This window comes from Agelaius tricolor, unplaced genomic scaffold (genome assembly GCF_023055355.1).
Source record: "Agelaius tricolor isolate 1412-34295 unplaced genomic scaffold, bAgeTri1.0.p SCAF_12, whole genome shotgun sequence".
NCBI lineage: Eukaryota > Metazoa > Chordata > Aves > Passeriformes > Icteridae > Agelaius > Agelaius tricolor.
The window spans coordinates 13,272,501-13,479,618 of record NW_027269272.1 but is presented as its reverse complement, the minus strand read 5'-3'; the positions used below and the strand labels follow the sequence as shown (position 1 = coordinate 13,479,618).

The window sequence follows — 207,118 nt, the reverse complement described above, 5'->3', positions numbered from 1 at the left end:
TGAAGGGCTTAATCAAAACTCAATCAATTCCCACCTCACCAAGTTTAGAAAGGGATTAAAATCCAGTACCAGATTTGGATCTGAATTTTGTGCCTGGGGGCTCATTTCTGTTATCAATTAGCTGTTGCTCTTGTGATGTATCAAAAGGCAGTAGCATATAGGCTGTTGTTTAGAGATGTACATAATGTAGCTTTAAATTTTCATTGGGAAACTAAACAAAACCTCTGGCCTTAGGGCTGCATGTTCAAATGCTACAGTCCCATAGTGCATTACACCAGTCAACACTTCTTTTCAAATACCACCCGCATAACAATTAACCTCACTTCAACCTTGAGGTCTCTGATTAGTGATGGCCTATTGTTTAAGTTCCATTAACATAGCCCCTGTGTTGCCCTATTCTCACTCAAATGGACTAATCAAATCAGTCACCAAGGACTTAAGCTCAGGGTCCAACTTCTTTAGTAAGCAGCAATTTTCAATTTAAGTAGAATGGTGGATGTCATCAACACAGTCACAATTAGTATAGCTCTGACATGGAAAACATTCTTAATGATCCCAAATTTGTGAAATATCAAGGGCCCCAGCAACTTGCAATATGAGAATTTCTATGTATAATAGAAAAATTACAATATCAATAGGGTAGTCAATGCATTACCTTGTACCAGACAAGGCTCTGAAAGGACAAACCTCAATCAGATTCCATTTAATTTCAAGAAGCAAATGCTGTTTTGAACCAGTAGAAATAAAAACACGTTACAGTATTCATAAAATGTTATTTTTTGCTACCCACACCATATTTATTATGCAAAGAAAGGAAAGAATTGTTTGTTTTTCCAATCCAGTTACAAAGTTGTTATTCTTGACATTCTTCTTACTTGGATTACACAACTATGTTTTCATTCACATTAGCTGATACTTGCTCTTTCAATCATTTGGAATTAAAAGTGGTCTCGTATTATTTCTTTGGATTATTTTTAACACTGTCTTCTATTTCTGTCAAGGTATTGAATGATTGGAGCACAAACCTCTAAGAAGATACAGTGGAAAAGTCATGGAAAATACTTCACCAGTAGAATTCAGGGCCAAGTCTTCAAATATGCATGTAATGAGAGTTACTGCCTCCTTATCAGCACAGATACCCATGGTGCACAGGCAAGGAATTCTTTTATTTTCATGCACATGAAGTTACTGCATGAGCAGCACATATATTTTCCAACCATTCAGATCTTGCCTTTCTTTGAATAAGCAGCAAGAAGGCAAAATGGGAAGCCTCTGGCCATTGAGCAGGACACTGAGGACATCAAGGATTTTCAAAATGGAGCCTTTGTGGCAGATACAATTTTGCTGTGATTATAACTGGTAATTCCTACCTAATCAAAAAGAACCTTTTTTTTTTTTTTCTTTTTCTCTTGCCATCTTGTTTTCCTGCCAAATTGTTTCCACTTTCTCAGTCTAATACTTTTTCAGACCATGGTGGAATCATACTCTCTCATCTCCTCAGAATATGATGAAGTTGCCAGATAATGTTCACACGTAGCTTTTCTTTTATGATCAGCTAAAACCCTGTGCACAGAATAAACATTGCCAGACACATTAAGTGTTTTATTTTTCTGCTTCAGAGAACGAAATTTGGCAGAAATATTCCCTCATTTAAATCCAGCTTTTGTCTGCCTCATTGCTTTACACACCATGTAGTGAACGAACTGGCTTCACACTGCTCCCACACCACCAGTCCATCTGACTGACAATGGATCCAATCTGCATTACATGGGAGGCCATGTGAGTGGTCTATTCTGCTCCTCCATCTCCACCGACAGCTGGAACTGGACTTGGAGCAAATACCAGGAGAATTTGCATGATAGTCCATTTGCAGCACATATGCTATAAATTCACCATTGCTGCAAAATGGCAAGCCATAGGCCTCGTCCACACAGAAGTTTCATGAATTGAAATTAAAACCAATTTAGTCTAAACCAGAATTAACTTCTGCGTGAAAGCTCATAATAGTTTAAAATCATCTCACTTCAGTCTATCCAGCACCACTGTCTTTCCCCAACAGGCAATTAACCAAGTGCAAGAGAAGCACAGACGTTGCCAAGCAGTCTCCATCTTTAATTGAAGCCACTTTAAACCCCACCTTTAGCCCCATTGCTGGTAGGGGCTCTGCCTTATTGGCTGGGGCTGTTCAATCACTCTGTCATTCAGAACTGGGGCGATTCCCTCGCAATTCTTCAATTCCTCCTTGCATTACCCACAGTCAGCCATTGCCTCCTCTTTGGAGGACTCCAGAAGTGGCACCACACTTGCCCAGCATTGGATCAGGTTTGATCCTTGCAGTCCCTCAGTGAAGGCACTGGGGCAGCAGCTTCTGGAGTGGCAAGAGCTACACACATTCTCCAGCCATTGTTTTGGTCACGTTACCCCTGGGCACTGACCCCCTGCCTGCACTGCCTCCTGTTGCTCTTTTGTTCAAGAGAAAACTTGTCATTTAGAGGCTGATTATTAGTTTTCTTTTCTCTTCCCCACCCGGAGTCTCCCTTTAACTGGATCATCACCAGTTTTAGAAGAGTTGCCCCTTTCTAAAGAAAACAAAACAGAATAAACAACCTCTTTCCAGTCCCTGACAGAGCTCTCTTCTTTTCACCAACGTCCATTTTCTCCCAAACAAAATGAAAGGACAGGGAGAAAAAAGACAGCTTCTTCCCTCCCTCCACAATGAAACAACAAAGAGCACAAACAAAATTAAAATTAGGCATTTAAGCTGATTTTCGCCACTTAACTTTTGACATGTTTTTGCAAATTTCGTTCAAGTCCCCTCTGAAGATTCAGCCAGTGAAACCCACTGTATCAAGTGGTGTTTCCAAGCCTTTTTTCATAACTTCCATGAGACAGCCCACGTGTTGTTTGGACTGGCAAGGGCACCTTTCTGCTAACATGAAAATCGGAGGCTATGACACGACAAAGTATCTGTCCCTTTGGAGAAAAATAAAGGTTTAAATGCCTAATTTTTCAACTTTGTATACTTCTGAAAATATTTGGGGTCTGATACATCCAAGCTCACTCTGCAAAAGTATCTCCAGGTGGGTGATTTGTTAGAAGCTAAAGCCATTGCCCAAAAGTTCTGTTCTATTTTATGCCCACGTAGCGTTGGTTCAGCTTCATTGTCTTGCTTTGAGAAGTAATTGTTTTTCTCTTCAGAAATATATTTTTCTTCCAGTAAGCCTGCATCATATTCATCATCTGGAATGTATTGGGAGCGCTGCACTGGGCTCAGCTTGCAGCTGCTCCCAATCATCTCCGATGTGCTCAGAGCCGACCTGCGAGAGCCTCAGCAGGCGAGGGTGGGACCGCCGGCCCTGCCACCGCTCCTCCTTCCCATCCCTGCACCCGTGCTCTGGGGACTTGGCTGCTCTCTGCTTCATTTCCAGGTGTAATTCAAAATGCCTTCTTTGATCCACAGAGCCATTCACGCTTTGAGAGCTTGTATTTCTTTGAGACGGTTTCTCTGTTTCAACATCGCGTTTCACCTGGCAGCCAAGATTGGCTGCAGTCGCATGAGATGAATAGCAATGTTGACTCTGTAAAATACATGAGAGTTTGCAGAATGACAGGCCATTCTCAGTGGATGTACAGCACAGGAGCAATAGAAACATGGGGAGTGTCTTGTTTCACAGAGAGAAAAGAAAGGATTTCTTTCCATTGGAAAAAATTAATACTCTCCATATTTTTGTAAGAATGTCATGAAGTGCAACCATTCCCCTGAAAATATTCTGCAGTAGAATTGCTAAGAACTGTGCTCATATTTGGATTGTGGGTTACACCAGCAGTAGTATCTTTTCCTTAGAAGCTGTTAGGTTTTTTATTGGTCTCACTTAGATCTGAAAAATCCTGAAGGAAAAAAAAATCACATATACATGAAATTCATAAGATATTACAACCATAGGAAGTCATGCAAATAGAATATTCACTACTGGAAACAGAAAATTAGAATTTAATTTACTAAAGGAATTAATTTAGTACAACAGAAAAAAAAATACAGTATGTGCTGGTGAGTTGCTGCATATTTCTTCACTAAGACCTGTTCCCTAGGTCCAGAAGGAACTTTCTGCCCTGATCCATGCAGATGCCATAAGGACATTCCTCCATGGCTTTGCAATCATCCGGCTTTTCTTGGGACTTATCTCTGGTTTCACAGCCTACCTGACTGAGGCAAGGCACAGACATTGCTGTAGTACACCCAAGAGATTCCTCCTTCTGTACAACCCCAGTGCCTCCTACCTCCATCCCCTTTGCCTTTCCAAGGAGCACCCAGGTCTCTCCACATGCCCGTGTCCCCTTCTCCCTCATTCCCACCTTCCCACTGCTCACCTTGAGGTCTCTCACCTTTTTTGTTGATGTGGCAGCCAGCTAAGGATCCTGCTTAACTAAGAGAAAAGTACTTTTCTCTTGCTTAACCAAACTAAATATGTTGAGATTAAATTTACCAGCTAAGTTACAAAATACATAATATTGTCGATGGTTGTGATTTTACAGCAGGTCAAGAAATATCCTGTTGTTTCCCTGTAGATGGAAGGTCTTCATTACTCTGTCTTCTTGACCTAGAAGAAAAACTTGTGGCTATAAGTAAAAGATTGAGTAGAGGACTTAAGAGCATTTCAGAAACAGAGGACAAATGGAAAACTATAAGCTTTCTCTAATTTTTTTTTTTTTAACAAAACCCTTTTAAAATAAAATGGTGTGCTTTTTATGATGGCAACAAGCTGTCATATCACTTCACTTGTGGTCATGTTCGGAACTGACCAAGTTGCTCATAGCCCTGTGTAGGATACTGTTCAAACCCCTGAGTTGTATAATAAGCTGTTCCCATTGCAACAGTTCCAGCAGCATTAAGTCAGCTCAGTAAAGATAACAACACAAGAAAACACCATTTTTTCCTCACTTAGACAAGACTTGAGTGGATAGGGATAGTGATCCCTTAGCACTACATACAGCAAGTGGATAGGAAACCATCTGCTCCACTGCTGCAGGCTTTCCTGAGCCTGGGGACCTGAGAGATGCCCCAGGCTCCTCAGCAGCAGTTGCTAAGGAAACATTTTAGGGAACCTTTTTCATAAATTCATAGTAATCTCCATTTCTCAAATGTCAAGGCTAATGACTCACCCTTTGATTGCAAATGGGATTTACTACCATAGAATTGCTGGCAGCCTTCAAAGCTAAATTGTATTTGTCAGCATTTGAAGACTTTTAGTATATTGGTTACCACTGCTCCCCTTGAGTGAGTAGAAAATGTAGATACATGAATATCTGGCAGAATTCCCTCAGATATATTTCAACCCTTTCCTAAGTTTCCACACAGGAAAGAAGACAGATATTGGTGTCTGAAGGGCTCCCACAGCAGGGAATCCCCACAGCCAAGCCTGTGCCTTTGGGTGTTTTCCTGCCTGAGGTGCAACCAGGCTTCTCCTGGGAAGTACAGACCCCAACAGAGGGGAGCTGGGACCAGCTTAAAGCTGTCTCTAGGGATGAGCAGTGGAGACATGCACCCTGCCTTGCCCCCCAGGGGTTACTTCTGCTTGAAGGCAGCTGGATACATCCATGGATTTTCTGCAAGTTGCACATGAATCTGTGTCCTTGGCTTCCACTGATTAATCGCTCTGGCAGTCTGCAGTTTTAGACCTCGTGCATTGTGTATATCACCTGAAAGAGATCAAGAACATGACACTACAATATTTTGTGCCTTCACAATTCCTCTTCTGCCAAGTGCCAAGTTTGCAAATGCACCCCGAGACTTCTTTCCTCAAAGAATTTGAGAAGTTATCAACAAACAAACAAAGGATGGCATCTATTGCTTTGAAGGCAATACATATTTAGAACAAGATTCTCCTCAAGTGATATAGATTTCACTCCAGATAGATCTACTTCCAAGTTATTCTTATAGCCCAGAATTCAATTTCAGAAGTGGAAATTTTAACTCCTAGTACTTTAAAGATACACAAAAGAACCTGAAATAAATACAGACCTAACCTCAAACTTTCAGTTAATTAATTTTTGGGAACACTTCACATTTATACAAATGTGTATTATAAATTCACTTGAACAATTGGTTCATACTGCATTTAACACATTTCCACTTAATATAAAAGCCACAGAAAATAATGTACTTTGAATGGATTCATATTATAAATCACTGTTACTCAAGGAAATTCCTTCTCCCTGGAATTGTCAGTGACTGGTGTACGGAAGATACTGATGAGACCTGTTGTCAGTAGCACCACATTGTTAGGAAACACACTCCTCAATATAAAATCAGCATCCACCCATAGAGGAACTTAATGCACTTAAAACATACAGAAATTCCTCCAGAGGAACACTTGTATGTTTTTTTGAAGTGTTTCCTGGTCACCTTGAACACCATTGTCCAAAACAGGCAGATGGAATAAACCTTCGTCCAAATTTTGCTTTGTCTGTCTAGGGGAAAGATATCCCTCAACTGCATTTTGTACCAATATGCCTAGAGACAGACAAATTTGCTTTCCTGTTGCATCTGGCTACAGGCTTTTACAGTGTAGATTTGCTCATTTTTCAGCTTGCTTATTTAGCCAAATTGCCAGAATACGTGACCTATCCCAGGCCAGGTGCTGGGAGAAGACTCCACTCGAACTCTTTTTGCCTAGAATATAAAATGGGGAATTTCTGCCTCTGAGATGCTGACACTGGTGTTTCTAAGGCAATTTTTCCCCTCCATTGATTGGCTTTTAATTCTATACTCTCATAGAATTTTGCTTTTACTGATACAATAAAATTAACTACTGTGAGTGTAGAGATGGTCTTAGGCAGTTCCCCCTCAGTTTCCAGCTGGCTCTGTCTAAAATCATAATTTAAAGAATACAGTTAGAAGAAAACAGTTAACTCAGAAAATAAGTCTCCAAATCTTGACTGAAAACATGTGGCCCCAAAATGTAGGTGAAAAATGAACAAACATCTGCATTATCATACTGTTTACCAAATGCTGAAATCAAAGTGCAGTCTATGCACTGTTTCCTCTTTCTGTGGCCAAAAAGTCTGCTTAGTTATTACACAATATAGCAAAAACCTGATAGCATATTATTTTAGTACCACTGAGTGTTCTCATTCAGCTAACCATTATTTACATCATTTCTGACCAGAAAAACAATCCTAAGCTGACTAGGAGGATCTGTCTTTTAGTTTCAGATTCATCAATATCTACAACTTCTGCACCTGTGTGCCTTTTTTTTTTGTGTGTGTGAAGTAAACTGCCATGATGCTGCATCATGTACCACAGAGGCTCTGAAAGACTCTGCCTGATCCTTTACTTGTAAACACCAAGATAGTACCTGCACACTTAGAAACAATCCCATAGTTGCATGGAGCCACAGTGCATGTGATTGTGGTTTAACCTTTTAAAATAATTGTTTTCTTGGTTCTATTAAAAAACAAAGATAGAGACTCTGGGAGGTTATGACCAATTTTATTCTCATACAGTAAATGTGAAATCCTGAGGACTTTGAAGCATTACGTAATTCAAACAAAGTTTTATTATTTCCTGAAATGCAACAACCATCAGAACATCATCTAGGTAGATTAACATGTTGTTGTCCTGCTTCTTAGAGCACTAACAGCCTGATCTACCAGCACAATACACATTCCTAATGCTCCCTGTTCAGCTGAAGTAGGGAATTTCCTCTAATTTTGGGAAATGATATGCTGAGAGAAACGTTACTTAACTCACCGCACAGCCATAAATCTGCTTTGTAAATCTTGCACTTTTTGAAAGGCTTATTGCTAAAACTTTTGCTTCAGAAGCACATTTAAGGGGTTTAGATTTAATAAGGTTAAAAACCATCTGAGCATTTTGAGACTACAAAGAAATAATATATCTGTAGTGTCCCCTGCGATAGATTAGAGGCAGGACTTGGTTGCAGTAATGAATATAAATGGGAATCTTTATTAAGGCCACTGGACAGAAGCAGGACTGTAGCTCTGCTCTCCAGCTCCCAGGCTAACTGCACACAACCTATGCTTTCTAATAGCACCGTGCAAGTCTAGCCTAAGTCCTGGCCTAGATTCAGCACTTTTGGAAGGGATTGCCAAACTCCATGAAAGCTCCTTAAATTGTTCAGGAGTGGATGCAACTTCCAGAGCATGCCCTGCCAAGGCTTGCATAATCCCTACATTTGCATTCACGTGAATTAAACGATGAAAAGGCTGGAGATACTGCAAATGAGAATAGAAATCTCTTCCATTCAATTTTTTTCCTGCATGTTTAAGGATAAAAATTGGCCTATGGCTTGAAAGCCTAGATATTTAATTGCCATTTTAATTACAAAAAGTAACTTGAACAATAAATGCATATATACAGTGGAGAGAAAGCAACCTCTTTGTATGCCATAGCCAACATTATAGGCTTACTCCAGGTGCTGGGAATCTTTTCATGGAGGCTGGACAGGGAAGTTAATGAGCATTTATGGTCTTTGTACTGAATCCAGAGCATGCTCAAGGCATAGACAAAGCAGGTAATGGTTACAATCTGCTCTGCTTTGGGCAGAGGAGAGTGGAACTGGATCCTTGACCCTGACAAGCCCATTCATGTGGATGCAGCCCTGTGCTCTTCCTGCTCCTGCCAGGCCAAGGGAAGCTGGAGACTTGCAGCCCACTGATGGGCAGACAGAGCAGAAATGTCCCCTCCATCCCACAGCCTGGCTGCCCTCATCCTCCCAGCCCAAGGTGCACAGAGCACATGCAGGGGCTGCAGTGCAGAGCTGGGACAGCCCCGCGGTGGAGGGAATGGAGTGAGGGAGGCTGCAAGGTCTCTCCTCCCTCCTCTGACCTCCCTGTTCCACTCTCTGCAGTCCCAAATCTGCCTTCACTCTGCCCTTTGCCCCTGCTGCCCACCTGCCCCAGCCCAGTGCCACCCTCATGCTGTTGCAGTGGGTGACAGACACAGCCCTGCAGGGGCTGGGCTGCTCTGGATACAGCAAACCCACAAGTTGAATCTCCTTTGAGGCAGGTCCATCATGCTATTTTCAGACCACACTCACCATTAGGGATGCTTTTATCCAAGGAGCAGCAAATACAGTATCTTTTCCTAATATTTTGAGGACTGAAGGAGAGTATTTTCTCTGTGCTCAGACAAGCTGTCTGGATTCCAGCCTGAGGAATATCTGCCAGAAACTCCAAGGTCCCTGCATGGAAAATAGACTGCTAGAGTCAAACACTAGCACACAAGCACATCATTCAGTTCAGCTTCAGAAACTTCTTCAAAAAAGGCTATGGCAGACATTCAGGCTGTGGCAAAACTTCTGTCAAAGGGGCTGTGGCCTCCCTTGTGCCTGCACAGCCACACACCTTCCTGGGACAAACCTCCAGAGCCCTCCCCAAGCATGGGTGGAGAGAGAGGCTGTAGGAATGCTTGAGGTTTAATATCACAAAACAGGGACATGACTTTCTCATTTAACTGACAAGGAGAGGAAGGCAATGGGCTTTGGAGGAAGGTTCATGGTGGAGGACATTCAAAGGCCTTTTACTTGTTGGGAGTAGGGTTATCCTACAAAAAGAAAAAACTAAAACAAAAACAAAACAAGCAATCAAATCCCAAGACTCCAAAATTAGAGAATACACATAGAAGTGTTGCTATGGGGCTTCTGATAGATTTCCATCACCCCCAGCCTCTTTCCCTCTCTCCTCTCCAATACCAGTGCTCTAGTGCTACACTGAGCAGGGGATCAGAATAGGTGGGAGTAGTGTAGGTGTGGGATCTCAGGATATCCAGAGCTGAAAGGGTGACACTACCTTCTGATTTGAAGAGCTAACTTGAACAAAGCCTATGATCACATCAGTGGGCCACATGTACCAAGTGAGTGTTGCACATGTCAGTATATTAAACATATGTGGTTCTTATTTCCTATGTTAAAGGAATACAATTTGCAAGCACTGAGGGGGTGTTGTTATTTCAAATGAAAGGTAAATGTGGATTAAAGGTATTTCAAGATTCCCGTGGTCTGATGACAATGAATACCTTCAAAATCCAACTTCGATTTTAAAGTTTTCCCAACAATTAAAATGTCCGCCTCAAAAATTGGTGTTGGACCTGGTTTCATTTTAAAGGCTCATGGAAACAACCAGAGCAGCAGGAACAATAACAGCACCCTTTTAGAAAAATACAGGAAATCTTTTCAGCCAGATGCACTGCAGCACTGGGGCCACCATGAAAGTCTTGCAGTTAAAGAAACCTCACAACATCTTCTAGGCAAAAAGGGGATCATCACGTCTCCTAACACTTCATCTTGCATTAGAAATAATTCTTGCTCAAGGAAGCAAAAAAGAGCCAATAAAATGTTCCAACTTCATTCCTTTATTGACTTTTTGTTGCCTTATGTTATTAATAAGAATTTACAACCTAATTTGCAGTGTAAGGTTTTAGCATGGACTATGCTTGTATGTAATTTGACTTTGGGGCATAAAGAAACTGACCAAATCTTTTAAGAATTAATAGAGTTTTGTCTGGGGTCAGATTTTGTAAAAAGGTCTCTAAACTCAACCTTTATATTTCTGTGTGAGAGGAAGCAGGATCTCCTGGGCATCTTATGACTGGGGGTTTGGGATATGAAAATGAGGGATTTGCATGTTGCAAACATGGCTCATGGCAGGGTGCAGGTAAAGAGCAAGGGGCCAGCCACTTTGAAACAGAATTCCTGATTTGCAGGCCCCATGAATGTACTTTTAAATGCCAATTTGATAGGTGGGAAGGCTGTAGGGATGCTTGGGGGGATGAATATCAGAGAATTGTAACATTATCACTTTCTTACTTATTTGACAGAGAAATGGAGACAATGATCTTTGAAGCAGAGAAATGGAGACATTCACAAGTCTTTTTTACTTGTACACTGTTGACTATTGGTAGGGTTATTCTGGGGGGGAAAAAAATTTTAAAAATACCCAACCCAGCAGCCAAAACCTGATGCTCCTAAATTAGAGAATGCACATTAAAATGTTGGCCAGAGGCTTCTGATTTGTATATTCCCATCTCCCTCTCCCTCACTCTTTCCTCTCCAATACTAGTGCTGTATTGAGTTGGAAACGTATAAATGTTACATGTAAGATGCAGCCTTACTGTTGCATCTTTATTCAACATCAACTTCCAGATGGGAACTATTTTTCATGGTTCATAAAGCCAAATCCAGCTGCTACATTTGGACCTACATAAGGAATCCACATTTTATTGCCTTAGCAGTGCATATAAAACAATTGCTGTTGTTTCTTTAGTACTGGTGCACCTCACATTTCTCAATACATTTTAAATACTTAAATTTTTAAAACTGTATTTTATAGTTCCTCACTTAGCTGTGCACCGTAACAGATCCTGCTTTTACAACATTTTCTAGATATCTAACATAACTGACAGAAAAAGCACCGTGGACAAACGGTGTTCAGTATAGCAGCCATATATTCAGTTACTTACTAAGAGTGTTCAGACAATTTCCTATGTAAACCACAATGATATTAAATACTTCTGGAATCTCAGCTTTATTAAGAGACAGGAAGTGCAAACTCAGGAGTCTTTCCCCTCCCCCTCGGCTAATCTGACTCTTTGATAGTCATGTGTTAGGAATAACCATCGAGTTGCTCCTAACGAAAAATATTCCCACAGCTAAGAGAGAATTAACCCTTGTGAAACCTCAAAAGAGAGAGCGGAGTCCATGTGTTCACACAGAGAAAGAAAAAAACCCCCGTCAGGAGGAAGTTTATGCCAGCAGCAGGTCTGCACAGCCCTCACCGCCAGCTCTTCCACGCAGGCATAATTCATTTGCATTTTCGATGGTATTGTCAGAGCAACTGGAGCACATGCATGGCGGAGGAGAACCACCCAGCCTGGCAAAATTAGCCATCTTTGTGCCTCCCTCCTTCCCTCCCTCCCTGCCTCTCGGCGTGCTCCGAGCCGCCCGGCCCCGAGCGCCGCTCCCTCCCCGAGCAGATGCCGGCTCCAGAGCAAAGAAACCCCCACAAAAAGCGCCGAGGTGGGACAGAGAGAGTTAATGCACGGCTATGACAGAGAAGCAAGTTTGCTGTGAATTGGGAAGCACAAACTATAGTAATCCCCACCCTGCTGAGTGGCTTCCCCAGAGGTCTGATACAGTGCCAAAGCCTCTTACGCATACTGAGACAAAGCTTATTTCAAGCCGAATTCAGCTCCTGAAGCCACCATACTGCTTCCTGACAGCCTCCAATTGCACTGCCTCTGTATTTGTGTTTCCTGCTGTTTATATTTACTTGTTCCCAGAGCCACAACAGCTACAAAAACAAATAGTTGCTGTTTGCAGGGCTCTGTATCAACACAGGTAAAGTGCTTCGCTTCCCTTTTAGTTTTACAAAGATTGTGCAAATAGGCTTTTAATACCTCAGAGAGATTAATTTGGTAATTATAAACCAGTTTAGGAACACATGCCAAACAATTGGTCATATAATCAGCATCCTTGTTTCACAGTATTAGCGCGGCTGAGGCAAAAGGTTTTTAAACCATAAGGGCTACACAAACACTCCCTTGATTATATTGCTATTATTTCCCCACTCCACTGAGACACAAGCTTGAAATATCACTTTTTTGTTTGTCAAGTCCCTGTGGATGCTCTCTGGATCTGTGCTCCTGTCCCTTTGGCCCCTGTACAGCTATTGTGACAGAGTCTGATTTGGGTAATGGAGATCTTGTTTGATATATTTATTTAAAGAATCAGCTTAAGGAAGCCTGAGAGCCATCAATTCTCTTAATTAACTGCAGAGAAATGATTAATGCTATAAATATGGAATAGATCAGGAAAAAATTATAGTACATAGGATTTAATATGAGTTGTTCCACCAATATTTAAGACATTAAATATGATAAATCTGGTTCTGGGTAAAGTGTTCATAACTACCCAAGTTATTTATGCACCTCAGAAAATTCCCACCACAAACCACCAGCGCTGTTAAGCTTCTAACTGGAAGGGGGCAATGCTTTTCAGGTAGAAAAAGCTGCTTTTTCAAAATGAAAAACTCCAGGAGGAATAGGTCCATTTCAGCTGTACTGCACTTCCTAAACCAAACCAAGCAGAAAAGTTTCAAAGTGTTTTATTCTGAATTAACTAAAAAGAACATTTTAATTTCAAAACAGTTCCATTTAAAATTAATTTTTTCATGCACATTGATGTTGTCTTTAGTAATGCAGAAGTTCCATTTATCCAGAAATTTTTAAAATACAAATTATTTTGTTGGAGGCCAGAAGACGGGCCTCCAAGCCTTTCCTTTCAGAAGTACCCACACCAAATGTTTCTCCCTGGTGAAAAAGAAGCAAATAAATGCAAAGAAAAATATCAAGCAGGGGGCAATTCAATCTGTTGCCATCCCACCATTGCTTCTCTCTTGAAAACCGAACTGCGGTCCAGAAAAACCCCTGAACTCAGGTCTGCTGCCACTACTTCCCTCGCACCTCCAAAAATATGTTTGCTTTTTGTTTCTTCTTTCAATCAAAACCCAGCAGAGGGGTAAGCAGAGAGAATCCAGCCCGCACATGCAGCTTCTGTGCTTCCCTCCTGTCCCCAGAGCTGCATCTGAGAGCTCTGGGTGTGGGAGCCCTGCCTGGCCCTGCAGCCCCCCTGGCATTGTGCAAAACCCCTTGGCAGTGCCCGTGCTGGCTGTGGGGCCTGCGTGAGCCAGGCATGGGGACTGCTGGGGGGAGCTGTTGGAGCTGTCTCCCCACCTTTCAGCGTCTTTCTCACCATGAAAAGAATTAAAAGCTGAGCCAACAAATTCAGTTACTTTTACAGAGATTAGAAGACAGTACTCTTAGAGCTGAAGCATGCAGGATCAGAGAAATTTTTTTGGGGTTGTTTTTTTTTTCTTTTTATAATAGCTTCTCTCACAATTCTTCCTGTCCCCACTTCCCCCAGTCCCTGGAGAATGAGAGTTATGGAAATAACAACTCCTGAGACCATTTCCCAAGAACTCTGTGCCTTGGTGCACAAGAAATACAATGCCAGATCCACCCACATCCGACAAGCAAGACATCCTGGAGCAGTTTTAGGAGGAGACATTAGAGAGATAGAAATGTCACTGTATTCATGTCCAGAGCATGGATCCACACATGGAAGGCTAAGCTCCTTCCCCAGGGAGGTTGTGTGACCTCTGCCCAATCTTTTCCCTGCCTTTGCTTTCCCCACAGGATTAGTCACCACCCAACACAGGGTGGAAGGGTCTGTCAGAGGTGATTCTCCCTCTGGACAGCAGTGGGGAGTTCAGTGGCTCTCAGAGCCTGTCCATGACCCATTCACTCACCACTGCAGACTCAGCAGGGACAGAGAGGCCACCAGGAAGGACTTGGCTGCCTTAGGAATGGATGCACAAAAGGCTGAGTCTCTGCCCAGGGCTGCTACCCACCTACAGCACAGGTAGAAGGACCAGTGGTGACCAAAAGTTTAAAGGACACTGACAGCTCCCAAAATGGCATGAAGAGAATTTTAGAAATTTTTCAGTCGTATATAGATCTCATGACAGATCCCCTGAGAGCTTGGGGGAGGCAAATGTGCTGGCAGGTGGTGTGAGACACAGGTGGGGTGGAAGGAGAAGACTCAAAAGAGGGAAGTGACCGAGTACACAAGGGAAACCAGCAGCCTCACCTGAGCTCTCAGGTGGGGCCCTGGATGATGGTGAATGCATGGTGACTTACAGTGTGCCACAAGCTCAGTATTGCAGAGAGGACGGTTGTACAATTAAACTCAAAATCATCTAAACAGCACATTTAAATAGTCTGAATACAGGCACTTGAGAGAGCAAGCCTGTCTTCAGAAAGCTGCAGAACTAAGGCTCCCAGGGCTCCCTGACTCTCAGCAGCTAAGCCACCCCCAGCAGAAAGCCATCTGTCAGGGACTGCTCTCCACCCCTGCTTCCCTGTCTCTGTGACCCACGCTGTGGGAGAGGGGACATCAGACAGGACAAGCAACAGCAGTGGGGTGCCACAGAAACAGTGGCACAACTCCTTCCAGTGGCCCCTGAAATTGAGGTGCTCAAGATTTCATTCTTCCATTGGATCCTCAGGCTTTTTATAATTTCAGGGATGAGACCAATTTAATTTTTATAGAGATGTGTAATCCGCCATTTCAACACGCTAATTGAAATGGGCTGACGTGCAGCTATGTGCCCTAGGAGCCTTCCAAAGCACATATCTTGGCACTTCCCACCAGAGGCTGAATGACATGACTGGAAACCATACCAGATCCTCTGTGTTTACAGGCCTCTGCTTCTACATTATTATTTTGATTGCTGGCTTTACCAACAAACATCCAAGAGGCAGAATCCACTTGGAGAAAATAATAGAACGCGGAGCAGAAATAGATTTTAAGAGGTCAAAAATCAACTGTACCTGTGCTATTTTTGACAGCTGTTTATTTAACCACTTTGTAAAGACCTTAAACAGTGGAAATGCACATATTTTCCCAATGTCATCTGACCTGTTCTTTAATTATCACTTTTATAAAACTTAACCTAAATTTTTCTTCGAGTAATCTAAGTTTATAATTCAGAGGAAAAAATGTCAGTTCATTTCTTTCCTCTCTTCAACACCTTTTTTAGGTATTTGAAGGTTTTTAAGCTCCTTTCTGTATGCTGTAAACAGCCCCCATCTTTCCAATTTCTCTGGTTCTGACCACTTGACTCAGGATTCTCTCTTTTCCTTCATGTCCTTTTAGGAAAGTAATACCCAAAGCTTGCCTGTGCTGAGGAAGGCAGAGGAACTATACACCTGTTACAGGTGTATGAAGGAATGTAAGCTTTTTATGAAGGAATGTAACATTTCCAGGTTACATTCATTTTAAAAAAATTCTCAGTAGTACATTTTTCTTTTTCACAACATTGTATCATTGAAGACTTAAATGTAGGTTGAACCCTTCAAAACTTCTCTATTGTTTTCTTTAGAATCAACTACTTTACCCTCCATTCTGCAGCCAACTTTTCCTCTGTATATACAGTAAGTACCTTTTATTTTCTCTCCATGATGAATAACATTTTTCTAATCACTTCTCCAATCTGATTTCCAGTTCCACTATCCAACATACCTGCAGTTTTCTCAGGCTGCTGTTCCTTGTGGTTGTAGTGATTACAATTGGTTCTTGCACCCAGGGCACTATTGACACCAATCAGTGAGCACAGATCACAGCACAGGATCCTGCTTGGTACAGTGCCTCATTGATAAGTGATCTCCAAATATATTTTTCCAATTGGGAAAATACACATCTTTTGGAAGGTTTCATCAAAACTGTGTTTTCTTAGCTTTTTTTATGAATTTGTTAAGAGTTGTCAAGAGAGGGAGAGGTTAAATGGGGTTTGAGGTATTTACAATTTTTCCTATACGATATTTAATAATTCTTGATGAAGCCTGTGTGCATAGTGAAACAGTCTCAGAAGTCTTGCTTAAAGCCAAGTTCCCCAATCATGTCACTGGACCAGTAGAGCTGCTAAGGATGTCCCCATGACTCCAAGTGACATGAAAGTGACATTAACTCATGAAAACTGACTCATACTCTGAACTTGCATGGTTCCGTCCCATCTTTTCTCTCACTATTACTCTTCAACCTCAAAGTTTACTCTTAGAGATATGAACTTGTTAAGAACTTTCAATGTTTTACAGACACTTGATTAGAGCTTCACAACACAACTACTAAAAGCATGGATAGAGTCATAATCTTTCCTTAACAAGGAGATGTATCTTTTTAAAAAGGAAACTACCTGCCCATCTATGTGGTTAACTATAAGAAAATAGGAACAGGAAAATGTTCTATTTTTCCATTAGGAAAATTATAAATTATAGTTCTAAGGAAGCCAATTCTTGACAGCTGATTGAGCCTACATTTAAAGAGTAGGGTCACAGAGATATAAACTAAAATGTACACATTGGAAAATAAATTAGAGTTCAGTATTTAATGTGAATTGTAAAATCTTGTGTTACTCAATGACAACAATTACCATTAAGATTTTTTATTATTCACATTTAAAGTACCAGCAATCTAACAGGCCTCTAAAACATCTATTTTGGTTTCTAGTTTAATTATCTTTCAGCTATATAGTCATTTATTTCACAAATTAAAAAAGAAGAGTTTACATACAGGGGGAAAGTGCATGGCAGGAGAATTGGGGTGAACTTCAGGCAACCAATTTTAGTTCATTGCTGAAGCTGCCAACTTCACAAAATTTAGATATGGGAGTCCAGTTTCACCTTTGGTTAAAATGAGGAGCCAGCCATGAACTTCTGATCCATATATTAACTTAATTGCTGTAGGATCACTCAGGACTGCCACTGAGGCTGAAAGCCATACTAGGAGAACTGCTTAAACTCACGGGCTGAAAATAAAGATGAGAATTCACCTCAACTGTTTGCTGAGGACATCAACTGTATACTTCCTGGTGCTTTTTCTTGGCATTTCAAGAGAAGAAAATATTCTAGCTCTCCAGAAAGAATCAATGACAGAATTAATCTTTTTCCTGTTTTCCAGTCTTTTGTCTTTCCCTTCTGTTTTGATCCACCCTGCCAGAATGACCTCATTTGCCTTTCTAGTCAGAGGCACCACCACACCTTGTCTCAAGTTCTCCCATATTTTCAGAATCATAAACATTTGTCCCAAAACTTATCTGCTAGTAAGTGGTATATTATTGGTTATACCATGTCAGTTTGATATGTGCTAGTGTGTGAAAAAGGGGCTCTATGAATTCAGCGAAAATGAGAGCAAACAAAACTATCTACATAGATAGTTTTATCTCCATGAATGGAAATAAATACGTTGTTTTACCATAATTGTCCTTTAAGCCTGCTTTCATCTATGATTTTAATTTCACTTGAGTTTCTTCAGTATATCTTGCATTCCTACACATCTCTCATGTGGTCAAGAAAGCCTTCTTTTCAAAGAGAAGTGCATGCCTGATAAGCTCTTTCCCCCACTGGGCATCCAACATATGAATTACCTTAAATTAAGAGGAAGCACTCAATAATAGTGTATACAGGGATGTGTCTGCAGCAATCCAAAGTGGCAGATGGACTTGTTCCCTGAGATGCAATTTCTCTATACATGCAAGGTGGGCCAGGGGAGTACCCAGGCTGCTGAAAACATGAGGCACAGTGTGTGTGAGCTACACTTGTGTCTGTAGGAGCCACTTTCATGTAGGGGTGCACATTGCTGGAACCAGGATTCACCAGCTGCCTCCTTTGCCTCCCATTGCAGAGGGCAGGACAGTAGAGGAAGGGGAAAAGAGACAAAAGATATTCAAACCATCTGAAATGAGAGGAATTAATACCTGTCCACTAGCCATAGACAGTGTGTGATTTACTGAAATCAACATTTCTTGCTTTCCTGACAGAGCCCAATGAATGTGAAATATCAGTAAAATAAAAGCTCCTAGGAGCTTGAAAGGGTCACAATAGAGACCCGTGATGGGAGCATGGAACACACGATAGGGTCAAAGGCAGAGTGAGTAACATCAAAAACGTATTTTATATGCAGCAGTTTGTATTTTCAGATCTCCTCTTGGAGTGTTTGGTCGACAGGGGCTGTGCATGAGCCGTGCAGGGAGGGTGGAAGCACCTGCCTGCTCAGGAGGGCCTGTGCCATTGCTGCAGACATCCAGGGGAAACAGTGTCCTGCTCCAGCCTGATTGTCCTGGGGCTGGGGCATTAACAGCATCAACAAATGGCTACAATAGCCCTCGCCCTTCTGCTCTGAAAGAAATAAGAAAAGACCTTTCTGAAGCTTCTAGGGAGAGAGACAAGGAGGGCAGAGCAGCTTCCCTCTCGCTCCTCCGACTGATGTCACCATTCCTGTGGCCAAAACATGTTTGTTGCTAAGCAACTATGTATATATTACACTCTTCTGCTTCCATTTGGGATTTAACATATGCATTTTCACTTTCATCTCTGATGCATACTTACATTTGTTTGCAGTGGGTGCCAGAGTGAATGGAAGCTGTCCAGTATGGGATATGCATAAGAACTGAAAGGCACACACAGTGATTTACCAATGTGCATCATTGTTTCGCAGCACAGTTCAATGGGAAACCCACTGAGTGCCATTCACCAGCAGTTGGGACAATTTTTTCATTCAGGATTGATGCTGGTTGCTGTATAGCAGCTATTGGTTCAAGAAGTGCAGCAGTTCTCAGATGTCATGAGGAAACAGTGTGGGGAAAGTCTGACTGTTAATTATTGAAGATGGATTCTTTCTACGATGATAAAAAAGGTCCATTCTTTCACCTGAAGTTTTCTGGTTTATGCATAGATCCACTTAGATCCACTTATTCCTACACCTCTCCCAGTTACTTGACAGGCAATTTAAAAAAAAAAAAATCACCTTTTTCTTTTGAATTGCATGCAGATGACCCAAATCAGTAGCACCCAGCACTCACATTTTTCTATGAATCAAATCTAAAAAGAAATTAAAAGAGAGTAAAGAGAAAAAGAAGACAGGATGTGAGAGTTCATTTATATTACAAACATTCTGTAACAGAAGAAAAAAAATCAGTTTTTAAAAACCACATTTATTACCCTGTAATGAAATTGTAAGAGAATGCTATTAGTCATGTCTGTGCATTTATCCACATTGTGAGTTCAATAATTAAATTAGAAGATATGACATGGAGTTTGCTAGGCAAAAATCCATGCTATAACAAAAAGGGTTTGGTATTGTCTCTATTAATAAGCGTTAAAGAACAAAACACTGGAGGAATTCTTGCAGTCTAGATCATTTGGGTTTTGTTATGCTTTTCAGTTTAGCTTAATTTCCCACTGGAAGTTTCTCTCTAAGTGTAGTCCTAGGATTATCATCACATAAGGAAAAAAAAATACTAAACTCAGTTTGCTACTGATTTTTTCTTACTCTTTCCTCCCTGGGAGCCAGGACAGGAGAGGGAGCACAGAAAGAATTCGAGGCAACCTTTACACCAGCCACAGCTGTTACAGCCTCTTCTCTGAGGGAAGACTGAAGGTTTTTTTCTTTCCTCTGAAGCTCATGAAAAATGAACTTATGAAAAGGAATATTATATGAAAGCAACTTGCTTTCCTGCTCGTATGCATTGATCCAGGGCTGTGTCTGTTGGAAGAAAAACTTTGCTCTGGGTGTGCACCAGCACAATGGGTTAGGGTATGGCAGCTCTCTCCCATGACCTGCCCTTCCACAGAAGAGGGGCAATAACTCAGTGTTATTTTATGTGCTGGCCCCTTGTGCTCTGTGAATTTTCTGCACCCCAGGTCTGTGCAGAGCCTTCAGCTGGAGCACCAGTGGCAAATCCATGCCTGTTACACTGCTGGGTTGGACAAAACACGCCGCACTGCAAGCAAGAATCGGACTCGGCAGTTAAAAAACAAATTATCTTTTAATAAAAGAGGCAATTTAAGAACAGCCAACTGAACTACATCCTTAAACTGTCTCGAGTTCAGAATCAGCTGCTGTTTGAAAGTTGCCTTCATGCAGGACAGTCTGCATTCAGCACTTTCCCACTGGCCTCGGAGCCACACAGCAGCTCTGCAGGTGACAGAGCTGGTATCACACACAGATCACCCTAAGCTGGTGCTTCACGAGTTAAACTGCTCTGGAGAGCCACAGAAATGTCCCTGCTTCCCTGCCACTGTATATGTACACTCTCCAAAATTTGAGATTCACAGCACAGCTGAAGGACTGGCAGCAGCTTCTACATTTAACTTTTGATCTCTGGACATTTTGCCATTCTTTAGAAAAGAACTGCTTTCCTAATTCACATTCCTGGTGCATTTGAGTCTTCCCAATATTAAAAGAGAGTGTAGCTTAGAGGATGGTTTATAATACTGTGTACATCTATATTTCTGCCACAGTATCCAAGAGGATGGCCGTGATTCCTTTTATATTCTTAAATTTACTTTAAAATTTGAAAAACAAGAGGTAGCTTTAGTCCATGTTATTTTTTAGCCAACTGGGAAGCATCTCAGCAATTTAAGTTGGTATCCACAGTGACATGACCAAGTCAAAAGAGCAGCACCTTTGGGCACAGCTGAAGCTGAGGTTATTCCAGAGGCACATCTAAAAGCACCCTCCATGCATAGTGAACATACCCCTCTCTTCTCCAATCCATCACCTACCAATAAAATAACAGCAATATTTAGAGCACCAGTAAAAGTACAATTTCTTCCATTTCAGAAGTCGTCCTGAAATGCTCAGCTGCAGAGGTGATTTTTCATTGTTTTCCCCCAGAGTCTACATTTGGGGAATATTATGAAAAGCTGCAGCTCGCACAGATGCAGACATTCCAGGGATTCATGTGAACTCCTGCCACTGCGTGTCCAACCGAGGCGATGAACCTTTGTGGACCTTCCAGGAAGCTTGTGAATTTTGTTGCCAAGTTCAAACAGCTCTAAAATACATAAGGAAATGAGATCCCATGGTATTTATACAAATTCCCATGTCAGACATAAACGGCTACCTTTGTCTACTGTTCAACAAAAAAACAAACTTGCATGAATCTTTCCCAAATGTAGAAGCAGTTAGACCATTATAGTGCTAAATCTGGCAAAAAGTGCATGAAGTGTGCGTGCAGAGACTGCTTTGGAGGTTTTGGAAGGGTAAAGGTGGTGTTGTGATACAGCATTTTTAAATGCATTATATCTACTGCTGCCTTCCTTTTAATGTATATTTGTATATTATTTATACACATATTTATCTAAGAGACAGTGACACAAAATCAATAATCACATAGCACTCTAGTAGTTGTAACTCAGCAGATACACAGAATAGAATGCTTTTTTTGCTCCTTGCATTTAAGTTTTTTTTTGAAAAAATATCTAACAATTTATCCTGCCTTTAGGAAAATACTCATGAAGCAAAACTGGCAATAGAAAAATAATTATTTGAAAAAAATTATATGAGGTGAGTTGTTGCTTCCCTACTGGATGCCACTTTAAATTGAGCTAATTTGTTTTACCAGTAGCTTAAGAAAACCCCAGCACAGCAGCATGACAATTATATCCAGGTGCAAGGACTTAATTCAACAAATTCTAGGTGGATCCTTCCAGTCAGCTCAGTGGGCCCCATCCTCAGCTGTGGCTAAGAACAGATGCCCTTGGAAAAAAAAAAAAAAAAACCAAAAAAAAAAAACCCTCTGTAATCACAATCCATTGAATCTTTGAACAGTGAAACTGAAATGTGTCAAAAAAAAAAAAAAGGAATACAAATTATATTTCTATGTCCAGAGTATCAATTGAAGCATGATTGAGAAACAAGAGCATCTGAAGACATAAATCTGAGAAAACAGATGCTTTTTGCACTATTGTTACATTACAAATGTAAAAAACAATAGCTCATCTACAAAATATAAGAGTTTGGTTCACCAGTTCTTTAGGATTTAGAAGAGACACCTGAAAAATCAAAGTCAAATCTAGCATTACTGATTTGGGGAACACTTTAATAAAACAATCAAACTGCAGGGCTTGCTGTTTTAATTTAAATTTTATTATATCTTGACATAACAAAAGTTAAAACATCTTCAAAGGCAAGAATTCAGGGAAAAATTCCGCATAAACAAGCCCCACATAGGTATAGATCATAATACAAAAAATTAGATTTGTAGGGGGTCTTGATCCTTTAGGAGCCAATAACTGCACAAGTACAATAATTTTCAAGCTTCATTTTTGACAACCTACAGTAACACAGTAATGGTCTGTTCCTGGCTCAGGCAAAACATAGATTGAATTCAAACAGAAAGATACTTTTATAGCACTTTGTTTACATATCATTTATTGCAATGGGTTAAGACCAGGAAACAATTTACATCTAAACCCACAGTGTCACATGCTTATTTAATTGCTGAAATACTCCCAGATGTGTACATGTTTTACTGTTTTGTGCACAATATACAGTTACAGTCAATTATTGTATTAGCAGGAACAACAACTGAAGTCCATAAATGCATTTGTATTAAAAGTACTGTATATGTGTATGCATGCCTAAATGGATAAAGATGGTATTTTTTGGGAACTTAGCCTTATTTTGTTACCATTTTTTATTGTCATCATTATTCATGTATTCCAATTTTTGAATAATACTGCAAAATATATTTTCTCTCCTACAGTTTTTACACTTAGTTTACAAAATGCATCCCAAGAATGCTGCATTTTGTGTTATTAAGAATTTCAACTTTAACTAACGCTAATTAGAGGTATACCAGATGACTCTGATTAAACTAGTGGGTAGTGCTTATTCAGATTTAATGTGAGCAATCTGGACATTTTGAAAAACAGCCAAGCTGGGCTCAAATAAAAACCTGCCAAAAATCCAAACTCTGAATTCAGTCAGGCATGTAAGACTGGTTCCCATGAACATTAAAAATAAAATTAAAATCAGTTGGAAGTCTTGGTTTCCTTCAAATGAGAGAACAACCTCCCATACCCTCAAGAAATATTTCTGCCCTTTCAGAGCCACCTCTCAGCACCCAGAACAAACCAGGGAAGAAGCAGCAAAGAGAGGTTACTGATTTTGTGGAGTGTATCAGCTCTGACATTGCTGGATGCGGGTTTCTAGGTGAGGGAGGAGGCAAATAGGAAGAGGGCAGCTGCCAGTTGAAACACATTTTCCAAGACTGTCATCCAGAAATCGAGAGACATGCTTTTCACTAGCTTTTAATTTAAAACACACTGTACAGAGACATATCTTATTCATCTGAACCTTTGAACATCTGATGTAAGGTGAGATTTAGGAATCAAACGTAGAGGGGCTGAGTTTTCTGCTGGTGTAAGATGACATAACCACTTCAGATAATGGACTTGTGGCTGCTCATACGCACATTTGGATTTTATAGAGTCCCCCTCTCCCATATTGTTCACTTGCAGTACATGTTTTCTATTTATGCTGGCATTAACTTAGAAAGAAAAATCAGAATCTAATCTACTGTGAGATAGTGTATCCTAAGTAGTGCTCAAATGCAGCTAAATCTATTGATTTGGGTAAATTTAAGAACATAAAGGTCTCGGGTCAAAATGCAATGGGTATTCACCTCTTCTTTCACACATACCTCCAAAATTCATGGTTTCAAAGATGAGAACACTGAAGATTTAAGAAAAGGGGCATTTTTACACTGCCTGTTGCTGTATGGTACAAAGTACAGAACTCTTCCAGGTGAGCTTATTTTCTAAAGCTGTATTTCTTTAACCCAAGATGCCTAAAGACAGGTAAGGACACTACAGATGTTAATCCAAACCACCCTGGGCACATTAAAGTTTGCTAATGTGAAAATGTGCTTTGCAAGGCCAAAGGGTCAAATATTTAAGATGTTTAAGATGTCTATTTCCTACTGGTGAACAACCAAATTATTGGATTTCAACAAGGCTTCTAAACTATGCTGTTTGAGAAAGAATCATGCTCTCAATCAATGAAGTTTTTAAAGAATTGCCACTGGATTTTTTAAAACTCTATTTTAAAAATAAATTAGTGCTTTGAACAAAAGGCAAGAGCTTGCTTTATTAAATTTTAATTTTTAAGAAATTTCGAGTGTACGTTTTATGCTTTCTTTGAATGGCAGCCTTTCTTTGGAGACTCTCCACTTTAAACCTTTAAATTCTGTATGCAAATATCAGTTCAAAATTGAACAGGCAAAGACAGGAGATTTTTTTTATCTGTAGTATTTTTTTAACAAGTGAAACTGCCAAAAAAGAAGTTAGGGGTTGAGATTTTCAAACTCATGCTTATATGACATTTAAGTTCCAATCTTGGTTTGAAAATTCATCCATCAAATAAGAACATTTAACAATAAACTCATATCTCTAAAATAGGTTTCACCAAAAATACATAGCTGGTGTAAAATTAGCTTTTTATTTATTACTGTATCAGTCTGTTGAGGAAATGTTTTAGAAATAAAAACTGAAAAAAATAGTAAAATTAACATATGATTAGAAAATAAGTTACTCTAAATTTTTCTGACCAACTGCTAAAATAATTTTAGCGGTGCTTAACAGGGCAGTTTACTTTTGCTTACAACACTGTTCCTAGTATCTATTTTAACCTGTATTCCACAATGGATGATTACATCTATAATCATTATTGGTCACTGGTCATTAATTTATTTCAGAGTACATACCTCTGTGGGCAGTAATTACTGCACAGCCTTCAAAGAGATATCATTAACAAAATGAGAAGACAGAAATATGTTAATTACTGTAAATGTTCTACTGGTTTCTCCCTGGAAAAAGCATGCCTGGAGATTAAGATCAAGTGTAATTTTTTCCTAGACAATATCATGTAACTTATAAGAATGAAAAATAAAGACTGTTACAGGGCCAGGAAAGAAGACAACTTCCAGCAATTTCAAGTGTCATTTTAAAATCTTGCAATTACTTTTATGAATCAAAATGAAAACAAATATTTCATTTACTTTCAGGTAAAAACCCTTTTATGTCAGTGTGGTAGAGGCAAGAATTTTTCAGACACTGTATTTCTGCACAGTCCACCACCATTGAATAGAGATAATGTATAACATTGTCTCTAACTGGCAATAGTGGGTTGGATGGTTAATAAACCTTGTTTGCCTTTGTAAATGGTTTGCTGCAGGGAGAGGTCCTTTTAGGCTCCATAAACCAATGGCTTTCACTGGTGAAAATACTGTTTGCCCAAACTCATAAAAAATATTTTCTAGACCAAACTTTCAACAAGCACTAAGATTTGATGAAAACACCATTTGAATCTGCTATGTGGAGTTTTGCTGTCACGTAGCTTGGAGCTCAGAGCTGGCAGTTTTCAAAAGGCTCAGTCAGAGCAGGTTGGGTGAAGGAAGCAAACCAACCAATCAAGCAAAAAAACCCAAACCTACACTCATTACATTTCTTGACTCATTCATTCTCAAATGCAAGACCTTTTAGACAATTTTTACAAAAATATAGGGAGCATATTTTTCTTGTTTTCCTTGAAGATATCATGATGGTTGTGCTTCAGTTTCTCCTGGAAAATTGTATGAATAACACATCAGGAAAACTGATTTAAATCTGAACCTTTCCCACATAAAACACATTCCCAAACAATCACTTAAACAGGCTTTTCCTGCTCAAGCAATGCCACCAATGTCCTACACATGATCTTATTTCCTAACCTGGTGCACAGACTTGCATATTCACGTTCTATGAGGCAAAAAACCCCAAAAATCTGCAAGTTGGAAGTGTGTGATTTGCATGGTGAGAAAAGGCTGAGAGAAAACAACACTGCCAGAGGATCACCTCAGTCTGGCCATTGCCTTGACCATGAACTCTTCAGGGTTCCCCAGGAAGATTTTCATTTTTAATTTGTGTGGAGAATCGGACAGGCAGGGGATCAAGAGCCCATTAGCAGAGACAGGAAAGCAGAGGGTGACTTTGCATCTACAAGAATGCTCCAGCAAAAACTACAGTCATTCTAAATTTATATTTCTTGGACTACACAGAAACTGAATGTGTGAATGCCTGTGGAAAAGAAAGCAAACAGAAAGCCTCATGATTGCTTACATGGGTGTGCAGGATTCATCTGAGCCAACATTTACCAATGTGGTTTTTGGAGTATTTACCCAGCACTGTATGAGACACCAGAGTGAATAAACTAAACTGAAACAATCATTTCCCATACAGCAAAAGTAAACACTCCATGGATATCTGACTAGAAAATGCACTATGGCATGGCACCGTGTTTTGTAGGCCATTGTGACTCCCTTAATGCCCTTATAAAATCCATAAATTGGCTATTTAACAGTAACCAAGATAGATCAAAAACTTGACTTCATGCTCAGAGTCCGACTTCCTTCCCAAATTGAGCAGATTAAGCAGCATCCTCTGGTGTCCTCTCTGACAGCTCCACACTTGAGTGGATCACGTTGACTAAACATCACAGCTAGACAAATTCAGAGCTTTTGAAATAACTTGAGCTCAGTTTTTAAGCTCTCTGACATAGCAGTCAAAACTCCACTAACATGATTTACAGTTAAATTAAACATAAAAAACATCATCATTAAAATAACTGTGATAAGGTTAAGACCTAATGCCTCATATGCCTTCTAAAGGCAGCCAGAGATATAAACACTTTGGTCTGAGGTGCCAGTCAGTACAGAAACTTAACTACATACAGTGTTATGCAGCATGCATGAGTTGCAGGCTTTCAATATTTTATGAAATATTCTCAACCCTCAGCTTGATTCCCTTTTTGCCACACTCACAATTATTCATGCACTTTATCTGTTGATGTTTTATTTTAAATGTAAAGCTCTAGTAATTTCTCTGTTCCATTCCTAGAAGTAAGATTACAGAAGATCAGAATTAAGTGTTTTGATTTTTAGAGTACTGAATAGCCAATAAAAAAAATCTATTTCAGATATAAGAGCTCTAACATCACACTGTCTGTAAAAAAACTGTTTTTGTACTTTTCAAAAACAATTAAAACAATTCCCTAATAAAATTCTTTTCTTCCAAAATTTAATCAAAATGTGAATAGAAAACATTATATTCCTAGAGATTCCTGCCTCACCACCTGGTATAACATTTAGGCCTGGGGCAGTATGAACTTGATAATTCAAATACAGTCTTAATAGTCTGATAACCTTTTAAAAATAGTTAGGTGGCCCTAAAGGTATTTTATTCTCCTCTCAGGGAGAAAAAAAAATCTTCAAACAAAAAGCAAAACCTTAAATGCACACTTAGTATCCCAAATTATCTCTTGACAAATACCTCAGCAATACCTTGGTTTATGTTCTATGCATCTGGTGAAAACATGTCTTTTCTCCAGTTATACTTTGTCAAAAAGTCCTTTGTGTATCACTGTTAAGGAGGAATGACCAGATTTAGTTATAAATTGCTTCTTCCTTCCTTATACCCCAGATCTCTCCCCATTTTGAATAGGTGAAGTGAAACATACTGAAATGCTCATGGATATTATCAGCTGGAAAAAGTTGTCAAAATAATAAAATACTCACTTCTTGCAAGCATTTTTCATCAAAGCATTTTACAGGTGGTTTCATCATTCCCACTTCCTCTAATAGAGGAGCCAAGGAGCGGATATGATAAAGATGACAAGCTTACAGGTCCACATCAATGTACACTAGCTGAGAATCTCAAATACTCTTTAAATTTCCTAACTAAAAGCATAAGTAGGAATCATCAAATGAGGATGAGTGCTAAGACAATGTCCACATATACAGGACTTGAGCCAAGTATCACAAAGGAGATGATTGAAGTCAGGGAAGCCTGTCCTGGGGAATGCAAAGACAGGAAGAGAGAGCATCTTCATGGGGCTCTTTTTGTGAGTGATGAAGATGAGTCCTGGTTCTGATCTACCCTCAGCATGAGGAGTACAGATGACAGCTCACTGCTACTCCCTCAAAAACAGTCAGATGTTTTCTGCCCTCTCCAATAGTGGCCAGCTTAGTGGAATGACATTCTAAAATCTCTGTGTTTTCTAGCAGATGACATTTTGCAGGTCTCATCAGATTTCCACAGCCAAAGCCAAGCATCAAACCTTTCAGCAGCAGTTATTGTCACAGTAGCTCTTAAGGGCCCCACACAATGAGGCACTACTTTAGTGTGCTGCACTTTTATACTCTTGGCTGTGCTTTGGAGCACTAGGAAAATACCTGAAAAATTATCCTGACTCTGTTTCCTTCCTGGTGAAATCAAGAGGTATTACATCATCTTTCCCCATTTCTTAGCATACAAATTCCCTTTCAAGTTCCTTCAATGGCTTCCCTTTCACCTTTTGTATCATATTCTAGTATTTCATCTTTACATCAAGGCACCACACTATACCAGTCCTTCCTGTGTGTCAGCTCTCCTTTCCTATAGTAAACCTCCTGCTGGCTGTGCTCTTCTCACACCTCTCTTCCTAATGCTTCTTCATAACCTTCTCTCATGATTTTTCTTAAATGCTGCCACTTTTACACAAAAAATCTGTTCCAGCTCCTGAGCACCAACTAGTCTTTTCCACTGAATTATTTCTATACAATACTTCTTTTCAAAACTTATAAAAGAGGTTTAAATGTGTACTGCAGAAAGATATTTGGGGGTTTTGGCTATTTGTGAAAACTGAGTTTGATATACAGTTTAAGACAATCATGGAAACTACAGAACTCACAAAATATGCTGAAAATGAAAGTCAGAGAATGATTATCAAGATAATACTTCAGGAAAAAGAATCCAATAACTGAGGGTGTTGCATTACTAATATGCAGATTAAGGTAAAATAATATTTGTTGGGGAAAACAGTGCTTGTTCTGTGTCTAAAAAGCATTGGTTTTGAGGTAGTAGACACCACTCAGAGAGGAGGTGTTGGGGTTATGATAGTAGCATGAAAATATCACTCAGGTACTTGGTAACACTAAGGTCATTCACACATAAGGAACAGAAAACAAAAATAAAGTAATTCGTCTTTCATTGTACAAATCCATGCTTCTCCTACATTTTGTAAAATGGAGTTAATTATAAGACCTCCACCTGGAAAAATGTCTTAGAATTGGAAAATATGCAGAGAAGAGCAATAAAGGTGAATGGGTTCTATACAAGGGATGACTCAGTCAGCTAAGACTTTTCATCCTGGAAAAGAGATGGCTTAAGGGAAAAATTATGAAGGTCCACAACAGCCATGAGATAGAGATGAATTGCTCTTTCCTTTTTTCAGCACAGGACATGGTGCCCAAAGGAAGCCAGCTGATCCCAATTCAAAACAAACAAGCAGTTCTTCATTCATATGTAGCAAAATTATGTAAATCCTTGCCAAATGATGTGGCAGAAACAAAACTTTCCTGGGTTCAAGGGCAGGCTTAATAAGTACTTGAAAAGAGAGCTGGAGAGGGTTAGTAAACAGACAAGCCACAGTGGTCTAAAAGTCCCTGAGCCAGAATAGTTAGAAGCCAGAAAAATGCTCAGCGGACAGATTTTACACATTTGCCTTAAGCATGCTGTATAATCTTCCCTTGACAACCAATTTTGGCCACTGCTACAAAAACAGTAATGTTAGACAAGCCCTTGTCTGAATTACTGCAGTTGTTATGAAATTATTTCTGAGCATCATGAAAAAAATACTCAGGACACACTTCATGTTTCTGAGCAAAGCTATGTCTTGAAAAAGCATTAGCACAAAGGGAGAGAGGAAAGAGGGTGATGTTTCATTGGGCTCTGCTATGATCCAAGGCTGATTGAGATTTTAATAGCAGGAGGCAAACTGAATGCAAGTCCTTTTAGAGATAATCTCACATGTACAAGACTGCCTATCTAAACCATTCCTGTATGTTAGATCCAATTTGGGTTTTACACAGTTTAAGGCTGACTGGTGCTCACTCAATTTTATAATAAGTTATTCCTGGGATCATTCAGAAACACACTGAATGTAGGTGAACAAACAATCCTTTGGCTTTGAGGAAAGATGAAGAGCTATGAGGGAGGTTCTGAGTCTCTGCTTACCCTCTGTCCTCAAACATTCCTGGGAGGCTGCAGTGCAATAAGGCACTGTCAGTGACCTTTTGAAAATCTTGCCCAATAAAAAAAAAACATAGGCTGCCATCAACAGCCACATCACTTCTCAGTGCTCTGTTTGCAGCTTTAGTGAACAAGTACCATCTCCTTTCTTGCTGCATACAACAGCAGAGCACCCTATCAGGGATTAATAAACAATAATCCAGCAATAAATTATAGCCAGAGGATCTGGAGCAGATTTCATGGGCTGATGAGGCTTTGGCTAACATACAGCACTCACAACACTTGGAACATCTCCTGTGTCAATGATTAACACTTCACTGAGCATTCTGAATACATAAGGTATTTCATAGGCAGTAGCTGACCTTAATGAGGGCAAAAGATAAGTGAGCTTTTCAAATCTTAGGGGGAAAATGGTCTGAGAACACTTCAACCATGACAATATCCTGAGTCAACACATTGTGTCTATAGAAGCAGGACTCTACAAAAATCCCTTGTGAAAGGTTTCAAAACACCAATGAAAGCCAACTTTTCTACACCAATACTTAGAAAAGTCCTGGAGTGTGTGTGTTGCACAGGGAAGATGCACACACATCCAGGCCTTCACTCCTGTAAGATTTGGGAGCACACCTGCCATGTTAAAGGATGTGCTAACTGGAAGCCATGGAAGTGTGGCACATTGCAGCCACCTCCAAATGCCTTATGTGAGGCTCATGGCTCTTTTCTAGACTTGTGCAAAGCATCCCAGAGACCCTTGTTATCTATATAAGTAGTGTATAATTGCTAGACATAAATGGTAATTTTTATTCTTCAGATACAACATGCTATTTAGACAGACGTTGCTGAATGAAGCCTGTGGTATCCTCTCTCTGGATTCACATTTCACCTACAGCAGAGTTACTGTAAAAGGAGGAGCAAATGGATGTAAATAGTGCTTGAAATATATAAACTCTTTCTAAAGTAGGTTAGAAATAGAATATGTTACAACTAAACATATAGTAACATTCAAAATAGGTTGCCGCTAGGTATTAATGTCTACATTTATGTAGAATTTCTTTCTCTGAATAAATCCTATTTCCTCAGGCAAATTACCACGCTTAAACCTAGGAAACCTCAAGGCAGATGGAGGTGAGGAAAGAAACTTCTCTCACTACAGGTGAGGAAGGAAAAAAACATGCTGAGGATCAAATCAAAATAGAGCAAAGCTGCTTCTTGTAGAAAGTATTACAATACCACTGCTGTCCCTGTAGAACAAGTTGTAGATTTCTGACAATACTCTGATTCAGAGAGAGAGAAAAAGCAGGGATACCCACCCAGGGGATAAGCCAGGCCTTGCTAAACCCTGTTGTTAAAAGCAGTCAAGTGTCCAGGGAAAGGAAGCAGTCCTTCTAGTGCACTCAGCTGAACAGCAAACAGGTAGAGTGCAGATCTGAAAACCAAGGCTGCTTAAGATCTCACCCTCCTGTATATATAGACAAGGAGATTTCCTCCAGCATCCCACACACTGTGGGATTATTCCTCACTCCTGCCCACACCCATCCGCTCATCCTCATCTGCTGCAATTGGCTGAGGCTCATCTTCCCTCCACTGATGCCCCTGCAGTTCAGGCTTTCTTGCTACCCTAACTTTAGATCCTAGCAAGAGTATTACAGAGCTCCATTAAAAGTTAGAAAAATAGAAAGAGCGCTCTTTTTCTCAAGCACATGTAAAAAAATAATAAACAACCAAGCAAACAAAAAAATCCTCATTTCTTCCTTTAACATTCAGAAGAAAATAACAGTAAGTATTTACCCATCTAGTCATTCCTGCTTAGGTCTTCTCATGGCTACAATACCCACCCTAAATTACCTCCTCCTCCCTTAATCACAGCAGGATTTAGAGTCACCCTGTGGTACCCCCCTTTACAGGCTGGTGGGTGAATCAATTAAATCCCCACAGCTGGCTACCCTGAAAATCCCTGCACTCAGTTCAGGCAGCTGTGGACCTCCTCTAGCAAAAGGGAAATCATTAACTCCTTCCCAACCATGTTCTGGACATTGGATTTATAACTTATTTCATACACCATAATCACCAATCAAGCACTCAAAGCCCTCTAAGCTTGAATAACATGAAAGCTGAAAAATACCCAAAACACTGTGTTACCTCTGATTATTTTTTTTTTCTGCAGAGACCTAGTCTATTAATTTCCATTAAGAAACTAAACTTGATAAATAGATAACATTATAAAAAGAAAATGTAATTAGCGTGTAGCCTTGGTAGATGTAAACTTACTGGTACCCAGGAGTAATAGCAGTTTATGTGAAAACTAGAATGTTACCATAATTATGAAAATGAATGTATAATTTATGCACATAATATGGAAAATATGCAAGGTGTGTAGAGGATATGATTATATTGCATTTTGTTGTTTCTATTGATAGATGATAAATCTTTAGAATATGTTCAATCTATGCATTATTCTGCACAATTTTTGGATGCCCATGATTTCTGATAAAGTTTTTTTTTCTTTTGTTTTTAATTAAACTCCATTTTACAACAGCAGCCCTTAGCCTGCTTTATTATGCCAAAGAAGCATATGGAAATATAAACTCTGAGATGTTACTGATTTATTTTGATGTTGGAGCATTTTGCTCTTGTGTAAACATTTCTTGTGACATGAATATGGATAGTTTCAAATCTTGGAAGAGTTCATTACTAAAGGTAGCATATGTTTTTGACTCCTGAACCATGAGGGAAATGAGAACACCCAGCTTGCCAAACAGTAAATTGTAAACAGTTGGTACACCCCTAAGCAAAAGACTGAAATAATTACTGTATCTGTGTTTTAGAGTAGCCAGCTCATTTTTATGTCTCATTTTTGTTTGAGGTTTGTTTTTTTTTTTCATTTTGCTGATTTAATGTTTTTCTGCAAGGTTTGTAGATGCAGTCTAAATATATACTTAGGGCCTGCAGCATCATGATTCTCAGCGTGCAGATGTCAGCGTGGATTCATGGATTCCCAGATACCCTACGACCACGTATAAAAGCCTGGCTGAAAGAGGCACTCAGCTCTCTTGCTTCCAGATCTATCATAAAAAATAAAACACATTGGTTTTTTTAACCTGGACTCCATCTTGCACAGTACCAGGCTTCTCCAGGCCATCAAGCAGTTCTGATTTTCACCCCTTTGATCATGAGAGGCAGAGGCCCCTCACAATTCTGGCACATTGCTCAGAACATGGCCAGAGCTGAAGGGCATGAATGCTTATTTTGTGCATCTTTCTTACTGTGGTTTTTCAAGGAGCTGGCCATCCTCATGGCCCTGCCTCTCCTGAAGCTTCCCATACAAATGGTAGAAGTGTTGCCTGCTGTTGTGGCAGTAAGGTTCAAGGTCGTGCTCTGCTGTGTGCAGGGTCACCTCCACACCTGCAAATAATGCCCTGGAGAGTGTCCCTTGCCTTTGTGAGACAAAAAAAAAAAAAAAAACCTAGAAGGACACACAGGTAGTTCTTCAGAGACATCACAGCTTTTAACTGTATGCTGCCTTTCTTCTCCTTACTTCTCCTTTATTGTTCCTGCTGGAACACCAGCCTGGAATGCCCAGGCTAAAGGATGGGGCTTGGTTATGTTCACTCTGTCCTGATGCCTCCTTGGAATCTAGGCAAAAAAACCTCCTCCATGACTCAGTTACCATGCTTGATTTCCCTTCTACCCTGCATTTCCCAAAAAAATAAAAAGGTATTTCACAGAGTTTCTGGTAGTTTACTGCTTCAGACACTTTTTGGGATTTGTGGCCAAATCATCCCTAGCATACCTGGCTTGGATTAGAGACTTGAACTTGCATATCCACCACCCCAGGCTGGTTTTCTAACTACCAAATGAGCCAGATAACTCCCACTTCTCTGCCTCCATGTTCCCTAAATCTCTGTCTTACACACACTCTGAATACAGGCACACCTTCAAACCCCAGGTTCTCATGGCAGTGGGGCACCTAATTTAAAACTCTCACTGCAGGGCTTACAGGCCACCAACCATAGATGAGTTTTTTCCATAGTTTTCCATATGCACAGTAGAATGTTTGTGCTCCTTGTAAAATGCATCATTTCAGCATCTGGACGGAGCTGAAATAGTGAATGTAGATGAACAGACAGAGTTTTAAAAGTAGGAGAGAAAGCTGCCCGGTCACCCAGTTGCAGCCCCATTGTAGGAGTGCTTACAAGTTGCATCCAGCACTCCAGATAAATCTGTCCTGGACGTCACTATTTAAAGATCTTAGGTGCTTATCTGTCTTTGGGAATCTGGGTCAAGTGATTTGCCCAGGTCCATGCAGCAGGTTGGCAGCACAGCCAGCATGAGGAATCCTGGGTCCTGAGTCATGGTTTATTGCTCTCTCCAGGGCGTGGCATTACCTCCTCAGAACACAAATCAAACACACCACAGTCACTGCAAAGCTTGGTTACAGACACAACATGAATTTAGGGAGACACTACACTGTACATAGCATCATAGGGGGCTGTGGGTGCATGCAGTTGAAAAAATCAGAAGCTTTTCCAAAAGTAAGGTGTTTGCCTCTGTGTGCTCCAGCCCTGTGGAAGAGGAGAGAAAGAACAGCCTGCTAGATGTGTGATTGACATTGTTTAACACATCAATGGATTGTCTTGACAGACACTAGAGCATCATATCAGAACAGGCACAGAGGCCACACAGCCCTGCCTGGTCTCCATCTCCCCGCCAGCGCCACCACTTCACCCGGCCCTTGGGAACCTGGAGTTAGGCAGCTTGATATGAGTTCTACTCTTGCTGTGTGGATTTGCCCATCTTTGTGTTACATTGCTAATACTGAATGGAGCACTTACCAGGAGGAGCAAGCAAGCATTATACAACTTCAGCACAAGCACAATCAAATCACTTTTTCTTAAAAAAAGCGATGGTTTAACATTTGGACATGACTTCTTTCTTCTTTTGAAGAAAGACAAATGGTTTTTAACATTCAGATTTGTAGAAATACACTAAATCAGGCATGTATAATAAACCTTTCACATAGCTCTAGAAATAATTCTTTTTGTCCCTACAAGAGTTATATATTTGTTAAATTCATCTCTTGTGTAACGTTATTGTTTTCCAGTGTAGTTACATGAAGGACTAATTAAACCCGTTACCAAATTATTTTTTACAAACAAATAATTGAGGCTTGCTGAATGAGAAATAAATAGACTCTGCTATTTAAAAGCCAAAGTGAGACAAAACCTGCTTCCCATATTAACTCCTTTAAATCTCTGGGGGGGGAAAAGTGTCAAAGGTCAGGAAATATAACACAACCCTGCACTGCAAAGTTGCATGCTCTCTCAGCAAAAAGAGGAACTCAAGTACTAGTGAAGGACAAGGAACTGACCAAGCAGCAACAAGTTCATTCTTCCAACATATAAAGAGTAGAGCATAGCTTCTTTGTTCCACATTTGTTCCATGCAGTTATCAACCAGAATTTACTTAGGCTTTCATTCAAGTGTCATTGTGCAGACATATTCAAAGAGTGTGGGTGGAGCACTGGCACAGAGATAACTGCCCCATTTCTCCTTCTCTCATCTCCACATTTGATGGACTCCAGTATGAAATGTGGTCCCCTTCAAATTTATAGGTAGAGTAAGATGTAAAGTAGAAGATAAAAGAATCATTTTAAGAGAAGTAAGGTGTGTGTAAAAGTTCACAAAGTACAGAGTAGCTAGTTTGGAAAGTCCCCAGAAGGATCCACCATGCTTGTGAATTGTGTTATCTGTGTTATCTGAGTACTGCAGGCTTTATGGTACTATGTAGCTTTTGGGCAGCAAACTAAAATTTACTCCCAATGGGTACAGTAGAAGTATAGCTTAAAGAGTGGCTTTAAGAGAGTCTTCACTTCTGTGAATGCTTGGTGATGTTTATTTCTTGAGTCAAACAGCCCTGCTTTAGCTCTTCTGCTCTAGCTGCTCTGCTTGGAAGTTTCAGTATCTCCTCAGCACATTCTAGGATCTTGTGGCAGAAAGCCATTTCCTTTGGTTCCTCTTACTAAATACATGGCACAGGCTGCATCACTATTTAGTGCATCACAAACATAAATCACATGTCAATAGAGCCAAGGCAGCACTGGCAGGTGGGGCAGGAAAGCCTTCCTGAGCACTCCAGGGAGGAGGAGGGGGAGAAAGTAACCTCTGGGGAAATTGCAAAAGAGCAAATCATTGCTCCACATTTGCTCCTCATTTGCTCCTCATGACAGGAGGAACAAAACCTCTGCCTGTCTCAGATGGGTCCCTTCCCATCTTCACCCTCCTGGGTTCAGCCAACGCTGGCCAGCCTGCAGGGCACCTCATTCTCAAAGCTTCTCTGTGGGAGGATTTCATTTCTGTTTGGAATACATATTGTGGAGAAAGATGGTAAAAGCTGGCATAACACAAGGCTATATTTGGCTCAGTGTTTCTGCTATGCTTTTCCTCCAGTTACAACAAAAGTTATCTATCCAGCTCCCTTGGAGAAGGTTTTTATCTTCATTAAAATCAATTGTTCCCTATTCTCCCCCTAGGCCTTCTTATTCTTAATTCTATCTTTTTCATCACTTTATCTACTCTGAATATCACAGCTCTGCTTGTTCTCCACTCTGTTCTGTGTTGGCTTAGTCACAGCCCCTTCCTACTCCTTGTAAATTGCTACAAAATAATTTGCCTATCAACTATAAAGAACACTTGAACATTTGTGTCTCACCAGGGAAGATCAACAGGCCATACCTTACTTTTATGCCACTTCTCCATAGCCCCTTCAAGGCTTTTCTCTCAGAAGTCTCTGAGACTCTCATGCCTCATCACCTAACCTGTTCTCCATTTTATAGGTAGGAAAGTCCAGAGAGACAAAAGGCACCCAGACAGCAGTATCCAGGTTTTCCAAATCCTTGCTTGGTTGACTCTAAGCTAAGCCACTCTTCTTTCTTTTGTGATTTCCTACACTGCATGGATGTTCTTCCCCTTCTTTGTGCTGCTGCCTTATCTCCCTCTCCCGGAAATGTCTTTGTTCTCAAATCTCATCTGAAACCTTCCAATTTCCTTTCCTTTTTTTTGTTGTTACACAACTCATTTCCTTTCCATTCTTTTCCCTTCCCTTTTTCTTTCTTCTGTGGCTCCTAAACTTGATCTAGGTTTCAAAACTAATTCTGCTGCTATTTCTTCTTTATTTCTGATTTTCTTATGTTCATGGTAGTCTATCCTCAGAGATTGTTTTTCGTCTCATTGAGAGTCACTGTGGCAATCTGTGTAAAACATTCCTTCTTTTCTTTATCTCTCTCTGCAAAGCATTTTGCACTACTTTCTATGGAAGATGCTTTTATATAATTAAACTAGATTCTGATTGTATGGGAAATGAATATAGTAAGCAAGCTCTGAGGATACTGGAAGCATTATAAGTAATAACATTTGTTCTTTAACCACCATTATTTTTAAAATAAATAGCATAGACATTGCACACTTGGAAATTTTGGTACATAAAATATCATTTTTGTCCTCACAATAATGTAAATTAAATTTTGTGCTAGTAGCCCATTTTGGAAAGTGATTCAAAGCAAGTCCTTAAACAAAGGAGGTCCCAGAAAGAGAGAAAGGAGAGGCTTATCTGTATTTAAAGTCCATGTCTGCCCTTTCAGAGAATGCAGTAGCTTTCCTCTTCCCAATACTTATTTTTACTTCCACGTCATGCTTCATTATAGCCTGTCTTTAACATATAATCTTTCAGTTATAGGTGCTTTTTTGCTTCAGTGTCACCAAGGGGAAAAGAAAACACTACTGAAATCTGTAACAGCTGCACACGCTTCCCCCAAACCCAATGCACTGTAGATGTGTGAGCCTTCACTATTAAATATTTTCAGCTGCTTATGTGATGTACACATGTGGCAAGTTAGCAAAGTGTTAGCTTGCAATGCTTCCAGCCAGTCATATATCTTTTTTCTCCATGTGTTGTTGTCTTCTGTCTTATGTACATCAATATAATCTTTACTACCTATCCCCACTTTTTATAATGCACCTAATATAAATCTACCTGAATGTTCGCATAATAGGAAAAAAGATGTCTTAATATGGAGACTTAAACAATTAAATGGAGAGCTAAACTTCACAAAATTTCACCAGTATCCAATGTGAAAAAGTATATGAGCTTGATTTGGTTTTGCAAGAAATGGAGGATTTTAGTTTATCATCATGAATTCAGAAATTTCAGAAATAAGACAGTCCCATCAGCTCTCTCACACAAAAAATACTCACCTTAGTGTCCTTGGTAGTCAAAAAGATATTCACCCTGGCTGAAACTCCTCAGAGGAGGGGGCATGATGGGCTGCTGGGAGCACAGGGCTTCTCCAACATTTGGACAAACCTTGGCTTATGCCTCTATGATGCACAGGTCAGATCTGCTACCCATAGTGTCAACTTGGAGCGATCACCAAGCTGACACTATGGGTAGCAGATCATCACCAAGGGTGCCTGCTTTGCACCCTTTTAAATCCCTGTGCATCTCTGTAAACCTCAGAGAAAGCAGAGCTTGTTCTGGGCAGAGACTGGTGTCCCTGACTCCAGAAATGCAAACGGCCACGGGAGCTGTGGGTGCCCTTCTCCCTGCCACCCGCGTGGCTCTGACCCACCCTGGCTGCTCCACAGTGCCCACAGCAGCACTCTGGGTTTGCATGGGGGCAAAAGAGTATTAACAAGAAAGAATAGGGACAAAAATTACCTTTCTGTCATCCCAACACAGCAGCTGATTAAGGCAGTCCAACCCCAGGTACAAAAGGCTTCTGCAGTTGTTACAGAAGGACTGAACCATCCACATTTTTCCTGACTCTTGTTCAGTCTCATAGAGCAATAATACATTCTTCTGTAAACCTGGGCTCAAGAATTTATTTTTTCAACATATAAACAGCTTCATTTTCCATTATCCCCCCCACAGAAGGATGCCTCAGCAATGATGACAGTGGTCTGGTGGCTGTGCAGGCAGCACTTTCAGCAGGGGCAGCCTTCTCCCGGAGCTGGTGGCACAGATGCACTGGCCTGCCCCACTGCCTCGTGCCTGTTGGCACTCACAGAGCTCACTGTGTCTCCTGTCACAGCTCAGCTATTAGCAAGTCCTGCTCTTCATATGTGGACCACAGTGAATTTGAATCAACTCCAGCAAAACAAAAAAGAGAGAAGCTTTGGATTCCCATATGCAGCAAGATATGATTTGACCTCTGTGGCCCATGGCTCCTGAGCCTTAACCATGAAAATTCCTTGTGAAGTCAATGTGCAAAATTGTAGGTAGACTCATTAAGATTTTGCTCCTGTTATTCACCATTAGACAAATCAGCCTTTGACTAATTGAAGCACAGAGTGTACTGTAGATCACCATTTGTACTACTTCACTTATTATTTGAGTCAGGAAAAAAAATACAGCTCCCTATAAGTAAACCCCAGCTTGGTCAGAGCATTTAGATCACCTTTTTTATACTCACTGTTTCCACTGATCTCTCCGAATAAAACAAAATTTTAAAGTAAAAGCCATATTATCACAGCATAAATTAGAATACTTAACATTTCTAACAGAGAAACATGTAAATAAAACAAACATCATGATAGTTATCTACAGCATTAAACTATGACATCCAAATTTAGGCTTCTAAATAAAATTGCTTGATTATTCACAGGCAGTGCCCAACTGGAAGCTCTGACTTCAGCAGAGAATTATGAGTACAGGGTCCACAGCCATGCATAATTAGGAAACTTAATATCAGTTTAGGACTAAATTTTAATCCTAGGTATTTGAAAATTTTAGCCAATGTATGTGAATACACTAGCTGTATGTGTAAGATTTTGCTTCAATATGCCCAGATACACATCTTTAACAGCTCTACAAAAATGTAAATTTAGCCAAGTTTCCCCAGTGGCTTACCATGTTTCTCTTGTTAATAGTGAACAGTTTTTAGAGTTGCCCATATGTTTTTTGTCAGTCTCCAGCTTTCTAGGATTACCTGTGTGCTGTGTCTTGAATGACACAAATCATAATCTCATAATTTTTACATTGTTGAGTCATTATGTATTGTGCCCATGTGAATGAAGCACCTTAAAAACTGATATTTATGTATTAAATCAAAGCAGATCTAGGTTGTGCCTTTCTCCAGCTGCAGGGATCTGAAGGGTGATGGCAGTATTAGTAGAGCTGTATGTCAAAACAGCAATGCTGCTGGGCAGAGAAAGTCACAATTGTACCTCCTAGACAGAGCTACTGCCTAGTCACTCTGAGAACATTGGGTCTCTAATCATTCAGAATGGACTTTCCATGCCTGGAACTGCTGGTTCTTAAACTTAAATTTATGGCTTCAGTAAAACCATAAAAGCAGCAGAGATAGTTTTGTGATAAGAATTTTTTTTTCCTGTTAATTCAGTTGACCATTTCTTGTTGACTTCCAAATGAATAATATGTAGTCATAAATGTGAAATTAATGTGACTTTCAGGACTCGTGTATGCTCACTGCTCCATATTTAAAAGTCACAGGGGTGCTCTCTTTTTCACCCATTCTGGCTCTGAACTAAATATCTCCATAGCTTACTAAAGGACCTCAGTTTTCTGATATACACTGATGGGGAATGTTCAGTGTCAAAGAAGAGTGGCATTGTCCAGGGTCTAAAAGTGCTGTAAATGTCACTATTGCCAACACAATATTTCTGCAGAGGTATCTAATTTCCTACAATGAGCTGTCTGTATGTCCCATTCTGTCAGTATCTGTGGTAAGCTTAGGCCAAAATTTTCAAAAATGACTAATGCTTATGAGTGGTTTTGTACCAACAGAGAGGCCTCAAAAGGTGCCTGTTCCTAAATTCATTCAATCAATATTAACTTGGTCACCTCAGATCATCAAGATCCCAAAACTAACCCCTCTTTGTAGTTTTGGGAGAAGTGGCATGGTTGCAAGTCATCTCTGGCTTTTTGAAACATTCACTCCTGGCACCATAAGCAGCAGTGATAGGAGGTGGGGTGTGAGGGATGTGGAGGCCACATGGAGGATTTGCAGTGGTCACCTGCACCTTCAGCTTTCTGTGAGGAGAGATCTAATTCCAACAGCAGCATCTCTACCCCACAAATGACTGACTAAAACCTTCCTGAAGGAGAGGAGATTGGTTGATCTCCACTATGATCAGTTGATCATTGTGAGTAATTATATTAAAATTTTCATATGTATTTTCATATATATTTTCAAACACCACCAAAACCATTTTTGAAACTTTTGGATGTGACATAAGTCTTACAGACATTTACTGAACCTGTAAATATCAAGACAGAATTACTAAAATAATTCCCAAATTTTATTAGGCCAGTCCAGCAATTTTGGTGATCAAATTCAGCTTTGTTTTGAAAATCTTTACACTCTATATCATTAAAAATAATTGTTACTCTTCTAAATTGCAGTTGGGATCAAGATTTCATTGTGCTAAGTGCTAAATATTCAGAAGAGACAGTCCCTGCTCCAAGGAGGCTGCTAGTTTAAGAGACAAAAAAACAGAATCCAGATGGGGAAATGTGATATAGCATACAAGCACAGTGGTTAAGGTGATGATAGCTTCACATCTTAGCCAGGAGCCTGCAAACTGCACAGAACTGGTTGATATCCACACCCATACAGTAACCCATTGATTCCAGTGGGGCTCTGACAGGCAGCCAGAGCTTCCTTGAAAGTGCTAATGCTGAAACAGAGGTGTATTAATTCCTTCTCTAGGGCTTTTTCCCCTTCTATTTTATTAATTCTATTTGTTTGGGTTTTTTTTTTTTTTTTTTTACTTTTTGCTACTTTCAGTTTTGTCCTCTATGCAAACTTTTAAATCAGCCTAGACTGTCTCTGTTTTCATATGTAATTAAAAGTGTCTAATGTAACATTTACTTTTTTAATTAAAAAAACAGTATCACTGTTTTCAATTTTAATTTTCAAACCTTTTTTTTTATTTTTCAATTAATTACATCACAGCTAGTTATATCTTGTGAAGTCCTCTTTTACTGTTTAATGCCATCCTCCTCAAATTTTGGACATACTTAAAGCTTCAATTTCTTGTTCCCTCCCCCTTGTCAAATTCTCAGAGAATCAAATTACTTCTACAGTCAGCACAATGTCCTGATTATCATTACATTGCCTAATTTAATCTTTACTAACCCATTCAGCGATATGAATTCCAAAATAATGTACTATATGAAAAATAGTGTGAAAATAAACTATCTAGTAATGATTAGAACTCCTGCTGATTGCCTGGCTTTATGTGAAGTGATGGCAATCACATGTTCAAAGCATGCCAACTGAAGTGTGGCTACCATACTTAGCAGTTTAGTTTCTCATGTGACAGAAGTATGAAACACAGCACAGAGCCTTTCTGTGGCTGCACAGTGTCTGTGGTGCTTAATGAGAAAACTGTGTCAGAGCTTACAGAGAGGATGGATCTTTCATGTAGTGACAGGTAGGCAAAGAAACGTGAGAGGACAAGGTTTTCTGGAGGAAAGAGAGCAAGCTCTTTGCTTCTATGAGAAAGTTTGTTGTTGAGCAAGGACTGGTTAAACTAAGCTGATCCAGGGTTGCCATGTATCAGCCCCAGCCTAGAAGGGTCAGACACCTTTTCATGGATGTATTAACACAATATAAGTTGGAAAAATTAAATTCCTTTGTGCTTAAGGTGTGCACAGATCTGTATCAGTTTCACCACAGATACCTCAAAGAGAAAAGTTATTATTTTTCAGGGTGTCTGTGGCATTATCTTAGGACCTCTGTACAAATCTTGCTGCAACCCATCTTGCACCATTCATGGAGCTTTGCATGGTGTAGGCTGGAAGATGATTCATGGCAGCCCCGTGAATTTCCTTCACAAGGAAAGAGCTCTCTGCAGGGTGGGCTTTGGGGTTGCAGGCTTCACTTTTCTCTGGGTCTAAAATGGCAAATATGCAGTGTCAAGTGCAAATGCCAGCAAAGTCTGCACAGGAGATGTGCTTTGTTCTTGGGAGGGAAGATAAGTTTTGATGTTTCTTACTTCCAGTAGAAGCTCAAATTTGACTTTTTAGTTGCTGCATCTCTGTCAGACAGGAGTTGTAATTTTGGTGAGATTACAAGGTGAAACAATCCTTTTGTCAATTAATGCCCTTTTGTCAGCATAGTTTTCCTGCTTGGGGAGCCAGCAGAAGATGTGCTGACAAAATAGACTTTTGCCAATATACAACAAATCTACTTGAAGAAGGTCTGCCAACAAAACACTGTACAGGTAGACAATTTCCTTGAGCTAACTCTCAAGAAATTTCTGTCTTTGCAAAGAGGAGTTTATTCTGCTTGTAGATACTGCTGTTGCTCTCAGGAGTTGCTCTAGGTACAACTTCTCTCCCAGGGATTAAAGTGAGTATAAGTGAACTCTGCAGTTGGACTGATGGCCAAAGATCTTCTGAGTGAATGTATTTCAACTTTTCTATAGAACAGTCAAGACTCAAGAAGCAGAAAAGTGTCATATACATAGGTGATTGCAAGGTGTTTCCCTATTGATAATAAAGTACCATATACCTGGGTTAGTACAAAGCACAGTCTATTCCACGTGTCTGGTAAGCCTCAGAAGCTGCCATTTTTGTACAGAGAAAGGCCCACTGAAATTCTCCAGGAACAACTTTTCCAGCAATTGACCATGCAATGAACTGCAGAACCACAGCCCACAAATACCAGGAGAAATCTGTATTTATACAATGTATTTTATAGCTACTACTGGGTGATTCAGTTTACCTGTTTGTGAAACAGGCATAAATATCATGGTACAGACAGGAAGATAAGAGACAAGTGTTATATGATACATTTGATATACATCATGTTGCAAGATTATTCAAACCTCCTACAATTTGAGTTTATCTTATTGGTATAGTTATGCATTCTTGACCACTGGCTCTACAACATACTTTAAAATCAATTTTATAGCTTCCATATAAATATTTTTATGCTGCATCTTGCTTATGGGCTGGGAAGGACACAATATTTATCTAACCAACTCTAATTTGCAACATTCTGAGCCAATTCTCTTGAATAATCCTTGGTTCTGCACAAAGATCTTCAAGAGCAGACAAGGCTTTAGCCATACAACTCTCATTAAAAGCAGCTGGGACAGTAAGTCCTCATGTGACTAAAATTCAGGGATAGGAGTTTGCTAGCAATGCGCCTCTGAGTCTTTGTGACTAGTCAGTCTCATCTGGGACAGCACAATACAGGTAACTATGGGGGACACATTTTCATTAAGGTGTAAATCAGTCACCTTTTTGGAAAGTGACACTGTCACATTGGTATGAAATGATGCACCTTCAGATGCCTCCAAGCAGCCATACTATTCTGCTCAGTGTGTGTGGAGGTAACTCTCTCTCCTCATAGATAACCCTGACCATGCCAAGGCTCTTCCAACACTCAGAGAATTATTTTAATTATTGGCAATTACAAAAATATGGCAATTATTGTAAGATATTATTCAAGCCAAAATTCCCTAAAACTTTCCCAAGAACATCTTTACATTACTAAGTGAGGTTTAGCCTGAGTCCTTCAGTAAATAGTGCAAATGACCATATTGTAAAGGCATTTAGATTATTTGATTTAATAAGTGAGTTAGGAATCTAAGTATGCTTTAAAATCCTCCCTATATTCTAGTACATCACCATGTGTGGCTTCATTCATTAATTTGAAATGTGCTCACAGCCTGCATTTCTACAGGGCAGGATTTGGGATTTACTGCAACAGGGATTACATGTTTGAATGTTCTGAAAGTGGCATCCAGGTTTTCATGCCATAAGTTTTGTTAAGATTACCGTACCTTTATATTTTCTCAAAAGTAATATTCCTGCCATTGGACAGTCATATCATTTTCTGTGTCCTCTGTTGGCCCTTTTTCCCAGGGTGTACATTTACAACCCAAGGTTATAAACAATTAGTACAATCTAATTTTCAATGCTAAGGAAAAGGATATGCTTGATTTGTCTCTAAAGTAGGTTACAACAAAATGAACATGTGAGCTTTGACTGAGCAGAAGGTTGAGATAACCTGTGATATTTTCCAAATGTCAAAAAAAAATTGTTGGCTAGTAAGTGTTGTATAGTGGAGCTATTAATTTCAATGGGATTATGCCACAATAGAATCCCCTCAGTAATTTTGAATATGTTTTCACAAAATGATCCTGGCAGCTAAAAGAATGAATCCTATTTTGTCCCTACAAAACCTTTGTCCAAAATTAAATTCTGTGCATAATTTATTGAACTTATCAAAATTCTGAATTCAATTTACCTATAAATATTCAAACATATACTTTCATTTTCAATTTCTACTGTATTATTTCAAAATGACATAAAGTCAAATATCCAGAACTATAACTGATATAATTGGGGAAGTTCTGTCAAGATCAATAGTTATGCTGATTAACCCCAGCTGAGGATCTGGCCCAATAAATAGCTAACTACATAATGCACAAAATAATTCACTCTGCTATTAATTAGAACAAGAGCTAACGAACACTTACTCCAAATGCTGGGTTTGCAGAGGGTGTTCCAAAGCACGTACACAGTTGTGGGCAATTTGGGAGAGGATCAATGTGTCAAGTTGTGGAGTTCCCACATTTCTCTGTTCTCGGCTGTAAACCCTTTGCATATTTGGGGAGTAAAGGAGGAGTCTACATTTTTTGCAGATGCTGGAAACATGCCAGATCCTCCTATTACAAATATTTCTACATACTGCCAAATGCTCCCATTGGGAATACTCCTTGTATCCCCATAACTACTGGTTTTGCTCAGTCCATTACTCAATAAAACTAGCCACTGCTCCAGCTGGAATAGTCTGGTCTGAGAAAAAGGGCACCAGAAATTCAAACTCATCTAGCTGGAGAAACTGGGCTGTTAATAGATCCAGCAAGCTGAGATTTGTTACACAATATTTTCATTAAAAAGAAATAAAAAGCACTGCCTCACAGGTGCAAATACATTTTACTAGTGTAAAGAAAAATTCTTTACTGAAGATCATGTCATTACATAACTTGAAATTATAATAGTATTTAAAAGTATGATGTGAGAGAAATGGTCTAGTGATAATAGTTATAAATTTCTTTTAGATCTGTATTTTCTTCTATCACTGACTTCAGTGGGGCCAAGAGTTCAGCTCTGATGTCCTAATGATTTGGCAGAAATTGGAAGTATCTCAGCTTTAAAAAATTTTTATTTTCTACCTTTAAGCAATACTTGAGATCAAGTATGTTTTCCCTGGTGAGTCTGAAAGAAAGGGAATGTATTTGCTACCTTCCACTTTCTACATGCAATTTTTCTATTTTCTTATCATTCTGTAACAATGAAAGATGCCACATTAGTGCATAGAGCCTTAATCTTAACCTGTCAGATGCATTCATTCCTTTCACTATAAAAATTGCATTTCACATTTTCTTTCCTTAGACCCCAAATTTGCAAACACTAAGCATGTGCTTAATATTAAGTCTCATTTGGTACAGAACAGGAAAGCAATGAACTGCACTTAAGAGGCACCAGTGCTCTACAAAAATATTTTATAGCTGTTTTTCTAGACTATATTTGATTATTTTAATACCAAATTGAACTGTTTCATCTCATCTCCAATATACCAGAGAAATCTTGAAGCTGCTCTTTAGGCTTCTTTTGATCTGATTAATATTTTCTGGTTTTGAGAATTTCTTCGAACAATCCAATGATTTAATGGCAGTTCTTTTTCCTCTAGCCTAGCATCTAAGCCCGTGCCATCCCACATTAAAGGCAATGAAAATAGACTAGGCTGATTTACAACAAAAATATTTATATTCAATATTAGTGTTTCTGTAGTAGGTCACTAAAGGAATAATAAAAATGGTAGGCTGTTGTTACTGCCTTAAAAAACGGGATTTTTATTTAAGCAAATCATGTCAGTGTCTGAAGCCTACTGGATTATCTTCTAACATATGGTAAGTATTGGTTATGTGGTGTGCTGGCTTGCATTTCATTGTTGGAAAAGCATAGAAAACTGATTTTAGTATGCCTTTGCTCTTAGCAGCAGGGTATAATCATTTTTAAAAGAAATTATGGAATCAAGCATTAGCATACTGTGTAAATTTAGGATTTATGGAAGGATGTCATATATCACACACATATATTGCTTTGGGATGCTTAGGAAATCTTCACTACCACATGTCACTGTTTTGTAGTTGTTTAAAATGGTAACTAAGCACACGCAAAAAGATAGCAATGCTAGGATAGTCTTCAAAAAAATTACATTGTTAAGTATTTAATAAACATACCAAAACATTAATATATTATCCATTTTTACAACCACCGAACTTTAAAGAATTTCTCTCTGTGAATGCATCAGTTATCATTATCCCTGAGGGTTTTAGCTAAGCCCCACGTATTCAGCCCCTTGCAACCTTGCCATTCTTACAGGATTTGCTTCAGGTGCCTGGAGGTGGGAGGATGTGTGGGTGGAAGTCGGGGCTTTTTGAACCCACAGGAGAGAAAACCAGCACTTCTCATCCCCTCATGTCCCCTGTGTCCCTCCACCATGGGTTGTTCCTCCACTTTCCTCCATGGGAGGAGAGTGAGAGCTGCACCAGCCGGTGATGCCATGCCCACACACCTCTGATGGTGCAGGATGAACCCACAGGCTTTTACCTGCAAAGCACTGGGAGATGTGCCCTGCTTGGGCACCAGCACATGCCTGCTGGGTCTCCTGAAAGAACAGCCTGCTCATCCTCACTATGAACAGGAAACCCAAATAGCAACTGAAAGGTGAGAGAAAAGTACCCATTACATACTTGCCAGCCCATGCTTACTGCTGAGGGTAGGCTTGACTTTACCCTTCACTTTAGATTTCAGCAGCTTAATTAATCTACTAACATCAAAAGGAAAATAATCTGTTCCGAGCAGTCCTTCTAAAGGCTTGGTGCTTTGAACCTTCATTTCAAAATCGATCTCGCCTCTATCAAAATGAATGTAAAACCCAGAGACAAGAAGATCCCTTTCCTGTGACCCTCCACCACCGTCACTTTTGTCACACCAGACCTCTGCCAGATGCCCATTTGATCACTGCTATTTATTCTGTACTTTTGTCCAAATAAGGCTCTAAGTGTGTTACTCGTCCGTACAGAGAGAGACAAGCCACGAAGCACCAAAGCTGAGAGGGTTGAAGGGTATGGGCTATCACAGGCTGTTCTGTCAGATTGTGGCTGTACAGGGGGTGCTTGCGAGGTCACTGTGGGGGCAGGAGCTGGCAGCAAAATATGAAGAGAGGGCAGGAAGTCAGGGTAGCCCCTTTTTATATTTCCCTGTGGTCCATGCTGTGCCAATGACACCAGGCTGCCTGTGTAGGACACTGGGCAGTGACCTGGCCAAAGTCCTCTGAGCTCACAGACCTCTTGGTGGTCAAGTGCCAGGCAGAAGAAGGCCCTGTGGAATAATGAACACTGTGAGTGCCTGGAGACAGACCACAGTCATAGAGGAGATGGGAGGACAGAGCAGAGGATCTGTGCTGCCCAAGGCTACTCCATTTAGAGACCAGTGAAGCTGCTGTTGGTGAAAATGATGGTGAAAAGCCATTTAGGAGAGACCATGTGTTCATGTGACAATTGTGCAAAGGTGATTGCCTAGGAACAAGACATCTTGACATTTCACTAGAGGCCATCCCTGGCCTCCTGCCTTCAGGTAAGTACTTGCTTGATGGGAGGCAGAAAAGTAAAGCAAGAAACAAAATGCTGGTACACTGGAGCTCTTAAAATTTAAACTGCTAACTGCTCACGAAAGGAAAGGCAGAGCCAGAACCAGTATCAATTATTTTAAATTGTACCATACAATGCCCGAGTCAGCAATCACATCAGCCACTCATACAAGCTGCTTCAAAGTGCAGCTTGAAGCACAAGGCTCCCATCCCACATGATTAGCTCAGTGCATTGACAAGGATAATAACTCATATTGGCAAATATTCAGCAAACCTAACATAGCCTGTGACCTGTTGCTTAGAAGTGTTCCTGCAAAAACCTTGTTCATCTGTAATAACCTAGAGAAATCCCAACTTCTGCATTGCTCCATGGCCCAGACTCTCCAAGGTCTGCCATGCATAAGATGTTTTGTTTCTTCTTGTTCCCCTGATCTGGCCCCTGGCTCCCCACTGGCATTTTGCAAAGCCTGGGGACCTTGAAGGGGGAGCTGACTGCCTCTGCCCAGGTGTCCAGTAGGGCAGTGCCAGGAATGGCTCTCTGACCCATTAAATCATTTTGAAAATGCAGTTATATCTAATTAGTGTTTAGCATTGGCTGTCTTCAGTGTTTGCATTGGTTTGTTTCCATGAAGTGAGATTTCTGGGTTATTTATTACTGCTAATATGTTCCACCATGCTTTGACAGTCACCTTATGCTCTGCCAGTTTGGGGCTTTTTGTCAGTTACCCTGATTTCATGTATGCATCTGACCTTTATCTACAAATACTTCTCACTTCATCCTCTCCAGACAGGAACTTGTCCTTCTTTTCCAGATGGATTGTAAGGGCTGGACTGTAAAATAACTGCACAAGAAATAAGGGATTTGTTTACAAACAGCTTGACAGGGTTAGTTTACCCAAACACACAAGCTATCCAAATTCCACGCAAAAGAGACCTCTTGTACTGAAGGAGAGTAAAGAAAAGCTGTGGCTCCTGATCAGGTTTATATTTGCATTTTCCATCAAGGGGTTATTTGATCCCCTCTGCAGGGAGCATTTACTTGAAAGATGGGTCTCAGCCACAAAGTGTGAATTCCATTTCACTCTCCCTAAAAGTCTGGTGCTATTCAGAACATCCAAGTTTGGTCCTCCTCTGTGCCAGACTCGGTGGAACGAGAGCTACCTCCCTCCACACTTCAGCTGTCTCTTTAACACACACTCTGCTCTTTCACTGTTGATCTTGTCTCAGCCCCTTGCTCACATGACAATGTCAGCTCAAGCATGTGCAATGAACTCATAATTCAAAATTACTTGGCTCTGCAGCACAAGACAATCTTAAGAAAACTGCAAATAAATACTGTAATACAATATTCACATATATGTTATCCGATAATGTACACTGTGGTTTAAATTCTACTACTGTCAAATTCTTTGAGTCATTAAACAAGTGATACTCATTGGGCATTTTAGTCGTTCTAGACATGTTTTGACATTTTGGATCAAAACATTTTTTAGTATGATTAGCTAACTTTCTTAGCAATTGTTTTCTTGTGCATAGCATAAACTAAGAACACTTTATCAGCTATGGCTGAATTATTCTTTCTAACTCAGAATTACAGAATTATATAAAATTTGCATATTCAACAATTCGGTAGAATTTCTCTAGAAAATAAGAACATTTATGATTCATTAAGAACTTAAAGGTGTTGTGTATTGACATTATGAAGGGCTGGGATATTATGAACACAGATTCCACAAAAAAAAAAAAAACCATTAGAATTAAGCTTTAAAAAATTTCAATTTGGCTGAAGCCACCAAGGTTGCCAGCAAGGCAGTGCTATGAGTGAATTGTGCAGCTGGATTAAATCAATTAGTTCCAAAACTGAACATTAATTAAGCTTTTACTAATATTAGTTCATACAATTGCATTCTGTTACAAAAGCAATATTTTAAGGATGAACAGCAACACATTTTCAATTTCCTTGTAGACATAAAGACAGTCAGAACCCGGAGTGCAATACATTTAGTAGTGTAATCAGTTCATTGTTCTTATGTTCCTGAAGCTCTAGTAACAGTTTATTTTTGCTGTTTTATATCCTTATCTAATAACGTTTTTTCAACTGCTGTTATATCATCTACAGTGAACAACTCAAAGAGATGAGGGGAGAAGAAAAGGAGTGCATAGAAAAAAGCAGTTATATCACAGTCATGTAGATAACAACTGTTATCAAATATTATTTATTTTATCCTTTTATATTGGAGCTTGCAAATGGTTCAAACATGCACTCAACTGCAAGTGAAGTGTTTATAAGCACCTCCCAAAAAAGCTGGTTTTGTATGACATCAACTTTTGGGGTTTATGAGAACTGGGACCTGAGTCCCAAACTCCATTCTTGCCCACTGTGGAATGGGGCCAAGCTCAGAGAGTTGTGCTTTGCTTTCCCTGGAGATAACTGAGAGCTACTGCAGGAGCAGGACTGGCTTCTCTGGGATAGCCCAGGAAGGACCTGGGGGTCCTGCATGGAAGGAGCTGATGTCTGCACTGGGGGGAGAGACAGGGACATGGTGCTTCAGAGAGACAGGCCCTGATTTCCACCTTATCCTCCCTCCCAAGCTCCAAAAAGTTTTCCATCTCAGCCAACCTCCTTCTGTACAGGAACATATTTTTCTACATTACAACACTGAAGCTTTTAATCTTAAATATTCTTTTGCAGAAAAAAAAAAATAAGTCAACACTGATGATGTTTTCCAGAATCTCATTTTCCCATGTATATTAATATCGTGCCTCACATTTCAGTGACTTTTATTCAAACTTACTACAGCTGAGTTGCAAAATGTAGTCTTTGTCCTTAAGACCATGACAGAGAACTTTATCTGCATTCAGATGCCTACTGGTTTGTGGTATTTCAATAATAAAACAGCAGGATTGAAGGCTCATGATGAGAAATCTGACTAATTACCTGTTAGATGATAGATGGTTGTAACTCGGCAGTGCCAGTCACTGAAAACAAAACACTTCTAGATATCAATCAGCCTCCTGACAAATTCAATTTCCATCACATTCAGTGGACAATAAATGTGAATTTTACCTCAGCAGCTACATAGCTTTGACTTTTAACTTTCCAATATGCATAATGATGTTTTAATAACGTAGAGATTTCTTTTAAGTAAATTAGTATTTAAATACCTGACATATTTTTATTTCAGGCTCAAAGCTGGTGGAAATAATTAATGTTGCAAATTTGTTTTGTGTTCTACTGCAGACAGCAAAAGTATTTAATAGCAGTATTTTTGTTTTCTCCATATATTCTTGTTTAAGACCAATTATTTGCACTGCTTTTAATGGAGGTATTTACCCTCTTTTTCCAGCACCTTATCCATCTATGTATCAGTGAGCTGGGTGCAGATTCTCCATATGACTCAAAAAACAAAATATCCAACTATCACCATTACATACCAGCATGTGGGCCAAGTTAAAACAAGGAAGGATTGGAGAGTGGAAATTGAATATTGGCTTGGAGAAACAGCTCTCTTTCTTTCCACATAGGGACTAATTGCATTGTCAACATCTGGAAGTTGTGGATAAGCTTGTCCACTTCAGAATGAATCTGAGTCCACTTACTCTGTTATAAATCAGAAGAGGTCAATTACAGTGTGTTTAATATCCATGCCAAAAGTATGATATGAAAATTAGGCTCTAGAGGTCATCAGTTCCTTGGGCACAGTAAACTGAAGGCAAAGGGAAAACATTAGCATTGTCCCAAAGTTGTGGGGGACGTGCATCCTGATATCACTGCCCTGTGCATGGTACATGCACACAGCAGACAAGAGCAGACTCTGTCTCAAACTTCTGAAATCTTCATGTCTCATGGGATACAAATTCCAACCAAATGATTTATCTCTGCCTTTTGGCAACTGGCATCCACAAAAAGAAGGGCAGCAAAATTACATTTATATTTGCTTTAGAGCACTGTGCTTCTTCTATTTTATTTCACCTAATAAAGAATTGAAAAAATAAAAATAAGATCAAGCCTTAATGCAATTGTCCTTCTTGGAGGAGCCACCTCAATGTGCTCTGTCAGCTGTCGGGGCCAAGCGAAGCTCTGAGGACCCACCACAGGTGTCCACCCGGCCCTCGGTGCAGGAGCTGCAGGGAGCTTTGTCCTTGGGAAATGGGAAAATTATTAAGCAGGTAACATCTGGGACCTGCTTCTCTGAGGCAACATCAGGGAGAGATAACTCTGTTAGTGTAAGTGATGGTCGAGGGTTCCGGGGCCGGCCGCTGCTCGGAGCTCAGTTTGATTGATTGGCAGCTGCTGGGACGAGCTTTGTCTGCTCCTTTCTCCCCACCAGGAGCAGCCTCTGCCTTCATCCAGAGCTCCCCACAGCAGCCCCTGCCCAGCAGGGTCTCTGGGCTTCTGCAGGAGCAGGGGTGGGCAGGAGACACGGGGGTGACCCTGGGGACCAGCCTGCCCCAGGGCTGGGCAGGGACACAGGAAGGGCTTGGGGCGAGCTGGCTGTGGGGAGCTCTGTGCCCCAGCTCTGTGCCAGAGATGAGAGCTATGAAAAAAACTCAGGAGTGAAAAGGCTGAGAATTTTTCACTGGAGTCAGTTTCCTCAGGAAACACCGTTTCTGAAGCACCATTTCTTCTCAACCTGAGTTTCTTTCCTCAGCCCCTCAGAAGAGCTGCCCGAGCACTGGCCATGGTGTGCAGGTTGCCCAGGCAGTGCAGGTCACACACATGTGGCTCAGGTCTGGCTTTCTGGCATTGCTTAGATGGTTTTATACTGGAAGCTGCAGCAAATTTGCCCTCCAAACCACATCCTTCTCTGCAGCCTGGCATTTTGCAAGTAACTGTTATTTTCCAATTTGCAGAAATGCACACTGTTTTTTCTGAATTTGAAGGACCTATTTCTACTTTGTTTTAAGAAATATTCTTGATAGTACTGCCAGAGTTTGTCTCTGATTTTGTGCAGTCAGGCTATCACTGTAAAAGGTGCCAATATATCTGTGAATAAGAGGTTTAGTGCGTCAGTGAAAAATTACATTCTTAAACACAGGTTATTAAAGATTATGTCACCAATCTGCATGCATGCACATACATATCCGTATATTAAAAAATATGCCAGTAATCAATTTAGAATAGCTTATTTTATTATTTCTTGTGGAAACAATAATGGTTGTAACAACAAATTCTTCTGTTTCTGATTCTGATAATGAATTACCAGGCTCACATTTATATACTACTTTTCATTAGAGATGTACTGAAGACGCTGTAATGATTTTTTTCTTAATCAAACCACTGTACAGAAGAGATCTACTTAGGCTTTTCTTAAAGCAGCCTGACATCAAAAGATTTCAAAAGGACAAAGGCTGCTTTTAAAAGCTAACATACTATTTATGATTTCAAATGGCAGAGGTATGATTTAGCCTGCTTTATTACAGATGTTATAAATGATGTTTCACATAAGAATATTATTCTCTTATTGCTTTCCAGGTAGAGTTTCCACTGGCTTCATTAAAGGCCTGAATGTAAAACAGCTGCAGAACCATGAATTGGGTCCTGGTAAGTGAAATTGTCCCTTTTTTTTTTTTAATCATTAGACGTGGCAACATGGCAGCTATTTAATTACACTCACGCAAGAACAATAAATAAAAGTCCTATGACCTTTTGTTTCAATAAAATAAAATCTACTTATTCTTTTTAACTAAAATGTCATTTCCCATTTATTTTCCCCCAATGTGGTTGCCAGTGTCCAATTTTTAGGCTCAGTGCACAACAGTGATAAGGTCAAAACCTGAGACAGGGTGATGTGATTAGCCCTGTCCTGGGCTACCTCATAAAAATGTCTGCCACACAGCACATGCTCTGTCATGCAAGAAAAATTGTTTACAAAAGGGTTTGACCAAACAGAGTTGTATGAACATGCAAAGGACTTTTTACAGTCTTCTCTCAACTGATTTTTACAAGTGAGATCAGGGAGGGGGAGGGGAATTTAAAAATGGGTAAAAGAAGATAAAAGTGGACACTGTGGAAAATCAAAAATTGAGGTGGGTGGTCTGGCAGCTCGAATAACTGTTGCAGATGACCTTGCGAAGCCAAGGTGTGATTCATCAATCCCAGAAGATTTGCAATATGTGATATTTTCCCTGCTTCAGAATAGGCAGTAACCCAAACAAAACCTGACCTGATGAGGTTTGGTTCACAGAGGTCTCATCTCTCCATGAGAATAAGTGGAATTACAAGCATAAGTACCAAACACTAATATGGCACCATAGCCAGGGACTTTATTTATCATGCAGAGAGTGAAAACAAAGCTTTCTACTAGATTTATTGGTAAAAGGGAACAGAAGAATCTGGTATGGACAAACTGCATGTTCCCCACATCTCAACTGCCAGGACTTCCTGCCCTCAGGCATAGATATATTTATCTGGTTATAATTCAGTAAAGTTGTGTGATTTCAAGCCATTCCAAACAAACAAAATATCTAGGATATCATTCAAGGATGTCCTGACAATGCAATATTTCCCCTTTCAAATTAAAATAAAAAATAGAGATGCTAATTAAATGCTCTCACAAAGAGGAGTTCTTCTTCTCAGAAATTGTTTTTATTAATTTTATTTTTTAAACAGCTTAAAGACTGTAAAAATTAAAATGATGACAGTTTTATCTGGATGAAATTATTATAACATGTACATCACTGGGGGAGAGAGAAAAGCATATGGAATACATATATATATTCAGAGCTTGATTGTGCTGTTTCTTTGTATTCAAAGGCCTCTTTGACTTCACTGGAAATTTTACATATGTGACAGTCACAGAAATGAGTCCTCAAATTGTACAGAAATCAAATTTCCATGTTAAAGAGACCCTGTTTCTAATTTCACTTGGAAAAATCACAGTTTTTCATACGAACCCCATCTCGTTATTTTTCCAGCCTTTCTAAACATTGGTGCTGTTTATAAGTGATGGTCACTGGGGAGAAAAAAAAGAGATAGAAAGAAAAAGAAGACTTTATGTGTACCAGAGGATAAATATGTTACTGGAACAAGTGTTTGGTGTTGAGTGTACTGTCAGGAGTAAAGAGAAACATGGATAATACCATTAGCGCCCCAGTGCTCAAAATAAAATATTAATGGCAGCATTTCCTGAGAAATTAAATTACTAGAGAAAAAAAGTCTTAAAAATATGCACTCCACTGCCTTGTTGAAAGCCCTCACACAAATTATGGTCAAATTAATATCCTTTTGTCTTTAGCACACATAGTTTATGACCTTGAGAGATGTTCTCATGTAAATGTCTGAGGTTTTCTTATTCAGAGATGGTCATATTTCACACACACTCACTGGCCAAGGGAAAGAGCATAAAACCATGAGCCAGGTTGGAATGGATGAAATTCAGGTGTCTGTTTGCAGGAGTCATAAGATCATCTAGGGTCTGTTTAGCCTCTACTTAAACCTCAAAAATTGTTCAACTTTAGTCATTCTTGACTTGAGGGCGTTGATGCTGACCAGTGTGGTTTGTCCCAGCTACCCTGATGGACAGTCAGACTCAGCACATGGAAAGAGTGCTCTTTTTGTTGCAATGCTTTACAATTTCTTTAAGGTTCTTATTCAGCCATTAGCAGTGACTCACTGGTTGTTAGATAACTGCAGTTCTCACTAAACTGAAAATAAAAAAATCGAGATCCATTCTCACAGAGGTCCTCCATATGTGATAAATACTGGCTGCTATGCTTCTAAGAAGACTATAATTAGCTAAAATATAATTCATTATGTCAAGTCTCCAATGCACACTATATTATCAACAGGAGTAAAAAAAATTATTTCTAGATCGTGACTATTTCAAAAAGGTTATTCCTTGAAGTAAAGAGGGGAAATATTATGACTCATGCCTATCAATTTTCTATTGCCTATATTCATTTTTCATCTGAAAAAAAAGAAAAAAGAAAAAATTCAATGTCCTGCCAATAAGTTGAAATTTTTAGCATGTTTTATGCACATTAAAATCATGCCTCAAGTAGGTTAATAATACCCCACCACCTCAGAAGCAGTGGAGAACACAACCTTCCTTTGCCCTGACTGTGATACAGGAAAAGGCTTGCTCCTGCTGAGACTATGAGGGGGCTGAAACTTTCCTTTCTCTAATAAGGTCACCAAGAAACACAGATATTTGGGGCATAAAGCTGCATTCAGTTGAATACTGTCAAATGAGAAAAATCTGTGTACTTCACACAGTGCCTGTCCAACACTGCTGTACTCACTTCAGGTCAGGCCAAGTGCATGTCTCCTACCCCAGTCTTTGCAAGAAGACTATCCCTAACACTGTTCTTACTAAAAGTATATAATTAAGTATTTTCCACAGTCATAAATAATTTTTGCATCAAGGTTTTTCACACTTCTCCCCCATTTTCTGATATAATCCACTCCGCTGAATTTTTGCAGAATTGAGGGAAACATGGTTAAACCTAAGATCCCACAGCAGTATAATAAATATTCATCAGTACTACATTTGTCTTTATGTACTTCCCAAGCTTCAAAATAGCTAAATGACACAAATTTGTTACAGTGGTAACAACAACACAATTATGGTTAGTGGCCTGTCGCTGCTACCATCCAAACTTCAGCTTACAATAATACAAAACTCTTGACAGGCCATTCATGGATCAAACTTAAAATATAAGGAAAAAAGAGAAATTGTTTTAACAACAGAGAGTTTATGGAACTGCCAGATGACAAGCTAGTATATGGAAGAGAAAATTAAATGTACAGAGAAAAAAAACAAAACCAGCGACGCACGTTGCAGATAGGTTTTATACATGCACAAAATATTTACTTTGACACTTTTAAAAATCAGTACTTTTCTTAAAGGAATGGCAATAAATTAGGACCCTGAGGGGATGTTTTTCTCCATGCCAGAGGCCCAAAGTAGCTCAGGAGAAACAGAAGTTCATCCTGCAGATATGAAAGGAATGGTTTCCGCCCAGGTGGGCAGCAGGCAGCTGCTGGTGCTGGAGGTGAAGATCTCGAGGGGGAGCCCAGGAAAAAATCCTCCTTGAAGGCTACAGGCTCCTAATTGAGAAGTTTCCACTCCCTGATCCATCACTAGATATTACACCATAAATTGAAACATACACCAAATTGAAACATACAATTTGGGGTTCTTCATGGTCTGGGCCTGATGTGTGGAGCAGGAAAGGAAGAGGAAGGAGTGGAATAAAGGAGCAGAAGAGAGAGGTTTCTTCCAGTGAGTGGCCAAAGACACTCCAAGTCAGGCTTCTGCTCTACCCTGCCCAACATGAGTTTCTCTCTCTTCCTCAGCTCTTTGAAAGCCAGAAGAGGACAGCAACAAGCCCAGCTGCAGTGACCTTCCCAAGGTGACAGCCAGTCCTCCCCAGCATCTTCACCAGGATGGATCAGGCTGGCCCTGAGAACTCAGGGCCTTCTTAGGGATTACCCCTGAAACAAGGTTCCCCACTCAAGGAAGAGGTGCTCACCCATCTTCTCACAAAATATTGTATATCAGAGTGCTACAACAGGGGCTTTGGATATTCAAATACAGTTTTTAGAGGAAACACATTCTATAGCTCCATGTTCCAGCATCCAGTGAATTGCTAACACAAATAATTAAAACTAATATATGGTTGTAAAAGTAAATGAATAAAGTATATTTCATTATGCAGTATCCTTGATTTTTATGGTGTTTGATTACTCACTAATTTTCAAAATGTGGTAATCTGCAGTATGCATCCAAGTCATTAGTGAAATCATACTGTACTTTAGTCAACAGGCTGATGATCTGACATGTCCCAACAGCACCCCTCTACAGAAGGGTAAAATGAATTAAAGGCTCTGATTCTTGTTCTTATAAAAGCCAGTTTACAACACCCAGGCAATGAAAAGTAACCATCGAGTTTCTACAGAGAGGCTTACAGTGGTATAAATGAACATTAAAATAAGTAATAATGTGGCCAAAGGCACTTATGCCTTTTGGGGTTTCTTTTCACATATTTTATCTTTTATTGTCTCTGATTAAATTTGATGAGAATATGTAGGTGACACCTAGAAGACAAATATAACTTGGTATGGATCAACAGTGTTAATTCCAACACCCAATTTTGAGAAACATATGTTCTCCTGAACAGATATATGGGTGTTATCATTGGCACGGCTATAAATAAATATTAAATCCTCATCAGTCAAAATAAGGAGTACTCTGAGGTTTCACTTTCATCACATAACAATAACACCTCTAGGAAAACATTAAGTCTAAATGATAGCATATTTATTATTCGACAAAAACCATCTCGCAAAATATTTTGGTTTAATTCCCAGATGATTTACATAATAGATTATAGCAGCTGCTATAACAATTCCAAAGTTGTTTTTTTCTGACTAGTCTTTGAATCCTCTAACACTACAAGTGTTTTTCCAGATCTTATTTTTTAAATTAGCATGCCTTGAGAAAATACCTACATGTATTTTCCTAGAACGATGCTAGCTATTGATCTCAGCTTGACAAAAGTGGAAGAATTCATAGGTCATTTCAAAGTCACCTGTTGAAGCAAAAGAGAAGAAATATTGCTCTTTCAACAGCCTAGAATCTTTAGAGAGCAGTGGATGGTGCAAAGGCTTCCCAGGGGCACCTACGGTGGTGGTGCACGGCCAGAGCAGAGCGTCCTGGCAGATTATCACAGCATTGCAGCTTTCCCGTTTGAGCCCTGAAACAACTGGTTCTGTCCTGAGCTCCTTCTCAGGAAAAACTCCTGAAGCAGTGGCAGGCCTTTTGTTTAATTGTAGCCACGTGCAAATTTATTTTGGGATGAGCATATAATTAATCTATTAAAAGGTTCCATGGGACATTCCAAAAGTCGCCGTGAAAAATTATTGTCAGTGCACAGCTGAGATGCTGCTTTATAGAATTAGCTCATAAAGTGGTATCGTGTGTAATTGCATTCGTGTTGTCACTGTCTCTTTGTAAATCTCCAGAGATTTGCAGCATCACAGGCTGGAGCAAGACCATCTAATATTTATAATGTTTCGTTATTTTCATCTACTTGGAGCAAAACTTGTAGACGTATAGAAAATCTGACAAGATGTATCAGAAATAGCAGGGTCCACTTGCAGTATCCATAGCAGTACACAGAACACAGGCAGACACGACACCACAGGAATTGCAAGTGACCAAACAGCTGCATGACATTTACTCAAAATACTTTCTGCATTTAACACACTTATTGAGCAGAACTTGAAAATAGGGTCATTGTTTATTTGGGCATGGCAGAGGGGAAACTTTGGTTTTTTTCTCAACCTACAGAGTATAAACAGATCTAGATTGTAAAGCCCTTTCATTTTACTTTTACAGGTAGAAATAATATTTTAACTAATGACAGCTTTGGCTGGGCAAAAGTTAAAAGGCTGCAGAACTTATCCTATAATTTAACTCAAAGTCCTTCTTGGAAGAGGATGGACAGATTGTTCCTGCAGATTCATATCAGAAGTGAGTTGTTTACAGCTTTTTGAAACATTTAGGATTTCATTTTAACACTTCCTCGTTTATGACAAAAAAAACTAGGAGCATGCAGTTTTCTGATTACAACCATCAACCAACAGGAAAATGCTTAAGCAAGAGTAAAACAATTTTCTTTATTACTGGTGGGGTCTTGAAGTATATATCCAAGCTTCATAAAGAACATAGCACCAACTGGAAATTTTGCCAGAATAAGAAAACAAGAATTTGGCCCTTTCTCTGCAACTACTGACAACACTCCACAATTTCATGCTGTTAGGATTTTTTAATTAAATGAGCTATTCTTCAGTACACAATAGAACTAAAAAGGAGAGAGTATCTAAGTATGAGGCCAAGTTTCTAAAGGGGTCTCTAAGTCCTTTGGAAATGTGTGCAGAAAATTAAAAATTCCTTGATACCAAGATTACCGAGATTTTCTAGATAAGAAAGTCCATATATTTTTTAAGGGGCAGGGTTTTTTAAATAGCTGTGCTTTTTGCTACAGTCAATAAGTATCATGAGAAGGAGAAATATGATATTAAGCAGGATCTGATCCTAAACTTATGGCTCCAGTGGGAACCGACTGAACACCATTTATAGCATGTCCCAACAGAAACACTCCATTTGCTGTAGCAGTGTTTACTGCATTGAATTCTCCTAGCAGAAAACAGCTTTTTCACAGTCAAGTTCCAATATTAGCAGTGAATTAATTATTATGTTATATTTGCAGGACCATGCTAAGGCTGAGAGAGCAGTGGGAGAGAGGAGGGGTCCCTCGTTGGCAAAGAAGAATATAGCTATGGTAATCTGGGCAATTTTCAACTTTTAGTCATGTGGCTGGAAAAAAAAGTACTAGAAAGGACCTGGCCAAATCTTTTCTATAGTTACTGCATTCCTACAAAAACACGTTTGTCTAAAAGAACAATATTTTAAGAAATATCCTAAAATCAACCTTTGCTTGGATAAGGTGATTTGCATGTCATTTCCATCAGCTCTGCGATACCAGTCCAGGTTTCTTATCTGCACTTGCATCCAAACACAGACTTTTTTATGCCAGACATAAATCAATAAATTTTAATCCAGAGCGTTACCTGTAAATAATTTTAATCTAGAATGTTACCTGTAAACAATACTCTCTAAACCAAACCATAGCTGGAAACGGATGAGAGGTGCCGTACCTGTACAGTGAATTACACCGAGCCTGTTCCACCTCAACGGAGTCTCCCATTGATTTCAGTGTGGCTTGGTTCAGTCCCTTATTTCAGCCCTCATGTTTTGCCAGTTTAACATAGTCACCCTTCCTGGTAGCCTTTGCCCACTGCTCCTTATAGGAACATTCAACAATTTGCTGTCTGCTTAAAAATGTCTGTGGAAGTATGAACCACATTTTATATTGACCAAACACACCCAGAGGCGAGACAACTCCAACAAATATCACAAGAGAAAACTAATAGAGCGTTAAAAGTATTTTCATTTCAGTTTTACAAAAATATCCTGAGTATTTCAAACAAACTAACAAGACAATTATAAATGCACATATTAGGGATATTCATCTCAGTGAAAGTCCTGCATCAAGCAGAAATGCTAAATAAAAATAAATAACAAAATCTAAATGGATCAAAAAATGTGGCTGACACAAAAATTGCTGTAAGCATGTATAACCTGCTTCACTCACCTATGTAAAAGATAATTATTTTGGTTCAAACATAGATACTCACATTAGATTTGTAACTGCCTGTATTATAACCCCACTTCCTAAACCTAACATGCCAATAAAGCATAAAGATACAATGAGGAAATCTGAACCTGAATAATTAAACACTTACTTTTTATAAATAGGAAAAAAATACCTCAAGTGCTGTATGCTGGCATTGTATTTACAAATTCTTGATTTTTCAATCATACATATTAACAATGTTTCTTGATTTGTAGTGCAAAGCTAGTGGAAATACATTTCTATTCAGCACATGTGTTACCTAGCAGATGAACATTTTCAGGGTGTTTCCTAGATTATAGCTCTTTTAGATGTCAGGCACAAACTACACTTGCTCTGTTGGGATTTTTTTTTTTATGTGCAATACCTTGAAACCTAAAATTCCACTGCAAACCACTGTCTGTTAGAGTGCTTCATGCTGCCCTGGGTGTAAACTTTCACCATTCAAGAAAGTCAAAGGAGGGTGATATTTTAAGTGTAAAAATATATCTATTTGCATGGGGAGTAGCAGGGGGGAAGAAAGGAAGAGAAGGAGGAGGAAGGGGGATTTTTTTTCAGAAATATTACACCTAGTCCAACTTAGTGTCTAATGTGAGTTGTTTGAGCTTGCTTGGCCTGCACCCTGCAAAGGTATCCTCTCAGGTTGGCTGTCCATTTTCTTTTCATATGAATTGTTAGTAAAATCTACTTGAAATAAAACAGAGCAAAAGATATACTATAACATCTACATGATTTTTTTATCAACTTCTGAGGGGACCATTTTACATTCAGACTGTAAAATACACACAGAAAATAGGCCTGAGAAAGAATTCTGAACCTCAGAGCATTTGGTTTATATTTTTTTGACTAGAAGTGAAGTGTCTGGCACATCATTCATTTCTTCCTGGAAGGTGCAGATTTGAGGACATGTTCAACCCTGCTCTGAGTTTGGACAGTTTCAGAATAAAAGGGAACTATTCCCAAAGTCCCTGCCCTCTAGGTCTGCCTTTTAGATAATGAAGTTTCTGAAGGCGTTGCTCAAAACAAACCGACTAAAGAGGAAAGGAAAAAAAAAAAAAGGAGGGGGGGAGGAGTAATATGACAGAAAAGTACATGTTTTTGCATTTCTTCTGAGTTTATTCCGAATCATATCCATCTGTGTGAAACAGCTAGCTCCCTAGCAAATTAATGGTCTGATGATTCAGGGAAATGTAGAGCTAGGTTCTTAGTAGTAAAATGCATGTAGATGAAGAAAGGGGTGCACAGAGGTGAATCCAGTTTGGTAGGATAGACATTTTCATAGATCAAGGATTAATTTGGAAACAATAGGCTCCTAATAAAATGCCAACGTTATAATAGTTTTATTAAAACACCTCTTGGAATATAGGATAAAATTGTATCGGACTCAGCTGCAACCCGCTGAGGAGCCTGAGTAGAGTCACCATTTATTAGCAGAGGCGACTCATTAGAGAGGAGGGAAGAGCTCGGTCCCGCTTGAGCTGGAAGTTTTGCCCGAGGAGCTCAGGATCGGCCCCTTGCCGTGCCCCTGCCCCTGCCGCCCGCTGCAGCGCGGCAGCGGCGCTCACCTCCTCCCGCGGGGAAAGGACATCGGTCTGCGCCACAAGAACGCTCCGCTGCCTCTAAAACAGGGATCCCCTGGCCAGCCAGCCTGAGCAGAGCAGCAGAGCCGGCAGATGCTCAACAAATGATCGCCTAAAATACGAGACCCTGATTCCTTCTCTTCTTTCAGCCTTTTTTTTTTTTTTTTCCTTTTTGTGACAGCAACTTCTGGAGATTAATCCGTCTCCAGAGTTTGCCCGTGCCTTGTCACGTCAGTACCGTCCTGCACAACTCAACGAGATAAACCCTGACGAGCTCATCAGCGCGGGCGGGGGCTGGCACCGCGGCCGCCTGCGCGCCCGGCCCCCGCGGATCTCTGCCCGCGCCGGCGGAGCGGCCGCTGCGCGCCCCGGGCCTCGCAGGGCAGCGGCGGGGCCGGGCGGAGCCCGTGGGCGCGGAGCGGGGCGGTGGCAGCGCCGAGCGAGCGGGCCCGGCCGCCACCCTTCCACACTAGAGCGCACCCGCGGCCTCTGCGCGGCTGCGGATGGCGGAGCCGCGTAGGGAGCCATCAGCGGCGGCACCGGGCTCCTGGCTCCGCGGCGCGCAGGGGACGAGCCCTGAACTTGGCGGTGCCCGCGGCTCCCCGCGCCTCTCCGCTGGCACCGGGCTCCTGCCGCCGGCCCGGGACTCCCGAGCCCGGGGCAGCCCTAGCCCGGCTCCTTGCGCCCCGAGCCGGGCGCTGAGTATCGCTTTACCCGGAGAATTAGAGCGTCTAATTTATCCAGGCCTCATTTGCGACCGGTCTCCTGCTACATTATGTCAGCAAAAGGTCAGCTGGACTCTGCGGTTCTCTTCATTTTCTTAATTTTAAAACAAACAAACAAACAAACAAAAAAAAAAAAAAAGAGAGAGAGAGAAAAAAGAGGAGGGGGGTGTGTGATGGGGGAGGGCGGGGGAGACAAACCAGCAAGTTATTCAAATCCAACCTCATCTGAATAATCGTGAATTTGATCCAGTCAGAGCTGCAGACTGTACATTAAAAATAAACGTCCAGGAGGCATTTACTGAAGTTGATTTATTAAAAAAAAATAATAATAAAGAGAGAGGTTTTAAAAATGCAACGTCTGTCTAGCCCTTCTCCAAAAGATGGAGTGAGTTTTCAGGTACTGCACGAACCTTGCAGAGTGGTATCAGTGTGCCTGCAATACTTAAGTTGAATGTTTGAACCCCCAATCATAATTGTATGTTCACAAAGCACATATGGCAGCTGCATTCTTTGTATAGTTTGTTATGATCTGGTGTGTAATGTAAATATATAAGTTCCGACCGAAAACACAGGCTCGTTTTCCCCATAACAACCAAAAAAAAAAAAAAAAAAAGAAAAAGAAAAGTTGCTTTTCAAACTTAAAAAGAATTACATTAGTGCCGTGCTACTGTCGGAGCCAGCAGTGATTATTTGGTCTGTTTGCTCCCATTCAGAGTTAATACACGACAATAGTTTTACTCTGTGCGGCTTGACGTGAAACCACTGGGGTTGGGCAATTCTGCTCCAAACAAATACAACTTCTACACCCATCCCTGGGACAGCTAGCTGAGAGCTGAGCGAGTTTTGCAATGGAGAAAAGCATCACTTACCACGACGGGGATCTAGATCTCGGCAAATGCTGCCAGTAGGTCTGAGAAGTGAAAAAACTGGAAGGGAAGCGCAAAAAGCAGAAAGTTGGAAAAGGGGATTTGTGTGTGTGTGTGTGTGTGTGTGTGTGTGTGTGTGCGTGTGTAAAAGCCAGAGGGAAATGCGAGCACAGCGCTCCCTGCTCTCCCTGGTCGCCACCAAAACAAAGATCCAGGAGTTAAGGGAGCAAAGCTGTGCCAGATCTACACACACGGCTCCTCAGGGCCAAACCTCAGCTTCTCACTCACTCCAGCTAGCGACAAGGGTTAATGCTCCGGAGGGACAGGCTAGCCGGCCCCTGACACCATTGGCTAGGAAAAAAAGCAGGTTTAAGGTAAATTTACAGACGCTTTGCAAGTTGCAAAGGGATAATTTTTAAATTAATATAATAGTAACAACAACAATAACAATAACAATAATATTACTGACAGAAAAAGCAACAACAACAATAATAATAGAGCCCATTCTTGTCCAGTTGGCTGAGAAGCGAGGGCACGTCCCCCTCCTCTGCCCCCGCGGCGAGCGCTGCGCGGTCCCGTCCTGGCGCAGCCGCCCGCGCCCCGCGCCTGCCCCAGCCCACCGGGGGGACCTGGATATCCCTGGAAGCACAACAGAGGGACGAAGCCGGGGGGAAAGGGCTGGGGGGAGGGAGGAAACGAAGCAGCCCTGAGCACTAAATGCAAAGGTTCAGGCTCACACTTAGAGATCAACAGTTTTCTTGGGAGCTAAATGGTGGGAGCGGATCCCCACGGGAAGGCGTGGGCATGTGGCTCAGATGGGTGCCGGGGTGCCACTGTCCCCCTGAACGCCGCTCTCTGCCCCTGCAATTACCGGGGAGCTTCCCCTTCGGCTGAGGAGGAAAATGGAAGAAAGAAAAAAGCCTGGATGGAAAATAGGGGGGAAATATGTATGAATACGCATCTGTTTAAATGTTGGAGCAAATGGTGACAACAGTGAGTGCCCAAGACAAGCTTCCACTTGGGGAACCGAGGTCAGGATCTGCCCTTTCTAAAATGGAAAGGCGACACGATGGACATCGGCTTCATTGTTGCCCCTTGTAGTCGGCTGGGGCGTGCAGGGAACCTCAGCCTTGCGGGGAGGGGGACACAGGCACTCAGGTGTTGGCCGGAGAGGCTTCCACAACCCAGCCCAGGAGCACACACCTATGGGCGCGTTCGTGCGCAGCGCCGGGCAGGGAGGGGAGAGGGGGCGATGGAGAGAGGTGGGCTATGGCGGAGGGGGAAGAGGGAGAGAGGATACGGAGAGGGAATTGTCGCTGGGCGATTTCCAGTCCGCCTGGCTCCACCCGGAAGGGCCTTTCTGGGAACTTCTTCATGGGTGCTGGGCCGGGCCGTGCGGACGCGGCCGTGCCCGGGCCGGGGCAAGTGCCCAGGTGTGCCCGGCAGCCCGCGCGGGTTCCGAGGGCTCCTGCCTCCATCCTGCCCGCTCCCACCGGGCTCAGGGGAAAGAAAAATCCACGTCATTACCAAGATACAGAAGCACATTTCTGATACTATGGGATATCATTTTGCCACCCTACAAAAGGCTTTAAAATCACTTTGTGCCGCTGAACAATGAATACTGGGAATTGCTACTATTTGTTTAAAAAAAAAATTAAGAATTAAAAACCTACAGCCTACAAAGGAATAAATGCCTAGAGCCTGTGTTTCTTCCTCGGATCTATCACGCAATGTCGATATATCAGCAATAAAATATGATGGGCCATACAGTATGATGAGGTTTTCTTAAGAGGAGCGAGACAGAAAGGAATCCATTACAAGAACCTTTCTCCCTTCCCCAGAGACGGTTCTCTTCTGGTGACTGTACCCGTCGCGTTTTGACATATCAGCCCACGAAAAGCCTCTCGGCTGGCGACCCCCGGCGCTGAGAACGGCTGTAGGGAGGGGGCCGGGGGTGGCTGAAGAGCCCGGTAAAGGAGGGAGGTCGCGTTTGCCCAGCGTGCAGGGGAGGCTGAGAGCGCCCGGGCCGCGGGGCAGGGGTTCGGCGCGGCGGGGGCAGCCGGGCCGGGCCGGGCCGGGCGGTGCGGGGCGGTGCGGGCCGGGCGGGCAGCACGTGCGGCGGCGGCGCTGCCGTGCGCGGGCGCGGGGCGGGCGCGGGGCGGGCGCGGGCACCTTCCGCGGGCGGCGGGGCCGCGTCATAAATATTCAACAGCACGTGCAGCCGCGCCGCGGGCGCGCATGCGCCGCCGGGGCTGCCGCCGGGGCGCTCGGCGGGCGCTCACACACACGCACACGCACACACACACACACACACACACAGACAGACAGACAGACAAACAGACAGACAGACACAGCCAGACACTCACATCGCACACACGGGACTCGTACGGAGCACTCACACGCTCACGCAGCACTCACACGCGCATCACACGCGTGCAGACGCACACACGCATCCACATCGCTCACACAGAGCTCACACACACAGAGAGTACTCGCACAAACACACACACCCCACTGACACGCACAGAGCACTCACACTCACTCACAGAGCGCTCACACACATGGCACTCACACGGAGAGTGCTCACACAAACACACACACACCCCAGTGGCACACGCAGCCCACTGACATACACACCCCAGTGACACACTCACCCCACTGACACGCACAGAGCGCTCACACTCACTCACAGAGTGCTCACACACAGAGCACTCACACACACACACACACCCCACTGACACACACAGAGCACTCACACTCACAGAACACTCAGACACAGAGTGCTCACACACACACACACACCCCACTGACACGCACAGAGCACTCACATTCACAGAGCACTCACTCACAGAGCGCTCACACAAACACACACACACACCCCACTGACACGCACCGCCCCCACGCACAGCCGCCGTTTCCAGGAACCGTCCCCAGGTGGTCAGTCCTGAACGTCCCGGCTGCCCCCCGGCCCCCGAAAGAGGCAACATCAAGGACAAAACACATGGCCTGGTGGGGGGAAGCTTGCTGATGTGGGGGTATTTTCCCGGGCTTGTCGTATCTTCACTCTTTGGTCATATTTCCTCACGGGATTTTTGGAAGTGAAAAGGGTACTAAAGGATCTTACAGTTCTGCCCCGTGCCAAAACACAACTTTCATTTTTTTTGCTAAGCAAAGCCGTGCCCAGGTCTCGACAAGCAGCATGTGAGGACTCGGACTTGAGTGTGCCCCATTGATCCTGCACCCTCGCTGCAGCTACCCCAGACAGCTAATTCTGTGTTTGGGTCCCCAGATGTAAACACATGCACAATCACAGATGCACACATCGAGCATTTTTTTAATAGCAGTTTCATAGAGAGGTAGTATGATCGTATATATCTAAAAGGTAATTAATTTGATTTATTATACTTGAAAAATCCTGTCTGCAGTACGGCCGTCATCTGGAAACTTCATGCTATTTTATACTATCGTTCTAAAGCAGAAATAAATGTTACGAATTGATGACAGCTTGCAGCTGCATGATAAAAATAGCCCCTTCTCTTCACAGGATCGTGTTTCATGTTATCGAAGATGAACCAAATCTGACCCATAGACGTCCGCAGCAGGGGAAAAAAATGATGCAAAATAAAAACCTTGGCCATTTTTAATAAACAGTGCTCCCTAAAACGCAGTACCTTTGCGGGGAAATGGAATCCACCTTCATACGTTCAGCAGGTTCAGGAAATCAAACCTGCCCCTCATTCAAAATAGAAATCTCAATTATTAATCTCTCCGGGTGAATTTGGAAATTACACCCATTCTGTTACAAATGCCACCCACCGTACAGAACACTTGCATTGAGGTTCTGTGAGCCTTCGAAAATGTACTTCCGTGTAAACACATGAATGTGTGTCCTCCTACAAACACCGTTCTTCCTTTACGTACAAATGTAGATAGAGGGAGAGGTAATGTACAGATACGGACATATTTGTAATACAATCAGCAACGCGAACGGTGATTTCGGTGAGCTTGTGTGCATCTGCGGCAGTGACCGCGTGTCCCGTGAGCTGTAGCCACAGCACAGGCGGTGTCCGTGCCCGCCACGGGACCCTCCGCGCCCGCGGAGCCGCTCCGCAGGCCGGGCTGCGCGGCCGCGCTGGGCCCCGGCCGGGCCTCTCCGCCTTCCCTGGCCTCTCCCCGGCAGCAAAGCCCCGCTCAGCAGGGAATCGCCGGGCACCTTTTGAGGAAAATGTGCTGATTCCCGCAGGAACGCCGCGCTGACCGCGGGATCGATCCCTCCTCTCGAGGTGCCCGGCGCGCACGTGTGCGTGGGGCGGCCCCGGGCGGGCACAGCCACGGCGGGCACAGCCAGAGTGGGCACATCCAGAGTGGGCACAGCCACGGGCGGGCACAGCCAAAGTGGGCACAGCTAAAGTGGGCACAGCCAGAGTGGGCACAGCCAGAGCGGACACAGCCAGAATGAGCACAGCCACGGGCGGGCACAGCCACGGGCGGGCACAGACATGGACGGGCACAGCCACGGGCGGGCACAGCCAGAGCAGGCACAGCCCCGGGCGGGCACAGCCATGGACGGGCACAGCCCCGGGCGGGCACAGCCAGGGCGGCTTGGCGGGCGTGCTGCGGGTGCGAACGGGGTGCGTGCGTGTGCAAACGCAGATGGAAACTTTGTGATGGTCATACACAGTGTGCCTGGTACCTGCACAGCCTCCTTCGTGGGCGTATCGCTCACGAATTCCTCTCCCTCTGAGCTCCAGCGGCAAAACGCACGCGGGTTCTTTTAGCGACAGGTCACTTGACATACTCTGCCCTTTCCAGAGGGGCTCTCCTTGCCCGTCCTGCCTGCTGGAAGCGGGCTTTGCAGCGGGGCTCTGGCTCCGCGCCGGCCGCGCCGGAGCTCCTGCGGCCCCGGGCGTGCAGCGGGGCTCCTGCGCGCTCCGGCCCGGCCCGCGGCCCGGCTCGCTGCTCGCTCCCTTTGAAAGTTGCTGCGAGAGGAGCGAGGGTTCTGGACACAGGAAAACTTATAAAGTCAGAGCCGTTTACTAGCTTGGCCAGAAAAGCGGTAAATAAAAGCGTCGATGCTCCGTGCATCAGCCCGGGGACTGCTGCTTCCTCACGGCTAAAAGAAGGGCGATAACCAGACGAGGCCAGCGCGGAGCGGGTGTCCCCATTTCAAACAGTGTCTGGACTAAAGAAGCTAACTTTGCCTTATGAATGCCGGACTTGCCTCTTAATAAATTCAAGCGATCACTCACAAACCATTAAAGCGACCTGAAAGGCGAGTCTTTCGCGGGGGAAGTGGAAGCGCCTGATTATTGTTTTGCATTTAACTTTCTGCGCGCAAACGGCACAAGCACGGCCGGGGGTTGCCACCCGAGAGGGGCCAGCACACACAGTCCTCCACACACCCAGCCGAACAGCCTCCTGCACTCTCCCCGTCGGCACTGCCGTCCTGCTTTGGGTATCTTCAAACACTCCCCCGCGGCAGCGGGAGCCTCCGCGGGCGCGGGAGACTGCGGACGGCAGACATCGGACCTAAGCGTTTTGTCTAGCCCGGAGCAGGCAGCGCGGAGCGGCGCGGGGCTGTCGGCACGGCCTGCCCTGGGCTGCGAAATCGACTTTTCCCACGCAGGAAAAGTACCGCGACACCATCTCCAGAGCCAGACATCGGAAAGAAAGTGATGGCCCCCGTTGAGGCTGGAGAGCTGGGATCGGTGCTTCTCCTCCCAAGCCTTCGTGAATAAATCCGCAAAGGGAGCCTTGCTAGAGGAAAGTTGACTTTAGGGACTAAAACAGCGCAGAACCCCCCGAGAGAAACCTCACAACCTCTCTGCCTGAAAAACATCTCTCTCTCTGCCGGGGATTTCAAAGCACTGCTCCCCTCTCCAGAGCCAAGCGAACAGCACAAGCACCAGCATGGCGTGGACTTGAATTCAGCATTAACAATTCCAGCCCCAGTGATCGTCGTTAATTCAGAACATACACGGGATGGAGATCAACCAGTATCGCACAGTTCCCCCTCAGCCCAGATAAAAAACCTACAGCAGCAGCAGCAACAACATTAGAATCATCCTTTCTGCTGTAGGACGCTCAAACAAACCTCAGACTGAAAGTTTAAAAGAATACTCATTAGCCAAGTGTTCCAATACACACAAGTAACAGATCTGTGTTAAGCGACCACTAGGGACTTTACACGAGTTCAAAGAAAGTTGCAATACGCATCTTTAAAATATCTCACCCTCACCACGTTTCTCCGGGTTTACTTTACAGATGGATGGCTCAGACGAGCTCAACGATTCCTTTTTTCTTAGATACGCCCAGGTTACAATTTTTATAAACGATGCCCGGTAAAATCGCCGAGACAGTTACCCTGAAAGAGTCGCAACAAAGCAACATTTTCGGCGCATGAAACACTTTTCCCCCCGGCTCTTTTGCCCGGTGGGCTACATTTCCTCAAGTCCCAACACTTTCTGCCCCGGTCCCACCGGGCTCCAACTTTTCCTATCTCGCCAAACCCTGCAAGGTGGCGCTCTTTTCATTGAAAACTGGTATTAGCCTTACTATAATAACATTTTGTAGAAAGTAAAGTTAAAGCGAAGCCTTCCCACGGGTGCTGCAGGGAGCAGGCGGCGATGCCGAACTGACAAGAGTAGGGATTAGGATGAGCAAGACAAACTCTCTTTTTTTTTTTTCTTTTCTTTTTTTTTTTTTTTTCCTGGAGGGGTGGGGGGGGGGGGGGGCGGTGAGGCGTATGCTCTCGGGCAGTGGAAAGTCTCTCCGAGGGAGATCCCCAAATGTTACGGACAAAGGGACATCCTTGCGGAGGGCTGCTGAGAGGCAGGGCTGTGCTCGGGGCGGGTTAGCGCCGGGGCTGCGGAGTGCCCGCACTGACTGAGGGGAGAGCGGCTTCCCCCGCACCCCCGCCCCCCGAGCGGTTAATATGGCTATTGACTCGCTGTACACATAATATTTCTTTAAAGAAGCTGTTAAAGTGTCATCTTGGTCTACTGGAAGGTCAGTTTGTGCAATTCACTCTATGACATATCACAAGCCCTCGCAGCTTTAGCCAACCTCATGATTTGTGTTGTCTGTTGATATGTTGTCTGCTTAATGGGGCGATCATGCAAGCTACAACCAGGAACAAAGCCCAACAGTTCCAACAACCGTAGCTAAGTTAGTGGAAGCAGTACAGCTTGCAAATCTATCAAACTAAACTGCAAGGAAGACAATCTGATTTAGAGAAAAGGCGTTCTGCTACAGTCATTAAGCACAAGTAATTTAGATTTTTTATATTGTCTTCTCATTTACAAATTTACTGTATCAACGCCAGCCAATGGAACGAATTTCTTAAGTAAATGAGAAATAAATAAAAGAGATAGAAAGATAATCAAATTACATAAAATAATTCTTATGCCCTACATTTATTTTTTTAGAAAGCTATTAACACTAGCAAAATTATAGTAATAATAATAACATAGCATAAGAAGTAATTGATTTAAATTAACATCACGTTTTAAGGAATATCAGCAAAGAAAAAAAAAAGAAGAAAAAAATCAAATAGAAATACACACAACAACAACAACGGCCTTCGTGAAACAGTGCTGTACTTCTTGGAGTAAAAGGCCCAAGGAAAGTCATGAATCCACTGCCTAAGAATTAGTTATGGTCATAAATGCCTTAAATTAAAATAGCAACCGAAATCTCCTCTGTTTTAAATCTCCTAATATATGTTATCCGAATTAATTTAATTTAGGGACCCAGTCTATGCAGATTCATGGACAGTGTTGGACTGGAATGCAGCACTTCTCGTGTAACAATTCCCCACATTAATATTTATGTAGCATATGCAATCTATTTCTGTTATTTTTATGGTTGTTATTCTATGTCTGCAAAGGTCATTTAAATTATACTGCGGCCGAAAATTTGTTTCATAAATTTTGATATAAATACTAATTACACACTATAGTAATGCCAGCAGGGATCCTTTCATTTATCACATTTATATCACCTTCGCTGCTTTAGTGATGACATAATGGAAAGCAGTGAAAAACTGGGACAGTTTTATTCTAATATCCTAAAGCTAGTAGGAGTTGCAGCAGGTTGACTTAGTGAATAAGAATTCCTACCACAATTCTTGGGATTTAAGAATCTTTAATAAGGTACGAAATGTTACCAAACAGTTCTGTAAACTAAATTTTACATACCAATTCTTCTAGCCATAAATATTGAATATCTTGTAACAGGTATAACCGGACCTTTACATGCGGATAAATATGGAAATTAGGATTTATATACATTATGTTCTTGTATTTGCCAAAAGCAACGGACAGATATAGTTTATATCTTTTTTTTTTTTTAATATCACTTTACATAAACAAATGTAACAGTTTGACACGCAGATCCAGGCTTTCACTATACGAATTTCTTGACAGGACGTGTAACAACATTTTACTGCACTACTTAGACTGGACTTTGGGACGAAATGTTGCACTTTATACAAAAAAGCACATTAATACCAATAATATTCTGTTAGATCGACGTTTAGACTGTAATAATACAAAGTAATTCACATTTTGATACACATTTACTAGAACATTCTTGCCATTCAGTACAAATAGTTGAATTTCTACCTCTTCCCTCTGCCCCCCCACCACCTCCGCCCCCCCGCCGCCGCTCCCGCCCGCCCGCCCCTCCCCCCACATATATGCAAAGACCACAAATCCACATATCCCCTTATTCAACTTGCGATATAACTATTTACAAAATCAAACAGTACACTTTTTTTGTCGTTTTGTTTTTGATGCTAATAATTCTGTATTTACAAGAGGGGATGGGGGGGAAGGCCGCTGCCCGAGCAGACATGCAGTTGGCGATCTCTAATCAGTGGTTTCCAGTGAAGCCCTACTACACAGTTGGCATTTGCCCTGGTAACCTTGTCTTCTTATGCATTCTACTAACCCCTTCGCCTACCAAGCCTTGGAACAGAGCAGAACAGTCAGGAAAAAAAAATAAAAGAAAAAAATTAAGGAAAAATTAAAAAAAAAAAAAAAAAAAGAAAGAGAGAGAGAGAAATAATGGAGGACAAAAAAAAAAAAAGAAAAATATTTTTAAAAATTAAGTCTTCATTTTACTCAGTCCTGGGTCTACTGGCAGCATTTTATTTTTGTTTGCTCATTTAAATTTTGATTTCAGAGTGTCCATTATTTTGGAGTCTTTAAATAGGGTATTTGTTTGCTCGCTTGGGGCTTTTTTTTTTTTTTGTTTCGGTTTGTGTTTTGTTGTTGTTGTTGTTTTGTTTTAGCGTTTTAGACGTACCATTCGTTAAAATTTGATGTAAGCGTGCTGTGGCTGGACGTGTGATGGACTGCGGAGGAGGAAGGGGATAAGGAGCTGGCAGTCTGGTTTTCTGTGGATGGAGACACGATGGTTGGAGGGGTGGAGGACTCGTAGCCTGAGCTGGCGGCGGGAGAAGGCTGGGACCCCTGCGAGGATGATTCATGGACCTGCAAGAGAAAACCCGGGCAGAGATAGAAGCGGCGGCGGACGGAGGCCTCGGCCTGGGGATGCGCCAGCCCCGGGGACCAGCAGCGGGCCCCGGGCTCGGGCTCTCCTGCGGGGCTCCCCGGCTCCAGCCCCGGCCCCTGCCCGCCGGGCGAGGCCCCCGGCCGCCTCCTGCCGCCGCCTCCCTGCCCCTCCCGGCCCAGCCGCACCGACCGAAGGCCCCGCGGCGGGGCCGGGCCCGGGCTGAGCGCGGCCCGGCGGGCCCGGAGCCGGGGCCCCGCTGCCGGCCGGCCCCGGGCCGCGCTCCGCCCGCAGGCACGGCCGCGCCGGCCCCGCCGCCCTCCGCCCGGGCAGGCCAGGCGCCCTCCATTTACCTTCATGTGCTTTCGGAGGGAGCTGGGGTGCGTGTAGGACTTGTCGCACATTTTGCAGAGATAGGGCTTGTCGGAAGTGTGCACATGCATGTGCTTTTTGCGGTCGCTGCTGTTTGCAAAGCGCCTGTCACAGCCCTCGAACTCACACTTAAATGGTTTTTCACCTATTGCAGAGGGAAGGGGGAGGGGGGGGGGGAAAGGGATCTGATTAAGCAGGGCCGGCTGGATCGCTCATTGTCACCGCACCGCCGGACGGAGCCCAGGGCTCCATTTCAAACACTCGCAACTTTCTAACTTCAGCGCGGCTCGAATCCCAAAACCTTGCTTCTAGTCTCTATCCTTTCCGGACCTCCGACTCCCGCAAAGCGCCCGTTTCGGAGAGCAGGGGAGCCAAATAACTTTTTTTTTTCGCCCCTTTCTTTTGGAGGGGCGAGTTTCCTTTCAACCCCAGTCCCGGGCACCTCTCCCTCTTCACAACGCTCCGAGCGAGAGAGCAGGCGTGGTGGGATATTACACACGATCCTCAGCGTCTGGTTTCCGATTTTATAGCTCGTTCTCGTAATATTTTACTCTCTCATCCCCCCCAGCCCCCTCCCCCATATTTTCTTGCAATATTTAAAATTATCCTGTCCGGGAAATCAGCGAGAGGGCAGCTCCACAAACCCTCGGCAAAAGCGCTGGGGAAAGCGGCTCTGGCTTTCAGCGTTCTGGGGTGGGAGCAAGGGGAGATCGCTCTCCCGGCCAGAGGCTGCTGCATTCCCACCTCCCACGAAGGAAAAAGTTCTCAGGAATACCGGCGCCTCCCCTCCGCACAACAATAACACAGTAACGCGCCGGGCTCGGTTTGTTTAATATCGCTCAACGGAATTAAATATTTACCAAGCCCTGAATTGCAGAGAGGAGACGAATGAGCTGCCTACAACATTTAGCACAATTTCTCATCGTGCCACAGCCAAAACTGCCGAACAATAATTAATTAAAACCTATAAATTTAAACAGGACAGGTTGCTGCGATCCCCCACCCCACCCCCTCCGCCCTAACAATCCCAGCAGCAAACCCTGCCGTCCTCCCCCTCTGCCTCGGCAGGGATCATTTTCTTTTTGTTGCTGCTGCTGGCGTGGCTGTGACCGAGCTCTTTTTGCAGCGGAGCTCCGAGCCGGCCTCTCCCGGAAAAAAAGCACTGGTCCCTGGACCAAACCCCCTCCTCCCGTGCGAGCCTCGGCCGAGCCGGCCCCCAACCCCTCCGGCACGGCCCCGCGTCCCGCTCCGGCCCCGGCGCTCGGCGCTTCCACTCGCACAGAGAAAAGCGACAGAGAAGGTTACCGTACCTGTATGAGTTCTTTTGTGTATTTTGAGATTCTCTGATCTGGCAAACACTTTGCCACAGCCTGGGAAAGGGCAGGGGAAAGGTTTTTCACCTGTGTGGACTCTGATGTGATTTACAAGTTTATATTTGGCCTTGAAAGGTTTCCCTTCTCTCGGACACTCTTCCCAGAAACATATGTGATTGGACTGCTCGGGTCCTCCAACGTGCTCCACCGTGACATGAGTCACCAGCTCGTGCATCGTGCTGAAAGTTTTGTTGCAGGACTTTTTGGGGTTTGACAATTGCTCGGGCTCAATCCACTTACAGATGAGTTCCTGTTTGATGGGCTGCCTCATGTAACGAAAGAAGGCCCCTGCCCCGTGGTGGGCTGCCATGTTCATGTTCATGTGGCCGTAGCCGTGCAGCTGGGTCGAGGCGTAGTGCTCGGAGCGGGGGCTGGTGACCTGGCCGTACTGGTCGGGTCTGCCGTACATGTCTCCGGAGAAGCCCAGGCGCATCTGCCCGTTCACCACGTTGGGCGAAGCATGGCTGGTGGCTTGTTCGTGCAGCCCCGGGAAAAGTATATGTCCCGCGGCATCTGTGTGTCCGTGGGGTCCGGCGAAGCTGCCGGCAGCGGAGGCGAAGAGGCTGTGCTGGGCGCTGGCGGCCGCCGCCTCCCCGAAGCCGCGGTTGCGGAACAGAAAGTCCCGGGTGGAGTTGAAGGCGGCGCTGGAATAGGAGCTGACATGGGTCGGGTGGTGGTGGTGCCCCAGGGCCGCCGCCGCGTAGCCGGGCGCCTGCGAGGTGAAGGCGGTCTGGCCGGCCGAGGCCAGCTCGTGGGTGCTGGGGTTGATTTTGAAGGCGCCCATGCCGTCGGCGAAGGGGTTGATCCCCAGCCCCACTTCTCTGTCCGTGACATCGGCCGTGGAGTGGTGGCGAGAGGATCCGAAGGTAGTGACTCCTATGGCGGGATACTGCGGTCCAGCATCCAGAAGCATCTTCCCAGCGTCGATGCAGCAACCAAAAAAAAAGCACGCGCGCACACACACAACGCGGAGAGAAGCAGCAGCAGCAGCAGCGGCGGCGAAAACACCCTCTTTGGAAAGTCAGCGACGATCACCACCAAAGCAACCACATCAAAAACACCCCCTTCGGCATCAGCGCAGGGGGAAGGAAAAAAAAAAGGAAAAAAAAAAAAAAAAGGCTGGTGCGGAAGGGGGGAAGAGATCTTCGCAGTTGCAAATAATAATAATAATAAAAACGTGCTCCAAAAATATTCACTGTCTCTCTGCTTTGACTTTTCAGGGAGGTTTAAGTGGGGAGGGGGGGGTTGGGTGAGCTCAAAAATAAACTGGCTGCAAATAACAATAACGGCGAGAGTTCAACACAGGCAGCAAAAAAAAAAAAAAAAAATTAAAAAAAAACCAAAACAAAAAAGAAACTTCCTTCAGTGATTTTTTTGGCTATAGGAATGTTGCAAAGTGGCCGAGAGATTGTTTCTCTCTCCTCTTCGAGCTTCCCCACACTCACCCGATTTTTTTTTTTCGGGGGGCCTTTTTTTTTTTTTTTTTTTCGCTCCGCAAAAAAAAGGCGCAAATCATGCACAATATTGTCTTTTGCGGTTTATCTTCCTGGGGAGAAACTTTCACCTCCTCAGCCGGGCGGTGAACGCGAGACTGATAGCGGCAATCATTCCTGCAGATAAATGAATTGAAAAGACGACACCGTCCCCCCCCTTGATGAATGGGAGCCGGGGGCGGAGCGCCGTGCGGGCGGACGTGGGCGCGCATTGGCCGGCGCCGGCTCCCCCTTCCCCGCGTCGCTGCCCCCGGCCCCGCCGGCTGCGGCCGCTGATTGGCCGCGCCGCCTCATCCATCGCAGGTATTGTGGCGCCCTGACACCGCTCTGACAAACGGGGCTGCGGCAGCCCCAACTTTTTTTTTTTTTTTTTTTTTTTTAAATATATATATGAGGCTCTTTTTTTTTTTTTTTCTTGCTTTTGCCTTTTTTTTTTTTTTTTTTTTTGCCCCCACGAAAATATTTCCAGCGCATCTTTTTGTGTGTATGTGTACGCTAAGGAAAAAAAAAAATATCTATTATTAGGGTTATTTTGTCCCCCGCTCTCCCTCTCTCTGTCCCTCTGTCTCCAGCACTCTGATAATGATGGTTATGATGATTTCGTGGTGATCCTGAATTTTTAAGATCACTGAGCAACTTTTTAGGCTTTGGAAAGAGAAGCCCTATAGGGATTCGCGTCTTTTGAAGGTGCTTTCTTCTTATTTAAAACTGAAGCTCTCCGAGAGTAGGTGCTGGGTGCTCTTGATCTAATTTTTAAACACCAGGCGTGATTTCTCTGTGTAGCTGACTCTATCCCTCCATCAGGTTTCTGAAATAAATCTTGTTTTCTGCACCCATCAAAACGCAGGTGGGTGAGCACTCTTAACTTTCTAATTTTGTTGTTGTTGTTTCGCCTCCTTTTTTTTGTTATTTTCCTTCTCTTTTCTCTCTCGCTCCATTTTCTCTCGCTGTCGCTTGCTCTCTCTTTTACGGAGTCTCTCTCATTCAGGTAAAACTGTAAATTTTCCAAACGTACATTATTTCTCCTCCTACTGCATGTAACTCACGGTTACTTTTCTCTCTCTCTCTTTCTTTTTTTTTTTTTTTTTTTTTTTTGGTGGGGGGGGAAGGAAATTTATTTTAAGTCCTCGATAGGAGCAATGTAAATTTTCTGACATTCAAACCTTTTCTAGTTCACAAATCAGTCACCCTTGTCACAGTTATTGAAATTCCTCAACTTGCCACACCAGGACGGTGGAAAAAGCAGGCGGTGTCTTTGTTGCTGACCAGGCTTTTGATCGCCAGAGAAAATTTACTTACCTTCAGATGAGTGAGCAGAAAAAGAAATAACACTCCCTTTGATTTAGTTAGAAAAATGCAGACATTTGGATTCAGTGCAAACATACAACACTTGGTTGTTTTCTAGATGCAACCCTCGATTAACCTGTCTTTCCCCAGCTCAAAGTCTATTGAAAAACTGTGGATAGTTCTTTTTTGTTCCCGCTACAAAGAGCCATTGACTATATATTAAAATGATTGTTGAAATGTATAAGTATGGTATTTAAAAGCAGAAAACCTTAGTGGCTTAATCAATTAAGCTAAGCAACATTTGTACAATATTTTAAACGATGCTTCGGCTCTTAAAAAAATATCTCAAGAAACTTTAAAATATAGACGTCTTTGTGTGTGTATGTATTGATACACTTAGGTATGTGCCCATGTGCGTACAGATATAAAACTGGCAAATTATTTATTTACTCGCTCGCCTGCATATTCATTAGCTCTAATTATTTTCTAGTAACGAAAACACCAAAAGCTCGCTAAGAGTCAGACTCCATACATTTCGCCTTTGTTCAGCCCTTCACTTGCCTCCTTCGCAGCTCAATCCGAGCCCCTCCAATTCCTAGTTCCAAACAAAGAAACTTTAAACTCATCCTCTCTAATTATAGCCGCTGGTAAGCAATCCGCAGCGCAGGTACTGGGGAGTCGGACGGGCAGCGCTGCTGCGAGAACCCTTCTCGGGCGAGAACTGCCTCATTTTGAGAGGTATAAAATGGCCATTGCGGCGAGAAAACAAACAAACAAACATCAACGACAATAAATAAACTTTGATACGCCCTGACGGAATGTTTCGCTGCAGTTTATCTGCAGACGCAGTGTGCCTGTGCTCGGTGCAGGAGATAGCTTTCAAAGCAGATCTATTATGTAATTTTCCTTGGATCTCGGAAGGCTTTACAGGGTTTGGTGGGTTTGGGGTTTTTTTTGGTTTTTTTTTTTTTAGAATAATGGTGAGCTGAATCTACACGTTTGCATTTATTCTACGGAATCTATTTGATGGAATTGCAATAGCTCAGAGCAACAGGTATACCCGCTCTAGGGAGCGCCTGGGTGTGGACACAGTCTTAAGGCGGGTGTTGCTCTACTTTCTGTATTTGGTGCTAAAATTAAGCGAAGGACAGAGTTGCCAGCCTTATTGTGAAGTGTGCTGGGCGATGGCATTCGGAGAGCTACAAAGTTGGGTAGTTCAGTGCTAGCCTGCCTCCCAGTGCAAGGGGAAACCAGTGATCATTCCAGGTCGGTGCAAAATGTACGAGAAGGCAGACGAGAAGGTATTTTTAGGAAGCGTATCTAAATATACAGTGTAAGAGTGAATGTAAAAAAAAAAAATGTTGTGGGTTGTAGAAGTTATCAAGTGGGATTTGCGGTGCGCTCTCTGCAGGAAACGAAAGCTGCTCCAGTTCAAAGCCACATGCACCAACGTGACATATAAGCCATTAAAATATCATCCTGACGGCTCATTTCTGCTTCATCATACATTCCCTAACTGCTTCCAGAAAGCAAGAAAAGAAGAAATGAAGGATGACCGCCTCGATGCAAGCGCCAAAGAGGTGGTGGGTTCTTAGGGGGGGGTTATTGTTTTCTTCTTTCATTCTTTCTTTCTTTTCCCGTTCCCCTCCACCCCCACTTTTATTTTCGCCAGTTCAGAAATGAGGGGAAACCTTCAACAGGTCGCAGGGGTAAGTGCCTGGGTGTAGGGGGTGCCTGTGCAGCCTGGGCTGCTGGCTAGCCCCCACCGCCTGCCCCAAGGGCTGGACGAGAGCTCCCTGTCGTCGGGGGGGGTGGTCGGGAGGAGGCTTGGCCACCCCGGGAGGAAGGGCTGGAACCTTGCGGTGCGGGGGGGGCAGCGCCTCGGCTGCCCCTCGCCCACGTGGGGCAGGGTCCCGGCGGCAGCGCGGCGGGCGGGGACGGGCGGAGGGCCGAGAGCCCGGGAAGCACCGAAGGGGGGTCCGACACCTTCTGTCGGACGCCGGGAGCCGCGCCCGCCCCCCTAAAAGCAAAGGGTGGCTCGGCCTGGCGGTCCGCGCAGTGCCCAGCGGCGGAGCCCCGCGGAACAGGGCAGCGGGGTGCGCAGAGCGGGGCTGGGGCGCTGCCCGCCCCGACTGCGGCCGGGCTCGCTTCGGACGGGCAAGCACCGGGGCCGGGAGGGTCCTGCGGCCGCCAGGCAGGGCCGGGAGCCCGGGGCGGCGTGCAGAGGGGGACGAGCGCTGACAATGGCGAGCCCCGTGGGGAGGCGTCCCGGGGGACGCGCTCCCCGCCCAGACCTCGCCCACCGCCGCGCCCGGTGCCGCGGGGGCCCGCCGGGGGAGCCGGCGCCCCGCACCTCAAGCCCGGCTTTATAGGCGGGTGCGGGAGGGACGGAGCCCGGAGCTCGGCCGGCCCCCTCCGGCCTCTCCCCGCCCCCCCGCAGGCAGGGCCGGGGGGGCTGCCCGGGGAGCTGGGTGCTGCCGCCTGCTTCGGCAGAGCCCGGGCAGGGGCTGCGACGCTGCTCCCGGCCCCGAGGGACCCTCCCGCGTCTGAAACCGGCTGGGGCTGGGGGAAAGCTCCCAAATCCCTGCCCAGGGCGATACACCCGAAGGTGACCTCTGACCCGAGCCCAACGCAGCGTGCCAGCCCCGGGCACCGGCACAGCGCCGACCGATGGGGACTGGCGTGGGCTTCTCGCCGACCCCTTTCCTCCCACTCCTTTGTCACGCACGATCCCTCAGCCCCAGGGAGTCCAGCCCGTTGGCCGGGCTTCTCTCGGGGCTCTCTCCACCCGGAGACGAGAAACTTTATTTCTGCACCGAGCCCTTCCCGGGGACCGCTCCCTCCGCCCTGCGCGGCCGCGGAAAGCACAGGTTGCGTGCCAAGCGGCTGGCGGCGGGGCACACGCCGTGGCTGCTGCCTCCCACTCGCTCTGGCTCGCAACCCCGCCCGGGACCCGCGCGGCGGCGGCTCCGGCCCCGCTCGGCCGCACCTTCGGCCCGGGGCGGGAGCGAGGGCTCGGGCAAGGGGGGAGGGCGGGGAGGGTCCCATCGCAGCCCCAGCGCCACCGCGGGGGAACCGGTACCCCACACGAGCGCCCGACATCCCAACACTTTGGGCAAGGGGACATCCTCACCCTCCTGCTCCGCCGACGGCACAGGGCAGATGAGAAAAGCGTGCGAGGTCGAGCCAGAGTTTTAGCCAATATTTACTCTGAAACGCAGAACTGTTTTGCCTTCCTTTTTGTCATCTGGTAACCATTTGAAATATTAAATGCAGCGATTTGATTTTTTTTTTTTTTTTGTCCAGTTTCAACAAGTTTTGGCGAACACTTGGGAACTGAGCACTCCTCCAACCTCCCACCCTAACCATAAAGCACAACTCCTGCAAACCTCTCGTTAGCGGGGCAATGTTGGCCGCTCTGACTTGGGAAAAGTGAGAGAATGAATGGAAGTTGACTAGGAATTTAAAATCCTAAGGGATTGCTAAAGTTTTGGCAGTAATTTTCATCACAGCAGTGAAAATATGGAGGACATCAAATTATTTATGAAAGATTATGACTGTGATACGATGGTGAAGTTTCGTAATTAATATCATCAAGTGTTTGTCTTAGCACAGATTTTTGTTTACTAGCTCTGGAGTGCCTATAATAGTGAGAGTAATAATAATATAGAGACAGAAATAATAATAATAGTAGAAATAATAATAATAATAATAATAATAATAATAATAATAATAATAATAATAATAACGTCATTTTAAGCAAGTGATTCCAGATTCTAGTGTGCTTTTCTGTATTAAAACCCAAACAAACAAAATCCTGAGCATTTCAAAGATATCTGCAAACATTCAGACTCAGACACTGCATCCAGCCCCAGATCTGCTCTCAAAGCTATTGCTGCCGCTCAAAGCAAGCTGTGCAAAGTTCTGCCTGTAGCAGTGGCAGTGCTCTGCCTTGCAGAGAGCAAAGAGCAAGCTGAAAATTATAGGCAGGGAGAAGTGCCAGGGTGGTACTATACTAATCCTTGCTGAGACAACAACTTGTGTTGGAGGCTCGCAGAGAGTCCGGAATTTAATTTCGGGACAGAAGGATCTGTAAACAATATAGCCGAGTGGGTAAAAACTTGCCTTACAATAGCCTGCCAGAAGGTGAATGTCAGATCAAAGGAGAACTGAAAAGATGTCCTTTCATATTTTTTTTTTCCCCTAAATCAGCCATGGAAACTTCATGACTCCATAAAACATGTGCTGCTTTGCTGGGGAGACAGCCTCCAGTTTCCCCTCGGAGAAAGCTTCTCTTCCCCTCTCATTGCCTAACTTGTGTTTTTGGTCTGGTTTTATAAGTTGGATTTTGGGTTTTTTGAGTTTTTGGGGTTTTTTTCCTTTTCTTTTTGAATCCATGATGCCACACTTATAGGGTGCCTTACTCATTCCACATCACGCACAAATGGTTTTGCTCTTAACTTTCTACCTCTCTCCCCAAACAGGAACAAAGTCAGGAAATGAGGCACAAGACTCCCCTTGTAATGAGGAAAAGAAAACGACTTTACAGAAACATCCTGGAAAAGTCAAGTAAGTTAAAATATGTCCTTTTTACAGTTCAAAGGAGACTGTATTTTTTTCAGCTTAGTGTTTAACGTACTTGCATAAACACAAATCAGCGACAGAACACCCCACCAGCAGCTGCCTAATCCTGCTCAATGCCTATTCATTTGGAGGTTCTAGAATTAATATTTGACGACTCTCTCATTGAAACAACAACCCCTGACCCCATGTGATTGCACTGTCACATTATTCTATGACATATTCATCTTGAATTCATTTACGGACGATTTGATTGGAATGAGGTTTGACATGTATTGGATCCTATTAAAGAAGAAGACTTTGATCTTGTTGATGGGGTTTACATGATATGTATCATCTTTACCAGGGATACCAGGCTTCCACAATGTGGTGTCTAAGTAGTCAGTGACTGACAGCTTATCTGACAGGAATACCTTAATCTTGAGGTCCTGAATGAAATATTCTATTTAAAATAAGCATATGATTTGCTTGTCCTAGGGTAGCTCTAGGTCACAAAATGTGAGAGGCAAACCTAGGCACAAACGGTTGCTTGCCTGGTGGCTGACTTCCCATTGTTCGGGAACCCTGAAATAAAGTCCCCATAAGTGGATATGGGGCGAGGGAATAAAAACAAAGGCAGAGTGTGCTCTCGAGCTACTCGGTACCCTCTCCTCCCCGAGGTGAAACTGGGATTGCTGAAAGGCTTTCTTGAACCACCTCTTCCTAACCAGCAGTGCCTTCTGCCGGGGCAGGCAGGGGCTCGGGCTCAGGTCCTGAGTCTGCTTCCCGCATCCCTCTCTGGCAAAGCGAGTTTAAGGGATAAGGAATCGCGCAGGGTGACTTTCTTGGTCCTCTCTGTTTCTACTCCTCGCTTTTTTCTCTTTCTCACAGTAAAGATAAGGGGTTTTCAGACTGATCCGTTCCCCTGCTCTCGTTTGGGGTTTGAAGCCCAAAACCGTAACCCCCCGAAGCCTGTCTGAAGTGTTCAGGGCATCCCGACCCGGCCCAGGCCTCGGGCACCGGCCGGATATTTTGTAGCTGGCTGGTCGGGAAGTTTCCACAGAGGTGGAAGTGGGAGAACACTGAGTGGATGAAGATCAAATTTGGCTTTCTTGTGCTTCCCGAGGGCAGGAGCTGTGCCTTGAGCTGAGCACGGTTATAAAGGGGGCTGTCTCTTCGAAACAATGCTAGAGATAGCGACAAGCATCTCGATGTTTAGGTAGATTACTACCGAAACAACCAGGCTAAGGTAAAGCCGATGAGCAGCTGGGGCCGCTCCCACCCCGCAAAGGGATGTGCAGCCGGTTCCACGCCGCAGGCCTCGGCGGCCCGGCGGGGCGGGGGTGCGGGCAGTGCCGGAGGGTCGGGGCTGCCCCGCGGGCCGCCCGGCCCGGGCCGTGGCAGGCGAAGCGGAAAGCAGGAGGACAGCTCAGCCCCTCACCCAGGCCACAGCCCCGACTTTCTGCCACAAGAGCCAGGTCGGGGCCCAGAGAAGTGCTGGTGACTCGTCTTTACAACGTGTCACCTCTTTAGAACAACCCTCCAGCTCGGGCCAGCCTTGGGGCCAGGGGCTGAGGACGGGGTGGCGGACACACAGAAGCCACCGTAGGAAAATTCGTACTCAGGATCAGGCAGCCAGTTTGCTGGCCCTGCAGAAGCTGGTGTTGACACATTTGAGAGTTTGCCGAGAGGCCGGCGTGTCGGGTCAATCGGGCTCAGGCCGCTGCCAAGAAGCAGGAGACCTCGGTCAGCTCTCGAGTGGCAGCGGTTTGAGCTCGAGCTGCCAAAGGGCTGCACAGACAAGCGTTCAAGTTTTCAAAACATTGTGGGAGATGAGCGGAGCCAGTCCGGGTCTGGGCCCTCTTCCCTCCTCTTCCCCGTTTCTCCGCCTCCCGGCAGTCATGTGGCGGCCCCCGCCCGCCCTCCCCCGCACACAACCGGGGCTCACATCAGCCTCACCTAACAGTGAGGGACACCGAGGGCCAGGTTCTCATACGCTGCCTGGAAAAGGGTGTGAGAGACAGCCCTGAGTGGGGGGCAACTGAGAGCCATGAGTGTCTGGCAAGAAATCATCACAACATTTGAAATGAACTTAGGGCAAAATTGTTATGACTTTTTTTTTAATTGGCAAACCCTTCCAGATGTTTTCTCCCTTGACTGAGAAGTGTCAGAATTGATGGATAACAAGTATGTAGAGATGCAGTGTTTTAAGGAAGTATGAGGAAAGCAGCTTTATTTGGGATTCACAGTCTCAGTACATTTGTAAGTAACAGATTCATACTTCCTAACGTTTGTCTCTTCTGTGCACTCCTATTGAGATGGTCATGAATAGGACTGTCAAATCCATTTCGTAGAGCAAGTAGACTTGAAAGTTGAGATATTGTGAGGATGGTGTGTGGTTTAAAATGCCTGCGTAAACATGTTATGTAAGGTTGGGGAGCTAATTGCATCATTTGTCACTTTTCATCATCTCCACTCAGAAAGATGAGTGCAAGGATGTATCTATAGCTAGCTACCTGAATATCAGCCTAGTTTTACAGTGCAAGTATGGTAAATGCAAGCAGAGACAAAATACAATTGCAGCCTACCCAGAATGTGTGAAGCTGTGTCAAAGATGTCTCCTATGTGGTTATGTATGTCCTAAACTTTAGTCTTATGGTTTCCAGTCTTTGCCTTGCAGCTTCAGTTATGAAAGTAGTTGGGTTGACGTTGCCAAGTAGTTTCTTGTTTTACTACTTCACATAAAGCCTATTGATTGCCAACACTTAAATTCTTAGGGAAATGCAAAATTCTGTGCTGGGAGCTTTACCTGGCATGCATCTGGTAAAGAACCCACTGGCAAGTTAACAGCGAGTCAATGTATTAAAATGATGAGAGTTTGAAGGGATGGGTAGAGAATTAATCATTGCTATATTTCATAAGACTGTGAGGTCATGGTGGAGCCGTTTTTGTGTCAGGATCCAAGTACTGTGGTAATACAGTGGGTAGATATTTGAAGATGTGTTTTTCTTTCTTGGAGCAGAAGAATCTCTTTCCACGTTTCATTAACTTTTTTTAAGTTCACAATCCCCTTCTTAAAAACTTAAGCAGATGCTTCCTCCTGTGCTGAAGCCCTAAGCTTTTCTAAACCTGTAAGGCCTCAGTGTGTCCAGCTAAAACCCATACCTACACTTCCACTACTAGCACGCAAACCCTGCAGACCATGTTATTTCCTTCAGGTGAGAATCATCAGAACCGAGTCCACTGTGAATGTTTGGCAATGCTTTTCCTTCAAGCCAAGGACGGGGATTTTACGTGGAACTGCCCTGTAAGTGTGCGTGAGAGAAAGTGAGAGAGGGAAAGGGAGAGACTCCCTCTTCTGGGTTAAAAATTCAGATTCAGCCTGAACATCACGATTTCTCGCATTGCCCCGGCGGCCAGTAATCAGATAGCTGCTAAAACTTGTCAGAGGAGGGGGAAGGGGATGGGATCTCTCAGGGATCCTTTCTCCGGGCTCAGGCACCGGGCCGATGGCCCGAGTCCCGGGCCGGTAGACCGAGTCCCGGGCCGAGCCCGCCTGGCCCGCGAGCGGCCGGGGCGGCTCCGGCCGCAGCTTCAGCCGGGCAAGGACGCTCTCCCCGCGCTGGCAACAAGTGCCGAGGACCGGCCGGCAGGACGGGCACCGGGATCGCTCCGGCTGCCGCTGCCCTGGCCGGGGACCGGCGGGGCTGCCCGTGCTCTGCCGGGGGCGAACCCCGCGGCCGCCCCTTGTCTCAGGGCAGGGCAGCGGAAACGGACAGAGGCGAGGGGGAGGCCGGGGCGATGCCCTCCACTCCCGGGGAGGCTTTTTTCCCCGGCCGCAGGCGGAAGCCCGGCAATGCCCGGCCCCGGGCAAGACCCCGGGCAGAGACCCCGGGCCGGGCCGGGCCGGGCCGGGCCGGGCCGCGGACGGGGGCGCCGGGGGAAGGGCTGGCGCGGCGGCGCATGCGCAGCCCGTCCCCTCGCGCGCCCCCCGCGGCACCGGCGATCTCCCTCTCCGGCGGCGGCGGGACCTGTCACGGTGACGTCACCGCGGCGGCAGCCAATGGGCGGGCGCGGCGATTGTGTGGCCGGCGGGGCAGCGGCGCGGCCGGAGCGCGGCCCGGCCCCGGTCCCGCCGCGCCGTGAGGGCCGCCCCGGCCCCGGGCAGGACGGGCCGTGCCGCGGGACCTCCCCGGCCGCCGCCAAAGCCTCCCGCCGGCCCCCCGAGCCCACCCGCTGGCACAGCCGCCCGTGCGTCCCGCGCCAGGGCGGCGGGACCGGGAAACTTTTTAATTTTGGGAGAAAGGAGAAAAAAAAAAAAAAAAAGAAAAAAACTAGAAAGTTGTTTTCCCCGCTCCCCCCCTTCCCCCCCGCTGCCCTGTGTATCTCTCCTCCCGCTGTCAGGTGACTTTTTAGCGTTAGAAGCTAATGAGCGTGGATGCTCTGGGGATCCCGGTGATGGACCCTGCTGCTCTCTCCAGGCGGAACACGGCGCTGAGATTAGTAGACTTGGCGGGGGCTCCTCGCCACCACCAGCACCCCCCTCAGAGCATGACAGGCTTCCCGGGCGTCGCCGGGCACCCCCACACCACGGCGCCCACGCCGCCGGGGGAACACGCCGCCGAGTCCCGCCTCGGGCCGCAGCAGCTCCGGCCAGAACACATGGGGCACCGCCACCATCCTCCTCCTCATCCTCCTCCTCAGCATCACCCCGCGGCCCTTAAGATCAGCCCTGCCCCTCATCCCCACCACCAGCTCCTCCACCACCATCATCATCATCATCATCATCATCATATGGCAGGCCAAGCCGAGGTGGTCTCTAGTCACACGGCAGCATTTGGCCCGGCGCAGTCACCAGCAGCCCCTTACCCCGTGTCTCACCCAGCCCAGGCTCTGGCAGCAGGTAGGGACTTCTTCATCCGCAGAGACCTGCCGGCCCCACTCATGCCAGGGCTGACCGAGCAGCACCCCGCTGCAAGTTCTCACCACGGACTGTTTGTCTCAACAACAGGTAGCTACCCCGGACACCATGGTCACCAGCACCACCACTCAGAAGCTGGGAATCCCTCTCTGTTCACTGGACTCCATGAGCAGCCTCCCCATGCAGCTCCAGGTGGCCATCTAAACGGACAGCTCAGACTGGGGTTACCTGGAGAAATGTACGCCAGGTCTGAACATTTCACTCAAGTACCAGCCTCCAGGACAGATCATTTTGCTGCTTCTTCGCTTCATAACTACGGTGGTATGAATCTGAACGTGAACCTGGCTCCACACCACGGCCCGGGTGCCTTCTTTCGTTACATGAGGCAGCCCATCAAACAGGAACTCATCTGTAAGTGGATTGAGTTGGACCAGACTCCCAAAAAATTATGCTCGAAAACTTTCAGCACGATGCACGAGCTGGTGACTCATGTCACGGTGGAGCACGTTGGAGGACCCGAGCAGTCCAATCACATATGTTTCTGGGAAGAGTGTCCGAGAGAAGGGAAACCTTTCAAGGCCAAATATAAACTTGTAAATCACATCAGAGTCCACACAGGTGAAAAACCTTTCCCCTGCCCTTTCCCAGGCTGTGGCAAAGTGTTTGCCAGATCAGAGAATCTCAAAATACACAAAAGAACTCATACAGGTCAGTATGTAAAGCTCTCTTTACTCTATTTCTCTCTGTTATTCCGCGTACTGATTTGCTTTTTTTCCTTTTTTTTTTTTTTTTTTTAATGTATCCTTTGAGTTGTTATTGAATGCACGCCAAGTACTTCCGGAAAATAAATTCTCAGATTTGTTTGTTTCTTTACCGTTTGGAGAAGGGGGAGGAAAGGGGGGGAAGGGGAGAGCGAAAGCAAATCTCAGAATTCTCGTCCATATTTTTTTCTGGTTGTGCGGAGAGGTTGCTGTAATGTTTATATGGGTAGATCTGTGTAAGTATCGAACGATATAGCTACTGTTTCTGCTAATTCACACAGGCGAGGATTTTTTTTTCGATTTAAAGTAGTCGGGGGGAAAAAATGAAATCATTGTGCAAGCTCACAAATTAAAAGTGAACAATGGAAGTTACAACTTGTCTAGTCAGTTTTGACTGATGTCGCTGAGATGCTGCTGCTCGAACATTGTGAGAATAACACAGCTGCGACCTTTTCGTTCAACAGTTCTGTTTTGGGCAGAGGGAGTTTCAAATGTTTGATCTGAATAACACTGACATTTTTAATGAGCATTGCCTTCCAACGACTTTCTGCATTCGCAAATATGGGGAGCTGCGATTTCTGATTCTCGTGAGGGAAAAAAAAAAAAGAAAGAAAAGAAAGAAAAGAAACCCTTGTGTTGTTTCGGCCTGTACATTCTGAAATGTCATTTACAGATCTGTTAAGTGAAATTGGGACATGTGTCAGAAACATCTGTTAGTTCTAGTTAACAGAAAATAAAGTAACACGATGGACGATCTTGCAGAACTACGTTTGAACTCTTCCGGCCAGGAAAGCATTTATAATTAATGAAATTGCACGTAGAAAGTTTTCACACTTCCAGGAGCAGCTTGTGAAGTTGTATTAATTAGTTTAGCAGCCGGTGTTTGTAGTCCATAGCGCTGGCTTGTCTTTTTTTTTTTTTTTTTTTTTTTTCCCTTCTCTAAAGAAGAAGATAAGAAATAAGCCCTTTTTGGAAAATTTAATCTGTTCCAGTGTAGGGTTTTCCACCTCCCACCCCCTTCTGTACAGCCTTATGCACTGCGAGGGAAACTACATAATCCTATTGTAAGATCTGCTTACAGCCAAACGATTTTTTTCGCCTTCCAGTTCATAAAACTCCCCTTCCCCCATGCTCGGTGCAGGGCTTGACCTTCCAGGAGTTGCATTTTTTATGATAGAGCGCGACGTGATATAATATGCAGAACATACACTAATTTCGTATCGCTATCATCTAAACATAGCACTGAGATTTTACAGCGACCGTCACTCGTCACCTCATTATTTTTCCATCGCTCTATGAGGAGTAAGTCTGTGTGCGGGGCGGGGGGGTGGGGGGGAGGAGGTGGACGACAGCATAGCTGTGTTCCTCGGCTGCCTTCTTGGCCCCCTTTTTCCTCGAAAAAGGGGTATCCCCGGGTCACGGAACTTGTATCCCAGCCAGTTCCTTGTTGGATCAGCACAGGTACAGCCATTAACCGGGAGAGCTCATCTCTTAATGACAGTGTTTTTCTTAAGTAAACAAACTTTTACTGCTCTTTAACGGCCTCACTGTTTGAAGTCTCTGAAGCAGAAAATGGTTAAATTCTTGGGAAAACTGACCTACATCGGAGATGCAGGTTCAGGGCAAACCCGAGAGCGGAGATTTGCGTTTATTAAACACCATTCGGCGCGTCTGTACTTTTGGCTTTAACTTTCTCGGTGATTAATTGCTGTATTGTGCAAACTCCTGCAGGGCCTTTATGGTTCCACCGTTTCTATTAAACACCCAGAAGTTGTCAAAAACGCAATGTTTCTGAAACCCTAATAGAACTCACTACGAATTATTCATGAAGACAGTTCTAGATTCAACAGGAAAATTATTGCCTCCTTAAATATTAATGACTTCTGATTTCTCCGAGGCTGGGGAGCAGGCAGAGGGATATCTGACGATGTACGAGTTTTCCAGGTTGGAGGATAAGGCCGTTAAGGCGGCGGCAACGGGACGAGCAGGACGGGCTGGGATCACTTCACCGCCTTCCCTGAGGGCCAGGAACAATAGTGCGAGGCGTGGGACGGAGCCCCGCTCCCTCCCTGCGGCCCCCGCCGCCCCCGCGCCTCGCCCGCTGCCCGGGAGCCGCCAGCTCCGGCTTCCCCCCGCCACCACTCACCCGGAGAAGTTGGTAAATACCTTAATCCACTCCCGGAGACGGGGGATTATGCCACAAATTCCAGGCTGAGTTTCACTGAACACTTTTGCCCAGCTACAAGTGTGGGGGTAAAATGGCGGTAGAGTCTCCATCGCCCGCGGAACTTTGTGCGTGGCTGCGGCTCCGTGCCCGGGCTGCGGCAGCCGGGACCTGTGCAGTGTCCTCTCCCTGCCGGGTCGGGATTTCCGCGAAAGAAAACCTGCTCTCGCGAAAGGAATACTTGCAAATGGCTCGGATGGCTCCTCTTTATTGAGGCGTTCAGGGAATGCAACCCGGGCAGCTGAGAAAATGCTGCCCTCTTCCCACTTGAAACCCGGCTGCACGGACGGACCTTTCAGTGGCTCTTTCAGGGGGTTAAGCGAAGTTGAACATTTTTCAACTCGGCAAAGCGCAGTGCGGCGCAGCCCGCTTTTACCTGAATGGAACTCACTTTGCACAAGCAGAGTGCTTATGAGGATGGCTTTCCCTGGGGTCTCCTAACTTACTGCTTGCTTGTACTACACTAATATCCTTGATTTGTTGTCTCAACTTAGATGCTGAAGGTCAAATTATTTCCTTACGTGGAACTCTAATTAGATTATAGGCGGGCGTGTGTCTATGCATATGCACCGCTGTATGTCGACGGTATTTGGTTACAGAATCCGCATCGTTTTGTGAGAGACCTTATTTTTAACCTCTTCCCTCCCTTCCCTCCAACGCCAGATATTTACCCATCCTCCGTGCAAATGCTAGCGGTGCAGGATGTCAGTGCTCCTCATTGACCATTACAGTGCGGAAAGGGCATACTTTAAACGCGGAGCCATGAGCCTTTCCCACCCACCTTGCATAAAGTGCATTCATGTGAAATATTTGGAATGCCTTCCTTTATTTTCCTCTGCTCGCAGCCGAGCCCGATGTAGACTGAGTCTCTCCTAAATTTAATCATGACGAATTGGGAGGGAAAAAAATAAAAACGACAACCACGAACGTACAACCCAAGAAATTTAAAAAACCAAACCAAAGCAAACACACAAAACCAAATATTGGAAGTCCTTTCAGCTACATACGCCATGATGGTGAACACAGTTGCTTTGTTTGCGCTTCACGTTAAGGTTAGGCCATGTATTTTTGTGGAGTCCTCTCCGCCCTGATACTTTTTGACTTTTGACGGATGAGGAAGATATTTTCATAATCGGTCGGTACAGGACCTGGGTACCCCTTGGCAAGCAGGATTTTTGCAGTTTGCTATTGTCAGCAACAATAATGCCGCCAGCATTTCATCCTGCATCTGGCTGTGGCGTGTTTCCTTGAAAACCTCCTGTATATCGTCTACCATGGCAAGTCCACATGATTCGAGGTTACATTTTCACACGACTCCAGCAATACGATTGTATTTCTATTATGCATAACACCAGTTATTATATGATCAGACAATTTAATCCCGGTTGCAATTCCTTCAGTGGCTGTGTAGGTTGAAATGGAAAGGGAATCCTTACCCTCCTGACAGTGCCGTGCGCTGGCCTAGTCATCCTTCTGCTGAAACTTTATCATTTTTCCCGCACAATCAATGTCTTTCTGAAATATTTCGTACTTTAGCACATGGTATCAGCAAACTGGGGAGCGGGGAAAGAAAGGGGATGTGGATCTTCCATGGCATTGTAATCAGTGCAAGTATGAAGTGGATGAAATATGATCTAGCCAGGTTATGGAAAATATTTCCACGTGCCTGGGGGACTGTGAGAAATGTATTTAACGTTAAAGCCTTCGAAGGGATAAATCACTGACCGCTCTTTCTGCAGGACTTCGGAGTCTGCGGGGACAGCACAAGTTTGCTCGGAACGAGCAGTTCTCCTCTAAGTTTTCCTTATTTCGGAGCTTTGTCTTGTGCACAAACCCTTAGGATGATACACACACAGGCCAGGGGAAAGAGGAGAAACTGGCTGGGCAGGGCGCTCCTCCTGCGGAGCCGGCCACGCATCCGGGTGGGCACGGAGCGCGGCGCCGGGGGATGCTCGGCGGGGCCCGCGGGGAAGGGCAGAGCTAGTGAGAGGAGATTCCGCGGGGAGAGGAGCCGTGGCAGGGCCGGAGAGAGGGGTCCGGGGAGGCTGTGGGGGTGAGGGATGCGCTGCTCCCGGCCCCGCCGCCGCCGCTAATGGCTGTGCTCGCCCATTGCCTCCTGCAGGGGAGAAGCCGTTCAAATGTGAATTCGAGGGCTGTGACAGGCGCTTCGCCAACAGCAGCGACAGGAAGAAGCACTCGCATGTCCACACCAGCGACAAGCCCTACAACTGCAAAGTGAGAGGCTGCGACAAGTCCTACACCCACCCCAGCTCCCTGAGAAAACACATGAAAGTGCACTGCAAATCCCCTCCTCCCAGCTCCGGCTACGAGTCCTCCACGCCCTCCTTGGTGTCCCCCTCCTCGGACTCCGGCCGGGAGCCCCCCGCCTCCTGCTCCCACGCTGAGCCCTCCGCGCCCGCGCAGCCCGCCGCCAACCTGAGCGAATGGTACGTGTGTCAAGGCGCGGGGCCCCGCGGCCCCCCCGGGCCCCCCGGCGCCTCCCCGCCGCCGCGCCTGCCCGCCGAGCCCCGGCCCCGCTGCTAGGGCGCGCCGGGAGCGGCGGCGGGCGGCCCGGCCCGGTACGGCCCCGGTACGGCCCCGGTACGGCCCCGGTACGGCCCCGGTACGGCCCGGCCGGCACGGGGAGCGCCGCGCCGGGCGCGGGGAAGGCGAGCGGGAGCGGCAGCGAGAGGCGCTTGGCGGAGGGAGAGAGGCTGCGGAGCGTGCGGGTGGGCCCTGCCCGCGCCCCCGGCACCGCGCACACGGGAGGGCTGCGCTCGCCTCGGCCGCGGCGCTGCCGCCTCCTCCCGCCGTGCCACACACCCCCACTCTGACCGCCTTGCTCCCGTCTGTTTACATGCCAACTGATTTGCATTCCCTTTCCTTATCCCTGTCCTTTCTCCTTTCCTTCCTTTCCCTTTCCCTTTCCCTTCCCCTTCCTCTTCCCGTTTTCCTTTCCCCTTCCCTTCAGTGGTTTCATACAGATTTTCTCTGTACAGATTTTCTCTTGTCAACAGTATTGTGTGCTGCACTGTTCTGTTCGCCCACGATTTTCTGTGAGAGTGTGGTTTTTTAAGAAATATATATATATATATATATAAACTATTATTTGTTACCAATTTGTACAAAATGGATCCATTAAATTTTTTGATTAATTAACCCGTTCGATTGACGTTTCTGTAAAGAATCTCCTTACTTTTCCCTCTTTCTGTATATAAATACATATATATATATTTCCTCCCCCCACCCAGTAGTCGCTAATAAAGGAAGGCCCAGGGGGGTGCGATGATTGACTGTCCATTTTAGCTCCCACTGGTAATGACTTCTAATACCTAAACATGCCCGTCCCCACCCAGAGCGCGGCTCCTGTTGAACCGTGGGCGCTGGAGCTCCCGGGGGGGCGGTTCTGGGGGGGCTGGGGGGAGCCCGTTCTCTGACGTCACTGCCAGGGCGGGGGCCGGGCAGCCCCCGGCAGCGCGGGGACCGGGGGCCGCTGCTCCGCGGCCCTGCCCTGCCAACAGCCCCGAGGAGACGTGAACCGCTCCCACAACGCGCCTCCAGCATCTCCATGCTGCCCCAGAGTCTCAAACCTACAGGGTTCATTGCACCGGTTCAGAGAAAGAAGGGGGGGGGGGGTAAAAAAATAAACAACCCCCAAAATAAATAAACAAACCTCTCCGCTGGGGTAGCTTGAAACTACCGAATGGTGCCGTTTTAATTACTTTAATTATGTTTAAGAATACCAGATAGTATAGGCAAATAAATAGCATAGGCTGCTGGAAAGGGTTTCTATGGCTTGCGGAGAGCAGACAGAAGGCTGCTGTAACCGCATGCTCTGGTGTTTGACAGATCACCTCCGCACCCAGGTGACTGGGGTTACTGCGAGTGTACAACTGTACACACACGCACATATACACGTGCATGTTGATACCGAGAAATATAAAAACGACAGGAAAATAAATAGCTGGCCAGTGACTAAAAACGCCCCAATGCCAGGGCTTTCCTTACTTATACACCCGTATTTTCCCCCCAAGGCACCAAGTCGGCGTTCCTTTCTTCATTCGCCCAAACTCCACAACTTTTGTGTTTAAACATCATGGATAGTGACAACAGCATGTCGCTAACGGGAATACACTTAGGGAATCAGCTAGGTGAGAGCAGTGTGTGAAAGAGGAATCTAAACAGGGGAGAGTTGTGCCCCTCTCCAGCCCCCAAAACTTGTGTCATGGAAATCGAGAAGTGCAGAAGCCAAATGCGGGTAGGGAGGATGTTTCCATCATGTCCTGAGATCTGTTTATTTCTTTATTTCTCTATTTACAGAAGTATTTGGATGTGCAGGCTAATCACCTTTAATTTTTCATTTGCTTGTTACAGATGTCTACCCCGTTGCTCTCAAGGTAATCTAGACAGAAGCAGCTGAAAGCCTGAATCTTATGCCTTAGACATCAAAGCAAGCTCGCACAAAGAAGTATTTCTTCACAACGGTGAATCTTCATGGTAAGTTAGGATTTCTATGGCAATAGGCAAGTCATACTTAAATAGTGAAAGGCGAAGTCTGGAGCCCGTCCAGTCTTTTCATTAAGGACATAATATTTACGTCTAACAGGCCCTTTTTCTTGTGTATACAAGTATATATTTTTGTTTGACGCGAACTAAATCATTTTCATTTAATTTCCGGTAAACAAAACCCACGCGAACAGGGCACTTGTTCCAGACCATAATAAAAATGGATAAGACTGTCAGGAAGAAAAGGCCCGCTTGAACCGTCGCCTCAGCTCACTTTTGTTTCTGCTTTCTGCCAGGATCAGAGAATGCATTTGGGATTTGAGGGCGAGTTTCTAAAGGCAAGGAAATGGTTTTTAAGGGGGGAAAGAAAAGGAGAAAGGTCTAATCAAGCTCGGGTTGTTCAAAGGGCCTGATTTTGGGGTTGAAAGTGTGAGTTTTATGGTGCATCAGCATGCCACGTTAGGATCGCTATGGTAATGAGGAGAGCAATAGCAAGCGGCCTTCAAAGGAGGCACACTCCATTTGAGACAGTCTATTAAGATACATTTGCACTGACCTTTGGTTTCATGCTAGCTTAATACACTCAATCTGCTCCCCGCTAGAGATAGACTTCCTCCACCTAATGCACTTCGGCGGAGCTGGGTTTTGCTGGGCTTCGCCCTCCCCTCGAGGCGAGCTCCGTTCCGACGCCGTAGCCCCGGTCTCCTTCTCCCCAAAGTAAGGGACTGCCAGCCCCCCAAGCCCGGTGGGAGCTCCTGCCCGCTGTCCCCAGCCTTTCTGACCAGCTTCTAGCAGCAAAAACTGGCCACAAAGCCTGAGGATTGCTTCCCTTCCTCCCCACCAAACGTGGCAGAGGAAGATAGGATGGGGACTGGAAGATCCCCCTCCTTGGGCTGCCTCTGTCTCAGGGAGTAGGTGTCCCGATGGAAGTCCCCCAGGAGCTGGAAAGCGGGGTGAGCTCCGGGGGAGAGACGGCCGTACCCCCTTCTCACTCTCCCGGTCCTGCTGTGGCTGCGTGGCAGCGAGAGGAGGCTCCGTGGTGCGGGGGAACTTGACATCCGCATGGCCGGGGCCATGGGCGCTGGGCCATGGGCCCGGGAAAGTTAGAAGTCCATGTTCCAGTAATTGTCTTGTTGTTTATTTTATCCAAGTACCCTAGTGAATAGGGGAAAAATAAACACGGGGGAAAAAAATTCAAACAGTTGAGTCGTCTTTAGTGCCAGCCCTTGTGGTTGAATAAAAAGGATGGTCCAATTTCTATTGAGCTGAGAAATCTTTGAAGTGGGAGTTATTATCTGAGAAATTCCTGCTCGTCGTCCTAACAACGCTGATGAAACGTAAAAGGTTCTTTGTCAGCGATTTGTTCTCCTCTCTGTCAAACTCACCCTGCCCGTTAGCTTTAAACCGTTTCTAAAGAGATAAAATCAAACTTTTAAAGATAACTTTAGGGGCCCAGAGGGTGCAGAAAATACCAAACTATCGAATCCTGTGTATAGACATACATCTGGATATATGTGGCTGTGTCTGTGTGAAACTCTGACTGTGTACAGATGTCCACGGATGTCTGTATGACCTTACAGTTCGAAAGTTGAAATTATGTCCATTGTTTTTGCATTTCATCCTCCAAACTTTTCCTTCTAATAAATTATTCCTACATACACTCTGCACGGAATGCGATTCTTGGGCGAAGGCAGAAACGTTGGGTTTCATTAACACCACTTTGTGACCAACAAATGTTTTCTCTCCAGTAGACTGAGAGCAAGAGCGTAGACACAGAGTAAATTCTTTGATCATTTAACAGTCCGAATACCTATCACGCATGTATATACTGCAATGTATCGAAGTTGTTAACGCATTCAAAGTGATGGCTTCCATATGCTCTCATGTTTTATTGTCTGTACGTGTAAGGATAGTCAAACTGCATCCCTTTTGTATCTTCATTTTATAAACATAATGGTGTTGTACTGAAATGATTCCCTGATCAGGTTTTATTTAGTAGTTTCTCATTGGATATCATGCAGTGCCCTGTTCGGAATATGAATTCCTTGAAGCTGTAACTCATCAGTGTACTTCTGTTTTAGTTGTTAAAGAATTATCTGAGCCCAATCCTGCCATTCTAAGCCAAATCATTAATTTAATGGGACCTTTTCTGAGTAAAGACAGATTCAAATTAGAGTGGAGAGGGTATTACTATTATTCTTGTTATTATTTTTTGGTCTTGTCATATTTATGAGAAAATCTAGCACATTCTTTGTGAACTGTACAGAGAAGAAGCCTCTGAAAAATGTAGCTTGCAGAAAAACATTTACAATGTTGGTATACTGTATCTTTTTCCAGACTTCTTATATTCCTTATTTTTCTTTATCACATGTTTGGCAATGAAGGAATGTTTTGTTGTGTGCTTGAACATACTATTTATTTTTAATACTTGGATTTTTTTTACAATAAATATTTATAAGCATTTCATTTCTATGGTTATTTTTGCAAATGTGCACTTTTAAATTATGTGTTTGTACTGATGATACCGAGCCATTCCTAAAACACGGTGTAATCAACCTTCTCTTTCTGTTGGTTTTTATATTACTTGAAAAAAATTGCCCAAACCTGTGTACTATTAATGTGGTGTACAATCAAGTATTAATGAGTGGTTTTTTGTTGGTCTTTAACCTTTTTTAATGTTAATCGTTTTAGGTTGGCATTTCCATTAAAAGAACAGAACAAAACAAACCCCTTCTTTGGCTTCATTTCTGCGACAACATTTTTCAGATCGCAGACTTCAAACCAATTGTACTTTAAGCATTGGCCAAGGTGCAGGGTGCGGGAACAGAGCCGGTGGCACCCAGGTGCAGCCCTGTCACTCTGGGGGGTGGGTGCGTGTCCCGGTTACCTCCGCAGTGGCACTCTGGCTCCTCACGGGCACTGTGCGACACTGGGGACACTAACCCGGGGATCTTGGGCACCAGCACTCGGGGGATTGGCGTGAGTTTTCAGCAGGGGCCACTCCGAGAGGCTGCTGCTCCCTCCTGCCAGAAGGGCTGTTGTTTCGCAGGATGCAACTGTTCTTTTGAAGAATTTCCACACACCCCCTCCAGAATGGGTCCCAGTCACAGCGAAATAAAACCTTTTTATAAGGTTCCTAGGCGGATTTAGTGCATTTTATTTCTTTTTCAAGAGAGGGAATTCTTTCGACAGCTACAGTAATCTGAAAGTAAAGTAAGCCTTCTTTGCCTTGCGCATTCCCCTGATGGATGTTAACACGTTCCGGGGTTCCGCAGCTCCCGAACCTGCTCGGAGCTCCCTTGGCAGGACAAACGCCAGCTTTGCTGTTTGCAGGGACGCAGCAGCCTCGGACACACCGCCGCCCGAACCGGCCGGCGCCTTGCGCATGCGCTGCCTTGGTTGCTTTTAGAAAAGGAAAACTTGAAAGAAGTTGCCTAACACACAGAGATGACAAAAAGTTGGCTCTAGCTGCCAGGAATATTGTCAATAGAGAATACATTTGACTACATGAAGGGAGAGAGAGAAAGAAAGAAAATAATTTAAGAAATAATAGAATTCAAGAAAAAGAAATGAAGGAAAACATTTTTGCTGGTCTGTAAAAGACAAAAACTGGCCCATAAAGGAAAGGAGGGCTAACAGTACATGCTAATTAAAGAATACAATTCTATGGTCTATAATGATTGAGCGAAGACATGTACTTATTACACTTGACTGTCAACAAGGGAAGGAATGTCCCCTCAGACAACATGGTGAGAGACGTGTGGGCATTATTAGTGGCCCTTTTATAGACATTGCCTTTTCTTTCTCAATGCTGACAAACCATTTTGGAGGGAACCATCCCCTGTTGCTTCCTATCATCGATCCCCATGCAAGGCCCTGCATTGTGCAAGTGCATTAATTAAAGACCATTCATTTAACAATAGGACATTGTATGTTCAGGAAAGGAAGATTAGAAATATGAATCAGTAACCGAGACCCGTTTCCGCCACCTTACCGGGAGAAGCGGAGGGGAAGGAGGTGGCAGCGTGCGGTTAAACACCCTGCACCACCCGGACGGAGCGGGGCTCCGCTCCGGTTACGCTTTTTGGGAGAGAAATCCTGAAATCGGTTACAATTGGAAACAACAACAACAACAGAAAAAGGTTGTCAAGTGTCTCCATGGGCGCCAGTTTGCTCGACCCTGCTCGGTGCCTCGCCAGCCGCCTGCTCCAAGGGGCCGCGCAGCCCGGCACGGCCCGGCTCTGTCCGCCGCCCCTTCCCGGGCCCGGGCCCCCCGGCCGGGACCGACCGTGTCCGGGGCTGTGTGCGTGTGTACACACATCCCCTCACACATTTGTTATGTCAACGGGTTTTCTCCGGCCGCATGTAGAGGCACGGGCACAGGACCTGCATCCATCCCTCCCTGTCCCTGCGCTGCCCATATTTTTGCAGTCCAAAGGAAAAACCATCTGGAGCCCCAAAGCCGGTTGTGACACAAACGTGACTTATCGTGAGAAGGTAGAAGGAATACGCAGGGAGAAGGAGGTTATGAGGGAGCGGGGGAAGGACAGAAGACGGATTCCCGGTATCACCCACATGACTTACTAAGCGGCTCCAGCTCCTCTAAAACCTCTGGGCCATATGTTAGTTTATTTACACCCTTTGTCTTTTCGTGTGTCGCCTGGTGAAATAATATTCCTGGGATGTAAATGAAAGTAAGCTACAATAAACAAACAAGGGCAGCGCCCGCTAAAGCGATATGTAACATCTCTGAGTTTCCCACAGAGTATGTCGTTCCCTCGGTTATAATGGGGCCAGGATAGCAATTGAAGCTTTTAGTTAAAGCCCCTAGATTTTTAATGCTGAATGTCACGTTGACTCCATTTTCTGATAGATGATTTAGTTTTTTGCAGGATTACACTATTCAGGAGAAGGAGGGGGAAGAACAAAAGTCACCGCAAAAGCAACTCTTTAACAGTTAAAAAGAAATGGCACAACAGACTAAGGTGCTCTTAATGACGGTAACGTCTCAGAGAAACCTCTGCAACTTCCCGTGAGGCTGACTTCAGTCTCAACTTCTTCACTTGGATCCACCCCGCTCCGACGCCAGGACCACTCTGGCTCCTTTGGATCAGGCGCCGAGACCCCGGGGAGCTGCAAAGGGTGCGGGCGGCAGCTCCTGCGTTTCAAAATCCGTGCACCAACTTCGTTTTCTTCGTCATGAGGCAGCCAACCTCATGGCCGGGCTGGAGCTCCCCAGTCTACAAGGAAACCTTTTTCCTAAAATAAATAGGACGCTCTAACAGATCGGCAGATTTTTTTTCTTACCCCCTAGTCAATGTTACCCAGAGGATCGGCTCTATTACCGCCGCAAAACCCTTCTCCGGGTCATTGCGGGTTGCCTGGGCCGGGGAAGCCACCCCGGGGGTCCGGGCTGAGCCCCCGGCAGCGGGAGCCGGGCTGAGCCCTGCGGGGCTGCGCCGCCCGCCCGGGCTGGGGGCGGCCCCGGGACGGCGCTGCCCGCCGCCAGCAGCTCCCTCCTGCCTCCCCTGCCTCGCTGCTGGCCCGAGGGTACCTGCTACAGCACGCCCTGAACATCAGACAAAAGCGCGGACACCACCACTCCCCCTCGTCCCCCCAGCTGTTTCGGGAAGACACACACACACACACACAAAAATTAGTCTTCAACTTTTGACTAGTGTCTGCTGGCTTAAATTATCCTCTGCCCTGGGTGGGGGCATCGGTGAAGCAATGCGAGCTCCCTGCTCCATCCCCTGCTGCCGCGAGCGGCCGGGAATCAGGGAATCAGGTCTGAACTTGGGCACAAGCGGGCTGCCCTCCCTCTTCCATCGTCACGGGGAGTCCCGGAGTGGGGAGTCAAAGGGAGGTTTCAAGGGGGGAGGTTTTGTTATCCCTACCTGAGGACAGATTAATCCTCGCATATACTTGATAAAGATGAAGATCTTGCTGGGAGGAAGAGGGGGAAAAAACGGGTAGGAAAAGAAAGGAATCACTGGATTGTTATTGTCTAGAAAACAGGCCACCTTAAAAAACCTGTTGTAGAAATACAGAGAGTCCTTTAAGTGTGAAATATCATTTCATTGTAAATAGTCAAAAAAGAGTCGGTAATCCAACTTCCGGAAACTGTTCTGAATTATTTCAGCAGACTCTTTTAAAAGAGGATTAGCAGGGCTTTAGGGGCAAAATCCTTCTGTTTTATTCAATCTCTGATTTTATGTTATAATTACTAGATGTAAAGACTCGCGAATTAGTATGCAGGCGTCGTTCAGACATTATGCAGGTGCTATTCTAATCATTCAGCTTTTTAATTAAGGAACGAGGTAAGAAAACAGAATCATAAAAACACTTTTGTGAGAGCTGAGAAAATCGTGAGCGACTGCATGAATAAAGCCTTTATACCTTATCCTGACAGGTCAGACACCAATTGCCTGACTTACGACCTTTTCTTGCTGAAACAATGGTTAACAGCTTTCTCACCTTGTTCCCATTATAGCCTTTATTCTCGCAGAGAATTTATGGAAATGGCCCTAAAATTCTTACACTAAAGAGAGAGATGCAAAAAGGTATTGCAATTTTAATTGGTGCGTGTCCCGTACAAAGATACTTTAATTCGGGTCGTTCGGGAATATCGAGGCATTCGGCTTGGCACGAGGATTTGGGTAGATCGAAACGGTTTGAAGCATAAAATTCTCCTTCAGGAGAGGAGGGGACACAAACAAACAAAAAAGCCACCCAAAGTTGCCGGAATGCCCGGACAGCCGCCGCGGTTGGAACGGCGCGGGGTCCCCCTTTGTTCAGCGCATCAGAAGGCATCGTGTTCCCTGGTCCCGCGATGCAAACTTAAAGCCTTTGTGGGGCTTTGTTATTATTATTTAATTTCTTTCCCTTGCTTTCCTCCTCTCCCCTCCTCTCCACCCTCCCTACGCCTGGCACGACTGCATCACGTGTATTAACATATGAATGAAACAACCAGAGCCAATGCATTTAAGGTAATACCTATGCTCCGATCTCGCCTGATTATCTTTTTATAGAAAGTTACATTAACTAATGACATTTACATAAATATGAATAATTAGTAAGGTAAGTAATTCTGCTCCGACGGGGGAAGGCGGAGTAGGGAAGAGCCTGAGACCTGAGCCCAATTTTTGCCTCCGTAGACCTGGACGCTGTTTCGCCTTGGCACTGGACAGGAGACACGGAGTCCTCTGCAGGGAGGAGGAGAACTGTCACGTTTATATTGTTCTCTCTCTTTTTTTTTTTTTTTTCCTCCCCCCCCCCTTTTTTTTCCCTAATGCGAAACTTTTCTCTTGTGCCCCTCTTTTATCTCCCCTCGAGACCTCCAGTTCTGAGCAGAGTTCAGTGGCTGTAAATGATAGGTTCCCAAAAGCATCAATCCGCGCTCCTCTAGTACTTGGCCGAGAACAATGCAAGTATTAGGATATCAGCAGCACTCGAAATGATCACGCGTTAAATTATTTTGCTTTCACGGATGAGGGGGCTTTTTTCCAATGTAAATCAAGCGCTTTAGTTATTAAGTCTGAACACTAATCTCCAACAACCTTTACATAATGTGGCAGAATGTGCCACACCACTTCGCACCTGCACTCTGAATAGAGCCGCCTTTTCAATGTAAGACACGCTTGTTGCCCCTGGGCTCCAAAGGAGTTGTGTGAATAAGTCAAGCTTTTTGAATACCCCTACTCGCTTTCTCTTCCTCCTTTGATCACAGAAAATGTCTTCTAATTTGTCCTTTTTCATTGTAACAACGTTTTCAAGTCTCTTTTTATTTTCCAAACCACATATTTATAAAGAACATAAATCGCCCCAGAAAACAAAAGTTCTCTCCTCGCCAACTGGCCGAGTAGCCTATGACCACTTTGTTATTCACAACGAGAAGGGGAAAACAAAGTTCTCGCAAAGACTGTTGCTTCTCGAGTTTGTCCTAAACAAACGTTTAACTTTGGGACAGGACGCGGGGGGAGAAACATGTTTGTTTCCTTCAAAAACAAGGGCAGGTCCATTTGCCTTGGCGATCTGCTTGCTGCTCGCTCCAGGATGGTGGGCAGCTGCGTTTCAACCTTCTACCGGCGATAAATGGCAAGCAAGAGGGCAGAAGGGACCGCTATCTCTGACCACTGGAGTGACTGAAGCCTCCGCCAACTTCCTGAGCCCACCAGACAGCTCAAGGCGAAGCCAGCTGTAGCGAGCGGGTTTGCACGCATTAATTCTTAGCTGAGATGCCTACTTTGACGACCTTCGAGGATAATGAACTCTAATTTATAAATCCGAGAAAGATGTCAAAGTTAATAGGGAGCGGAACCGCTGAAAAAAAACCGCTGGGCTCCTTTCTCGCCCACCCTGCCATCTCCCCGGCACTATTTTTCCACCGAGGAGTGGGGCAGCGGCTGCCCCGGCGCCCAGCGCGCCGTGCCCGGCCCGGTGGCTCCAGGCTGCCCTGGCCGCTCCGCAGCCCCGCATCAGCTGCGGGGGCAGGGGCGAGAGCCCAGCAGGGATTCCACCCCCTGCTTCCACCTCAGCCCTTTCTCAGACATCTCCAAGGTGTTTTGCCCGAGTGTCTGCTAAGGAGCAGTAGGTTAATGGCATTTTAGTGAAGTTGCTCTCTCTGCAGGCTAAGCCCAACCTAGGAGTTTCTCACTCCTCCTTCTCACAGACGGGTTTCCGGACGACTCTTTAACATCCCTATTCATTAGCACGTTAATCAAGGCTGTAATCCCGGCGAAGAGGTGCCTGTGCATTCCTGCTGCAGCTAAAGCCGCCTCTCGAGCGTGCACCTATGCGCAGCGCTGCGCAGCGCCCGCTCCCCCCTCCCACGGGTGCTTCCACCGAGAGGCTCTTTCCTTACATTACCGTAGGCTCCGGCTAAGAAAACTAACAAACCCTTCTAATACAGTTTAAAACACTTTGATGTCTTGCCAAGAAACACACTTCCTTCAAGAGACAAGTCAACATTTGTTTTTCACATTAAATGGCATTTAGTTGCCACTGAAAAAATGATGCTGAAGGACCACTTTTTAATTCGATGTATAACAACCGCGGGGGTCTAAGAGAAAATAACGGCGAAAGCTATAGACACAAATAACTAAATTACCAAAACGTTAGTATATCTCCTAGGTTCATTAATATGTAACAGACTCCCCAGTTAATCTCCAAAAGCCAGTGTTCCCCCTCTAAAATAGCACTCTGGGACGAATTGTACAGGAGATCAATCACTGCTAATGCAGTAAGGTTTACTGCAAGGGGGGAAAAAGCTATTTACACCTTCAAATAGAAGCTTTTGAGATTTAAGAGTAAGGGTCATACATCACCAAGAATAAATGATTATGAATTGGTAAACGCGCCCTCCAGCCATTAGCTATGCGACGCGATTTATCATTTCTGGGTGTTTTTCTTTTTAAAATCATCTGGCTGTTTGAAAAGAAAAGCATGACGGAGAAAAAAAACACCGCGGGAAAGTTTGTTTTTGCATATACTATAAGTCATCAAAACATGGCTATTCAGAAATAAACGGGGTCACTTATGAACTGCTTAACGAGAGACAATAAAGCCCTTTCATTGTACTCTTTTATGACTCAGGGATCGGTGGGCTTCTCCCAGCCCAGCCTCCGGCCGTCTCTGCCTTTTCACCTCCTTTCGTTGTAAGTTACAAGCCTGCGAGTGTTGTAAGAAATCATTTACGCCCTTAAAAAAAAAAAAAAGCAAGAAAAAAAAAGAGCCAAAACCAAACAAAAACCGGTTGCCAGTGTCTTTCCGTCGCCTGGCACGTATTGAACTTAAACTACACGAGATATTTTGCCAGTTTTGAACAATTGCCAGTCTTTATCCAAGATGGTCAGAAAGAGCCGTGTGAGGACTGGACAGGGAGGACCTGCCCTAGACGTGAGATGGTGGGACAGGAGACCTCTTGCTCCTTGTCTCCATCAGAAAAAAAAAGAGAGGAGGGCTAGTTTGGGTGGAAAAACCTTGCAGCCCAGGTCCGTAGAAGCCAGCTGAGCACGTCGGGCGATATCTAGATATTCGTGTGTGTGCGTAGTTGACTCTTTATTTTTTTAAACGATTATCATTGAAACTCTTTCGCAATGCCAAGCAAACCTTTTTCCACTTAGACTCTGCTCAGGGCGGTGGGAATGTTGTTCATCAAATGAAACAATTTGTAATAAAACACATACTTCAGAGATGGGAAAGAATGGCAGCGTGCTGCCGAAGGGCGGGGAGAGGAGAGCTGGCGGCCCCCCTGCCCTGGCTGCTGCTGGGCCGTGGGAGCGACTCCCAGGGCCGGGCAGCGCGGCCCAGCTTGGGGCAGGCACCGGCACCTGCCATCGGGGGAGACAGCCGGGACCGATGGAGAGGGGGAGCCTGACCAACGAGGTTCTGGGGGAGAAGTCACCTGCCATCTCCTCGAAACCTCTTTCACTCCATACACAGCTAAGCACCAGCCCAGGGGCGAGGTGCTGGCTGTGCACAGGGAGGACGTCGAGGGCCACTTCTCTGGAACACTCTCTGGACGTGGCCCTCGGAAACGTCGGGCAGACCCTGCAGGCCTCTAGCAGAGGTGTGTTAGGACATCCGCTGGGGAGGGCCTCCAGGGAAAACACAGAGTTCCCTAAACTCTTACATCCTGCTGCCCCGATACGTCGGGTTTCAATTGTGACAAGTGCCTGTTTTCTTAGGGTAAGAGATTTAATATATCTGGTGAAAGGGTCTGTGGCAGTGAGGCTCACAGCAGGTAAGCAGTTCTGCCAGGAGGCTTTTTAGTCCCACTTCTAAGACTCCTAGCATATTTGCAAGATTTGGGAATAAAGCGACTTGGTTTTAGTCTCGAGGACGAGCTGAGATTTCTGGTTTGTTTTACAAGCTCGTTACAGGCACATTTGGCCAACGGGCACTGTTTTATGTAAAGACAAAGACACAGAGCCCATTCTGGGAAATGCGGGGCTTTTAGAAAACTCTGCCCCGTGGCTTATTTTCTACTGGGCGGTTTTGGGGAAAAAAACCGCTCAAACACAAAACCCAAATCAAGGCGCTTGCACGCGATGGGCTGCTGACCCTCCGAGTGCAAATACCTTGGAGGTACATGGAGACATTTATGGGGGGATGCTGTCCTCTCATCTTCTGGGCATCTCCCTGCCCTCTCGGTGAGCACCGAAGCGCTCCTGTGCCAGCCGCGGAGAGCCGGGGGCGCGGGCGGCGCAGGACCCCATTCGGGCGGCCACCCTGTGCCCCTCGCCCACCAAAACAGTGGCCACCTCGCCGTGGACTTCAGTGGGGCATGAGCAAAGTGTGCGCTGTGCAGAGAAGCGGGAGGACCGTGGAAACCTTCCCTGGGTGCAGCCGGGGGGATGCGGAGGGGGCGGGCAGCGGCCGGCACTGCCCGGGCCTGCCCGCAGCCCCGGCCCCGTGCAGCCTCCTGTGCCCACGCCGAACTGCGCCTGCTGCCCTCTCTCTCCCTCCTCTCTCCGAGAAGACGAGTGGTAATAAACTCGCAATTCGCCTTTGTCACAGGAGAGCAAAGGGAGGCCGTTCCCTGCCTCCCCGGGGTCCCCACTGGAACGTCCATTTTTTGGTCCGCCAAAGAGGACTGGGGGGCAACACGTTTCGCTCAGAAATCCTCTTTTCTCTTAGAAACCCATCTCACAATGCAGAGGAAGGAAAAAAAATAATAGTCTGAGATGATCTAGTTCTTTGGAATAGATGAAATTGTTTCCTTGAATATCTAATGCTGCAATTCCAGTTCGAAGTACACCCATTTCCTCTTTATTACATCATTCTGCATTTTATTTCTATGATTTTATGTTTTACTGCTGTTCCTGCAGAAGTCTATATTTTCAGCGTTATAGAAAGTCTCTGAAGATCCATAAGATTATTATTTATCTGACTTTCTGTGTCTCCGAGTGCTGTATACATTATATAATTGCCTTAAAATGTTTTCATAAATTACATTCAGAAATGTGTCATAGTAAATTACCTTTGTAATAAAATGTAAAAAATGCAAATGGCTGTTGTCTTTATTACGTTTTAAACCATTGGTTTATCTGCACTATTTCACTTGTCAGTTGCACAATATGTTGTATAAAGGGAAAGCACAGTTTGATAACAGATAGATGGAACCTCGTGTGTAATCTAGCAGGCACGTACAGTTTGGGTCATTTCCTTATCTCCCGCAGAAAAGACATTATCCCCCTCATATTTACATACTTTTCAATATTTGTCAAACAATCATAAATTATAAATTAATGAAATGTTCGACAGTCTTCAGAGATCAGGCTAATGAAGACATTTACCTTTTTGGTGATTTGGATTCTCATCTTTGTAAGTTTAATGACATTTAGACTCTCACGGTTTATTAGGCTTTATTAGATTTGTCCTTCACTCCTGCTGTCATTCAGATGTCTCTGCATAAACATCACCTGCTTCAGGTACAAGAACAAATCGTCTTCTTCCTCTGGAGCAGCAGCGACACCGCGCCTGGGCGCGGAGCGGGGCGCGGAGCAGGGCCCGGGGCTGGCACAGGCCGCTCGCTGCTGTCCTCGCCCGGCACCTCGGGCCGCTCGCCACCCCGGCCGGGCTGGCAGCCCGCTCTGCGGTCAGCCCCGGCGGCCGGGAGCTGCTGAACGCCCTCCAAGCCAAGGAACCCATCTGCCTTTGGTTACGCCGGAGCCCGAGCCCAGCCCGCAGACAGGCGCACCCAGCCCGGCCCCTCGAGGCCACCCACCCCGTCGGGCTCCCGAGCGTGCCAGCGCCGTGCGGCGGCTCCCAGCGCGGGGTTTGTTCTCTCCCTGTGCTCCCGAGGGCAGCGCCTGGCGCCGCGGAGCTCTGGGCCGGCCGGGCGGGCAGCCTGGCCCGGCTCGGCGTGGTGCAGGGACCTCGCTCTCATGGGTGGTACCTGCGCCCCCAGCCCGGTTAGGCTGCAGAAATTAAATTGCGCCCAGAAAGGTCGGCACTCATCCTCCTCCACCTTTGCGTGGAGAGGCACACGCTAAATCCCGCCGGCCAGAGCCTGGCGCCATCTTCACGGGAACAAAGACCCGGGGCTACCCAGCCTCGCCGCCGCCCTGTAATCGAGTTTCCTAATTTCATTACTCCGCTGGCAAATGTCAGGAGCATGTGTTGGGGCACGCTGCCCCCGCCTCTCCGCACGCCCCCGTCCCCGGGGACCTGGCGAGCGCCTCGACGGCCGGCCCGGCCCCGGCCCCGGCCCCGCGCTGCTCCCGGCCCCGGGACCAGAGAGGCTGGGCACTGCCTCACAACCCCTGAGCTCCATCAGAGGTCGGGTCTGAACCTCGCGCCACGAACCTCGAACATTATTTGTCGAGGCTTCCAAATATTTCCAAACAACGCTTTTTAAAAACACAACGGAGAGTTATTAAAGCGCTTGTTGGTAAAGTGAGCATGTGTTCTGCAATCATCAAAAATTGATATGTACCACCAGTAAAGTAATTATGCACCATCCTGAGGATACGAGAACAGTACATTGTTAATCCACTTGCACACCCGTTGACTTGCAGCATCAGGCTGCAAATAGCTTAATTAAGTCATACACGTGGAATATAACCATATTGTTACATTGCATTATGCACACTATATCTCAATTTATTGGGACAATTAATGCCAGTGATAGACCTCGGGCGAAAAATATTAACCACAAAGCACTAAAGTTGCATTCTGGTGACATTTGCAGTACGGCAAGTAAACATTGAAACAAGGCACAGCCTTCGAGAGCTGCGAGGGCTGCCGGGGACGCCTCTGTCCCCAAGCCCGTCCTTAGCAGGCGGTGGGCAGCCGGAGGGAACGACGTCCGCGTTCTCCGTTCCTTGGCTGATTCTTGACTTGAGAAAACGCTCGGAGGACCAAAACCGAAAACCCCCTTATTCTTCTTTACTTCAGGGAAGGTTGGGTTGGTTGGGAGCTCCAGGATCGGTCCTCAGAAGGTGTGAAGTCCAGAGCAAGGGGCCTCAGAGCCAGAGCGAGTTTCCTCACAGAGCAGAGGAGCTGTAACGCAGTGGGGCGGGGATTGAACACCCGCGTTTCACGGGCAGCCTACAGCCGGGAGGACACACCAGCCCGTCCAATATCCTGCACACCGTAAACATGACCACATGTCCGTATTCCTACAGGGAAGCGGCGAGGCTGCGTCCCAGGAGGAGACCCTGGGCTGGCTCCCGGCCCACCGTGCCCGGAGCGCGGCAGAGCCGACCCGGTGGGCCCGGAACCCGATGGAGCCCGTTGGGTCACAACGTGTCGGCAGTGTCCAGTCAGGCAGTGGCCAGAGTGGGGACGGCCAGCCCAGCCGGCAGTGCTCAGGCCCCCGCCCCGGGACAGCCTGCCCCCTCACTCGCTCCAAACTGCGGGGATCCCCCGCATCGTTCCTCGAGGCAGCCGGCGGGTGAAGGCAGCGCCGGTAGCGCTCTCAGCATCACCTATCCCCGGGATAAACAAGCCTCCTGCACAGGCTTCACAGCTGGGGGAGGCGGTGGGACCTGTCCCACGCCGAGGGAAGAGCTGGGGAGGAAGGGCCAAGGGGGCAGCTCTGAGGGGCAGCGGTTTTCTTTGTCCAGATCATTTGTGTTAGCAGGGGCAGGTACGCTTCTGGCAGCGTGATACTGGGTGGTACCCCTTTATCCTCTGATTTATCCCCTTTCCTGTAAAACCGCTCAGAATCGATATAATTGTATGGACAACCAAATATTCCTAAATCAAAACCAAAACTTCTTTGGTCGACCGATTTAACTACTTCCTCCAAATTTTCTAAACACCCTTCTATGGTGCGCTGTCATTCCCACTGGGATGAAGCCTCTTCAAATTTCCCCAGCTTGCGTTCTTTGGGGATGCAAGGGGCGATTTCCAGCCTCTCGAGGTCTTTGATTTAACGGATTTCTCAAGCGTTTCGGGAAAAAGCCGTCTAGAAAATCATCAGGATTCCCCCAGACGTCTCTTTTGCCCACGTCGAGGTGACCCGCTAAGCGCAGCCGCAGGTGGAGGCAGAACACGAGTCAGACCCCCGGGCAGGGCAGCGGCGGGGGCTGCCGAAGGCCAGGGCTTGCCAAGCGGGACAGAGGTGTCCGCCCACACCGCGGTGCCCAGGGCTCCTCAGCTGCCCACACACGAGTGGGGGAGCTGCTTCTCCCCAAGTTTTTCCTGCCAGCATCTCAGCGCTTCTCGTAAGCCGCTGCGCCAGCGGGGAAACGACTGCAAACTGGTTTCTGCTGTCGTGACTGGTGCCGCCTTCACCCCGGCAGCGCCTGTCAGGGAGCCATTCCCGCAGGTGGTTGGGAAACTCCGCAGTAAATTCGCTCTTTGAAAGGGGACAGGGTCCGGTGCGCTACTCGCCCACTCAGACACGCAAAACCCACGCTCTTTCCTGCACTCCGTAGCTGGCTTTTAGCAGAGCGCACGGTTATTCTCCTCCTATTTCGTTTAATCGTTTCCAAATTAAGCCAAATATCAAGAGCTCAAATCACCACTGTCCTGGGGAAACAGACGGCTCTCGTGGACATCCCTCGGCTCCCGGGCACTGCCCGCAGACTGGACCACAGGCAGGACCTTCTGTACCCTTTGGTGGCTGGCAGCACCGGCCGCCTCCACGCGTGGGCTCGGCGGCTCCCCCGCCTCGGGGGCAGCCGCCGCCCTGGGGCCCGCGCTCCGATGGCCGCGCTGCCTGCGCGAGGGGCGGCGGGTGCCCGGGGCACGGGCGCTGCGGGCACCGGGATGCGCCGGCCCGGCCTCTCCGCCCGCCGCCTGCCCGGCCGGGCCCCGGTGCCGCTGCCAGGCACAGAGGTGGGACAGGGACACAGCTCGGCGCTGGGCACTGGCGGGCGGCCGCAGCCTCCCCTCCCACTTGTTCTGCTGCATGGGAGAATTGTGGAGGAAGGGGCGAGAGGCGAGGGGAGCCCGGGCAGGACGGGCAGGGCTGGCAGGGAGCTTTCAGTCCGCACTGCCCCTGCAGATTATTGGCACCTCTGCACAGCCAGAATATCTCCTTCGGTGCAGCGGCAGCAGAAACTCTGTCCTGTCACTAAAGCAGGCGGGCACAGCCTCGGACTCAGGATGAGGTGCCACATCTCTGCCCTCGCTTGCAGCCAGGACAACTTCTGGAAGTCAGTGGCAGTCTCGAGTGCCATGGGGACCAGAGGAATTGCAAAGCTTCTTACGACAGAGGACATTGGAGTTTGCTAGTGGTTTCAGGGCTGTTTATGAGTGTTTCCTAACAATAAACAAAGTCCACACCGAATTCAACCCCCTGCCCCACACAGTCTCTAGCTTGTGGTATTTATTTTTGTTATAATTATTAATAGCAGGTATTATTTAGATCTATTTATTACTCAGAAGAGGGACAGGAGCTGATTCACAGCACAGCCTTCAGCTGCAATCCCTGCAGTCCCTTAGACTTGTCCTTTCTGGCTACAGCCGGGAAGCCCTCCCTGGAGACGAGACATGAGGTGCTGCTAAATTAAAAAGTAACACCTTGCCCAGGGGCTATGAATGCCGCGTCTTTTTTTAAACTAAGAAAAATTTTAAAAAGTTAAAGAAAAAAAGAGAGAGAGAAAAATCCTGAGTTGAGGAAGAAAGAAAAACTGTTCGTGACATATGAATTGCAAAAGTTTAGTTTTGTTTATTTATTTGTTGAGACACTTTTAAGGGGGGCGGGGGAAGTGGGACAAAGCACGATAAACACAATAAGAAGCTAAAAGTCTGGAGGACTGTAACTTCGGTGGATTGGTTTAAAGCGGGCAGACTCTGTCTACCTTTGGCCATCTGGCTGATTTAAGCTTTTGCCCCCATGCTGTATGATTTTAGCTTAAAATCTCTTCCGTTGCAGTGCCGCTTTTATTGAATTCATCAAAAGCAAACTTTCCCTGAGGTTTTTTTTTTTTTTTTTTTTTTTTTTAAGAAGGGCTAAAATAATAAGTCGACCACTGTGACATTCTCTGGGCTTAGGCCATTTTTCATAACGCAGCTGATACGCTTTTGTGCAGCTAAGGCGACCAAACAGATGAATAACGAGAAAAGTCTCTCGAAAACTAAAGCTTCCAGCTTTTCCCATCTTTAAAAAGTTAAGTAAAATGAGAGGTGCATGTAAAAAAACCCCTTCCAAATCCAAAACCCAAATCCCATCACGCCAAAGATCAGGGCAATACTTTTATACCTCTGAATGGTAACGATGCCTTTTAAACAAGTTACTGCACACACGCGCGCACACACACACACACACACACACGCACACACACTCGCACAAAACTTTAAAGCTTGTGAAACTGCCCAGGTGGTGTTTATAGGACCGTAGCCAGTGAGTTGTAAAGAAATCCGAGACAGTTGAAGATTAAACTATTTAGAATTACATGACAAAACAATTTTTTTTCTCAATTTGATTCCTGTTTCACTGTATCCACCGTGTTTAATGCAGGGCTTGAAGGGTCAAGTTGTCTGCAGCACTAAAGAAGAGTCCCACAAATTGTGATGGTTTGGCAGGCGGGGGTAAGTTTATTATTATTTTTGACGTTTTCTCATGAGTGTATGCTTGTGTTTAAAGTTTGCGTCGCAAAGAAAATATGCCCTCGTGATTTTAATGTCATTTTAGCCATAAACCAGTTTTGCGCTCAGAATCACGTCTCTAATGTTGTTGATGTTCTTCCTGGAGTTTTGTCAAAAAAGAAAAAAAATCCTCCTGCTTCTCCCAGCAGCAGAGCAAGGCAGAGCCAGACCCCACGGTGCGGGACTGGGAGGCGAGTGCCTCTGTGCCACAAGGCAACAAGTAACAATTTCATGAGCGTTTGCCTGGGTTCAAAATAATAATTTTTATTTGGCAGTTTGTTAGGGTTTTCTTTTTTTGGTTGATTTATTTTTCATCCCACTGCCATGTTATTTATTTATTTATGTATTTATTTATTTATTTTGCACGTGCATCCCCCAGACCTGAGTGCCTTAAGACCACAACTGTGAACTCCCTGTTTATTATGAAAAGTACTGTACGTACAGCCTGGGTGGAAGCACAGCCATTGGTTCAAATAAAATGACTATTGATTCAAAGTGCGAGCCCTCCAGGCTGAACCGAGAAGGAAGGAATGGGTCATCATTTTTTTTTCTTTTTTCTTTTTTTTTTTTTTTTTCCTTAAAAGAGAGAGAGACAGAGGGAGAGAGAGACACTTCTAAGCTTGTGAGTGTGACAAACACGACCCAGTCTTTTGATTTTTTTTTTTGATAGATAGCAGGGAAAAAAATTCCTATGAGAAATAATAAGGTTTGCTTGGAAAAATCGGCAGGTAGATCACCCTCAGAAACAAATTCCAGCCTTTCCTATTCAAAACATGGCTTTTTTAAAATTGCGACGACGTGGGGAGGAATGAGGATAATAAAGTAACTCGGTGCCTCCTCCCCCTCCTCCCCACGCACTTTCAATGAGGAGCCAAACTGCACTTCCCTGCCACCGGTCTCTGCTCGCCCAATTCCTCCGGAGCTGCTCGGTGCCCCGAGCCGGCTGGCGATGGACAGCCCGTCTTCGTTTGTCCGGGGGATGGGGAGGGAGAGGAAGCAAATACCAGGAAAGAAATAAATAGCAAGGAAAAGAGGAAAGAAAAAAAGGAAGGGAAAAAAAAAAAGGGATGAGGTCAGAACAGTACAAAAACCACCAGCTTATTGGAAGGCACTTGTTAGCAACGGGAGGTGATGGTGCAGTAGCTGCACCCCGGGCACCCTCCGAGCTTCCAGCCCTTCCACCCGGGAGCTGTCTGGAAACGATCACAGCCGGCTCACAGCTAATAATGCCCTTCGCAGAGGTTTGGTCTGCGGTGCTCGCAGAAAATGCAACTTTTGCCCCATTGGTTAGCTAGGTGAATTAGCACACACTGCAACTGAACAGTACTTGACCTTTGCCTTTATGTTTGCTCAAATGTTTGCCTAAAACACAATCACCCTTGACAAGAGAGCATGCTACCGTGTGACACTGCCTATTCAATAGATAGATGTTCCCTGCCACACACAACCCAGTTCAGCATTTTAAATAGCTTAGGTATTTGTAAAAGCCGTATAAATTAATGCCTGATGATTGCTAGTTGCTGGTTAAAAAGCCGACTATTTAGCACGTAAAATAAGAGTCGGCTTAAAAAAGCCCAAACCAGACCAAACCAAAGGATCGGCTGTACAGGGATATAAGGTCAGAAAAGAGAACTTGTGGCCAAGGCGATCAACAGATTCTTAATCTGCCCAATTCACAGCGTGGCTTTGTCGAGCTGCTCTAGCAGCTGGGGTTTGGGACCGGCTATGGCAAACGTACCATGGCACACATCCCCTGAGCCCAGGCACTGTCCCGACACCGCTGATGGCACATGTGAGGGCAGAGGTGCAACCGCGCACCTGAGAAATTCCCAGGTGACACAGGATGGAGGCAGGCAGGTTAGCCTGGTGTAAATCTGACCTATCCCTCTTCTCACAAGCCTCTCTTGCTGAAATTGGGCAAACATGACAAAACTTTAGGGGAACAAACAAAAGTTGCCCCTTGGCGGAGGTGTTTGGTGCGTGAATTTGATCGCTGAGTGCAAGGCATCGCCCCGAAGCCTGCTGGAAGGCTCGGCGGAGCCGGGAGCGGGGCAGGAGCCGGACGGGCAGGGCGGCGGCCGGGGCTCCGCGCTCCGCCACAGAGGCGGCAGAGAACGGGACGGGACGGGAGGCGGAGAGGGGCACGGAGCAGAAAACAGTCACCTTTCATAAATACAGTCACCTTTCATAAATACAGTCACCCGTCGTATTTATGAGGCAGCGCATCATTCATGAATAGAATGACACCTGATGTGCGGCTTTTGTTTCAAAGGATACTTTATTATTTGGAAACGTGATAAAGCGGTTCTCTGGAAGAGAATATTTATACCAAATGCAGTTTCTGATGTAAGCGGATACCTGCACATCTTGATAGTACTTCCAGTCAGTAAAATATTGTGCAGCCCAACAGGAAAAGTAAAAATGATATTGCAAACAGTTGCTCTGCTTTGATTTACCTTTACTGTCTTCATCTGGAGACTTTTTTTTTTTGATGACCAATTCTTTACTGTCTATCAATTTTGGGAAACAGCACTTCCTCCCCTTCTCTCTCTCTGTGTTTTATTTTCACGTCACTATCAAGTCAGGAGCATTTTTGAAAAATTGATTCATGTTTATACGAACATCTTTCTTCAGATCTAACGTTAACTTGGCTTTAAAGCCAAGTAGATAGGCTGAAACCAGCAAGCTAGCTCAGCCAAAACAGTTGTTGCAGAAGCGGGATTGAATGACACCGAGTGAGAAATTTAGCTATTACTCGTTGCCAGTTAGACAGAGAATTTATTTCTATAAATCATTGGAAATTTTTAAATCGACAATTATATTATCTCGTTTACAACTATGCGGGGAATGACGTTTAGAAAAAATAGCAATCGGACTTCACAAATAAGATATTTGCAATTGAAAGGAATCCAAATCTAATTTCATTGGAGGCTGGTTGCTCCCCGATGAGCGCGTTTCCCGTCCCACGGACACGCGTGGGGGGCGTGCCCAGCCCTGCGCCCCCGCGCTCCGCCGCACTCAGGCGGACGGCAAAGGTCAGAGCCCGCCGAGCCCCCCCGCCGCCCCCGGGTGCGCAGCGCCCTCGGCACCCTCGCATCGCTCCGCTCTGCCTCCTGACAGAGCCGAGCCTGACCCGCTGGAAACAGCCTTCCCCACGGGCTGAAATGATACCTTGGATGGTTTGCCTCTGTGTGGCTGGGTTTTGATGTGGACACATGTTTCCTTAAGCTTGTAAGTCACGAGTGACCTAGAATAACATAGCACGTACCCCTAGAGGCAAAACAACCGAAGTGAACTTTCAGGCCAGATGATATTCAAAGCGAAGTTGTGCGGAGAGCGCCGGGGCTCGTTTGTGCCAGGCAGAGCCGGGATCAGAGCCGCGGGGACGGGCGGGGCGCGGCTTCACCCACGCGCGGCCGCGCACGCCGGGCACCGCCTCGGCTCGCAGCCAGGGAACTCGTTGGGAAACTTCACCTGAGAGAAACGGGCATGGGGAAACACTCCAGTGAAATGGCCATCGACACCGGCAGGGTTTACAGAGGGTTTAGGGGTGCTCTCCTTGATTTTGCTGGGATTTAGAGTCCTTAGGAAGGAGAAATCATCGGTTAAAGGAGAGACAGATTATTCTGCGCAGGCACTGTCAATAATGACTTCAAAACAAAACCACCTTTGAAAAAGGGAACAATCATTATATATCAGAATTAAATATTTTTATTCTTTTAGGTATAGAAAAGCAAACGTGTCTAATTTATTCCTAGTGTCAAGAAAAAATATTTTCGAATGTTATAACCTCCATTTTAAATAAGGGCTTGATGTGTTCCCGAACTGATTGTTGTTTTCAGCTAATTTTGGTCGTGTGCTTTTTATATTTATTAGCTTTTTCTGTGGAAAAGGTAATTCTCTAGGCACCTCTAGAAAAGTTTGAGGGCTTTTTATTTTTTGTGTTGTTGTTTTTTTTTGTTTGTTTTTTTTTTTTTTTTGCCAGCAGTCCGATTCCGGTCAGAAATTCTGCTCCTTTTGCACAGTAATGCGCTCTTCCAGAGCAAAGGGCACAGCTCAGCATCATCGCCTGTTTCAGGAATGCCCACATGGCTTGCTTTGCCTTTATATCTTTAATTTCTAAAGGATGAGTTTTGCTGGCAGGAAGATCAAGGAAGTGCCTCTCTTCTATATTTGCTATGCTGCGCAGGTATCTGTAATTAGAATAAGACACCCAGCACAATGAGTAGCTATTGTATGAGAGTTTGAAGCGCGACTGTTCTTCTTCTGGTTCAGAATCGCTGCCTACAGTTATTCTCCGATTTCCGATGCCTATTATGTATACAATCGAGCCTATAATTACCTGCTGATTTCTTTGTGATTGTTAAAGAGAGTTTGTAGTGCTCGGGCAATATTGTCCAGTCGTTATGTCTCCAGAAGCTGTCATGAAAGCTTGAATATACTCTGTACAGTCTGCAAGTAATCAATGAAATTTACGATCTCGACCTCCCCCTCCACACACATTTCCTGTCCAAAGAAGAAAAATTGAGATATGAAGGTGTCTGGGTCTCCTTCCCAGCACCCCTTACAGGGCGGCTCTGGAAGGAAAATGAGTGGCAGGCTCTGCAGTTTCACACGGTAGCGAGAGCAGGATGGGGATTTCCCGCGGGACGGGAGCGGCGGGGCCGGGGAGCGCCCCAAGGGCGGCGGGGCCGGGGGCTCCGGGGGGCTCTCCCCGCCCGGCCGCGGTGTCCCCGCGGTGTCCCCGCCGCGCGTGTGCCGGTGGCGGGGCGGAGGGGCCGGTGCGGGGCTGGGGCTGGGGCTGGGGCTGGGGCTGGCACGGCAGCGCTGCCCCGCTCCCCGCCGGGCTCTGCGGCTCTGCCGACCGCGGAGGGCGATGCCTTCGGCCCCAGCCGAGCGCCCCGCTCCCGTCCACAGCGCTGAAGTCAGCGCGGAGACGCCGCCTCCCCGCGCCCTCGAGTCTCCTCGGGACCGTGCGTGGCTCTCGGTGGATCCCAATCCCACGGTCCGGCTGCTGTTTTCTCAAGCCACCCCCTTGTATCCCTCCCTCCCGCGCCTTCCAGGGCCGCTGCAGCCCGGAGGGAGCCGGGGCTTCCCGCGGAGATGGTGTCACCCATCTCGGGGTGGGTGCGCCTTCACCACCCACCGCAAACCGTCCCAAACGTGTCTGTGAGTTTGAGGGGGAGAGGGAGCTGCTCCAGGCATCTCGCTGCTTTCCTAAATGCCGACCCGCTGCGGCTTTTTAAAAAAAATCTGTTATTAAAGCAACATTTAGGGAGTGTGCATAATTGTATGGTTAAAAGGCATGGCTGATGCATCTCAGCTCACAAGGTCGGATCAGGGTAGCAGCCCCCTGCCCTAAAAGATGGGGGAGGAGAGAAAAGAGGGGGGCCTGAAGTTTGACTAAAGCACTCATAAAAAAAAAAAAAAAAAAAAAAAAAAAAAAAAAAAAAAAAAAAAAAAAGATAAAGGAGAAAGGCACTTGCAGGCTGACACAATGGTGAATCCACCCTGACCCAACAATTAATCTTGGGAAGAGAATGTGACCAGATAGGGTGGGAAGTCGATTCCCTGGGGTGGGTGTGTGGGACAGGAGGAGGAGGGAAGGGGAATTGATCTTGAGCCCCAGGCCTGTCACATCTTCTTCCAATGGTTATCTTCCAGAGGGGTGAAACCCAGCCCTCTCCCATCCCTTCTCTGTAAGACTCAGGTACTGCCTGCAAGTGGAGGGTCTGAGTGTGTCCCCAATCCCCCCAGGGCCACCCAAACCCACCAGCTCAGGAATCATTTTTAGGACAGACTCACTTCTGTGGTTTCTGAGCACAGACTGGGAGGAATGGGGATGCTCCAGATGGTAAAGGGGCAACTCTTGGGCACTGAGAGGAGCACTTTGGTGTGGGATCTGGGTTCAAATGTCCAACGCAGGTTGTAGGCAATAGCTGGTAAAGGTTAGGTGATGCCAGGGAGATGCAGCAGTGGAGACTTGGCTCTCCATGTATTGGATGATGCACCCAGAACATTCCAGCTGTGATCTACAGCCAGACTTGAAATTGCCACAGCAGATTGCTGGGACATCCAATGCTCTAACACCCATGAGCCCACCCATGACTCTGCCCTGCTGGAAAAAGGCTGTGTCACCCTGTTTCATGTCTGTCTGACAAAAATGCTGAAGTGAGGCCCCTGAGCCCTGGGAAGCCACCCAAGTCCCAGTCCCTGCTTTCAGCCCTCCAGTGAGGGGTGTATCTGCCTCCATTTGCAGTCCACAGCAAATGCTTCCCAGCAGCATAAACCCAGACGAGGGGCCTGATGCCCTTCTCTAAATTAATTGACTTCAACTAGGCATTTGGAATGTGGGGATTTACTTTCAAAAATAGCTAAGGAAAGGTAGCCAGAGAGAGAACAAGCTCTGACCAAGGACGTCTGAGTTTCACAATAAACCTTCCTCTAACTCCCTCTCTCTTCCCAATCTCCCATATCCTCTTGCCCAGAAACTGATTCATTCAGAGTAGGAAACCAGCCTGTGGCGGAGTTAATCAGCGAATCGTGCAGGAACACGTTTCAGCCAGGGCACCAAAGCCAGTGAAACCGATACAGCACAGACCAGTCACTTCTGTTATTTCCTCTGCTGGCATTTTAATGAAAAGGAAGTAGCTGTAATGCAATCCTTTTGGAGAAACCAACACTTCCCGCTGTTTGGAGCAAGGCAAGGAGTTCAAATCATGAGGGTTAATTCCAGGAGGGTTACATGCATGGAGTCACATGTGAACTGAGACACTTGTTCTCCTGGAAAGAACCAAAACTAGCCCCAGTTTTTCATCTAGGATTATTTATAGCCTGTCCTACACATGTGACAATGACTGCTGTTGCTTACAAAGAAGTCAAATGCACACTGGTGTATTTGCATGGACACTCCTGGTTTTTTTCAACATTTCAGCATCTCATGGCCTCACACAGCCCAGAATTGTCTGATTTTTTTAGAGAAGGGTGTTAGTCTCACAATTCATGCCTTTAACATTAACACAAAACCATTACTTGGGAAACAGCATCATTTTGCATCATTTGTTGAGCTACAGTGTGATGGGCATGCTTTTCACTGTACACATCTGTTATTAACATCAGCATTAATTAGTAGACCTGGGTGACCTTCTCTGGGCCCTACGCAAGGGTCATTGTCACCCAGTGCTGTCCTGGGCCCAGCAGGTGGGAAGGCCCCAGCCTGCAGGAGAGTCTCAGGCCCAACTCAGGTTGGGCAGCACCCGTGCTTGTTCCTGGCTGCTTTGGGGAGGAGGAGGAGGAGACAGGGAGGGGGGCCCTTGGCACACGCCGTGCCCAGGGTCGTCAGGACTGGAGAGAGCCCAACACACCAATGAACGACCCTGCTTCCCTGCCCCTGAAATTCTCAGGCACAAAAGTAGCCCCAAATTATAAAAGCCTGTTCTGTGCATCAGCAACAACAACAACAACAAAAAAAAAGCCCCCTATTCTCCCCTGACTTTGTTCTTTTGATTTTTTATAGATCAAAGGCAGGATAGAGAAAAAAAATTGGCAGGCGAAGATAGACATTGTTCTAGTGACAAGACGAGGGTCCCGAAAGGAGAATGCTTGCTCCATCGGAAGTGGCTGCGTGGCAAAGGGAGAAACCTCACTTTTCAAGCCCCTTTGCGAGGCATTGTCTTTGGGGCTGGCGCTGCTGCCATACAGTAGGGTCCCCATGGCAACGCAACCTGCTGCTGCTGCTGCTGCTGCCCCTCTTCCAGAGTTGAAGGCACTGAAAGGCAGCTGAAGTGACTGGGCTTAAAGAGCAACAGAATAAACAATATTTTGATTCATTGGGAGAAGAGAGAGGCTCCCGCCCCCCCACCCCCGCCCCCCGACCCATGAATGCTGGCATTGTCCATGCTTTTCTGAATCTGATTTACCATATCATAACCCCTAGGAAGAAGAAAACATCAATATCCCGAAGGAATGGAGATGTTTCTATGGAAAACCTAGGAATTTTAGTCCATAACAGATCTGGTGTAAAAATCAAAGAGATCAAAGGCGGCGCTCCCAGGAGTATAGATGCGTCTCTGAATTAAAGATGGACGATGCAGACTACAAAGTACTTTTTTTCCACCCTTCTTTATTCAGGCCTCTGTTTCCATTTCAAGGGAGGCGCTGTCCCAACATCATATCTGAGCCCAGACAGTCACGGGGAACAATGCTCGCGAAGGGGGAGAAAGGCTAAAGAAAGCAAATCATAACAACCATCCGGCCTGGCAGGATTGTTTCCATTACAAACCCGAGCGCAACAATTAATTACGAAATTGAGGAAAAAAAAAAAAAAGAAAAAAAAAAAGGCGAGGCTCAAGCGAAGTGATGAATGTAGATGGCAAAGGCTGCGGGGAGCGGTGTTGGGGGCTCTGTGCTTTGGGGGGCAGGTTGGCTGCTCTCCACCACTCCCTGCATCCCGGTGTCCCAGGCCGATGGATCCCGGCTCTGACACCTCCCTGCCGGCTGTCCTGGCCGCGGGGCTCCGGTGCGGGCTGGAGGAGCGGGGTGGCCCCGAGCCCTTGGCTCTACCTGCGCGGCTGCGGCCGTGCCCGCGGAGCGTGTGCGCGCTCCTGATCCATGGGCAGCTCCCAGGGTGGCTCCGCGTCTTCTCAGGTTGGCACGAGTCCACCGAGTGCCATAAAGAAAGCAAAACCACATTGACAACGTGACGGGGACAGTGAGCTCGCCCATTACCAGCAGACACTTCATCACCCGCGGCCCGGGTCCTGTGTGCCAGCCGGAGCCACGCCGGCGACACGGCTGTGCCCTTGGGGCGCGGGTCCTCCTCTCCCTGCACAGCCATGCCTTCTGGAAGGGGAAGTTTTTCCATGCAGACACCCCTGGCCCTTTTTCCCGAAGGCCGGGAAGCGTGGCGGTAGAAACGCGTTGTTTAGAGCCCGAGAAGATGAATATTAGAGAAGTCAATTAAGTTGTTTGGAAACACATGCAGGAAAAAAAAAAAAAAAGCGCTGGGACTACTGTTATGAAGAAAGCCAATTAAAATGGTTTGATAAGCATATGTATTAGCAACAAGTGTAGCACAGAGGTCAGAAACAACACTAAGTAAACAGAGTTGACAGAAGAGTGAATCTTTTGTGGCGGGTGCGCAGCTGTCCGGCCTCCCTTTGTCCAGGAGGAGGCTGGGTGCACGCTCCCTGCTGCCCTCTCCCCAACTCAATGCACAAAAACAGATTGGGATGTTCTGCATGCATAGACAACATTGCAGCTCCAGTCCTCCCTTTTCTGTTCCTTCTTTACGAGACAGGGCTCTCCAGACATTTTTTCCTGACAGTAACAAAGCAGGGCTGTAAAACAGTTCAGAATAGAAGGGGAGAAAGAAGAGAAAGGAGTCCCCGAGGGGGAAAAAAGCGCCATGTCACGGGACAAAAGAATAGGAAGTTGAAAATAGAAATAAAACTGAAAGCAAGAATTATCTTGTTAAACAGAGGTGCTGCTTTTTTTTTTTTCTGTCCAGAGTCGTCTTTGTGAAAGTTTTTAAAGTATCAAGACATGGAACAAGTGTGTAAGTCCTCACACATACTTCAGTCAAAGATTCATGAGCTTCCGAGAGCTTTGATGGCTTATTTATGTGTCAGCAAATTCTGCAGCTTAAATACTTTTGAAAAAACAGATCTGGGGTTAGTTGGAGTCCCGCAGACATGGCTTTAAATGTGCGGGGCGGGCAGGGGATTCCACCCGGGCCAGAGAAAGGAAATGAAAAGATCAAGAAGCAACGAGCAGGTTTCTTTTTATTCCAAGTCTGGAGAATAAACACAGGCCAGGTCGTTTTCTGCCGAGCCCTGCTCACACAGGGACTGAGGTGAACGCGTCGGGGTGGTGCTGGGAACACCCCGCTCAGTGGCAGAGGACACTTCTCCTGCCAGGGCTGAGCTGCCCCAGCCGTGGGACCGGGCTGTGTCCCGGGGCTGGCATCCAGGTGATTTCCTCCCTTGGGTGATCAGATATTGTCGTGTGAGGACACATCACTTTCTTCTGCCACCGCTTCCCCAGGAAAAGAAGCACTTTTAGAAAACGATGTTTCACTTAGCTAAAGCCTCGGCATCACCAGCTTGTATTCATCTTTAGTTCTGCATTTGTCTTTCTTGATTTAATGTCACCGGAGGGGGAAAAAATAGTTTAAAAGGACCCGGGGTTTAGGGGGGAAACGATGCTAAGCCGGGATCAGCAACAAAGTCCCAAGAACACGCACACCTCCCTGACTCTGCTCTTCCTCCATGTCCAACATGGAGCCTGGCTCGCCTCTCCCGAGAAACTTTCTCGGAGACAATTTTTGTTAAACCAGAGCCGACAGGGAAACCTCGGGAGAAGCAGTGCAACTTGGTTCTCAGGGTCAACACGTGTTGCCCAATGTTTCTCAAATTGTCCTCAAAACAGCCAGAGTATCAGCGGAGAGTGACTTTTGCAGTCCCCTGAGAAAGTGATAGCTCTTGTGCGCTTTTGATCCTGGACTCTGGTTTAGTCAAGTTTTGGTTTGAAAAAGACAAATGCGAAAGTCTAAATTTTATGACTTCGGGATTTGAATATGAATCTTCGGTCTGGGCACAAGAACACACCAGTCCACTGCAAATCAGAGAGGCAAAATCATTATAGCCTGTCATTTGGGTTGTTGTTCTGTCTTTGAAGCAGAATCCAAGGGTAAACTTTTCTGATGAATCGAAGTCGTTAAATTTTAGTGCAGATGAATTATGGTTTAGCTTCTAAAATAGTGCAAATGTTTAATAAAAATCATCTCATCTGTGGCCTTTTAGAATCGCCTTGTTTCACCAGCGAAAATTCAATTTGAGGCAACTCACCCTTTTCTAAATGTCATCTTCCCAGCAAACTCCACTTATTAACATTATCAGTTTTCTCTTTCAAGTCTGTCAGTCTCATGATTTAAGGAGACTCTTTGTCTTAAACATTTCACAATCGGAAAAAGCCGACTCGACTCACAGCGCTGCGTGATTTCGGAAGGGCAGACAAACAGCCCCGCCGGCGTGTGTTCCACGCTAAAATCCCTTTGAAGGGACACGCGGGGCCCGGACCCACCGGGCCGCCGGCTGCGGGACGGGATGGGACGGGCGTGGGACGGAGGGCGAGCCGGGGGCGAGCCGGGGGCGCGCAGCTCCGCGGGCTCTGCGCGGCCGCGGCGTCGGGCGGCTCTCGGCGGGCGCGGGTGCGCAGCTCCCACCCGTGCCCTGCTCCCATTCGAGCCCAGCAGGCTCCGCTCCCACCCGAGCCCAGCTCCCATTCGAGCCCAGCAAGCTCCGCTCCCACCCGAGCCCAGCTCCCACCCGTGCCCTGCTCCCATTCGAGCCCAGCAGGCTCCGCTCCCACCCGTGCCCTGCTCTCATTCGAGCCCAGCAAGCTCCGGTCCCACCCGTGCCCTGCTCCCACCCGAGCCCAGCTCCCACCCGTGCCCTGCTCCCATTCGAGCCCAGCTCCCACCCGTGCCCTGCTCCCATTCGAGCCCAGCTCCCACCTGTGCCCTGCTCCCACCCGTGCCCAGCTCCCACTCATGCCCAGCCCTCCTGTGCCCAGCCCTGCCGAGCCCTGCTCTCCCCCGTGCCCTGCTCTCCCCCGTGCCCAGCTCCCACTCGTGCCCAGCCCTCCTGTGCCCTGCTCTCCCCCATGCCCAGCTCTCCCCCGTGCCCAGCTCTCCCCCGTGCCCAGCTCTCCCCGTGCCCAGCGCCCTCCCGAGCGCGGCCAGCCCGGGCCGGGGCTCCTTCCCCGCTGCCCTGCCCGCCCGCGGTGGCCGCAGCTCCGGGGTGGGCAGTGCGCGCCCCAGCATGAACCTCAGTGAAACCAGATGCCAGTGTCTAAATTAATACTAGTGTTTTGCAGATTCTAGAACCATTAAAGCATCGAATTAATTAAGTTCTGCGGCTTTCTTTAGGTCGAATGCTTTCGCTTTATTCCCGTCGATGGGAGGGCGGGTCAGCACGCTCGGGCACAATGATCAGTTACTTTCCAGAAGTTTGTCTGTGCATCAGAACACGTTCTGAACCGATTCCAGAACACTTCGCTTCTCATCCGTGAAGCCTGCAAGCTTTGGAGAGCACAGTATAAATAGCCGGACCAGACTGCATTTGCAGCAGAGCAGACCCCGGCCCTCCCAAAGTGGCCATTTGAAGGAGGGTGTGGATTTTTTTTTTTTTTTTTAAGAGGCTTTTTCCCGTAACCCCGCCCCATCACAGCTAGGTAAAGTTAATAGGCAGGGTCTAAATTACAAGTGTTTTCATGGGAGAGGGATTGACTGGATACCTCTCTCGTTCATCCCCCTGCAAATAAAAATTAAAAAGTTTCCTAGAGCACAAGAAAACTCGAAAACCTCGGTGACCTTACAGTTCACCCCGCACATTAAAACAGTGGCGGCAGGGCTGCCTGCCTGAGAAGAAAAAGCAATAGACTTCAGCGGAAATTGAAACAAGGACATTTCTGCTAAGAACGGACTTGGTCTGGTACATCCTTTGGATCAGATCAAGACAACTGGGTTTGATTTTGCTTGGCTTTACAGGGAACACGGGAAAGAGAAAACCAAAGCGGGGCCCAGGGTTTCGGAAGGGAGCAGCTGATGAGCTCTTCTCTCCGGAGCGATGCTAGGCAGAGCAGGCAGGTACAGCTGAGCCTGCTCCGGGCTCTTGCAGCACATGGCAACACCCGAGGAGGAGGAGGAGGAGGAGGAGGAGGAGGAGGAGGAGGAAGAGGAGGTTTCTGAGCGGGCTGCGGATCTCTTTGGTGAAAGAGGCGCTCTCAGCGCCCCGGCTCTCTGGAGCCACGAGTGGAGCCCGTGTCCCGACCCCTCCTCCGCGCCGCTCCCAGGGTTGTCCTTCTGCCCGGTTTCCGCCATCTCCGGCCACTTGCTCACCCTGAAACAGCAATAACAGCAATCCCATCCGGCACAGGGGACCTGGCCGAGAGGTCTCCTCCTCCTCCTCGAGGAGCTGCGCCCTGCACAGCGGCACAACCAGGGGAGAACAAGGCAGCGAGCTGCCAGAGCCCTGCAGGGGACACACGGGAGGGTCAATAGACAGGCGGGAGGCACGGCCGGGGCTCCTCTGCTGCTGGGGGTCACAAGGAGCGGGGGCCGTTCTCAGCAGGCTCTCGGGGGAACCACCGCGGCAGGAAGGAACTTGCTGTGGAGGGCTCCTCGGGACAGAGTAGCTGCGTGCAGCTTCGTTCGAGCCGCAGCAATTTAATCTGCATTTCCCCCGTGCTCAACCCCACGATTAACCCCGCGTGCCTTCCCTCGCGCGTTCTCATTCAGTTAATTTCAGGAAAAAAGAAAAAGAGAAGCTAACTGTGCCAGAGGCCTTTGGAAAGCTGAGCGCATCCCGGGGCTGGTCAGGCTCAGCTCTCCGCACCGCGCTGCTCGCCCGGGGCCGTCCCCTCCGTCCCGACATTATGTATGTCGCGACATGAATCGCGCCCCGCCAGCGCCGCACCCTCCGGCGGGTCCAGGCCGGGAGGCCGGGGACAGCTCTGGTCCAGAGCAGTTTCTCCGGCATCCTCGAAGGTGGAAAGGCTTTCTGGCTTCCCAGGGCCAGAGCAGGGGCTTGGGCTCGGCCGAGCTCACCAAGGCCTTCTCAGGAGCGTAAATATTTCAGTCTTGCTTATGAAAAAACCCAAAATCAAAACCCCAAACAACCCTGGCCGGGGTAAGTCCCCGCGCGGGAGTTTGCTGACCCCATCCAGTCCCTCCCCGCCGCCACATCCCCTCTCTCGGGGACACCGGGGAGCTCCGACGATAAAGGAAAAATGACTTCATTGCCAAGAGTCACATATATGACTAGTCGCAAAGCGCTGTAAATATTTCCATTACGCTAAAAAAATAACTCGATTAAAGGATACAGTTTATTGGCATAATGCGAGTGCATTTCAAAGAAATCAAATACCCCGAGTTACTCAGTATTCAGACACTCGAGGCTACAAAGCGAGGTGCAAACAAAGCTTTTTGCGGCAGAGTAGCAGTCATGTGCGGCACCTGAAGTCAGTCACTGCTGGGGAGCCGTGTCACACACTACTAATTAACCTACTTTTCAACTGAGTTGATGGCAACTTTTTGTAAGCGAGGAGAGACGCGCTCTTCTTGCAAGATGGACGGAGCCCACCGCGGTCCTTTGGCGTGCCCCCCACCCCACCAATGCCCCCGGCCCCGTCAGGGACCCCTTTCTGAGGGGAGCAGCATCAGTCAGACAAAGCTACGCCGTGTTTGATTTGTGACTTTGTGTGGCGTTCGGAGCGCGCTGGGCAGCTCCGGTTGCAATTACTCCTTCCCCGGGGGTGACCCTCTGCCTCCTCGGCGTCACAGGGCACCGGGTGGCAGTGGGTGACCGGGGACAGCCCCCCCAGCCACCTCGGCCTCCCAGTAAAAAGTCATTCTCCTCCTGGGAAAGCTGCTCTTCGCTAGGGGGATGTAACACGCTGCTGCTTTACTTTAACAAACTCAGAGCAGGAAGACAAAATTAAATTTGCCCCTGCACACCCATGGGTGCGTCTGAGGGATCCTGTAGCTCAGTAACACGAAAACCTCTGAAACAGTGCCTAACAGATCCCCCACAACGCTCTGAATTTCTCATACAGCCACAAATAAAAAAGGAAGACTAACCTTCCTCTCTCCCATCTCTCTCCTAAAGCACCAGCAAAACAAACTACCCTACTCAACTCAATTTACATAGCCCTTTAACAAGGTACAGCTGTGTCAATTTATATCACCTGTGGCTCTGGCCCATGGCTATATATATGAGAAAGCACTGCTGCCCCTTTTTTTTTTTTCTTTTCCTTGTTTGAGTGCTCCTGCTAAGGGAGAGAAGGAGACCCAGTAGGTTACTGGTAGGTGATTAATACCTGCATTTTGTGTGTAGAGGAAAACTAAGAAATTGTAGGCCTAGGCATGATTTGTGAGATGTGGCAGAGAAAAAATTTAGTAGAGAGTGAGGGCAAGGCTTAGAAGACTGAGTATAGAAAAAGTCATTGTTGAGGGAAAGGCCTGGGCAAGGAGTGGCCCCTTGCTCTCTCCACAGCAGGCAGCAGAGTGGGCTTCAATTGTACCAAAGGGGCTTTGAGGTAGAGGTGGACTGAGGGCTCTCTGTAAGAAGAGCTGAGTGGTGGAACTGGCCTAAGGAGTTTTTGGGGTATTCTCCATGGTGGAGAAGCCAGACAAGGCTCTGCTAGGGATGACATGAGTGTGGTGATCCTGCCTTTGAGGCAGACAACTAATTCTCTTCATTTTCTCTAGTTATATCTGATATCTTTTAGATGAGAGAAGTGACAGCTTTGGTACTGAAAAATAAAATAAAATAATATAAACTCAGTCTTGTAGCATCACTATGCTAAAGGGGAAGAGGTTTAGACTGCATACAGATCCTCTGACATTGCTCCCAGCAAGTGGGACAAGTTTTGAGGATAGTAAGGCAGGCTTTGGCAGTAAAGGATTGGTGTTTTGTAGAATTAGTGTGGTGTTCTAGGTATTTGATTATGTAATTACCATATTAAGAGACAAAGGGTAATCCAAGTGAAACTGTGAACTTTGCAATGTGGGAGGACTGGGAGCTGGACTTGTGAGGTCCCCAACTAATGTGTGCATCACTGAGGTTGTTTTGCACCATGTACTGAGGTTGCAGAGAGATTCTTAAGAAAACCTTTTACTGTGCAGGTGACCACTTTTCCAAAAGAAGCAAGGATCTGACTTTTAAAATCAGCACGAGTGCTAACAGCCCTGAATGTCAATGTAAGTATTTAATTTGAATTTTCCAGGCCTCTAATTCTTCTACCTACCAGCTCACTGGGAATAAGGCTCAGCACATGTCCAAATGCTGAAAATGTGGCTGATTTTGTACCTGTATGTGTCTAAAATCAAACAACTTTTTCTTAACTGGGAGCTGAAGAAAAAATATGTTATCCTGAAGTCTGAGGTCTCGATGTATTGAAGGAAGTGTGCAAAGAGTGGTGAAAAATATGGAGGGAGCAATTTCTAATGGAAAACAGAACACAATTTTATAGTGCTCTTCCCTGGAATTTAGTTGTCATCCAAGTGTTTCCCATGAACAATAACATTCCAGATATATCCACCTGGTAGCAATGGGCACAGCTTTAGAGTTTTAAATGGTTTTTTTTTAGCATATATGAACCTGAAAACATACTTTCTACTGGGAGACAAGCTGTTTGGTGAAGAACTCCCACTCTTTCCTCTGCTTTGATATAAAATTTCTCTTTTCATTTACTAACATACTTATGGAAATAATTTGCAAACATATTGTATCTCTTAAGTTTGAGATATTATGCCATTTGTTCTTATGCAGACTCCTAAGTGAAGGCATTGTGGGGGTCCTGCTTAAACAGTGGATGTGAAGAAAGCTTCATGTATTTCATGGGTTGGTGGGTAGGGACTGTGCTGCAGCATTTCACCTCCTGCTTGTTGAACAATTGTGCATTAACTTTTCACTTTTCATCTAAAAGAAATAGCAAAAAGTTGAGTACAGCAGCCTTAGTCACAGAGATTTCAATATAAAAATAACTTCCAGACCTAAAATAAGACATTATTTGAGGGAAGCTGAAATAAACTGTTGGTGTGAACAACCCCATCTATTTTAACAGATTGCTAATTCAGAAGCAAAAACTAAATTGGGAAGAATGCTGTATTAAATAAATACCATATGCACGACTCATCAGCATGTTGTTCCTTTTCATATTTAATTATACCTAGACTTCAAAGTCTATTGTTTACCTTAAGATGGAAAGAAACACCTTTTTTAAACAAAATGCAGTAAAATTTAGGGATTTCAGTCTCAATTGCTTCATCAAAGTATCCAGGACACCAGCTACATGACAGGAAGAACAAACTTTCCATGTGATAATTTAATTTTGCAAACTTTGCCATGCATCTGCTTTAGGACAATAAACACAAGCAGAAGAGCAGCGCAGCAATTACAATGCCAGGCAGTCGTTTGTATTGAATAGGTCATTTAGAATGGAGTTCTGGCAAGTGTAAATGTCTGCTGTGCTGCTTACAGCTCCTCTTGGGCACAATAAGATTTGTGAAAGTGTTTTCTACTTGGTGTTTCTTGAGCAAACATTTTCTTTGGAGGAGTCAGGGATCTGTGTCTTTTTCTTGTTTGTTCTCCCAGAGCACAAATGACAACATAATTATTGCATGCAAGGTAGTGGTGGTGTTGTGGGACTTTCAGCACATTTATGATTTTATCTAAACTCTTTTACTTCCTCTGACTAAAATTTTTCAGAAATCTAGTAATTGTCTGAATAGCTCATATATAAGCCTTACTATTAATGAAATTACTATTGTTATGGATGATGAATAGTGACATTTTTACTTTCATATACCAACACCTTGTTCTATTGTTGATCTTATGAAATCTCATAGCTTTCTGTGTGTGGGAAACAGCCCTGCAATTGGGATTTTGTCTCTACAGATAACCACAGTGGAGGGAATTTTTTTTTTTTAAGTTTGGTGGATAAATAGCCTTATATGACAATAAAGAGGAGACAATCTGATGTGCTGTCACTTGTGGAAAAAAAATGGCAGATTAAAATGTGGTATAGACTGGTACTTCATGTAGCTGGGGGTAGAATTTCTTAACATCTTTGCTACTGCTAATGATAAGTTATTTAATGAGATTATCTGAACCTGTTCACTACTGAAATAAAAAAAAACCAAACAAACCAAAACCAAAACACTCAGCAGAGTTCCTGGATCACCCACTTTTAGCCAATTTAAAAGAGTCATGAGATGTAGGAATTCAGCAAAGCACTTTTTATTTTTATAAAAATCATCTCAGGGCTACGTACACCTGAGATGTAACCAAAAGTAACCCTTGCAAATCCTGCAGTTCCTGCAGGATCTTGTGGTGAGGTGCATTTGTGTGGGTGCTGAGGCTTTCTGAGCTGCCTTGGCTGCTGTGCTGTGAAGCTGAGGTGGCTGGGGACACCCAGTGGTGCCACATCTGGTTCCATTGAGGACCTGGTGGTGGCCATCAGCCCTGCTGCCACCTGCTCTGCCCACCTTGTCCTGCAAGGGCTGCTTCACTTGGCTGCCTGGAGCACCTCCTGGGGCAGAGGGGAGTGCTCTGGGTGAGGAGGGAAATGGCAGCTGTGTGGTAGAAACAGGACTTTGTGATTGCTTTCCTCCAGCAGCTGTGGCTCTGGGTACAACGCCTTAATTTCAAAGAAGTGAATTTTTTAGTAATGTAATGCCTGGCATTTGACAGTTCTGTGGTGTTCCCTACAGGCCAGACTGGCAGGCCTGTTCTTTACTTTCTGGGGCAGTGACAAAGCAAAAGGTCTTTTCTGGACAGTAAGGTCCTAAAAAGATTTCATTGGGAATTCCTTTACTTCATGCACATTGGCTGTTCATTGAATTTCTGCTTGACTTATTCTTGTCCTACATTCACCACTTTTAGGCAGAGGGGAACACACATTTGTTCTCTAGGAAAAGGCTTTATTTATTTATTTACTTTTAAATTTATTTTTTATCTATTTATTTTTAAATTTACATTTCCTCCTCCCCCACTGTTGCTTTTCTTAAACCTTGAAGGTAATTTCCTGGTTACAATGTCACTCTTGTCTTGGTGTGCCCTGAGATAGGCTTGCTTTGCTATGGTGAAAGACTGGGGGCTTGATTTAGTTATTTTTGCTTTGGCTTGCACAGGGTTTTTTGAGTGTTATTGGCTGTATCATTCATCCCATTACATCAGATGGCAAATGTTTTTTCTTGAATATCAGCTATATATAGAGGCAAGGAGATAAATTTCCAGACCAAAGATTTCTGATATTCTAGGGGACTCTAATTTCAGACCATTGTCACACTGGTGAACAACAAGGACCTTGGCAGAGTTCAGTTTTATGGGTAGCAGAGAAAAAAAATTTAAGCCTCTAGATATGATATGTCTGGCCTAATTCTGGTATGGTTCAGTGAGCTGTGCAGTGTTCTGCTTGATTTACCTCAGTGTAAACAGTGTTTGATCTCCTCTCCCAGACTGGTCTGGTCCCCCCTCCCCAAGTAGGGAAGTCAGGAGAAGTTTTGATCCCCATAGTCAGAGCAGTGGCCTGGCCTCCCACAACTTGTTTTATTTGAGGGCCTCCTCAGCCAAATCTCCTGTGTTCAATTGGATGCTGCTGCTTCCAGGATGTGCTGTTTGTGTTCACCCTGCTGTGCTGGCACTTCTCTGCAAGCCTTTAGTGTGTCTGTGGTGCTGTGAGTACCCCAAGATGTATGGATAGCCTTTACCATGGTTTGCTTGAATTCCTTCTTTATTTTTAATGGGTCACACAGATCTGATAAGCTAATGTTTGTTTTCATCTAGATCATAGACCTCAACAGCCTTTTGGCTGTTTGCTTGTTTGTGTGTGTGCAAAGTGCAGAGTTTTGTAGAAATTCAGTACTGCAGGAACAAAATACTTTTCAGATGTGCTTCCCTTGAAAAAAATAATTTCTCATTTTCCAACATTATGCATAGTTATGGTATTCTGATTTAATTACATACAGAATAAATATAACATAGACCCCAAACTGGTGAGATCAGCTTTCAATCACAGCAGGCCATAAGCTCTAGTAATTAACCATACCTCCACAAACCATCCCTGCTAATAAATCCAGGGGAAAAAAAGAACACAGCAGAGGAAAAAAGGAGAAATGAAAAAGACAAGATTTTATAGCAAAGGGCCAAACAGCACCCTGATGGATACACAATCCATCCCTCAGAAAACATAGGGGGTAAAGCATTTGTTTTCCACACAGGGGTGCCTGAAGCTGGGGATCTGGAGCCCTTCCCTTGAGCTGCTGGGGCTGAGCAGGGAGGCTGTGACACCTCAGCCCCCTGCCCTTCCCCACTGGCCCTGAGCCCCTTGGGGAGCCCAGAGAGGAGGTACCAGGCACCCCCCAGCTGGGGGCTGCTATGGGCAAACTGCTTTGGGGAGGAGCTGGCCAAGGTGAGCTCTGGGCTGCTGTGACCCAGGCTGGGGGATGATGGCAGCAGCAGCCCTGCCCAGGCTGGGGGATGATGGCAGCAGCAGCACTGCCCAGGCTGGGGGATGATGGCAGCAGCCCTGCCCAGGCTGGGGGATGATGGCAGCAGCAGCACTGCCCAAGGTGGGGGATGATGGCAGCAGCACTGCCAAGCTGAGTCAAGAGACTGAAAGTAAATGTGGATTGGGAGGGCTTCACATGGATCATTGCTGCTGCTTTTTAGTGGTGCTTGAAATTTTCCACTCAGCTTCTGATGTGGCACGTGCAGCCCTTTAAAGTTCCCGAACTAGAGTCTTGACAAAAGAGATATAAAGCAGGGAGTCATTCTTCAGCTAAAAACAAACAAAATTCAAGATGTTCTAAATGAAACAATGGGAATTGTAGAAAGATCACCTGTTTCATTTCAGTCAGGCCCCCAGAGATATTAAACACACTTACTTCACAGACTTAATTGCCTCAGGATGAGGCAATCCTGTATATCTTTTTTAGAACCATTAATAACCTACTTCACCTGATTGCAGCAAGTATTTTATTAGAGGATTTGTCAAATGGTAAATGCAAGGACTTTATGCACAGATAAACAACAAAAATTGACCAAATTTAGCCTCCACTTACAGCTAAAGCTCATTTTTATTTTAATCTTCCATTTAATTTGAAACTTAATAGCTTTTCAAAAATTAAACCTACGTGATTTTCCTACAACACTTATTTTGATTAAATCAAATATGCTCATTTGTACAATACTCAGTGCCTTGTTATTGAGCATTGTTGAATAGGTGCAATTTTTTACTTGCTCCTTTTATTCATGCCATGACATGGAAGAAAGCAGAAATTCTAGAAAGATCATGAAAAACTAGGCATCCACAGTTTATATTTGTGTTTACAAGTGTTTCTTTGCAAGCACATAGTGCTGCCCTTCAGAAGAAGCCAAGGCACGCACACAACTGAAATGTCTCATTGCCTGGATGGTGGAAAAGGCTCTGCACATGTCAGGGTGTCTCAGTGACAGGTAAAGCTGTGCAGTGATGGTGGACAGGGCACACACTGTGTTTGTGAGCAAGGGGAGGCTGCTGTGGGACATCCAGCCCTCCTGGCCATGCTGGGAATCCAGAGGACAACAGCAAACAAGAGCAGGAAGTTTGCAAATGTCTCCTTCGGTGAAATGATGCAATAATTTGCTTTCTTTAGAATTAAAAGGAGTAGAATGAGTGGCCTAATTTTTGTTTTGGGATGAAGAGGTAATAACAAAGAAAAGGCCATCCATTGTTTAATTCTCTGTAACTGTTCACAATTGGCTGATATTTACAGGAAGGTAAGATTAGGCTGGGTACTAGGGCAGAATTTCTGGCTGCTGGGCTGGTGAAAAATGGGACAGATTGTCTGGGTATGTGTAAAAATCTCCTTGATGGAAATTTGTAAAACCAAGTCATCTCTCTGCTGTTTGGAGGCAGGTCCATCCAGCTCCAGCTCTGGGGCTGGGCTGGTGCTCTGCTCTCATCTCTCAGCTCAAGTGGCTCTGTCCTAGGGCAAGGCCAGGCAAACACAGCAGAGACCTTTCTGGGACACAGCAGGAGTTATCTGACCCTCAGTGTGCAAGACACATTTCTGGCTGGCAGAGAAGACATGGCTGGAGAATGATGTCTGTCTGCCCTGCTCTACAGAGCTAATCCATTTCCTGCTGAAGCTAATTTTAACAGAATTTTGTATTATGAATTTACACCATCATGTTTATCTTACTTTTCTTAAACAAACCAAAAATCTAGCATGGCTTTGGCACCACCTTCCTCAATCCTAAATGCTTTAATGTAAAATACCACTGTGGTGCCTCAGAGTGCTTGTAGTTCAGTGTCTCACATCACTAGCCTTTGCATGATCAGAGCATCCCTCAGAGCTCTGCAGCCAGAAATTCCCTCTTCTGTCTTCTGGTGGTGGCCATGGTGGCAAAAGTAGAAATGGAAAAGAAAATGTGAAAGGGAAATAAAGTTTCTAGAGAATATGGCGCTGCCTCTTCTTAGTCTCATTATTTTGCTTTCCATTGAAATATATGTTACTTAAATAAAAACAAAAAAGGCATAAAATATAGAAACATTCCTGTGGCTATTAAAATTCATGTTCTAATATACCTGCAGATTCACAGAAAACTTTTTTGTGTACATTTGAATGGAAGCTCAAGAAGAGGTTATCAAAAAGAAAGGAAATTTCCACTGCAGAAAGATTATTTCCTTATGAAATACATTATGACTTTGCTGTTGTGTGCTGGTGACTAAAGAACATTGTGGAAGATAAGGACTGATTATGAATTCTGTGTTGGTGAAGATTAAAGATCCCCCTTAATTCCTGTTGAATTATTCTAAAAGGAAAATATCACATCTCAGCAGTGGATTCTGGATATTTGCTGGCTCTTTGGCAGGGGAAGGCAGAGAGACAGGGACCCTTCAACCCCAGGCTGTGTTCTGAGGAGAGTGCACTGCCAGTTCATCAGACAAGCTCACCCCTCTGACTAGCTGGCCAAAGGAGGAAGATATTTTCATGTACAAAATGCCCCTTAGCCCTAAACCTCTCCTGAATTGTCTAAATTTCAATTAGAAACCTAACCTCAGGACCTATTAATGCTTTTTTTTTTTTGAAGATGGGATATGTGCACTTACACTGCAAGGAGAATGTGATGAAGAGAGGAAAATCAGCCTTTAATAATATTAGCTTATCATCAGTAATAAACTTAATAGCATTTGTATTTCAGTGAGAAAAATCCAACTGGATCCAGCGCAGGATAGTCCTTTTTGAGTCAACAGAAACCAGCTTGGCACATGATGCAGGTGGTCAGTTCTGCCCTGTCTTTCTTGCAAATAGGCTTGTTCCTTCCTTTTCTTCAGGAGGTGCTCTTAGTATCCAAGTGTTCCCAACACTCCCTTCCTGAGGCAGTGTCCTGTCTGCCACACTCAGCAGCTGCTGCCTGATGGGCTCCCCTTGGGGCTCTTTGTTACTTCCCAGCTGTTCACGTTGGTTTTTAACTGGGGGCACATCTTTGTGAAAGGATGGAGAGCACAGCTCTGAAGGCTCTGCAGGGAGGTTGGCTGTGTGTGCTTTGCTTACCAGGCTTCCAACTCAACATCCTTTGGTGGGTTGCATTTGAACCTGCTATTTGTGGCTTTCAGTCTGACTAGGATGCTCCTAGGATGCCTTTCAGTCCTAGGAGGCTGCCTCCTAGGAGCCCCAAATAGATCCTTTTTCTTTAGCTGTGTGTTGAAATCAATCTGCTGCAGCCCCTGGATGTTGAGGGGGGCTCAGGTCTGTGCTTTGCAAATGCCAATCTCCTCACAGGGACAGGGATGGCTGCTTTCAGCATCTCCACTGGACTTAAGAATGGGAGTGGTGCCAAGCTGCTTGTCATCAGATGAAAACACAAAGCATTGTGCACATGTTCAGACAGAAATTTTCCAAGTAATTTATTACTTTTTTTTTTTGATGGTAAGGGGAAAAAAAAGTGCAAGCTGGAATATTTTATAGCAGCTCTGCAGAAACTTTTTAGACTCTTGAGTTGTGGGTTTTTTACATTTTGTTTAGGACTCATTTTAGGAGATTTATGTTCTGTTTGGATCTGGGCCCAAGGTATCAGTAAGAAGCTTATAATTTTGCAGTGACCCACAGCTCTCTGGGGACTTAGATTTCTACCAGAACATTAGATTTTATAGAAAACTAGGTGTATTCTGCACTTGAGACACTGGATCATAAAGTTATAGGACTGGAGAAGATCTCAAGAGGTGAGCCAGTCAATCCTCCTTTCCCAACTACAGTTAAACCCATGTGTTAGTGTTAGTGTTAGAAGGTATGTTTGAGACAGCTTGGGAATGGGGAAAGAAGTCCGGAAAATAAATAGCATCAATTGATTTCCTAGTTTAGGATCCATGAAGGGAGAGTGAGCAGGGTATAAAAGCTGTAGCTTAAAATGACACTTTAATGTATATTTCTGTGCCCAAGGAAGCATCCTCTCAGGAGTCCCAACACAATACCAGTTGTAAATGAAATCTCTGAGAGCACCACTGTTCCTGCTGCTTCACCCATCTGAGTTTTGAAGAGCACCCTTCTCATGTTGTTGTGCTTGCTGCTCAGCAGTGCTGATGGCAGAAACTCTGTGTTATGACTTTCTGTGGCTTTGCATAGTGCTCTTTTGGCTCTGCTTCATTCTAAGACCACTTTGCCATAGCTTCAAATGTAAATAATTTTAGTCATGACCTGGTGAAGGCCACTCATCTTGATTGGGACCTTCAGCCCCATTTACAAGTCAGCTGGTAGAGTAGAATGTTTGGTGTCACCTTGGGTGATGAGCTGTTGGACACTGGCTGGCTGCTCCTCTCAGGTGTGAAGTGCTGCATGAGCAGAGCTTCAGGAGCTCTGTGTGTGGGAAACAGGATAAATATGGATCTGTACCCATTCTGTAGGCAGACATGGATGGGGTCCCTTTCTCTTCAAGGAGATGGAGAACAGATTTTAAAGGATGTGAAGGCAGACCAAGAAAAGTCTTTATTTGGGGCTTTTGTTTTCTTTTGCAAATGGTTTTGGTGTCACTGTGTGGGTGGCTTTCATGGTACAGAACTGGAAAAGCATTCAAAAGGAACAGGGGAGAGCTAAAACAAAGTCTCAGAAGAGAGTTGCTGTTATTCAGGAAAGTAATCAAGGCTACTCTTGCAGGAAAGCCAGTTTCTGCCAAATAACATTACTTCCTTTTCTTCAAAGAAGTATTGGTGGTGTTCCTCATCAATAGAAAAAATATTTTCATTTCTAAAAAGAACTGTTTTCCCATAAATTCTGGACAATGGAGTTCTGAAGAACTCCAGGTATGCAGGACACCCAGATGTGCTTCTCTAGAAAGTCTTTGTGAACTGGAAATTTTTCTCTATTTCAACTCAGTTTTTTTTTCTTTGAGTCTAAGGCACTGAGAGGTTGACACAAACTGTTTTGTCTGGGGTTTTAATGAGACATTAATGGTCTGAGTTTCCCATCTTTGCTGAGCAACTCAACAAACCTTTAATCAAAATCATTGCATTCTGAAATCTGTGGTTTAGATAACACTGGCATACAAAAGCAACCCATTAAAGTTCTTCTCCAATGTCTTAATTTCTAATAATAATGAGAAGATTTTTTTAAGCTCATTTGGCTTGGCACTTAGGTACCTGAAAAAGATTGAAATGATGAGACCAGGGTAGGGCAAATGAGACAGTGTGGGAGAGAAAATCTCAGGCAAACCTATCAGTTATGCAGTTTGTCCCCTTGTGTTCCCCAAACATTGTGCTTGGAGATAGCAGAAGTTGCCACTGAATCTTGTAGTGACTTCAACTTGCATCTCCTCTGAATCAGGAGTAGTCTATAACACAAATATAAAAGCATAGAACTCATCAGAATTGCAGAAAAACCTTTCCAATGAAAAACGCCTTTGCAAAAATGAGCATTGCTGGTTTTGTTTCTTGGCAGGAGGTACTTGTTAGGTAATAGATTTTCCCCCTCCCCCCATAAAAAATTAGTGCTGTAGTAGCTGAGACTGTTTTTTCATTTCTTCTTGGCAGAGGAAAGATGTCAATTTATTTTTGCTTTTACAGCCATAACAACTCCTTGCTTTACACTTATGCATTTAGTATTTTGCCATTGTGGAACTTAGTATTTTGCATTGTGGAACAACTTCAAGCCATTGAGGCTTTCAGGCAGGTTATTCATTTTCTGAGCAAGATTGGTTGCTACAAGCAGATGAGGAGCCTCTGTGCTCATCAGGCACCTGTGCAGGAAATGATATTGCAGTGTTCTGTTGAAAGTAATGCGTAATGATTTCGGGATAATCTATTTTTTTAAACATTTATGTCAGATCCTTTCAACTTTTTGGTTGGCTGATACTCTGTTTGTGGTCTTATTCAGCTTGCTTAACCAGCTCAGTGCTATCAGCTGCATATTATCTATATGTCTGGAAAAACTAATTTTAAAAATGAATTTTCATAAAATGGCACTTTTATAGAAGAAAAATGAATATGAAATCACAAAGCATCACATATCAAAATACTATAACATTTACTCACTGTCTTATAATGACATCCAAGAATGGAAGAGCTCCAGTGATGTCACTTAACAAAAGCACCCAAAGTAAATTCTTTTCTACACAGTATGTACTTAAGTTCTTAACATTTTGCCACAGGATACTAGGATGTCATGAGAGTTGAAGAGCTGATTGGACAACTTAGTAGATGAAAAGACTACTGAGAGCTAGAAAAGCTGGTTTCAGCGTTCAGGAAATGGTTCAGGAAGTCTCTGTGCAACAAATGACTGGAATTGAGATTATTGCCATTTGCCTCCCCGAGTGTTCAGCCTCCCTCTACAGGCACCCACATTCAGCCACTGTTGGGACAGGATAATCCAACAGATAAACCTTGGTTTTATCTACAACAGCTATTCTTGTCCCAAAGTTGGTTAATCAGGCAATCAGCCAACGGATAAAGTACAAATTTGTTTATGTAGATATACTTGCTGTTTTATTAAAAAAAAAAAAAAGCATCCTAACTTGGAACTAACCCAAACCCCTCTGAAGTCATTAACTCCACAAGCTGACTTCCATTATAAGTTAGTTTGAAAACTGGAAATAGTAACAGCAGAAGTGTAAAACCAGAACATTTTTTTCTACTACTGTATTAGCTGATTATGCTTTAGAAAAAGTGTTGGTTAAAGAGTAGAATGGACAGACCATGACTTTCAATTTCTTTTAAAACCTTATAGTTTTCAAGTAGATATTTGTACTGACATCTGGATATTTCAATATCTGAAGCAAATAGGAGCAAAACAGAAACCACCTGGATTTCCAAACTCCATATGTAGAAGATGTAAATGCTTACAGTTTTGCCTTTCTTCCTGTTTTCTTTGATATTTTTTTTCTTTTCCTGCTCTGCTTGTTTGTCCTATGAAAGCTTCCTAATTGCTCTATTTTGATTTTTGAGTTCCTTTAGATAAACACAATGTTGTTTTCTGCAGATGTGCAGGGAAACCCTGACCTCTGCTGAAGCCTAAGAGACCTACCTGTTGTTGATGTGACTCCACTCCAGGACTTCACAGTGATAATCTCTGGGTCTAGGAGTGGAATTTTTATAGTTACAATATCAGGACCTACCTAATCAAATCTAAACTTCTGTATAGGTCATGGTATGTGTTTCACTCAGTTTTCAGCGTTGAATATTCTTCTTTTGTTCATCCATGTAATAGACAACATTGAAATATTGTTTTGGGTCTGGATGTGAAATTCAGCTGTCATACAATATTTGGCTCACTAGACTTCAGTAGTTAGATGAAGAATTAATTTGGACTGTTGAATTGAAATAAATTCAGTTAATTGAAGTCAGTCAATAGGAGCTCTTTGTACATGTTTGAAAGAAGAATGTAGACCTTTTTAAGTCTAATCAACTACAGAACATTATTAAGTTCCCATAAGAAATGGTTTAAGTGCAACGTGATAATGAAAAATGAGAGTGAAAAAATTTTGTTCGTTTTGAGTAGCTCTACAATCTAGAATCTGAAAAGAAACCACTTTACATAATGGAAGGAGATACTTACAAAGCAGTCAGACTGAAAAATACCTAGAATTATAGAGGGTGGCAAATTAGAAAAGAGCTTGTAAAGTGATACAGTGGCAAAAGTAATTTTAGGCTGGAGAGATATCTTTTTAGAAACCAAGGAGGTGCTAATGCCTTTATTATGTGAAATGGTGCCTGTAATACCACACGGAGGTCCATGAGCCTCTGACAATAGAAAAACACCACCAGAGAAAACAAAATGCAGCAAACCTGAAACGTGCTTTGGAGGCTGGGGCAGAAGTAGTACTGTACAGCCAAATGCTGATCTTTTCACTCTGCTTTAGAATTGCTAATTTTAGAGTCTCCTTAGTGACTTAAAAGTCAGACAAATGTTGCAAAACAATATGAATAACCAGCGTTTACCTGCTTTTTTTTTGCCTTCAGGTAGAAGATGTTGAACTTGATCTTTAGGTTGAATGTCTGGTTCCATCACTATATATTAACATTGCCTTTGAGAAATCCAGAGCCAAATAGCTCTGTGTAAATCAGTATGTCTTTTCTTGGATTTGTCTCATTCTCAGAGTGGTCTGCACCTTTTGCCTTGTTGTTGAACATGTTGAAATGAGTTAGACATCTCTACATTTTCTTCAAACTGCAGAAGCGTCTGCATTGGGCCAGGCTAAAGGTCAATCTTGACCAATATCCTGAACTTTACTATTGCCATGAGCAGATGCCTAGGGAAGAATGCAAGGACAACTGTGCAGTGATGCTTAGAATTGCATTGAAGCTTCTGGTGGGTTTTTCTCCTGTATAGATGCCATGTTTCTGTTTACTAGTCTTGTTAAGTTCCTTTTCTGTTAACATCTCCAGGTGTTTTTCAAATCCATATAGATTTTTTGGCAGTCCAGGTGTCTTCCAGTGAAGAGACTTCCTTACCCTAACTATGCATTGTATATCAAGAATGCCCTATTTTCCTGAACTTGACATTTACAAGTTTCATCTGATGGCCACTCAGCTCTCCTGGAGAGTGATTGCTCCTTCCTCATACATCCTGTCCACATCATTCCTGATATTATGGAGCTTTACTATGTCTCTGTTAGTCATTTTAGTATTTTTTTCCAGTTCCAAGAGGTTTAGGGTGTTTAACCTGCCCATGCCTGGAGGCTGTGGCTGTGTTGTTCATATTTGTCACCCTCTCCAGCTCTTTTCCCATTCTATTGTGGCTCTTTGAGCAGCTACATTGGTATAACTGGAACTGCTCTCCTTTTGATAATTTACAAATTTGGCTCCTAAATTTGGCTCACTCTCCTGCAGTGAGAGCCAAAGGGATTGAATCTTGGTCAGCTGAACTGAGCTCAGTTCAGATCCCCTGCAAACATGTGATGAGGAAACTGGAACTGCAGAGAGGACAGAACCACATGTTCTCCTTCCTGGTGCGTGTGAGCAGTGTGGCTGAACCCTTCTCCCTGGTTTGCTCAAAAGGACTTTGCTCTTCAGTAGTGATTATTTCTTTGTAAATGTTAGGAAGACAAATCTCCTTTCTGTTCTTCCGAGTAACTCTAAAATGTGAATAATAATTTTTAGTTAAATAACCCCACAAGGTTCACTTTTATAAAAAAAAAAAAAAAAAACCTTAAAAATTCTAGTCAAAGGGAAAGATTAGATCTAATGTCCTGAAGTTTTGGAAAACCATAAGATGAAAAAAATCAGCTGAAAATAGCCTCCCAAAAGAGTGATTAACAGGAAAGGCAGAAATTTAAACAATGCTGGAAGGGCACCCTGCAGATGCTCAAAATTTTCAGTGGAATGGCTTAAAGCAAGGAAAGTTCAGCATGCTCATGAGCTCGTGCAGGACTAGGGCTACATGGAGGATGTGTTTTCTCTCTCCCCAGAGCTATATAAATGATACATCTTGGATGAAATTCATCCCCGATGTACAAGTTAAAAATAGAGATTAGAAACAATTCTTTTTAGAGCTAAACATTTGCAAGGGATAAGGACTATTGAATATTAAAAATCTGTGAAGTAACATAAAACAGAGCTGGACAGACATTCTCAGAGAGCTCTGTAAAAACTTACAGAAACCTGAGGTAACGATCAGGCTAGGAATGTTTTTTTAAAAATAACTTTCCCCAGCTTTTTTGGGGTCTGTTAAATTTTATGTACTGAGAAAATATTCTCTGAATGGGATCTCATTCTCTGGCCTTCTCTGAAAGCCATCGGAAGCAGACTTTCTCTCCGATTTTTAGTGTGAAAAGGATCTTCTAAAATATCATATTTGCACACAAAGTTTATTTTACATGAGTTTGTTTATTTCTTCTGTCTCCAGGCTGCAGAGGGTGAATTGTGCTCCATGCTAATCAGGCTGGCTGGTTAATGCCTGATTGGTGTGTGAAGTGTTTAGGTTTATGATGCTATATAAGTAAAGTGCTAAATACAAATGAAATAAACCCATCATTACTACAGCTTGCATTAGGTTTATAGCGTTGTGTTCTCAAGATGTGCAACCCGTTTGTGTGTAGCAATTGAAGGTTATACACTTTAGATTATAAGAAGTTCAAGCATGTGGTACAGGAAGAAACATCAAAGGTTAGACTGTTATTATTAGGACACTTCAAAGAAAAGAATTTCTGAAGCCTTTAAGTTTTACGGCAGGTGCATGAAGAGGTGCCAGGTCATCTCAGGGTGGTCAAAAGAAGACTACATTGAAACTAGATTGCATAGGACCCCTTTTATCTGTCAAAGACAGTTTGGACCCTGACTTGGAAAGAGTTTTAACAGTGATTTTGAATACTGGACATCAAGCCTCTCTAATTTCAGCTGCTCTCAGCATGGAAGCTCGCAGTCATGGTCTCTCCCAATGGGCACATCTGGGGAACAGAAGAGTGTCCTCCTGGTCTGAGGCAGGCACAGAGCTCGGGGCGGCCCTGCTGGGTCAGGCAGCCTCAGCTCCCACCAAACACTCGGGGCTGGAGGCAGATATTTGCTTCAATAATTATGGCAGTGCAGGGGGATGACCTCTGGCTCCTGCTCAATGTCTGTAATCCATTTGGAGACAAAAATGTCATTCTGGTGTTACTTATTTGGGAGAAGTACAAAAGGAGATTAATTATATTTGGAGTTTAAACAAACTAGCACAATAAATCCAACACCTTCTGATTAGAACGTGATCATATGCCCCTAATGGGATATTACAGGAAGCTATATGGAGAATAATATTTTAACAATCAAATTAAGTGACAGTGATGGTTAATTTTAGCTTATTAGAGCAATATCTGTTCAGAGCTTGGAACAAAAACATTTATTTCTTTAGCTAGTACAGATGTCTTTTTCCTGGAGACTTGTATCTCAGCCCCACTTGCTCTGTGCTGCAATTTGTCAATTTAATACCACTTAACAAGAATATTCTTCTTTGGAACATCATCAGGCAAAATAATGACTTTGTCTTAATAAAATGAAAAAACAAAATGAATTATATATAGCCAACAAAAACATATTCCCTGCAACCAACTGCAAGAGGGTTTCTTTCTGCTAATGAATTAATACATTAAACAATAATAGTTAAAAACCATTTTACATTGCTTTGATCATTCACTTACATGTCATTAAGTAGACTAAGCATTTTAGTGTGAAAAGGCTGTGTTTACAAATTAGTCCAGAGGACATGTTTCACACTGAAGATCAGCACATATTTTGTGTTTTATTTCAGCTGCACATGACACAACCTTAATATTAGAGCCAGATGATTAAAAGAACATTACCTGAGCCTTGAGAGTCACTGAATGAGCTATGCTAAATTGGTTGTTTTCTATTTTGTGATTAATTGTGCTTCTAAACCATATTTTAGTGTGCTTTGTTTTTCTGTCCCCAGTCATCCCATATTATTAAAGAGAAATTCTGCATATCTCTCCTGGAGTCCAATTAAGGATTTGCATCATGACTAGATTTTTCACTTTAATTACTGTATATAAAGTAGGTTTTGACTTATTTCCATATTTATCAAACTATGCAGAAGAAGCAAAATTCATCAAATAAACAGATATCTGTGGCTATAATTGCAGCCTGCACTGAGCATGTAGGAAGAAAATATGAGGGTCCAAATTTCATTATGTAGAACATAATAAACATCTGAATAATTAAACTGTGTGTAAATCAAATGCTTGGCAGTAGTAAGAATAGAGAAGAGACACCTTACTTTGATCAGAAAAAAATACCATGTTTCTAAATATATTTTAAAATATATATTTCAAACATAATTCAATCAGCACTGAGTAGAAACACACAAACCAAAACCTTTAATTTGTGGCTTGTTATCAGGTGAGGGAGGATGTCATGTGCATTTAGAAACATTTTTTCATTAATAGTAAAGTAAGCTTAGCTCTTCTTTTTTTGTATGAGTCTTGAGAGCATGCTGCAAATAAACCAGAGGATGCAAACTTTTGCATTGAAATGGCAAGTTCAATTACAACTTGCAGCTTGTTCTGATAAACTGCCTTAAATCAAATGGCATAATTGTTAAAGCAGAAGCTTTGTCAGATTTAACTGTGAGGACTTCATTGTTCACTCGAATATCTTCTCTCAGGTCCCAGTTAAAAGGGGAATACAGGAACATTTCTTTATTAAATGATTTCCAGTTAGGAGCTTTAATTAACGTTTTTCTACTTGTTATGAAGCAGTGTTGTCATCTATTTCTGTTACACATATCTTGAACCCTGGTATTTTTATTTCTATAAATATTTCAAGGAAACTATATTTCACCTAGAGCTGTGAAAAATTGTTCCAAGCTAAAAAAAGTAAAAATGAAGTTTTGTGGGCCAGATCTGACTTCAGTGTAAAATATTACTGATGTTAAAACAATGATAAGAACATAAAGGACATTCATGCTGATTTGCATTTAAAATAAAAAAAGCAATCCATAACCTCTTGTCAAGCAAACTTATGTCTACTTACTCCTGAACAAAGCTGGATTTTTTATTGAGTTTTAAGAAATGGAATTTTAATCGCTACTTTGATTAGAATTTTTAGGTGCTTTTTTTTTTTTAATTTGCTGGAAAACTTCTTGAAAAAGCAGTTTGTTATTTAGTTTTTAAAAAATTATTTTTAGTGATGTTTATGGGAAGTGAAGAGCTACTCTACTGCAATTGCATCTTTTTGTAGATACTGAAATTGTTTCTTGGAAAAAAGAACTTGCTTTATTAATTTATTTGGTCTGCCCTATTGAGTATACAAATAATTAGTGAGGAGGAGAAAGATAACAACTTGGATAAGGGAGAGATACAAAACTTAATAAAAAATGCTTTAAATGAACACACCAACAAAAGGGATTAAAGCCGGTGCAAGCAAGAGAAAGGAAAACTAATCAAAGTACCTGGAGGTAAAGAATATGTAGTGAAATTCTTGTCAAATTTCAATCTGTGCCCATCTGCCAATCCAATTTAGGCACGCTGTAAGATAGGCAGGAGATGTGCTGATGGAACAAAGCAAATCTGTTCTTGAGGAGGGAAGGATGGAAATGTGCCTCAGTGCATTTCCTAGACTGAGACCCATCTAACAACCACCACTCAGCAGAAAAGTCAAAAGGACCTTGGGTGATGCTGAAAGTCTGGATAAAAGCAAATGTAGGGCTCATTCTTAAATGAGGGAGGAATAATCATGCAAGGAGCATCCATTAGCACTAACATCACTTTCAGGCAAGGCACTGCAAAGCCTCTGACAGATGCAGTGCCATGACGAGCAGCTTAGGTGTGGTTAAGCTCAGCTTACCCTATTAGGGACCATTATCTGCTATTACATCTGCAGCATGTCACTCATGTGTGGCACTTAGCAAACAGCTGACATGTCAGGGCACGTGAGGATGAGAAGGAACGCAGGGAAGTCAGAATGACAGGAGAAAAACCCAAAGCATGCTCTCAGTAAGGTTGCTGTAACTGTCTGTCAGAGTGGAAACTTTCTGCAAGGAAGGAAAATGGGATGGCAGGAGTGTTAAGGGTAAAACTTGGTTCTTCATGTTTTTCCACAGCATTTGTGCTGTGCTCTCCTAACCCTCCCTGTTTAGTCTTCTCTGGCAGGGTAGAAAATCATTGATAGGAAATACCAGCACAGGGTCATATTCTAACTCACAGTCTCAACTAGGCAATGTGCTCTTTTAAATGCAAAACCAAGAGAAAGGACCGAGGTGAGGCTTCCTTACTCGGCTTGTCTATTCTGTTTAGGATTGAGAAATATCAGTAGGAACTAAGAGAAGTTTGCAACACTGCTTGATGTGTTTAACTCAGTAAACAGAAGAAAAGCAAAGAGATAAAGAGGAAGGAATGCAAAGATGGCTGCAATAACCAATAATCATAAACACAGCAAATTGGTGTTTCAGGAAGCTGACATACCAATCATCATACTGATATAAAATTATTAACCCAACAGAAATCTTTCATGATAAACAGCATAGTAAAATTGTGTCTTAACATTACTGGGGATCAAGGGCTGCTGTCAAGAAATGATCTTCCCAAACCTTAAGTAGCTCTCTCTGAGCTACACTGTATTCAAGTGCTGGTTTTCACCAACAGCCAAAGTCGCTGCAAAAAGAATTATGTGTCGGAGGTAAGGCAGGCCAGCTGCTCTCTATTGGTCACAGTCACCACTGGTTAAAATATCTCATGCTCACAATTTCTGGACTGAGATTGGCAAGCTGAAAAAAATGTGGAAACTGTGATATTTATGCCTGGGAATAAGAGAGGAGTAAAGGAGCACAGAGAGCAGGAAAAGCTCAAGTGATACATCTGCACTTAGCAAAGGAGGCATACGGGGGAAAGGACAACATCCTCTCTCTTGAAGAGAAACACATTATAAAGAAATGCATTTAGGTTTACTGGCTCTCTTTCATCTGTTTTGAGCCTTTTCTCCCACCACTCTCATCCCCAAGGACTCACTTTTGCGTGGAAAGCATTGCACTGAGGCTGTGATACAGAGGAAGTGGAGATCCACAGCTCATATTTCTGGGACCTGGTTACAATTTGGTTGCAATGCAAAAAGTGGCCAACTGTGCAGTGGAGTTTATTAGACTGTCCAGGTGTTTCCTGTACTTCCAGGGAAGGATCAAAGTTTGTAGTTACAAGAGTGCATAGACTATCAGAGTGTATGAAATATATCACAAATGTATTCATTGAAACTCTGTCAGAGCTACTGTTGGAACTGTACTATTAGCCTTAGAGACTTCAACATCCATATGAACATCAAACCAGATGAGCCAACATCTGTTTTCCTGGTAAGCCTGAGCAACCTAGATTTTACCCAGCCACTTGACAGGCATTCATAGGGCAGGAAAAAGTATTTGATTTTCATTTGCATATGGTCTAGTTGTCAGAAATACAAAGGGACCTTTTTTTTCTGTTTGAGAATTTTCAACTAAATTTCAATGTGAGAATTATTTTACCTTGCCCAATCTAAGCAGTTTCTTCAAGATCAGATAGAAGTTATTATTTCTAGGGGTTTTTTACCTTATGTGAAGTATAAGCTTTTTCTTCCTGGCTTATTGCTAGCAAAGAGAACCAAATTCTCTCAGTTGTGGATAATATGGCAATCAATTTTATACTGATCTTTGTCCTTGAAAATAAGCTTGTTCAGTGGCTGAAGTTCACAATCTCTGGCTTAGGAGAGTTAGCTGGCATTTCTTTGACCTTCATATATAATATATATAGATATATCTTATTGACTATTTTTGAGAATCTCTTTCCCAGTTCCAAAGCAATTTATTTTCAATTATTGCTCCTCTAGAAATATTCCAAAAAATGCAACATTTTTTTAAGATTTAGGTGTTTAGGCACTGCAGTATTTCAAATAGAATCCCCTCTGCTCCCTTTCAGTAGACACCTATTTTTTTTTTTTGTTAATATAAACGTGTTTACATTTTCCTACTGTAATGCTGCATTCTTATTGTATTTTAGGGTGTATTAAATTACTTAGTTACTTGATATGTGGAAAAATATAATAAGAATTATTATTAATTGCTATTTCTGCTCAGCTTACCCAAGCTGCTTTATTTCCAGCTATTAAAAATTTTAGTTGTGTTTCATGCTACATTTACTTACTCTGTTTTATTGAAAACTCATCCCTACAAAAGGTTGGGTTTGATATTTATGATATCTATTCTCCCCAGCAGTGGATTCTTTGGATTTTTAATCTGAAAATCACTTCAGAAGTCAGGTAAACACTCATGGGTCAATACCTGGCCTTTGCTGTATAGTTCCTGTTCTACTGACTTTGAACTTGATGGGTTTGAAACCTACTGAACTGTAGCACATAATAACAAAGCACTCACAGAATATAATTCCAATATCAGAAGTGACAGAGGCTTAATAAAGAGTGCGTTTGATGGTGAAAAGTGCATACATTCATAAAAATATTTTTTGCACAAAAATGAGACCTGCCATTCATTATTCTGCTTAAGGTTAATGAGACATGAAGCAAAACAAAGTGAACTGCACACTACTGACAAGCCTCTCTTGCTTTGCACAGAGCTGGTTTTTTGCCTGGAGTGGATCAGCCCTTGGATAGCATAAACCCAAACAGATTTTTTGAGGACTTTTGCTGTGAGAGCTGCAGTGAGGCTGGAGAGAGCCCAGTGGCAGTGGCAGTGAAGGGCTGCTTGGCCCCTTAAGGCAGGGCCCTGCAGAGCTCTCCTCCTCCACAGGGCTTGGTGCCACAAGAAGCACAGAAAGTCCTGCTGGAGCCCCACATGTGCTCAGTCCTCTCTGACTCTACGCTTCATCTGGCCTGCTGGCTTTCCTGGTGCTGACTTCTGACTGTGCTCCTCACACTGGGCATGTAAAATAACACCATCCTCATTTCCCTTAAACTTACCTGACTGCTTGTTGGGAACTTTCCCAGGCTTTTGTTGGATAAAGAGGAATATATGGGTTTTGATGGCTTTGCTATCAAGGGTGTCAGCCAAAGCTTCACTTCCCTCTGCAGTTTAATCTTTATGGTACAGCAGGATTTGCTGGAGAGCTGGTGCTGCCATTGGGCTGGCATTGCAGTGGAGAGGGACAAGGAGGCTTCTCCCAGCCAAGGGAAATGGAAGTCAGGGACACTCTGAGTGGCTACTTTGAAGACAATTGTCATGTCCCAGTGCTCCATATTTCAAACTTAGTGTTTTTCTAATGTTTAACAGTGTTAAGCATATCTACATTTCAACACTGCACATCTGAGTCCCTTTTCAGTGCTTTAGTTAAACAGAGACTATGGAAGAACTGAGACTGCTGGAAACAAATTTTCTTTAGGTTCAACATTTTGCCAATTGTATATTTTGTGATTCAGTTATCATTTATATAAAATAGCTATTTAATTATATTAATTCCTACAAAATTAAGTTTATAAAATCATACCACTTGGAAGTTTTTCACTGCAGCTACTTACAGCAAATTTAACTGCTGGGAATGAAGCAAAGGGAAAATCTAAATGGAAACTCAGCCCTGTATCTTGTCTGAAGAATGGGGATTACATTGTATTGACATACTTTTTGACTAAATGAAACACACTTAGAGTACCTAAAGGGTCTCTAAACATTGCAGTAAAGTTCTCATTACCTCTATTTGTACAGTACCATGATATACACAAAAGCTGCATGCTTGTTGCTTAATGGTATCAACTGCATGATGTAAAGGTTAGTAAAAGGATGGCTTAGGAAAAGGAAAATGATGAATACCATATGATATTGACAAATATGTGCAAACTGACACCAAACTGTAAAGAGGCTGCACAATCCAAATAACTGTTTTTGGGGCTGGGAGTGTTAGCATCCTTACTCTCTGTAACAAAATATCCTGGTTCATTTTCTCTGGTTGTAAAATTGGCTGAAGGTTGTTTTTCACATCCTACTCACTTTATCAGGGTGAGAAGAAGGTAGGCATGTTTGGAAACTGAGTGATTCCGTGCTTGTCCCCTCAGTGTTGGGTGACACAGGTGTGGAGCCATAGCAAAACTAAAATGGTGGAGAAGGGATGATAACATCCCCAACCTTCAAGAGCTGCTTATGCCAGGCACAAAGAGGGATGGGAATTTGAGGCTGTGCTGTGTGAAGGAAGAAGTGAGGGTAGAGTGTGCCCATGTAGCTGTACTCAAAACTCAGAGAGCTGAACTCAGTGGAAAAATGATCTAGCCTCTGATTCACAAATTCCAAGGAATGGGCAATATGAGATAAAATTAATATATTGACATTTTCTGACTTTCACAGTGGATAAATAGACTGTGTAGAAACCTGTTCATGTGTCTTTCAAGTCTCTTCATTTTTGTGTTTCTGCTCAGAATGCCTCTACTGAAAATACAGGTGGTAGGAAAAGTCTTCTGATTTGGTAGAGCATTTCAGAGTTATCCATGAGCTAGTGCCTTCCATATTGCTGCAAGCAACCCGTGTTAACTGCTTTCAGTAGATTTTAGATCCCAGCAGCATTTGACAGTTTGTGAAGGGTTTTGTGATTGTCTAGGGCACAGAAAAACAATTCAAGAAATGGCTATACTAGCAAAGAATATGTCTCCTGAAAAGCTGCTACATTTTTCCTAGCACCAAATACTGTGTTCTTAATGCAAAGTTGTATCCCCAAGATTTAATACCTCAGTGCTGGTAAATGGGAGATTATTGTTTAGGTATTAGGTGCCTGCTCTGATGTCCATCACTTCACTTGAACTTGAATGATGGCAGACTTGGTATTCTCCAGCAGTTGGCATTGAAGGCCTCTCTCTACCTGCCTTTTCAGCTCATCCTGGATAGCTCTGTTACAGATAATCACTAACTGCATATTTCAACGATTAAGTTAATCTATTAAAGTTAATTTTGTATTCTGAGCTTTCCACTCCTCTTTGCCATGATAATCCCATGCTCTTTGCACTTCCAAATTGGCAGCAGTGCAGCTTGATGTTTCAGGATTGTGAAAGCAATGGTTTCATAGCAACAACCTCCAGTGATATAAGCAAAATGAGATTTGTCATCATTCTGAGTTAGAACTCACTATAAATAGAAAGTGTTCAAAAGGTGTTATTTAGTAGTTTGCATTATGCAGCTGTCTATTTAAATCATTTAATTTTGGCATCTAATCTAACTCCCAGTCTCCATCAGAGACAAATAAGAAACCATATGTGAAAGCATCTGTGAAAATCTTTCTTTTATTTATGACAACATTAAAGAGAGGCTCTGATGTCAGTTACTTAACAATAATAGACGTTCCTTTGCACCTATAGTGCCTGGTTACTTGGGCATATCCCTCTGTGGTATCTTATACCTACTGCTGTTTGCTTCATTATATACAGATGCACAGCAGTGAAGACAGTAATAGTCTTTCTTAATTAAATAAAGCTAAATGTTAATTAGTCAGAAAAATTGATTTATTTTCAGCGCATGAAACTTTTCATTGTGTCTCTCTTCTTTTTAAAGAACAGGTTTGATATTCATTTAGGACTTTACATTTTTTTCCTTTATTTCTGCACTGTATTTGGACTCTTGTGGTGGGATCTAATCGTCATAGAAAAATTATAGGTCTACAGATGTTTTCAAGATGTTACTCTGTCAGTAGCAGATTATCCCCTGTAGCAAAATCTCATTAAAGTGCAATTTACAGAGCTCTGCTGATGTTGCCATCAACCAAAATTAAAGGCATTAATTTTTCAAAGTTCACAGAAGTCCTTACATAAATGATGTAGCAGTTTGCAAGAACAATTTACAGAAGTGTTATTTGCAGAATTAACCTACATTAGCAGAACAAATGTTGTAAGGGTATAAGAAAGGATTGGGCAGTGAAATTACAGATGTTCATGGTTTGTTTTAGGTAGTGGGTGCAAAGAACTGTTGAAATGAAACAGTTATTATTCTTTGATGCAAAGTTGGGTAAGTAATTTGGAATCTGAACTCTGTGAAGAGTTAAGCTTATAATAGAGTGATCACCAGTTGGGGACACCCATGGAGACCTTAAATTCTACTTTGAAACATCTGTACTTGATATCTCTTAAAATATTCCCATTTAGAGAATGAGTTTATGTAGCTCATGTTGTGAGTATGCCTCTTCAATAGAGTACCAAATGCTTATCCAAGTATTTATTGTCTTAGGATGTCTGTATTTTAACTGAGCCTAGAACTTCCATATCAAAGACACTGGGAAATTTCAGGCTGTTGGTGTTTTATGGACCAGAGTAAACCTCAGTTAAATCAGTGGGAGGAGATGACTCATTTTCAATATTTAGAGCAATGTGCATATGTAATGACCACGTTTAGTGAATGTTCACCTGCCTTTGCAGCACCCTGAAGTGCTGGCCAAGGTGGTTGTCATGGTGAAGCCACCACAGCCACAGTCATCACTTCCCCTTTTGTACCTGCTCTACTTTGTTATCCAGAATTAACATTCAGCTGATGGGGAACCCCCTCCCTCCAACACAAACCAGCTGAGCATGTGCTTGGAGTTAAAAGTCACCATCTCTCCAGAACTGGGAGCCAACAGAAACATTTTGACTTCAGTACTTACAAAGGACATGCTCCCCACTCATGCATTGTTCTGTGTATTCATAGAAGGTTTCATACCACCCTAACAGGCTGATATAATTAAATCAACATTTTTACTTAACTTTTTTCTTTTTTTTTGTCCGTCTTTCTTTTTTTAGACATGAACTGGTTAAGCAGGAACTGTAACACAGTGCTTTCCTGGGAAAGGCAATGGTGGTTCTATAATCTTTAGTTCTTTGCTTTACTGTTTTGGGAAACATTTGTCTTGAATGTTACTTTGGTTAACAATTTAACAAAAAATTGCCCCAAAGATATGTTTTTATCTGTTTCTAGATTTCTCCCATTTTATATTCAGGAAAGATTCATACCTTTCTGAGAAAAATCCCTGTTTTATTTCAAGCAGTCAGTTCATTCAGGTTTTAACCTATGTGTTACCCACATCCTTGTCAGCTCTGAAGTGTCTTGCCCACCCCAATGGGCAGGTATGAGCAACACTGTGCAGTCCATCACCTTGGGAGTGCCTCTTGGCTGAGCTCTATTCAGCCTTCTCAGCTATGCAGCTTCCCAGGTGCTTAACACTCCTGATGGGGTTCTTGGTCTTTGGTGTTGTGTATTTGCAGAGGAGATGCTGAGTGCTGCTTGCTTTTCAGGATCTGGTTACTGAATTTTAGAGATTGAAATGGGGCAGGGGTGCTTGATAACAATCCTCCTGAGCACTGAGATGCCAAAAGAGAAGGTCCCCACACTGTGGTGGCACCACTGTGTTTGTGGGCTGGCTGAAAAAACCAGAGATGGACACAGGAGCTGCACAAGCTCACTGAAATGGCACAATTCCCAAATATAAAACCACAACCCAGCAGATTGCTTGTGAGTCACAGTTAGCCTTGGCAATTAGACAGCCTGGATATTTAAATTGTCTTTAGCTGCTTGAGACAGAAAAGTGAGCACTGGATGGTCGTGTAGGTCATCACCTTGTCCAGGTGTGCAGCAGAGCAGAGGGCTGACCTGTGGGACCAAGACTGGCTTGTGGGGACTGGGGCTGATCCAAGGGAATTAGGGCTAACCCAGGAGCTCTCAGATCCCCATGAGTCTGTACACCCAGAGTAAAGAGAGGAGGCTACATCAGGCTAGGTGTTTTCTTCAACCCAGCCATGCTGGGGGGAATTCTGGTGCATTTAGGACTAATGTATGTTTAAGGACTGGGTTTGTATGGCAGAAATTCCTTGAGTTTGCAGCAGCTGCAGTATGGACACGTGTCTGATTGGCATCTGCCAGCCTGATAAGGAGGACAGAGCATGTCCTGAGAGGGCTTGCAGGTTGGGACCATGAGTTATATGGCTTAGAGACCCTGTAACAAGTGTCTGATGTATTAATCCAGTGTAGGTGTAACAATATACGTAAGAGAGAAGTTAAATTGAACTGTATTTATTGCCATTTTATAAATGTTGGCTTATTTATAGATCCTGCTAAAGCAATTTATTTTGGAATATGGCTGATAGCACTGTACCATGATACATGTGCATAAATTACATTCGAGATACAAATGTGTGGTTGCTCCTGTAGTATTCAGTGAGTCTACAATTAGGCAGGAGTTGCTTGATAATACAGGCCATAAATCTCTCCCACAGTTTTGCCTTGAAGTTTTCGATTGAATCAGAGTATATAATTAAAAAAAATGCACGTGGAATGGATCACAGTTGTTGGTAACACGCTCTGGTGTTTGAATACAAAAGTAATGGTGTATTGTAAGATTTTGAGTATCGGTGACTGCAGCTGAACATACTTAAATAAAACCAACCAAATAAGCAAACAAACAGCAAGACATGCTTTGTCTCATATTGCAGTTTTAATGATGTAGTTAGTGAAGAAGAGAATGTGATCCCTGATTGAAAAATTTTTGCATCTCTTTTCCCAAGAGCTGCTGTCTTGATTTCTGTTTGTGTCCCTAAATATAGTGCTGTTTTTCAAACAGTAAATGCATCAGCTTTTCTTTGTATTCCAGCTGCCTCTGAGAGATTAATATAAATCATATTGGCTTTCAATAGGAACATTTTCAGATAATTTGTAGAATTATGCAATGGAAGAATAGTTTGCAAAGGAAGAATATTGTGAAACCACACCACTTTAGCAATGTATCTGTATTCTGCAATAAGTTTTATTATCTGTCTCTTTTGTGTAGAAAATGTGTGATCAACACTGATCATCATCGTTGTCCTTCTTTCCCATAAATGATAATTCTGTGGCTTCAAAGAGTTAAAACACAAGACCATTTTAAGGACTAGTAAACACGTGTTCCTGATTTGCAGGAAATAATAATTTTTTCCGTTCCTGTGAGCTGTTCCCCAAGAAGCCATACCTATCTCTCACAAAACAGTGTTACTCAGCTGAAGTTCCTATACACAAACCGCTTTGATTCTTTCAGGAGCAGCGGCCCCTGAGCTGCGCTGCGCCTCCACCAGCTCCAGCCCTGTGTGCGGCCAGGCTCCGGCCGCAGGGTCCGGGCTCAGAGGGGCCCTGCACAGCAGGGTCCGGGGTTCCGAGGGGTTCTGCAGGGCTCAGAGGGGCCGTGCAGGGTTCCGAGGGGCTGTGCACAGCAGGGTCCGGGGTTCCGAGGGGCTGTGCAGGGTTCAGAGGGGCTGTGCACACCGCAGGTTCGGGTTCAGAGGGGCTGTGCACAGCTGGGTTTGGGGTTCAGAGGGGCTGTGCAGGGTTCAGAGAGGCTGTGCACAGCACAGGGCTCGGGCTCAGAGGAACTGTGCAGGGTTCGGGTTCAGAGGGGCTGTGCAGGGTTCCGAGGGGCTGCGCACATTGCAGGTTCGGGTTCAGAGGGGCTGTGCACACCGCAGGTTCGGGCTCAGGGAGGCTGTGCACACCGCAGGTTCGGGTTCCGAGGGGCTGTGCAGGGTTCAGAGGGGCTGTGCACACTGCAGGTTCGGGTTCTGAGGGGCTGTGCAGGGTTCCGAGGGGCTGTGCACAGCACAGGGTTCGGGCTCAGAGGGGCTGTGCACACTGCAGGCTCGGGTTCCGAGGGGCTGTGCAGGGTTCAGAGGGGCTGTGCACACTGCAGGTTCGGGTTCTGAGGGGCTGTGCAGGGTTCCGAGGGGCTGTGCACAGCAGGGTTCGGGCTCAGAGGGGCTGTGCACAGCAGGGTTCGGGTTCAGAGGGGCTGTGCACAGCTGGTTTGGGGTTCAGAGGGGTTGTGCCCGCCGCTGCCCGGCCCGGGAGTGCCGCCGGTGCCGCTCCCGGTTCCGTCAATCGCGGCGCCCGCAGCTCCCCGGCCGCGCTCCCGCGGCCGCTCGGAGCCTGCCCGGCTCCCGTGGCGTGGCGACGCAGGGACAGCGGCACGGAGGGTGGCACCCCGTCCCTGCCCGGCATCGTCCCGCTGGGGGAACCTCCCCGGGACCGGGGTCCGCTGGCGGGGCTGCCCTGGGAGCGCCCGGGAGGAGAGGAGAGGAGAGGAGCGCTCGCTCCTTTGGCTTCCCGGTGAGCCGGAGCCCTACGAAGCTGAAGGACGGCGTTTAAAAGTAGTTGGAGATAGTGGAGCCAGAGCCGTCAAATGCGCAATACTTATTGTTATGCTCCCCTAGAAAATAAGCAGGAACCAAAATAAAAGTGTTATATTAATATTTAATACACGTTTGGCTATGTAACCGTAGAGTGGGTTTTAAAAGAGATGGCACAGAGAGGAAAATGCGAATGTTTTCAAAGAAAACGATATTTCTCACAGCTTTTGGTAAATGCTTAAACTTAACTTGGGCTTCACTTTGCAGAAAATGTGAGAACCATATGAATGCCTGTGCCTTATGGAAAGTCATGAAATCTAAAAGCATGAACCTCTGTTGACTATTCATAAGTAAAACCCTATTCTTTTTCTCTCTAAGGTCCCGATTAATGGACAAAAACCTTCTTCCTTGTTTTTTCACATTCTTTTTGCAGTTCCTTAATTGTGAGACAGACAATAAATTATTTGTACAGATCCTACTACATACCAGTTACTATTTGGAGCTTGACTGAGAAGCAGAAACAAATATGGGTATTGTGAAAACCACACTGGGTACAAAGACTGCACACGGATTGCCACTTATAGTCAACAGCTGGGAATAATATGGGTCTTTATTAATCTGAATATTAGTGTTTGCCATTTCGTTTCTTTTTTTATGATTTTGACAAGATAGTGGGAGGAAAGACATAAGGGATTTCTTGCTGATAAGGATGCTCTTAATACTCCCTTTGTGCCACTTTGTTTACTCCTTTTATGTGGGGTATTTATTTTCCCTTTAACAGCCTGAAACTTCTGTAATTAGAAAGAGAGAACTGAATTCAGAGCTGTACCAAAAATGGCAGTCCTGATCTGCTGTGCATTAGGAAAGGAGACAATGGGTAAAGCAGGCAGGAGAGTGGAGACAAGAAATTTATTACTGGGCATTGCCTAATGAGATGAAAATTCCTTGGGATTTTCAAATAAGCACCACAGAAGAGCAATAATACCAGTGTTCATCTGCACAAACCTTCCCACGCTTCAATTTTAAAATAATAACTGTGTCTTGTTATGGAAGGACATGGACAGTGCTGGGAGGAAGGATGTGACTGTGGTTAAAGTGAGTATTGGATGCAGAAAACTTGACCTCTAATTCCACCTTTGGCAGTTTCAGTCAGTGGTAATTCACTCAGTGTGCCTCAGTTTCCCTGCTCGTAAAGCAGTGCTGATTGTGTGGCTGGGCACAGGGGACAGCTGAAATGTACATTCCAGTAGAGAAAGCCCTGTATAATCTAAGTGCATCATGTTATTTCTAGTTGAAATCCTTGCTTAAACAAAATTCTCCGTGACCTCCCTGAGAAGAGCTGCAAAGGTCAAGGCTATTACATTTGGGCCATTATTACGCTCCAGGTCCAGGAATAAGGAAATAAATCACAGATAATGAGAAAAAGTTTCACAAAGGTTTTTTAACAAACAGAGAAGAAACTAAAAATGGAACATTTTCTTGAAAAAGGACATTTTCATACACTACAGAACTAATGATAATTTTACTTTAAGTTTCCAGTGTTTGCAGCTCTTACGGAAAAATGGGGATGCTGCAGAGCCCTCCAAATCCCCTTCTTTTTTAATGTGGTTGCTTTTTGTGATTATAGGCTTAGATATGATCTGCAAGATTTAAATTCAAACAAAAGATGATGAAAACGAGAGGTGAAAGTGTTTTTTTGTTTTCTATCATCTAGCTCTCTATGCTCTGCTTTTTATGTCATTGTTTTAATAATTTAGCCAATTGCTGGGAAAACTGACAGTGTTTAAATCAATGTAACAGCCTGGTGTGGACACAAGTGTGTTAGCTATAAAGATATTTATTACAGTATAGCTTTAACGAAAGCAAGCAGCAGTGGTATAAATAAACTCTGTACCAAAAATATTCTGTTTGTGATATGAGGCGGCACCGATTTTAGGCAAAATATTTTTTCCAATTGCTTTGATTACTTTGGTGTAGAAACTGTATTGAGGCAAGGCCTGCCTGGGGTGGGGGAGGAATAAAAAAGGTGTAGGAGGATGTATCTTGCCTGTCATGCCAGATTGATTCTGAAAGAATTGGGAAGGATCTTAACAAGGGAGATATTTACCTTTTGGGATGAGAATATTTGTTACTTTTTTTTTTTTTTAAACTGGTAACATTAAATAGTGTTTTGGGTTTAGTAATGTTTCTATGCTTCAAATTTGTGGTATGAAAATACACGAAAATCTTTTCACCATAAAAAGATTACAGGATGGCTTTTCCAAGTAGCTCTTTAAGAATTATCTTATTGTGTTTATTCAGAGGTTTATGTTGGAAATAAAATATCTTTCCAGCTTTTTGGAACTAGGTCTACTAGTATAAATTGTTTTCTATAAAATCTTAGTATTTGAACTGACTCATTTGTTTCCAAAAGATTGAGAACTTGTGTCATATCTGTAGAATATAATGCATCTTTCCATTTTATGCTTCTCTTCCCTGATAATATTCTGTTTATCATATCAGAAGAGACTGGGAGTAACTTTGTAAGTGAAGAATAAAAACCATTGCATTTTTTATTATATAGACAAAATCCTGCCCAAGCCGTAATAAGGTGAAAGCTTGGAATATACCACGTACACGTTAGAACAGTTTAAATTTTCTTTTCAAACACCAGATTTGGTATGATTGTCCCACAGTTTCTGCTGCTTAATATTGTTAATTATATTGCTCATGAAGTAATCACACTGTGGCAAACCAGGCTTTAATGCAAACACACCAAAGGATAGAATTAAGGTTGAATGTTCGCCGTTAACGGTGCCTATCCTCATTTTTATATGCTTAACTCTGCAGCTTTAATATTGCATTAACTTGGTTTTTAGAGAGAGCGTTTTGCCCTAAGTATAAGAAAAACGTTGATCTTTTATGTTGTCAGCCAGGGCAGATGCAAATCCTTCTATTTTTTATTGAAGAATTAACCATCTCCCTCTGGAGCACAAATGCCAGCAGTACTGGTATAATTTTATTTTTAAGGCTATGGCCTGTAGTAAGCTGATTGAAAGGTATAATATGTTCTATTCAAATCTGACTGCTTATGCACTTCATTTCATAATGCCTTTGAAAATATATCATGTTCCAAGATGAACACAAGTTGTGCATAAAAAAGCTGTTTGTTACATAGCTTGGAAAATGTGGAATCAATTTCTATTAGATTTAAGAAAACCAGGAGCCTTTATGATGAAAAAAATTATTTAGTTTGTAGTAATAATATCAAGTTACAGTACAACAAATTCCTTTCCCTTAGAAAACTAGTTCAGTTTTAGTTCAAAACAATAACTCTTAGGGGATAGCGAGTGCCTCAATTAATATTATGTCAATTTGTTTTACCATCTGCATGTATTTATTGACCCAGGATATCTCAGAAGGTCTGCCCTAAAAATCACCATGTTTACTCAGCTGAAAACAAATCCGAGGATCCCATTTCATTTTCAAGCCACCAGGATATGTTGGAGTAAGTTCCATGTGTTGACAGATCCTTCAGGTTTTATTTATGGAACGGCATTTGCGTGAGAGATAATAGGCTAAGAATAACCATTACCTCACGTAATTGTTGTCTCCTTAAGGTTTCTAAAAATGTATTTGGGGTTGGAGAGCAGACAGCACAGGCGGTGTAAGGAGTCCACCAACTGGTACCGTCTGTCTTAGTTACTACTAATCCAATCACTTGGGATCAGATGGTCTTGTGGCAGCTTCTTCCCCCGTGGACACAGAGACAGTTCTAGAATAGAAAGATGTAAGGGCATGTGGTGGATATACAATAGACACATAACAGCTAAAATAATAACAGATAATAGGCAGTCACTGTAGTAATGATAATAAAATAATAGATACATCAACAAAGCTTGCCAGGAAAGTATTGTGCAACTTGGTGGCCAACAAAAACATTTAAAAAAAAAAGATGCATTTTGACCATATCCAAACAAAATGTTCTTTTTCTTTTTATTTGTTGAACATTGTTTCTTTTGAGCAGTGTGTGTCTCTGCTGCCTGATATTTCCAGCCTGGCCCTGTAGGCAGGATATGCTATGGGGCAGGAGGAGGAGAAAGTTGTGGGCATTTGGTAAGCAGGGAAAGGGGAATTTGTGTGTCTGCCCAGCCATGACAGCAGCAGATTCCCTTGCAAAAGACCTATAGGGCATTTGTAAGGACCTTGAAATCCTCCTCTTAGTCACCCTCCTACATTTCTTCATAAAAAAATCACAGTGATACAAGAAAGAATATTTTCATAACTTAATTCTTGCTTTCTTTCCTTATAAACGTTGTTTTTTGAAAACACTTGCATTTTGAGATCTCTCAAAACACTTAGTAGTACTGTGGGTGTGTTTGAAAACTTTAAAAATTGCTGAAGATTTGGGAAGAATTTTGACTTTTTTTCTGTTTATATTGTTTTGGCTCCAAAACAAAGCCTTCTTAAATTTTAGTTGTTGTGTTTTTCTCAAGAAAATTAAAACTATTTGAAGGGAATCAAAAACCTTCCCTTGAATTTTTGGTAGCTGAGCACAGTTTATTGTTGTTGTGAGACATTATGTAACTAATATGGGGCAAACCTGACTCTTTCTCTAGAGGGCAAGAGACCACACCTCACAGGTTATTTAATAAATAACCAGAGGATTGAGATAGAAATAGGAAGACTTCTTCCTTTGTGGAGCCCTGTGCCAGCAGTTACACTGACCAGGTGGTAATGGAAAGAGGGATGCAGTATTTAGGCTTGCTCAAAACATACCTGCTTCACCTGAGCCTCAAACCTCTCTGCTTTGTTCAGGGAAGCCTTTTATGTGTGAGAGAGGTAAAGACCAAGCTGTGCCAGGCCAAGCTTGGGCACAGGCCAAGCTTTGACCATTAAACAACAAGGATTTCCTTTAGGAAAACATTTCCTTGAAGGAAAGGTTGGATATTAACAGTTTCTCTTAACCGTTTCATAGGCAGGTGGGAGGTGATTTCCAGTCATCCTAGACAGAGACTGAAGGTAATTTAAAACAAATGTGGTGGGGTGTAGATGTGTCAATGTATGGACAGGAACAGGATCTAAAGATTCACTGAAATACACGTATTTCCTAGCATGATTAAGGAAGACACATACAGAGAAGCTGAGATATCCACTGAGAAGGCAGTAGCATCCAAACCTGGAGTGATAAAGTGGTCTACTAATTAGTGAACACTTTAATATAAAGTTACCACAAATTATTATGAACATATTTGTAATTAAATATGTGCATTAACTGGAAATGATAGTTGGAGGAAGAATTTAATTTCTGTGTACCTGTACATTTTTCCTTCTTTGTGGCCTCTGCCTGTAATTACACTTCCATGGTTGCCCTTGGGCATGCTTTGACTTAATCCACTGACTCCAGCCAAAGCTGCAGGAGATGTGAATTATGACCTTGCCTGGGAATGGCTTCTTATTTAGGAAAACACTTGAGTGAATGAGAATAATGTTTCCCTGAGCCTGTACCAGAGGACAGAAGCCCAGGCTTCTTGCAGGACCACAATGAGGGTGTACTGCTTTGAGTTTATGAAATATATGAACACAAATCTCTCTGGTGTTCTGGTAATCCTCCAGTCTAGGTGTGTAGTTCAACACTTACACAATTTCCATGTGCTGGTATAATTGTAAAATTCTTCAGGACTTAGTAGATCTTAGATGAGATTCTTCTTTGAGCAGCACAGCTGTAAAGCAGCAACAAAATAAATTTGGGCCTCAGTTGGCCTTTTATTTCTAAGCCAAACAACCTCCTTTTGATGAAGTCCTAGAGAGAAGTGCAGATTCTACTAAATTCAATGAGAATTTTGCTAATGACCTGAATAAATCAGTCATACTTCTTTAAGATAATGTTTTCACTCCTATTTTTGAGAAAATGTTATTCTTGCAGCTCTACAGAGAGGCTGTGAATAGTTTAAAGGTCTCCTAAAAGAGAGAACAAACAAGGTGAAATCCTCACTCAGTGCAGCCACCCTGAGGAAGGTGCAATAGAAAAGCTCCAAAAGCATTCTGTTTCAAGGACTCCTTCAGAAGACTGCTCCTCACAGGTTCTTGTAGCCACCTTGCATGCTAAGACTGGGAGAGGAAAAAAACCCCACTGGACCAGCAGAGGCAACCATGTGAAGTTTAGGAGGTGATGGCATTGTGTTTGTCTGGGCACTTGAATTCAGTGAGTGGTGACACAAATGCTCCTGAGTAATTTCATGGAGCAGGACTGCTGCCTCCCCCAGAGCCTGGGCTGGTCCTGCCCAGGGCATGTGCACACAGTGCCCCCCTCCAACCCTCCTCAGAGGCCACTGCTCATTGCTCAATGGCCTTGTAAACAGAACCTTTGGGCAGTTCTACTGGCTTGGAATTGTTTTCTTCTTAAACAGCAAACAATTCCTGTTAACTTACTTTGAAAGCAGTAAGTCAGAACCAGAGGAAGAGTATGAAGTTAAACCACCAGAACACATGTGCAATGCCAAAGGTCAGGAATAATGCTTTTATTTGCCTGTTTTACATTTACTTAACTTTCTGGAACTGCTTTTTTTGTTGCACCTTTAACACACAGTACATGGATGTGTAAACAAGACCAACTTCCTAAACAAGAGAGCTCATTAAAAGTGAACCATGTGTGAATCTGCAACTGCTTCAAAATAGGAAAACTATCTTACCTCAGGTTTGGAGAGAGTACTGCAAACCCCTTTCAGAGCATCATTAACATATTCTAAACTGTTATCCAAAACAGCATCCCCTGCACTGGCTCCTCGGGTCAGGGCCTTAAGGTGTGCCACTCCATGTGAGCACTTCAGGAGCTGCAGTCCCTTAGCTGGAGATCAAACAACATTTTCTCCACACAGAGAATTAAACCAACACATGAGGGTGCCTTTATCAAACTGTGTTTGATAATGAAGGCTTCAAAAAGCTAGGTGGGTCAAAATGTCAGTGTCTTTCTTTTGGTCTGTTCAGGTTCAGTATTGCCATACAAATTATAGAGGAAAAGTCTCAGAATGAGAGATGTCTGTTATTTCCCTTGGGAACTATTTCATTATTGGCAAGAACTCCTCTTCTGTATGTTTCCTCCCCCCCTCCTGATTTCTTGTGATTTTTCCAAGTGGTCTAATCCAAACCAGTTCTTGTCTTTCTCTCTCTTTATCTACCAGCATCTTAACTCCCTATCCATAAACTGATACCAGTAGATCTGTGGGCAATTCGTGAAGGAAAGTAATGTCTCTGGTATTGATTTTTAACTAATGAATAAAGAAAATTAATACAACTCCAAACATTCTGTCACTGTATGGTTTGCTTGGGTCAAGTCGCATGATGAGTTGAGTAGGTATGCAATAAAAAATGTAATTTAAATGCCTGTTGCTTTTAAAAGTGATTTTATGCAAAAACTGGTGTAAATTATGCAAAAAACTGGTGTCCATTATTGCATGGTAGTGGATGGACCATGAAGCTGCTCTGCAGAATGTAAAAAGCATGTAAACAATCAGAAAGGGGAATTTGAAAATGAAGGGAAGGGAGCAAAGAATACCAGCTGATGAATAAAACATTTCCCAAAGTTCAGAAAAGTCAGCTGGTCTATGTTAAAGTGGTTGCCAGGCAACTCATCTTTTAAAACAAGTACTTCTGTGGCAGATAACTCATAAAGACATTGAAATGGCAAAATTAACTGCTCTTGAACAATTTCTTCGATACATTAGGTACAAACAGGCTTTCATTCATCATCAGGCGTGCATATCTTCTTGTTATAACTTTTTTCCCTGAACAAATGCGTGTATTTTGTCCAAAGCACTGCATTTTTAACTCTTTCATCTTATTCCCCATGAGGGAACAGCTAGGAATCACTGCCTTAAATCTGGGCATTGATATAAATCTAGTTTGGATGAAACAGGGGGACTCATTCTCTATTTTGAAAAACAGGCAGTCTTGTTTGGTAGGATTAGAGCACTTGCATGTAAAGAGGGGCTTGGTTGCAGTCCACCAAATATTTTCCATGAGGCAGACTGAGGGTGCAGCCAGAGAGGGACAGGCTCCTGTAATAGATTGCAAAAAAACTTCAGGAAAATGCAGGCAGGTCCTGGCAGTTCTCGCTGTGTAGAGGAGGATAAAGCAGTAACTGGAGGGGAAAACTGATCATATGGAATAATTTATTTGACTTTTTCCCTTCCAATTTTTAACTGAACTAAGTTGTGTTGTTTTATTTTTTCTTTACTATTATGTTCATTATTCATGATTGCTCAATGAGCACTTCAGTGAAATGCTGAGCACAAGGGATGTTTGCAGGCTGATCATAGTGCCTGTGTTTTCAGCACTTTGCTACTTGCTGTGTATCATTTGTAATTGATCACCATTCATAATAAGATACTCTCTCCATCTCCAGATTGTATAACTGAATGTTTTACAGATGAGAAAGAAAGGGAAAACTGAAAAAGTTTCCAAGGAACTCCACAAGATTATTGTTTTCTGTTGATTTCAACAATACCTTTACTGAAGTTGAAAACAAATAATAAAAAAGCTCTTACTAATTTCAATGCACATCTCTGTAGCATTTCAAAACCTGTTTGGGAATGTTTATAAATTCTTTTCTGAGTGCCAGCTCATCTCTGCCACTTGGAAAGTGCCCGGGCTAACCCACCTCTCTAACAGAGCATCACAGGGAGTGCTCCTTCCCCGGGTATTTGATTCCTGCCAGCAATGCCACCACAAGCAAGTGAGAAATCCTCGGGCTCTCAGGTTTTCCTCCTGAGTTGCCTTCTACTGGTGATTCAGCCATAGCCATTATTTCCTCAACAACATTCAGTAAAACAAAACAATCAATCCAATGACTGTGCAAGGTACCTTTCCTGTAAAACGTTCAAATGTTCCGCAGAAATGCGTATTGAGATGCAAATGAATGCAGTGCCGAGTGTTTTTGGTGGTGGCTCACAGCCAGTCCTTCGCAGTGCTGCTGTGGGGACATGTGGCTGATGTGAGGACAGCAGCTTTTCCCTTGGCATCCTGCTGCACTCCTGGGACATTGCACTCAGAGCAGAGCCTTGGTACCAAATCAGCCCCTGCATTTCCATCTGAACATACCTTAGCTTGGTGTTGGAGTGATTTTACTAAAAATATATTAGAAAAAGAGGTCAGGATGAAGTTAGGTAATGTTTTGATATAAAATATTTTTCATGCTGGTGTTAAAAATGCACAGTAATTTTTAAGGTCTGTAATTTGTTTTGTCCTCAGCCAGTCACACAATCCCATTGAAATAATTAATTAAGACCCATATAAGTTTAACTTTCAGTTAGATGACACTTTTTAAAACAAGATGGGATATTAGGAAAAATTTATTCACTGGATGGATGGTGTTGCATTGGAACAGGTTGTCCAGGGAAGTGGTGGGATCACCATCCCTGAAAGTGTTCAAAGCTCCCTGTAGATGTGGTGGTTTTTTGAGACATGTCTCAGGGGATGAACTGGCAGTGTTAGTTTAGTGGCTGCTTGATCTTAGAAGGCTGTTCCACTCCAGGATTCTCCTGATTTTGAATGATTATTATTGGCATTTTGTTTACTCTTTACCTGACTCTCTGATCTTTAACATCTCCTGTGCTCAGGATGCCCTCCTGGGCTCTGCAGTCACCCGAGGGGAGGGCTGTGACAGGTGGCACCTGAGTGAGTGGGGACAGGGATGTGATGTCCTGTGCAAGGCAGGCACTGCCACTGTGTCTGCTCCCCATGCCCCCATCAGTGGGCAAAGGATGGGCTGGGAGGCAGGAACACCACTGCAATGCACTGCTAATGCACCATCTTCCCCTGCATGTGTATATAAATATATATGTGCGTGTGGATAATTAATGCACATAATTACTTAGATTGCTTGATACAGATACTTATTTTTGTTTGTAGTAAATATGTTGGAAGGCTTCAGAAACACAGTTAATGAGCCTATTTAGCTATTCAAAAATAGAGGGTCTGAAACTTTGGGAGTAGGAGGCGTTGCAGAAGCTGTAGGCTTTTATTCAATTCCTGGGGTCAGACCACCAGCAGCTGTAAAAATCAATAAGGCTTACAAGGATGAAATAAACTTAAAAAAAGGAGCATTGACAGAGAATATTCCACAAAGCCACTCTTGATGAGGCTGAGCCTGTTCGTACTGAAACCTGGAGAAGTTTTACTCTTTACTCTAAGAACCTTCAGCCAACATCAGGAACTTGCAGGATTCTTTGGGCAAAGCTTTCCAAAGTCCAGTCTCCTGATGGATCCAAAATGTGCCTGGGTACCCCAGGACTTGCTTGTGGAGCACACTGAGGCAGTCAGTGTGTCTCACCATCACTCCTTCCTGCTGGTGTTTTGGTGAAGCAGACACCAGTTTTGTTTGTTTGTTTGTTTTCTTTTTCAGAACCTTTCTGAGCATTAAAAAACCCACATAACCTTGCAAGTAAAATCAAGTTGTGCAGATATTGATAGCACAGACCTGAGAGACCTTCGTATAACATGTTAGTGGTATAAATTTTAATATACATGGAAAGCATTCTAAATAGTATTCCAGATAGTGGAATAACATCGGTCTTCTGATGCCATCATAAATATTCTCTTCTTTCTCATTCTCCTATACCCTGTCTGATTTGATATCATATCAGATTTAACTGCAAAGACAGCTGTAATCTGTATTTTTAAGGCCAAAGGAACTATTCACAGTAGAAAGCATCTAGGATTGGAAGATGTATTCCTACAGAAAAGCAGTCAGCCAACATGTCAGGAAAAAATTTGGTCCCTGTTTTACATAATGTACTTAAAATAAATCTTGGTTAACACACAATTATGATTCTATAAGAATTCTTTATTCACAAGTCTGATGGCCTTTAAGATTTTTAAAATGTGTTTAAAATGGTCAAAAGAGTACATCTGCCAAGCCCAAGCAGTCATGAATATGTCAGGCCCCTGAACAAAGATGAGCAGAATAAATAAGAAAAGAAAATCTGAGAAAATAATGTTGGGTCTGTTATGTGCTGTCTCCTTTCATCTGCTTTATCATTCATGCTTGCTAGATTTTCTCTGCAGTTGGGAGGGTTAGAAAATGAGAAACTGAGGTTTTGCATAATCACATGATTCCAGGAAATGCACTTTTAGGGAAAATGACCAAATGTCACAGACAGTTGACAAGCATGACAAGCCATGAGAGGGTGCTGTCAGTTTCTGGGTGTGAACTTCCAGTTTTAGCCAAAGTTATGAACATAAATATACCATTTGTTACTTTGGAGTAGCATTTATTTATTTATTCATTTCACCAAAGAAATTGTCAACTTTGCAAGTGTCTTCAAATCATTTGCTGTCATATGGTTTGCAACACTTTTATGGCCTCTGTAATTTACGGTAAAGTGATTTAAAATATATACCTTGATTAGATCTACATTAGTCTTATATTTTTTATGTCAAATTATGTAAAAATGGAAATAATGATTAATTTTGCTATAGGAAATTTCACCGAGTTATAATAATTTCAGTCTTATCTCTTTGAGCTGCATGTTTCTCCTATTGCTTTAAAACTAATTTAGGCCACATTATATACAAAATTAAATCTTACTTTTATAGCTACACCCTTGGGGTTCAATGAAAAGACTTTATGAGCTAGAAATTAAAAGTACTGGTTGAAAATACTATTACATTATACAAGCTATTATTAAGGCAATTTACAAAGTTGGTATTAAAACTATGCACATTTTTCATTGTTAGCACCCATATATTCAGCAAGCCCATGGGACCATTTTGTATATAATCTGGCAAATAAAATCAACTGAAAGGTAAACAGTAAGTCCACAGCATTTCTTGATAGGGAAAATTGCACTATAATAACTGTAAAGCAGATTTAGCTTCAGATTGTTATTAATTTAGGTGATACACACCACATTTGTTAAATGTAAAAATCAGTTTGAACCTCTGTGTTCCACAAATACTGCAGAACACAGAGAGCTCTGAGTTTGCTTTCTCATAAAAAACCCAGATACCTTATGTTCAATGAAATTCAATTTGCCACAAATCTATTTTGCATCTTAAATGTGTAGTCACAGCTGATTTTTGACTTCTATGTATGTTTCCAGAATTTGGAGGCAATATAATTGCTTGTTTTGCTTGGACTGTAGGTAACATAATGCATGGCTTAATGCTTTCATTTCTGAACAGTGATGTAAAAAACCTTGCAACATGATTGATGGTCTTTTAATTTCAAGGATGCTTAAAGAACAGAGGCCACCAAGAAGCAGGGTGGAATATCAAATATTTGCCCAAGATGACAATACTGAGACAGAGCCACATGAGCATGCAGTTGGTCCTTCAATGTTTTATATTTATATGTTCTGCATTGGAGCACCCGAGGTGTGATATCAAGATGGGACAACCGTGTTTAAACAGAAGGGGCAAAAGATTTATTCTTTCTCTCTTGGGGAAACCCACTGCAATAGTAGAAATGTTTGATCCAGAAAGCTGCTAGCAGGACTGGCTGGGTGCAGTGTGAGTGCTGGGAAGAGCTGGAAGGATGGAGCAGCGTCACTGCTCAATCCTTTGTGCTCTGTGGCTGCAAGAGTCTTGTTGGGAAGGTCTTGTTGCTGTGACTCAGAGGTTTTTTCCATCTACTTTCACTCTAATTTTACAGAAAAATGGTCACATTGTGATGGAGGCAGAGGACAAGGAAGTGCATCTTCTCTTGGCTCCCAGGACTAGGTTCTAGTTGGCATTTGGCTGTAAGTTAGGAGGACCAGGGCTTTTGGGGTTTAGCTGTTCTGAGGTTTAGGACTGTGATTTATTTGGGCCATCTGTTCTTGCAGAGGAGTCTCAGAAAACACTCTCCAGACCTTTTGAAAGGGCTGATCCACGAGGTGCTAGATTTTAACCAGACTAGGAGAGAGCAAGGATGCTTAGGCTGCTGCACAGGTTCAGTGGGGAACTGGGATATCAATTAAAAACCTGTCCAGATTCTGAGTAAAACAGCAAAATTTTGTTTGTAGTTCTTGCTACTACCCTTTGTGGAAAGCTTGTGGCTCAGGAGCTGCCAGGGAAGGAAGAGCTGGTGTAAATGTGCTGCCCAGTCATGGGCATCCAGCTTTCAGGGGGTGCTGTGGGATGCTAAAAGACAGAGATCCTTTCCTTGGATGCTCAGCAGTCAGCCTCTGCAGGACAAGTATGGATTAGGTGTCAAAGGTGACTGGCACACTGCATAATCAAGCCAATAAACTCTGCTGTGTTACTGAGCAAAAGAAATTTTGACTGTTCCTGTTGTGATGGGACAGAGGGAATTCCATGCAGGAATGTTGTGTACAGCTGTAGTGACCTGGAGTGCCAGTCTGCACTGAGGGGTCATAGAAACACCTGAAAGTCTCTGATTTTATGTATGTGAGGGATCAATAACCCTTTAAATGAAATAAACCTAGAGTGTAAGCTTAAGGAACTCCTTTTTTTCACATTACAAGAACAATTTGAGGAGGAACATAATTTCATTTGGCTAACAAAACGTCCTCTAACCACCCAACTTTATTCCCATTGCTGACCATAAAGATATGATTTATAGAGATTAAAGAAGCCTAATAAAAAAGGAATAGCTCTAATATTTTATTTAATTTTGACAGTCTTTATTATCTGCTTACTGTCCCTTAAAGAAAAAGCTTTTATAACTATTACAGCATAATGCAAACATTGCTATTGTTAGATATTCATATTTTATGGCCTTGGAAAATGTTGACGTATAATTAATTTGATTATGAATAAAGTAATTCAATTTTAGATTGCCTACATTAATTTATTAAACACTGTAAAAGATAATAGATTGAGCGCAAAGGGAAATGGAGGAAATTATGTGTACTCAGAAAACTATCAAGCATGTTTAACATGTTTGTACAGAGAAAGCAAAAAAAAAGACATTATATAATACATCAATCAACCCATGGAGATTACATTTCAAAGCCTTTTTATATTGAACAAATGGAGCTTGATTTTTAGTCTTTTAGAAGTATCTGAATTTACAATAGTATAAATTTATAAATAAGGCATTTTACTTCTGTTGCTATTGTTATTATGGCCTGAGGATCAAAGCCTTAAATTAGGTATCTGAATTAAATATAATGATCCCTAAGAACTGATCATCACCACACCAAATCCTATTTATATAACTTTTCAGATTTAAATAACTGAATTAATTTCTAAAAATATTTAAAATGAAGGAAAAAAGTTTAGGGATGGGACACATCAAACCCAGGACAGCCCTGGAAACCCTTGTACCCTACCACACATGTATCTTCACTGTGTGCCTCTCTTCCCTTCAATGGGGATCCTTGTGTTACCCACAACGATTTCAGGAAATTCATAAAGGTGGTATAATAATGGTCTTATAAATAAAATGGTATGAAACTGATCAGATTTCTTACTGAATGATATGTTCTCAGTAAAATCAATGAAAGTTCACGTGTCTGCATGCAGAGATCTCTTTGTGTATGGCTTTGAAGCAGAAGGATTTACTCATCTAATTTTTCTCTTATAAAATAGTGTGTCTTTCATATCCTTGTACTGAATTGTATCTTCATCACTTTCCCACTGGTTTTAGCAAAAATATGTTAGAATCTTCTTAAGTCTTGGAAAGTTTTGCAGAAATACAAAAGATTACGTGTGCGAATTAAAGCTTTGTATGGGATTGTTTTAGATTTTGCTGCTGGTGTTCTGTCTTCCCCACATAATTACACCTACTTAATAACAGGTTGAATTGTTATTCAGAATATGGACACTGAACTTATCAATTTTTTCTGTGATATGTTAGGGAAAATTTTTGACATACAAAGGCTAAAGGCAAAAAAATTCTTCAACCCTTATCAGGAGTTACTTCCTCATGTCTTTCAAAGGTGAATTGAACTTTTAAAAGCTATAAAGGATGATAAAATATAGAAAATATATTTTAAGCTAATGTCTTGCAGTATGCCTTACAATGTTCTTGTTAAAACAAGATGTTCCTTGATGGAATATCACTCCGTTCTAAATGAAGATTCATTTCAAAGAGAGCATTTTTGTCAGTATGTTTTATTGCCATAATATACTACATTTGACATACATAAACATCAAATTATGATATGCTTAGGCCAAGATATCTAACCTTTCTCTGTTTTCAAAGTCTTGATTTTAAAATTCTGAATTATGCTGTGCTGATTTGTTACCTTTGAAGCCTGTCTGACACTCACCTATTTTGAATTGATGGGAGTACTATTAGATTGAACCATTTCCTGGGGTGCAGTCATATATTTTTGAAATCTAATCACAATGAGCTCTTTACTACAAGAAACAGTACCTGGATATTGCTGACATCTTACAAAGCAGATAGAAAGAACAGAGCATTAAACGCCCAAGTTAATTCCAAACATAAAAGAGAGAATGGTTTAATTCTCTCTTATTATATTTCATAGTAGTCTTACATATCCAGATGTGATATAAATCTATGACTGCAATGAAAGCACTTCTTTGCTATTAAACCCCTCTAATTAATGATGAATTTGGTAATGATTACTATAACAGTTACTATTTAATACAAACAAAACCTGATTTTCAAATGGGGCCAAGTAGAATCTCCTCAGTCCTTGTTATTTATGATTCTGCTTTCTGAAGGTCAGATTATTTTTCATTCTCTTTAATAATTCACTAGGTATACAAAATGTTTACTTCATGTCTGAACGACAACCAATCTTGTTTTAATTAAATATACCTCCTGACATTGTGTTAACATATCAGTGAATTCAAATCAGTTAGTAAAATGTTAAGCAAATCAAATTTGTAGTCACTCTCCACTTTGAATATCCACTTCTCTAGTTTCTTCCCACCTGCTGTCATGTGTTAATTTTTTTAAAGCATCATCTATTTGCAAAAAAAAGAAAGAAATTGGTATTGTCTTGTGTTGTTTCATCCTTAAAGTGAAACCATTTGCAAGAAAATTATGGGTCCCTAGTGCTGAACTTCTTTGCATATTAATTTTGTTAGCCTTACCTCCTGTGGTCTTTAGTTCTGGAAGGCCTATTAGATAATACACAAGATAAATTTTCCCTGGTATCTTACAGCTAGTCAGATGAAAATAATCCTTTCTTCTTAAAACTTAAAAATTGCAGTATTAGCCATGCATACTTTCCCCCTATTTTATTAGTAAAGATTAATTTAATTAAGCACAATAATCTAGTCAATATTGGTTATATTTGTTTCCACATCTCAAGAAATTTATCCTTATGTTAATAAATGTGTCTCAAATGATAATGGATAAGAGATGGATTCTGCACAAAATTCTGTCAAATGGTGGTGGCAGAATGGGCTTTGGTGGAATTGGTGTGTTTTACCTGAAATGCAGAAGGCAAGGGAAGCTGAGTAGCTGGAATAGCTGTGGTCAGACACCAACGTCAGGCACTCCACATGGTTACAAAGTGCATTTAGTTGGATAAGGTTAGATGGCTGGAGACACTTGAATATTCAGAACTACACAAAGATAACTGGTGAGGTTTATAAAAGTGTCCAAGCACACAAGACACAGCTCCTGTTTTCAGCCTGTGGCAGTGAATATTTTGGCCTCTTGGTGAGTTTCTCTAAGTACCCAAGTACCTGCAAATTCCCTTGGAAATCTGTCTCAGGGTTATGATAACATAGCAGCTGACTTTCAGTATGTTTCTCTGTGCCTAGGGAATGAATTTGTGGTTTTTGGAAAGAAAGTGCTGGTGTTACATCTTGCCCCCTAGAAATGACCAAATTACAGGTTAAATTTCTTCAGCTGCTTGAACGTATTTGCACCCAAGTATTGTAAGCTTTTTGTCATAACAAAAGAAATGTGTGGAAAGCCCTCCGTTCTTGACAGATAACTTGTTTTTGAGTTATGTTTTCCCTCAAAACATCCTCTGCTTTTAGAACAATAGAACTGTTAATATCTCTCAAAACTTTATAGCTGAGCAGAGACCAATCAATTTGTTTCAGGATTTCCAGCTCATACTCTGAAAACAAAGTGAGCCCATCTTTAGGCTAAATTACATCATTATTTACTGGCACTGCCTATTGTTTAAAATGGCACACCAGGCCACAATCCTAAACATGCCTACAGTAGTTTTTTAGACTCTAAAATTATAGTGGAAAAAAAGACATTTTCTTAGTTGCTGACATCTGTGATTTACAACTGCATTGGGAACTAGTTATCAAACAGGTTTCTTTGCTGTTACCAGATGTTTCTAAATATCTGTTTTGTTTTTTAATTAAAATCCTTAAGACATTCTAAAGGCATTTTTTTCTCATACATATTTGAAATCATTAAAATGTTCTTAAATCAGAAACCATATGTAGATATTCTCTGCTCCTGAGAACTGTTAAACCATTATCTCTGACCCTTCCCTTACCTGGGAGGTTTTCTGGGAAAGAAAATTCACCTTTTTTCCCCTCTATACTAATCCACACCTGGATCAGACATGCAGGGAGAGAGCACTCTTAACAGTGTGCCAAAAGTGAGAATCCACACCAAAACCACAAAACTTGTTTAGGTGATTTCCCTCAAAGAAAAACCTATCAAAACTCACAACTTTTGCCTTTTGCTGTAGGTTTGTTAGCATTGAGACAAGTGGAGAGATTTAGAGTGTGGTATCTGCCAGTGTCAAAATAGAATGGATTTTTCTAGTTTACTATGAGATTATCAATATTAACCAATTAAAAGTGCAAAACACATTTTGTGTATTTAGATACAAAGATGTTACAGATAATGGTCTGAAAGCATATAAAAAGGATTTTTTCACCCATTACTTCTGGGCCATGGGATAAGTAATGAAAATAAATATACAAGCCATCAATAAGTATTCACAGACAAGATCTACTCTGTTTCCTTGGGCAAATCTTTTGAGCTTTCAATATTCCTGTTGTCCCTCTCTTTGCATGTGTGATCTGTTTGGACTGTGGGGTGTCTGAAGAGAGAGCTGGTTTCACTGTGTTTGTGGAGCACCCAAACAGTTGTGAGATCTCAGTTCTCTGCAAAGCCTCGAGGCACCACCAGGCTGTTGATGCATCAAGCAGTATTTCAATCTAGGAGGTTTCTGCTTTATTGCTAGAGAAAGGATCTATCAATACAAAATGGCTTTCAGCCTGTGTTCTTTCACCAGAGTGCTTGCCTACCATGTGCAGAGACCTGATCTCTGCAGGGCTCATTTGCTGTCCCCAATTTGTGCTACTGCTTCTGCATATGGCTGGTAGGGAGCAAGGAGGAGGAGATGGATTCTGCTGCAGATTCTGTTAGAGAAGAAGTGACATCACCAAGAGATAGAAAGGGGAGAGAAATGAGCTTCCCTGCAGGGCAAGGAAGAGTAAAGAGAATGTCATGGCAGTGTATTTGGGGAAGCAGGTTGGAGAGAAGAATGAACAGAAGGAGAGAGAGCAATAGAGACAACAGGAAGAAGAGTAAAGAATGAGCAATGAGACAATATGATTAGAGCTTTTTTTCCACCAGGGAGAAACATTTGCAATGCAAACAATTAAAATCCGTTAGACTTTCCTAATAATGTTTTTCCATGCATGTAATAATGGCGATTGCCAAAAGGATGGGGAGGAAACAGCAGGCAGGATATTTTTGGGTGTAAATGAAGAAGTGGGACTCCAGATTTGCAATTGGGAGACTGGATGATTTTTATCTTGTGGTTGGACATACGTTATTGGCATGCAATGGCAGAAGAAGTGGTCTGAATGGATTCTAGGGGATGGAAAATGTTCTGTGTCCTAAATCAAACTGTTCCCATTGAGATGAAGAGTTTTCATCAATGTTAAATGTACAGACTTGTTTCTATCCTGAGAGGAAAATCTTTTCTACAAGTATTTAATACATAAAGAATGAAAATACTGCTTTTCACTGACTGTAAGCCTGTTGTGATTTCTTCCTTACTTAAAAGGAGAAAATACCTTAGTAGGAAATTTTTTTAACCTTTGAGTAGCAAACAGTATCTGGTCAATGGAGGTATTTAAATCAGATGAAAACTTAATAGGAATTATCTTCAAAGACTTCTGGGATAAGTTTTAAATGTAGTCTTGTGAAAAGTCATTACAGTGTTCTCAGAGAATATGAAGGATGTGAAACCATCTGTGTGGTAGAACCATGCTTAAAACCTGGCAATACCCAGTGCCTTTCATTGCTCCTGCCCTGGCCAGTCTCTGCCAAGGAACTTCAGTGATCTTATTGATGAAAAAAGTGGCTTCAGTGATCTTATTTTTGAAATTCCAATTCCAAATTGTGTTCATGTAAAAGTAGCCTTGTAATACATTTGTTTAAGCAGGGGCGGGTACAGCTGCTGGGCTTGTCTTCCTGAACACTGCACAGTAACATTAATGTGCCATTTTTGTCAGGCTACCCTGGCTCTGCTGAAGAGTATTTGAGTGTTTTATGTTTTTCTTCATTAGAATAAAAACTCTGAACTTGAAGTTCAGTTGTATTTCATTTATTTTTTTTACATTTGATAGTTTCATGTTAAATAAGTGTTTATCTTTAATGTTGCCACTTCCAACTTTAAATGCTCTGTTTCCAGCAATTAATTGCTAGGCTTTATTTTCCATTTCATACAAGTTTATTTTATCACTTTACACCTTTATCTGTCAAACTCATTAGCTGTTTCTGTGAAAACTTCAGTAATTTCTTCAGGGTTTTTTTCCAGGTCATAAATAAACAAGAAATAATCTTTCAAAACAGATTTTCATGATTATTCCCTCCATTTACAAATATCTATTTTCTTAACAATCAAAGCAAATTCTTTCCCTCTTCAGTAGTTTCTCTCACACTATTTGCAAATCATACAGTCTAGTGCTGAGCATTGTATTGGGATCTTCATAGATCTTAAGTCAACTGGGGTAGAATTTCTCCTGCTGACCCACTGCTACTTCCTCCAAGCTTTCTGTCCAGTTTACTCATCACGATTTCTCTTCTGTGCTTTGGCATTAATTTTTCTAAGCAATACATTTTATATTTCTCTGCTGAAGTTTTCACCATAGTGATCTGGCGTATTCATTCGTATGTTTAAGAAAACAGATATCAATTTGTTTTCATGTTCAACATGTGGTGAAGTCACTTGAATGGCATCAGTAAGAATTAAACATTCTGGTTTGGATCTGATCCCCATTTTCAATTTGTTGAAACAGTCTCACCATAGGTGTTGTGTCAGCTTTCCTCAATCTATTAGTGCCTCCAAGGTTTGAGAAGGAATCTCTCTCTCTTCCTCTCTCTTCTTCTTTTTTTTTTTTTTTTTTTTTTTTTTACTGCTTCCTCCTTCCTCCTGAATAGTTTTGACAGAAGCTGTTTTGTCATGTACAGGCATTTCGGCTTCCTGACCTAATAGTTTTGCTGATCCTGATTTTCTTACATAATTCTTCTTGTTTCCTTAGGAAATGTAAATCTGCTGCAGCATCTGTTAGCTATCCTTGTTTATTAATAATTAGGCATGAATGTAATTATAAATTCTTTAATAATTTACCTTTACCACCTCTGAGAGGCCCATAACTGATCTCTTGTTTAAACATTTCAGATCTTTGTCTTACATTATTTTCATATATCATTCTCAAAGTGTTGACTACATTGTTGATACAAGCAAAATCTCATCCTCAGCTCTTGCCAGGAATTTATCTCTGAACGTGTTATCTCTTCTAATTGGACATTTGGGAGAGAACAGATTGCTGGAAGCTCAGCCCTATGGCTCCTTAATTCATAGCTGCTTGGCCCTTCACTAAATTAAAGCTGCATGGAGCTGCCTGATTTAAGAACTCAGAGTATTAAGAGCAGAAAAGGATGAGATATAGCAGGGCTATGTGCTTTTATGCTGTTTATACACCCTGTTTGGATCAGGCTCCAAACACTAACATTCACTTTTCTCTTCATTTACTTTTGCCAAATTAAAACTGCTGAAGGAACAGAGGAATCTCCAGCCATTGAGGGGCTATTTTGACTGAATATGTAGTGGAAAATGAGATTAGCAGACCAGAAATCTAGTCCTCTTCAGGAGGTGAACAGATGTGTCCTTCCAGCTTCAGCTGTGCTGGTGGAAGGTATTAGTGACCACAGCCTGTCTCTGGGTGGTTATCAGGAATCCCAAATCCCTTCGGCTCTGCTACTAGCGCTGCTCATACAAGATTCCTCTCTAACCTATTTTTTTCAAAATGCACTAGATTAGCAAGATTTATCTGAACTAGATTTATCTGAACTAACCTGGCCTCCTTGGAAGTGGAGTAAGCTGGGGAGTGCTTGGGTAGTGCTCTGCCAGCAGATTGGTAGGGGCAGCAAAGAACAGTGGACAGCAATCCCTGTCCCTGGCAAAGCTGCTGCTCACTGCTCGTCTGGCTAGACCCCAAATGCTGGTAGATATGCATTTTGTCTCCTTCCTATCCCCACAGTAATTCCAGATCCATTTACTCTTCTAATTTCTGCACTTTAGACTATTCTGCTTTTGACAGCAGCACTTTGTTTATTTCAAAAGCTTTCATTCTCCCAGCGGCTGTGTAGAGTGATGATCTGGTGAGCAGGAAAAAAGAGTGACTTCTAACTGCACATGTATGCTCCCCTGCTTGTCTCCATTTAATAAAATTTTATTACTTGCTACCTCTAAATTCCTCTGTGATAAATCACCAGATTCTGCCATGTCACTCTTCTTTGTATTCTGAACCACAGGAAAAAAAAAATCAAATACTTACTTGCTTAGAAAAATATGTCAAGAAAGACTGTGTGCCCCATGGTGCTTCTGGCTCAAATGAGAGAAAACACAGATGTACTGGACACATTGTGGCAGAGATCTTCTGCTCAAACAAAAAGATACCAAAAAACCCCAAATTACATTGCACAGGCTGGGGATTTGCTGTTTCCATATCATCAGATAAGGTTTTTTCACTTCTGTATTGCAGAATAGTAATGACAGCACACAGCGTTTTAGGGTCACATTGGCTTATATGTCTCAAGAAAAAGGATTCCCACCCCCTCCCCCCAAGTTAAAACTGTATTACAACATTCTTATTTTTTTAGCTTTTCCCTTTGACAAGAAATTAAAACTTAAAACATCAATATTTTCGTCATTTTTAAGGCATTTTTTTCAGGCTGGAGATTTCCAAAGGGGGAAAAAAAAGTTATCAAATCCTTAAATTGCTCTAAAGATTTCAGAAAACATGTAGATTTAATGGTCTGCAGCTTTTCAGAGAAAAATCTGAAAGAGAATGAAAATACTGCAATGGAAGTGGGAGCCAGGTCCAGATGTACATGACAGCCTTAAGAGAGTCAAGGAAATTGAAGGCAGCTGAAGAGAAGGTGCACTGGGATTTATTGGCACCAAAAAAAGTCACAGGCTTAGAGACTTTTGGTCTGACTACTATTTACTGCGTGTTTAATCACGGAGGCTTTGGAGCGAGCCAAATCTGTCTGGAGAATGCAAAGCTGAAAAAGTAATGCTTTTCTATTTTTTTAATGGGTGAGAAGCTAGACGAGGGGAGAGCAAAATCAAACCAGATTTTGGAGGGGAGGGGGGAATGAAGCAGAAGGACCCAAACCGCGCTTTCGACCGAGGCGCTAACGCTGAACGTTCCGCAGTGACGCATCTCCCTCCCTGGGGATGGATCCCTCTGCTCCATGTGCGTGCCTTTGCGGGGAAGATGCGGCTCGGGGATGACCAGAAAGTTTAAGATCATTGAACATAGGACAGAGAGAACAAATCCACGTTCCCTCGCTGTGCGAGCGCGGGCGGCCCCGGCGGTGGCGCTGGCAGCGCGCAGGAGCGGCCGGACGCGGAGCGGGGCCCGGCCGGGGCTCTCGGCTCCCCATGGCGAAGGGTTCAATGGGGAGGGGGCGGCTCCCGGCACTGCGAGAAGCCCGGAACGGCTCGGGGGTGCCGGAGCAGAGCGGAGCGGAGCCCTCCTGTCCCCGCTGCGCTCTGCCGGGGGTGCAGCTCTGCGCGCCCCTAGAGGTGGGTGAGGCGGTGCGTGGAACCTCCCCACCGGAGATTCACCTGGCAGAGAGTTTGGCTGCTGTGGAAAGATTTCTAGGCCCGCTACTAGGACAGAATGAAAGTTTGTAAAGTCCCCATGCTCGTGGTGTTTTTCAAAGTAGATTTAAGTGAACGACAGGCAGGTAGGTGAGTCTGATTAGCATATTTCAGGGCTTTTCTAGCAGTCATCGTTCTAGATGGCTCTCCATTTTCATTGTTTGATAGTGTTGCAGGAGACAGATGGGATTTGATGTTCTGTAGATGAACACACACACAGTTTGCCTGCTTCTGTTGTGTTTTCCTTGTCTTATTTGTGGGTGCTTTGGGAATGTGGCAAAGGTGGCAGGGCTCTGAGGAACATCCTTTGATGTCTCAGACTTTGGCCACCATGTCTCTTCCATTGGTATGTATTCAGACTTTCTCAAGAGAAAAGAATGTGTTGGTCAGGCACTACTTCTATTTTAAATTGGAACAAAAAAGAGTTACTAGTTTAATATTAGCATCAGAAACACTTCTCTAGTGCTTTATCTGGTCTATCTTTCCATTGTTTAGAGGATTACTTACATACAAGAGAACACATTGGTCTATTAACAAAATAGGTTTTTTCCTTTATGGATGCTTATGTTTTATCTATCTGCATTTTTAATACACAGGTCTGGTTGACCTAGGAGCAATATGGGCAAATAGAGAGGAGAGACATAGTTGTGGAGAAAATAATACCTAGTTACAAGTAAGGGACTACAAATGAAAAAAAAACCATTGGATTGTCACACTGGGTGAAGAAATGAGAGATTGGCAGAAAGCCTTGGAGAGGACCATGTTCTTATCACAACAATTAGTTGGTTCTGGTGTTATTAGTGTACTTGGTGATGCCATCAGAAACCCTCAGTGCTTGGAGAGAACGCTAAATAACTTTAAATATAAACAGCAATTGAGGTGTAAGAAAGTACAGGAACAAACTGTATTTGAAATGTAGGTGCTTCTGAGCAAGAGTTACAAAAATGAACTGATTACATAAGGTACTATATATATCTGGTGTTCCCCTCTGTTTTCATGTTTTGGTGGTTTTACAGCTAGTTTTTAATTCTTCCTTTCTCTTAGTTTTGAGCAATCCAGAGAAACTGGGGGAAAATAAAATCTTGACAAAGAACAGAATTTCTCAAAAAAATTTTAAGTTTTTCTGGATGTGCTTATTTCCACTGATTTATATAAGTGCTTATGGCAGCTTAGCTGAACAGACATTTCCTAAAGTTTTGGCAGGACTGAGGTCTTTGGTGTTTCCATGTTGATGAATTTTGTGTGATTGGCTGCAGAATCACAACAATCACACCAGTAAGATCTTCCAGTATGAATTTCCTTCAGTTAGAGGAGGAGAGCTGTCTCTTTTTGACTTGATATTATGCCACACTAAAGAGAGGCATGCTGAGGATTATTTGTGTTTTTGAGCAAAAGATATAAGCATTTAGATTTACAAATAATAGAACATTCAAGACTGAATTATTTTCCCATAATTTATTTAAAAAGAATACTTTACCATAACATAATATTAGGACACAGTTGTAAGGACAGAGGAGGATATGAGATTAGCTCTTGGAGCAACATGATAGATGTCTTTTTATAAACATCTTGGTTTTGGAGTGGAGTATTTTGATTGTTTTACATGTTGTATGAGAGCTTTTATTCATCAAAGCACCTAAGCATGCACTTGAGGCTACTTTGTAATTTCTCATTTCTAAATGATTTAAATAATTTAAATTATTTCACTGCAATGAAAATAGCATGTAATAACTCCTCCTTGTGTTTGCTGATCAGGGCAGTGCTGGTGGTGGAGGGGATGAGGAGAGACAAACATTTTCCTAGGCAGCTATACCCTTGATTCCCCAAAAGCATTGCCATTGTGCAAAAATCCTCAGTGATGGGAAGAATTTTCTAGAGCTTGTTGACTTCCTTAGGGGGACTTTTAGCAACAGTGTGCATTGGGTTCTTATCATGTCAACTTGCAATTCTTCTCAGCTGTCTGTATCATCTTTTGGCATGAAATCATAAACATTTTTACAATTCATATCAAATGTTAAAAGTTAATTTAGAGACAATAGTTGACTTTAGGCTGAGGGTGAAAATCCTTTTTCTCCAGAAGACTCAAATTTACCAGCTTATACATCCACAAATCATTTATTTAACATGTTCTGTCCTAGTGCTTGTATCTTATACAGATTTGATCCTACCAACACTTTAATAAAAGAGGGCTGGAACCCAAGTCCTTTTAAATTCTACTGAAACAGAGTTCTTGGCATGAAGACTTTTTTTAATCTAGGGCAGATAGCCTATGAGCTAGAGATGTATGTAAGTGGGGCATGGATCAGACACTCTTTCCCATTGCTTGTGACCCTGTTATCCTGAATCATCCCTGGTACTGCTGATGCATTTGAAGAGCGCAGGGTCACTGGTAATTAAGACAGCTTTATAAAAGTGCTAGCAGTTGCAGCTGTAGGATGAAGAGTACTTGGAGTGCAGAATTTGTTAACCACATCGAATTGCCTTTGGAAAAGGAAACCCTAACACGTGCTCATACACTGCTATCTCATGGGCTCAAGAGTTATACAAGGTTGCATTAGGTCACTACTTGGATGGATGATCTCCATCAAAAATGCCAGGTGCTGCAGGAAGCCTTGCTGATGCCATGGTGGCCAGGATTTCCTCTCAGAGGCATTACTAAGCAGTGCTCCACATGCCTCAGGACCTTTTGGTTTGATGGTAAGGATGTATTTTAAGCAGGCATCTCTCAGCTGAAGCATTTAACACTGACATATAAGGCACAGATCAAGGGCAGCAGCCTGCAAAATCCTTTTTGATCTGTATGAGAATGACAGGCACTGCATGATAGCTGCAGTCCAGGTGGGAAAGATCAACACTGCTCTCTGAGCTAACCAAAAAGGTGTAAGGGTCTGGAGGGGAGAATTATCTACATGTTACAGAGACGCTGAGTAGGGAAAGAAGCCAGTTTAAAATGGCATCTGAAGCACATAAAATAAATCCCAGGGCTTGTCCTGCATGCCTTCGAATGTATTCTGACTGACTGCTCAGTGTTTATCCTGCCTGCTTCCTTAACCCAGAAATCCTGTAACAAAAGCATAGGTGGGAGAAGTACACCATCATCTGGCACATGTAGGCTGATATGCCAGTCTTGATACCTGCCATGCATCACAGCTTCTGCACAGTACATTACAGTGACTCATGTACAGATAAACTAAAAGCAGGAGAGTGACACAATATGGCACAAAATTGTATTTGCACCCACATTTACAATCCAGTTGGTGTCAGGACATCTTCACTTAGAGATGAATATCATGGTACAAGGCAAAGACAAAGAATGAAATAACAAAAATTATTTTTTCCAATAAGGGCATAATTGCAAAATGTGGCTGCATCTCCCACTTATTTGTCCAAACAGCCTTGGACAGTATATACCATTGTTAACACTGACAGATGGATGTAGAAACCAGCTGGAGAGTCTCAGATAGCACTCATGACCAAAGTATGTACTTGGACAAAGTTTTCAAGGGATGAGTGTCATGCTCATTCACTGGAGCAGCTTCTATAGTAGAGGTAGGTATGGGCTAGCTGGAGTGAAGCATTAGGTCCTGCTGCCTTTGAGCCACCAAAGGAAGTTCCATTTCTGGAACAACCATCAAGCAAAACCATCAAGCAGTTGATTGGCAGATACGCTTGCATCTGGCGCCATTCCCTAAATGTTCACTGTGGAGCTGCACACACAAAAGTTTAAGAGAGACACCACATCCTCCTGGACTGCACTGTAGAGAGAAGTGCCACAAAAACCATTAAAACACTGGTGTGAGAGCAGCAACTTCAGTGTTCACTGAGCAAATAGAAATCTTGTTATCATGAGTATTACTGTGCAATTAAACATGAGATTGAACATATGTGTAGCAGGGAAGTGGGCTAGTCTTCCTAGGTTCATGCCCATTGCTCTAACCACTTGATTATGTTGAGTTTACATTATTGTATCAGCCATTAAAATCATGGGAGATTTTCCACTGATTCTCCTGACCTTTGTATCACACCATTAAAGTATGGGTCACATAGTCAGTGACTTCTTTCATGTCATAGGTACAATCTTGCTCAATTACTTTATCCTATGTAATGGAGGACTTATTCTATCCTACTTTATCTCTGTAATGGAGATAGCAATTAAAGAAATAAACTGCATGTGTGACTATGCATCTGACCCTCTTTTTTTTTGTGTTACACTAGAAGTAAAAGTGATAGCAACCAGATTAATTTCCCTCCTCATTCTTCCCTGTAGGCTGGGGTCCAGGGGCCTGCAGAACTGCATCAGGCAAGCCTAGTGTAAATAATTTTTTGTTTTAGAAATTACAAATTTGACAGTTTGCAAATACTTCCCTACATCAATACAACTATTTTGGCCCGGTACATGAATGTACATCTTCAGTGTCTCCTACAAGGCAATGCAGTTGGTATTTGTAGGCTGGTACTCAGTGGCATCACAGCAGTGACATGCAGAGCTCTGCAGACACGGTCAGGTGCTGCAGCAGTGCCCTTGGAGCACAGCCACGGCAGGGCAATCTCCACAGGAAGGCACTGTTTGCCCTCCTGTCCCCTTGGCCAGGCTGTGACAGTTTTCCTACCCTCCCCTTCTGGCTTTGTCACCCCAGAAGGATATTGATGGATTCTTTGAGTTGCAGTTTGTGCTGGGGTGCCAGGGTCTCTGTGATAATTACTTCCCAGCACAGTTTACCGCAGTGAATGTTGTCAGAACAGCGATACACATTTGTTGTTGTAGCCAACTGGCATCCAGCTTAAGGATCCTTCCCTCTGACTATTTAAATTAGAGTCTGCATTGTCTTGTGTGATAATGCTCACAGAGCAATAAGGCAGCGTGCTTTCTATGAAATGTCTTGTAGCCAGTGATCTTTTAAGCCTTTCTTGGCTTGTCTTCTGGTCTGAACATCTGTGCTCTGTCCCTCTTTCTGTGTAGTGCTCACTGCTATTGGACATTCTGCTTGAGGCAAGATCAAGTCCAGTGTTCTGCATTTCCCATCCTAATTGTGGTATTGTGTTGTTGCTGCATATGCTCTTAATCAGCTTTTGCAATCCTTCCTGGAATGTGTATATAAAATTTGTGAAATACTCTCGGATCCTCTGGAATGATAGCAGAAAAAAATATACTAGAAAGGAAAGGAATTTTTAAATCAGTAATATACCTTTTCAGTTTTCTCTACAGCATTCCCTACATTATCTATTATGTCAGGTCAATTATTATGTAGGCAGTTTCTAAATGTGTGGTGTCTGGCACCTGGGAGGGAACCCACAAAATCCAAGAAAACAATCCTCTGCTCTCTCCATTCACTCCAAATTCTAAACTTTCCCTTAGTGTTTCTTAAAGTGAGGGTTTCTCAAAACCCTCTAACTTTATGGATTCCAGCACTTTGAAGTGGTAATCTCTGGGCCAATACCTGCCTAGAATGATGCAAGAGATGTTTAATTTTGTAATTATTTATTTAACATAATTTTCTGTTTGTTTTTATTTTACCCTTCTCATTGTTCCAGTGAACTAGCGCGCCTAAGACAGCAAAGAAGGATATTGCTTTATATTTGCATATAGAATTTAATGCATCTCCACATTGCATTTTATGCAATTAGAAAAATAATAGCAAATGTAATTGCTTTGTTTTGTGCCAGTAAACAGGGGTCCTGCAACCTGTGTGGCATTCAGGAGCACTGCGTGCTGCAGGGTGGGCAGCAGTGCAGAGGTGACTGTATTTTCTGCTTCTAACAAAGTCACACTTGACCTTTGACCTCACGTCTCACTTTTGGTCCCAAGTGTGGGGTCATCTCACAGCAACCACCTGCCCTGCAATCTTCCTCCCACAACATATCAATCGCTCTGGCAAAGCAATTGCATGCGTTTAAAAGATTTGCAGGCATATTGTTCCCAGATGCGAGTTCTCCTGCAATGAGATATTCAGTTGTCACTCCTGAGGAACATGGTGCCCCTTTAACCTCCACCCCAAGGCTTGTAAGGCTGAATCTAGTGCTGAAAAATTTCCTCTCACACTGCAGGTAGTGCCAAATGGTGTGTCTTACACAGACCTTTTTGAAGCTGTGTCTTGCATCTCCAGTCCAGGCTACCATGCCTACCATGTTTTTGTGGTCACTGATATTCTTTATTCCTTTCTTTCTTTCTTTATTCTTCTTCTTCTTATTCTTTCTTTCTGTGGTCACTGATATTCTTAAAATAAATATAATTGAAGAATAATATCCAGCCTTTGGCATTTCAGTGAATGAAGTAAAGGAGAATGATTCCCACACTGCCATATTAAAGTGAGAAATTCAGCTTCAGAGGGAACGAAACGTTGCTGATCTGCTACGAATGTGACCACAACAATTTAGCTGTGTATTCACAGAGAGAAAGTTATTGTGTTGGAAAGTGAAATGCTGTATGGGGGAAAGCTACTGGGGCCTTAACTGTTTTTGCCTCCTGCTTTGGCTGTCACAGATGTTAGTCACATTGCATAATGCACCACCTGAAGGCACTCAGCTACTACGGTGACGAGGGCAGTATAAGAACCTATATAGAATAGAAACACTGTAAGCAATGGTGTCCTGTGAGGATAAATTCAGGAAGGGGATGCCTAAGGGCTATATAAGCTAGTGGGTGGTTTCACTAGCCCAGGAAATGAAAATAAAGCTCCAAGCCTCGGTCCTTTAAAGGCTTTTTGTCTTTGCCATTCTTTTTTTATTATCATTGAACAATGAGGAAAACAGAAAGCAAATCAGTTTGAAAATTTTCTAAGGGTTTTCCACACGAGCCCACAGGAGGAAGGGAACACCATTTCCCCAGGTGTCTTCTGGCATTGCTTCTCCTGTGTTTCTCTTCTGCCTTGAGCAGACCTGTGGGGACTTAGGACATGTTAAGCTGCTGTAGACTGTGCTGCCCCTACCTTCCACAAATCAGTTGTCAGAGAAAAAAAAATATTATATTAGCCTACTTATGTAATGATAGCCTGTTGAAAGACTAATTTTCTTCTTCCTCGCTCTCCAGAAACACTTGTGCTCTCCTCTCCAGTGAATCTTCAGAGCCAAAGAGGTCCAAATAGGTGCTTTATCTCAGCAGGTGGAGGGGGTGCCGTGGCGAGGCGCAGCAGCAGTGATTGCTCCGTGATCCGGGTCAGGTTCCAGGTGCCTAATGAGAGCGATGGGAGGCACTAAGTGCAGAGCTGGCCTCAAAATGTGGCCACTACACTTTGGACATTAAGCACATGCAACTCCTCCTGAAATCAATGGGAGGCAAAGGCCTCTCAGCACTGGAAGTAGGAATGTGATTCATCTCTGAAATCTAACTTTACAGAGCGGTCACAGAGAGTCTACCTCTGAACTTGAAACACTATGTCTTAGCTGCATTTAGGGCTGGGGGAAAGAAATAAGCACAGCTAATTCTGGTCACCAGGTAATTCTAGGTAGGCTGTAGGTAATTGGAGGCAATTAAGCTGATATGAAATGAATTCTGCTCCTGCTGTCTAAAATCAAGGACTTGCTTATGGGGAGCAACCACAGTAATGGGAAACTTTTGAAGCTAATTAATGCATCCAGTGAAATATCTCATCAGAATGGCAGGGCCAAGGACAGGATCATGGAATCTGAACTCCCATTACCTTACACTCATCAGGTACATCTGCAATGTAAAGTTTTGAGTGAAGATACCTAAAAAATGGCTACTTTAAAACAGACAGCTGGTAATTTTGCTTCATGATAGACATATTATTAAAACCTTTTTTTTTTTTGGAGCTGGAACCACTAGATTTTTCAAAATCCAGTAGCTATAATTTTAAGCAAAATCTGCAGAAATTAGTTAGATACTGAATCTCATTCAGTTTATGTAAGATAAATGGGAATTATGGGCAAGATATAAAGGTAGATTATGTTCTCTAGCTGTATTTCACAGTACTGCAAGAATTGTAAAAGAGTAATATAGGTGGCAGTCTGTAACTATTTCAACTACTTTTAGGTTGAGAATACATAGCAAGTGCTTAACTTATTTCTTATTGTGACCGTAGAAGAAGAATGTGATAACATTTGTGGTAGTCTTGCACTGTGGAACTTGGGAGATGTTTCAAGTTCATAAATATGTTAAATGCTTCCTTCTTTGCTATTGTACCAAGTAATAAGCATGAAAATACACCATGTTGGATCTTCAATGGCTGACATTCATTCAGCCAAGTCTACTGCTTGCTCAATAAATTATGTATGTACATTAAAATATCATTTGTTTGATTCCCACAAAATGTATCCACTCTGCAATGCACGTGATACTGAAAAAAATGCAGTTATATTTAAATTTATTTGTTTTACCTGAGTATCTGTCTCAATGGCCTCATCCTCAGTAAATGAAATTTGCTTTCCATGGATTTAGGAGAACCTGGTCCCCAAGACTTTGGCACTGTAGCGTAGTGGATTTTATTTACTGTTCTGGGCTGGCAGTTGCACCTTTTGGGGGATGAATATTAATTCTCATCTTAGCATAATCATTTTAGAATATTCTCTTTGTTCCATTGCCCAGATGTGTCTCATGTCATCAGCAGATGAGCTGAACAGCAGTGGTTTGACATGCTCGGCGGCTGATTAGGCACACCGGTCGGAGGAGGCTGTGATGAAGGAATTTGTGTGGATGCAGCAGAGCTGTTTCTTACTTGTGCCGTGGTGTTAAGCAGTGGTAATGAAGGGCTGGTGAACAGGATGCTTTTGGGAGTGCCTGGGTCTGTAGGGCTGCACTCCCCTTGTCAAGGCTGGAATATGCTTTGGGGAGAACCCCATATACGTGCGGGGTATCACGCTGTCACGAGAAAGGAGCCTTTACCTGCAGAGGTATGCCCTTCAACTACTGAAAATACTTTTGAACTGGGGAGAAACAGGTGGGAAATTTCTCCTAATTATGATTAGGATGAGTTAGACACAATTTCCCTGACAGCAGTAGCACAGTACCTACTGTCTGACTATGTGAGAGGAGAAAAAACCTCCAGCTGGTGTTTTCTTGATCAACTTCTTTCAAGTGGAGAGAAGGAAAAAGGCTGTAGGTTCAGCAGATGGTTTAAAATGGCCAGTGGCATTCCACAGCTTGTGCCTCTGGTACCTAGAATTGAGTCCTCTGACCACTGACACTGTTCTGCCTTAATAAGAGAAAAGCCGTGAAAGAGAACAAAACTTGTTCATAAAGCTGTGTCTGAAATGGGTGATTAGGCATGAGACAGTTATGATCATTTGTCCTAGGCGCCACGTTGATCACTTTATAGTCTCAAATTGTCTTAATGTATTTCTGTTTTCTGTATTCCCACCAAGAGGCTTTTCCTTTCATTCCTCCTGCTGTAATGAACAGCACATAGCAGCAACCAGGCAGAGAACCATTACTTTTAGTTGGTGGCCTGTGTCTTCTGCAGCAACCTCCGACATAAGTGAGCCCAATTTTGTGACCGTAATTACACGTGGGCCCAACTGTTTGAACTTGCAATTGCACCCATTTAGAAGCTTTGCAATTGGGCAGTTAGTCTTCTAAATGGGGACAATTGCAAGCTACAAATAACTAGTCCAGCATTTAATTGCTGGTGTAAAATGATTCCTACAGCATTGGAGGTCAGGTAGAAGTCCAGCCAAAAATAAAACAAAACACAGCCTATTTGGGCAGCACAGAGGAGGCATGAACTTTCCTGGTCAATAAATCTGCCAGTGAACTACAAATGGTTGCAAAAATTGAAAGTCACGTGTGTTTGTGAGGAGAGAAAAAGAATGCCTGGGGCATTGTTGTGTAGCAGCAGTGCAGCAGGCTCAGGCTCTCACAACACACAGGTGGATGAGCTGACTGGAAGCCATCCAAAACACACTTACTGGTATTTCAGTCACTGCAATGATGCTCAAAAAGCAGCTCCAAAAAGGTCATGTTCCAGACAAGAACGTACTAGCTAGGTTTAAAAACCAAACAAATTTGGCTTATGTTAAACAAAAGAAACTTTTTTGTCACAGGCATATTTGATACTTAAATAGTTTTTATACTTCAAAGGAGAAGTAGCCCCACCCCATTTAAAACCTTGCCTTAAGGTTTTCACCATTTTTCTGAAGACAAATGAAGGCAATTAATAGATTGATGCCTACTTTTTTGTGGGTGTTATGAAAATTCTTGATTACAAACCCAAATAATATCTCTGAACTACATTTAAATACATGTATGTATTTGGGCACAGGGTTGTGATTGTTAATTTTTCCCTTTGACATTTTTATCCCATAAGCAACTCACCAGAAAGCATTAGTCAGGAAGAATGACTGATTTCAGGGACAACAGAATTTAAGCATGAGTTTAGTTTAAAGCACGTTCTGCGGCAAATCAAAGGAAGAGCTTTTTCTTTTTAAATTATTTAATTTCAAAATATAAAGCTTTCAATGCAAGCTGGGCAGAAGGAACAACACAACCCCCTCAGATATCTGTTTGCATTTTTTGCTTTGATTGTATTCACACTCCTAAATATTTGCTTCCCTTGAATATTCTTTTAGGCAGATGAGATTTCTGGGAGGAACAGTTATGGAAACAGGGCATTTTAACCACCTTAAAATATATATGTATGGGGAATAATTTCTAATTTGCAAGTATGGTACTGCAACTTGGTTCAGAGAGCTTTTCAAATTTTATCAAAAAGTAGGAACATACTTGATGGATTTAAAAAAAAAAAAAATCAGTGATTGCCTGTCAGATGAGGGACAGAGCAGTGAGAGGTTGTTGTAATTATTCCCTAAATAGCTCCTAATAACAAATGAATTGCAGGGAATCTAGAGCTACTTCTGTGACCCATTCATAGATAGAAAAAAAACTGCTTTGTTATATAAATTACTTTATCAATTATGCTAAAACTGATATTGCAACTGCCAAAGAATCCTGCCAGACACACTAAGTTTTTTTCCTTGCTTTTCAATGAAAGAATTTAAATCTTTTCTTAGCAGAAGGCTAGTTAAAACCTGAGGCTAATGCCAATCCTGTACAAAGTGAGGAAAAGGTGCACCTTTGTATTATAACTAAGGACAAGAGAATTTGGATAATTTCAAAAAAGATTTTGATCCACTGCTGTGAAGAAATGGGGGAGAATTGCTCTCACATAAACTGGAGTTTATCCATGAATTCTCTATCAGCAATTGGGTTTTCTACCTATACAGCCGCTGAGGTATTTATGTGTCTTTTGGCATTATGGACATCAGTTTCCCCATCAAAATCAGTTCTTACAATTAAGCACATGATTAAACATTTTGTCTGATCATTTTAGAATACATTCTTGGGAGGATGAAGTCCATCTGAGAGCTGAATCCCACTGGGATGAGGTTATATCACTTGTATGTACTTGGTTGTGTTAGTGACTATGGCAGTACTAATTCTAATATAAAATAACACACATATTTACACACATGAAAATCCACACACATATATATGCACAGTACATACGTATTTGATTTATGTATATTATACAAATTGGATTTTATATTTTGACCTCCTTGGGCTGCAGGAGGCCACCTCCAGTGAGCCTGACAGTCCCTCCTTGCTCCATAGGGTGTGGGTCTAGGGCACCACTAGCAATGAGGAGGTTTTTCTGACTGGAACATTGTCTTACTGGTTTGTGAAATTGTTAATATTTACTTTTGGCTGTCGTGCATTTCAGATTTGCCTGCTTGGGAATACCTAGGGGATACATGTTTGCTTGCAACGCATTGTGGTTTAATTAAGCTGATTTCAGTTGGATTGTTTTGTGTGCTTTATGGCAAGCATGGACATGGAATAAGCAAGTGGTTTGTTTTATTTATTTTAAAGAAAGAACTAAAAGGAAATGGTACAATGCAGAAGCATTATAGACAAGTATCCTCTGGGGCAATTGTTTATTGACCCACTTTTTAGCAAAACACCATATACATTATCGTGCTACATCACAAGTATGATTTTGCCCTGTCAAACTGAAGGGGGTCTTTGCCAGCATCTTAAATGAGAGAAATATTTGACCCTAAAACAGCATTCCTCACATCCTGATGAGTGTGAGATAGTTACTATTTGTACAGTGCATAGCAAAATAGCGAGCTCTTACTCCTTAAATATATTCTTTCATGTGCAGTTTTAATCATAGTTTCCTTTCCCCCTTTCTTTTTTTCAAGCTTTTATGAATGTTTGCCTAAATAATGGGCAGTCTGCTTTTCTTAAGTAAACATTTTCCAAATAGTGTTCATTAATGGCTATAAAGCAAATTTCAGTGCAAGCTGATCTTTTATGTTCCCCCTCCCTTATGTCCACATTTCTGAGAACATTGATGCTGGAACCAATACAAACCATCCCAGCTGTCTCCAAAATTAGTACTGAGAAAAATAAACTGTTCTTCAAAGTAATAATTTTATATAACTAAATAAAAAAATATTGTCAACACTGGGTCAAAAATACAAGCAAAATTACATCAAATTCACTTCATAAGATGGATTGTATGAATGCGTTTCAGTTCCTCTCTCATCATTCTCCTTTATATTTTTAGACAGTCTTTATGTGAATACAATGACTCCAATATCAAACATTTTAAATGATGCTTGAAATATCAGTCACTTGGCTTTGATGTCACACACAATTAAATTCAACCCATCTTCTCTCAGTTAATAACAGCAATCTCACCAAGTCTAGTGCCTAATTAATACAAGCTATTTGTCACATAGAGGTGACACATGTATATCAGAAAGCTTGAAATATTGTTTTGTGCTGCAGTAGCGCTACCCAGCCCTGCAATATAGAAACTGTCTCATGTGTGATTGTCTTTAAAGATTTCAAAAGGCCTCAGAGTTTGGTGTGCTCAAGCTGGGACTCGACAGTGCATAGAAGGCACTACTGATGTGTTGGCTCCCTTTAGGCTGCTAAATAGTGAGGTATTTAGAAAGAAACGCTGCTAGAATTGAAAGGATCATACCTGATCATTCATTTAGGTGATCGGCAGAATTATGGATACGCTGTGCCAGTGGTAATTTGCTTAACCTGCAGTTTTTAAGCTGTGTGATAGAATACACAATCATACATTTTCTTATTGTTGCATAAGCATTTCTTCATATTATTTATGCTCAGCACTTTTTAACAGTGTCTTTCAGCCAGCGTTGCTGTTGCCAAATAAATGAGCTTGTCTGCCTCGTGTTAATTATCATTGTGTAATAAATAACTGTATAATAAGGTGGGCCTAATCCTGCCTTCTTAACTCAGGCAAGGATTCTGTCTGCCACACTGACTGTTTTGCCTGTATTAAGGCAGCAGACTTGGGACCAAAAATTGCCTACATTGTTAGTAGCAGGAAATTAAGGATAATTTGTTATTGAACTCTTCTTGTGAATAAAGCACAACAGAGAAACCTGCAAAGTAAGAGAAGGATGGAAACCTTAGTTATCTCTGGAGTAGTAACCATAGTAATACCCATGGATTTTCAGTGCATTCAATTTTGCAGTGTGAAATGTTTTTCCTGGTTTTTTTTTTTTTGATTATATGTGGTTTTGCTTCTTTTCTATATTAGCAGTAGGGTATTTGTAATGAAAAAAAAATACCTGTAGCACTCTGGGGCTTACTTCCACCCAGAACTGAGCATGGGAAGGTCTACTCCAGCTGCCCTTATCTTGGCTGTCAGAAGGAATACCACCTCAAGTCAGGGGGCAGCTGATGCAGAATTCAAACCAGCACATCTCTGGAGTCCTCTCTTTGTTCACAGCCAGTGTTTCTGGTGGGCACAGTGATGTTCTAACTCCATATGCACTTTTTTCTCTGTATTGCCAGCTGAGTGGTGTTTCCTAAATGTAAGCCACTAAATCTTCTGGCAGAGATAGATATAGGTACCGATTGGATTGAATATTTTTCTCCCCTCCAATCTACCCTTTGCTAGCCTTCTGTTAAATACCCTCAAGAGTATGAAGCACAGGGAAAACTAATCTCAAGATCTGGCCATTAATAATATCCTCAGGGGTAAACTCTCTACCTTTCTTCATGGTATTTTAGGGAACATAATCATGTACATTCGTGGTCAGTGGGGAATGGGAATGAGAGAGGCCTTTATAGCAGAAACAAATGGATTTTTCCATTGCTGCTTAAGAAAATGTGAGAAGTTAATCTCACATCTTGTCAGACATATACATGTTCACTTTTAAGCCCATCAAAATGTGAGTCTAGATCAAGGTGGAACTGAACAATAAGTCAGATCTATATGCAGAAGAGTGGAGAGTGCCTCAATCTCTAACACTTGAGCAAAAAGGTGCTGTTGGAGCTCAGTGACAAACTAACAAGTTAGTCTGTAATAGATTTGTGGTAAGAGGTTTTTTTTTCACAGCTGTGGTATCTGCAAACACATAAAAGTCACAGTTACTGGAAGGAAAATTTTAATTGAATACAATTATATGAAGAGAATTTAAGGGTTGTAGTGGATAAATACCTGAATGTGAAGCTCTGAAGGGATGTGCTGGTTAGAAAGATTAATGTGCTAGTAGATGGTGGTAGTAGTAGCAGCAAGTTGATCTCTTTATGCCAGATACATCATAAAGAGCCATGAGGAGTTTACAACCAATGCTGAAACTGAGCAGCAAGTAGGGCATAGAAGCACAGTGTGCTCTGTGAGATGGAGTGGTTGGACACTGAAATCTGACAGTTTAAGATTAGAAATCAGGTGCTTCTGTTTGACAGTGAAATTATTCACTGCTTAAACAGAGTGTTCAGAGTTACAGTGAATGCTTTACCACTTGGCATTTCTGCAGTGAGTCTGGAAGAATTTCCAAAGAATATGGTTTTTTTTACCTTTAGTGATGCAGCCTTCATGTAGTAATTGCTAAATGAAAATTTATTCCAATACTGTGGAGGTCAGTTAAAAGATCATAACAGGCCTTCCCATACTTAAGATCTCTGAAGGGTTAGTTGATGAAAGGCAAAGGTCTCCTTTGCATCTCTTGTTTTTTTAGTACCAAATCAACAGACCATCTTCCTCCCCTAGACATACCCATTAAAACATAGTGTTCTTTTACTGCTGCAAACAGTTCAGTCTCTGAATTAGAAATCTCTCAAAGTTGAAAGAAAGGAGAAAACCCATTGCATAATTAACTGATTTACTATTACAAGTAGAAATGTTTTGGGATATTGAAAATATTCTTGTATGTGGTGTAGGATGTGGGAAAATTGCAAAGAACATTAGCTCTGGAAATGAAATGGCAGGCTGCACAAAGCAAAACTGGTATGTGATATAGGGACAGTGTTACCAATATCTCATATGTCTCACAGTGCTACAGTTCTCACTTCAAACCATAGAACAAGTTTCCACATGACTGTCTCCTTGTGAACTTTAGCAAGGGTTGCCTTTTTATTTATTTCTTTCGGGGGTTTTTTTGTGTGTTAACTTCCATCAAATTATGCTTCAGTTACCTAATAGACAAAATGCATCCTCCCTGATGGTCTGTCAGCTACTTCCTGCTACAAAGCTTCCAGGGGCTGCAGTTCTGGAGGCGAGCCACCCTGGCAGGTGTCCAGCCTGGCTGGCCAGCTGGCTGCTGCTGCCGCGCCTCTGCCTGCCGAGTGCAGGGCTCGCACAAAGGCTCCAAAGAATCTTGGAGTGACCACTTGGGTTGCCAAAACCGTGCAATAAGGCTCTAACTGAGGGAAAAGGCAAGTGCTGGTTCATACCATATGCATTTATGAAGAGCTGTGTGTTGTCTGTGCCCACAACTGGGTGACTTGGGAGTGATAAATGAAGCTGTGTTTTGCTTGTACAAGGTGCTAAGTGTGCCCAGTGCTGTGCAGATGATCGCACTGGATGTTGTTCTTTTGCCATATTGTTTTAGAGCTACTCCACACTTTTTTTCCCTGTAAAGCCAAAACAAAAGCAAGGATGTGTTTCCTTGTCCCTTCAGACACAGCAGCTGCGAGTGCCGGGCCTGGCACACCCTCTGGTGCGATGGAAGGAGCAAGGACAGAGCAGGCCTCCCTTTCTCGCCGTGCATGCGTGACTGGGCTGAGGGGGACTGAGAGGGTCAGCTCCCCCCTGCTCTCCCCAGCCCCTGCTGCAGCCTGGCACCCTGCTGGGGCTGTGGGCACACGCCCAAGCACTGCAGTGCAGGTGTCCGGCCTTGCCAGGCTCCTCTTGTCCTTCTAAATTGGCGTGCAATTTTCCAGCATCAGTCAGGGAAAAAAAATCCCTGTGAGCGGGTCAGGCTCCAGCTACCTGAGGCTTTGCTGTTTGCTCTCTGTGCAGTGGCTGTGTGTCATTCCTGTGCCTCAGGACACAGAACCCTGCTCTGCTGCCATCGGGGTGAGTTTGATTTTGACTGGAAGTGTTGATGAGGTGTTTCATGTGGCGCTCAGGCCTGCAGCTCTTCAAGGGGACATGGTGTGACCTGCTTACAGTGTACAGGCCTGCATTTATAAAGCATGTGAGAACTTCTACCCAAATCTCTCCAAACAGGTCTTGTTTTGATCTCTTCAAAGCTATAAATGTGCTTTATTAACCAGAGTGTTAATAAGCCACGCATCCCCCGAGCAAATACAGTAGGACTAAAAAAAGTGTGTGGGCCTTCCTCCTTTCGCAATCTGACCTTCTAAATTAATCCCTGGTATTTGTCTGCTCAGACCTCTGTGCAGCAGATTTGGGTAGCACCCAGGCTAATGACATATACCTAAGAATCACTAGACTCAGAGCTAGCAGGGGTAATGAAATACCTTGAAAATAGGCTGGTGACACAAACTGGTTGTGAGCAAAACCAACGAGTCCTGCCGAGGTCATTCCAAAGGCTCAGTATTTGCCAATTATTTCTACATGTGCAACATAGCTATCCCCTTTACTCCCCAAAGTGAAATGAATGGGGTGAACTCAGGTGCTGTTGTAGGCTGTCAGACAGTTTGATTCTGTCTGGATGTGTCTGTATGGGGGAGAAGGGGAAGACTTTGGAGCCTATCCCATTGCCAGAGTTATCTCACATTAATCCAAAACATGTCCCTGTGCTCTCTAGAGAGGACTATATCCCAGGCAGCTCTTGCTGAAATGTCAAAGATGTTCCTGACTGGCTCATGAGGAGTCTTCCATGGCTTTTTTCCCCACCCCAGTGCTGTGTCTTGGTGTCCTCTGGCTGGCATTGGTGCTTCAGATGTGAGCGCGAGTGTGAGCGAGTGTGCCTGACTGTGTGCGACTGTGACTGAGTGTGCATGAGTGTGAGCAGGTGTGCAAGACTGTGCCCGGGTGTGCATGAGTGTGAGCAGGTGTGCAAGAGTGTGCCCAGGTCTGCAAGAGTGTGCATGAATGTGCCTGGGTGTGCCCGAGTGTGTGTATGTGCATGGCTGTGTCCATCTGTCTGCCTGTGTGTCACCCACACACCCCCAGGTCCGTCTGCAGTGTGGGGCGTGCACGTTCCTGTGGCTTCACCAGGGTGGTGCACGCACCCACACATCCCTGCACATGGACCCTGGGAAAGCAAGTGTGAGTAGTGTGCGAGGGTGTGCACGAGTGTGAGCAGTGTGCGAGAGTGTGCACGAGTGTGCACGGGTGTACATGAGTATGAGCAGGTGTGCCCGGGTGTGCATGGGTGTGCCCGGGTGTGCCCGGGTGTGTATGAGTGTGCCCGGGTGTGCATGAGTGTGCATGGGTGTGCATGAGTGTGGCCGGGTGTGCCCGGCTGTGCATGGGTGTGCCCGGGTGTGCATGAGTGTGCCCGGGTGTGGCCGGGTGTGCATGAGTGTGCCCGGGTGTGCCCGGGTGTGCATGAGTGTGGCCGGGTGTGCATGGGTGTGCCCGGGTGTGAGCAGGTGTGCCCGGCTGTGCAAGAGTGTGCCCGGGTGTGAGCAGGTGTGCCCGGGTGTGCATGGGTGTGCCCGGGTGTGAGCAGGTGTGCCCGGGAGTGCATGAGTGTGCCCGGGTGTGCATGAGTGTGCCCGGGTGTGCCCGGGTGTGCCCGGGTGTGCATGAGTGTGCCCGGGTGTGCCCGGGTGTGAGCAGGCGTGCCCGGGTGTGCCCGGGTGTGCATGAGTGTGGCCGGGTGTGCATGGGTGTGCCCGGGTGTGTATGAGTGTGCCCGGGTGTGCATGAGTGTGCCCGGGTGTGCCCGGGTGTGCCCGGGTGTGCCCGGGTGTGAGCAGGTGTGCCCGGGTGTGCATGGGTGTGCCCGGATGTGCATGAGTGTGCCCGGGTGTGCATGAGTGTGGCCGGGTGTGCATGAGTGTGCCCGGGTGTGCCCAGGTGTGCACGGGTGTGCCCGGGTGTGCATGGGTGTGCCCGGGTGTGAGCAGGTGTGCCCGGCTGTGCAAGAGTGTGCCCGGCTGTGAGCAGGTGTGCCCGGGTGTGCATGAGTGTGCCCGGGTGTGCCCGGGTGTGCCCGGGTGTGCCCGGGTGTGCATGAGTGTGCCCGGGTGTGCCCGGGTGTGCATGAGTGTGCCCGGGTGTGCATGAGTGTGGCCGGGTGTGCCCAGGTGTGCACGGGTGTGCCCGGGTGTGAGGAGGTGTGCATGGGTGTGCCCGGGTGTGCATGGGTGTGCCCGGGTGTGAGCAGGTGTGCCCGGCTGTGCAAGAGTGTGCCCGGCTGTGAGCAGGTGTGCCCGGGTGTGCATGGGTGTGCCCGGGTGTGAGCAGGTGTGCCCGGGTGTGCATGAGTGTGCCCGGGTGTGCCCGGGTGTGCCCGGGTGTGCATGAGTGTGCCCGGGTGTGCCCGGGTGTGAGCAGGTGTGCCCGGGTGTGCCCGGGTGTGCATGGGTGTGCCCGGGTGTGAGCAGGCGTGCCCGGGTGTGCCCGGGTGTGCATGAGTGTGGCCGGGTGTGCATGAGTGTGCCCGGGTGTGCCCAGGTGTGCACGGGTGTGCCCGGGTGTGAGGAGGTGTGCATGGGTGTGCCCGGGTGTGTATGAGTGTGCCCGGGTGTGCCCGGGTGTGCATGGGTGTGCCCGGGTGTGCCCGGGTGTGCATGGGTGTGCCCGGGTGTGCCCGGGTGTGCCCGGCTGTGCAAGAGTGTGCCCGGGTGTGAGCAGGTGTGCCCGGGTGTGCATGGGTGTGCCCGGGTGTGAGCAGGTGTGCCCGGGAGTGCATGAGCGTGCCCGGGTGTGCATGAGTGTGCCCGGGTGTGCCCGGGTGTGAGCAGGTGTGCATGAGTGTGCCCGGGTGTGCATGAGTGTGAGCAGGTGCGCACGAGTGCGCACGGGTGTGCCCGGGTGTGTGTATGTGCATGGCTGTGTCCGTCTGTCTGCCTGTGTGTCACCCACACACCCCCAGGTCCGTCTGTCTGCAGTGTGGGGCGTGCACGTTCCTGTGGCTGCACCAGGGTGGTGCACGCACCCACACATCCCTGCACATGGACCCTGGGAAAGCAAGTGTGAGTAGTGTGCGAGGGTGTGCAAGAGTGTGAGCAAGTGTGCATGAGTGTGTGTGTGCGTGAGTGTGAGTAGTGTGCGAGAGTGGGCCTGACCGTGCCTGGGTGTGGGTGAGTGTGCCTGAGCCACCTGCCATGCACTGCACTATGGAGTCTCATTTTCTATGCTAAACACTGTTTTCTTTTAGAGAAAAAAGTAGCGAGTAGGACTGTCAAAATATTAAATGACAGAAGACTTCATAATATAATTTTATTTCTTGACATTGCTTTATCTCCATTGTGTTTACGTAAAATACAAAAGGTATTATTTATTTTCAAATTAATATCTTGGTACATCAATAGCATTTTTGCATTTTTTGATTGGTTTACATTGTGATGGATGCAGAGTGGTTGCACAAACTTTAGGATGTGTAATATTTCATGTAAATATTTTACAGGATAAATCTCAGTGTGATGTATGTTATTTTTGAGGTGTGTTGTTGACACCACAGAAGAGATATGTAGAAATAGAAATAAATAATTCAGTTATTTTAGATTTCTTATACTACAGTACTGGAAATAATTTTGTTAAAAAACAATGAAATTTTATTTGAATTGCTAAGCTAAATGGAGGATCCTTGAAATAACACTGCAGACTTTCATTGATACATTTTTCCATTCAGACTATGTTTTCTTGAAATAAATCCTTTTTTAAAGAGTATTGATTTCAATGAAAATATTTTGGCGAAAACAACCTGTAGTGAGGACAGATAAATGTTGTAAAAATGGTAGAGAAAGTATAATCCCAAGATATCTTACTATTTAGAGGAATTGTTTGATGGTTCATCTGTGGCCATCAGTAGAACAATATTGTACTTTTGCAGGTGAATACATGATCATCTGACGATGAGCCATTTTGGAGCTATGTTGATGTCTCTGTTAGAAAAGAAAAACAAATTAAAAAGTCTCTCATTCTGTGCTCTTTAGTTATTCTCACTGTTAAATTAGTAATATCAATCAAATGAAAATAACCCGCTTCTAGAAATGTCCTGTTCCTGCTGAATTCAGAGGGTGTGGAATAAATGCTTCTTAGGGTGTCTTAAAATATAATGAACTGACAGTGTAAAGGATGGTTTTCTCTTCTGTTTGAGTCAAGGGGAAATAGGGAAGCCTGGCCAGAGCTGGGGTTCCCTGCAAGTGGAGTCAGTGTGACTCCAGCAGTGTGGTGTGTCAGCCTCCCCACAGCTCATTAAAGGATCAGGGCCTGGCTTAGGAAACTAAATCCTTTTCTTAGCAATGTTATGTGCAGTACTTTCAATCAGGGGAACTTTGTTTCTTGGCTGATAAAACAAAGCTTGGATCCAGCTACCTAGGGTTTGATTCTGCATTTCTTGCACATCAAGGAATTTGGCTTTACAGGGAATTTTAAGCTTTGAAAGAAATCCTGGATTAAGCTCCTGAATGATTAAAATTTAAGTGCTGTCAGATTTCTACATATAAAGTAAAAATAAAATAAAAATTAACATTTAAAAAAATAATACCCACAGTCTCCAGGACCTGAGGCAGGCTTGGAGCATTGTAATGGAAATTTCAGTCCCATGTGCCACAGTAACTGCAGCGCAGCAACTTTTTAAAATAGCCATAATGACGCTGTTGCTGGTGGTGAAGGGAAAATATCACAAACCCTTTCTTTCCCTAACATGTCTGGTAAAACTTAATAACATGTAGCCAAATCAGATTTTGTTAATTTTATATGTGTTTGAAGATTGCTGATGGCTACTTGAAAAGAGAGAAACAAAGTGCTTCCCTTGGCATCTGATGCATTCTTATGGCAGACAGAAATTTTGGCCAAACAAAAGAAATGACAACCCTTGCAGAATGGAATTGACACCCCAGTTTCCAACAGATTTTATTCATACAGTAAAATGTCTGTTTCTGGATCTTTAATTTTTAATTCTGGGTAGCAAGTTAGTGTTTAAAATGTTAAAGAATAATGCTTCCATTACCCAGATCATCTAAGGATTTGATCTTGTTCTCTACATAGTAAGAACTGGTTTTGTGTAATTATTTTTCTCCCCTCAAAAATGCAATATAATTTACTGGACAAACTTTTTTTTTTAAACTTAATGCATGAGAAAGTTTGAAGGTCAAGCTGTGAGTGCTTTTTTGAGAGGTTGAGATAACTTTGGGCAATGATCCTTAGGGTAGATACATTTAAGATAAAACCCTTTTACTTCAATTTTTGTTTGTAACATACTTAAAAGTTTACATTTAAACTATCTAAATCAAAGGAAATATTTAATTTGGTATTAATTGCAAATTTATGTTCAAAATCACACACAAAAAAGTAATAAATTTCAAACAAATTTCAAAAGGGATAAAACATATAAGGTGGTGATATATGCAGGATACTTTTTTATTTAGTCTTTTTAATTTGGTGGTATAAAAATTGTCTACATTAGTGTATTAAGTCAATCCAAACTCAAACTCTGAGAAAACAGTAAAATTGTGTCAGGTTCACAATAGAGTAGTAAAAAAAAACTTGCAGTATTTATGATGTTGAGAAGTCCTTATTGTAGGTTATGGAACAAATGAAGTCTTAAGTTACCTCTTCTGATTTTGATGGTAACAAAAGCAACCTTTTCAGAAATATAGTGGTGTTAGAGCAATCAAAGAGAATGCTTTCTTACCATAATGTTAGCATCATCTCAGCATGTGGCACCAGAAAGGTTCTCTTTCTGCAGCATACCACTAATCCTGCATTGTCTTTATTATCTTTATTTTCTGATGTTTGCCCATGCTGATCATTCACAAACTGAAGACATAGAACACTTTCAATATCTTCAAATATTGAAAAATTTTATTAATATTACGATACCCTATAAACTCTGTAGTATCCTTTGAATTCCAGGTTGCAGTCAACCTGCAGTAAATGTATAGATGTATACTAATATGAACTAAATATTTTACACTCATATCACATGGGAAGAGACAATGATTTATAGCCCTGCAGTAACAAGAAAATGTCATCTCTGGAATACATTTTTATGGATATCTTTTTTATAAAAGTTGATTTTTCATGTGCCCATCCCCCTTTTCAGATGTAAGAAAAATATGTGCCTGAAATATGTATGTCTGTATTTCTTGGAGCCTGTAAAAATTAATTGCAGTTATAAATGGGAATGGTTGATTGGCACAAGCCCTTACTTGGATGCAGACTTGGGATTTTTGTTGTAAATTAATTTTGGACGAGTGAGGACATAAACTCTGACCACAGCACATCTTTATTACTGAAAATGCTCCTGACCATTGAGTATTTTTGTTGTTTGCAATAGCTCACCCTATAGACTTAGCTGTGAAAAATGTCTGTTATGAAATGCAGGACATAACCTGTAAGTAATAGCAACAAAGTCATTGGTAGTGACTGGCTTCACAGAAACTGAATGCAAGAAACACTGTGAGTCCAATTACATCATCTTTACATTGAGTGCTTTCTCATGAGTATTTCTGTTGAAGTAATTTCACATACCTCCCAAAATGACTCTTTCAAAATAATTACAAAATCATTTTCAACAGTGAATAAATGTGTAAAGGTTCACCAGTGATTTTAAGGTTGAAAAAAAGGGCCCTTTGTGTTAGATAATTTCATTGCTCTATGTTCACAAGTGATTAACTCCCCAATGAGATCTGATTGCTTTTTGTATTCAGACCAAAAAAAGACATGTAAAATGAGCAAAATGTTGTATTTGGAGCGCTGACTATGGGGCAAGTTTAACATATGCTTTTTGGGACATCACAATGATTTGTTACTAGCTGTATTTGCTGCACATGTGCAACATGGTAGCCTGCCAAAATGCACACAATGGTTACATGATGGGTCACTGTGAAAAGGGATTTCAAACAGAGTATCTAAATACTTAATTCATATACAGATATGGGACCTCTTCTAAGACACTGTGGTCAATTAAAGAAATAATAATATACATTTTATTAGAAACACATGCTGCCTAGAAAACCAGTTCCTTCTTCCTTTCATGTAAATGAGAGCAAGCCTTGGACCTTAAGATGCTGGGCTAGAACCCAGTCCAATTACAGGGAAGGCAGAGAGACCCTTAAAGGGAGAGAATACCTGTCTTCTCAGGTGGAAAGAAGATGTAGGCTTATCCTACAGTGAGATGAGCTGACATGAATATAATGTCAGCCTCTTGCCCTTTCCCAGTGTCTCTCATTTGTTCAGGATGCAAACAGAAACATTTCAAATCACGCTGGGCCTGCCCTCCATGTGTGACCCCATCCACATCCCATTGTGCAGTGGAACATGACTCCTGTTGCTTCAGGACCTTGCATGGAAACAGGGCAGGATTGCTGTCTATCTCTGGATGTTCTGCAGCTTTGTGGTCACAGCTGAAGGAAATTCCCAGCAAACTGACTGTAATAATAACATGGAAAATGACTCAGAGAGACGTTGTGCCAAGGTCATTGGTAAATAACCATTTCCCAAGTCAGCCATTCAATTAACATGGCATCAGAGGGTACAGCAAGTACCACATTAGTTTAGCTGTGAGGTCACTCCTTCCTGGATGGGCACCTCAGACAACCAATGACCCCATCCTCTCCTCAGTAGGGCCAAGTGTGGCTCATCTCGAGGGAGATGGTTAGGGCATAGCACTGCTAATTCCCATGGAAATCCAGTTTTTGTGGAACCCTGGGATTGCTTGTAGAAATAGAATTGCTTGTAGAATTGCTTGATGTTTTCCAAAACAGCTTTTGGAAATAGGGAGGCACTGTCGTAGAGTAAAATTTAGAAATTTTACTGTCATGGAGGCTTATTGGTTTCCTGCACCAGGTGTGGTGGGGAATGCATCTGAAGGATCTAATGCACACATGTGCCTGGACAGGTCAGCATGTAGTGCTCAGTGGATAGAAGGATTCATGTGTTCCTTTGGTTATGTCCCAGCTACAAGGTTGCCCTAACTTTTTCTTTCTGGATTGAAATTTCTAAAATCTACATGCTCTAAGACTATTCATAAAGGGAATCTAACAGAGTTGGAGCTTTTTTGTTTGAGTTTTTTAGTTTGTTTGGTTTTTTGAGAAAAAAAACCAACAACTTTATCTGAATTTATGGAACAGAAAATAACGTTTGTGACTATTAATTCTTAACTGAATAAGTAAAAAATGAAAACTATTAGGGTAGGGTTGCATAACTCCTTTGAATGCCACGTATTTATAATTGTTCTAAAGGCTATCAGTAAAAAACTAGCAAAGAATATCTGCATTTAATATAATAAATTATCAAATACAAAATCCAGTTTGAAGTTAAAAGAAAACTCTTTAAAATGTGATTAGATGTGGAAAAGGAAGGCTATTAGGTTTGTCATAATAACAGTGTCTTTGATATATATGTTAATAGCAGGACTGTTGACACTGGAGAGATTGAAATTAATATTTGTCTATTAGTCCAAGGCCAGAAGTTGTTGCCTCAAACCAGAATAATTGATTCAGCAGTGCATTTGTCTAATGGCCCTGCATTATTCTGTAGTGTGCCAGAATGGATGGAGCACTCACAGCCTACCTGTGTTTGGGTGTACATTGTAATCCTGATTGTATTTACAGCTGTGTAAAATAGGAACAACCACAAAGTCACTTGGTGGCATTTGAATAAAATGGGTGAAAATCAGAATCAGCTCTGTGGGGCTCCATGGGATTTAGAGGAGAGACTTTTAGCCATGAGAGAAGCTTTTCTTCAGCCCTGAAATACCTCACAGAATATTTTTAATATCTCTTGTTTAAGAAATGCTGATTTTGGGAGTGAAGAAGAAGAGGTAGCGGGGTGAATCTCCAGGAAATTCCAAGTGATTTGGTAGGGAATATTTCACTAGGAATACTTTGTCTGTAATGTCTAGGGATATTAAAAATAATGGTATCTAACATGGATATTTTTATTTGCTGTGCTAGCATATTGAGTTCATTGATAACCAGGCACTACTAGTGGGCATAAAAATAAATGTTTTGCCCGGTGAGGAGCATAAATCTATGTTTGGAGGGACTTTATAGATAATAATTAACTACATTGGAGTTTCAAATATACATGTGGTTCATTTTGGAGGGAAAGAAATGCATTTAGACTAATATGGCTATTCCAATGTTGGCAAGGACTTTTACTATCTAGAAGATAAACAGTAAATTTAATTTGCATAATTAAGTTAATCTTTTTAGATTTTAATGTAGTGTATCACGAGTTCCCAGGCTTGTAAATGAGGTTTTGCTAGTGAAACTCTTATTACTAGGACATATACCATTTCCCCCTAGCATCAGCATAGAGTGCAAATCTCATAGGTTCCTTTGTCTCAGGTCACCAGAATTTTACTGTTTTTTTTTCTCTTGAGGGTTGCTTTAAAAATTGTAATAAAAAATACAACTTCTGTGTAACGGTTGAAAGTCTATCGCTTTGCAGGGAAAAAATTGTACTTCTAAGGGCCTTCTGCCATAAGGACTCTCTTGTAAAGATGCCTGCCTTTAAAATGCAACTTTTTTGTTGGATGAACAGCCTAATGTTCCATGCATTGTACTAGTAGTAGCATTTTATGCAACATTGAAAGACTCAATTAATTTGCATAATTCCATGAGTATTACCATGACTTTAAGGTAGGTTAGCTTGCTCAGGAGTCTTGCCTACCCAATATATATGTTTGCCATTTTGACAAATTAATCATTTCTGAAAACAATTAATTATACTTATGACAAACTGAACCTTATACCCATGGGTCTTAAATTTTTATAGCAGAAATCTAATATTAATGTGTATAAGATCAGTGATTTAGTGAGTACCTTAACAGTCAACAATGCCTAAGGCTGAACAAAATTAATATTTTGTTTCCCATCTGGAGACTTCAGTAAAATTAATGAGGAAGGGTGTCTTTTGTAATACATAATAGAAATAAATTTACAATATTTAACCCGGGGATTCTACTGACATCAGCATTTAGATATTTGGTCTGTTTCCCAGTTTGGTGGATGAGCCATGCAAATATCAAAGCAGGTAATCCTGGCTGTATAGGGGACTCATATTTGTGCTTTTACTGGCAAAAGTTGACAACCAGATTAATTTTCTTGTATGATGAACTTCCTAATGTTAGAACAAAACATTTGTTTCTGCTA

The 207,118-nt window shown here is 43.6% G+C and overlaps 2 protein-coding genes and 2 long non-coding RNA genes across 11 annotated transcripts; 1 reads left to right on the top strand and 3 right to left on the bottom strand.

Annotated features, from left to right (window-relative positions):
- Positions 1 to 765: 765 nt before the first annotated feature.
- Positions 766 to 65,859, bottom strand: LOC139594948 (uncharacterized). Of its 2 annotated transcripts, XR_011680796.1 has the most exons (5): positions 65,538 to 65,859; positions 9,060 to 9,203; positions 5,568 to 5,697; positions 4,384 to 4,598; positions 766 to 3,888 (listed from the first exon to the last, which is right to left on the bottom strand). It is a non-coding gene; the product is annotated as an uncharacterized lncRNA (long non-coding RNA). The 2 variants fall into 2 exon arrangements; XR_011680795.1 differs by lacking the exon at positions 65,538 to 65,859 and having other exon boundaries at positions 9,060 to 9,799.
- A 7,800-nt stretch (positions 65,860 to 73,659) lies between these two features.
- On the bottom strand, positions 73,660 to 78,424 carry ZIC1 (Zic family member 1). Its single transcript, XM_071437682.1, has 3 exons — positions 76,733 to 78,424; positions 75,404 to 75,567; positions 73,660 to 75,031 (listed from the first exon to the last, which is right to left on the bottom strand). The coding sequence occupies exons 1-3, from the start codon at positions 77,706 to 77,708 to the stop codon at positions 74,834 to 74,836; spliced, it is 1,338 nt and encodes a 445-aa protein (XP_071293783.1). The 5' UTR covers positions 77,709 to 78,424; the 3' UTR covers positions 73,660 to 74,833.
- A 208-nt stretch (positions 78,425 to 78,632) lies between these two features.
- Positions 78,633 to 114,061, top strand: ZIC4 (Zic family member 4). 7 transcript variants are annotated; one of them, XM_071437681.1, is made up of 4 exons: positions 78,633 to 79,135; positions 84,060 to 84,144; positions 89,147 to 89,764; positions 94,164 to 95,200. In XM_071437681.1, the coding sequence occupies exons 2-4, from the start codon at positions 84,075 to 84,077 to the stop codon at positions 94,583 to 94,585; spliced, it is 1,110 nt and encodes a 369-aa protein (XP_071293782.1). In that variant the 5' UTR covers positions 78,633 to 79,135; positions 84,060 to 84,074; the 3' UTR covers positions 94,586 to 95,200. The 7 variants fall into 7 exon arrangements, 6 of the variants coding, with proteins under 6 accessions (XP_071293782.1, XP_071293779.1, XP_071293780.1 ...); XM_071437678.1 differs by lacking the exon at positions 78,633 to 79,135 and adding an exon at positions 79,171 to 81,158; XM_071437679.1 differs by lacking the exon at positions 78,633 to 79,135 and adding an exon at positions 79,171 to 81,284.
- On the bottom strand, positions 90,035 to 92,260 carry LOC139594947 (uncharacterized). Its single transcript, XR_011680794.1, has 2 exons — positions 91,984 to 92,260; positions 90,035 to 91,834 (listed from the first exon to the last, which is right to left on the bottom strand). It is a non-coding gene; the product is annotated as an uncharacterized lncRNA (long non-coding RNA).
- Positions 114,062 to 207,118: the final 93,057 nt, after the last annotated feature.

Excerpts from the sequence above, each read along its gene's own strand:
- ZIC4 (XM_071437675.1), top strand. The coding sequence starts at position 88,564 with ATGAGCGTGGATGCTCTGGGGATCCCGGTGATGGACCCTGCTGCTCTC. Across the intron at positions 89,765-94,163 it reads ACACAAAAGAACTCATACAG|GGGAGAAGCCGTTCAAATGT; the intron begins GTCAGTATGTAA and ends TGCCTCCTGCAG.
- ZIC1 (XM_071437682.1), bottom strand. The coding sequence starts at position 77,708 with ATGCTTCTGGATGCTGGACCGCAGTATCCCGCCATAGGAGTCACTACC. Across the intron at positions 75,568-76,732 it reads ACACAAAAGAACTCATACAG|GTGAAAAACCATTTAAGTGT; the intron begins GTACGGTAACCT and ends CCTCTGCAATAG. Across the intron at positions 75,032-75,403 it reads CCCTCCGAAAGCACATGAAG|GTCCATGAATCATCCTCGCA; the intron begins GTAAATGGAGGG and ends TTTCTCTTGCAG.